Source organism: Sander lucioperca, chromosome 21 (genome assembly GCF_008315115.2).
Source record: "Sander lucioperca isolate FBNREF2018 chromosome 21, SLUC_FBN_1.2, whole genome shotgun sequence".
In the NCBI taxonomy this organism is placed as follows: Eukaryota; Metazoa; Chordata; class Actinopteri; order Perciformes; family Percidae; genus Sander; species Sander lucioperca.
The window spans coordinates 23,891,231-24,179,588 of NC_050193.1; the positions used below are offsets into that span (position 1 = coordinate 23,891,231).

General features: G+C 39.9%; 12 protein-coding genes, 2 long non-coding RNA genes and 3 other non-coding genes across 39 annotated transcripts in view; 8 read left to right on the forward strand and 9 right to left on the reverse strand.

Moving 5' to 3' along the window:
* Positions 1–1,841: 1,841 nt before the first annotated feature.
* Positions 1,842–20,935, reverse strand: med25 (mediator complex subunit 25). Of its 7 annotated transcripts, none has more exons than XM_031318976.2 (21): positions 20,779–20,935; positions 20,381–20,462; positions 19,079–19,228; positions 18,934–18,979; positions 18,671–18,795; positions 18,433–18,531; positions 17,477–17,597; positions 17,150–17,306; positions 14,998–15,122; positions 14,774–14,849; positions 14,207–14,460; positions 12,055–12,156; positions 9,341–9,423; positions 9,188–9,245; positions 8,983–9,090; positions 8,181–8,357; positions 4,694–4,804; positions 4,421–4,492; positions 3,362–3,532; positions 3,128–3,248; positions 1,842–2,292 (listed from the first exon to the last, which is right to left on the reverse strand). In XM_031318976.2, the coding sequence occupies exons 3-21, from the start codon at positions 19,222–19,224 to the stop codon at positions 2,189–2,191; spliced, it is 2,256 nt and encodes a 751-aa protein (XP_031174836.1). In that variant the 5' UTR covers positions 19,225–19,228; positions 20,381–20,462; positions 20,779–20,935; the 3' UTR covers positions 1,842–2,188. The 7 variants fall into 7 exon arrangements, with proteins under 7 accessions (XP_031174836.1, XP_031174835.1, XP_031174830.1 ...); XM_031318975.2 differs by having other exon boundaries at positions 4,694–4,801; positions 9,341–9,426; XM_031318970.2 differs by having other exon boundaries at positions 9,341–9,426; positions 20,779–20,934.
* Positions 20,432–23,985, forward strand: LOC118494153. Its single transcript, XR_004896238.1, has 3 exons — positions 20,432–20,527; positions 22,693–22,768; positions 23,029–23,985. It is a non-coding gene; the product is annotated as an uncharacterized LOC118494153 (long non-coding RNA).
* Positions 23,986–28,506: 4,521 nt separating this feature from the next.
* Positions 28,507–62,970, reverse strand: syt3 (synaptotagmin III). 2 transcript variants are annotated; one of them, XM_031318925.2, is made up of 13 exons: positions 62,641–62,970; positions 55,906–56,258; positions 53,327–53,603; positions 47,855–48,250; positions 46,216–46,324; positions 45,312–45,488; positions 40,858–40,984; positions 37,399–37,617; positions 34,933–35,053; positions 32,086–32,257; positions 31,285–31,414; positions 29,526–29,619; positions 28,507–29,048 (listed from the first exon to the last, which is right to left on the reverse strand). In XM_031318925.2, exons 3-12 carry the CDS (start codon positions 53,475–53,477, stop codon positions 29,530–29,532), a joined length of 1,692 nt encoding a protein of 563 aa, XP_031174785.1. In that variant the 5' UTR covers positions 53,478–53,603; positions 55,906–56,258; positions 62,641–62,970; the 3' UTR covers positions 28,507–29,048; positions 29,526–29,529. The 2 variants fall into 2 exon arrangements, with proteins under 2 accessions (XP_031174785.1, XP_031174784.1); XM_031318924.2 differs by having other exon boundaries at positions 53,327–53,751; positions 62,641–62,969.
* Positions 62,971–78,837: 15,867 nt separating this feature from the next.
* On the reverse strand, positions 78,838–94,935 carry si:ch211-51c14.1 (protein kinase C and casein kinase substrate in neurons protein 3). Of its 4 annotated transcripts, none has more exons than XM_031319033.2 (10): positions 94,413–94,935; positions 92,081–92,148; positions 86,350–86,506; positions 85,920–86,155; positions 84,876–85,031; positions 83,902–84,077; positions 81,744–81,864; positions 81,542–81,612; positions 81,316–81,395; positions 78,838–80,812 (listed from the first exon to the last, which is right to left on the reverse strand). In XM_031319033.2, the coding sequence occupies exons 2-10, from the start codon at positions 92,138–92,140 to the stop codon at positions 80,703–80,705; spliced, it is 1,167 nt and encodes a 388-aa protein (XP_031174893.1). In that variant the 5' UTR covers positions 92,141–92,148; positions 94,413–94,935; the 3' UTR covers positions 78,838–80,702. The 4 variants fall into 4 exon arrangements, with proteins under 4 accessions (XP_031174893.1, XP_031174894.1, XP_035852891.1 ...); XM_031319034.2 differs by lacking the exon at positions 94,413–94,935 and adding an exon at positions 93,939–94,260; XM_035996998.1 differs by lacking the exon at positions 94,413–94,935 and adding an exon at positions 93,938–94,260 and having other exon boundaries at positions 92,081–92,152.
* A 2,148-nt stretch (positions 94,936–97,083) lies between these two features.
* Positions 97,084–99,303, forward strand: LOC116064005. Of its 2 annotated transcripts, none has more exons than XR_004896269.1 (4): positions 97,084–97,523; positions 98,265–98,321; positions 98,942–98,981; positions 99,193–99,303. It is a non-coding gene; the product is annotated as an uncharacterized LOC116064005 (long non-coding RNA). The 2 variants fall into 2 exon arrangements; XR_004108415.2 differs by having other exon boundaries at positions 97,086–97,523; positions 98,265–98,310.
* Positions 98,106–98,197, forward strand: LOC116064037. The gene has a single exon (XR_004108432.1). It is a non-coding gene; the product is annotated as a small nucleolar RNA SNORD88 (small nucleolar RNA).
* On the forward strand, positions 98,769–98,860 carry LOC116064038. Its single transcript, XR_004108433.1, has one exon. It is a non-coding gene; the product is annotated as a small nucleolar RNA SNORD88 (small nucleolar RNA).
* Positions 99,034–99,123, forward strand: LOC116064039. Its single transcript, XR_004108434.1, has one exon. It is a non-coding gene; the product is annotated as a small nucleolar RNA SNORD88 (small nucleolar RNA).
* Positions 99,304–102,723: 3,420 nt separating the features above from the next.
* shank1 (SH3 and multiple ankyrin repeat domains 1) lies at positions 102,724–199,183 on the reverse strand. Of its 5 annotated transcripts, none has more exons than XM_031318774.2 (28): positions 198,836–199,183; positions 175,590–176,144; positions 163,020–163,223; positions 162,260–162,331; positions 161,841–161,949; positions 158,937–159,091; positions 157,974–158,141; positions 156,290–156,406; positions 155,607–155,684; positions 154,864–154,930; positions 154,360–154,529; positions 150,606–150,727; positions 148,270–148,418; positions 144,710–144,823; positions 143,418–143,493; positions 130,401–130,483; positions 130,159–130,283; positions 129,377–129,512; positions 129,177–129,257; positions 125,393–125,401; positions 125,045–125,071; positions 124,872–124,928; positions 124,574–124,665; positions 123,857–123,980; positions 119,744–123,248; positions 119,461–119,472; positions 118,254–119,150; positions 102,724–103,812 (listed from the first exon to the last, which is right to left on the reverse strand). In XM_031318774.2, the coding sequence occupies exons 2-28, from the start codon at positions 176,091–176,093 to the stop codon at positions 103,725–103,727; spliced, it is 7,341 nt and encodes a 2,446-aa protein (XP_031174634.1). In that variant the 5' UTR covers positions 176,094–176,144; positions 198,836–199,183; the 3' UTR covers positions 102,724–103,724. The 5 variants fall into 5 exon arrangements, with proteins under 5 accessions (XP_031174634.1, XP_031174630.1, XP_031174633.1 ...); XM_031318770.2 differs by having other exon boundaries at positions 119,461–119,469; positions 124,574–124,689; XM_031318773.2 differs by having other exon boundaries at positions 123,881–123,980; positions 124,574–124,689; positions 198,836–199,182.
* Positions 199,184–204,715: 5,532 nt separating this feature from the next.
* On the reverse strand, positions 204,716–219,748 carry kmt5c (lysine methyltransferase 5C). Of its 2 annotated transcripts, none has more exons than XM_031318775.2 (9): positions 219,383–219,748; positions 218,799–218,931; positions 217,423–217,588; positions 217,101–217,210; positions 216,810–216,973; positions 215,175–215,194; positions 214,768–214,904; positions 214,464–214,636; positions 204,716–211,659 (listed from the first exon to the last, which is right to left on the reverse strand). In XM_031318775.2, the coding sequence occupies exons 2-9, from the start codon at positions 218,909–218,911 to the stop codon at positions 206,333–206,335; spliced, it is 6,210 nt and encodes a 2,069-aa protein (XP_031174635.1). In that variant the 5' UTR covers positions 218,912–218,931; positions 219,383–219,748; the 3' UTR covers positions 204,716–206,332. The 2 variants fall into 2 exon arrangements, with proteins under 2 accessions (XP_031174635.1, XP_031174636.1); XM_031318776.2 differs by having other exon boundaries at positions 218,799–218,957.
* A 5,621-nt stretch (positions 219,749–225,369) lies between these two features.
* ppp1caa (protein phosphatase 1, catalytic subunit, alpha isozyme a) lies at positions 225,370–236,626 on the reverse strand. Its single transcript, XM_031318906.2, has 8 exons — positions 236,359–236,626; positions 235,927–236,042; positions 228,203–228,334; positions 227,719–227,949; positions 227,520–227,624; positions 227,193–227,416; positions 226,675–226,809; positions 225,370–226,304 (listed from the first exon to the last, which is right to left on the reverse strand). The coding sequence occupies exons 2-8, from the start codon at positions 235,979–235,981 to the stop codon at positions 226,191–226,193; spliced, it is 996 nt and encodes a 331-aa protein (XP_031174766.1). The 5' UTR covers positions 235,982–236,042; positions 236,359–236,626; the 3' UTR covers positions 225,370–226,190.
* Positions 236,627–238,629: 2,003 nt separating this feature from the next.
* On the forward strand, positions 238,630–241,218 carry cldni (claudin i). The gene is made up of 3 exons (XM_031318826.2): positions 238,630–238,805; positions 239,947–240,079; positions 240,582–241,218. Exons 2-3 carry the CDS (start codon positions 239,948–239,950, stop codon positions 241,086–241,088), a joined length of 639 nt encoding a protein of 212 aa, XP_031174686.1. The 5' UTR covers positions 238,630–238,805; position 239,947; the 3' UTR covers positions 241,089–241,218.
* A 695-nt stretch (positions 241,219–241,913) lies between these two features.
* Positions 241,914–251,961, reverse strand: coro1a (coronin, actin binding protein, 1A). 2 transcript variants are annotated; one of them, XM_031318823.2, is made up of 11 exons: positions 251,826–251,961; positions 250,351–250,554; positions 248,236–248,358; positions 247,954–248,083; positions 246,736–246,917; positions 245,549–245,668; positions 244,001–244,105; positions 243,767–243,912; positions 243,534–243,591; positions 243,225–243,440; positions 241,914–242,275 (listed from the first exon to the last, which is right to left on the reverse strand). In XM_031318823.2, the coding sequence occupies exons 2-11, from the start codon at positions 250,546–250,548 to the stop codon at positions 242,183–242,185; spliced, it is 1,371 nt and encodes a 456-aa protein (XP_031174683.1). In that variant the 5' UTR covers positions 250,549–250,554; positions 251,826–251,961; the 3' UTR covers positions 241,914–242,182. The 2 variants fall into 2 exon arrangements, with proteins under 2 accessions (XP_031174683.1, XP_031174684.1); XM_031318824.1 differs by lacking the exon at positions 251,826–251,961 and adding an exon at positions 250,736–250,758.
* A 7,688-nt stretch (positions 251,962–259,649) lies between these two features.
* On the reverse strand, positions 259,650–267,170 carry paqr4a (progestin and adipoQ receptor family member IVa). The gene is made up of 3 exons (XM_031318825.2): positions 266,058–267,170; positions 263,130–263,348; positions 259,650–260,432 (listed from the first exon to the last, which is right to left on the reverse strand). The coding sequence occupies exons 1-3, from the start codon at positions 266,329–266,331 to the stop codon at positions 259,999–260,001; spliced, it is 927 nt and encodes a 308-aa protein (XP_031174685.1). The 5' UTR covers positions 266,332–267,170; the 3' UTR covers positions 259,650–259,998.
* A 2,631-nt stretch (positions 267,171–269,801) lies between these two features.
* On the forward strand, positions 269,802–273,310 carry LOC116063875 (perforin-1-like). The gene is made up of 5 exons (XM_031318874.1): positions 269,802–269,898; positions 270,860–271,435; positions 271,591–271,729; positions 271,828–272,039; positions 272,244–273,310. Exons 2-5 carry the CDS (start codon positions 270,903–270,905, stop codon positions 273,121–273,123), a joined length of 1,764 nt encoding a protein of 587 aa, XP_031174734.1. The 5' UTR covers positions 269,802–269,898; positions 270,860–270,902; the 3' UTR covers positions 273,124–273,310.
* A 1,433-nt stretch (positions 273,311–274,743) lies between these two features.
* Positions 274,744–280,294, forward strand: LOC116063874 (perforin-1-like). Of its 2 annotated transcripts, XM_035996404.1 has the most exons (6): positions 274,744–274,907; positions 276,863–277,438; positions 277,566–277,704; positions 277,792–278,003; positions 278,134–278,997; positions 279,216–280,294. In XM_035996404.1, exons 2-6 carry the CDS (start codon positions 276,906–276,908, stop codon positions 279,247–279,249), a joined length of 1,782 nt encoding a protein of 593 aa, XP_035852297.1. In that variant the 5' UTR covers positions 274,744–274,907; positions 276,863–276,905; the 3' UTR covers positions 279,250–280,294. The 2 variants fall into 2 exon arrangements, with proteins under 2 accessions (XP_035852297.1, XP_031174733.1); XM_031318873.2 differs by having other exon boundaries at positions 278,134–280,294.
* Positions 280,295–280,525: 231 nt separating this feature from the next.
* LOC116063873 (glycine-rich cell wall structural protein 1.0) overlaps positions 280,526–288,358 on the reverse strand; it is a 17,732-nt gene continuing 9,899 nt past the window's right edge. For 2 of the 5 annotated variants that reach the window (XM_035996400.1, XM_035996401.1), the window contains 14 exons: positions 286,754–286,816; positions 286,580–286,627; positions 286,421–286,477; positions 285,187–285,240; positions 284,668–284,703; positions 284,514–284,573; positions 284,156–284,200; positions 283,246–283,288; positions 283,009–283,070; positions 282,270–282,344; positions 281,943–281,975; positions 281,616–281,654; positions 281,042–281,098; positions 280,526–280,820 (listed from right to left, as the gene is read on the reverse strand). In XM_035996400.1, the coding sequence (XP_035852293.1) occupies positions 280,816–280,820; positions 281,042–281,098; positions 281,616–281,654; positions 281,943–281,975; positions 282,270–282,344; positions 283,009–283,070; positions 283,246–283,288; positions 284,156–284,200; positions 284,514–284,573; positions 284,668–284,703; positions 285,187–285,240; positions 286,421–286,477; positions 286,580–286,627; positions 286,754–286,816 (677 nt within the window). In that variant the 3' untranslated portion in view covers positions 280,526–280,815. The remainder of the gene's footprint in view (positions 280,821–281,041; positions 281,099–281,615; positions 281,655–281,942; positions 281,976–282,269; positions 282,345–283,008; positions 283,071–283,245; positions 283,289–284,155; positions 284,201–284,513; positions 284,574–284,667; positions 284,704–285,186; positions 285,241–286,420; positions 286,478–286,579; positions 286,628–286,753; positions 286,817–288,358) is intronic. The other 3 variants (XM_035996399.1, XM_035996402.1, XM_035996403.1) reach the window with 3 other exon arrangements.

Genomic DNA, 288,358 nt, shown 5'->3' on the forward strand with positions numbered 1-288,358 from the left:
CGGAGCTTTTACCAGCACTGTTTGTGCGAGTGTATTTCAGAGACAGAAATGGAAATTAAATGAATTGAATGAAAACAATGGCTTAATGTAGGATTAAGATATTAGCCTAAATTAATAAATATATATTCTTTCGAATAATGTTTTTGCCTCTCAATCACATTTTTTAGGGGCATTCTAAGATTTCTTGAGGCATTTTTGCCCCTTGCCCCCCCTTCATTTCCAACACTGCGTGGCATGCGCAGTAACCATTCGGCTACCAAGGCACTACTGTTTATTTTTTAACTTGTCAAGTTATATTGAACTGTGTATTTCAATACTTTACGTATTTCTACTAGTTGATCATGGCTTTTTCGTAGATCCACAAGTTACTTTATTACGTTTCTAAGGTGTATGGTTCTGCGCATGAATAAAATGTGGACACACCTACAGTACCACCATGTTGACATACTAACACCATGAGCCATGGTGGGGAAATATAATGGAGCCAACTGGAACCGGACTTCTCCTTACAGAGCGTCGTATAAAAAAACATCAAATTGCTGGAACTTACATGAGGCTAGGAAGGTTTAAATGAAGAAACATAACAATAATGATATTCTTATAATGTAATCCGTTTAGTATTGATTTATAAAAAATGATTGGAGGTCTGTTTAGTCCCCATTTCATTTCCCACTACAGCTCATCACGTGGACCTGTGAACATTTTTGGCGTTAATAAAAGAGATACTGAAAAACTTATGAGTTCAGACAGGCGCTAATAGCTCGATGGTGAGATAGATGGAGGGAGGGAGAGAGAGAGAGAGAGAGAGAGAGAGAGAGAGAGAGAGAGAGAGAGAGAGAGAGAGAGAGAGAGAGAGAGAGAGAGAGAGAGAGAGAGAGAGAGAGAGAGAGAGAGAGAGAGAGATATAAAGTGTAGCTAAGCCGGGCTCTGAGGGCCGGTCAGTGATTAAGGGATGGGAGGGATGAACACCAGCCACTGAGGGACTAGTGTCTATCTGTGTGAGTCCATGTGAAAGCGGGGCCGAGAAAAAGCTCAGAAACAAGAACCCACTGTCACGGTATCTTAGCAACCGTCTCTGTCTCCCAGGTGACAGGGACTGACATCACTTCCTGTTGGTGAGTGTGCATGTGTGTGTACAGAGTGTCCAAGTGTGAAGAAAAAAAATGCACAAACTGATAGGTGAATGTGTCATGAACGTACGTGTGAGGTTGAGCAAAGTTCATGCCTGTTTCTCTCCCCGTGCACGGCTGGCTCGGCTCTGCAGCTTCAGCAGCCCCTATCAGGTACACGACAGGATAGTGTGTGTTGGTGTGCAGGTTGGCACACACGATGCACGCGAGAGCACGTTTCGAAAGCAGACCGTGGGCATATATGTGGAGTCTGTGCCATGTGCGCATGCGGTCAGCCTGATTGTACGTTATGCCAAGGGAACCATTGCCAACTGACGCCATCTGGTAGGACTACTTGGCACAAGGGGACTCTCTATGGTTCCACGACATATTGGAGTAGTTAAAATTAACACTGTGACACTATTTGGCACAAAAAAGATACTGAACTATCTATTACTGTGTCTATTTCAGTCTCTCTCACACCTTAAGGGTCCAAGTTGCATTCACATGGGGGGGGGGCAGGACTGTGGAGACTCTGGCTGGCCATCACAAGCACAACATCACCATGTGCATGCAAAGCAAAAAAAACAAAACCAAATTCACAATGACTTCTTACATGATCTATACACCATAATTTTATTTTTTCCTCATAAAACAACTTTATCAATAATAATAAAAAACAAAATCTAACAAAATAAATCTGAACTGAAAGAAGACAAAAAAAAAAACATAATTTCAGATTTCTATGATAAAATTCAAAACAAAACAATTTATAGAAAAGTAGAGTTTCCAGAATCATAACATGATTGACTGTTTCCACTGGTTTGGCTTCCTCCAGTGAGAAGCATGGAGGATTAGCGTGCTCTCGGTTTGACCATTAACTTGAAAAAAAGACTAATGCTCGCATTGTCTGCCCCTAATTAACTTCAGCTGCTCAGTCCCGTAAAACAAAATCTGAAACTACTCATGATTTGTTCCTTAATAATGTTGAACATTTGTAGCAATAAAGCAACATAGCGGATGCATGTGTCCAAACTGGCAAGTGGCTGCTGAGATAGATACTAGATCCTGACGCTCAATCAGATAAGGTCCATGAGAATTTCATCCTCCATGACACTGGAGACTTGGGGCATCCCAGGCTGAGGCACAGCACCTCTCTGGCCTCCAGACATCATCATCTGACCTGCACACAGGTTTGGGATGTTTGGGGGGGGGGGATGGAGAGAGAGGAAGAGAGATGTAAATACTTTTTCAGGATTGATATTTTCCACAGAAAAATACTGTTAGGTCTTAGTCTTAATTAAACATACAGTAAGTACAATGAATCCTGGAGTTTGAATGACAATTGCATTTTAAAGTCCCGTTTTGCCCCTACATCGGATACAATAATGATACAATAATTTATTATTTGTTTATCTGTTTGAGTGTCTTTTTGTTCTTTTTTTGCACTATCCCTAGCTGCTGTAACATTGAGAATTTCCCCATTGTTGGATTAATAAAGGATTTTGAATCTTGAAATTATTTATATTAGTACACATGGTTTTCCAAATCATACCATACTTTTTCAAGCGTGTTTTTTTTTTTCTCCCATGCAGCCCTCTGTTTCAATTAATTTTGCTAGGAAGGTCAACTAAGAGGCATTTGAGATTTGACTGACATAGACAAACATCAAGGTGCTTTACTGTGGTGTACAGTCATGCATAAGTCTACTGCCTCAAAGCTCAGACGGCCGGGACTTCTAAGTCAACAATGACACTAGATGAGTCAGAAAATCAAACCTGAACAACAAATAATGAGCTCTTTAAGGTCTTTCTACATTTTACTTTGGATGCCTGACGCAACAAAAAACCCTCATCTCCCCTAATTTGGACAGTTTCTAGCAACGTGAATTTTTGTAGTTGTTTTAAATCGTTTTGGATATCTTATTCCCCTTCAAAAAACACATTTTCAATGTGATTTGTCTACTTGGGTGACATGTTTCTGAACTCTTTCCACCTCTGTGGGGGGTGCTTGCTGACCTGCCAAGGGCTGCCTCCACTGGCCCTGCATTTGAGCCCCCCCTCCTGGTGTCGGATGGACCAACTGTGGCCCTAGACGTTGGTGAGACATCATGCCTGGCATGTGAGACACCCCACCCTGCTGTAAGGACACAGAGACAGAGGAGCCACGTTAACTTCTACAAAAACGCAGACTTCCAGAAGAGCAGTTACTGTATGAGACATTTACTACAGAGCCATTTGTTGCACTCTTACTGGCTGCTGTTGGCTTAGGAGAAGACTGCGAAGCTGTGGATTGGCTCCTGGGTTTGAGAGGCGGAGTATGGGACCTTGGGGTTGGGCTTGTCCGCTTTGTGCGACCTGGTTGGGTGGAGCACCACTGACCGGCGGCTGTTGGTTGGCTGGTCCGGCTGCTCTCATCGTCATCTGAAGGAAAGTTTAAGATATCTTACATCACATTCAAGTCTTATAAGAAAAGCAATTATGACCTACTTATTAAAAAAAGAAAAATAGAACATACAGATACCGAGATTTAAAATGTCTGTAGATTTTGGTTACTCGTGAACAACACGGTCAAAGATTTGAGCAAGTGTCAGGGACTTTTTATTTTTTTTTTTTTAGAAGTGATTATCACAAGACAACTGGTATATGTTAAAAATACTTCTTTGTTGGTAATTATACAGGAGTGTTTACCACCTTAAGGTTGGTATTAATGAAGCTATTGTCTGCAATGTTTCACATGACATTAATGCAGCTTTGGAGGATAAACATGAAAGATAACGGTCATACACGGTTGATGTTAACAGTCATGTTTGGAACATGTTTGAATCCGTGCATTGTGCATGTCACATCATGCACAATGCAAAGAGTTGCTATTCAAAAATACATGTATATGCAAATGTCAATAATCAAAAATCAATAAAAAATGCTACATGAGGAACATTCAACAGGGAGTGGTGAAGTCAACACATGCTGATAGGAATTTAGCTGTGCACCAGCCTGATGCTGAGAGGTGGGATGGGAGTGACAGTGTGTCTGTGTTTTTGTACATGTATAAAACAGGATTCCTAACAAACAACAGGATAAAAACAGGATGTCCACAAAGCCTGGAATTGAGTTTAACATAGATAAAGGACTTTGTGTTGAAAAATGTGCATTGTACCGATAAAACTGTCGGGTGCAGTTCAATAAAACTTGCCATTTGCCCAGCGGAAGAGGAGAAAACCTAAAACTGAATGATGCTGAAATACAGTAAAGCTGTGGACACCCTGAACACATGTTACTTTTATGTCAAGAGGCTACTGCAGGTCTCACCATGTTGTTCTGTCTCTGCTGCTCTTCCATCATAGAGACCTGACTAACAGAGGGCATGCCCACCACCACAGACTGGACACAGGACAGATCAGAGAGAAAGGAGGAGAGGGGAAGAGTGGTGGAAGAGTGAAAAATAAAGAGGACAGTGGAGAAAAGGGTTACCAGTAAATGCATGCAAAAATCAGTGGGCACCGGGGCAGTAAAGGTGTCAACAACAGGCAGAGTGAAAGAGAAACCCAGGCAGACAAGCCAGCGCAGAGTGGGTTAATTTACCTGCTGCTGGACGTTGCCGTGGGAGACAGGAATGGGGCCAGGGGGCCTGTTGAGGAAGTTCTGGTTGGGGGCGACCTGACCAGGCTGCATCGGACCTGCACCTCCCAACTGCTACATAGAAACAGAGAGAAAGTGAAACAGCAGAAAGTATATTTTTCAACATTTTATCACCTTCACTTATCGACTCAGCATGCAGATGCGTCACTCTCACCTCTGCTTCACCTCTATACTCATTAACACGTTAAAGTTGCCAAGTACAAATACAAGTACAAGCCCTTTTTTCGTACGTCTTTTCCTCTTGTTTAGAACTAAAGGTGCCTGTGACTAACTGCTTTACTCAAGAGCACCGCTGCAGTCAAAGGGAGAACTTCAAGCTCACTGTCTCACACATTACAAGCATGTACTGTATATGTAAGTTGTTGCTAATTCTACACATGTTCGCTTGAGATTTTGTTTGGATAAATAATTAAATACATAAATACTCACAAGCCTATAAGTACAGTAAAAGCATTAGTCAACATATTTTCCACATGTAATGGGTGTTGACTGTGTTGGGCTGAAACCAAATATTCACTTTGTGAGTGTGCAGATGGAAAGCAAAAACAAACATGGATATGATGATACACCAGTGGAGACTTAACTTCAAGCACCACCTGCTGAGGTGTTCAAATTCAAGCTGGATGACTAAAGCCGTTAGCAAAAGTCTGAAGTGGAAAAAGTAATATACAGTATCTATCTGGTGTTTAACGCAGAGAAAGAAGAAAGGAAGCAACCTGTTGCTTAAAATCGCAATCTGAGACTGATAACTGCTTAAAAGGGAACATTTTGAAAGAGGCAGAAGGGCTCCTGAGTTAGCTGTGCTGTACAGGTGCTGTGGTTGCTTGTGTGTTTTTTTTACACTGAAGGAGAGACGAGGAGGAATGAGGGGGTTTCATCCCTCCTCTAAACACAAATTATTAACTACAGACTCAGGGGGAAAAAATGCAATGGAAAAACCCCTTCACCCATCCATCTTGCTGAATCTGAACAAATCACCCTGGGATTGCGCTAATGCATGGTGCGTTTTCTTTTTCTGACCAACAATAACAGAGCAACACACAGCTTTAGGTCTTGTGAGGGAACTAACAAAACAGATGCCTCTTTCTTTCTTCTCCTGTCTATGATTTATCTCCCGTCTTTAACCCAGTAACCTGTGAAATCCCGGATCACAATTTAGGGGCCGCATCAATTTGCAGGGACAAATATTCAATTTGGTCTTGCTGTAAACAGAACAAACTGCAATCTGGTTCCTGAAGAATGCCACTCCAGGATTTTACACAGAGAAACCTTAACTACTGGTCCAAATTGAAATTTTAATTACGTTAAGATTGCTGTAGCGCTTCCCTATTAGCAATGCAGCACTGAATATGTAATGATACACAAGAGCCAGAAAAAAAGAAAATCTTCATTAGAATTTCATGTCTTCTGCCTTCTCTAAATGCCCTGATGCTCAAACAAACACGGCTTCGAGTTACATATAGGGCTGACGCGCTTTTTTCGAAAAGACATAAAATTAGCAGGGTGATTAAACAAGCGCTATCACCACTGATGAGAGCAGGCTGCGAAGAGAATTTAATCTAACTCATGTAAAGCAGACAACGAGCTTCATTTTTAAATGCTGCATTGTTTCAGAGCTATGCAGCATCCCTCCTCACTGGATGCAATAAGCTGGAGTGGAGCCCTGTGATGGAAAAGACAGCTAATCCAGAGGACACATTTTAAATCACCCTGTCTCCAGGGATGAAGATGAGCAGAGAGGGAAAGTGAAATCTCCATGTCATGTGGACAAGACAGCAGCATTTGTAACCTGTAATGAACTCAGAGACAAGAAGTACTCTACCTTTAGCAGAGAGGCTGAAAGGAGGGGTCTTGTCTCTAGATTTCCTTTTCCTCCTGTCCCTAAAGATTGGCACACACCACTGCCACTCTATCGCTCCTCCTACAGCCATCCCATCCCATGTAATGTTAACATCTGGGCAGCTTGGAGTTAAAAATTCATATCTAGCCGAGTTGTGCTTTGTTTAAAGCTGAATCTACAACTTTCCACATTTTTCAAACTAAAGCAAAGACGACGGAGTCGGCATATTCGGGTATTATGAAGTTATTACGCCTTGTTGGTTTACAGTGAAATGTCATGAGGAAAATTAATGCATTTTTGAACTGCTGGGATAACATTACACTGTACAGATCGTAAAACAAGACAGGTGTAATAGGACTGGGAATGCAACTAACAATTATTTTCATTATTGATTTATCGTTTTGATTATGTTTCCGATCGGGGCTGAACAATTAATCCAAATTGTATCGAAATCGCAATATGGCCTACTGCAATTTTCAAATAGCAGGAAGTGCAATATTTGTTAAATATTGAATGATATACTGTGGTGCTGCATACTGTGGTGCTGCAGAGATGTCCTGAACTTAAGAAAGCATCTTTGTTTGGTAAAGATCCCTGCAATAATCACACCATAATCATGTTTTTCAAAGAAAAATGAGAAATAATCATGTGAAAATGATCATTCCCTTAAATATCGCAAATCACATCGCAATATCAGTCAAAATAATTGAATACAGATTTGTTTCAAAACCGTTCAGCCGATTTTTGATTAATGAAAATTGCAAAAAAATGTCCATCAAAGAAACCACCTAGTCTCACATTTAGAAAGCCAGAACCAGCTGATGTGGGGCGTTTCTGCTTAAAAATTACTTGAAACGATTGATCACTTACGAACATTTTTTAAACAAATAAACTAATCATTTCACCTCTAAATATGACAAACCCACCAACAGTATGGTAACAGTCTAATACTACAGTAAATGTGTCACTTCAGGTGTTTCACTACATAATAATCATATTAATTAAAAACAATTACAAATGTAAGCTTAAAGACTGTTTTAGGTGCTGCAAGTATTACGGTTAGCATTCAACTGTCCCTAGAAAAATGGACACTTTATAAACACTATAGGCACTGTGTAATGTATAAAGAAAAGCTTAAAAGCTGTGAAGCTCTAAACGGATGTTAACATACAGTATAATTACCATTAATAGTAACCTAACACAGTACACTGTGTTAAAGAGACAACGTTGTTGAGAATGCAATCGATTCAACATAACGAGTGCATGTATGTATTGCACCTATTATTTCCTTCACTTATGCAGAGATAATGAAGTGGGAGTGCAACAGTCAGCTAATGCTTGCGGTAGGAATTTAGCTAATGCTAGCCCCCTTCGCTTTTGCTAGAGTGAGAGACGTTAGCGGCTGCTGTGAAGATACTGGGCGCTCTAAATGAAATGTCAATAACAATGCACCTTAATGCCGTAAACAATGTTCCTCAATTCCCCCGTGCTCCTCTATAATGCCTCCTCATTATCACCTCATTTTGGTCTCCACACTGAAACCTTCCTCTCTCCCCACCAGCCCCACGTCCTCCTCCTATCACCACTCACCGCTCTGTGCTGCTGGACCTGCTTGTGGTTGGTGATGACTTGCCGGATGCCGTTGACGAAGCCGCTCTGGTCGTTAGGGATGAGGCCCATGAATATTTTTTTCTTGGATGAGTAGAGCAGCATCAGCACCCGCACTTCACATGGCGAGGTAGTGTGGGGGAAGTGTACGCAGCCGGCCTGCAGGGAGGGTCACAGGGCAGATTAAGACCTTGACTTGGGACCCATGGGTCGTAATTATGGGATGGGCTCGGGTGGGCTCGGGGACATAACCTACTACTGAGCTCCTTTGCCCAAACAAACATATCGGTTTTATAAATTGAACGCAAATGGTATTAACTTAATTCATACTGTGCCTTCACTGAGCCGTAAATCAAATTCAGGCAAAGAGGCAGAGCTCAGCTGGACTGAATACTATTAATGCCTCTGCTATTTCTCAATGGTATTACCTCATTAACAATGCACCACACTGGCAAAACCCCTATCATTATGCTCGCCTTCTGGAACTGAATCAAAACGAAACAATTAAAAAGGGTTTTGTCTGTACTGATGGCAAAGCATGTTTAAAATCATACTATCTGGTACGAAAGTGACTAAATGTATGGGCTGGAACCCCCTCTAGAGTCTTTAACACAACACTGCAACACAGCTTCATGTTCAGTCCAACTACTGGGCAGAGGTGGGACTGGCACTCAGTTGCCACTCATGGAAAATGTATTGAGCTAAACTGAATGATGGATAAGTTTGGGGGCATGAAGGGAAAACACATTTTAACCTCACAAAACTAGAGTGCTGGAAAACTTACAAAGCCATTGGCCATAATGCGGTACAGGCCTTTCAGCGACTCCACGTCTTTGTTGGTGAAGAGAAACTGAACCATTCGAGAGTTTCTGAAGAGGTGACCTAAGGTTGTCTACAGAAGGAGAGGGCAAGAGAGGGCTCAAGTTATGCATCAATAATAAGCAAGTGTCACCACACACTAAAACAAAAGCTAAAGAATATGGTCTCACCAGTAGTTGCTGTGGAATCAGCTGCATGATGAGCTTCTGTGGCCACTGGTCCGTGTTTCTGTTTGGAGACACAATGCCAGCGGTAAACTGTTTGCACAAAACAAGCCACCCTTTATAACAGATAAAGCCCATAGTGTTTGATTGGCTACTCACAGATTTTCCCCTTGGTTAACATGTACTTGACATGGCAGAGAGCGTGTCAGTTTGGTAGTTGAATCCATAGAAGAGGCTTTAGGCTTCTGCAGGAAAGGGGGGAGGTGAGGAATGACATGAAAAAAAGAGTAAAGTTAGACAGTGAGCCTATAGAACACCTGGAGTGGAACATCTTAAAATCCCACATGAACCTGTGACCAAACCAACAAAAGAAGGCTGTCAGAACCACCACACCTTCAATTCAACAAGATACGGTAAGCAGAACAAGTACAAGAGAAAATTAAGCATAAGTCCTGATTGGGTTTAGTAAAAATATGTTATGAAGATATGATATAAAATATTTGCACATTGTTTTACTGAGCTTTTTCACAGTACTGGCCCCTTAATGTTTAGAGTGGACATGAGGCTCAGAGAAACCAATTACTGAAAGATTGAAAAACAAACTACTGCTTTTAACACATTGAAATACTTTGAGAATGATTCACCTCTAGATATATTTTGTACTTTAAAAGGAGGACTGGACTGTGTGTTCTAACTGCTTTTGAATCACAACCCTAAAAGTCCCTGAGAAAGCTTACGCCGAAGTGCTGGAAAAGACACTCCAAATGACTGTCCAACCTCAGATTCAAGAGTTATGGCGGCCAACATTTTTACTTTCGCAACTAATTAAATGGACGTGTGAATTTTCTACACATACTTCTTTTAATTTGGCAAAATATAACTGCAGAGGCATTGCCTGATTATGGGGTGCATGGGTTGCTGTTGTGATACATACCCATTACACTGACTCGACTCGTGGCGAGCTAAGGATGCCTCCTAACTAACTGTCTCTTTCTGGGGGTGCTCTGGGAATGAACAACTGCTGGGGACACCAGGGAAAACCCAGGACATGCTGGGGGATTACATCTTCCAGCTGACCTTGGAGCAGTTGGAGCATATTGCTGAGGAACAGGACATGTGGGCTACCCCTGCTCACCCTTTTGCCACGGTTACCCTATTCATGACAAGCAATTAAAAAATGGGCAGATGGATGGACTTTTAAAGACCTGCAGACAACCTGTTCTTTGGTAAAATGTCAAGATTGAAAAAAAAAAAAAAAAAAAAAAAAAAGTACTTTCTAAGCGCATCAATGCTGCAACCCCACTGGGAAAACCGCCAGCAAGCTTCATCTTCAGGGCATCAATACAGGATCAATGATCAATCAATCACATATTAGTCAGGCCAATAGTAGTCCCTGTGCTGTCCATTACACATGTATTGTGATGGGTTTTCTCTGCAGACTAATGGGTTATCTAGGTTCAGGGCTCCCTAAAGCAGGAATAAAATATGGGAAGAGCAACAAAACAATCCTATCAAAAAACACTTTTACCTTAAATTAGGAGCAGACTGAAAAATGAATGTTGGCAAAAACCATTCTGGAAAGTTAGCCCACATTTGAGACAAAAAAAGCTTTCAGGAATTAACAGATTGAAATTCAGCCAAAAGAGAGCAAACCATACTGATAACACTAGACTCCGAGCAAGCTCCAGCCAAGTGTGCTGGCATCCCTTGTGAGAGTTTTTTTTAATTTTTTTTTTTTTTTTTTATCAACAACCATTTCTTCAAACAAGTGTTAGTCTCTGTAGTGTAATTCTCCTCAACATTACAGATTACTCCAGAGGAGAATCACTTACAGAGCTGAAAGCCTAATGAGCGGACTTGAGGAGGAAAGAACAGATTAAGAGCAATGCTGCATGCTCCTAATCTGTCCACTTAGGTTGTTTGCAGCTGTACATGCTCACAGGCAAGATTTAGAGTTTCCTAAGCTTCCCACTCTTATTCCTGTCCATTTAACTGACTTAGATCATTTTGACAAACAGAAGAGGGAGGATGAGACTTTAGTCGATAGAGGCGATTGATCCGAGTCCGTCCACAAACACAAACACTTGAAGGCCTCATGAGTGTGGCATAAAAGCCATTAACATCCATTTCCCTGGCTCAGCACAGCAACTGCAAACTAATTCGATTTGACCTTGAGTTAAAGCAATATTAGTAGGACGGTAAAATAATGTGCAATTAATCATACTGTACAATAATCAATGACAGGTGGTCATTACCACTCACAACAGTGAAAGCTCCTAGACAGTGATGATGGTCACGGAATGTCGGAAGTAACTGAAAAAAATCTGCTGCACATAAGTCCAATAAAACCACGACTTGCTGATTTTACAACTTCACTTAGCATAGAAAAACATTGGTTTTGTACTTTTAGCATGTGAACTTTAGAGGTGCTGGGAAGCAAATGTTGTGTCCTTTGGGCAGAGCAAGGCTATTTGTTTCTCCATGTTTCCAGTCTCCACGCTAAGCTAAGCTAAGCGGCTGCTGGCTGTCGTCTCATATTTACCGTACAGACATGAGAGTGGAATCAATCTTTTCATCTAACTCTCAGCAAGAAAGGCAATATGTCCACTTCCCAAAATGTTGAACTGTTCCTTTAACTGACTTCTGTCGCCTTAAACTAGAGGACTAAAGTATGGGACCACTGAACTAGGATAGCTTTCACCTCAGCCACAACGCTGAGCTTTACTCCTACAAACCATTTAACATTCAGTACTAATACGTGATTCTAATCAAACTGCAGGGATTGATTTAAACACTTTCTCTTAAACGTGTATAATACTGCTTTATTTTCAGGGGACCAACTATTCAAAATCAGACCTTTTACTAGGTATTACCTCTTGCCACTCCAAAACACCGGTCCATGCCACAATCTTATTGGCCACACCTGGCTGCTGTCCAATGGGATTTGGATTGCCTTGAGCTCCAGGCACACCAGACTGTCAAGAAAATAGAAGAGGAGGAGGTTACATGTACAATTTAAGACCTTTTCAAGAAATACAAGTGCACCTGTCGATTCAAAGGAAGAAAACAGACTATTAGAGAATAATATAAAGCACGTAATTCTGTACAACTGATTAAACTGAATAATTAAGTATTAGATTTGCCTTTTTTTGGTTTTTTTTATGAAGTAATCTTTATTAACATACGATTCACAAGTATGTTGTAAAACAAGAGAGAAGAATTAATGAATGAATGAAAAACAGAGGGAAAGGGAATCTCCTCTGGTTTTCATCTGATAGCAGTGCAAACATTTAAAATTCATTTTGATATTAGACTTCAGACAGTGTGTTAGTCTGCAAACTCAGCTCCAGGCTGCTGGCAGTACAGTATCACAGACTAAAGTCTTGGTTCTCTAATATCTAACTCGAGTCAGGCCACTTACCTTTAAAAATATCAACATGATTTAAACATTGACTTAACAAGGGGGTGAGAATACCAAATCGGTTATTTAAACTCCACAGAATGCTGGCTATGATAACAAACCTACTGTCATGACATATAACTCAATACAAGGTGGTTAACAGCAAACATTGCACATTAAAGGATCCTTCTCCCAATCTCCCAATCTTCTAAAACGTAGCCTTATACTGCTTCAACCCATGTTTCCCAACAAGAGAAATGTAGGTGTCATGTTTGACTCTGCGTTCAAATTCGACAAACAAATCATTTCAGTCAGCAGCAGTAGCTTTGTTCACACTAGGTTGATCGCAAAAATAAAAAAAAAACTTTTCTTCCTTTTAGAGATCTGGAGATTTTCTTACATGCTTTTGTACCTTAGAGGATGCTGTCTAAATTAAATAAAGTTCTTTAAAGCAAGTTTTTTTCTTTTCTTTTTTCGATCAACCTGGTGTGTTTCTTAGGTGTTTAAAAGCTATTTAGATTCGACAAAATGTGTGTATTTCAGCCCTCAGTGAAATCTGTACTGCCAATTCCCCACCTCACCTTGTAAAGTTTCATGATTTCGCAGGTGATTTGATAACTAACAAGCAATTATAGTTGAATATTAAATATATAACAAGAACACTGGAAAAAACTGCTTCTAGCCCACCATGTTCCTGAAAACAAGATAAACGTAAATCCGGCCTTGTCCCATCTTATTTTTCATTCTGTTGAGTTTTATGACGGTTAGCAACCATAAGGGCATTACTGCCATCCGCTGGACTGTCACTTGACCCATCTATTCCGGCATTGCTATGGCATGTGTGAAAAGGCGCAAGACGGAAGTGTTCCTGAATGTAGTGCATGTGTGAATAGTGAAAATCACTAGCGGTGCCTAAAAAGGCTATCTCAGTAATTTACCGGGAACTATGTGTGTAAGAGGCTTTAGACCCCTGCAACTCTCTGTATGTTTAAGTCAGTAAGCCTTCCCTTACTTTACTTACTTAAGTACAAGAGATGCAACACAAATATTGGTTGGGATTTCAAACTGCAACTATAGCACCCCCTTAAGACAATTAGTATAATTCTGAAATTGTTTGTATGCAGTAAAGATATGCCACAGTTCAGTAATAGCTCTATTACACTACAGGAACTTAATGGCCTGTATTTGGGGCTGCGCCCCAACCTGAATCTATTGTGTTTTCACTGTGTTTTACAAACCGGAATATTTTGGATGAACGTCACTGAAAAGGTGCCAACAATCTTAAGTTTGCACAGACAAATAAATAACAAGGCAGCAAGACATACATACACATATTCTGAATCAGAATATAACCTTTATATTAAAACACACTCCTTTGCAGTGCTTATCTAAACACATGCCCTGCATTATTAAAGGAATAGTGCTAGATGAGAAGATTGGTTCCGCTGCCAGCAGGGGAAAAATAGCTCGCCTGGTTAGGTAATCTCTCTCTACAATCACCTCCATTGTCATTAGTGAGCTCACTAATGATCACATTATATCTAGTATGCAATGGTTGCATGTTAAGTTACGGGTCGTCAAGCTTCTGTAGTGGAAAACGTCCGTAAAAAATGATCACAACCTACCATGTTGGGCTGTGAAGGCGCTGTAGGCTGATTCACGCTGGGTTGCTGCTGAGGTGGTGCCTGCGGCGGCTGATTGGGTACAGGCTGTCCTGGGGGTGGGACTTGCTGCTGCTGATTGGGAGCAACTTGTGGCATCATGGGCTGTGATGCTGTAGTGACTGTTGCGATGTTGGGCTGAGGGAGCTTCACCCCAGGGACTGATGGGATGGTTGGCTGACTGGGGAACGGAGGACCTTGATTGACCATTCCTGGGACTAGAGGAGGCAGAGAGAACACAAAAGTCAGAACATATACCACGTTTAAAAACATGTAAAAAAAAAAAAAAAAAAAAAAAAAAAGGCACATGACCATTACTGAACACTGCTCTAAAAAAAAGCCATTCTGACCTTTACGCAAATGTTTGGTTACTTTTAGTCTTTACTAATCTAAAAACCATCTCAGAAAAAGAGACAATAAGCTTTACTGTAAAATGCAGACACAGTCACACACACAGTGTGCAGACAGAGACGCCGCGACTAAAACCTTGGCTAGCAAAAATTGTTCACAAAATGTCCACTGGTAACTCACAGCGACTCTTCTGGTTGTTGGCCTGATCCACAGCCATCTGTGCAGCCACCTGAGCAGCAGTCATGGGGGCTGGATTCTGTCAGCAAGCAGATTAAAGGAAGACAATGCTGAGTGAAACGTTTTAGGGAAGGAACATAAACACCACTGTCTGAAACTGAGCCAAAAGCCAGCGGCAGGAATTAGTCTCCAGGAAGCTTTACGCTGTGTGGCTGCTTGCCCATTACCTGATAAGGGTGGGCTGGGTTGATGGGTGGAAGGGGCTGTGAAGGTCCGCCAAGAGACTGACTGACAGGCAGCGGCTGAGGAGGGAGGACAGGTTTGAGTGGCCCAGGTCCTCCACCTGAGGAAACTGGAGACAGACAGTGGGATGAGCTTTGAGTTTGTACACAGTTTTGTAAACTTCATGTAGGAGTAAAACAGTGTAGTGGAAAATGACTGCCTTAATGTTAAACAACATGTATAACTGAATGATATGTTATTCAGTTACGCAGTAAATTTAATCAGTTAGTAGTTGTGCATGTGTCCTCAGATAACACTGTTTTGTACAGAACTGTCCCCGGGACAGGTGAAGTAAACAGAACTATTGAAATGTTGAATTGGGATACCATCCTGATATTGATTAACTGGCAACTAAGGTAAATGTCGCCACTATTGAAAACAGCCTACGTCAGAAGCGAGAAATACAACCATTGACTGGCATCTTGGTATCTTGGATTGGCAGGAGGAGGAGCAATAAGGCTTTACAACCATGTCACTGTGTCCAGAGTTTTAGTCTTGTCGCTGCAGAGTCAAGACTCTGGTGGTGATGGCGCAGTGGATATGACACATGCCTTTGGTGTGGGAGACCTGGGTTCAATTCCCACTGTGATACATCAACCAATGTGTCCCTCAGCAAGACACTTAACCCCTAGTTGCTCCAGAGGCGTGCAACCTCTAATATATATAGCAACTGTAAGTCACTTTGGATAAAAGCGTCAGCTAAATGACATGTAATGTAAAAGACTCAGAACTTTGTAGTATTCTTTTGTAATAAAGTATTTCAATTGAAGACCTCTTCCCCGGGTGATTTTTCCACCAGTAAAAAGTACTTTGTACTATAAAATAAAAGGACTTCACACACCGATCACAGAAAGGTGCAGGAGTAACCATTAGGTCTTCTTTAGGTCTTTATTTACGACTGCTGAAGCTACCACCAATTACAGATTGGCTTCACATCATCAATCACATCGTCTTGCAGTGGAATTGTGTGAAATTTTGAATATCTCCTGCAGCAGTTAACATGTGAAATTAGCAACTAGTATCTTACAACCATATTATTCGGGATGTAATTACAGGAAACTGGGCAAAATGAAATATGATCAAAACCAGACTTGGAGCTTGGAGGAAAGTCTGCTGCTGGTAGAGGAGGTACCTCAGAGAAAACGAATAATAAAAGGGCAATTTAGCACCACAGTGAAAAGCACAGACAAAAAAAGATGCATGGAAGGAGATTACAGACAACATTAATGCCAGCTTTACTCTCCTCATTCGCAGCCCTGAAGAATGCAAAAAAAAAAGAAAGAAGTGGTGTAACATCCTATCAAAAGTGTGTCTGGAGATAAGAAGCTTACAATAATGCAGCTGCTACAACTGGGAAACTATAAAACTGAACAACACTATTCTGCATGTTGCTACAGATAACATATTGGTAATTATGAACAGTGCTATACTGTACAAGCATTCTTAGAAGGTGTGTACGTGGCTCTGTCTGCATCATGTAAGGACGTTAAGATTTATTTATACAGTATAGCACTTTTCAAAACAAAAGTTACAAAATGCTTCACTTTTTTTTTTTATATTTGCATTTTCTGCAGACATCTATGATCATGTCTGGCTGAGACCTCTGCCACTCTCGTAAAGATAAAAATAATTAAAAAAAATAATTCAGTCAAAAGGAATTAAAGTTAAGTAGCTCCCATAAGAGAGTTATTTTAGTGCATAAGTTCTGGGTTGTAAAACAGCTATCTATTGTAGGGTTTCATGATAGTAATTATCCCTCATGTTGTTTATGAAGGAATGAACTGCTTTACCTGTGAACCACAAAAAAACTCTGCTTATTCACAGATACTGATTAAAACTGGAGAGCCAAAAAACATCACATTAAAACATACAATAAATATTGTTAAACATATCCTCACAGTCTAATGCAAATTTACTTATTTCAGAAGACATTTAAATTGATTTGGACAGACTGGTCTCACCGCAGTGGCCCTCAAACAATTCGAATCTGACCCATGGGCCTTTGCTGCGTGTCATTCCCTCTCTATGTGTACTATTTAATAAAACATATTCTTAAAAAAAAAAAAAAAAAGAAACGTGTTAAATGTTGTTTCTCACCAGGAAGTGAGATGCCTCTGACTAGGACCATGTGGAAGGGGTCCTGACTGTAGTCTGGATGGGGTTCAACCGCACCACCTCCTGAAGACGCCCGCTCAAACAAAGACCTTAGAGCGGGCAATTTCCGAGGAGCCACCACAGAGAAGTGAATTCCTCTCTAAGATATGTGAAAATAAAATACATTCAATGCTCAATTTGCTTTTTATCAAATCAAGTAAATCAAATACAAATACCCCTGACCCATCCATAGAATACCTATAACAAAAATAATGACACAATTAAGTTTGTCACAAGTACTTCATGGAGACGATATAAGTGATAACTCACATCTCTGATGATTTTGACCAAGTTGTCTGCTGTGCAGCCAGTGTAGCTGACACTCTCCACAGCAGGAAGCAGGTATGGTGGAGAATTACACAGTAGCACACACACCTTGTGGGTTTGACCTCTTGTAAAGGTAGAAAAAGAGAAAGCAAAAAGCTACGATTTTCAAGTCACTTTTTTTTTTACTTGAATTTAATGTAAGAATTTTATGGAGGGCATCAGAGGAACCACAGGTAAAACACTGGAGTGCTTCATCGCTCAGTTGTTGTGGTTGTTACTTAGAAAATCTAAAGCGCAGTCTGTAGATCTGTTTACAGCCATTTCAATGGAGACACTCTATGTGTGTGTTTTGCATGGTTTTCTTGCCCTTAGTAGATCAAACAGTAGGACAATTCTCTACCACCACACCATAACAACAACTTTGCCGGTATCAAGCAAAAAACATGGTTGTTACATGTTATATCATTTTTTTACAGAAGCAATATAGTTAATATAGTTATAGTATTGTAGTAATATAGTTATAGTATTATAGTACTATAGGGATCATTGTAACAATCACTCCATTGGAGGTGGTGATGGTACTTTGAAAATGTGTAGACAGTTCAAAGTTCTGGCTGTGGCTCCTAACGATCACAAAAACAATGTAATTGAGAAAAACAACTATTTTGCAAATTACATTTTGTAAGTAAACTCTTATTTTGTCTTGTGTTCTGACGGGGAATTCAAACAGATCCACGGAAAAAGGATTAAGAGAAATTTGACAGTTCAAGGTGCTTTCACTATTGATTTGTTTAACTGTTTTTTAAGTTCAATTACTGCAACATCTTTCCAAAAGCCAATGAGTAATCGTGTTAAATAATCGTGATTTCAATACTGACAAAAATAATTGTGATTTAAATTTTTCAGAATCGAGCAGCCCTAGTATAAATGAACAGTGCAAAACAAAAAGACTGCCTTACATTTGCTCCCTCATTTTCTTAAAGTCATCAAAGAGCTGCAAGGCCACAGAGAGTCCCTCTGCAATTAGACTACAGCTTTCTGCTCCGCCACCCATGAACCTGTGTGAAGAAACAGGGTCATATTTAATATTTGCAAAAATCATACTGTCTTATTGATCTGTTATGATAAAATAAAGCGATACGAAACCACAGGAACGCCAACTCTATAATAATTAAGTAGATCATTTTAACAATTTACTGGATGCTGTCGATCCACGAGACAAACTCAAAGGCAGAGCTGGTTGGTGCGTGACATTGGACATATGACTCAGGAGCACAGTCCACTGTGTTAAACACCACAAGACCATACTGTGTCCCTCCATACTAGAAGGACAAAACAAACATGGGAATATGTATATTAGCAACATTGACAAAGTTTTTCTAAGCAATACATTTATGAAACCAATGACAAAGAATGTGAGTTGAAACATTTAAAAAAAAAAAGGAGGGGGAAACACTTACATCTCCACCGAAATCTGTTTCTGCTGGGGGCCCTCCATTGAAATATCTATGGTGGATAAAATTAAAAAATAAAACAGATGCATTTAGAAATGACAACATGAATAATACAGGAATAACTTTGCAAATGGGAAATTAGTGTTCTTACTCAATAGCTGGCAGTATGTAATTTTTCCTTAGAGATTCAAAGTAAGGTCCAAGGTTTGCGGTCCCTTCGATGACAAACACCACATCAGCCACCTGGTTGGTCCCGGGCTTAGTGGACGGCTCCATGAGTGCCGAACCTGCCACCATGGATCTGGACAAGAAGAGGGGACATATTTTACATTTTATGCAAGTGCAATATCCATGATATAGCAGAAAAATCTATTAGAGCGTTTCCAATGCAGGAACTTTACTTGCCTTTCAACCGGAAGAACTAGGGATTACATTTATTTCCTGAATTTTAGATCCTAACTCAAAAGTAACACAACAACAGCACTACTTTACAAGCATTCAAGCTTCCCAATGCTCATTACTCATTGGTGGAAAGTAAATAAGTACATTTACTCAAGTACTGTACTTAAGTAAAAATTCTAGTACCTGTACTTTGCCTAAGTATTTCTATTTTATGCTATGCTTTTATGCATTACATTACATGTCATTTAGCTGACGCTTTTATCCAAAGCAACATACAATTGCTATATATGCTGTATGTCAGAGGTCGCACGCCTCTGGAGCAACTATGGGTTAAGTGTCTTGCTCAGGGACACATTGGTTGATGTATCACAGTGGGAATTGAACCCAGGTCTCACACACCATATGCATATGTCATATCCACTGCGCCATCACCACTATTTACACCTATACTCCACTATTTATACTATCCCATTTTGAAAGCCAATATTGTATATTTTACTCTACATTTATTTGACAGCGTTGGCTACTTTGCCGAGTCAGATTGTTAGTACAAAATATAGCTCAACAAATGAATGATGATGTATTGTTACCCAGTATAAAAAGTCGTTGAAATTAGCTCCACCGTTACCAGCGGCGACATTAAAGTGATGCACACATTAATGCCTCAATTTTCAGAATAATAGAGTATTATAATATTATTCAGAAAAGGGGCACACCACTTACTTAAGAACGATTTTGAATGCAGGACGTTTATTTATAACAGAGTATTTCTACACTATGGTATTGCTAGAGTACTTCTTCCACAACTGTCATTACTACTGATTGCATAGAAATCGGCAACTAAATTAGTCGGGGCCATTCTCTAGAATATAGAGAAATAAACAACTGCAGTTTTTGAGGTAATAATAGTACATTTATTTATGTTAATTCTGTTTGAAGTCTGACATTTTGCTTAATGGTCCAGATCTTTTTACTTTCCTCTATTCGTAAACGCACATATAAACTGTACATATAAAAAACCTCACACATGTAAATAGCTTAATTTTATCACCTCTTATTTCTTCACTCGACACATTACACTGGTGGGAGACAGAGAGAACGAACCACGTATAAAAGCTGTGTCGCTTCAAGTTCTGCTGAACCCAAGAGAGAAAGTGAGAAGTTAGGTAGCTAAAGATACTGTGCACTGACTAACAAGGTAATATTATCCAACCTAACTGACTGCTAAAAAGAAGCGTCCCTGCTAAATGCTATGAGTCCTTTTCTGTGCTCTGGTAAGTGAGAAAACGAAAGCAAAAGGAGTCTGCACGGCCAAAACACACACACAACTGCACAAAATACATTCAGTGTTAGCTTAGCTAGGTAAACGTCAGCGATTTAAGCTATATTTGTTAAAAATATCTTTAACTATCCCACCGTCTAGCTAGCTAGAAAGTGATGTGGACTGACCTGGTGGTTTCCGGCTGCCAGTCGAATCGTGAGATTACTTAGCTAAACACAAATATAACGTATAATATATAATATTCATTTAGAACTAGCTCAATGCTAGCATAATTTCATTTGTTGTATTTTTGACGGAAGTGACAAAAACCGACCCGCCCACAAAATGTGACGTAACCAACATTTTCTTCGTCTCGGGGGTGCTGCCTCCTACAGTTCAAAAATCTTGAACCAAGCTGCCCGTAGCATCCAAACCCACATGTTCATCATGTCGCAAGTAGCCTAAGCAGTATGTGCCAGAATCTGCCTTTGGAGCGGGGGAAAGTATGTTGTTGCATGTCATTGGGCATTTTAAGTGTGTATGTGGAAATCATGGAGCATTCTTAGTGGGTATACTGCGTATACCTGCTTATCACTTGAGCCTAAGGTAGCCTGCATTTATTTGTATAACACCTTTTAATACCAAGGCAATTCGAAGTGCTTTTTACATGAGATATAAAAAAGAAATTACATACACACAAGATAATAATCGCCCCAAATAAAGGCAGTGGCAAACAGAAAAGCTTTAAACTGCAAAGCAATGGTAGTTGGAGCAGGCCTCAAGAGGTCCCCAGATGACCTGATATCTAGACGGTTCATAACAATGCAGCCAGAAATGTATTTTGGCGCTAAATCATACATGCTTTATCAACCAACAGTAGTATTGTAAATGAATTAGCCTATTTGACACTCATGAGGCTAGTGCAGAGATCTGAGAACTAGAGTGATGTATTTCACTTTCTTGAATTGGTTTGTTGTCTGAATATCTTTGAACAATTCTGTTAGGAAACTGACTAAATTTAATTACAAATGAATTACAAATTATGAATGTGCAACTGTCCCTAATTGATGGCTGCCTAATATTCTTCAGCTAAACTATTTTTCTATTTATTCTTGTGCATTCAGTTCAGATCCAAGTTTAATTTATTCAACTTCTGTGGCTGCACTTCTATCGAGCAAGCTGCTGCTTTATTAAACAAAGGCACTTAAAAGATTACCCACATTGAGAGTAAATGGATCTTGGAAGCACGAGGTCATCAGTGTCATCATAACATCAATGTTATCTTGGCTTAAATCTCTTAACCTCACTTTTTGAAGGTGTTCCGCTAGTGGCATTAGTCATGAAAGAGGTCATGTGTTATCGCATCTGCCTCAAATCCATCTAATGGCCATCCTGAAATAGACAGAGCCAGGGATCTTTTTTAAGAGCAAAACTGAGAATCAACACAAAACTTAAAATTCTGACTTGCAAAGACTAGCATCACACAATTAACCACTGCTTTTTACAGATTACAGGGACAGAGACATGATTGTCAGTGTTGTTCTATTGCCCAGCTCAAGATCATGTTCAGATTTGTCTTATAAAAAACAAACATGTTTGATTTAACCGTGGAGCTAAGAGTGGTCTGATGCTCAGTCTGGAGGGGACCCCAGCCCTCACTGAATATTGACCTTCAGCATGCTTCTTACAGAAAGCACGTAGAGTGAGGTGACTCATGCACCATTCAAGGATCAGCCCATACATAGCATGTTACACTTTTGCAGGGGGCATGGGAAAATCATGCAAGAAGTGTCTATTTGATTAAAGCAAAAGTACAAGACTCCTGACAGACATGAAGACATGAAGCTACTCAAACCTGAAGGTACTAAACTTACTTTCTTCAGAGATTGACAGATGCGTTTCTAGATACTGCCTGGAACTTCATCACTGTTTTTTCAGAGTACGTCATAGCAGTAATTCCAGAGCGATCATGTAAGCCTTGAAATATGTAATATATTACTGATGACAGATCAGCTTATAGAAACATCAGGTGTGTTTTAGACTAAACCTTCCCACCGCAAAGAAAATATAGTGTATTCTTTTTCTTCTTGCGTTTAAAACAGAGCTCTCTTCAAGAACACTGGATATTTCTAAGTGCTGTTGAACCAGATCTCCAGAAGATGTCAGCAAATATCTACAGTAAGTACAGTAGATTCCTGGTCTTTCATCAGAGAGACAAGGTTACAGATTGAAACTTAAAGGGCCTTGCTATGGTGTATCTATATATTTAGACTAAGTAAAGTCACATAAAGAAAAAGCTCCAGGTGATAATAAAATGTATCTTCTAACCATTATCTTATTGCTATCTAAATGAACATAAAATGTTGATGATTTGATACTTGATACACTGAACGTGGTTGTCAGGTTTAAGCTGGTTTGCATTCCCTCCAAAACCTCAGAGCCGAAAATAGCAATCAGCATGATAACCTGCCGTCGGATCAGCACAAGGCACCAGCGGCTAACCTGTAGTTGTAACACATCGGCGCATTTCTGTGGATCCAACATAGCATCTAGTCCCCTGTGGCACTGCCAGCCAGTCAGCTCAGCACAGCGTTCAGCAAAGGGCTTCAGAGCTCATCAAACTCAAAACCACTCACAGAAACAATGCTCCGTATCAATTTAACCCAAACTCTCGGGAGGGCAACAAGCTGTGGGCTCAAGCGGCTTTTCCATTTGGGCGTCAGTGAGCAGGGCTGCTTCCATAAAAGTTCATCTGAGGGTAGGTTCATGCCCAAGGCTACCCCATGGATGCAAAAATTAAACCTCACACAGAGCTTTTTTCTTTGACTGAGCTATATGGCCAAATTAAACTGACAGAATTGTTTGTGAATGTTTGTGTGTGTGTGTTTGAATGTGCATACGTAGGCACCCTTTTAGTTTGCAACTCTGATGCTTTCTGCTGCTCTGAGGGATGTGCTGTGTGTCTCGCTGCTTTGAACTTCCACACACAGTGCCAGCAGTTGCCAAGCAATTACAGAAAGCCTGCTCTCCGTGAGTGCCTTTGGGAAAACCAGACAATGTTTTCTTTTTTTGTTTTTGTTTGGTCAAAGAATGACATAATAAAATATGAATGAGAAATATGGTCGGTGCCTCGACGCTCCATGTCTGCGAGGTCCAGGTGGTGTGGTAAAGACAATCCGTCTCCTGATTGTGGTACCCAGCTGGGTCGCTGAGGGCCAGATGGTCTGCTCACAACAGGTAATCACAGCCAGCATGCTGATACACTAACATCCACACAAATGGGTTACCAAAACTACCCAGAGCATTTGGGATGCTGTGACAGTACCCTCCTCTGCCGGTCTCTGGGGCTTTTTCTATTGTGTCTGGCAATGGTGCTGTGCAGTAGAAGTAGGGGGCGTAATGAAAAGGGGCTTGAATACGGACTTGTACTCCCATTTCTTAAATGGCAAGATATTCATTTTGTAAATAAATCCACTTTCATAAATTCCTCTTTCTAGTATTCCTCATTTGAAGCCATGCTAGCAGAGATATAATGTCAAAGGATGTTTCACAGAAGTTTCTGTTTACAATTCACTTCTTCCATGAAAGCAATTTACAGAGAAGGTCAGATCCTGGGGCCCAGCTCCTGTTTTAAAACATAGCTTCCCTGCAGAGGCAAGCTACAGTACTTTAATACCTCTACTGGTTGAGGTTTCCACTTGCATGCATTCATTAAATTCATTGTTTTGAAATGTTTTGTATATTATTTATAGTGTTGGAATAAAATGTTAAAAACTATATACGTGGCATAATAAGTGGTCTTATAAAAAGGTCGGAGTCCTTTTGCGCAGTGCTTTCAAGATAAGAAAACAAAAGTTTTGAGTCCCAGTCACGAAAGGTTTTTCTGGCGTGTAGGTGGTGCAGCTAATGTAATGGTATAAAGTGAAATTGAACATGTTACATAAAGATGGCAAATGTCAAGAATTGTAATACTATTACTAAGTATTACCCAAAGCTATTGCATTCGTCTTTAATGATGCAGTGGAATTTATTATCATCATGGATAATAATCAGATAAATTAGCATTAAGAGCTAATGCCTTGTTGTCAGCTTACTTTAGATAAATCCGTCCAGTGTGTTACGAACAGCTCTATATTGCACACACCTCCCCCAGTCTCTAACTTCCTCCCCTCCCTCTCTCCCCTCTTACAGCTCACTGAACTGAGTGAAATGTCTTTCCGACTAAATGATTTTTTTTTTGCACGGTGGGAACGTTGCCATGGAGACAGCAGTCCCCCCCCCCCCCCCCACCCCTCCTTCCACTTTTCTCTCTCAACAGTCTACAGCATTAAAGCTGTGCTAACTGGTGTGTTGTCACGTGTGTATGTGCACGTGTGTGTGTGTGTTTCGCTCTTGTTGAACTGTTAACACTGTCAGTATGCTGCAGGTGCCCCGTGATGAGTGTGTTTATATACAGCGCTATCCTCCTCCACTTCCAGTCTCCACTTCTACACACATCCCGCATGCAGCTATCCCCTCTCTTCTTCAGGTTTTCCCATTTGTGTCCTCCTCCTCCTCCTCCACTCTGGCATTCTCCCGCTCTTCATCCTCCTTCATTTGCTTAATCCTCTCCTACTCCTCCTTCTCTGTCATTCCCCTGCACATCTGAGCTCGGTCTTCCTCCTCTCTCTCTGCTGCTGAAGCCCTGGTGTTGCAGATTGCTACTGGTGTGCATCTTCGTTTTATCGAGACATAATAACCACATGACAAATAATATGAGTGTTTTAAAAATAAAAGGAGACAACAAAGAAGTAGGGCAGATGGAGCAAAAGCACACAGGGCAGGCAGCCGTGCTCCATTTTGCATTTAGGGAAATGCGGCCACAATAAAGAATTCATGACAAAGTGGCTAAATAATTACACACGACTTACAGAAATGCACAGCAGAAAGTCAGAGAGCTTGGTGATAAAAAAAAAAAAAAAAAGTTGGGTTCAGGCTGCTTCTATCCAGGAAGAGTGTCTTACCTCCCATGCCTGAGTCAAATATAGACTGTGTACATCTGAAATGCCCAGGGCCTTGCATACTATATATAGCACACTGCCTGGTGTGTGACAGTAGCTTCACCACCTTTCCTGCCTCCCCACCCGGTAGATTAAAAGAAGTCAGAAATACGAAGTTGGATGATACATATCCTTTATTTCCGTTATCATTGCTTCAGCCACACTGTTACTTACACATTCATCGATATCCTGCGACCTGGTACAGCTGTCCCGACTCAAACAATCACCCTGACTGAACCCCTCACTCAAATTCTCAGCTTTAACCAATACAAAAATTAAACCTCTTGAATAAATTGTATATATAAAAAACAATTGAAAATCAAAAAGAATACCAATTCGAGATAAATACAGCATAAACAAAATTATTTCATCATTGTTTTTGACCACATAGATAAACAATTGCTAGGTCTCCATTTAGTCGTCATTAGTAGTATTAGTATCAAGTTCATTGTCAGATTTTGCTTAAAGCATCACTTATATAATTTTCCATTGCATCAAGTTGACATCATTCATGTTAATATAAGCATGCAAACATGTTTTCCCATGACCATTCAGAACTGCACTAACACGAGAAGACAGCGAGAGAGAATAGAGAGGACGGAAGGGGGGGTGTCATACACAGAAAGAAAGAGGGCAAGATGGAAGGATGTGAGATAGCAGTCCCTCTGCTATCTCACTGGAAGGTGGGGTGGGGGGAGGATAGTTAAAAAAATAGAGGGAGAAATGGATAGGTGTGAGGGGGAGGTAGAGGAAGGTAAGGATTGCTGGAGGAAAAAATGAGTAATCAGACAGTAATCAGACGGACAAAAACAGAAAGAGAGGGAGGTGGCGGACAGAGGGAGGAAGAGAATAAAGGGATGTGCTGGTTCCACTGTGAGTTTTGTAATCTATCACCAGGCAGTAACGCAAGGGCTAAATAGGGTAGAAACAAGCAAAGAGATAGAGAGGCTGGGAAAGAGAGACTTATTGGGCCTCGAGACCAATGGATCAATACCATATCTCAACCATATATCATACTTAGTCAAGCTGATCAATAATCCCCTAGCTGACAAACCACACAGAATACCTGCAGGTATGATGTGGAATGTGTCACCCCCCCCCCCGTATACCTGATCAAGCACACTGGTAATTCTCACTGCACCTGCACGGAAAAAGGTAAATATAAAGAAACTAGATCCCTACCCTGAAACATGCACACACTCCAACATAGACGTGTGTGTGCGAGAGGATGAGAAAGAAATGGCAATGATAGCAATACAAGTAGCTGTAGTGAGGTGTTGTACTGTTGTTTTTCTGAGGTTACAGTAGTAGTCGTAGTAGCGATGACATACATGGCTTTATAAGCCTGTATCGGTTTACACAGGAAGTGCACAGGCGCTTGTTTTCTCACAACACCTCCTCTCTGTTGTCTTGCTTTAAGGGGGATCTAAATTTGTCATGATCTGTAGGCCGTACAAAATAAGCCTCAAATGTTTGTTTGTTTTTTCCTTCATTTTTTTTCACGTTCCTTTCTCGTAAATTTAATCAAAACACACCCAACAATTCAATTTTCAATCACTGTGCCATCTGTTTTTTTTCCCTTGGACATACAGTACACAAATTACTGAAAGAAGTACACGATCAACACAGTTACTTACATCAGGCAAAAGATTAGAGAGGAGAGGAGGGTTGAATGATTGGCAGCTGATTTCAGAGACGACATAGACAATACAAACTAATGTCTATGAAAGACAGTGTTTCCCCACCTAGTGCAATGAGGCACGTATAGTACACACACACACACTCTCACACACACACACACACACACACACACACACACACACACACACACACACACACACACACACACACACACACACACACAAAATGGCTCCTTGTTAAGACACGGGACAGAAGACACATTTGGCCCAGAGACAAGCATTTCTGTGTCTGTGGATGCCGGGATTTGGGAAGTGAGGGAGGCGAAGAGTGAAAAAGGACGAGGGAGGAAGTAAGCACGGAAACGTGTCACACACAAGGTCACAGTGACGCACAGACATACAAACACACACACACACACACACAGACGCGCACAAATACAAAACAAACGCCCACAAACACGGAAACACACACTAATAAAAGCAACACGGACGTGTGTGTCCTTCTAAAGTCTTGTCAGGGACATGATGTGGACTTGAAGATAATCATTTTCTCAGTTGAAGCTGGACGATGACTTCTTGAGAAAAGAAAAAAAAGTTCTGGAATGATAGAAAAATAAAATAGAGTGGTGATATCCTTTCCTGTGGGATACATCCTCTGGCGAATGCACTCCAAACAGATGCTGGTCCGATCCTAAACGCAGGTTTCATTCAACCTGTGTAGTCCTACATTAGGAAAAGTCTGCTGGTTTAGCCAGAAAACCAGTCTCTCGGAAGCTCACACCATCGCATCCTCAGTGGACTGTTAAAATGGCATGAATAAACTCCTTTCCTGATTCCTGGTTATATGTGTACTGTATCACACAAACAACAGAGCAAAATAATCAAAGAAATATTGATGAGCACCATGAGAATGGTGACAAAAAAGTATGAGGAAGAGGGACACATTTCAAGGTTGTGTAACATGCTTAAACCAATTAGTCTGTCCTCCTTTATTGCTCCTCTGACATCAATAAAGACCACTGGACGCTTTGTCGTCTTTCCTCTGGGGAAAATAAGCGAGTTAAGTCTGAAACAAGAGGAACAAGAGGCGTCCAAAATGGCCAGGAGAATCCTCCTCGAATGTTTTGTTCTGCTATGTACTATGTTAGATTTTTTTTCCCATACAGTACTGCATATACTGTACACCAATATTGCAAAGAAAAATATCGACATAGTGATTTTCTTCTTTTATAGTCTGTACAAGGGCATGAACCTTTGGTCCTGGTTGAAATGACCATTCTAGGATGGCTTTCTTTTTTTTTTCTTTTTTTTTCTTTTGAAGAGAGAAAAGTCACATCACACTCCTCCTAGATGAAATACTACACTAATCTGAAGCACACATGAACTACGCACATACTACAAACTCTGTGTGTATTTGTGTGTGTGTGTGTGTGTGTGTGTGTGTGTGTGTGTGTGTGTGTGTGTGTGTGTGTGTGTGTTGTGTGTGTTCGTTCCCTTGCTAGATCACAAATTTACAGCCGAACTCAGTCCTACAGTACCATTTAGTGTCTGCATGTGTTTGTAAATGTGGAGTCTGATGCTCAAAGTGTAGGATGTGATGGATGTTATTTTTTTTCCCCAGCTTCAGCACAGGACTTGGAGGATTCATTAGCAGGGGCAAGACAGCACTAGCAGTTGGACACTAGCAGTGTCTCCGCGTCTCTCTTTCTTTGATGGAGAGAATTATTCACAGATGAGAGGAAAGAAAGGAAAGTCTGGAGCTGGAGAGATGGTAATGACCTGAGGAAAGAGGGGATAAGGGAGAAGAGGCAGATTAAGTAAGAGAGAGATGGTAGGGGGGAGAGAGAATATATAAACAGTATGCAGTATTGTAAATTTAGAGGGAGGAGGGGGAAATGCATTACATAACCCATAACATCTAGATTATGAAGATGCTTTTGCCTTAGAGCTCCTACATCTGACAGCACCACAGCCTCCACTTTATCACATACTCACAGTTAGGTCATGTTTTTAAAGACTCAACCAGTTTTCCTGTGTAAATCTGACTTAGGAGCATCTGCTGCACAGTAACATGGATGTACTTCCAATACAGTGAGTCCTGTTTACAAGCAGTAATCAAGGAGGTATTTGATTGTATGTGTGGAATAGTAATATACATTCTAATACACTGTTGCCTAGAAAATAATCCTAGCAGTATGGGAGCATGCTGATAAGATAAAAAAACAACATGTCAGATCTAAACCAGGAGAGGCTCACAGTTTTAATCGGAGTGAGGACTGTCCACCACGATGTGCGGCTTAGGGGAGGATGCTGTAGCAGTCTTCGACACAAATGTACCAATTGCTTTTTCCTGCAGGGAAATAACATTTTTGCTTATGTTAATCATTCATGACAAAAATAAATGCTTTTCATACATTCAGTTCATACATGGAATTGTATATTAGCGTTGCTGTTATGCTAGGGTCCCACCACTATTCCTACGGTTATTACAACCGTACTTTGTGGTGGAAAGCAAGTACATTAATTAAGGCCCTGACACACCAACTCGATAATCGGCCGTCGGACAGTCTAGCGAGGTCAGTGACTCGAGTCTGTTTGGTGTGTTCCGTGCCGTCGTCCATCGGAGGGGCCGTCGGCCTCCATTTTGGCCGACCTGACTTTCTGGGTCGGAGGGTGGGCAGTCGGACTCAATGACCAATCTGATTGGTGGAGTGCTAGCCCTTGACTAGCGAATCAGTGCACTTATGTTAGCGTGACGAACAGCCTGGCCTATTTCTCGCTTAAAATGTTTTCAGAAACACGTTTCGGTGAACCATCTTCGTAAAATATGAGATTGTATTCTGAATGAGCCGCCATTACGCTCGGTTGTAAAATCCGGGCATTTTAATTTTTTTGGGCGTACGCTCAAGTCTGCGTCGCTTCAGTGTGTTCCGAGGCACTTTTTTGACCAACTCGGGGAGACTGATCAGTCCGACTGCCTTTCCTCCTGACGGTCGGCTGTCGGGTTGGTGTACCAGGGCCCTCACATTCACTCAAGTCCTGTAGTAATAGTTTAACATTTTGGGAAATGTGCTTATTGACGTTCTTGTCGAAAGCTAGATGAAAAGATTAATACCAGATTGATGTCTGTACAGTAAATATGAAGCTGCAGCCAGTTATCTTAGCTTAGCACAAAGACTGGTAACAGGGGGAAACAGCTAGCCTGGCTCTGCTTAAAGATGACCAAATCCGCCTGCTAGCACCTCTGAAGCTTATATAAGTAACACATATCTCATTTGTTTAATCCCCACAAAATAAATGTATAAAAAGTAATGTTGTGGTTTAACAGCTATTTAGCTAAGTTAAGCTTCATATTTACCATACAGATATGTGAGTGGTATTGATGTTATCATCTAACTCTGCAATAAAAAGCAAATAAGCACTAAGAACTATTCCTTTAGGTACAATTTTGAGTATTTCACATTACGCTACAATTTTTCAGAGGAAAATATTGTATTTATAACTCTACTACAGCTATAGTTAGTAATTACTTTTCTTTTGATTAATGTTTGACATGCAAATCAGATCATTCACTTTTAAAATATTAATTTGTTATACAGTAGATTAATTACCCAACAATATATAAAGTAATTAAACTCTGTAATTAAATTAAAATCATTTAATTTGTTTTTAATATTGGTGCTGCTTCTTTTCTTACGTAAAACAACTGAATATGTATTGTATCACTGCTACTTTTATCTTACTGAACTATTACTTCTATACTACTATCATTACTGCACTTCAGTGTATCGTCAGTATCAGTGCTGCTGCTGCTACAGCACTACTTCTTTCTAATAATGAACTGAACATTACATATGTGGTGTGAGATCATACGACACATGAATGCACACACACACACACACACACACACACACACACACACACACACACACACACACACACACACACACACACACACACACACACACACACACACACACACACACACACACACACACGATCATATGCTCATTACCTCCACAAGCTGATGCCAGTGCTCTATTGGTTTGCGTGGATTGGCCAGCATGGCTGTCCAGTGCTCCCTCCCTGGACCGTCAGCTTCGCTGCCCACGCGACACATCCCTATAACCTCGTTATGGCCAATACTGACATGCAGCAAGGGATGGAAGCAAGATAATGAGAGACAGAGAGACAGAGAGAGAATGAGGCAGAGAGGAAGAGGAGTAGAGAAAGGGAGAAAGCGAGGATATAATAAAGCAGGGAGAGAGAGGGAGACAGAGCTTGTAAGAAACGAACAGGGAGAGTCTCATTTATCAACATTGAGTACTGGAAAAAGAGTGCAGCGGCTGAGGTATAAGCAGAATAGCAGCTTACAAATACACACAACCCTGCATAAAAGCTTGATGTCAGCGGGGGATCAGGCATGAGCACAAACATACAAAAGCACACACCTATGGAAATGCCAAATGGAGGGCAGACTACATAATAGGGAGCCAATGCATCTATACACAAACACATCAAACAGCCAAGTGTTGCTGCAAGCGTCAGACAGGATTGGCAGGGTTCCACTTCTTCCTTCACCATTAGCATAAATCATGTCTATTCATGAGGTGAACGTCCACCAGGAGGCTGACTCATGAGGGGCCCCTCTTCGTGTTCAACACAGCCGCGACACCATCAAAATGTGACAACCCAAAAAGCAACAGCAAACATCACACTGCATGTGCAAACACAAATTCAATAAGCAGCACACTTCACAGTAATGATCAGTTTCATCCGAGTATCCTACAATATAATAATGCCTCAGCTTGCTCACCAGTCATAGTCCATCACGGCAATGATGATGGATACACTTTCTATATTTTCATTGGGAATGTCAAACACCAGCGCCTCGTTGTACGTGGGATTCAGTGTATTCTTCTTAATGGAAGTCTTCCTCTTTTTTAGCCTTCGCCCATCACAGATCAAAGAGGCCTTCACGTACGGGTCTGAAGACAAGAGAAGAGAGAATATGTAATGCATAAGAAACGAGAGAGGTAGAGAAAAGGGAGTAGTGGGAGAGAAAAAAGAAGGAACGAAGAAAAGGAATGGGTGATGAGAAGCAGCGAGGAAGAAAGAAGAAGAAAGAGAGGGAGACAGAGGAAGAGGGGGAGAAGGCAGAGAGAAAAAGATAAGGGGGGACTCCTGCAAACGCTGTTAGGTATTATGCTCACAGGTATCCGCGTCAGTAACACATAAAAGGCATGAAAATCAAGTCACCTTGGCAAAGCTGGATTAAGAACACAAAGGGAGAAAAGCAGCACAGGTTGAATCACATCACTTATCCATTCAACATGTGCAGCTCAGTGACAGCAGCCAGGGAAAACACACACACACACACCCACGACTCCATTTGTATGCTGCATTTTAAAGCATCTTTAAGGCACTGCAATCACCTTGGGACCACTGTAGCAATTATTACGCCGTGTGGTCATTATCATTTGAGATCTCATTTAATCTGAGAGGGCATTGCCATTTTAATTAAGTCTTTAAGTGAAGGATAACTAAAGCATGAAGCCTTTTTTATAATGCTTTTGTTAATTCAATATTAGCATTAGCAATCACGTCTTGACATCAGTCTCACAGGTAAAACTATTGTTGTTTTTGTCTATTTCTGCAGATATAATTGGTGCTACACCTGCAGCTGATTTTGCTCACAATAAAACACATTGCAACTTATTTTTACTGGTTGTTGTGTTTGTATATAATACACTTTATTGCTTCAGGTAATATATTCATAATGTATAAACTCCACCTCTAGTCCTTGAAGGAAACATCTAACTTCAGATTCTCCAACACTCATTTATAAACGCACAAGTATTTAGCAAAGATTTATTGTCATTTACTTCAGTTAGTGATTTTTTTTAGGCTTTGAAAAATCTCTTTTTTGCACAAACCTGTTGGTTTTACCTGCAGGAGGAGTAAACTGTAATGATAATAAAAGTAAAAGCAAAAGTTTTACAGCAAAAGAGGGGTGGCATTCCTCATTGTGATGGGCGAACTGATTCTTTTCACAGAATCTGTTCCTTCGAGTTGATACACATGAATGTATCGAACCTTTCGAGTTTTGATACTTTTTGCAAAATATGGCGTCAGTTTCTCTGTGACACTCGACAGCTAGTGCTGCCTGCCCCACAAAACTACTTTTCAATGCATTACCAGTCCTCATGTATAAGTTTACATTAAAAAGATAAAATATTCATTTTAATGCATTGATTCAGCATCCCACTTGTATGTAGGTAGGCTATGTAAGCTCAAGACGATGTTACAGAAATGTGTTTTTGAGGGTAAAGTTGCAGACAGTTCGAGAGAGCGGTTCATTTGATCTTGTTCAGTAAGTAGTTACCAGTCTGTCTCGACTCAAGTCATTCATTGACACCCTCGTTTGAGACAATGATTCCCGCTTATTCGTTGGTGGTCCCACTTCCTGTGTTTTGAGTGACTGCACCTGTGAGCAGTACCCTATGACAGTGGTTCCCAACCTTGGGTCCAGGGACCCCTCAGGGGGGCGGCAAAGATCACAGGGGGGGGCGCAAGTCTTTATCTGGTTTGAAAAAAAAAATACTTGCACATGTTAAACAAATTATGATAATACACTAGAATATATAATGTATACAAAAGTCTGTATGAAAACTATATTTTTTGTTCTTGCTTAAAATTGTAGGCAGGCTACTAGGCCAAACCTCCAGGACCTCTTAACCTGTGGCCCTTGCTGTCATCAGGTCAGCTGCTAGCTGCTATCATCCTCGTTTGTCCTGCCGCCACGGCATCACTATTTTATGAACGAAACATGGCAGAGAAACGTAAAAGTGCTGATAACTCCTCTGTATCAAAAAAGAAAGTAAGGCTCTATCTTGGGAGTTACCTCAACTTCGGTTTTGGGGTGGGCTCAGCTTTTCTTAGACATGAGTAGGGGGGGCGCCAAGGAAAAAAGGTTGGGAACCACTGCCCTACAATAACAGCGAGTGTGTGTGCAGTATGAGTGGGATTCATAAGCATTAGGTACTTTCGACAGGCTGACCCGGTACATACCGGACACTATAAAGAGTCGTTCAAAAAGATTTGTTTGTTCATTTCGCCCATCACTAATTCCTCAGTCAAAATGCAACAAACTGTATCTTTCAGATGTAGAGCATTCTGGTCCATTAAGACTGCTGATGGTGGGGAAAACTCAGCTTCTTCATTTGGTGCTAAATAACATAAAAGGTACTCTTTTATTGCAAGAAACTGGCACCATGTTTAATTGTGATGTTTACATATAAAAAATATCTCTACTGCATGTTTAACAAGTTATCAATCAGAATAAGACATAAACCTAAATTAACTCACATACATCACCAGTGGCTGTTTTTTAAAGCTGTTCTGTGTCATATTTTTCCTTTTAATGAGTTTCCAGTCAGACTGCTGGCTGGAGGTCTGGCAGCAGGATGATGATGTGTGTGTGTGTGTGTGTGTGTGTGTGTGTGTGTGTGCGTGTGTGTGTGCTTGCGTGTGCTTGTGTGTGTGCTTACGTGTGTGTGTGTGTGTGTGTGTGTGTGTGTGTGTGTGTGTGTGTGTGTGTGTGTGTGTGTGCGTGTGTGTGCGTGTGTGTGTGTGTGTGTGTGTGTGTGTGTTAATCCTTTACCTGAGAAGCCAGTCAGGTCCATGGCTTTGAGGTTGGTGGCCTTGATGACTGTAGCAGTGAGCCTGCCTGCAGTGGGCAGGTAACACAGCGAGAAATTAAGCTCCCCGAGATCAGCCTTTTCCTGTAGGTCACCACACACACACACACACACACACACACAGACAGTGATCAGAAATGAAACAGGGACGCCGTGATCACACACATACATAATGGCATCAGAAACAGAGCCAGATAGGAAAAACACTAACTGACAGATATCCTTCGGTTTGCTATGATTGTCTGTGGCCAGAAAAGAGCTACATCTGTGACTGACTGACGGGTGACAGCAGGCGTCCTAATGCGGATAGGCAGAGTGTTTAGGCAGAGGGGAAGTGCTGTCACTGTAAATGAATCATATGCCAATGTGTCAATGTCCCCAAGTGAGGAAAGTGTTAAGTAGAGGTGATGATTCTTCAGGCTTTTTATATCCATATCCCCCACCCCCATCTACTGATCTTCTCGCTGCCTGTGGTCTCAGTGGCACCGCAGTAATGACACCGGTAGTATTCAGGTCACACTGTGGCATGATGACTCCTTAGTGCCTCACTAATCAATACTTCCCTGGGTGAAACATAAAATAAAATATGCTGAGAGGCTGATGCTTTAAACTTATTTAATAAATGAAACACCCATGCCAAAAAAATCTAAGACTTTGCTCTGTCTAATTTGCTAATAGGCTTTTATGAATATTTCATATAAATCTACTTGGACGCTGCGTGGTAAAAAGTTTGGATGTGGCCAGCGGTGCCTTTCCAGTAATCTATCTGGACTCTCCCGAGCTGTGATTTTACATTACCAGGCTGAATGAATGAATCTACTATACTGCAGACAATTTCCAGTCTGCACTATACAATAACAACAACAATAATACACATGCTTCTTTGAGTCATAAAAGCAAAGAAAGACTGTAATCATTTGAATCCTGTAAGAAACTATAAAATTAACCACCACAAGATACTTAATATTGAGAATGTTAATACCACTGAATTGATGGCATTGGAATATTTTATTTCATAAACTGAATGTGTGTGGTTTGAATTCCTATTTATATAACTTCCAGAAAGTCATTTCAAGGGTTGCAATTTTGTATAAAGCTTTTTTCAACTCCAGATTTTGTGAAAACGTTTTTAACTCCAGATTTCCATTTTTTTGTGACAGGCAGAACATAATCATCATAATCATAATCATCTCACATGACAGAGGTGCAATTGGTTCTATTAAGGCTCAGTTGATTATCCTCAAGTGCCTAAATGTTTTATTTTGAATTTTGGTGTCTGAAATACAGTGGGGCTTTTACTAGGGATTATTTTCACTGTCGATCAATTTCTCTATTAATCGATTAGTTGTTTGGTCTATAAAATGTCAGAAAATGGTGAAACATGTGGATCAGGGTTTCCCAAAGCCCCACTGAAGTTTGTCCACAACACAAATATATTCAGTTTACTGTCATAGAGGATAGAAAATATTGACATTTATGAAGCTAGAATAAGAGAATTTTGACTTTTCTTTCTTTAAAAAATTACTCAAACCAATTAATCGAATATCAAAATAGTTGGTGATGAATTGAATAGTTGACAACTAATTGATTAATGGATTTATCTTTGCAGCTCTAGTCTAAATTGCATCAATCCAATATGAGCAACCTCATATTTTGACTTGAATTGATCCAATAAAAGAAACTAGAACCTTTTTGAATACCTTAATTTTGTGAGATTGTGAACCCTATAAAAATATGAGTTTAATAATAACACATTAAATTTGAACATACAGTATTACGTAGTTGGTCAATTTAAAAGTCACTCATTTAGTTGCTTATGAGATTCAAATTATTGTGGCCTTTCTTTGCATCCAAAGAGTCACCGTTGCAATGATAGTATGAGGTGAACAAACTGTAGGACACTAAACCTGCAAACTGTTTACCTATACTATACTATCTGTAAATTGAATATGATTATCTTTCTATTATTTGCAATATGAATCTGATACGTGTGTATGCATGTATGCCCCATGTCAGCTGTTAATGTGCAAATTATTCTGTCAACAACTGCATATGCACATATTTCTTGTTTAATATTATGAACTCGTGTTCATATTTAGTTTGGCTTCATACTGCAATGCTATTTTTGAACATTTGTATCTTTATTTTTCATTCATATTTTCTTTCCTCCAAGCTGTAATTCAGATTCACGTTCATATCATGAATGCATGCATTTCTACTTGAATTAAAACTGTCACTTGTGTCATGTTTGAGCTCCATTCCTGCTTCTATCCCACTCACCACAGCCCAGGCCCCTAACTTGCAGCCGCTACGGCCCGATATCGCCACAAGGCTCATTCAAATTCCATCTAATCTAATTTACCGCGGGCATCTCTTCCAAATGAATGTGATTGTTTTGTGTTATTTCTGCAGCAGAGCTTTATCCTTACCGCGGTGCCCTCCACAATGTCCCTCCAGACGGGTTTGTCCCCGCTGCCCTCACTGAAGTCCAGCAGGTTGTCCACCACTACCTGGCCGATCAGGTCGTGTCTGGAGAAGCGGTCGAAGTCGTACACAGAGAAATGCAGCTTCCTGGAATGTAGCTCATTCAGCGGCACGCCGAACTGAAACGTCTCATTGAACACTGGGTTTAAGGTCTTTCTGTGGACCTGAGAGAGAGACAGACAGACAGTTAGAATGTATAGTAACACTTTACAATAAATTAATAAATTAAAGTCATTACAGTATGGGGTACCGATGGGTAGGTACAAGGGAATTAGTACAAATAATAATGGGGGAACAAATAACATTATTTTACCCTTCAAACACCACTATAACAGTAAAAGAGGGTTAATAAGGGACTACTTCCTTTATAGCACACATACGCCAGACTCACTGTAATAAGGGGTGCTATTACCCACATTTCCAATGCTTTGTCCTGATTGTAAGATACTAAAGGTAATGGTTATTACTTTGGTTAATACTGAATGCTTTTCAACAGTTGGTAAAACATACAGAAAATAACATTTAAGTTGTTATATATTAATAACTCGCCACAGTACAGCAACAAAAATAATGTACACTAAAATGAATAACAATCATAATAATTCAAAATTCAAAAAGTATTTGTTAATGTCATTATTTTAAAATTAATGAAACTACACATGTAATTGAAATATCAACACTGTTACAAAGTGTTCCTCATTTTTCCTGCCTTGTTACCCAGTAATCCCCAGACATCTTGTCTTCTTCACTTATACTTACATATTTGCCTATTTTATTGCTATATACTCAATAATTACATAGTAATCTGTATGCTGTAATCTAAAGCAGTGGTTCTCAAAGTGGTGTCCGGGGACCCCCAGGGGTCCTTGAAGGGGTTCCAGGAGGTTTATTTTCACTATAAGTTCATCCATAAGTAACACAATGACAGATTGTATGACTATTTTGCTCACGGGTTTCTTTCACTTTCTGTAATAAAACAATTTCTATCAGGTAGGGGACCCTGGGACAAAGTCTTATCAGATGGGAGTTTGTGGTCTAATTTGTGTCAGTTTAGGGGTCCTTGATGTGAAAAAGTTTGAGAACCACTAATCTAAAGCATTTTCTGGGCTAGCCCCTATTTTTTCTGCCTTTCATTTAACCATATTTTTACGTTTGAGACGTTTGCATTGATGATAGTATTCCAGTCACAGACATGAGTTGAGGTTTCCTCAAAGATAAATTCAAGAGAGGTTTTGAAAAACCCAGCTGGTTGTATGACAACACTTAAAATGCTGTTTTGAAGATGCGTCCAGAATCCTCAAAGATTTTTGTATTTTGTTGATATGAAATTCCATCTATATGGAAAATATATGTTCCATCTGCTGCCCAGTAAAGTACATTTTTAATGTTTCACAAGTTGCAACTTGATAGCTTCACTGAGGAGTCACTGAGGATTCTGGAATCTTCAAAAACACAGTAAGTGCTGTCAAACGACCTGCCGGCTTTTGTCTAGTGGCTTTTATCTGTGACTCAAATGTAACCATCACTGCAAAAGTCTCATACTTAAAAACTCGACTTATCTAAGTGGCACACAAAAAATCATTTTCTCCGAAAGCAGTGATTGACAAGATCCTCGTTTTCTTTTTGTCTTTTGGTAACATCTTTGGCATTGAGCTCTCATTGCTGTGGTGTTGTACTAAATCTTTTTCCTTAGCTTTTAGGAATTTAGTCTCGTCAAGTGGTGTTTTTTTTCCTGTTTTCTGCTCCTGCAAACCACACAGTTCTTCTTTCAAAACAAACTGGAAACATAAGAGGCAATTTCTTTTGATTTTTTTAGGATTATTTTTATTTATTTTTCTGTCACTGAAGAGATACCAGAGCCTTGTTGTGGATATAAAAGCTTAGCTTAACTGCCTGGATGACTCACATTGTGCTGAAAGTACCAAAACAGACATTATTGCATGTAAATGTCAAGAAATAAAACAAAGACAAGACATATCAGGACACAGAAGGTCCCAGAAGGGTTTGTTTTGCCATAAATGCGGAAAAGACCTTGGGCAACATAATTAACCTGTACTACACTGACCTTGTTCCTCAGTCAGAGGGAGAAAAGTGAATTTCTTCCTCAAAAGAATCAAATCAAACCTGCTGAAATTAAATAAAGACCTAAAACTAAATTTAAAACTCAAAATTCTGTTTTCACAACATGTACAACGTACAGGATGTATTTCTTTTAAATGTTCTAACACATTTCCTATTGGTAACTGCTTTTCAGTTCACCTCTATTTTAACCGTATGTTGTGTTTCCAGCCTTTTCCATCTGTCACCCCAGTAACAGGTCAAATAAAACGATCCTTTTAAATCAGATGTAAAGCAAGCGGCTGCAATTTCCTGCTCATCAAGACGACATTTAAATTTGTCTTCAATCTCATTCAATCTCCAACACAACAATTTGTTGATTCAGTGGTGGGATTTATTTGCTATGAAAGCATTTGATATGAATGCTGTCATGCAATAAAGCTGGTGATAATTAAAGACACACACTCGATTTTCCAAATCCGACTTTTGTCGCTGCATGAGTGGGTCTGTCACTCCAGCTTATTAGCACTTGATGATTACTTGTTAGCTCTGGATTTAACATGCAGCTGTTGGAGATGGAGATGCTGTGCCTTTAGAAACCAGGAACACAAAAGCTCCAGCATCTACTATAGGTGATGTCTGTTTCTCTTTTGAAATTATCTGAAAGGGATAAAAGCGTGGCAAAATATGAGTGGTGTAAAAATGACATGTTAATGGGGATGTGATTAAAATGAAACAATCATCTAAACTCTAAACAAAAGAGGAGCAGTATTATGCAAATGACTGAAGCATTCACTCATTTCAATGGCTGAAGGGGCTTTTGTGATATACAGGAGACAGTCACACAAAGGGGGAAACCAAAGGGGAGACATTTCAAACTGGTACAGCTGCATTGTCACACTTTTCTGGTGGACAAGTAGTGGTGATATTTAAGATCAAACTTAGAACTACAACTCACATCTGTGGGCTACTGACCTCATACATCTTGAGCTCCTCCACAGAGAATAAATTAGAAGAGAGGAGGATATTTTGAGAGCTAAGGGTACATTTTCTGGTACAGAACGTCCCGAAATGTACTCAAATATTGACTATACTGTCCTCAAATACCAGAATAACACACAGGAGTTGAGTAGCGGTGCGTAATAGTCTGAGGCACATTATGTTGAATAAATGATGCCCCAGATTAGATTAGATTACATTATGAGGAGGCTGGGTCATCAGAGCAGCAGGAAACAGGCAGAGAGAAAATAGCAAGTCAGACCTGATGATGTTTAAATGTTGAGGGTTTTTTTTGTTTGTTTGTTACGACTGAGGATACAGGTGAGTGTGGTGAAAGTGGGAGTTACCTTAGTCTGGTATTTCTTCTTCCTGTCTGGCAGTAGGTAAATCTTCACATACGGGTCAGAGAAGCCATTGGCATCCTTCGCTGGCAGGTCCAAAGCTTTCAGGATCTTCACCACCAACTGCTCCGTACTGAGACACACATTCAGCAAACTCCATTAGACTGCTCATAAAAAAAGGCATAAAGGCCGGGGTTGCACAAATTTACACAAATAAACTGAGACCCAGACAGGATCACCCCACACACACACACACACACACACGTGCAAGCTTTGTACACTTATATATATATATATATATATATATATATATATATATATATATATATATATATATATATATATATATATATCTGAAGCTAGGAATAACCGAAATAGCATGTGTGTGTGTGTGTGTGTGTGTGTGTGTGTGTGTGTGTGTGTTTGTGTGTCATCCCTGCAGCTGTATCATGTTGCACTATCAGCAATGTTAAATGTAAGCACAGTAAGCACAGATGTACAGTACAGCCAGTGAGAGAGGCCAAAGCTGAGCTCATTAATAATCCTTAACACAGCAGCCTTTATTCCACACTCACTTTGGGCCACATGCACAGAGCTGTTAATGCACAAAAGATCCACACTAAAAACCTAAACCTTGACCCTTCACTAAACCTTCCACTATCAGTTTCATCAACGTTTGAACATATTTGTTTGATTGATTCTATATTTCCTGTATATTTTAACCAGTACTGCACTGAATGTTTAAAGCATTGGTTCCCAAACTGGAAGAGAGATGAATCTAAGGGTCACCAGATGATTACTAGGATAGAAAATGATAAAGACAAAATACTGCTACACAGTATTATGTTTATTTTGGGGAATGTTTTCTTTGTTAAATACTACAGGAAATATTCAAATAAAATAATTGGCAACCTGTTATGAGGGCTTGCAGGTAGACATGGCTTTATATCACAGGGTCACAGCCAAAGCAAGTTGGGAACCACTGGTCTAAAGAAAGCCCTTAACATAAAATTATTATAATGGAGCATTTTTATTTGATTTCATTATAGTACAATACAAATAATATGTGTTTTAGTAGCTTCTTATCCTTATTCATTTGAAGGCAAAAGTCTGTAATCCAGCCTTAACAAAAATGTAGCCAAACACCAAAATCTAAAATACAGATTTGGATGTGGCTACCACTCCAAAATTGGTGGATGGGTCTTTTTTATTAGACAACTATAAATCTAAGTAATTAATGTTTATTGATGCTGCTAAATGTTGCTTAATGGATGCTGTATAATTCAGTGTTATTTGTAAACAGCGCAGTAAAATAGACTTATGATTTCAGTTATGTTAGTAATGTATGGCTGCAACTACCAATTACTTTCATTCATCTGCTGATTAAATCTTTAGGTCTTTAAAAGTGAATAATAAAAAATGCCCATCACAGATTTCTTGAGTTCAAGGTGAAAACTTCAACTGTCTTGTGTTAAAATCCAAAACCCAAAGATAATCAGATTACTTGCAAAAACAGAGAAAAGCAGCAAATATTCCAATGTGAGAAGCTGGGAGCAGCAGCTTTTTTTGGCTGTTTGCTTAATAAATGATTCAAACAATTAATCAAAATGGTTGCAGATGTCTGCCAACTGACTGGTAAGTGCTATTTCACTGAATAGAATGCCAAAAAAGAAAAGAATATTACATTGTACACTTGCACTGTGTTTTCTGAGATATTTGGCTTAAAGATAGCAAATAGGCCTGTAGATAAATACATTTGAATGTTCAGCAGTTTTGCTCCAAAAATAGCATTATTGGTCCTCATATTTAAAAACTATCACATACTCAGTCACAATTGCACATGTAAGCAGTGTAGCAGGAGTCTTTCTTTGTCACGCACACACACATGCAAGCATAAACACACACGTGAGCAGACATAATACATACGTCTTTACATTCAAATGCTCCATGCAGAGTCATGGCTGCTTCTCACACACTGTTTATTATGTATTTAATTACCAGATGAAGATGAAGACGGCTCAGAGGCCTTTAATCAGACCTCGTTAGACTGTGTCTCCCCGTGTTAACCAGTGTGTCAGCACTTCATTAGCTGCTTTAGGAGAGCAGCGTGAACTTTGGGGCTGAGGAATGATGAGCAGGGTAAACGCCAACAGTGACCCCGACAATGTCTTAGGTCCATGTGTACCAATCACAAATAAGATACGCTTGTTGACAATATAACCATGGCCAATCCGGACACGTGTTTACCTCTGAATCACATCCAATTAATGCAATCGGATAAACATGCCCACTCTGCAATCACATCAAATCAGGGAGATGATATACAAGGGAAATTGCTGGATGGAAATTCTATCTCAGCCAGATGCATATTTTAACAAGAAAACCCTGACCAATTCAAATATGTATCTAACGATCTATAATCCGTTATGATTTTGAGACATGTTGGTGGTAGAGACTCTGCAGTTGTTGTGATTAGCCAGTGTGGTTCACAGCAAGTAGAGGAAAAAATAGAGATGTAAAATAATTGAAAACGACAGGAAGCTTGTGAACAAAAAAAAAAACACCCCTAATGAATTTTCCTGCTTTTGTTGTTTGTTACAAGGACACATTTGAAGATTGTCCTGCACTCACGTGTCCTATTACAGAACAAGACATGAGCGTGAACCCAAACCAAGGTTTTTACCCAATCCACCCAGCATACTGCAGAGAACATACCTATTACTGCTGGAGCACGGAGGGAAATTCATGGCCTTATTCCTGGCAGACAACGCCCGGAATCTAGCTGTTATTCCCACAGTGGAAATGTGTCAGCTTTTAATGGGATTGTCAATAGAAATGCCTTTCCCAGAGGATATGAAGATCTGAGGATTGACACCGTTGTTCTGACTGTTACACTCCAAACAGCTGGGTCTCACACATTAACATACCAATCTTATCACAGTCCCAGTGCTAACACCTCTACATGTACATATACAGACATGCCCACACTACATCTCTAACCTTTCTTCTTTACTCCTCAGTCCCTCTCTCTCTTCTACTCCTCTCATGAAAACAATTTCCCTCCAGTGTAATGGCAGGCAACTACAGCACGACATAAATTATCTTGTGACTTTATAAATGGGAATAAGGGATACATGAATAGTTTTCATCATTAACCTTCCTGTCCATCTAACTCCCATGCCATTTCTCTGTATCTGTAACTCCAGCTATAACACAGTCTGGTGTTATTATGTGTTGACATGGGCTGCTGTTTAAAGTGGCTCGCCATACATAATTCATGACTGAAACGGCCTTTCGCTCCCTTTCTTTTCTGACCATCAGCACTTTCGCATGTTGTAATGTTTCGACGTGTCGGGGCAGGCAGAAATGGGGGACAGCCAGCTGAGCCACAGACAGGCCCACAACCCCCAGCCATCCTGACTTACAACACACACACACACCCACACATTCATATACACACTCTCCCATCACCCAGTCCTCACAGCATGGCACCTACCAATTACGTACTTAGACCCAAATTATCCAGCAGAGAATATTCAACGGAAAATCGTCAAAGGAGCTAAATGAAAGTAACTACAGAAATCTGTGCCACACAGTACATAAAAGACACTGCTGCTGCTTTTTAAACATTAATGTTTCAGTATGATTACCATAAACAAAAGAGACCACAGTCGAGACAACAACTAGTAGCCCCTCACATCTCATGCTAGTGGTATTGTATGTTAGCTGTAGTTTCCATCCAAAACTAAATTTGTCTACTTGTGTTGGAGGTTTTTTTTTTGAAGAGGATAAACATGCTAAAATATATTTTTCCAAGAAGCACCCTCTCTTTGTTCTGTGGCATGAAGAAATTCAGCAAACTGGCATCTGTTTGCAGCCCTCTGACTTAGTGTTTGAACAAATGCACACCCGATGATCAAAGTGATGCAATAACAGACGCATCAACATTCACCAGAGACAAGCAAAACTGCAGGTGCTGGTAGTTCCACTCATTGTTGGATTCAACAAACAATGTTTAGTCTCATTTTTAAGGATCCAATTCTCCAAACTGTGCACAGCTATCCCAAGCATCCACATAATGCAGAACTGATGTATTTATTTATTTATCTATTGCTTTTAGCTGCGTTAGTGGCAATGTCGGTCAGCCAGCCCACCACTTTGGTCCAGACTGAAATATCTCAACAACTATGACTGGATTGCCATGAAATCCAGTCATAGTTACAGTAAGAACCATAGAAAAGGTTTGTGTTTTGCACTATTTTGATCAGCAAGAGGTGACAGCAAGTCAATGGGTCTCCCCACAGAGGCAGCATCTTCAACCTGGTGGGGATGTTACGGTTTAACTTTAGATCTTAAAATTATCGTGGCAATGATTTATTAATGTTCAGAGGCTACACATTTTACATAAGAGGACACTGACAGAGTGAGCAGGTTGTTTTGATGTAAGCTCTTTGACTTACTTAAAGGCGTAGCGCAGGAGGAAGCTGATCTTGCCGCAGTTGTCGCCCTGTTTGCCTTCGCCCTGGTCACCCTTGGGCCTATAGAGCTCCGGTTTGATCTGCCCAATGCTGGTCACCTGCTCCTTCTCCTCGCCGTGGAAATCAGGGCTGGAGAGCTGGTGAGTCATGGGCTTGGGCCTAAATGGACACATTAGAGCTCAGAGGGTGAATATTAAGTGGAGAGTGCAGCACACACAACAGTGTGATTCAGCAGCTTAATCAGAGATGCAGTGGCGAGTAAACCACCTAAACTGAGTTTATACACTGTTTTTATTTGCGTAAGGGTTTACACACCTTTTTTACACATGCATGCATCATAGAAAGTGTTATCAAATCAAGGTTAGTTGTGTGATGATGGTGCTTCCGGAGTACAAACCACACACACACAAAAAAAAAATGGTATTTGTTAAAAAATAGTAGGTTCTCTGTGGGTTTTTTCTAGTTTTTGTAGAATTAAATGCAACTGTGCTTTGGATATATATAATATCAGCACAAGTTTTAAAACAAATTGATGTTTTTCAAAATTAAACTAATATGAAGAGGTTCACACAAAGTCCAAGATGATTTACAGACTTTAAAAGCCTTCATTAGAGCCGAGCGAGATTAAAGCCAACATCGTACAACCAGTATGGTCTTGCTCACAAAAAGAACATTTTCCTAATTTTCAATCATGTGTTTTTCAATTGATTTCCCTTTAATGATCACTCCCTGGAGGTTAAGGTTGACTCCTGTTTTATTCACCGCTGCATCTCTGAGTTTAAAAACAGAAACACACAACAAGCAACTACGGCACAAAATTCACAAAATGCACACTCTCTTTTAAACCCACAGACACGCCCGGTACACTCATATACTCGGTACTGACCGGGAGGTGACCTGCTGCTGGGAATGAGCATTGGGCAGGTCTTTAACGGGCTGGGCTCCAACCTCTGAGTTGGGGACATCTGGAGACGTCTGACTCAGCTTCAGAGTTCCTAACAGAGTGAGAAAAAACAATCTTTGATGACTCACATGTCTCTTTTGTCAGTGCTATAGTGGCCTTGGTCATTACAGCGGCCCAGAGCAATGTCTGTTTTGTTATAATGCAGGGTCAACATCATTGATTACGTTGATTGTATTACATTGATTTAACAGAGAGTGATTTAATAGCAGAGTGAAGGGAAGGAATGATCAGACATGTTTACAATAGCAGAACATGAGCCAGCATGAAAGGCATAACACATGGATATGAAAGGAGGCACATCCAACTGCAATAAAGCCAGAGAGCAACATTTGACTGTGAATAATGATTAACAACCTGCACCAGTGTTGACAGCCAAAATAAATACAACAGCAGAGTGAAAACTCATAGCTGTTACCTGAGCTGTTTCATCAAACCAAGTCCTAAACATCTCTGTCATATCAGTTTATAACAGTCTATATCTTATCGTGAAAATTGCTTTTTGTTCTAATGGCTTATTATTTATCCTGTTGAGCTTAACTGGCCGAATCCAACCACCCTACTATCACATGCTTTCTGGGAAAGTTCTTTTAAAGCTGAGTCAATCAATAGCTTTATGTGTTTTTGTGTTAAGGCTGCAACTAACGCTTATTTCATTTTACTTGCTTGGTCTATAAAACGTCAGAAAACAAGTTAAAAATGAATTTGATTCTCAAAAAAGTTGCCAATTAATTTTCTGTCAATCATCAAATTGATCAATAAATGTTTCTACCTACTTGTTGCATATTTATTTATTTTGGAGATTAAATCAAAAAACTGTGGTAGTGTAAAAGGGTTGCTTGTAGTAAAAACCCTACACAGAATTATGAGCCAACTCGGCAGCTCTAGCAAACTTTTGAGCTCATTGTTTTTGTGTCATGGCACATTTTCTATTTGGTTCAGTTTTAATGCTTACATGAACTTTGGTTCAGCTGTTTTCTGCAAACAAGCTTTAAAAAAATTGATTAAGAAAGTTAAACATTTAGCAGCTAAAGAGGTTTTTCTCAGGGGTTTGAAGAGGCGTAAAAGATAAGTAAATATAGTAGTTATATTCCCCAGGTGGCCAGAAACAGGACTCCGATGGCATGATAAAAATGTCTGGAACAACTGTGTGTTAACATGTTAGCAATGGGAATCTTAAAAGGTGATTATATGTCTCTGCACAGTATGCTGCTTAGAAATAAACAAATTAATCATTTAATAAAAAAAATGGTTGTAAGTAAAACTTAATCTTAAAGTTACAAACTACCTCTTTCCAAATAAGAGACTAGGCCAGTAACATGAAAAAGTAATATTCCTTGAATGTAGCACTACTGAAAGAAAAGCCATTTATATTGTATATTCAATAATGGTCAGTATTCATCACACTGTTGCAGCACAGATTCATTATTTTTACTGTATGTAAATGTATTAAATTCTGTACCCAGGGAGTGTATTAAAATGAGAAGTTATTGAGCGGGGCATTACATTACTCTTACAGTCAGACTGGGATTAAGAGTGTCTGTGAGCTTACTCCCACTCTCACCAGCATTGTTGGGGTAGGAGTCCATATCCAAGTACGAGGGCTCCTGGGTCTCCTGTGGACCCCCAACCACACCTCCGACCTCCCCCCTCTCCAGCCCCACCAGGTCAGAGAAATGGGGGTGGTGCTGGCCCTGCTGGCCCAGGGAGGGGTAGAGCGAGGACGAGGAGTGGCCCTCCTTCCTCTGCAGCAAGGGGGGTAAGAGTGACGAGCCCCCGGTGCCTCCAAGGCTTCCGACACCGGCGCTTCCGGGCAGCAACCCTGACGTCAGGCTCAGGCCTCCGCCCTCCTTGTCCCTCCATGGCAGCCAGCAGAGCTTCCAGGAGACGAAGAGGGAGACAGAGAGGAGGACGATGCCGCAGAATGTCACAATGACCGACAGCAGACTGACAGAGATCTCTACAGAGGACCAGAGGAAGACATGGAGGGGAGGAAGAAGAAAATAAGGAGATAGATAAACAGAAGATTCAACAAACAGAAGGCATCCATGACTTGGTCATTATAGTGTATGTATTTACAGAGAAAGAAAGAAGTCTCATTTAAAGATGTATGAAGAAAATGTAGTTTTAACAAGTCACGCTAGCAGCTCTATGAAGCTATACTTAGGCACAGCAATGCTTTGAGCTAAATGCTAACATCAGCATGCTAATATGCTCACACCAAAAATGCTAACATGATGATATTTAGCATGTTTACCATCTTCACCAGCGTAGTTTGATAGCATGCTAACACCTGCTAATTAGCACTCAACACAAACTCCAACTGAGTCTGAACGCCAATAGTTTAGGTCATCAACCAGAATATCAAATAAAAAGTTTGACCTGATGATGGTGCTACATGTAAAGTAAGGGGATCACCAACGTTATTAGTGCATCCTGAGGGGGACGTGAATGGCAACCCATCCAATAGTTGTTGAGACATTTCACTCAAAACCACAAATGTGAACCTCATGGTGGTCCTAGAGGAATAAGTCAGGGGATCACCAAAGTCAGTAGGATTCATTGTCAAGGGGAGGAAGGATGCCTGTAAAAACTTTCATTACAATCCATCCAAAAGTTATTGAGATTTCTGAGACAGGCCTACATTGCCATGTATAGAGCCATGCTGCTAGCATACATCTGGTATCTATGCCTAACATATCAGGAGTTAGCCACCGCGTGATCAACAATCCATGCATCCCCTTCACACACACACACACACACACACACCATTAACAGCATCACAACAACGTCTAAAAAATCCCAAATCACGGAGCAGGAGAAGGAACCCGCTGTAGGCCTAAATTAATGCAACCAACCCCTGAAGCTTATAAGATTCCACATTTGAATCCTGAGCTTAAAATGGAAGCAAAGGTTGGCAGAGTGGATATTGTCAATCTCTGTGCAATGTCATCCTGCATTTCCTCATGGTTATGATCTTTTCTTTTTAATCTGTGACAGCTCAGGGATTGGGTTTGAGGGAAGGATGGGATTGGGGGTTTGAATATGGGGCTGTGAAGGATACAGTGTGTGTGTTGGGGATGGTGGAGTATGACTCATTCGAATGAAAAAGTGTACAGAATAAAAGAAAAGCGCCGTTTCAGCACCAGACTGCCGGACAGTTCCAGCAACAGCCTCTGTCAAAGAGAGCAGAAATGAAAGAGAGTCGACATCAGCTCCAGAGCTACAGTAGGGAACTTTAGTAGTTCTGTTTATGGTTTTGAAGTGCACAACTGCACATGTCGGAGCCTATCATACGTACATTCATGAATTCATACATTATTATTAAAATACCTTATAAATATTCCATGAATATTTATAAATAAATAGACTAAATACACAATGAATATTTATAATGATCCTGTGCCGTTTGAAGTCTCTTCATAAATAGCATGTTTTGGGTCTGATTTATGTCTTGACAAAAGGACCAATCAGAGCCCAAAATGAACTACAGGCCAAGAGCCCTGAACATGAATATTCATAGGTTGTAAGTAGACCGAGAAGACTCATTACGATACAGTGTGCAGATTTTGCAAACCGAGTACGCTTCCCCACCTTGCAGCGTCTAACTGGAATTTTTGCCTCTCGCCATCTTGGGCTCCGTCTAGATAAGGGCCACCAATTAACATCTTCCTGTTTGCGTGCAGGCCAATCATCACCTTTGTGTAGAACAGCAATGACTTACCATCAGAGGAAAATGTTTCCTGAACCAGATCCATAAAAAAGGCCTCCTTTTCTTTAACCCCCTTTTCCTTCAATTTACTTCAATTCAGAGTGTCTTAATGAGCATGACAAAGACATAAACACTGTTAAATAACACAAAAGAGAATGAAATTGTATCTGTAACAGGCTGACAACAAGACTGAGTGAAAACAAGACAACAGCAGCCAATCCTCCAGCCCTGGGGTACATCTTCTGGAATTTGGTTTGCCTTCTGTCTCCACCTGCCCTCCCTCTCTTTGTCTTTCAATCTCTCCTCTATATAATCCCGTCAAACACCCCTATATCATTTCTCTTCCCATGCTGTCTGCCTCTGCACGCTATGACTGCGTTCCTCTCTTCAGCGACTGTCTCTTTGCTCGTCGCCCCTACCTATATGTATCTGTCCCTCCTCCCTTTCTCTGCCTCTCCTTCCTTGCTCTCTCTTTGGTGAATTATTCATCAGTCTGTGTATGTCATTAATCAGCACTTGTTCAAAAGATATGATTGGGGGGCCGCGGAGGTGGGGGATGGGCGAGGGCACATCGATCGGTCGCGGTGGTGAATGAGACGGGGTAGGAAGTGACAAACAAGGGATGGAAAGGGGGAGAAAAAGGGAAGAGAGAGCAAGGCAAGAGAGAATGTGACGATGGAGATCAGGAGACCAGAGGAGGGCAAAGTGATGAAGCGGGGGGAAAGGAAACGAGGCCAAGGAAGGTAGGATGAGGTAGAAGACATCAAGAAAGGACAGTAATGATGAAGGGGAATGGAGTGAAAGGGAAAACGATCCAAAGCACAGAATGGCCAACAGGGCTGGAAAGACAGGGAGAGGGTTGAAAACAGATTGCTGCACATGTTGAAACAGACATATAAGCTGACTGGGTTTATTCCCCCTTTCGTTTTCTCAGAGGAGGAGGGGGAGGAAGGGAGGAGGGTTGATAAAGTCGATGCAACAACCATGCCATGTGTGAAAGAGTAGAAACCAAAGAGGCAATGGTAGGGAGAAAGAGAAAGAGCCCGGAGCAGAGCGATGGAGGGAAACAACCTGACAATGATTTAGAGCAAAACATAAAAAGGGGAGGGGTTTAAGGATGAAAAAGGTTAATGTATTGATCTATAGAGGGAAAAACAAAGTGAGGAGGCAGAGGAGTAGGTTGTGTGCGGTTGGCAGATCATGGTGCGCTGATAAGACGGCTGTGATCAAACGTGCACAGGGACTGTCGGGGGCCAAACCACTCTGCTCCATTTGTCTCTCTTTAGGGCAGTCGCTGTACCTTCATGAGCACTGATCCTGCCAAAGATCCATCGCTAATCCACAAAGCATAAAAAGCCAGTCAGCGGGCGGTAGGTGGGTGGGTAGGAGGCCTCTGAAGTGCACCGTGAAGAGAGACTGAGACTCCCTGTCAATCAGCGACTGATGCAAGCCCACTGGGAGTTGTACATTGCTCCACATCAAAAACATCTCCGTTGCTTACACAAGCCATTCGCTGACAGCTTTCGGCGGTCGATGTCCTCAGAGGCTTTGGAGACTTCTGTCAGCAAACACCAAAAAATCACAGCTGGTAAGCGAGGGAGGCCAACGCCTAAAACCATGGTGTGACATTTCTTCACAGAGCCATCCAAATCTCCAGAGGCAACATGCAGCCAATCCAGGCTAATCTACACTGAGCCACAGATATCCGCGCTAATCTGCATAACAGCGCATTGCACTTCCTAATGCTTCAATGAGAACCCACACACAATGCTCTGCTCACAACACAATCCACGATGCAGCATTATGCACCTACTTAGTTTGGTAAAATAAAGAATATATATATATATATATATTCAATCCAGCTCTGAGATAACAATCACAGAATTCTACCGAGACTCTTCTGGGTCTCGTAAAAGAAATGGGATGGACATGATGGACATGTACCGTAGCCATTTCAATCTAGCAGATGAATATTTCATGGTTTGTTGTTCTGAGTGCACACTACCTCAACAATCTCTATCTTAGCATTTGTCATGTTGCTGTATGTGTCCGCAACTTCCGAGGCAATACTGAAATGATTCTACTGACGATTTTAAAATAATATTTGGAGTCAATATACTTTCATCACTTTCATGAAAAACATACCATATTTGAAGTTCTTTTTGTGTTCTTGTCAGGGTGTAAAAGCCTGATTTAGACCATAATGGGATACTAAAAATCTTTGGAGCCCATATTAACAGAATTCCTTTTGAGAGGGTGATCAGTTACTCAAAGCAATTCCCAAAATCTTTTCTTTTCTTTCACCTTTTCTGCCTTGTAGGCTTGAAAGGTGTCTGTTATTTCTATTGTAAAAGGTTGTTATGATTGGAGTCCATTTTAACTAGTATTAATCAAGCTGACCACAGCCTCTATTCTGTGTGAAGGAGGAAACTACCAATTTATACAAACCACCTTTCAAAGCGTTTGATACTACAGGGGTACCTTTTGGTTGAAGTATTGCTTTAAGGCAGGGTGAAGCAAATTTCACTGTGGCATGGCTCTAGGGATGGCAATGTTGGTCTGTCTATTAGATGGTTTGCCATCAAATTTTGTACGGACATTCATGTCTCCCTCTGGTTGAAATGTAATCGCTTTGGTGGTTCCCAGACTTTTCAGCTAGCACCATCGTCAGTATATATAATACTTTGGTTTATGATCAAATACCTGCAAAACTAAAGACAATCCCATTAGTTTTAGCTGTAGTTTGTGCTTACTGCTAATTAGCAAATGTAAGCATGCAAACACACCAAGTATGTACTTCATACAGCATACTGCATAATGCACACTGCGTTTGTCTGTAGTATGCAGAATGAAACCGTTAAATTTATTTATTTTGCAGAATGCCAGGCCAGGCTCAGTTGGTTTCCAGTTCCAGTGCATGGGCGTTCCAGCACTTTGCATTGTTCAAGGTTCAAAGTTCTTTATTTGTCATGAGCACAACAGTAATATAAGTAGTCACCGGAAATAACAATCTTAGGCCCCACATTGTGGGACACAGTAGGCAAGGTAGTTTGGTCCGATGTATATTTTAGATTATTTCCTAATCAGTACGACATCCAGAGATTTTTGTTTGCAGACTGCATACTACATGCTACATTTTGGCCAAATCAATAAGTACTGCTAGGAAGGTAGGCGGTTATTGAATGCAGCCTTAGTCTTGTTATAAACTGTTGAATCCTCTGAGAGCAAACGGGAGAAAAGCTTCCTTTATACTCAAGGAGTCAGTCTTGACAAATGCAGACGTTGTAAAATAGATTCATGAGAAGCTCCTGGTGTGTCAGTTACCTGGATCCAGCTGTCTGTTGCGACCTCTCAGCAGGTAGCTGAACTCCTGGCAGCGTTCACTCTGGCTGTAACCTCTCGGGGAGTTGAAGCACAGCTCCTCCACCAACACCAGCGCCTTCTTACACAGGTCTTCATCCCAGTCCCCCGACATCCTCCAATCCGCATCGCACTCTCACCAGCAGTCAGCCAATGACAGCGCAGCCCTCGCCGCCCTCGCCTATCGGACGGCGCCCGGGTAAGTAGAGGGTTGGCCCGTCCACCTTTTGCAAGGTGTGAACTGAGAAAGAGGAGGCAGCGGAAGTTGAGGGGCCAGTGGCAATAAAGGAAGAACACGAGGGGCTCTGCAGGGTGCCTTGGTCTGGATCACAGAGACCAGACTGACGTGCCCATGTATTACTGAGCGACACCCACCCCTCTCACTTTCCCTGGAAGAGATATAGGGAGAGAAAAATGGCAATGTGAATGTAGGGACATAAAAGTGTACAAATCAAGTTTTTGGCAGATTGGTCACCTTACCCATTAAGTGAGAACACTGATGCCAAAACCATCACTGTGTCCCTGATAGATCATTGGCTCTGGTGCTACATAATATCACTTTAGCATACACTATGAAGAGTGATACTAGAGAATTGGCATCATGTAAGAAGTGAGAAAAAAAACTACAGCAAAATTCTAAAGTCTGGAAGATTTGTGTTGAAATTGGCAAAAGTCACATTAAAAGTTCAGCCATATTATGAAGAAATATATCTTCACTATTTACTTATCATGTATCTATTTATTAGCCTCACTGCCGCTACCACATACCACAGGCCTTACTGTTGGTAATTGTTTTTTTAAATGTTTGGTAGAGAATACTGCCAGAAAAGAAAACTGTTGACAGCGAGGTCTGTAGATTAGCCTCATGTTGGATGCTGTGTATCATGGAGCTTTAAGGTTCATTTCAAATTGCAGACCCCTCACTCATCACTGTATACTTTACTCCACAGTAAATTTGCCCTCTCTGTCAAATCGCCGGCTTACTCACCTTTATATGTTCATATACAAAGGCATTTTAGGCAGGCTCCCATGTTACATATCTGAATTTCTTTCTTTTACACAGAGTACTTATGGTTTACGGTCCCAGAACACTATTTCATTGAATGTACCTCAAGCCCGGACAGAGTTGTTTAAAAAGGCTTTCATGTTTGCTGCACCTTCTACTTGGAATGACCTACAGAAAACACTCAAACTACAGTGTCTAATTTCCTTAAATGATTTTAAAGGTTATGTTAAAACCATAGAACATGAGTCCATCCACACGTGCAAATGTTTTAACTAATGGTACTTGAGATGTCTTTGCCTCTTTTGTGATTGTTTTGTGATTGTAAATTGTTTTTATATGTAACAAACTTGTTCTGCTATCTTGGCCAGGTCTCTCTTGAAAAAGAGATTTTATATCTCAATGAGACTATCCTGGTTAAATAAAGGTTAGATAAAAATAAAAAAATTTACCAGGGCTTACATTCTGCAAGGGCACATTGCTATTGCAATTTGTTAAACATTACATGTTCAATGCTTTGAAGACCAAAAAATAATTTCCATTTATCTCCATTGCAAAAGGGGTGGCAGCAGAAGGCTTCTGGGCAAATAAAATCACCATGTGTGGCCAGAAGAACTATACCAGTTACTTAATGAGCCTTAACCTACCTTTGAGGTATGAATATAGTATTTTGAATCAAATTAAAAAGTAGCTGAAAGCTATGTGGAGCTGCAAAGTTGTTCAGAGGTGTTGAGTCTTAGTGGGTTCGGCACTAGCAACCCTTTCACATTTCATTTCATTTAATTAATGTTAATATCGAAAGTATCACCTAATGCACGTTTAAATATACTATAAATAAATAAACCCAGTTTTGAATTATGTAGGATATATTTACCCCCCCCCCCCTTTTAGGAAGTGAAGGAGGTAATTGATGGGTGACTTTGTGCAGCTAAAATAGTGTATCCAAAAATAAACCTAGTTACAATGACTGTACTGAGTTACTATTGTATTTTCAAAATGTAAAAATGGACACACTATGCGTAAAAGCCTAATTTTCAATTTCTATTCCTTTAATGCCAATCTTCTTACTTTGAATAATGCCAGATGCTTCAGTACTCACTCAACCTGGTGCATACTTAATTACAAGGAACCGTACTGGCAATGATCTCCAGGGGAAACAGTGATGATTTTGGTGTCTAAAACTGACCAATGGGTCAATCATCCTGAAACATGTTATATTTCAAAGCAAAACACTCTTTACTGTAATTACAGAGCAATTTAGATAATTATGAGCTGTGTGATGAATCCCTAAAACACAAATATGATGAAGGAACTACAAACACTGTGAGAGTGAAGAAGTAGTGGTGGAGTAGTGGTTTCTCTTTTATTTTTAAGCTTTTTTTTTTTTTTTTTTAATTATTCAACATATTCAATCTATTGCCTGGAAGAACCACCAGCTACCTCAGATAGAGACAGATTAGCTTCACATAGATCTGTTGTACTGAAGAAGCAAAACAAATTAAAGCAATATGTCATAAAGATATGGTTTATGTGTTTTTACCTTTATTGACTCTTGAGGTTTTGGGCCATGTTGAATTTGCAAGCCAGAGTGAAGACACTCTACATGTAAAATTTACTTTGCAAATAGATTTGGCTGGGGAATGCGGAGTTATGCCTGCAGTACATGCATAACCTTTAGCTTGTTATTTTCCTAATGTTTCCAAGACCACAAACGGGAGCCTGTAGGCAAGTAGCCTTTTTTTTCTTGTCTTCAAGTTGTGAAAAGAGTTGAGCTCTTAGTCATCTAGCTCCAACTGGAATGCAGCATTTTTTCGTAGTCTCGCCAACACATCAGCATGGATTTGAACCCACTGTCGGATTTGTGGAGACTCTTTTGAAGCTCTTCGACATCCCCTGGAAAACAATTAGAATCAGTCAATAAGGTGAAGAGACACCAATAAACTGTAAAACCTCACCAAGGTTTGGAGGACTACAAAATCTCCTAAAACATCAGATTGGGGTATAATTCCATGTATTAAGTCTGACTGCCTGTACTCCTTGTCCTTTCTTCCAAGAGAAACTAGACTTCTTTAATATACTGTCTTTATTTTTGAACTTATTCTGTCTAAATAAAAGCAGGTCAATGCCCCAACTCCAGTTTCTCACACTCTGCGAGTCTCCAGGGACTCTGACTGAAAGAATCTATGCAAAGTTGTGTCTAATAATACAGATCCATTGCAAAAACCCTGGTATTGAATATGTCTTTCCAAACATCTTGTACAAGTTGTGATGTGGTTGGAAAATAAATCACTGGCAAAACAATGTTCATGGAGAGAGGTCAGCTCCCTTTTCCACCGAGCTGATTTGTCCTTGTGATGCAGTGGACCTATTTCTCAAACAAGGTGCCTGGACGGACAGGGGAAGGACTATTGATCATTTGATGTATGTTGTTCTGGGAAATGTCAGCGTCAGTCTTTGTGCATTGAGTGGCACCTCCCTAGCAAAGTACTCCTTACATGTCCATCTGTCTACCATCCATCAATCAATCAATTACTGCATTAGGCAAAGACATATTTCACTCTGAACAAGTTCCGAAACAAGACATGGATCCACTCCCTTTCCAGTTTTCTCCCTCTCCTCTTAAAGACAGATACACACGTTTCCCTTGTTAGCCCTCTGTCACTGTCTCTTTTGAGAAGCTGATTGTCACATTAGGATAGTCTGTCAATCTAAAAAAAAAAAGCTTAGATAATGCAGAGTCTATTTATCTGTCCATCTCAGCTCAGCCTATTGCTGAAAAATGAGTCAGAAATTAGCGAGTCAAAACGCCATCCAGACCTTACATCCTATACCCCCCCCCTCGAAAACACTCTCTCCCATTAAGATAGTAAATCTGTCTGAGTGACTTTAAAACCCAGGATATCGCAATCTGAGGAATGGCTGTCTGGCGCAAAACTTGCTGCCTCAAATGCCAGTGAGAGCATCAGGAGGGAGGGAGAGGCAAAGAAGAAATTGAGGAGACAGACAGAAAGAACGATTGTGTAGCAAGACAGAGGAAGAGGGATATAAGAGATGCTGACATTAAATTGAGGGCCAGACAGACAAAAAAGAGAACAAAGAAGGGCAGAAAAAAAACATAGGAAGCTGGCGGCGAGGGGTGACACAGCAACAATGGTAATAAAGGGTTTGGGGATGCAATTTACAACAAGCTAAATATTTACAGAGGCTAGTTATTCAGGGATAAATATGCCTTCGGAAACATGTTGACGAATCATTCCACTCAGATATCGCTATGCCCAGAGACGCACATTCCTACTGTAGTGTACAGAGCAACACTAAACCTCCCACAGACGCTCCATTGACTGCTGTTCTGCCTGGGATCAATACTCTCAGGGAACAAATACACCACAACACAGACCTGGGGTCTCATTTATAAACGTGGTGTATGCACAAAATGGGGCTGAAAATGTCGTATGCCACTTTCCATGCAAAGGTTGTTATTTATTAAAAACTAAATTGACGGGAGAATGTGCATTCCTCCACGCAAACTCTGCGTACACACATTTCGGGGACGTAGATGGTGAGGTGGTGAACTGAAGTCAGACTGCAGAAAGTAAATGTGGGAATAACGATTAATAACTATAACTCTTAATATTTTCAAGTATTGATGTTTCACGCACATTTCTTCACTCCATATATCATCCACGTTATCATAAAGATTAAATCCAGCAGTGTTATTTGCGCTTGTACTGAGTGATACTTGTTCCATAAACACCTTGTAAAATCCAACTAAAATCTTAAATCAAAATTAGTTCTTAATATTTAATCGGCGCTGTCTCACCGTCACATTGTCCACTACGGAGCGCAGGAAGAGGAGATGGCCGGACTCCATGGAATACAGGATAGCATCAAATACCCTAGCATTAGATAACCTCAGAACACAGTGTAAATAACTAAATATCTGTCTTTAATACTGTGCATATATCATCAAATGTCAAAGCCTGAAAATACAGCCGTTAAGCTTCTGTGCAATCATTACACTTAATGTCCTCGTTATCAGTCCGAACTTTAATACTGTTCGTGACCAAACCTGCATGAAGAAAAGTGTGTTTCCCTGAGACTTTCATCTTCAAATTGTATCTCGGGGTTAGGGATACCACTAGTTGATGCTGTGATTTTGGCAATGTGTTAACAATCACAACTTGTTGTAAACATATAAATACTGTGGTGGCCCCTGTGCGTAATGCTGCATGATGGCACTGCTGGCCCTGCAGGAGGACTACGCCAATGGAAGAAACAGGAGAGAAAGAGGCTTCAGGGACCATGACGATGACTGGCTAATATGCCGATTTAAGTTCCCTAAAGCTGTGCTCTTGGATCTATTTACTGAATTGGGTCCAGTAGAGAGAGCAACGTGCCGGAACCGTGCCATCCCGGTCCAAATACAGGTCCACGCCACTCTGGGGGCAACCGGATGTTTGCAGAGGGAAATGTCAGACAGCTGTGTGTTTTATATAATTATTATATATAATCTTCAACTTTATCGCTAAGGCTTGTTTGGATATAATATATAGTTCTGTTAAATCTTATCATATAGGGCTGGTATTTCGAAGCTGTCCCTGAGTGCCGTAATGCCTGCTGTTTTGGAAGGTATTATTAATACAGGTAGTCTATACATCAGAAATTATAATTCAATTTGCAGCAATTCCCGAGCGTCTGAGAAGTTTTTTGCTTTTTCCCCGCCAGTCGTCATGATTCTGCGTAAAGAACAACAATAACATACTGATCAGCATTCATGAGGTGCTTTGCATTGACTATTTATGGTTAAAAATGGGCGTGTACAGGGGGGGATAAGAGGCTGATTCACGTACGCACACTTGTGGGTAATCTGTGATTTATAAAGGGAACATTGCTTACAGTTGTGCGTACACACGGTTTTATAAATCTGATTTATTTTTGCCGTACGCCATTTTGGGCTTTTGGGCATACATACACTTTTAGTAAGGATCCTACGCACAGTTTTATAAATGAGATCCCAGTCGACTAGTGAGGTCATTGTCCAATTGGGCTGAGAAGACATGACGGCATGCAAGGTCACAGTATAATCACACTACGGAAAAGGGAGAATCAGTATACAGAGATCCTGTCCAATCACATCAGTGAATCACATCTGCATTAGTGCCCAAAAAAGAAAGAGGAGGACGAGTTTAGCCCTACACAGGTGTCCTTGAGTAAGACACTGAGCCCTTGGCCAGCCCTTCCTGTTAATCACTAAGGATAAGAGCATCAGCTAAATGTCTCATTTTTAATGGCTCACTCCAGCCGTAACATCCTCAATCTAGCTTACAGGCGATGAAGCAGATGAGGCGTTTATATTTGTATCCCCTTATAATGAAGGGATCATTCTTGTATTTGCACTGGAAGGACACATTTGGAGCATCCCTCAAGTGCACAGAGAGCTGAGAAAGAAAAATCCAACAAACACAATATAAATTTGAGTGAGGAAGCACATCCAAAATGTGAGGAAGAAATCTCGACACAGTACTCCCATTTCTTATTGCTGGGGTATACAACCAATAAATATTTATCTAGTATTGAATACACCCCCTCACTTTTTCTTTTAGAGTAGTTGTATTGGATTTCTTATTTTGTTGGCTCAGGACTTCTCAAACAAGAATTCCAGTGGTTTTCTCTCTTGCTCAGAAATTTCACCGAACAGCTACAAACAAACTCCTCGAGCAGGGCGAATGTGAATTTGATAAAACCCAGGGGGCAGGTTTTTCAGTAACAAGGATCATGTTAGAGCGTGCGAGTGAAATCTGAAATCTGTATGTGCAATCTGTCTCCGTGGGATAAATCACACACCTCAGCTGGGTTTGGGAATTACAGTGATAAGGCATTTGAAACGCTGCTGTCTGCTGAATAAGAAGTAGAAGACATTCAGATGCTTACCACAAACCTGTGATCTATTGCAACCCCATATCATCATTTGGGATTTCATTTTCTAGTCCAATTATGTTTGTCTTTGTAAAATACGTGAAATGTGAGTCTGCTACAATCGTAGCTTTTCCAGTTCAGATGCAACTGGATCAATATTATTAGCAGTGGGAACAGTAATAAAAGTAGTAGTAGTAGTAGTAGTACCTTGAGGTTCTTCTGAATTTAATTTAAAATCATATCCTTATTCCCTTAATAAAAGTCTTTTTCAGTCTCACCTCCTCTCTCTAATAGGAATTACTGTTTATTGCTAAAATGAATAACAATTTTTATGGGGAGAAACTGAACACCTTTATAACACCTTTATAAATTGAGAACAGTCAGACCCTTTTTTGTGGGAGAACATAATGCTTCTGTAGCCAAAGGAGATTAATCCATTGGATATACCTAATAGGATGTTTCAGTCGGATCTCATTGAACCTGCTTTCAAGTCCTCATATCTACTATCACGCTCTTTCTTTTGTTTTCATCTTTACCTGGAAGTCATCTTTTTATTGAAACTCTCATCCTTGCCCTGATTCTTTTGTTGTTTTTTTGTTTGTCTGCAAATTTGCTTAAGAGTTTAAGTGAATTTCACAATTCCCATGTCTGCGTGTTAACGCCAATTTTTGCATTACAGTAAGAGTATTTCCTTTAATAATGTGTCATTTCTCTACAGACTGGCGAATGGCTCTGTTCCAGACTTTGATGCTGTCTGCTCTGCTGTACCCTGCTGGGCTGTATCATGTTGGGTACCATCTCAAATCGATGTACTCATGTATCCTTAGATCATCCGCCATTTGTCAGAACTATCCCTGATTCATAGAGGTCATGACCTCTCCCCACCGGCGCTGGCATATCCTCCTTTTTGTTTTGCATCACTTCTTTTCGAGGCCACAGCGTTGTCTGCCTGAGACAATGCTATCATCGCTCCTCTCTGCTCATTCGGCTGTGACAGATTGATGCACCGGGGTAAACAGATAGGGCTACTACAACACATCTTTTTGGTTACTCCAGTGGAGCATTACTGTGTTTCGCCAGGACAGAGACAGCGCCGTATAAGGCCAAGATTGAGCGTGGGGATATTAATGTCTATTGACTAGAGGTAATAGCTTTGCCGAGCCTCAGCTTTGAGGTTGTTCCTATAATAGCTCCTGGACACCCTTTCAGCTCCTGAACACCCTTTCAGCAAATAAATAACATAAGGTGGGGGAGAGTGGGCCTTAATATCTGCTTAAGACCATATATCTCTATAAACATGCAATCAAACCCCCCTTTACATCCAAGCAGACACGCAGTCTCCTTTTATCTCTATTTCTCTCCCACATTCACACATATCAAAGGTCGCTGTTCAGGCTATCACACCTTTTCACCACTGTGGGCCTGTTGGAGCAAGTGTCTAAATTGTCTATATGGGGCAGGAAATAGTGAGCAAGTGGCCAGCCAGGAACCCTGGGATATTGGTGCTGCTCTTCCTGTCTCTTGCACAGCCAGTGTAGCTGCAGAGCGGGACCTATTTACAGACAAGGAGTGTAATCACACACACACACACACACACACACACACACACACACACACACACACACACACACACACACACACACACACACACACACACACACACACACAAACACACACACAGCCGCCCTCACTTCATTTTTCACCTACCGCTATTTCGGAGTCGGTGAGTCAGTGTGTCTCAATGGTTGTTTTTTTTACCATTTGCATAAATATGGTTCTCTGTGGCAAGCCAGCGCAACTGTGCCTTTGATGGTAGGGGGGAGTGGGGTGGGGTGCGGGTGTGGGTGGGGTGGAGGGCGAATTACGCACGTCTTACGCACGTCAACCTGTCTTCTGTGTGTTTTCTGCGTGCTCGTGCGCGCACCCTTACTGTCTGTTCATTTTATATCTAATAGCGTTTGCGTGGAGAAAAAAGTTAAATGATCATCATCAGTGAGGATAGCTGCCATTGATACAGTTGTGATACAGATACGAGCCTTTTATCTGTTGTAGAGGCTAGTACAGCCTACATAGCCTGTACAGACTGCCTCCACACAACATGCATCCCACTATATGCTCAAAACATATCTACCTAAGGCAGAATGCAATATAGAAGAGCCTGGTTGATGCACAAATAATATAGGCTACATTAACTATTTATAGAAAACAGACACATGCTGCTAGATTTAGGGCATATTCAGCAGAGCCCAGTGCGGGATGCAGGATCAAAGAGATATGATGCGAAGAACGCACACATCGCAGATATTACAGACCCGAATGCATGCTGGTTACAGGAGTAACGAAGGGGATATCTTCCTACCTTGGCGTTGCAGAAATCTCCCTCTGTCCAATTTCCGATTTACGAGCTTCTCCGCTGTTTTAGTCAGATGCGACGCTTGTAAAGGGGCATTCCGCCCTCTTTCGCGCTGTCCACCGCCTCCTCTCTCTCTCTCTCTCTCTCTCTCTCTCTCTCTCTCTCTCTCTCTCTCTCTCTCTCTCTCTCTCTCTCTCTCTCGAAGACGCACCGAGCAGTCAGCCCCGCAACCGGGATGGCAGACTGAGAGAGAAATGAACAATATGATACTTCCCTCCCCGATTTTCCCTCCCGTTTCCTGTGTTCCTCTTTTATATTTTCCCCCCTCCTTGTGATTTTTCCTCCTCTCTATTTCACTATCCCCTCCCTCTCACTCTTGCTCGCTCACTCCTTCTCCTTTTTTCCTCCCTGTGCTCTGAATACTAATACTCTGTCTCTCCATTCACTGCCTGTACAGCCCGGCCACTGCTAAAGACATGCTGATGTATGTGGGGCATGTAGCGAGAACGCCAGAGAGGGCGAGGCGGTGTGTGCTGGGGTGTTTGTGTTTGGGGGGGGGGGGTAATAGTGTGGAGGATAATGGCCCTTTCAGCCTGGAGGGCACATGGGTTGGTTAGAAGGGCCCGGGATCTTGTTTGATCTTATTAAAACTGTGATTAGATAATAATACTCCTCTAGATACCCCTGGAGAGGTGGTGGTGGTGGGTGGATTGTGGGGCTACATAAAATGTTCCTCCTTCTTATGGTAGCATCCCTGGGATGAGAGGAGGAGGAGGTGGAAGTGGAGGTGGGGATGGGGGAGTGTGAGGAGGAGGTGTTGCTTGGATGTCAGGCAGTGGAGAGCAGAGATGGAATGGAGGGCCAATGTTCGGCTCTGAGCCAAAGAAGGACATGGCTCTAGCGCGTGTGTGTGTGTGTGTGTGTGTGTGTGTGTGTGTGTGTGTGTGTGTGTGTGTGTGTGTGTGTGTGTGTCTGTGTGTGTGTCTGTGTGCGTGTGGGCACCATGGAAACCTCAATGAGAAGAGCAGCTGAGGTATACAGAGGCCACGATCTAGTTAGAAAGATTAGAGTCGTGATTAGATTATGATATTCCGGCAGGCCTCATATAAGCAGAGAGGGGGCACATAAAAATGTTTCTGTGTTTTATGGTAACATCATCGGTAGGATAATGAGGTACGGAAGCATATTTACGGAAGCGTATTGCATTCACCATAGAAAAAAAAAATTAGACACTTTATCTCGTAATTACGCGATCTTTTCTCAAAATTACGAGATCTTTTCTCAATATTACATCAGAATCTCATAATTAGGAGATCTTTTCTCAATATTACGAGATCAGGATCTCGTAATTACGAGATAAGGTGTCTAATTTTTTTTTTTCTATGGTGAATGCAATACGCTTCCGTAATGAGGACCCTCCGCGGATGATCGGGAATATGTTTTAGACATTGTATCCAAGTGGTTGTTTTTAATGTGATGTTCCTCAGGGAGCCCTTTGGGGTCCTTGATTTGTTCCCAGAGGGGACTCGCCCAACAAAACGAAGAAAACTGTAATTCAATTATAATTGAATCTGTACATCAACCAGTGAAAGAATGTAGGAATGTAGTTTTGATATCCAGATGTCCAGTTCTGTATCAAATCTCATCCATCAACAAAAATATCATCAAATCTAACAGACAATATAATAAAAAGATTGTCTAATAAGAAGTGTGTAATCCTTCGGGTTAATGAGTTGAACATGTGTGAACCCCCGCATTAGGGTCTCTCTCTACTCTGCTTGCTGCTGAGACAGTGCCAACTTTAGCAGTTATGTAAGGCAAGTCATACCTCTGCCCCTCAAGATGTTCATTGCATATGGGCCTGCTCATAATAAATGAACACGGTGAACAGTGTGTGCTTTTGACTCTTGTTTTCTGTATGATGTATAGCTGAGTTTTTCAGGATCGACAATCATCGATTCCCTTCCTTTCTTCAAATTACTTGTTTGCATGTCCTGTTGTTCAAATGCACTGAAAAAAATAGTCAGTGGTTGTGTGGTTAAACAGGAAGCTTGTGAATTTATCACTTTAGTCCAAAAGGACGTCCTCCTACTGTGAGTTCTGTTGTCAAGATAGAGGCAGGCACCTTCACTTCATTTGAAGATAGCACACTGATGAATTAATCATTCCCACAGACTGTGCCCAAACAAGACCTAATGGGGCACACAGCACAGAGAGCATTCATGTCTTATTCTAAACTTTGGTATGGAAATTCTACATGCATTTGCCTCAAAAACTATTCTAAGTGCACACTTTGTAAAAAACAGCTCTGATTAAACTTTTATTTATTCATAAAAATGCTAATTAAGGCAATCAGATGGGTTTGGCAAATAAGGCTGGAGGGGGCACTTGAATTACCTCAGCTTAAGTGAATCCAAATTTGATTTTGTGCTTTTTACTATAATAATGGAGGGCGACAATTAAGACTGTCAAGATTTAGAAAAAACGTTTGGAATCCACATCTAAAAAGGGTCACATTAAGAGAGCATTCAAGACTATTGTTCCTGCTAAGCATTTAGTGATCTCCATCAGAGATTTTATCACACTGACATAGTAATAAGATCTTGTCACTCCTTATATCTACCAATTTACCAAATGGACAAAATCCTAATTCTCAAGAGTTTATTACACTGACCACATAATAATGTATTCCCAACCCCATAATAACTTGTCACACTGACAAAAATAATATCTTTTCAGTCATCACATATTTCCCTGAGAAATAATATCAAATAAAAAAAACTTATCCTACGTAGTGTAATGAATCAACACCAGATAAGTATTTGTCATTGTCTTTGTCACTGTTCTGGAAACAGCAATGGTAAAAGAATTATGGAGGATGGAAAAATAGCTGTGTTTGGAACCCTGCAGCTGGTTATGATTGACTGATAAATGAGAGTAAACAGTGACCTCTGTTAACTGTCACAGCGGAGCACAGAGATAGGCTGAGACACATAACAGAAGAGGACAGGGATGCAAATAGAGGAGAGGAGAGGAGAGGAGAGGAGAGGAGAGGAGAGGAGAGGAGAGGAGAGGAGAGAGTTAAACAAATGGGATTGAGAGAAGAGAGAACTCAAACCTCGGCCGGCGGCAGAAGCTACTGTCAGACCAGAGACCTTGTTTTCTCTGAAACAGGCGCTGGCATTACAATACATCTTGTATATGGGGCAAATTATCCGCTCTTACAAGTGCACACAAAACACACTGAGGAACTTGCTTTCACACATGCATACTATAAAGCACTTTGAGTAGCTATGCATCTAAACATAGCACATGTGCAGACATATTAAATAAAGTAGACCGAGAGATGCTGGAGGGGAGAAGAGCCCACAGAGCGAGATTAAGAGTGACTAACCATGGGTGTTAACTTGATAAGGCAAAATGAGTCAACATCTTAATTTAATGTTTTTAAGAATAACATTAGGAAAAATGAATCACATTGACCGCATAATAACATATTTTAATATGTTGTTGATAAAAGCAAGTTTGACAGTTTCTGGTTACAAATTATATTTATATATCTTAATTGCCAGAGCAGGGTGCCAGATAATTGCCAGTGTTATATAGTGTTATGGCCTCTTGTGTCCTGAACTTCCTCTTGCATGTATATATATATATATATATACAGTAAATAGATCTTCGACCCGAAAACAGAGGACCAGGTTTATTGTTAAGGTAACAATGGTCAACAACCAACAAGTCTCTCAACAACACTTGTGAATTGTCTAGTAATTATGATGGCTCTTCTAATGCATTGGATTGTTCAAATCACAGTTTTTCAAAACTAAACAGAAGTAAAGGTTTACTAATTTTGCATTTCCATTGCCTGATGGATGCACTGCCTTAAAGGCTAAAAAACGATTGGTGTCTTTTAGTTGTTTGGTGTTGTTGCACTAGGAGGTTTCTGTAAAGATCCTTGGCAGCTCAAGCTGACACCTGTTGTTATCTTAAAGGAGCTGGTTTTCTGTTTTTCTTTTGAAGTATAAGTAAGGTGCAAAATGCATTGTCAATAAAAAGGTTGAGACATCATGATGAGCTTACTCCCTAAATCCAGGTTTGCTTAAATCACCATTCACATATATCATATGTGTTGGGTGATAAGGTGTCTAATTTTTTTTTTCTATGGTGAATGCAATACGCTTCCGTAATGAGATGATGATCGGGAATATGTTTTAGACATTGTATCCAAGTGGTTGTTTTTAATGTGATGTTCCTCAGGGAGCCCTTTGGGGTCCTTGATTGTATCTCACTGTATTACCTCACCCCATCAGGGTCAGTGCGGACAGGTTTGTCGGCCTGTGTGCACTGGAGCCTGGCTGTTTCTACTCTTCATCTTCTGTTACTCTTCTTTCACTTCCAACTCTTCTGTTGAGCAAGAAAAAGGTTTTAAAAAAATCACTGATAGACATATAATAGAGAGACAGTGGATTATACACAGAGATCCATGACAAATCATTGTAACATAAAGGATGAATGCAACCAAGATGAAGCCATGCATTGAAAATCAAGACATTTTTATAATGTGAGCTCCAGGTGCTATGGGTAAACCTAATAAGTTCTCCAAAGCCCTCACATTTTGAGCAGGTACCACCTACATCAACCCAACATGCAGGTCAGGATTTACCCTTTATATACATTGGTAGGTACTGATAGCCTCTTGTGCATTGAGACCTGCTTTCTGTCCCACAATCACTAGCAATAGTGAGTCCACTCATCCTCTTCTCTGACTTCACTCTTTTGCAGGTTTGTCATCTGTGTCGTCGTTTGGAACTGCTAATATGTACTGCCATTATCGCCAAGAGATTAATAACCCATTGAGGCTGACTACAAACCATTTAATATGTTCAACCAGTTGCCTTTTTTGTTGGGGTACATTTTCATACCTTTCTGCATACTTTTCTCCTATAATTCAGCCATGTGCTCAACACATACTCATACTCAACACTATGTCTCTCACCAGAGGAAGAGGGGGGGTTGTCCCTCTTGGCAAGGCAAGACAGAGGAGACAGACACAGACATCACTAAAGAAGCAGTAGTCTGTCTGTCTGTCTGTCTGTCTGTCTGTCTGTCTGTCTGTCTGTCTGTCTGTCTGCTCTGTCTTGTCTTGCCAAAAGGGACAGACATTCAAAGTTGCCCATAGCTCACTATGTTTTACTTTCTCAGAAGCACCAACAAAACAGAACATAGGTAGTAATAATTTAACTTCTTCCAAACAAAGTCCTGTGGCAAAACAAAGACAAGGTGCTGTCTAACAAAGAGTTAAGGCCAGGCAAAAATGTATTTCTGACCAACAGAGTTTTACTTTAGTAACTCTGGCCATGGTTTGTATAGGTTAGATAGCACTGGACTCTACACTAAGGTCTTATTTATAATGGTGACCTGGCAAAAGGCAACGCCCCTTGAGGGAAGGTGGTAGGGGCTAAAAGAGAAATGTCAGAAGTTTAAAATACAGCAGCACACATCCATTTCCAATACATCCACTACTTACATACACTCATACCAAGCATTATGTGTGACAACAAATATTACCAAGCAGTAAGAAAAACAGGCAAAGCAAAATAGCAGCAGCAAAAGAATACAAATATGCATAAGACAACAGTAAGCAGCAAACAGATAAAGGTTAGGGAATATTAGTCGGTTGGTAAACAGCTGCATGTTTCAGCAAGAGACAGCTAGAGAAAACAAGCTGCCAGATCGGCTACCTTGCTATGTTTGGTTGTGGCAGGCAACAACATCCTTGTCCCATCTTTTTGTCCTCCTTTTGCAAGTATGTGAAGGGTTTGTCTTATCATGAGATAAATAGGTCCAAAGTGACCAAATAGTTGGTGTCCAAATTGGAAGTGCATGGGAAACAAACATACTTGCTTATTTAATATCATTAATGCATTCATTATATTAATGTAATGTCAAGGAGGCAGTGTTGGTGTGAAATTTTTAGGGATTGTGGAATTTTGTGTATGGCATCCATGGCATACAGGAATTTAGCGCGCTGTGAAAATGGCTGCACTGACGAGAGCTCTGAGTCAACTCAGCAAACTTGAGTTGATTTACTTTGTACTTGCTCTTTTTGCTATGCTTTTGTTACTTTATCGTGTTATTGTCACTTTAATGTATGTATTATTTGGATTTCATCCTATTTTATCTTTTATGCTCTTATTACGGCGACTAGTGCTTTTTATTGCTGAGCTGACCCGTTCTCTTGCCAAAAACATTTCATTGTAGGGTTGACCCTGCGTTAATCTAACATATACAAATAAAACTTGAAACTTAATGCATCTCGCCTCGTAGTTTGTAAAAAAAATGTGAAGTGAATTGTGGTGTGATTGCGCCATGCCAAGTGGGACTGTGAGGTATAAGGAGTCACAGGTGGCAAAAATGAAGCAAACACAAACAAAATATGCCACAAAGTTCTACTAAGCAGAACATAACTCAGGCTATGCTAAAATAACATATAATGAACATATAATGAACAAAACTGAACGGACCAAACTAACAAACTGAACACAAAGAGGAACATACTATATACTATTTTTTGGAATCAATGGAGGTCACAAAGACAAACCAGTACTACCTAAACTACAAATAAAAAAAGCAGAACAGTTAGTTCATCGGTATAGCTATTTTAGCACTTAACCCAAAACAAAAGCACAAACAAACTAATATAGTGAAGAAATAAACAAAAACTCTAAACTAGACATCCCAATCCCCCTATGATGTGGCGGGCACTTGGTACATTCTGATTGGCCACTTCCTGTATTTAAAAGCTATACTTTAGGGGCTGCATGTTTTACTCTGGCCTGACAAGATGTCCCTCCAGCAGCGGCACCCGCAGCACTGGTAACTCAAAGAAATAGAAATTAGAACGACTAGAGACAAACTTATCTGAAGACAAACTAACGTGTGACTGTACAGAAGTTACCTAACTGTGTGTTTCTACAAAGAGAAACCAACATACTGCCAACAATACTAAATTAACTATGACTATAATGTATAAAACAAAAGCTATGTGTCATCATGTATCTGTTTGTTTGCTTATGTATGTGCAATGTGCATAAGTTCAAAAGGTCAAACGCAATGAGGAGAATAGGAACTATTAAGTGTAAACTATAGAAAACTAAGGTGTGTGTAGGAGGGTTAGCGACATATAATCGGTGTGGCAGCAGGTGTGGGGAGAGTTTAGAAAGGCATTCTGCTCACACTATGGACACTGCATGCAACCTGTAGGCCTAACTCTATTTAAGACAAAACATGTTTACTAATGTAATAATGTCTGATTTTGCAATAAAGAGTACCACAAAGAGCCCACTTAATGAAACTATTGATTATTTAATGAAACAATATTTCCCAATAGAGGTGATTAGCTGTACTTCAGCTTAATCCACAGTAAATTAAATAGTGGTTGGTTAAATCTAAAGTTTAAAACTTAACTGTAAAACTTAACTTTTGAATTAGTTCCCATCACGTCCTGTATTGGCATTTCATGTCTGATGTAATTATGTATCATCTGTATGTATTTGCACTTTCTTTCCAAAAGTCTTTCCTGATCATTCACAACCTCATCATGATCACTTGTTACCATGACAACTCTCTCATAGGACCAATCGCCCACCTCTCTCTCTCTTTTCCTCTTTCTAGCTGTATCTCTGTCTTTCTTCTGCTGCTCTTCATTGTCTTCGTCACCCATCAGCCACTGGCATCACCCACTTTAATTTCTCATCATTCCATTTGCTTCTTTTACCTAATTTATTATTTATATTTTCTTTCTCCTGACACTCCTGATACCTTCAGTGGAGGAAGACTCGGTAGCCTCTCCTCTCTGTAGCATCACCAGCCAGCACAGTCACCCCTCCAGCAAACTCAGTGAGGTCAGTCCAGTCTCTCGGCCACGCTCTTTGGGGGGTTTTCCAACCTCCCTGCCCTTAGCCTGGAGCAGTTTGGACCGGCCCCGTATGCAGTATGTGTTAAGGTCAGGAACCTCAAAGTCCTCTGGTGAACCCCAGTGGCAGCAGCTAGTGTCTGAGGTTTTAAGAAGACACTTACACAAGCTGCTACTTTCAGGTCAAGGGGGCTGCAGTTGTGGAGCAACCAACTGCTTCCTGGCATAGCTGAGTGTGAGACAGTGTACTCTTTCTTAGAACTGTCAAAACTGGATTTTCTATGTGATGGGTAAAGAGAGAGGCTTGCATTTTTGAAATTTCTGTCCAAGTTGGACATTTGGTGAAGCAGCATTGAGTTCCTAAAAATGTTGGAACAGCCTCAATAAGGGATCTGAAGAGAGCTGAAAAGCTTGAACATAGACTCACAATGTACCTTTTTATCCTGGAATTTCAAGCATTTCTATAATTTGTGTATTCTTTTGTATATTTTGTACCCCTATTTGTTCTATTTATTTCAGCATTTCAGCAAATGGCTAAAATGTATTTTTTTTTTATGTTATCAGTGGAATGCATGAGTGCTTGCATATGAAAGGGGTTTCTCATAGCAATGAGCCCACAGGCATTTATCACCCAACTTTGCATTTCCTCTTAGCTCTACAGAGCTTTATAGCAACATTTAGCTCTTTAGCACTGTTTTGGTTTTTTGGCCTACAACTTTATTGTTTTGGCTCGCTCTCACGACTCTAATAGTGTGTCAGCTGTTCTCAGTGAAAAGAGGTGCACTACACCGTAAACGGACAGAGATAGAGCATTTAGGAGCTAAAAAGACATTAGACCATATATATATCTTAGACAAGATATTTGTCTAAGGAGTTGGTTGAAAGAAAAACAGAGCTAAAAGGAGAGTGAATATTGCATTCACATTTGCCAGAAACCCACTCCCAAATGAATGCTGTTGCTCTGGAACCGCTGGATGTGTAAATAAACCAGTTTGCTAGCAAGTTTGCTTTGCTGCCCCCAAGTGACCAAAAAAACTCAGTTAACCCTCATGTTGTCCTCGGGTCAAATTTGACCCGTTTTCAAAGTTTTTCTATATCAGAAAATATGGGATGTCGATAAAGCGCCGAAAATGTAAAAAAAAACAAAAACAAAAACCACGACAAAACGTTAAAAAAGCAACAACAAAAAAAGGATGAAAAAAAACGGTCAAAACTGAAAAAAACCCGTCAAAAACAGCAAAAATAAGCACCCAAAACATTGAAAAACTGACAAAAACATTGGGAAAAAGCGGAAAACAAACGTCAGAAAAAGTGATTTAAAATGTTGAAAAAAGTGACCAAAGCAATGAAAAAAAACACTAAAATGTAAAATACTAAACTTTGAAAAAAGTGACTGAAACATTGAGATAGGAACAACAAAAGTGTTTTTTTTCATGGTTGACGGGAAGACAACACAAGGGTTAATGCAAGTTGAACATTAACTCTTTTTTTTTTTATATAACAGATTTTCGGGCCATTTGGGGACAGAAGAAACAAGTGAACACTTGCCATTTTAAGTTGATATGGCAAATGTGTTAGGAAACAGTCGATTATTTTCAATTCCAGCATTTACAGAGCAACCTTATCATTCATTTGGAGTCATGTTTGTGTCCACCTGATGAATGTAAGTCCAATATTCACTCTCTTGTAGGTCTGTTTTCAGTCTAATTAACTCCTCAGGGAAATATCTGGCTAGTCTTTCAAGCTTTTCCAATGGAACAGCCACCTGCTGTGGTCGAAAACGACACTATGAGAGCAGTAAAGTTGTGGGCCGGACAGCTAAAGAATGAGCTGAAACTCACTCTAAACTGCCATAAAGCCAAGTGGAGCTGCAGATTTGATAATTCTGGAGTCAGGTATTCACAAACAGGACTCTGTAGGTTCATCAATACAAGCAATCCCTTTCACCGTCATTTGATACCTTATTATAAAAATAACAATTTATAGCTGCTTTAAACTCTGGGTGCATACGCCTATCTTCTGTTTGAGTAGATGTTTATCAAACTTGCATTTACTTGAACTGAATTTAACTACTAATTTAATTGATGATTAGTTTAGTGGACCTCTTGGAGCAAGGAGAGATCTCTGCATGCCTCTTATTCTCTGATTGGACGATTATTTTTGTCTCAGTTATGAATATTTGGGGGCTGCAAATATCAGTTTGTATGGTGGGAAAAAAAGGGTCTGACTAACTGGTGGGGGTTGGTGAAGCAAATTTTAGTGATATTTTGAGATGTACACGTCTTTCTTTTTGTCTTTCTTCCTTTTTTTCTGAACATATTTACTTGCATTGTGTCTCTAACGTTAGTAATGTCTCATTCCATCCTGTCTTTGGCGCTACAGGAGCCAAGGAGCCAGGAGACTAATCTAATCATTTAGGGCCTGCTCCTGAGTAGTAAATAATTTTCTTGGCAAATCACACGGTTTGCTAGTGGGTATGTGTGTGTGTGTCTGTCTGTGTACGTGTGTGAATTTACAAGTGTTGTGTAATTCTCCTCACTCTTTCCAGCGTTTCTTACCACAGTCGTCCACATCCCCCGAGGACAGCAGCAGCTCTAGACCAATTTCTGTTCTTTTTTATTGTTCTACAGTGACACACTATGGTCTATATTTCACGTCTCTCTGACTAAACTGCTCCGCTGTTGAGATGTCCACTTTAAAGCTCGATGCTCTCCTTGTGTATGGATTTGGCTGCCATGCCAGCAAAGCACTTTGCCTTGAGAAAGGAATTAAACCCCCGAGGTTTTTCTGAGATAGATTAAATAGGGAGGGGAGCTGAGAAGGCTGGGCTTATGGGAGGGGCACTACCCAAATATAGAGACTCTGCCAAATGCCAACGGTTGTGGGCGAGGAGGCTGGCCTTTCTGATGTGTGTCTGCACATGTGGGTGGGTGTTTGTGTGCATTATGAGGATTTTTATGATGTGTGACATATGCCTTTTCCTGTGTGTATGCGTATGAGCTTGTGTGCATATTATATGCGGGGAAAGAAAACACAGTGGCAAAAGATTACACTGCAAACAGTTTGACATTAGATAGATGGACATTTTGTTGAATTTCAATTTTGTTTATGCCATGCCATCATAAAATGTGAAGATTTTGTGTTTGTTGGGTTTGGCATTGAACTTACTCATCTCTGCCTTTTAAATGTTTTTGCAGTGCAGGGTGAGTGAAGCGACAAATGAAAAGATGAAACGGCAAACAAAGACAGGTAATGTGCAGAAAGCCACAAGGGAGTGGGAGGGGGGGATGACTTGTAATGGGAATTGCAAAAACACAGTGCAGAGCCAAACGAGAGCCAGAAGAAAGTTTTGTTTGCTACGTCTCACATGTTTGGTTACACAAGCTAATGAGCAGCAATTAGACAGCAGCCAATTAACTCTGGCCATCAGACTGAGACCGAGGGAAATGAAAAGAGGAGGAGCGAGGAAGTGAGAGAACGGGAAAAGAGTTGAGGAAGAGGGAGGGAGGGAAATAGATGGGTAAATGACCTGGGAATCCGTTATCTGCTAGAGAGTCATGTGTGCGTTTGCATGCAAATGAGGTGTGTGTGTGTGTGTGTGTGTGTGTGTGTGTGTGTGTGTGTGTGTGTGTGTGTGTGTGTGTGTGTGTGTGTGAGCGAGCCAGCAGGGGGAGCTGTGTAGGACCTTGTCACTGTAAGTGCTCTACATGACCATCTGGCTCTCACTGTCAGACTGGGTGCCTGAACTTACGCTTAACTGTTTAACTGCCAGCTGCTCCTTCACATCCATACTATAAAAGAAAACATGAACAGATACCACATTTGACAGTTAGAGATAAGCACACCGATAAGTATTAATACATGAACTCAATAACTGAACAATTCAGACCACAGAGATACCTGTATGAATGATTGATGATACAATGATGGAGACGCTGTGTGATTCTGCATCTTCTCTGGCAGCCAGTATGCTGACCAGATTGTGTATCTGCTTCAGGCTGTGAAGGGAAGAAAGCAAATGGTTAATTTCTCATTCTGACTGCTGATGCAGTGTTTCAGCTAAACCCCTTGGAGAGTCTCTCTCTCTCTCTCTCTCTCTCTCTCTCTCTCTCTCTCTCTCTCTCTCTCTCTCTCTCTCTCTCTCTCTCTCTTTGTACACACACATACACCTACAAATACACACTGTAGTGCTTGCCATTCTTCTGAGTAGCCCGCTGCCCTCTCTTTAATTAGGCTAATTGAAATGCGAGAATAACCATTTTCTTGATTGCTCATTATTTTTGGGCAGTTTAGAATGAAAAGCATGCATTTACATTCAGAGGTCGAATGAGGCGGTCTTACCTGTCTCGGGTTGACCCAGTTGCCTGGTGCAGATGAGTCTGGCCCCTGCAGGATGGGGCTCAAGGGCTGCAACCCTGGCCCAAGGCAGTCTGTGGTGTGGCCTTAAGTCTGCTTACTCTCTGTACCCAGCTCTTCTCTTGTGCACCTTTGGCATTCTAACCGCTACCTTGCCTCTGAATTTCCAGGGGGAGCCTTAGTGTTGTTTAAGCAAGAGAGTCAAGTAGGATTTTCCAGACATCCTTGAGACAAATTGTGAGAGACGGTTTGTGCTTAAGTGCTCTTGGCAGGTCTACAGGTGGTTGGGCAGCTTGTCCTGTGTTTTTGACCCCTGGGCAGGTCCACTGTTGGCCCTTAGCTGTGACAGGAGCCTCCCCAGGGCAGCTTATAGAGAGCAAGAGGAAAGAGACGGAGAGAAAGAGAGAGAAGATTTGAGGAAAAGAGAGAGAGACAGAGAGACGTCAAAGTACATCTGGAGCAAGGAGCTGGAGAGTATCCTTTATGATTGTGTATGACAACCTGAGAAAATGTTCATATGTTTTGTGTCTCCCTGACAAGGAGGTGAATCATTCTCTCAACAGACTCAAACACACACACACACACACACACACACACACACACACACACACACACACACACACTCACACATACAGTTCTCGGCTAGACTGCACGGGGGCAGATCACATGCTCATCACTAGCCCTGCAGGACCAGCTGCAGCAGTGTACAGTAATAGTCACCTCATGATGTGACTTCAAACATTCATCACATGTACACATTATACACATACGGAGTCATTTGCCTTCGAGGAGCTATGTGATTTCCTCATTAACTTCTCGAAATGTAATGAGTCATTGAACCAAGTTCTGTGGCTCTGTTAATTATGGCCCCGTTTCAGCAGCTCTCTCCATGGCAACCTTAAGTTCTGCCTGTCACCACATGAGAGATGAGGGAATAAAGACATTTTCCCATTATGCTGCCACCCCAGCGTGCATATTTCTCCTCAAGACAGGCCTGCTGAGGGTTGTGCTGCTGATCGTTTAGCTCCCTCTGCTGGAGAACAAGAGAACACCAAGCTAGTTTTCTTCTGTACCAGAAAGCAAAAAATGTGATGTGTAAGTATTGACCATTAGCAGTAAAGCGCGATGTCAACATGAACAGTAATATGTTTTGGGATCATGAACAATCAGGAAGTCTTATGTGATAAATTAACAAGTTTAAGGGGTCAGCACTCCTGCACTGAAAGTGCGTGTCCACATGTCAACCACGCTGAGATCAATAAAACTGTTGAGCAGTTGGTATTTTGAATATCATGAGGCTATTAGCATGCAAATGAGCCGTTTTCGCTCATTATTGTTCTGACAAACAAGCGTCTGTTTATGGGTGTGTGTTCATTGCACCTACAGTATAAATGAGCTTTAGCTAATGGATGTAAATAAGCGGAGTTCAGAGTAGAGTTTGGTGAGAAGCGAACAATTTGTTCTAAAAACTAAATGGAAGAGGGGAATGTCAAAATGTCAACAGAGCATTTCAAAACTAAAAGAAGTTGGGTACATGATGTAAATGGAAAAAGTCTCCTTTTTGCAGTATTGCTCTCACCCTTTCATTGTTCCCTTGTAAAACTGCTGAAGCATAAAAACAACTTGCTACCCTTCAGCTCTTCCCTTTAATGTGACAGAAAAAGACATTGCGCCCTGGACGCCGATCAAATTTTTTGCACTACCAATTACAAGCTTCTGTGTTGTGTCTAAAGTGGCCCACAGGTGAAGCTGACAAATAAAATGTCTAGAGGCAGCTCATAACTTTCACATCATTTGTTTATGTGTTGTTTACATTAATTTTACACTATATCAAAGTATGAATGAGGGTCAGTTTCATCATGAAAGGCTTAACAACACACAGGCAAAAAAAGACTTATTTGAAGATAATTGTCAGTGTATTTGCTGTGTATTTTTTTCGGTGGACCAAAGCCAAAACAAAATACAGTATACACCGTAATACAGCTGGCACACCACTCCACTGCTCTCAGGTCAATGACTCGGTTTGTCATTCCCCATAAATGAAGTCTTCAGCTTGATGAAAACAAGATGACGGATGACTCATGACAAAGTGACTTTTTTCCGATTTGCCAGTCGACCATTGCCTGTGGCCTTCGTGCCACTCCTCTCACTGAGGTGCATTTTTAGGTGTCATGAGGGGTTTAGTCATTGGTGAACTTTTTTGACGGATTATTCTGGGCGACACTGCCAGTTCTTACCTTACAGTGGCCAACTATCACTCAATGTATTCAGGGCATGCTGAAATGAAACATTGGACCAGGGCTGATCTATAAAGATATATAAAGATCACAGTCTGTTATTTTCATTTCACTTTCAAGTGGCTATGCATTTATAATTGATAAATGATATCTGATATATAATTTATATATCTATTATAACATTTAGAAATGGCAATGGAAATGTGACAATGTAAAAGGGGTTTCTCATAGTGATGATTCTACAGAGAAATCTGCAGCTGTCCTCAGCTTTACGGTGGTTTGTAATGAGTTTCAGCTCATTGTTTAGCTGTCCAGTGGTAACTTCACTGTTTTGGTTCACTCTCACCGCTCTCATAGTGTCGTTTTCGGCAGCATATACCCAAAACTACCCACACTACACTACCTGTTCAGCACCAAACTGCAGACAGACACAGTTATGACTCATTTCCACTGTCTGGTTCGACTCGACTCGACTCAACTCACTTTTGGTTCCAGGTGCTTTTCTCTATTTCATTTTCACTGCTTATAGTACGTCCTCAATATAGGCGAGATTTTCAGCTAATCGCCATAGCAATCAACACGTGAAACTGACATGACATCATCTTTAACCCAACACTTGCGGAGTCCTTTCATCAGTAATGATGTCATCTTTGTCAATTTTACAGCATAGTGTATGTATAGGAGAAGTTGTCTTTCAGGGCCTTCTGCCAGAAATCTATTAGGTTTAGGCAACAAAACTACTTTGTTAAGTTTAGGAAAATATAGTAGTTTGGGTTAAAATAAACCCTTTCTGCAAAACTTCTCCCTTGTGCTAATGTACATAGGTTACGGTGTTTGCGGGGTGCCATTTTTTTTTTAAATATGGGGCAATTGAATAAAAAAAGTGTGTGTGTGTGTGTGTGTGTGTGTGTGTGTGTGTGTGTGTGTGTGTCGCTCTCTGTCAACATACAGAGAGGACAGATAAGCTTGCGCTTATGCGCTCTCAGGTACCGAAATTTGGCCCTGTGTGATTTAACGTGAATTTTACGTAGTATTGTTATTTTTACTACATTAAAACATCTGTTTTCAGTATGATTTATATTCTCCATCTTTTGAAGGTTTTCCAGTACTGTCTGAAATGTTATAGGCAGCAGAGGGACGTGTGTCAGAGCTCAGCTGAGACGGTATTTGTGATTACAGATCAGTCTACAGCTGCTACCAGCAAGAAATCTGTTGTCAGGTGAGGAAATTCCTTCCAGGGTGACATCATTATTTCCATTACTCCTGTAGAAACACACATTCCTGTCATCTCATACATACTCCTTTCTGCTTGTATTTACTACAAAACTGAGTGAGTGTGTGTGTGTGTTTGTGTAGAGTGTAACAATATACAAGGATTTATAGCTGCACTTCTAGCTATCGGCTGACTCAAAAATAAACAATGGTGAGGGACAGTTTGCTTGGCTGATGGCCATGTGTTGATGTCAGGCTGCATCTGACTCTGTGGTGGCATCATCATGATAAAGTGCAGCATTTGACCTGGACTTAGTTTATGTGACACTGACACAAGGCTTAAAAGTGACTGTGTGTGTGTGTGTGTGTGTGTGTGTGTGTGTGAGAGAGACAGCTCTGCACTTGTAAAAATATCCAGGACCTCAGGACTTCCAGAGAATGATGGCATTCATTATTTTTATCCTAAATTCAATAACATTTATTTTGTTTCTTTAACAGTTTCAAATTTTATTTCCAAAAGGCAGGCAGTTTGAAAAAAAGTATTGTTGGGGGGAAAATGCATAGTTTTTACATGACAAATAAAGACACACAGCACATACACAGATAATGTAGAAGGCTAAAGACTAGGGGAAGGCAATCCCAGCAGTTTCTGGAAGCCATTTCCTTACTTTGGTAAAGATGCCCTTCATGATAAGCGTCATACATACAGTATAGCAACAGATGATTACAGACAGACAGGAAAACAATGTTCCCCAGTACATATTTATCTTAAAGGAACAGTCTGACATGCTAAGAAATATGAATGTTTGGAGTCAAACTGAGAATGTGATGAAGAAGCGCAATATCAGTTTCATCTCTGAACACGCTGTGCAGAAATAGCTTTAAGTCTGGGACATGTTAAGACCTGGGCCCTGTTTGGCAAAAACATCTTGATGCTAACATGATCTCAAAATTAAGATAATTTTGGCCATCATCATTTTGGATCGTTTTAAAATGTTTGTAGATAATAAGTCCTGGCTTTGTGCAAAGACCGGAAACAGGGAGAAGCTACTAGCCTCACTCCATCAAAAATGAAAAAAAAAAAAAAAAAAAAACTAGATATGGACTGCATTTACATTGCATTTTTTTACATTATGAACATAGAAAAGTATAAACCACTCCAAAGCTGTCCTATTAACACATATTGTGAGTGATAATGCACAACAAGGTGCCCTACTTCAAGAACATAATGAATTGAGGCAAAGAAGCCCACAACCTAAAGTGGGGTACCGTTTCCTCAGCCAAGTCCATTTTTCTCTATATAGGTACCTCAGAGTCATTATACCATGGTCTCTAACAAGATAAAAACAGGCTTGTTTAAAAGTTATGTTTAAATTTTCATTTATTTTTAATGTTGTGATGTTGTGATGTTGTGATGTAGCATAAAGGATAAGTATTTTTGTCATAATTCCCTGCAGTACCTGTATACCTGTTGACAGTAAGCATTATGGGGGGTTTCCATTTTAAGATTATAACCACCACCAGCCAGCTAATCAGTATCTTCTGTGGCCATTATACATATCTTATTAGCTAGAAAACTAGTCATCAACACAATAGTCACCCGGATTTTGTTTTCACAAGTACATCTGAGATGTTGCATGCAGTCTCCAGGTCAGTTTGGCAGTTCTTCAGAAACCTTTCACATACAGTATGTGTCATAGCATAACTTGTTAATATATCGATTATAGTCGCTGTAATCACAAACAACCATATTCCGAAGTGTTGAACTGTTCCTTTAAACCACAAAAAAAGAAGAGAAAACAGGTTATCTACTTCCATAAAGCTGACTCCACTTGTACAGCTACTTTGGATTAATTATAATCACAGTATTAGCGTCACTTTCTTCATATGTTGAGAGGCTTTGTGAGCATTTTAATAGAAATGTGTTGAGGTGCAAAATAAAAAAAGCCAGCTTAAGGAAAATAGCTGTCCTGTAATGCAATTTCAGCACCAAATGGCTCGTTATATAAGAGCACGTTTTTACATTAAAGCATTGTTTATCATATGGCTTCAATACAAGTGGTCTATGCATACTGTATATATTAAAACATTTCTCAAAATCCTTCAAGAGATTACACAACCTGGATAGTTTTTAAAAAATCTCTGTATGCTAAAATATCCTCTGAAGTGCTCTTAAGTTCATACGCTCATCACAGACCAGATCTTTGGCTAACAGCTACTTGGCGTTTTTCTTTACAGCATTGGTTTTATATTTCTGACATTTAGTCGTTAAACCAGGTTGTGACTTCCACAGTGAAACGAAGCACATGATGTAACAAGATCTTTCATTTTTTGTTTAGATGCACTAACTACACCACCTCAACATAGTTGGCTGGGTAAAGCCCCTCACACCCGCCGTCCTTCATCCCCCGACACCAGCCCTGATCATCCTCATCCTCGATCTTCAAAAACTCCTCACCTGCCGGGAGACGGAATTAAAAATTAGGGTTAAAACTACTTATTTTCCCTCTCGATTAAACTGCAGATTATTATCTCAACTAATGGTTTGGTCTATAAAACAATAATATCAAAGTTTCCCAATGCTCAAGTCGATTCAAGTCTTCAGATTGCTTGTTTTGTCCTAAACCCAAAGATATTAAATATACCATTATAGTAGACAACTATTCACATTTTAGAAGTCATAACCAGTAAATTGTTGGCAAAAAAATACTTAAATTTTTAAATGATTATCAAAATAGTTACTTATTAATTTTCTGCTGATCAACTACTCGATTATTCCACTAATTGCTTCAGCGCCAAAAACACAGACAGTTGAATGGACAAAAAATACACAATTGAAATATAAATAGATAGTATGCCAATTTACAATAATTTTACACAATAATTCTTATTAGTGTTTATAATTTATGTGATACACAGTGCAGTTCAGTAAGTTTTTCAGGATGGTATGTGTGTGTTTACCTGCTTTAAATGACAGTTCATCTGTCTCCTGGCCAACATAATCATACAGAGCTCTTACCCTCACTCCTCCAATCATCACACTAGAGGAAGAGAAAGAGACAGAAAGAAAAAAGAAGAGACAAAGAGACAGATCTGATCAGCCGAACACCAACAGCTACACAGCATCAGATCACAGTAAAAACACAAATTTGCATAAAACAATTTGCTTTGGGATAGAGGTACTCACCTCCTCTCTATTGTTCCTTTCTTTTCTACTTCTTTCTTCCCTTTTTTGGTTTTCTTCTCGGGCATCCATTCCTAAAAAAAAACATTTGAACAAAATAATTACTAAACATTTAACCTCAGACCAAAAAACAGACTGCAAAGAATTGTAGTTTGCATCGATTTAGGTAATAGAAATGGTAGTAGATGGACAAAAACATAGGTACCTGAAAGTGAGGCCAGTCGGTGGGCATGCCGGGCCCGTAGGTGTTTTTCCACCAGCGAAGATCCTCATGCTCATCGATGGCCATCAGTGTGTTGTGGAGCTCATTGTACACGGCCCTCACACTAAATGAGTGGTGGAGAGTAAATAAGAGAACCTAAATTGAGATTGATACATATTTTAGCGGAGGCAAACCAATGCAAAGCTGCACTAGATATACTGATCCAAACATTACAGAGCTGTTACCCATTACCTAGTTCAAAAAACTTCAACTAACATTTCAACTGCTTCCAGCCTCTACACAGCAAGTGACAATTCAACTAATTCTTACTCTTTAACTGACGCTGTCATTGCTTACATATCATCTGACGCTTGAATTATAGACACTGCACACACTTCAACTATCTCTGGCGCTGAAATTTTACTCTTACTCTTTAAATCTAACTAAAACAGAAAGAGTCTCTATCTGTATGTCTGTCCTTTGATTTTCTTGACATTCGTTCATCTGATTGACTTCACGCTTGTCTGGTGTAATGCTGAGGATCCAAGGAAGTGCAATGTTGAGTGCAAACTCTTGAGCTCAACGAGACATATTTATATATATTTTTAGTAGTGCGTTTTGTACACACTATGTAGTGTATTGAGAGGGGACTCATATTAACTGTTACACCGCCAAACGGCATGCTGGGTAGCTACAGTTCGCTCTCTGTTGCTTGCTTCAGAAGGATACATTCAAGAATAGATGAAGAAAGAAATATTGTAGAAACCGGAGAAGTTACATTGTAGCAAACTCAAACATTTCAAGCATCAGCTATGTAACTTTTGGAATGAACGCTTTAGTTCCCGGAAATAGCCTGATCCCAAATAGCTAGCTGTTAGAAAATGACGCGTACCTAGCATTGCTAGGGGACACAACTTGGCAGGTGTATTGCTCAGGACCCAATGAAGCCCAGTGTTGAGTGTGAAGTTGTTGGGATGAGCGGTGCTCGAGAAAGCTGCAAGTAGCAATAGCAGAGGCCAAGCAATCAGCCTGTTCTGAACAGGCACATTCTGAACGGGCACTGCACTAGTTATTATCAAACCGCTTTTACTTCAGTAACACTGCAACTGCTTTTATAGCTTAGACACTGACTGACATTTCAGCTGCTTTTCACCGGTTTTCAGCTCTTGCTATACAACTGTTAGCTCTTTCAGCATTTGCATACAAACTTACAATTTAACTGTGGCCCACAGGGGTTAAACCTGCAAAATTTCCAATGTTACAATTCAACTTATTTTATCAGCTTTCCACTTTTACACTTCTACACACACTTCAAATCCTTTCAGGGCTTCCACTTAAACTTACATTTAAAGAGATTGGCATAAACCAGCAGCATTAGCTTAATCTAGTTTAAAAAAGAATGCTCCCCACTTTACACTGATTACTCTCTAATGGTGAATATGTTGACTTGCCAAACACAGGTGTTAAGTGAGCCAAAAAAAAATAAAAACAGAGTAAAGAAGCTGCAAGCCAATTTAAAATATGCTTCACATTTCTGCTGTCAGTTTGTCAACAATGTTATTTTCTATATTAAAACATCAGCCAATCAGCCTAAGACAGAAAAATTGTGACAATCTACTGTAAGGGATGCTCATAAGGTTTTACAATGCATCATAATCTGAGCATGATATAATCAATACAACATGCAGGAATGTGGTAGGATGAATATTTTATGGGGCAGCTGTATATTTAATAGCAGGGTATTCATTTTAATTTAACCTACTGATGTTCCTCTGATGCTTATATTGTAAACTTAGTGTATTGAAACGTCTAATTGGCACATAATCAACTTGCTCTGCCATTCAGGGCATTTTAAGCAAAGTGTTACCCAAAAATTAAGCAGATTAATAGAGTATATAATTTCTCTCATCTACCCTATACCCCCCCGTGGCCTCTGCATATTTCATAAAGTAATTAAGTTGCTGTCTTTGCTATTATTTCCTTTAATGGAGAACACTCATATGCCCTATGTAGTGGAACAACTTTTAATAAGGGCTCAATTACATACTTAGCATTAAATACACAGCTGTTTTACCACCACACATTGATCGTCATATTAGCACATACAGCAACTTACAACAACCTTACAACCAACATACACATGCAAAGCACTGTGGTTCACCTCTCGTTGTTGGTAATGTCCAGGTGTTTGTGGATGGAGAGGAAGGCCTGCTTGAGGAAGACAATCCTCTTGCGCTCCTCATCCTGCGATTGGTCAAAGATGGACTCCATCTCCTCCATGTAGCGTGGAGCGTAGCGGTTCACCTCCTCAAGGACTTTTTCATAGCGGGCCCGAACCTGTAAACATTTAGAAACACTTTTACACACTGCTCAGGGACTCATTGGCTCTCATTGTAACATAGTTATACCCAAACCCTAACCCGAGACAAAGGTTAAAATAAAACTAGACTAACTAAATTTGAATACAGGAGTTTGAAAAATCAAAACAACAAGCACCATATTATAAATAAAAGAACTAAAATAAAACAAAATTGTGCATGGATTGTCAATAATTTTGTTGTGATGCAGTTCTCTGTGTGGAAAACCTCCTCCCAACTCTTCCTAATCTTGGAAATTCACTTCAAATCTGAATTAAAATGTTCTACACAAACCACCATTTCCTCCCACTACACTGAATAGTTTGCATTCATTTCTGCTTGTTCTTCCCTGCCTTTTCAGAAATCCGAAAATGGTTTATTGCCAAGTAAGTAACACTTACAAGGAACATGCTTGAGCATTAATATGAAATTTTGTTGGCATTGCTTACGTTTCTTGGCGCCACAGACTTGGTCTGTGAAATAGCCTAAAACAGGCAGCGGGAAGGTGTGTTGCATCATTGCGAACTTGTGTGTGTGCAGATACAAACAACTAGGGGACTGTAAGAGAAATTGTGTTTGATCATACACATGTAATCATGTTAACTTTCCTTGTGTTTGATCATGCTAATTACTGATTGCATTGTTGGCCACCTGTATGTCATCAGAAGATCCTGAGCTCTCATGAGAACTTTGTCTTGAGAACAAAGGCATGCAAGATACTGACTAACTGATGGAACAGATCATCAAACCCCAATGAAAATGACAACACGTTGCTTACCTTCTCTGCCTCCTGTTGAGCCAGTTCTCTCTCCTCCTGGATCTTCTTCTGTTTGTCGATGGCGACATCCGGGTTCCCCTGAGCGTGTTCCTCTCTTTCCCTGGCTGCCTGCTCCTTACGGCTCACTTTGTGGTACGCCCTCCTGGCTTTATCCAGCTGTGGACAAACCAAAACACACCTTATTATCTACAGTTGTGGATGGATAAGGAAAATTCAAAGGAAGGTGTGTCTGTCTACATGTTTGAGTTTTTGTGACACCATCAACAATCTCATCCATTCAAAAGCAATTCAACCTGTAAAGATAATTTTGAAAACTGTGATGCAACTGGCTTTGAAAAGCATCTTGCTGATACCCAGAATACAATAATGGTGCATTAGTTCTCTGTGGTCTAAATATAGACTTGAGACTGAATTGAGGCCATTTACTTAATGAGTATCCATTTGTGATGTTGCAGTTGATTTTAGTATGTATGAAGTATTGATTCCCTAAGAAAATATGTAATTCATGCCCTCTTGTCCTTAGCTGCTCTCAAATCACAGAGAAGCACGGATTGTGAAACTACAGATATATTATTTCATCGTTACTTATTTAGACATGATTATTTAATGTAATCAAGATAAAGTTTTCAGGGACTTTAAGTATTTTATCTTCCAGATAGTGCTGTTATGTATAACGTATATATTTTAGTATACATAGTGTATTGTGTGTCAGTCATTTCATTTTTATTTTTGTCTTTTGTTCTAACAGTACTTCCGTCAAATTGATGCAAAACTAGGGGGCAATGTTTTCCCCCCTTTGGTCTCTGACTTCTTCTCAAAGAGAACACAGGACAATCTACAGAGCAGATATATATGCTGTAACAGACATAGGTAGGTAATTTAGATAGGTGCACTGCAGGTTTATTAGGAATTTACATCTTTAAATGTGACTCTGTCATCCAGAAGTGAAGCCTAAATTAATTTTTTTATATCACAATTTCAGACTAGAGCTTTAAATCATCAGTATAACACTGAACCTGGCTTTTGAATCTGAAAAATTCCGACCTTTTTAAGTCGTTTGGCCCACGGCTTCTGAGCACGCGTGAAGCCCGTCTCAATGTCCTGGGACTCCTTAAAGCCTCCAAATAACTTCTTGTGGAAGGTGTCCTTCTGCCAGGTCCTGACCCGGTCGCCATCCTCCGACACCAAGGAGCGACAGATGGAGGCGTGTAAGGAGGCCAGCCGGTCAGCGGAGGACAGAAAACACTGCCAAGCCTTCAGAAGAGATCCATATAAAGGACCTGAGAGAGGAGGATGGAGACCAGGGAATCACAAATTACTAAATGTTCTTTGTACTTTAGAAACAATTCGGCCAATATTTACATTTACAACAAATCAAAACTAGAAGGTATCTATTACCATCTCTCATCATATTATATGATCACATTTTACATGCTGTGTAGACAAAATCTGGGGTTGCAGCTACAGTACTTACTGGAGTCCACTACTGGCTTCCACTTGTTGCTCCATTCACTGAGCTGCTGGGCATACTGCCTCTCCACGCGAGCTCTCTCTTGGAAACATGCCACTATGTCATTACAGGCCTGGAAGGCATCTTCTGTTCGCTTCACAGTGGGCTGATAGTTCCCAGGCTGCCAGGACACAAAGAGAGAGGAAGATCTACTGTTCACACAAAATAAACAGCGAGATTAAATGGACTTAGTGCTTTAAACCCTGATATTAATATCCAACAGCATAATCATTTTGGGGGGGATTGAAAAAGCCAAAAGATGTTTTGCCAATATTCAAAACAGTCTTTAAGTTTTTCTTTGTAGTTTTACCTTTTAAATGTAAATGCCAGTGAATACAAAATTGTACATCTGCTCACAGTTTAATCCTGGCATAGTGGCAACAGCATGTAGACAATAAACCGATTCAGACAAATTAATTTAGAAACACTGAAACTGTTCAAGCCAGTATGACTCCTCTACTCTTACAACTACTACTACTACTGCTACTTATACTACTACTACTGCCACGTATACTGTTAACATTAATGTCAGAACTGTGACTACTATTTTTACTTCTACTAATAATAGTATTATTGAAATAAAGTACTACATGTACTGCTACTACAACCACAACTGCCACCACTACTACAAGTACTATAAAATCCTTTATTGCTATCATTAGTTGCAGTAGTCCTTTTATTATGATTTCTAATTTAATTAAATTTATACATTTATATATTTATAGTGTCAAATCATAACAGACATTATCTCTGGACACTTTACAGATAGAATAGGTCTAGACCACACTCTATAATTTACAGAAACCTAACAATTACCCCAAGAGCATGCATTTGGTGTGACGGCGGCGAGGAGAACTTCCTTTTAACAGGCAGAAACCTCAGACAGAACCTGTATAGAATTGGCCAAGCACAGAGTCTTGAGGAACACCATGGCACATCTCGTTTGTGTGATCCATACAAAAACTGAAGTGCAAAAATTAAATTTTCCGTTTTATGTGCCAGGTGCAGTAACTTTCTGTAGTCCCTTCTAGAAGTCTGGCAACGGTTCTGTTTCCAGTCTTTATGCTAAGCTAAGCTGACAGGCTGTCGGCTCCAGCTACATATTTACTATTCAGATGTGAGAGTGATATTGATCTTCTCATTAAACACTCAGCAAGAAACTGAATAAGCGTATTTCGTGAAAAGTTGAGCTATTCCTTTAATGATTGCTCTGTTCCATTTAGGTGTCCCAGTCAGTCGTGCCAGTTAAACAGCATGTACAAATCCTTGAACTGGAACCGGCACAGCTAAATGGTATTATTATTATTGAACATAAAACAGTCCCTATTGGTCTGTATCACATTCTATGGTCAGTCAGTCTTAACAAGGTCCAGCCTGCATTCTCATCTCCTTTAACAGCTGTGACATTGCTGCAGCCATCTAAGGTCAACCCCACGTGCCACAAGTGACACTTTACAGGCATTAGGTTTCCCGTGGTAAACTGTAAAGCTGGCAGCAGCGTAGGGTGTGGTCAATGGACATGAGGATGAGGCCTGGCCATAAAAAGACAGACAGAGAGGGAGGACAAGATGGCAGCAGAAGGCAAGGCCCTGAGAGTAATAACACATCTGAAGCAAATGTGTTGTTTGTGGATGTGGTATTTGGAAATCTCTCTGCAATTTTCCTGGCAGCTGCCATCAGCTTCTACTCAGCACTCACTCCTCTCTTTTTCACTTTCTGTCAGACCCTATCTGTTTGTCACTGACACATATAGGCAGCTGGTTGAAAGTTTCTGCACACCATATATGTTGTCATATTGTGTTAAGTCATCTGAGGCAATGCATTCATTGTAAATACCATTAGATTAATGTATAATAAGTAAGCAGAACTTTCTCATGGCAGATGATTACCACTTGTCAAACAGGTGTATAAGTGATGCAAACACCCTCTGCATGCTTTTCATATACACTATACACACTCAGTGTACAGCTTTTCTCAGTTCCTTGATGCTTTTTGATATTGTAAGCCACAATGCTCTTACTTCTCTTTTTTCTTTTCTTTGGCAAAATTCTCTGCAAGATGATATTTCCCTCTTCAGAGTTGCTCACTCTCAACTACGTGCAGACCGTTTGTCAGAGTATGCAACCAAAGACCTAAATCTTCATTTTTTTCTACACTAGTTGTGTTTTTCACAACTAATTGACAAGGTCTTCGATCCTAATGGGACTCTTAATTAGTCGTTAATTAAATGGTGCATCGGAAAGGTCAAGCAGTTAAGTCTCTATGTCAAAGCATGTCTGTAATGCTAGCAGACAGTAGTTTTTTGCTACAGGTAGCTTTAGATAGATGAATCAATATGTAGGACATCTGCAATAAAATATATAGTTTAACATTTCTTAATTCAATATGGCATGTTTTCAATTTTTAGCTACTTGTGTTTCTGTTTTGTTGTAAATGCATTGCTAAGGTATGTGATAGTGTATTTCCTATATGAATAATTTTTGTGTCCATTCACTTTAAAAGAAATATTTTTGCTTTCATTTGCTACCTGGTGTGTCACCTGGTCGTCAAGTAATTTAAAATACTTAGTTAGAATACAGCATGTATGAAAACCTGCACCTACGGCTGTAAAAGTGATTAATTTCCATACTAACTAACTCTTTTACTCTAATCAGAATCAATTGGAGTACTTCTCATCAATTACCCCCGTTTCTCTCTCTCTCCTTCTTCCTTACTTTCTTTCTTTCTTTCTGCCTCTGTTGTGGTTTGTACTGACTCTCCTCACTCGTCTGAGAATTAAATAGAAACAGCTGAGGAATCCAGTTTGAGGCCAACGGCAACGCTGCAGAGACCCAGTTGGCCAATCTCTGAGGCAGATGCAAATCCTCTACTAGAGAATCTGTCCAAGCAACAAAACGCAGTATCAAAGAAAATGGCCACGGTCCTCCACTGAAAAATCACATTTCACAAATATAATGGATCCTATCCAGAGTATAAAGTGTGTCAGTGCACAGAAAGAGGGGTGAGAACCACAAGCAGAATAGAGTACAGCATCAGCAACAGTATCAAGCTACTAATGGTTGCACTAAAACTATTGATATTGTCTAGCAGTAGTAGCAGTAATAGCATAAGTGGTTGTAGAAACAATAGCAGCAGTGATTTAGTATGAGTTGTAGCAGCATAGTAGTAGTAGTATTACAATAATGGAAGTAAAAATAGCAGAAATAAAATATTTTTTAGATTTATATCTATGTCATCCCAAAGTGCTTTTAGGCCAAATATAGATCAATACAAAACAAAACGTATCCATTTCATGAGACGCTTCAAAGCGTTCAACAACAGAACATTTAAAGAACAGACAGAAATTTTTGTCTTAAAAAAAATGAAGAGGCTAATTAGTCCAGTCAAACATTTACAGAGTCTAAGTCAAAGATTTAAAAAATCAACAACCCAAACAGCAAAATGACATGTTTATAGACACACAACATGAGAGTCTGACCACGCCGGGGTTCACAGAATGTCTCTATATAATCAGTAGTGAGTAAAGAGGACAGTAGTAGTGTAATATGGGCCCAGGGCTGAGTCAGAGGCGTCACTGCAGCATGTGTATTAGTATGAATAGTACACTTGTATACTCTATAGAATGCACCGTGATTGCAAATATCTTTAAGTGGTGGTGACTTTGCAAATCCAAAACAAAAGAGCTTAAGTTGCAGTATAATGACAGACGGCCCTTGAGCACGGCGGCAGGATGACACAGACAAGAACTGGCCTGGAAACACATCCAACACAACAGGAGGCTGCCAAAATTACAGGAGGGGAGAGATGAAAGTGGTACAGCACATCGAGGCCAGGAGACAAAGGGAGACATAGTCAATTTTAAAGCGGTAGCACACTCAAATTAGATCATCGGGCACTTTGAATGTTAGAAGTGTTTACAGTTTTAAAACATCGTGACAAAACACAACTGTGTCCTGTAAACAGAGCGGAGAGCATGGATGCATTACAATAACTGGATACAGTGTTCGAGGCGGAACCCTGTTCATTCCTATCAGAGTTCAATGGTGCATGAAGCCAAAAAAGTATAACTTCTGCAAATAAAAAGACCTGGATGATCTATAGCGGTCCGCTAACTTGAATGGGGATTAAATGGTTTAATTGCACGGCTCTTCCAGACTTTCCAAATGTTATTGGACCAATGGATCAAATTCTGATAGTGAAGTCATTTCGCGGGGGTTGTGACGTTTAAAAAAGCTATCCACTGATCTACAGATGCCTCCTTTGCTATGTAAGTCTATGGTGAAAACTTGTTTTGGGCCAGAGGACATCACGTGACAGACACGGAAGTTGTAATTCCACTGTTTGGCCGCTATGTCAAATTGGCTTCAAAGCCTTCCTAGGAGCCTGTCCTGAGGAGTTTGTTACAGGTGCTCAATTGGATTAAATAAGATTTAGGCAATTTAGAACTACAAAGATTATTTATCACAACCATTTCTTAAAATGTATGCTAAACTTTACTGTCAGTGTAATTCATCATGTGTTATTATGTAGTAATAACACATGAGTCTGAAAGCATTACTGGTGATAACACTGTGGGAATTATTGTTTATTGATGAAAAGTGATATATGCATGCACTATTTATTTACTGTGTCACCTATTTATTTTATACTGATTCATTTTCACCTCTTTTCTTTTATTGTGTCCCTTTAAACGGGTTTGTTTGAGTTTTTCCTTATCCGAAGGGAGATTTGAAAAGAACAGAGGGTGTCGTATGCGGTACAGATTGTAAAGCACCCAATTTGTGATATTGGGCTATACAAACAAAATTGACTTGACTTGAACTTGGTACTGGTTTTGCACTCAGCAGTCTTTGTTCTGCAAGTAAAGTTCACCATGTGTGTCACTTACTACATTCTTAAAACTGTGGTATCTTGTATTGACTGTTGCTTTATACAACATGGTTGAGATCTTATTTAAGAGAATAGTTCAACATTTTGGGAAATAGGCTTATATGCTTTATTGCGAGAATTAGATGAGTAGATCAGTACCAATCACAGACTAAAAACAGAGGAAACAGCTAGCCTTGCTCTATCTAAAGGTAACAATTCCACCTACCAGCACATTTGAAATCTCACTAATCAACATTTGACTTCAGCAAAGACTTCAGGAAGTCATCAAACGTTTACTTCAAGTCACTTTGGACAAATTAATGTAATACCAGAAAAAAGATGAAAGATCTCTCATCTCTGTATAGGATGTGACCACTTTTCCTTATCCAGCAGAAGACACAACAAATAAAAACATCATGCAGCAGTGTGCTTTACCAGAACAATGATGTTGCAGAGAGCAGTGAAAATGGAAAAAACGTGTCCTGGATCCCCAGAGACATGACCTCTGTACTACACAGTCTACTTTGTCGAGCAAACACAGACAATCAAATACCTAATGAGCTGAGCACTATCACAAAAACCTTCCTGGAGCGCAGTTAACCCAAGCAAGGCAATTCCGACTGTACAATGGTTCCTATTCACATTTAAAAATGAAAGCACAGCCTTGTTCACACTGATACGTAGCCTGAACGACAAAACAGTTTAGTCTGGTTTGACAGGAAGGTCATTGAGACTTGCAGGGGAAAAGCTATTTTGTGGATCTGTCTTTTTCTCTCTCTCGGAAGACAAACAGACAAAGACACACACAAGATACACTCAGTCTTACCATCCAGAAGCTGCGACTGCAGGCATCTTCAATGCTGTTTTCTGATGGTAGCGTTGACATCCTGTTTTCTGAGAGAGTAAAGAGTATATGATTAGTTTAGATTATCTCGCATTTAATCTGACCATTCTTTAATCGGCTTCTACGTCTAGGTAACAAAGGCTTACCTACATTTTTATAACAGTTTTATAATTCAGTTCAAAACCACCAGCAAAAATCCCTCCACATGAAATCAGTGGAGAACCACATATCCATTCGGAAATCATGTCCTCTCAACCTTTTCTCTCCCTGTCAGATGAACACCCAAGTATTAATGAAAAACGTGGATAACAGAGGCTGTTACAATATTTATTCGGTTGCAGAAGTACCTCCTGGGGTACAGATACCTCTGGTTGGGAATCATTGCTCTAATGTACATAATTTCAATTCCAGGGTCTATGATATGAGAGCATTTGATATCCCCCTCAGATAAATGACTGATGACAGCAGGTGTAACGTGTCAGAGACTGAATCGTATAATGGAGGCACTGTAAGCCCATTGAAGAGTTGTAGTTGCCGTTGGAAGTTGACGTGTAAAGTAAGTTTGAAGCCATGAAGTGTACAGTGAATCGGGCAGCATCTCACATGCCGTAACAACATCAGTTAGCATGGATAACCCTCTCCCAGCAATCCCAGCTTTGAAACATGAGCTATCCTAAAATGAACAGGGTATAAAGGTCAACACATCCCATCATTCGCGCTCACTCACAAAAGAAACACGGGCACACTATGCAATACGTAAGAAGTTCTGTCTGATGTTACTTTATGCTTTTCTGGTTCCACTTCCAAAAAAGAAACTTTTCCAGTTAAATATTTAAGCACACATCAGTTTTCCCTTCTGGTGTTTTAAACCGTTGATGCACCCGGAGCAGAACTCCATCCAGATACAGCCTTCATGTCTTCCCTGCTTTTCCTCCCTGCAGCCATCTTTCCCCATGGCTCTGTTAGGCACAAAATTAGATTCAATGATTTTCCTCCACATCCTGCTGTTCACGGGGCATCATCACATGCTCCACTAAGAGCATAATGCCATGCCTCTCCCTGCCTGAATCTTCCTCAGCTTGCTTCTGTTGTGTCTTTGCCGCTGAGGTCTCATAGATTACACAACCCTGAGTTCTGCAGGAGGTTAGAAAACTAATGAATTGCCTCCCTCTTAACCCTTGACCTGGACTTCCTGTCCCCTTGCGGGCTGGATCTCTTCTGGGTATGACTGTCCGTGTTTTCAGAGGACCGTGGGGGTGGGGGAGCTCTGCTGTCTCTGCCTATCAAAAACTAGACACAAGCAAACTACTTGTGTAAATTCAATCCCAACTGTAGCCTATATAAGATTTACCCTGTTAAGTACACAAACAAGTAACAGTCTTGGCTGACTTGCATGCCTTTCAGATATAATTTCATACTCATTACAAGCATTAGGATATGTCTATGTGCAAAAGAAAGCGTGCTGTGCAACTCCACATCTACTGGAATCAATTCAATGTCACCATAGGCCTTTCAAATATTATTTCATAGACGTTATAATCAATTTAAACATACTCTAAAGGGCTGGGATAGGCTCCGGTTTTGTTGTATCCTAAAAATGTAAATAACCTTAGTCTGACAAATAGATATAAAGTGAAACAAATTGAAGTTAGAAAAGCCTGCTTGGAACTTCCAACTGGCTTTCTGATATTTGAGAGATATATGTCACCATATTCCTAACTTGCTGACTTTCACAGCTACAACAGTTAAAAGCAAGTGGTAAAATATGTATTATGTACTTGCATTTGCCTACTACTTCACTGTCCTGTAAGTTCAACTCAGAGTATACTGCATAACTTACCACCTACCAGCACAGATCTAATTCCACCATGGGTCCTCCAGACTTTTTATAGTCTCTTGGCAGGTCGGGCAGGAAATTTGTTCCCCAGTTTTTAGAAGTCCTGAAGTGATCCAGTAACTTCTGTTAACCCAGTCCTCTCAGTATCTAAAACTCTAACTTCACATGTTCAAAACTTACAACTTACTAAAACTAAATGTCATTTGAGTTATAAGAGCCCATCTGGAGCTTCCAACCAACCAACCAACCAACTCTTTCACCCCTGGATACTGCACCCACTATGGCACACACTCACTCCTCCCCCTGTCCCTGTTTCATCTGTCAGCTGTAACTCACCACACACACATTGCATAGAGGAAATATATAGTAACAACTGAACACACGAGGCAGAAATAGGAGCTCAATCACTCCATCAGATCTCTCTGAAATGCAAGTATACAGCCATGGAAGGCTAACAAGCCGCTCACCATTGCTTACCTCTCTAAATGTTGGGGCCCTTTCTGTTTCAACCCCCTTTTCCTTATTTTGTTTGGCAGCTTTTTTTCACCCAGTTCAATCTTTGTGCAGACTCTGAGGCTCTTTCTTTTTCTCCGTCTTGTCTTCTTTATACTTCTACTCGTCTTCTCCAACTTTGATTTTCCACTCGTTCTGAACAGTGCTGCTCCTGCTCTTCCCCTTTCTTTGGCCCACTGTTGTGTCAGATGAGTTGGCTTCTTTCTTTTTTTTCCTCCTCTTCCCTCCTTCTCCTCCCTCACACCCTCCCTTCCTCTCTCCTGGTCTCTCTCTCTAAAACAGCTGCAGGAAACGTATTCTCTTGTTCTTTGTATTTCACCACTTGTTGAAGATCGGCTATCTTTTTCTCTATCATTCACTCGCTTCACCTCCCTCGGAGTAGTCTTAATGAAGTGTCCTATAGTGTGTTTTTTGGGGGGTTGTTTATGTGTGTGTGCGTCTACAGTAAGTGAGTCAGACAATGAGTGAGTCACCCAGCCTGAATCTGTGTATATATGTGTGTGTGTGTGTGTGTGTGTGTGTGTGTGTGTGTGTGTGTGTGTGTGTGTGTGTGTGTGTGTGTGTGTGTGTGAATTGGCCTATTAACTATGTTTTACTATTTTACAAAGAAGTGCAAAGCAGCATGACCAGATTAAGAAAACTCCATCCCCTCATGCTTGTCTTTATACCCCCTCTTCCTCCCCTCAACACTCCCTCGGGATAGTTTGGTAGGCCTGCCTCCACAGCTGGAGGACACATCCGGTGTGTGTGTGTGTGTGTGTGCGTGTGTGTGTGTGTGTGTGTGTGTGTGTGTGTGTGTGTGTGTGTGTGTGTGTGTGTGTGTGTGTGTGTGTGTGTGTGTGTGTGTGTAAATCAGAGATTCTTTGAAGTCAGAGACCCCTGAGGAAGAATTGTTCACACTTAGATATGCCGCTCTTGCTTCATGCTTTGCTGAACTTGTGAAACTTTGCTTTGCCAGAACATGCCATGTAAATAACTAGACAGCTGTTATACGTTGCAAAGTTTACGCCCAGCTGCAACCTGCAAGAAGTAATCCTGTGTTAGTAATCCTATAATCAAATCTGTAAGGATACGAGGCCGATATCATGACAACACTGTGGAATCCTGTGATTAAAATGATAATAGCCATAAGAGGCAGAAAAAGTCAACAAGTGGAATAAGGTCGCTGTAAAGTAATGTTTATGTAGATTCACCATGCAGTGACACAGTGCAAATCCCTATAGGAAAGTTAGAGGAATAGTAGAATGATTCTAACTCCAGCTCGATTCACGATTTACCTTAAAGGTGTCCATTATTCATATCATACTACAAAAGTACAAAACGTACACTTAAAATACTGTTGATTATAAATATGTGGGAAAGCGTACTCAAGTACATTTACCTTGTTTACTTTGATGTGAATGAAATATTAGTTTAAGAAGTGTTTTTGAAAAGGCATATCGTAGGCCACCCACTAGGGTCAAACTGATGCAAAATAAAATTGTCTCACCTCTAACACCTGCACCTTTGTACTACATCTGTAAAGACTGAGTCAATGCAAAACCATATAAATGGTGAGTCAAAAATGGAACTATATAAGTGAACTCACCATTGTCAGCTTTGATATTTTGTTTAGTAAGGTCATGTTATATCAACTGATCACTTTGAAACAGAGTTTCAGTCAGTACAGCTCTGCTTTCAAATACTGTGGCAGATTCTATGCCCCATATTTAAAGCCAGCAGCATACTTTATTGATATTTGGCTGTGTTTAATGAGGCATTGATACATCTTGCATCGAAACATCAGCTTTGAAAGGGCAATACTCAGTAAAGTCGTCTGTTTCAGGTCTAGCATCACTAATCATGTTGTAGGCTAATAGGGTTCATCTAATATCTACACTTCTGCGTAACTGTATGTGAGTTTTATTTTGAAATGTATACCGGAAGTGCCTTGCCCCCTCGTGGTCACAGTGAGTAACTGCAGCTTTTTAAGTAAATATCTGTAGTTACGCCCTGTGGCCACTAGAGGGCTGAAATACATGATAGCAAATTACACTGCTTTTATTTTTCTTTTACAGTTTTAGTCACTTGGTGTTTCTTCCCTCTGGTGGCCACAGTGCGTAACTACATGCCGATTGTAAATGTTTTATTTTGAAAGTATCTTTCGGAAGTACTACTATTTTGTGTGCATTTGGTTTGACTTTACTGGTAGAGTACAGTTGCAGTTCGTCATTGTAACCAAAGGAGGGCAGACATACTCGTGATTCTAAATAATAACAGTATACAACACACAGGTTGTCCGGCTCAAAGACTGACTGTTTGTACTGTAAAGATTGTACCGCTAGAGGGGAATTAGTGTTTAGGTACACAACACAATATTGTCCTTAAAACTTACTTTCTAATGCAGAAAGAAAAATGTTTGTTAATCCAGTTCGGTTTTCTTTACCTCAATTTAGTTCTGACAATGTCAACACCATATGTATTCAAAATCATCACGAGTAGTTCTGCCCTCGAGTGGTTAAAGTGAAGAACTAACACTCTACTAGTAAAGTCAAACGCAACAATATAGTAGTACTTCAAGACTTTTACTAAAACTAAAACTAAGTAATAGTTTGTTAGACTTGTTGCGTTTGTCTTTTGACAATATCTACTGGTTACAATGAAGTAAAGCCAATCGCAATAACATCGTATTATTTCTGGTTGATACTTTCAAAATATAACAATTAAAATTGACGTGTAGTTGCGCAGTGTGGCCACCGGAGGGCAGCACTACTTATTTTATCCATAGATAATGCACGATTTCAAACAACCAGTATTGTAAACTTTGTGAATGCGCGGTGGACCTAACATCTTAGCGTATTATTTGGAATTTACCAGTAAAGTGAATATTAATAGTAGTCACATAAGGTAGTTAGAGGTTAAGAAGAGAGGATTTCGACTTGATTCTTGGTAATTGTTTCCGCTCCACTCCAGTCCACTAGGCGGCGGTAGTGGTTTTATAAGCTGGCTGCCAACCGCCCATATTTATAAGAAGAGGAAGCAGCAGCAGTCACTTGGTTGCTGTCTTCCTCGACAGAAACATCACTTTTGAAACTGGTAAGATTATATTATGAATATCACTGATTGCTTTTTGTGATAACATATTTAGACTAGTAGAGTAGTGTAGTAATATAACTAACGTCAATGCAACCCACGGCCTTTCTGTTCTGTGAATGAATAACGTTAACATTCGTCGCTTATGGTTTCATGCTAGCGTTAAACTTCAATTCGGTATGATTAACGCAAGCAGTATGAAACTGCGGGAGCTGGCAGTAAAACTGAGTTATGAAAAAACGATACGGTTTTGGTGGATAAATTGTATGTCGGATTTAACACCGAAATTAGGCTACAACTCAAATCATGTAGCCACTTCTATGACACGTGTCTGGTGTTGAACGTGGTGTGGTTGGGTTACTGCCGTGTTCCCTTAGCATGTACAGCAGCTGCATTAGCCGGTAACGCTGGGGCCTATTGCTAACTCCACGTGGTAAGCATGCTAGCTAACATGGTACATTAGCGTAGTAGATAAAATTAGTAATCGCAAGATACATACTAGCACAGCATGAATGATTGCATTTTAACCTAAGTGTAATGTTGCTTGTATATGATGAGGTATCCACTTGTATGGCTTTAGCTGTCCCTCTCCCCTGATGACTTGCACTGGGCTCTGAGTCTGTATGAAGAGAAACGTGCATCTTTGGCCCTGACAAGCCGGAGTTTCTGAGGAGAAAATAAGCTAATGTTGGTCTAGGTTATGGTCATGACTATACAATAACACATGCTTTTGTCCTTTTTCAGATCACTTACAACAATTGGAAGCACTCATAGACTGGACTCCAAATAGGTATGTAAAATGTATGTGTTCTCATAGTTATAAATGTTGTGGCATCCAACTGAACACCCATTGTTTACGAAAATCTTTTGGTGTAAATGTTAGAAATTTTTTCATAGTGGACAAAGGTGTAGTTATGAACTGTGACCACCGGAGAGAGCAATGAACACACATTTTACAATTAACTCTCACGAGCTCATTGAGTAAATCAGACTACACACATGCGCATACTAGCACTATCAAGGATATTAAAAATAAAACTTTAAATTGGCACCCTTCATTGAAAGTAATTCTGTCTCAAGTAGTCTGTGTTGAGCACATCACTAAAAATGGTGAAATGGCTTTGTATACTAAATGGACGTTTATTGCTGTTAAGATATTTGTTTGCGAATCTAGCTGTACTTGTGCATGTCAACTACTGCAACCCAATGCTTTTGTTATTCCTGCCAGTTGTTCAAACTCAAACTGTCCCTCTCCCCTGATGACTTGCACTGGGCTCTGAGTCTGTATGAAGACAAACGTGCATCTTTGGCCCTGACAGGCTGGAGTTTCTGAGGAGAAACTACACAAATGAAAAGTGAAGTTAAAAGAAGTCAAAAGTGAGAATTATAACACTTACAATGGTATTTTCTTCTTTCTTCAGGTGTTAAAGTGAAGCCACTTACACACTGGACTTAAATCAGGTTTGTCATAACGCAGCATTTCTTGGCCTTTAACTAGCAGACACTGAATGCTGATCTCTTGTGATGTATAGCACTGGGCTCAGAAAACTAGTGATGACAGAAGTGCAGTTCTGCCCTTGACAAGGCAGACTCTGATGAGATTGATATAAAAGATGTTTTAACCGTGTAGGATTGAGATTATTCTGACTGACGTTTCCTGTTTATTTTTCAGGTACTGGTCCTCCCACAGACATCAGCTTTATAACAATGTTGTAATTTTTTTTTTTTAAGCAAATGTTAACCAGTATTTAATTTTTGATCCAATAAAACTTCTAAAAGTATTGTTTCTTCCCTTTTGTGCAACTACTATTCCAGAGTATAGGGACAGTAGATTATTGAAATGATGTAATGACTTGTTACCCTTGTGTCACTGAAGTTACTCAACTGCGACATTATAAATGTTTTGCAGTTGCTCTAATTCTGTTGACTTGGAGCACTGAGAACCTGATACTGATTTTGATCCAAGTGTAAATCAATTTTTTTTTAACTCAAACAGTTTCAAATTGTAATTATTTGGTATATACAGGGTATTGATAAAATAGTGATACAGGATACATCTAATGTGGAAATGGTAATGTTGAAATGAAATTAGTTGTATTTTAAAATGATACTTTCTAAACTAAAGTTTTACCATATGGAGTATTTTCTGTTGTGTACACTATTGTTGAAGGGTAAACAATCTTAACACTGAAAAGCAAGGTATTCCCCTTTAGGTGTGTGCACAATTCAAATCAATCATTTTCACTACATGATCACATCGCTTCACTGTCTGTACCCTGTAATTTAATTACAGAGGAATTTACTGGAGGGTGTAATTTCTAGGTCCCTAAACATGAAATCGTCACCAATTATATATTATTGGTACATCGTATACAATGTACTGCAGCGCTGGGCTAGCTTTATGCAGTGGTGTATGATGTAGTTTTTATATTATGAATAGATTTGAAGTTACCTGTAATCCATTTCATCTCATGTAGGGTTACATAAACAATAGAATAATACACCATACCCAAATTCATTCAGAGCATTGTCTTGCTCCACAGTAAATATGAGATTCAAGAAATCACAAACATAAATTACAACTTAGTTTCTGTATCTTTATTATAATTCTAACAATTTATGATCTCTTAAAACATTTGAAATTCATATGTTTATATGAATGTGTATATGCGTATTACATATACATATATATTCTGTAAGTTACCTTTTATCAGTTCATATTCTCATTTTTTAAAAGATCTCTTAAAGGAAAAGAAATGCTTTCTATAGAGTCACACCGGTTCCCTCAGATCTTACTTTATCTCCTGACAGCAACCATGAGCCTCTATAAATTATAACTATCAAATGCAAAGAAATGATTGAAAACAATTCTCACCAGCCACTTAATGAGAACATCCTTGTATCAGTAAGATATGTTTTTAGAATGTCTTATCCAAAGAATTAATTGGCCCTATTTACACTAGCAAACGCTTTTGAGACCTGTTAGAAACAAGTAGAAATGAGTTTGGGCAGGAAGCCACATTCTGCTTGTTCACCCTTTCAGAAACATGCCCCTTTTTGGCTGAAAATTACTTCAAGTCCTTTAAAGGGAAATGTTAAAAAAAAAAAAAAAAAAACACAGTTGCTAATGGAAATAGGGTCATTGCATAATATGCTGGTAATAAACAATGAGCTGTGAGCACACTGGCACATGTCAGCAATGGCAGAAGGTGCTTTGTACAAAACAAGGAGATGCAAATGATGAGCGAAAACAGACTGGAGCTCTTAATACTGTCAGGTCAATAACAGTAGAAGGGGGCAGATGTAGAGAACGGGTCAAACTGTAAAGAAAGCAGAACAGTTAAATAAATACATTGTACCTTTTCATGTTAAGCATTATTTGGAAGACAGAGATTCTTTAGAACTTTTGAGACTTTTTTTACATCTTAAACCATAATTAGATGACCATCGTTTTCATCGTCCTTATTGCTATTTCCCTTCCATTCAAATCTAACCTCTCATTGACCACCAGCACAAAACAATTACAGACAAATCCACCTTAATGACCTGTGTTCATTCACATGCCTATATGTATGTGCAGTTTGAGCGAAATGATCTATGAAAACTCATTTATCTTTTTGCATAAAACAGACAAGACAGCAGGGCCCGGGAGAAGAGTAAACTCCCCTAATTACGTCTGATGTATAGCGTACGTTTGATATGTGTTCGAGGACTCAAAAGCGGCAGGAGAGGTGAAGTGTTGTTCAAGGTAGAGAGGTCATGAGAAAGCCCTTATATTTGATCTCAGCAGCAGTGAGAAAAGCAGGACTGTGGTTATAGTGAGATGTAAATGTGCAGTGGAAACTGATAGGAAAGTAAAAAGATTGCAGTGCAATATGGCACGTCAAGACGCAGAAAAAGAATGAAATGTGTGTATGTAATCAATCAAAACGGGCTGTCTATTAGCCAGAATTGAGAAGGAAAAAAAAAGGACAGCTTAAATAAAGTGATACATTATTTTCACTTATGTGTATCGTGGGCATCCCCAGAGCAACAGTTGCTACACTTTTAGTATCTGCATATTAAGTAGCAACTAACTTTTAAAAGAGTGAGGAAATCATATTTTGAGGCCATAAAGGTCAACATGATACTGATTAAAGCTTCACAGTCTGTTGAAAGAAAAACAAAAAGGAGAAAGTGTGTCTAAAAATGTGCTTCACATTAAGTTGCAATGCTTCTTGTCACATAGAAGCAATGTTAAGGGTACCGTGCAAGAAATAATATGCATCTTTCTATTCAAAAATACCTATATATACATACATATATATATTTATATATATCACCAATACCATCTTCATCACAGTCAGAAAATACACTGACTGCACAAGAGCACCATATCAGGAACTCTCTGAAGCTATAATAACAGTAAGGACGATGAAGTAATGATAAATAGTAACAATAAATCTCTTCATATCAATATCAGTATTCCAGTATTCCCATTTGAAGTTTAAAAATTGTAAGAACAATCATAGTATTAAAACTCAATATAAGCGTTGTCTCTCAGATTCCCTCGGCTGGGTGGCTGCTTGTTTCCTCCTGGATTTTGTCGAGAGAGAAAGGCCACTCCTGGAAGGAGCAGGGGCGATTGGGTGGGAAAGAGCAAGAAAATGGCAGTTTTTCCTCTTCCCCTCCCCTCTCCTTTCCAGTCTCCCTCGGACGGAAGGTCTGAATGGTTGAACAACAGTTGCCTCAACGCTGAGGAAGTCTTTCTTGGTAAATCAAATGCTCTGGGGTATTTCTCTTCACATTGTCACATCCAGTCTAACAGTTGAAAGCAGTCTGTCTCCTTTTGTATATCTTGGATCCAAACATATAGTGTGTCTATATATAAGGTGTCCCATAAACTCTTAACACAATCACTTGCAAGTGTGTGTGTCTACATGTTGGTGTATGCATGCAGGCATGTATAGTAGTAACTGGTGTGTGTGTGTGTGTGTGTGTGTGTGTGTGTGTGTGTGTGTGTGTGTGTGTGTGTGTGTGTGTGTGTGTGTGTGTGTGTGTGTGTGTGTGTGTCTGTGTCTGTGTCTGTGTCTGTGTGTGTGTGTGTGTGTGTGTGTGTGTGTGTGTGTGTGTGTGTGTGTGTCTGTGTCTGTGTCTGTGTCTGTGTCTGTGTCTGTGTGTGTGTGTGTGTGTGTGTGTGTGTGTGTATCGGTGTGATTCTTTATTTTTTATTTTTACTTTGTTGGTCTGGGCACTTATTTTTGCTACAAATTTGTGATACAGTGACCAGTCTGTATATATGTCATTATAAGACTTAAGATGATAAAGAGCTATAGAGAAACACATAAGATCCTGATCACAGGACCTGCAGTGGGGACAGAGCCCTATCAGTGATGAGGTAAAAACAAGACGTAACCAATCAAAGCTGAACACGCAGACAGCCTCCTTGGTTTGAACCAAGTTATCCATCTGAGCCCTCTTCACCTCTAAAAGACGTGGAAGCTGTCCTGATATACTGCCCTGCGTCGTCCTACGTTCACCATACAGACAGACAAAGCCTCACATCTGCAAACATTTACCCCCATTCACCCACAAATATTCATCCTCATTGATATTCAGACAATTTAAAACTAACATCCACTCACACGGGGAGGGGTTATCATTGATTGCACTCTTGGTGGGTGCCACTCGTAAACCTGAACAGCCGGCTGAGGGGGTAAAAAGACTACTCAACAAGATGCCTGCACGACGAAGGACACCTTTATCTTTTTCTCTAGCTCGCCAACAACACAACCCGCTCTTCTTTTTTTATCGAACTGGCTTTAGATTTAATCCTCTCTCTTCAGTATTTGCTTCGGTTTTATCATTCATAATATCTGTCTTCGTATGATTTTCATATGATTTCTGGATGAAAGTTTCTGTGTTACTTGTTGATTGGTGTGACCGTGCATGCATGTGGGGAGTGTACTTGTGTAAATCAGCCTGCCACAACTGGGGAGCGCCAGCCGGTGTTTTTATGGATCATCAGCCATTCTTCCATCCCATCTTTCCATCTCCTTTTGGAACTTGACTCCCGCTTTCTGTCCTCTCTGTGTGAAATCTGTTCCCCCCTCATTTGTTGTGTGAATCCTCCATGGATAGCAGCAGTTGTGTTTTCCACCCTCATTGACTCCCACCCCTCCTTTCTCACTCTCTCTCTCTCTTTATGATTATGCGTTTGCAACCTCAGCTCCGACTCCCGTCGTCCCTCCTCCTCTCAGTCTGTCCATCCCGAGGTGAGAGAACAGAGATGGGGAATGGACTGCTGGACATCCTGAGGACAGAAGAACAGACATAGGACACAAGTGATGTTTGGTGTTTTTTGTGAAATGATTATGAATGGTGTTTGTTGTTTTGTAGCATAGTAGTGAGTTGTTTTCCCGTGACTCATCCATGAAAAGGACATCCTGGCCTTTACACAATATTTTATTTGTGGTAGGGGGGTGGAGTCCATCACAACAGGAGTTGATGATGTGCATTAAACATTAACCTCTGAATAGAACATTTTTGGTCAATGTCCTCTGTGGTGGACAATTAATCTGTTTTTGTATAAAATGCAAGGTACTTCAGGAGAAAGGTATAATTGTTTTAGACTTTTTAACCTTTAGCCTTAGACTGAATTGCAGTACACAGTACACATGCAGTTGTCTGGAGAAGTTTGTTGATTTTGTTGATTGGTTAGTTGACCTGAGCCACGCCAGCGGCTGTGGTAGATTTGTACAACTGACCATTAATTATAGGGATGGGAAGTCTCTAAGTTGCTTTGGTGTTTGTAGATTCACTGCTTTAGGTGTGTATGGGTTAAAGTGAGGCATTGTAAAGCACTTTGTCCTGTTTTCAGTTGAAAAGCATATATTTATAAAACTATATTTGTTACTTCAGAGTGTATTTTAGTCTATTCTTATATTATGTATTTTATTAATAAAAAAAAAAATATATATATATTCTGTATACAATTCTGTATTGAGCTATTTTCATTTATTTTATTTGTTATGTTTATTTTATATTCATATATATTTTCCCATGCAATGCCTGGATAACCTGCTCTGTAATATAAGGATTTTCAAATTTGGTATCGATAAAGTATATCAATCTATCTATTTATGTACTGTCTGTCTGTCACAAAAAGTAATAAAAAAAAGTCATAGAATAACGTGATTAAAACAAAATCATAAAAATTCATAGTATAGTATGTCATGAAAAAGTCATAGTATAGTATGCCATGAAAATGTCATAAAGTCATAAATAAATCATAGTATAATAGTATGTCAAAAAAAATTCATATAGTATGATGAAAAATGAAAAATGACAAAACATTTGATAAAAAAGTCATAGTATAGTATGTTGAAAAAGTGATCAAAAAGTCATAGTATAGTATGTTGAAAAAAGTCATAGAATAATACGTCGAAAAACCTAATAACAAAGTCATAGTATAGTATGTCGAAAAAAGTCATAGTATAGTATGTCGAAAAACCTTATAACAAAGTCATAGTATAGTATGTTGAAAAAAGTCATAGTATGTCAAAAAAAGTGACAAAAATGTCCTAGTATAGTATCTCAAAAAATGTGATAAAAAAAGTCATAGTATAAAATGTCGAAAAAAGACATAGTATAGTATGTTGAAAAAAGTGACAAAAACGTCCTATTATAGTATGTCAAACAACAACAATTTTATTATAAAAGTGAGGCATTGTAAAGCACTTCGTCCTGTTTTCAGTTGAAAAGCATGATGCAAGTGCAATCCATTAACTATATTTGTTGCTTCAGAGTGTATTTTAGTCTATTCTTATATTGTATTTTATTAATTAAAAAAAAAAAAAAAAAAAAAAATATATATATATATATATATATATATATATATATATATATCATTTCTTTCTTGAATTCTGTATTGAGTATTTTCATTTATTTTATTTGTTGTGTTTATTTTATATTCATATATATTTCCCATGCAATGCCTGGATAACCTGCTATGTAATGTAATCTGTAGGATTTTCAAATTTGGTATCAATAAAGTATATCAATCTATCTATCTATGTACTGTCTGTCTGTCACAAAAAGTAATGAAATAAGTCATAGAATAGCATGTGATTAAAAAAATCATAAAAATTCATAGTATAGTATGTCATTAAAAAGTCATAGTATAGTATGCCATGAAAATGTCATAAAGTCATAAATAAATCATAGTATAATAGTATGTCATAAAGAATTCATATAGTATGACGAAAAATGTGTTAAAAAAGTCATAGTATATATACTGTAGTATGTCGAAAAAAGTCATAGTATAGTATGTCAAAAAAGTCATAGTGTAGTATGACAAACAATTTGATAAAAAAGTCATGAAAAAAGTCATAGTATAGTATGTGGAAAAAAGTCATAGAATAGGATGGCGAAAAAACTAATAAAAAAGTCATAGTATAGTATGTTGAAAAAAGTTACTAAAACTTCATAGTATAGTATGTCAAAAATTTGATGAAAAAAGTCACAGTATAGTATGTCGAAAAAAGTGATAAAAAAGTCATAGTATAGTATGTCAAAAAAAGTCATAGTATAGTATGTCGAAAAAAGTGATAAAAAAGTCATAGTATAGTATGTCGAAAAAGTGATCAAAAAGTCATAGTATAGTATGTCGAAAAAGTGATCAAAAAGTCATAGTATAGTATGTCGAAAAAAGTCATAGTATAGTATGTCGAAAAAAGTGACTAAAGCGTCACAGTATAGTATGTCGAAAAAAGTGATAAAAACAACATAGTATAGTATGTCAAAAAAAGTCATAGTATAGTGTGTCAAAAAAAGTGACAAAAATGACATTGTAATAGTATGTCAAAAACAATTCATAGTATAGTGTGTCAAAAAAAGTCATAGTATAGTATATGGAAAAAAGTCATAGAATAGGATGGTGAAAAAACTAATAAAAAAGTCATAGTATAGTATGTTGAAAAAAGTGACTAAAAGTTCATAGTATAGTATGTCAAAAATGTGACTAAAAAAAAGTCACAGTATAGTATGTCGAAAAAAGTGATAAAAAAGTCATAGTATAGTATTATATGTCATGAAAAAGTCATGAAAAATGTCATAGTATAGTATGTCAAAAAAAGTCATAGTATAGTATGTCGAAAAAACAAATGAAAAAGTCATACTATAAGTATGTCGAAAAAAGTCATAGTATAGTTTGTCGAAAAAAGCCTTAGTATAGTATGCCGAAAAAAATGATAAAAAAAGACGTAGTATAGTGTGTCGAAAAAATTGACAAAAACAACATAGTATAGTATGTCAAAAAATTCATAGTATAGTATGTCAAAAAAAGTAATAAAGAAGTCATAGTATAGTATGTGGAAAAAAGTCATAGAATAGGATGGCGAAAAAACTAATAAAAAAGTCATAGTATAGTATGTTGAAAAAAGTGACTAAAAGTTCATAGTATATAGTATGTCAAAAATGTGATTAAAAAAAAGTCATAGTATAGTATTATATGTCATGAAAAAGTCATGAAAAAAGTCATAGTATAGTATGTCAAAAAAAGTCATAGTATAGTATGTCGAAAAAACAAATGAAAAAGTCATAGTATAGTATGTCGAAAAAAGTCAAAGTATAGTTTGTCGAAAAAAGCCTTAGTATAGTATGCCGAAAAAAGTGATAAAAAAGACATAGAATAGTATGTCGAAAAAAATCATAGAATAGTATGTCGAAAAGAGTCATAGAATAGAATGTCGAAAAAAGTGATAAAAAAGTCGTAGTGTAGTATGTTGTAAAAGTGACAAAAACGTTATAGTATAGTATGTCAAAATGTGATAAAAAAAATCATAGTATAGAACGTTGAAAAAAGTGATGAAAAAAGTCATAGTATAGTATGTCAAAAAAAGTGACAAAACAACATAGTATAGTATCTAAAAAAAAAGTCATAGTATAGTGTGTCAAAAAAAGTCATAGTATGGTATGTGGAAAAAAAGTCATAGAATAGGATGGCAAAAAAACTAATAAAAAAGTCATAGTATAGTATGTCGAAAAAAGTGACAAAAAAGTCATAGTGTAGTATGTCAAAAATGTGATTAAAAAAGTCAAAGTATAGTACGTCGAAAAAAGTGATAAAAAAGTCATAGTATAGTATGTCGAAAAAAGTCACAAAAACAACATAGTGTAGCATGTCAAAAAAAGTCATAGTATAGTATGTCGAAAAAATGAATAAAAAAGTCATAGTATAGTATGTCGAAAAAAGTCATAGTATAGTATGCCGAAAAAAGTGGTAAAAAAGTCATAGTATAGTATGTCGAAAAGAGTCATAGAATAGAATGTCGAAAAAAGTGATAAAAAAGTCGTGTAGTATGTTGTAAAAGTGACAAAAACGTTATAGTATAGTATGTCAAAATGTGATAAAAAAAATCATAGTATAGTAAGTCAAAAAAAGTAACAAAAACAACATACTATAGTATGTAAAAAAAAAAGTCATAGTATAGTGTGTCAAAAAAAGTCGTAGTGTAGTATGTCAAAAATGTGATTAAAAAAGTCAAAGTATAGTATGTCGAAAAAATGAATAAAAAAGTCATAGTATAGTATGTCGAAAAAATGAATAAAAAAGCCATAGTATAGTATGCCGAAAAAAGTGGTAAAAAAGAAATAGTATAGGATGTCGAAAAAAATCATAGAATAGCATGTCGAAAAAAGTTATAAAAAAGACATAGAATAGTATGTCGAAAAGAGTCATAGAATAGAATGTCGAAAAAAGTGATAAAAAAGTCATAGTATAGTACGTCGAAAAAAGTTATAAAAAAGTCATGGTATAGTATGTCGAAAAAAGTGATCAAAAAGTCATAATATAGTATCTTGAAAAAAGTGACAAAAACAACACAGTATATTATGTCAAAAAAATTTGATAAAAAAGTCATATTATAGAAAATCGAAAAAAAGTCATAGTATAGTGTGTGAAAAAATTCAAACTATAGTATGTCGAAAAAAGACAGGATAGCATGTCGAAAAAAGTAATAAAAAAGTCATTGTATAGTATGTCGAAAAAACTAATAAAAAAGTCATAGTATAGTATCTTGAAAAAAGTGACAAAAACAACACAGCATAGTATGTCAAAAAAATTTGATAAAAAAGTCATATTATAGAAAATCGAAAAAAGTCATAGTATAGTATGTGGAAAAAAGTCATAGAATAGTATGTTGAAAAAAGTGATAAAAAAGTCACAGTATAGTATGTCAAAAAATAAGATAAATAAGTCATAGTATAGTATGTCGAAAAATTTCATAAAAACGTCATAGTATGGTATGTCGAAAAAAGTGATAAAAAAGTCATAGTATAGTATGTCAAAAAAAGTTATAAAAAAGTCATAGTATAGTATGACTAAAAAAGTCATAGTATACAGTAATATGTCAAAAAAAAGTTATAAAAAAGTCATAGTATAGTATGTCGAAAAAAGTGAGAAAAAAGTCATAGTATAGTATGACTAAAAAAGTCATAGTACAGTATGTCGAAAAAAGTCATAGAATAGTATGTCGAAAAAAACTAATAAAAAAGTCATAATATAGTATCTTGAAAAAAGTGACAAAAACAACACAGTATATTATGTCAAAAAAATTTGATAAAAAAGTCATATTATAGAAAATGGAAAAAAAGTCATAGTATAGTGTGTGAAAAAAGTCATAGTATAGTATGTCGAAAAAAGTGATCAAAAATTCAAACTGTAGTATTTCAAAAAAAGACAGAATAGCATGTCGAAAAAAGTAATAAAAAAGTCATTGTATAGTATGTCGAAAAAAGTGATCAAAAAGTCATAGTATAGTATGTGGATAAAAGTCATAGAATAGTATGTCGAAAAAACTAATAAAAAAGTCATAGTATAGTATCTTGAAAAAAGTGACAAAAACAACACAGCATAGTATGTCGAAAAAAGCGATAAAAAAGTCACAGTATAGTATGTCAAAAAATAAGATAAATAAGTCATTGTATAGTATGTCGAAAAAAGTGATCAAAAAGTCATAGTATAGTATGTGGAAAAAAGTCATAGAATAGTATGTTGAAAAAAGTGATAAAAAAGTCACAGTATAGTATGTCAAAAAATGTCATAAAAACGTCATAGTATGGTATGTCGAAAAAAGTCATAGTATAGTATGACTAAAAAAGTCATAGTACAGTATGTCGAAAAAAAGAGATAAAAAAAGTAATATTATAGCATGTTGAAAAAAGTAACAAAAGTCATAGTATAGTATGTAATAAAAAAGTCATGAAAAAGTCATAAAAAGTCACAGTACTGTGGCCATATTACCTCACTTGGTAGAGCAGGCGCAGATATATATAGGTTTACGCCTCAACGCAGAAGGTTCAGGGTTCGAGTCTGACCTGTGACAGTTTCCTGCATGTCTTTCCCTTCTCCCTTTCACGTCTAGCTAGCCTATCCATTAAAGGCAGAAATGCCCAAAAAAATAATCTTAAAAAAAATGTCATAGTTTTAGATGTCAGGAAAAAATCATGAAAAAGGTCATAATGTACTATGTCGAAAAAAGTGATAAAAAAGTCATAGTAAAGTATGTCGAACAAAGTCAAAGTATAGTATGTCGAAAAAAGTCATAGTATAGTATGTCAAAAAAAGTCATAGTATAGTATGTCAAAAAAAGTGATAAAAAAATTCATATTATAGTATGGCGAAAAAAAGTCATAGCATAGTCTGTCAAAGTGAAAAAAGTCAGAGTATAGTATGACGAAAAAAGTCATAATATAGCGTGTGTAAAAAAGTGATAAAAAAGTCATCGTATAGTATGTCATAAAATTGCATGAAAAAGTCATAGTATGTCATGAAAAAGTAAGGAAAAAAGTCATAGAATAGTATGTCGAAAAAAGTGATAAAAAAGTCATAGAATAGTATGTCAAAAATATGATAAAAAAGTCATAGCATAGTATGTCGAAAAAAGTGATCAAAAAGTCAAAGTATAGTCTGTCGAAAAAAGATAGAATAGTATGTCAAAAAAAGTAATAAAAAGACATAGTATAGTATGTCGAAAAAAGTCATAGAATAGTATGTCAAAAATAGTGATAAAAATGTCATAGTATAGTATGTCGAAAAAAGTGACAAAAACGTCACAGTATAGTATGTCGAAATATGTGATAAAAAAGTCATAGTATAGTATTTTCATTAAATGGCGGAAATTCCACAAAAGAAATCGTAGTACAGCATGTCATAAAAAAGTAATGAAAAAAGTCATAGTATTATATGTACTGAAAAAGTCATAGTATTATATGTACTGAAAAAGTCATAGTATAATATGTCATAAAAAACTAATGAGAAAAAGTCACAGTGCTGTGGCCAGGTTTGCTCAGTTGGTAGAGCAGGCACAGATATATGTACAGGTTAATACCTCAACGCAAAAGGTTTAGGGTTCGAGTCTGACCTGTGATGGTTTCCTGCATGTCTTTTCCCTCTCTCTCCCCTTTCACGTCTAGCTGTCCTATCCATTAAATAATAATCTTTAAAAAAAAGTCATATGTCATGAAAAAGTCATGAAAAAAGTCATAGTGTACTATGTCAAAAAAAGTGATAAAAAGTCATAGTAAAGTATGTCGAAAAAAGTCATAGTATAGTATGTCAAAAAAAGTGATAAAAATGTCATAGTATAGTATGTCGAAAAAAGTCAGACTAGTATGTCAAAAAAGTGATAAAAATGTCATAGTATAGTATGTCGAAAAAAGTGACAAAAACGTCACAGTATAGTATGTCGAAATATGTGATAAAAAAGTCATAGTATAGTATTTTCATTAAATGGTGGAAATGCCACAAAAGAAATCGTAGTACAGCATGTCATAAAAAAGTAATGAAAAAAGTCATAGTATTATATGTACTGAAAAAGTCATAGTATAATATGTCATAAAAAACTAATGAGAAAAAGTCACAGTACTGTGGCCAGGTTTGCTCAGTTGGTAGAGCAGGCACAGATATATGTACAGGTTAATACCTCAACGCAAAAGGTTCAGGGTCCGAGTCTGACCTGTGATGGTTTCCTGCATGTCTTTCCCCTCTCTCTCCCCTTTCACGTCTAGCTGTCCTATCCATTAAATAATAATCTTTAAAAAAAAGGTCATATGTCATGAAAAAGTCATGAAAAAAGTCATAGTGTACTATGTCAAAAAAAGTGATAGAAAGTCATAGTAAAGTATGGCGAAAAAAGTCATAGCATAGTCTGTCAAAGTGAAAAAAGTCATAGTATAGTATGATGAAAAATGTAATAAAAAAAAGTCATAGTATAGTATGTCATAAAATGGCATGAAAAAGTAATGAAAAAAGTCATAGTATTACAGTATGTCATCAAAAGTTATAAAACATTCATAGTATAGTATGTCATAAAACATTTCATGAAAAAGTCATAGTAGTATAGTATGTAATAAAAGTCATGAAAAAGTCATAGTATAGCATGTATAAAAAGTCATGAAAGAAATTGAGGAAAATATCATAGTATGCCATAAAAAATGTTATTAAAGTCATATTAGTATAGTATGTAATAAATAAGTCATAGTATAGCATACTGTTAGAAAACTGCATAGAATAATCTTATATTCTCTCTCTCTGTTAAATTAAACTGCTGTGGATATTGTTAAGAAACCATAAGACTACTTGAACTCTAAACAAGATAACATGGAGCCATTGCGTGTCCTTGTCTGAGCACGGTGTGTTCATGCCCTCCAGACCAGATAGGGGAGACGTCATCGACTCTGACAAGGCAACAACTGGCGACATCAAACCCTGTCTCATGATTGTATTTCACACATAAATAAACTACTGTAGATACTGTACAATATGTCCCTTGTCTTGTGGGAAGACTACTGAAATAAAAATATCTCCCTAGAACAGCAGAGAAGAAACCTAGTCGAGATAAATTTTGTTTCCTTGACCAGAAAGACTACTTATTTAGACAAAACAGTGATGATGACTTTGATTTCACTAGGGTATTCTTTTTCTTTAGTGCCACTGTAGGAATTGTACAACTTGCAGGTGAATATCTGGTTGGAGTTTACCTAGTGACAAGACAATCAGAGAAACGAAGCAAAAATGAGTGGTATGTCTGGTAAAGGTAATACAAATATCTAATGGTCTTATGACAACTAGTTCAAAGCCTGTGTGAGGAGGCTGCGGTAAAACAGGAACTCCGTACAGCACGTTAAAGGAGCTCGCTACTCCAGAAGACAGAGTACGACTCTGTAGAGAAAAATTAAAAAAAAATTAAAAAAGGAGGTAAAGTTAAACTGTAATTGCTTGATTGCTATAAGAGTGTCTCCAGTGACGAGATTCACTGCACAAGGTACACAGCTTGGGTGAACTCCATACATGCTACCTGGCTCTTAATGAAATCAAGTAATTCAGGAGGGTAAAAACTTACACGAAAAGTAAGATATAATAGAAGTTAAAGATAAATCTTATAAACAGTAAGAGATAATACTTATACTATAAAGATAATAATAATATATAATATACTAATATACTTTGTATATTAAAGGGGTACACATTGTTGAAAAGTGGAGTGTAGGAAAAGTGATAGCCCAGCGAGGAGTCTGAGAAGACTGTCACTGAGCTGCTGTAGCGCACACACATAGAAGCTACACAGACTAAAGAGCTACTAGAGAGCTAAATGTACTTTTAAATTAGGATAATGGGTTTCCTATAGATGGATTGTATAGGAGTTCAATTTAACAGTTACTTTCACTCAGAAGTCAATTATATTTGACCTACTTATTGCCTTTATCTGAGGGATATTTAAATGATAGTTTTCCTATTAATTAAATAAAATATGTTTTTTCCAAATGCCAAAAGCTGATGAAAATTGTGAAAATACAAAAGTAAAGTGCTAAAAATCAAAAATACAGTTGAGTAGTAAAAGTTGTAAAAATAAAGCTGACACAAATTTTGAGCTGCTGTAACTGGAATTTCCCCAGTGTGGTCTAAAGAAAATCTTTCTTATCTTATATAGGTGATAAACAAACAGTTGATTTTTGATTTCAAAGACAAATTATGTCATTTTTAGGAATGACTAATTTCTTCAAAAGACAAAAGAGTTAGTAGCAGAGTTTTGTCAAATGCTTCCAGATATTATTGTAATCTGACATAATTTGGTTAAGACAAATTGGGATTTTTGTACACAGAACGTATGTTTATGAAATATGTTTTATTGTCATCAAACTGCCCGACAAACAAATAGACCTACAAGTCCAGCTGAAATGATTAGTTGCTTAATCACTTAGTGATTGACAGAAAAGTGATTTGATCATTTTCAGTTTCAAAAATGTGAGGACTTTTCTATATTGTTGCTTTTTAATACCTTAAGTACATATTTTTATGATACTTTTCTTACTTAGGTAATATTTCTAATGGAATATTGCTGGTAACAGAATATTTTTACAGTTTGGAATTAGTACTTTTACCTAGGCAAAGAATTTTAATATTTTGTCCACTATAACTATATGTTAAACCTTATTGAATTGACTAACCCTAATTACATTTCAACATTTTTGAATACGTAGAAAAGCAGTGTGTTTAAATGCAAAAAAGGAGAACTCCTCCTTTCTTTCAGAGGCTCAGAGAACAGCCAAGGTTAGGGACTTCCCAGATAATACACACACACACACACACACACACACACACACACACACACACATACACACACACACACACACACACACACACACACACACACACACACACACACACACACACACGCAGAGATAAGAGAAAAACAGGAGTTGTAGATGTGCAGTTTAGGCTCAGCAATCATCTTAATACACTGAGGTAGTTTTTGACATAAATTATATAATGTGATATGGTCCCATATCAGGTAACAAATTGGATAAATAGACTTCAAATTAGAAGTGCTTAGGGTTGCTCTATAGGCCTAAAAACTTTAATTCATAATGATTTTTAGAGCAGCAATTAGTATTACTTTGTGTTGCAAACCAAACCCAAAAATATAATAAACAACACATTTTTGTGTAATTCATCTGAGTTTATGAATTGAGACAATATTGAAACCGATACAGGTTGAGATGAGATTCCATTTATTTTGACTAGTGAGTTTTTTTCAGTAAAGCTGCAGCTGCATCTGACTTTGTTTGTATTTTGAGTTGCTATATCACAAATTGTTTAAACTAAATTATTAATTGATATTGATGTTGAAAATATTTTATTTTGGTGATTTCTTTTTCTTTTAAAGAAATTATTTATTGAATTTTTTGTTGCTTTTATACAGGTTTTGCTGTGTAACACAGGACACAGTGTTAATGGCTAAACCACTAAAACAGATAATTTATATATGCTGCTTATTGAGTCATGAGTTTTGTCATGCCTCAAACAGGAGGGATATAGTAGCAATAATAAATAAGGTGTTTAATAAATTTTGATTTATCTGATTATCTTGATCTAAAGATTTTTTTTGTTGCAAAAACACAACCCTAAGATAAACTGAGGCCTAAAAGAGAACAGTTTCCAAAAAACAGTGTTTCCTTTTCAGCATATTTGTATGGATTTTATAGAGTTAAACCAGCATGAGGGAAAGAAATGCTGTTTTAGAATTATTGATGTTCACTAAAATAAATTGACGTTTTTCCAAGTGATAAATATTGATAAAAGAACAAATATTGCTTCTCGGAATTCTGTTTTGTGCCACACAGTGTCTCGTTGTGTCAGAGATCAGATCCATCTCACTCCCCCTCCAGCTGCAGGACCGGTGACAAACTGTACTAGAAGAAGAACAACAACAACAACCACCATCACAGCACCTCAGACCACAGCACAGCTAGACACGATAAAGGTTCGTGGGTTGGCTACGGTTCTCGGCCCAGAGCGAAAGGGATGGTGGACTAGTGCTAGCCATCTGGTTGTGACTTCAGCATCTGGAGATGTACTGTGCAAACCAAAGAGCCAGCAGCAAACCACATGCCCTACCCAAAGCCTTGATGAACATTCTGTGATGAACTGATGACGCTGAAATAAGAAGGCTTCGGAGGGGTCAATCATATGACCCCGAGACCTGTTTCACCAAAGAAAAAGACGGACCACCGGCCAGCAGACGTCCTGATCTGACACATCTGACGCATTGTGAAATGGTACACAGACTCACATTCTGAAAATACACATATATTTTGATCAAATGAAAAGTTTTTTACATGGGTTAAATTTGATCCTAAACAACAGAAGCTGTTTGCAGTGTATCTTTTATCTGTTCATGTCTTACAGATTCACAAACAACTGACAATGATTGAGATCAACATCTGATTAAAAATGTTTAGTATTGACGTGAATGCTTTATGATGTACATTATGAGTAATGTACTGAGAAATTGCAGAATTCTTATTCATATTCTCATTTTATATTGAATTATTGAGGATGCAAAAGTTTTTAAAAAAAGTAGGGAGAAGGCCTCCTCGTTGGGTTCTTGGGTAAAATGAACTTTAATATAACTTCAGTGGTCTCTGTCTATTCTTGATAATGTAATTATTCTAACACATACCATAAAAAAGTCATGAAATAATCATAGTATGTCATGAAAATGTCATGAAACAAGTCATAGAATAGCATGTCATTAAAAAAATCATAAAAGGTATAGTATAGTATGTCAATAAAATGTCATAAAAACGTTATTGTTTGTCATAAGAAATTCATAAAAGTCATAGTTTATATGCCATGAAAAGAATGAAAGAAGACATAGAATACCATGTCATTTAGAAAATCATAAAAAGGTATAGTATGTCATAAAAAAAAACTCATGAAAAAAGTGATAGTATAGCATGTCATGGACGTCATTGTATAGTATGTTATTAAAAGTCATAAAAAGTTATAGTATGTCATAAAAAAATCATAAAAGTCATAGAATAGTTTGTCATGAAATACTCATTTAAAAAGTAATAGTATATTATGCCATAAAAAGTCATAGTATACTAGAATGTCATAAAAAATGTCACAAAAAGTCATGGTTTATAGTATGTTATTAAAAGTCATGAAAAAGTCTTTGTATAGTATGCCATAAAAAAGCAAACTAGCATCCAAACACGGATTGACTGTAGCTTTAGCCATACTGATGTTTTATGTTCTTCTGGAAGTAGTAAGGGTGGGCTGCTTACATTTGGTAACCTTTTTCTCTCCTGTTTAGCTGAGTTAGGGAGGTTAGTAGTTGTATTTTGGTTTACTTTATTTCTTCAGGTTAGATTGGATCTTACATTAGCTTTTTTTTGTTGGCCTTGGCTCACCCTGAAGTCTGACCAGGCTCCCAGTATGTTTATCTGAATCTGTAAATAAACTAAATCCTTTACTCCTTTACTGAATCCTATTCAGTGATCATTCTCTTTGGCTGATTGGGACTTGGGGAAGTTGAGGCTGGTTCTTGTTGTGTCTCGGCCACCCCTAGACATAAATGTCACATAAAGTTCACAGTAAAGTATGCCATAAAAATGTCACAATATAGTATCTCATAAAAATGTCATAGTACAGTATGTCATAAAAAGTCATAGTATAGTACGCCATAAAAAGTGGTACAAAAAAGTCATAGTATAGTATGCCATAAAAAAGTGGTTAAAAAAGTCATAGTATAATATGTCATAAAATGTCATAAAAATCATAGTATAGTATGTCATTAAAAAGTTATTTTTTTTAAAAGTCATAGTAGTATGTCAGTAAAATGTTATAAAAATCATAGTATAGTGTCATGTCATAAAAATATCATAAAAAGTCAAAGGCTGCATCTTATGTCTTTTATTTGATAGCTTGTCGCTTCTCGGCTGAACCAGAAGTTGTTCTGTCCCTCCTCCGTGAAGTCTGTCTCAAAGCCCTTATTTCTACCCCGAGGAACGAGCATCGAGGAGGGATAACAGAGGAGCTATAAGCGAGGATACACGATAGCAGCCTTCCCGGAAGCCATGCAGCTGAAAGGGCTGCTAACTCCCCCCATACAGCTGACAAATGATACGCATCAGAGGAAAGGACGTCTCATCCCTCTAAACACATTTGCTCGTTCCCTCTGTCCTCCCATGATTTGCTTGCGTCTCTCCCGTGCTTCCTTGGTGGGACGGACTAAGACACGAAGAATGAAGGCAAGTGGAGGAGCCGGGGATGCAATTTAAGAGAACTGAGATTTACCTATGGTATATAGTATGTCATACAAAAAGTTGTAGTATAGTAATGTATGCCATAAAATGTCATAGTAGCCTATAGTATGTCGTCTTTGAACGTTAGCCTGAATCACAATTAATTGCGTGAATTGTCATCAAATTATTTATATTGGCAGGCTTTAATGAGCAAAAGGCTAGTGTGAGGTTAACAGCAGATTTCTACAATAATATCTAAATCATGCGATCACAATCTTAAAATAAACAAAACAAAAAACGTTCCAACACCACTGATGGATAGCTGACTTTAATAACTTCCTTGCAGTAAAGTGATGACATTCTTTTTATGTAATGGAATCTCATTTTATGCACAATAAAAAAGAGTCAAACAAAAGCTACTTCAAATTCAATAGTAATACATTTTGTAATGCTACTGGTTGTTAGTGTATTATATTTTTGAGATGTGTTTTGGTTACATCAGGGCATTTTAGATGTGCGATTAACTGTTGTGTTGAGTTGCATGTTGGTGAAAAGAACTGTGAAGTTTTTGAAAAAAGTTAACTGTAAAATGCATGTAACTAATTGTAAATATTCCAAATAATTGAGATGGTCAGTGATGATAGAGAATTAAAGCCATACCTGTCCATAACGGCCCTCAGGGCCCGTTCTATGTTCATGCGGTGGCCTACACGTGTCACACCCAAATCCAGATAGTCGTCCTTGGTTAGGGAGGGCAGGTGGGTGCCGTCAATCTCGTTGTCCAGGAAACGCTCTCTGTGCTCACCCAAGTTCAGGTATCCTAGCCAGTCTGCAACGTCATACTTGGTCCAGTAGGGCAGCGGCTTGGAAGCAAAAGGCTTTGTAGGGGAAGGGGGCGGTAGATGGGGATAACTCAGGCATGTAGGCGGAGGGTGAGGGTGCAGGGGCGGAGAAGAGGTCCCGGACAGGAAGTGAGTTGGAGAGAGGGATCGAGAGACAACTAAAGTAGAGTTTGGAGGAGGAGGGGCACCAGAGGGGGCAAACAGGGGAGGAGAGGGCGAGAAGTAAGGATCTCCAAGAGGGTTCCCAGGTGATGGCGGGGTGATTGAACCTCGGAGGTCATACATGGCACTGTATAGAGGTGTGGTGGGGAGGAGCGGAAGGGATGATGGCCGGGGGGGACCCAGCTTTGGCCTCTCTGACGGGGAGATGAGGGGGCTGGGTGCTCGCCTACGCTGTAACATGTGTGATTCTGCTTTACGGGAGTCGCGACTGGGGATGAACTGGAATTCTAGGGCTTTGGTCCGGTAGACAGGTCTGTGTTTGGGGGAAGTGGGGTAAGGGGCATAAGATGTCGGAGACAGTGGGGAATGTGAACGTGGAGGCTGGCAAGCAGCTGGAGGTTGAGGTTGAGGAGATGGGGATCGTCCCCAGTTGGGGTACTGGGAGGCAGGGGTGGGGGACGGGGCTAACGATGGTTGTGATAATGAAATCGGCGACGGTGACAAGGATCGAGCTGAGGGGGGGCTCAAAGCTGAGGCTGAGTCTTCTGAAAATCTGTGAATGGAGAAGGAGAGAAATTGACAAGAGAAAAGCATGATAGAAAACAGAAAACAATACGATGAAAAACATGCACACACATTAAGGAAAATGTTGGTCAACATTGACCAGCAATTTTTAGAACCCATGGATTTAAATGATTTTATACTGTCAACATTGTGATTGTGTACAACATTATAAATGAATCAAGCTTAACAAGGTTTCCTCTCCTTCCTTACTGTCTCAAAACCGGCTGTAAATTTAAGCAGGTGTCAAGGTTTTATGTTCTTCCTGACAGAAAAAAGGAGTGTGGAAGTGGCTCTATTACCTGTTTCTGCTTCTGAGAGAAACACATGGAAAAAGCCAGAGAAATAAAAGGAGAGGTTTACACAGTATAGACATAACACTTACACAAGACATACAAAGAAGGTTTTTCACAGAAGGCCTGAACATCAATTGTGAAAGGTACAGAACTCACAGGTGGCACACTAATACATTCACACAGGTGAGACATTAATAGAATGACAATGCCGTGCATCAACAACAACAAAAACTGTAGTTCATGCTGTGACATCGAAAAACATGAAGCCAAAGTTTTCACTGATGTGTACCTGTGTCTGCCTAGAGGTCTCTGGCTGCTCCAGCTGTCCTTGGTTCTTTGCTGCAGTTTGCTGCTCAGCTCATTTATGATGCTGGGCTTCATACTGGATGCAGGAGGGTAAATCTTTTTCCCCTCTAAAAGTGACCCAGACTGGTCACCGGCCATCTGCCCCTCGCCCCATAGAGGCTTCATCTCAGGAGTGCGAGGGCGATCAAAGTACGGTGAAATAGGACGTCCCAAATTTTGCACGTCCCTCACTCCATACCCATCCCGGCCACTTTCATCCACTCCTTCCTCGACCTCATCCTCTTCCTGCTCGTCTCTTCGTCTGTGTGAGTGGAAGGATGCAGGAGCAGTGCTGGTCTGTCTGTGTAGATCACTGGTGCGACCTCCTTCTCTGAACCTGTTGGTTTTTGGATAGGTGGAGGCTGCTGCTGTGGCATTCTGCATCTCAAAAGTTTGTCCGTCCAGGTAGCTCATGTAAGACTCCAGAAAATCTCCTCCCCTTTCTGGTTCCCCTGTTCCGCCTCCCATCCGTCCTCCTCTCTCCCCTCGGTCCAGCCTGTCTCCACGGACACTGGCCAGGATGCTGTCGAGGTGGTGGTCACTGCTGCTGCGGCTGTCCAGTTCCTCAATCCCAGAGTCCACCACCGTCTCTTGGGACTCTCCTTTCTTAGTAGCGGGGGGAGGACGATGGTGCTCCCCTGTCCTGCGACTGCCGGTGATGGCGGTGGAGGATGTTGTATGTGTGGTATGTGTGCGCTCGTGGTAGAGCTGAGTGGAGGTGTTTGTTGTGGTGGCAGCAGCAGTGGTTGTAGCGGCACAGCTAGCGGTCGTGGCATGTGAGGCAGTGCCCCTAAGTGGAGCAGAGGTGGCAGCAATGGAGGAGGGCGCTGGGTGACCACGGTAGGCCGGGGGAGGTGCGACTGTGTGCGGGGGAGGCGTGGGGGAAGAGCGCCCAGGAGTGTGAGAGCTGTTGTAGAGGTGGTGGGGGTGGGACATAGAAAAGGGTCTGTGATAAGATCCGGGAGGAGGCGGTGGTGAGACTGACGGGGGAGGCGGAGGTCCAGCTGTCGAGGTGGGCTGCAAAGTAGAGGGAGAGTGAGGGGGAGGGGGGTTGGGCGACGTTTGGGAGGGGGAGGTAACGGACTGAGTCAGGTTAGCCACCTCACTGTCGTAAGATGTAAGGCTGGAGGCAGTGGAGTCCCCTGCCTGAGGTGAGGGCAGGGGTGTATGAGCAGGAAACCCACTTACAAATGATTCTTTTTGAGGGGGTGGGGGGGGTGGTGGTGGAGGAGGAGGTGGAGGTGGAGGGGGTGGGACCTGCTGTTGGCGGGATGTCAGGCTGTTGGGGCGCATCCCGTGTTGTGAGTACCCTGATATTCCCCTGTCGAAGCTGTTAGCAAACTGTAATGGAGGTGGGAGAGGGTCTGCGTAGACAAACTCATCGTCCGCATCAACTGAGGGGGCAGGGGGAGGAAGAACCATTATACCAGTCCCAGTGCTCCCAGTAGTGTTCGCTGTCTGCTGAGTACTGGTAGGTGGAGGAGAGGGAGGGGTGAGGGACAAGATATAGGCATCAGCTTGACTTTCCATCCTGAGAAAAGTGGGCCTCCGAGGCTGCTGAGACTGGGACGCCTGCTGAGCAGAGCTATCAGCGGCTGCCGCATTGGCAGCAGCCTGCTCTGCCCTCCTCATGTAACCCTCTCTCTCTTTGTCCCTCTCTCTTTCTCTTGACAGCTCCCTCTCCCGTTCCCTCGACCTGTCCCGCTCCCTCTCCTTGTAGGTTGGCTGATACGGCTGAGACTGGTAGTGGTGTGTGTGGACCGTTTTGTCCTCAGAGAAGCGAACTCTTAGCCCCTCACGAGCCCCTCCTCCTTCCCGCTCCCTCTCTCCTCCACCGCCTTCCTCACTCCACACACTCCCAACTCCTCTGAGGATTCTGGGTGAGGGTGGGCGTCCAACAGTGGCTGTGGTAGCAGCCAGAGAAGACGAGGTGACCAGGTAAGAAGAGCTGGAGGACTGGGCGGTTGACGACACAGGCTGAGAAGTGACAGTAGACGAAGGAAACATCCCACTTGACATCTGTCGGGTAAAGTGGTGCTCTGTTCCCCTCCTTAACCTGCTGTCATCCCTCAGAGCACGCTCTCTGGCAGCCAGGGCGAGGCCTAGTGGCGACGTGGGGTCAAGAGCCTTTCCTGTTAGAGGGTGAATGAATGTGGTGGTACTGGAGGGTCCTGGCTGCCTGCCTGCTGCTGTGTACAAGTCAGTAGGCACAGACTTAGGCTGATAGTCCAGGGCAGGTGAGGAGTACTCAGGTAGGCCAAAGGCTGGAGGCATACTGCGGGTGTGATGGATAAAAGTATCCCCAGAGAACATGCCCTCGTCAATAGACTTGGACGGGCGCAGCCGTGTTGATGAACTTTCACCCTGTGTGTTAAGCTGTTGCTGTGACACTTGAGTCCTTGTTATTCCATCACTCACTCCCCCAAGACTTACATCCTCCTCAACAGACATGAACAATGAGGCACTCTTTCTGCGGGCTTCATGAAACCGTTCCCTGTCTCTGCGAGCTGCGCCAACAATGGCAGCCCCAAACTGGCTGGTAAAGTCCAGATTATCCTGGGCTCGCATAGAAGGCAAGGACGGAGGTGGCGGCGCTGGGATGGAAGGGGGAGAAGGGGGCTGTGGAGCAGGAGTGGAGGGAGGACCATGAGGCGTTTTGGCTTCATCTGTCTCCCCTGATGTAGGAGCGTCGGCCTCTACACTGCTGCCCTGGCTGCTGCGTCCACTGCTGCTGGTTGAAGGGGCCTTGACGATAATGGTTGGTATGGGAATGGAGCTTTTCTCCACCGAGCCTTTACCCCCCATTGTACCCTGGGCCATGCGCAGGTCCTCTACCTTGGATTGCTTCACCAGGGGGCCTTTGCCTCTCCGGGCCCCTCCTTTAGGACCGCCTGCTCCAGCCCCAGCTGCACTGCGGTCTGCTCGCTGGGGTTGACTCTGGGTAGTCTGTTGTTGCTGGGGCATTACAGTGGCAATGCTGGATGGGGGGACAGCGGTGCTGTAGCCTCTCCTTAGACCTGCAGCCTTGGTCCCTCCACTAGCCCCTATGCCAGCTCCAACAGACTCCCCAGTATACGCAACCTTCCGTGAAGCAGTCCTGCTTTGAGCAGTATGGGCAGCTGCGTGTGCATACGAGGTTGTGTTGTCCACCGCTCCATCACTGGGGCCAGTGCTGGGACCACCGGCCCTTTCCCTGCCCCCATGTGTGAAGTGCACTGACTGGGAGTAGGGCTGGTAGTGTGCAGAGGTGGATGTGGACTGTGACACGGAGACAGAGGGCTGCTGGGATGACTTTGCTCTCCAACCTAGTGGCGGAGCAGAGGAGAATGGAGGGTCTGGTGGAGCTGTGGTGGGAGGAGGAGGGATTTCGTCTGGGCCAGGCACCGACAGACTGCGAGCAAACTTCATGGCTGGAGGATGCAGGTACTGCCTCTCCTCCTCAGGCACCCCTGCAGTACAGCATTCACAAATGGAGAAAAAACAGTGTGGGATGAAATAGGGATTTACAGGTGGTACGATAGAGAGTGCGATTAAGAGAGGCTGATGAAGAAGAAAAGGAGAAAAGTTTTGGGGTGAATAAAAGTGGAGAGGAAATGGAGCCAGAAAAAAGGAAAGCTGAGGGTAATCTATGAGAGTGTCTGTCTAAATCTGACTGCCCATCTACCTGCCAGCGAGTCTGTCCTCAATTCGTATGTCTGTTAGTAGGTAAGTCAGTTAGTGCTATACATCATTCCACAAACAAGTAGCAACTGGGCAGCATTTGTTTACAAACCAGAAAATAATCCATCAGAATAAAACTAGGAGATTATTGGCACTACTGTATATCACAAATAGTAGTTGGGTGAGTAAAAGACAAACAGTACAGTACAGGTATAGTAAGTTAAACAGGTAAGTGTATAACATACAATCAGCTACAGATACAAAGTGTGCACTTTGGCCACAGACAACACGTGGTTGGCCACAGACAAACAGGTCAGCACAGTGTAGACCTCTACTGGTCCAGAGGACAGACAGACAGGCGAAAGGAGGGGCAGACAGAAAAAACAGACAGCCTCACCGATGGATTTCTGCCGCAGCATACCGTGCGGTGGACCGTGACCTGAGGTGTACTGGCCACGGTCGTAGCCGAGGCCCAACCCAGACGACATCATCCCCATCCCGGAATGATCCCCGTAGTTTGGCTGAAATGCCAAAAAGGAGCATATGAAAGAAAGTGGAGAGTGACACAAGACTTAATCGTACAGTACATGTGTAAAATAATAAGCTAAAAGAAACTAAAAATTGTGTATGAGGGACTCCTTTGCATGATTGGTTCAGAGTTAGTGTCACATGCCAGTTAATACAGGTTTAAATGAGTCAACAGTAAAAGACTGAAAATAATAAAATATGTTGCTGCATCATGTAACAAATCTTCGGACTACACATTCTGCTCCACACAAATGTGAAAATTCCTTTTGTGCTGTCCTTACGTTGGTTCATGTGTTGTTCATAACAGGCCAGGTGATAATACCTGTCTCCAGTGTATGTTTATGCAAATATATGGGTCTCAGTCAATGGGGATCTTTAACTTTTCAAACCTTTTGATGTAGGAATGAGGAGAAACTTTTGCTTCCATATTTATATATATCCTTTACATCTATATTCCATATTCTTTGCTGTCTCTTACTAAAACTCAATGTCATGTTAGACAGGCACTCTTCTCAACCTGATGACAGTCCCAGTCAACACAGGAACACACACATAAATATAATGTAGTATGTTTCACAATACACACCTCATTGCCATAGAAACTTCGCCCCCTGTCTCTTTTTGGCCCCTGTCCCCGTGTCCCCGGCGCCTCGTTGGTGCTGATTGTCTGCTGAGCTGCTGCAAGAATTTCATCTAGTTTATCTGAGAGAAAAAAGACAGCGAAAGAAAGAGAGAGAAAAGGGACATACAGCAATGAAACAGAAAGATGGACAGCAACAAAATGAAGGAAACAATGTGTGGAAAGGGACACACTTGATGAAGGAGGATGAGAAAGAGTGGAAGAGATTCAGGAAACATCCACTGACAAACATGAGCTCCCTTACTCAAAGCCATCTGATAGACTGTCCTCTTCTTCTCTGTAACTTGTGAGGATTCAAATTCTAAAAAAAAAAAAGATACTCGGAATAAGCCCAATAAGTCACTTGAGCGGTGAGTGCCAAGTCTTTTTGGACAGACATAAATACAATGCCTTAAGTGAGAGTGTACCAGAGCATACCTGATTTTTTTTTCCAAGGGGTAGCAGCTGGAAGGAGGACAAAAGGAGACTTAAGTTTTGGCAGGAGTGAAAGTGCGATAGCATTGTTACAGTGAATACTAATCATATTCACCGGAGCCTGACAAACTGAGTCACCATGGCAGGCTTTTCGATCTTCAATGTTAAAGAATGTACATCACACCCACACTTAAAGACAACTAAAGCATGCACACTTATGTCACAGTAAACATGCTGCATACACATACAGTATGCTGTTACTCTCTCTAACACACTTGAAAACACACACACACACACACACACACACACACACACACTTAAATGTGGAATTAGTCTAAAGCTGACTCCCACCTCTCTCCACTGTTAAATGGCCGACATTCCGCCAGCAGTTAAGTGGGGTCAAAGGAGACAAAGAAAAGACAGAGTTAGTGGTTAGACAAGTGAACAGTAAAGGCACAAGTCTACATTCACTCGTGTAAGTGAGCTTGTGCGTGTGGACTGAATAGGAATAGGGTTATTCGCCATACTTGTACTCAAGCTGGTATATTTCATAATTTGTAGTTTATTGAGCTTAATTAAACAGAAATTAAATGTTAATGTCCGATGGTTAAACCAAGCATGAACGGTTCTGAACTTGTCTTCATTTCAATGCAACTCCAATGCACAAATCCTTCCGAAAATAAGCCATAGTTTTTGTCAAAGCACATGTCCAAAAATATTTGAACAACACTTTGCTTGAAATGAGTGTCGGGGAAACAACAATTTGTGGACTTAAGTGCACTGCAGGATCATTTCTATTTTAATGTCCTTGTTATCTTGCAGCATGACTTCTAGGTGAACTGGGACGCTGCACCAATCACAGAGGTGAGATAGTTTAATAGGCTTCACGGCTAAATGAATTCTAATGCATTTTAATAGGCATATGGTAGGGGCTGACATGGCTTCATCACACACTGTGCTTCTATCACCTTGATCCAGAAGGAGGCAAAAGCAAAGAGGATCAAAGTTATTATAAAGGTGTGTGACTACAGATTAAGCACCCACATCTCAAGGAACTTGAGATATTAATTGATAAATGCAGTTCATCTTGAGTGAACTGACTCTTTCATTTAAAAGTATAACCCTAACGATACTGAGAGTTTTGAGGCAGATGCTGATATCAATATTTGGGACTTTTATAAAATCTGATAAAGATATTTCTGCCAATAGTAATTTTCTATCTAAACACATAATATAACCAAACAGGTTTTTTTTGTTTGTTTTTTAAGAATCGTTACCAAGATACACATTTAGTGGGATATTTTAATCCACTTGTAAATGCTCTCTGGTATAATGCTCTCTATGTAATGGTGACACTGTTTCTGAATTACCTCAAACCTAGTTTGGCATTTCTGTACAACAATTTTTTGTTACTTATCGTATGAAATATACACAATATGATAAATCTGCAATAAGTTACTATCAGCCTAGCTGATTTAGTTCTAGTACTGTGGTGCTTTTACATATATATATCACTTCACTTAATTTTAATACCTTGGTATGATGATGATGTGGGTAGTTTACACAGTTTCAAAACAACATGGTTACTGCTATTTTGTCTGCAAAATAATGACCACATTCTCTTGAAAAACCATGACTTCCTTTTGCAGAGGATTAAGTGTTTTGCTTCATTTGTGGTAGAAGAAGAGGACCTTCGTGTTTTTTCCTAATCCAGCAGATGTTCCTACAAAATTTCAACACTCATTCAACACACATTTGTAACATCTTTAGGCTTGTTGGAGTGATACTCTATGTAGTGAGACAATGAAGACTTTATCACTGCAAACATACAGTGCTAGTAGTAAGATAATAGTGTATATAGTGAGCATTAATGGTGGAAGAGAGGTGGGTTGAGGGTTCAGGAAACAGGCACCTGTGTTTCAGACAGGGCGCTCATGCTTTGTGCTGGTGAGGTCACACCACAGAGAGGAGGCAGGTAAGGGGAGGAGATGGGGGAGGAATAAAGCAAAGGGCTGTTTTCTACACTCAGTATGAACTTTATTCACATCCTGACTAAAAGCAGAGCTGGCCGCATGGTAGTTGCTGTTGTTTAACAGTTTTGGCAAGTTATTTGCAGATGACACTGTCATAGTGAGCCTTTTGGACAATGATGAGGAGGGTCATGGTCCTGTAATTGATGATTTCATTGATTGGTGTGAAAACTTCTATCTGTCTATCAATGTTTCCAAGACAAAGGATATGATTATTGATTTGCGTAGATCACAGCACAATGTTTCACAAACTGTTATTCAGAACATGAATGTTGAGACAGTAGATGAATATAAATATTTAGGAACCATCATTGACAGCAAATTATCTTTTGAGATCAACACAGATGCTGCCTGTAAAAAGGCCCAACAGAGTGGTCTTTCAATGACCAACAAGCATAAACTAACAAAGCTGGTTAACGTAGCGTCTAAAGTGGTTGGGGTACAGCTACCACAGCTGCAACATATATATGATAAACGGGTCAGGGGTAAGGCTAATCAAATTTTAAACTGCCCTGATCACCCACTCTTTAGGGAGTTTAATCTGCTCCCCTCGGGTCGCCGTTTTAGGCTACCTATGTTAAGAACTAGACGTGCCAGGGATTCTTTTATTCCTGTGGCTATTAGGAACCTGAATTCACTTGATGGACATCTCTTGAAAATTGTATACAGTATGTGATTATTTATTTATTCCTGTCCATGTTCATTATGACAGATTTACCTGTGTACTATCCAACTGGATTCTGTCATTGGTTTTTGGGGGAAGGAGTGTCTCCATTGATGTGTTGATGTGTGTCAATGTTGTGTTTACAATGTTGTTGGCATCTGGTCGTGCTTTTTCTGTGTATGTGTTTTTAGACATCCTGCTGCACACTAAATTTCCTTTTCTAAGGATAAATAAAGTGGAACTTGAACTTGAACTTGAAGTTTAGGATATTGTTTGTAAGAGAAAGTACTGGAACCAGATCTGAGACCAGATCTGAGTAAGTCCCGCAGATTCCCCTTTCTTTCCAGCAGCTCCATATGTCATCAGCCTTCATACATCATCAGTTACTCACTGGGCATGCTCAGAACCAGACAGCAGTGACAGCTACAGCGATGGCAAACGCCGTAAATGTTTAGAAAATTAATCACCAATAAAACACTGGCCAACATTCTGATTTGAAATGGGGGTGTTGACCCTCACCATGCACTCTCCTCCCACTATTTTGCCTCAAATAGAGATGGCATAAGCATAGCCACACATAATGCTGTTACCATAGCAACAGACCTGGAACAAAGTTGCTTTTACTCAAATATTACTCATCTCAATAATTTTCTCCTGGTTGGGATTTCTTTCAAATGAATCAAACACATTCTAAACAAAAAAATATCAACAAAAAAGGACTAGACACTTTGCCATGATGTTTGTGGCCCCCAGAAAACTCTTCTCAGGTGATGCTCATTCCCCTGCAGTGTTACCTTGGTGTGTGTGTGTGTGTGTGTGTGTGTGTGTGTGTGTGTGTGTGTGTGTGTGTGTGTGTGTGTGTGTGTGTGTGTGTTGTGTATGTGTGCGCGTGCGTGTGTGTGTGTGTGTTTGTTGAGCAGAGAGGCTGGTAGACTGCTCTGTGGGTGCTGGGGTTAAAGCTGTGGACGGGTCAGGGAGCAGGGGGGTAAGAGGTAAGAGAAGCGGGCAGTGAGAGAGGGATCACAGGGTGGATGGCGACACTTTTTCTGCGTGGGGTTACCTGTAGTGGGGGTGCTGGAAGTGACAGTGTGGAACCTCTGAAAGAACAGTGAAATGCATTGAGACCGTCATCCACGGCGGTAGCCAATCTTTTTTTTCTTTTTCTTCCTTAACTATCTCCCTTTCTATGTTGTTGCTGTCTAAATTTAACCCCAGCTCAACTCCCCTTCACACTTTCAGCATCTTTAGCAACGCCCAACACTCACAGTGTTTCTATCATCCTTCACCACCTGAATCTATTTCTCCCAGAAACATTTTCTTCTCCCCCTCTTTAGCTTTAAAGCACTCCCCTTATTTGTTTTCATCTCACTGTCTGTGTGTTTCTTTATTCTTTGTAATACTCTTTTCGCCCCCCACAAGTTTATCTAAGCCCATTTCTTACCCATCTCCTCCAGTTCTGAAGTCATGGATTTGGATCGTAGGGCAATAGCCGGAGTGCTCAGCCTCTTACTCTGCTGGGGGACTGTAAGGGAGGGAACACACAAAGGCAGCAGTGGTCTGCAAGCTGTTCAATAACAAGGTACAGCTATCACCAGCATTCACCTACAATACCACCCCAGGGTGCAGTAGATAGACTCTTACTTTTCTTCCTCGAACCCTCCTCCATGTCAGGGTTGCGGGTTACCATGACAACCTTGACCATGAGGCTGTTGCCACCTTGGCGGATCATGTTGACGACCTGTCGGTGACCAACCTTCACCACATTCTGACCATTGACCTGGGACAGACACAGAGACAGAGAGGGACAGAGAATTTATTGAGTTTAATACCATGGCTTATTACTGACATTTTCACTTTTTTCTCTCTATTGCATTTATGTTCTCAGGCATCATTTATGTTAATAAATGATTGAAGTGAAAACTGACAGTAAAATATAGAGCGATTAAAGTGATTACTTGTAGTTCAGGATTCTTGGACATTCATATCAACTAAACTTTATTCATTAATATGTATGTTGTGTAATAACAATTGATCTATACATTAATGAATCTTGAAGTCATATGTGCTTGACTGAAATATATATCCCTTTGTATAGTTTTTACAGGCTGGTAGAACAATCTACAAACAGCTTTCAATGAACTTTGGTGGAAAGTGAGGCCTTGGGTCATGGAGTAAAATATTAGTTTTTGTTGAAGATCTGGAGCCATGTGTGAATACAGAAGTTTTATACTTTTATACTTTTGAATAGACCATTTTGAACATTTAGATCCAGATGCAGCTGAACCATTTCCTAAAACAAATCCCACATTTCGAGGACTGTACACCTTTGCTTTCTGGTTCTGTATAGGTCCAGGAACCTCTACATAGAATCTGGCAGTGCATTCAATTTCAACCCATAATGCAGTGGTAAATCATGGCAGCACCTCTATCAGGAAATCCCCCATCCTGAGACCGGCTCTCCAGGCGACGCCTCCCTCGTCCACTGACTCCAGGTACTGCAGGGCAGGGAAAGCCGGGGTGGGGGTAAACTCCTCGATAGGAGTCTGAGCTGGAGACATCATGAAATGGGAGAATGTATTATGGATGTGATACAGTATAATTAGAACTCCACAATCAATGAGTGTGATTGGAAGGCAGAATGTTTGTGTTTTTTCACATTTCTTACCTTTGGCTCCTCTCAGCACAAAGCCAAAACCCTCACTGTCTTTTTTCTGCAGAAGCACTGTCTTCTCCTTGATTATATAGTCACTAGCATAGAGGAGACAGACAAGAGACACACAGAGACAGAGAGAGAGAGAGAGAGAGAGAGTTAGAAATAACACAAAACAGAAGACAAGGAGGACATACTGTGCATCATGGAAAGTTAAGTTATAAATCCATAAATCACAACATTTACATTGCTGGTCTTACTTTTCCCTTCCCTAACTCACTGATGTATAACCTCAACTACATCTCTCCTCTCCTCTACTGTCTGCTTCCCATTTCCTGTGTCCCCCTCTGATGACATCATCACCAGTACCAGGCAAAAACTCATTTCAGCAGTGTATTGGATTAAGCTGGATCCCCTGCGTATGTGCATGTGTATACTTGCTAATATACATGTTTATTTGATTATAATATTCCTCCTCAGGTTTTTTTTTTTGCTTTGTTTGTCAGTTACTTATCTTGAAATCATAATACATTGTAGCCTCCTGTTCTTATTTCTGATTTTTATTAAAAATATTTCCCTTTCCTTTCTATTGTGTATACATTGTTAAAATCTCAAAAAAAAAAGTTAAAAATAGTGTATTGGATTGATATTTGTCTATTAAGAATCTGATCGAGGACAGGAAACCCAAATAGGTGATTGTCATCCAACTCTAATCCAATGGAGATGATGCAGTTTGTTTAATTTATATTTTTAGAACTGATCTTTACATCTGTGGATCTATGGGTAGCCTGATATAACCTACCTTACCCCAAATATGTTATTGTTTTATAATAATTTAAGTATATAAGACTAAGTATTAGTCATAATATTAGTAGTAGCAATGTAATGTTCTGAACACTTAAAATATTTTCTGAAATGAAATGGAAACTACAAATACTCCAGAGTGGTCAAATCTAAAAACTGAATATTGATTTTAAGAAATATTGCAGCTTCAATTTCAAACTACTGAGATCAGTCTTAAAAATTCTAATTGTAATTTATGCCACATTGCTTCACTTTGCTGTATGTTTTTGACAGTGAGCCCAGAGCCGGTTTCTACCAAAACTTCAGTGAAGAAGAGATGCTATATACAGTATTATGGTGCTACAGCTACAGCTACAGCTACAGCAACAGCTAGATCTGGACGCAGGGAAACTTGCTTGGGTAGGTCCATACCAGAGCCAAGCTGTGATAGTACGCTATAGTCAGTGTCAGCAGAGAACAGGCACTGCATGCTCACAGGTGGAGCCTGTATAGTGTAGTGTACTTTCTGTTGTGTCCCGTGGCACAAACAGATGGGAAATATGCAACCAGAGGATAAATGTAACTAAATATATTTACTCAAGTACTGTAAGCACAATTTTGTACTTCAGTATTTCCATTTAATACTTCATATTACTACTCTACACTACTATCTCTACTCAACTGAATACCAAATGGAAATATTATATTTTTACATAATTACATTTATTTGACAACTATAGTTCCAGGTTACTTTTCAGATTAACATAAAAACATATAAGCTTAAAAAATACTATTAAACCAGTGGTTCCCAACATGTTTGGTTTGTGAAACCTTACAAATAGCAGTGTCTCATTGAGGACTCTTCAAGTAAGGCAGACCAGATTGAATGACGGTGGTTAAATTTACACATTTTACTTATGTTACTTTTAAAAACAAAACAGCTACCATTAAATTGCTTGAAAAAGTGTCTAAAAATAGGTGTGTTGTATGTGCCCAAGACAGAGGCTTTTCTCGTCCTACTAGCATAAGAGGTGAGGCACAACACACATAGACACTCAGCCACTTCAGTTTAAACCACTCGGTTTGACAGCACCGCCTCTCAGGGCTGCTGACCTCTAACAGACTCTTGCATGAATGAAAGACCCTCCAAACAGCCATTCAGTCAGTCAGAGGGGTATATATACAGTGTCAGCTGTAACATACTGTAACCACATGCTGATAATCCCATCGAGCACCAAAATAGTCCCAGCCTGCTCCATCTGTTCATCCCTATCTGTTTTTCTTTTCACTGGCTTTTCTTTTTTTTTTTTTTTTTTTTTTTTTACATTTTTCCATCCTAATACCCTGCCTTCTCCATACTTTTCTTTATACTCCATACCTTCCCTTGTTCTTCAAACTTCTACAAATTTTTTTCCTAATCATATTTCCCCCCATAGTCTATTGAGTGTATGATGCTTTCCACGGGCTGTAAGAGCCTCTCTGTCTCTGCCAAGGCTCTGTCTCTTTGATATTTTTGTCCTCTTCTGTCCATCTCTGTTGCCCAGCCCAGACCTCAAGCGTTCTGAGGGACCAAGGGAATACATGATCACATACTGCAACAAGTCGCTCCATGAAAAATCAGCATGTGTGCATTCAACAAACATATCGGTTCAGGAAACTTTACCACCAACAGCAGATCATATTTTTGCCTACTGATGTTGCTTAGCTTCATGGACTGTAGTTCTACCCAGTGTAAAAATAATGGATTACTACTACAATATGAAGTTTCCTAGTTTTACACAACCTTTATTTGAGGGACAGCATGATTAAATGCCTCAAACACAACACTTGAAGAGCTATTACATCTGTGGGGCTGATGATGGAACTGTGAAGTCTTGGTCTTGACTTTTTAATTCCAAACAAACAGTGCCTTATAGGTGCCTGATTGGTACCCAACAATATTAACCCATTAGAATGACAAACCACTATGAGAGGGTATAAAGCAGCAGCAGAAAATGCAATATATGCTTAATGATAACTTTACGGGCCACTGCAAAGATGCACTTAAAGCCTTTTGCACAGCCAACAATCAGTGAGATTAGAGTGACATTCTCGTATCCTATATTCACTCACGGTGTCTGTGTGGGTATGCATGTCCACTTGAGGGTTGCATACATACTATACAATATTCCCGCGAATCCAAGCCAACCAGCACCTACAATTCAGGCTTTGCTGTCTTCAAGGATGTCATCAATCTTAAGTGACATTAGCTGTGTCCCAGTTCAGTTCTGAAGTCTGAATAATTTCTGGACTGAATGCTCATCCAAATGCAGCCTACATTTGCTCATGACCAGTGTATCCTTTAAAGCCCCCATTGTCCCCAAATCCTCTGTGCACTGGTCAATTGTTTAAAAGAGTGTTTGGGCGATCTTCTTCAACTTGTAAAGTCAGGTAATATTACATGACCAGGTCATATTTAGCAATTGTTTGTGGTCAGATAGTCATCAGTGAATAGCACATATATTACATGAACAAGATTTAAAAAAGAACACTGTAGAGTATAAATCATGAAAGCCAGGCATAAACTTCACTGTTTTGTTCTTGTTAGCAGTTTGGTCATGTTGTAAACAGGGTATTACAGAACAACAGAACTTAAATGTTAACACTATTTGACAGGCAACTTGTAATGCAACTTTGGGAATCATTCAACTTATCCCAGTTTATCATTCGTATTTACACTTTGTTGGGTGTTTGAGAGAAATTTCCTCATGACTTTGAAGATTGTTGTGAGGCTCTACCTCTCTCATTTAGAGAGAAGAGCAGGTTCAGCCTCTCAGGTCCACCTTTGTGAACTGCATCCTTCAGAGGATTAAGCCACTTAACTGGGACACAGTGGTAGAGCCACTTCCTCAGTACTGCTTCCTCAGTATTAGCGACCCAATGTTGTCATCAATATGTTAGATGCAAGCGACTGAGCTAGACAATCCAACACAGCGTACAGTGAGTATGTCTCTTACTGCGTATGTAAGAAGCCAAGATAGTAAACAGGTTTGTCCATGCAGGCTTCCGTAGAGGTGTCAGAAAGAAGCTGGAACTTGTCATGCATCCTGCATCGTTAAAACTCCCTCACCTTGCGCTGTTTCCAATTTGTCAGCAGTCTCCCTCTCTCTCTCTCTCTCTCTCTCTCTCCCTTTATGCTTTTGATGGACAACAGCAAACACACCATCAATGCACACAAACGCACACAAACATACTGTAGGCATGCATGCACACAAACACGCAATCAATCTACACATCAGTAAAGGCAGCAAGCATCACTCGTGCCGGTGCAGCATTGCTAGAGGACATTTGTTCAGAGAGCGATTTAAAGCAGAGAGAAAGAAAACGACACACACACATGTTCATACAGCGAAACACAGAACGGCTGCACTGCTCATACAGTACACTGGGCTGTGCAGCAGCAGCTCTCGTCCATCTTCACACACATACATCACACAAACACACACACACTCAGATTCACAATGAGACACACTGAATCAAACACATTGGTCTGCAAACATGCAGTGCAACATCTGTCAATCTATCAAATCGATTCTGCCCTGCCATCCATGATGTCCACATGCATGCATCCCTCCCTCCGCCCCCCATCTCCCCAGGCAACTGGAGGAAGAGAGGTAGAGAGAGGGGGAGTGGAGGGTAGGGGGGTTTAAAAAGCCATGGCAGTTACCTGTAAATGAACCAGATGCTCCTATTCACAGGGCCAAGCGACGGCCAGGAAGAAGAGAGGGAGAGGGAGAGGGAGAGATCCTCCTCGCCGCATGCCCCCATCGCCATTTCCTCCCCTCCCTCTCCTCCTCCTCCTTCTCCTGCTCCTTCTCCTTCTCGTCTTCCAGCGAGACAGCAGCGAGCGCGAGCCGCGAGAGAGGAGAAGGAGAGGAAGAAGAGGAGGAGAGAGAGATGGAAGAAGGGAAAGGGAGAGGGCCGAGCTCTCCCAACCCCTTCATACTTAAGACAGAGAGAGGAGGAATGGGAGAGAGAGAGAGATGGTGATGGTTCATTGTGACTGCGACAGAGAGAGCGAGAGAGAGAGAGAGAGAGAGAGAGAGAGAGAGAGAGAGAGAGAAGAGGAGCAGGGGGAGAGGGAGAGGGAGAGGGAAAGAGAAATGAGGTAATTTAGAGAGAGAGTGAGAGGTGATTGGGTTTGTTCGCAAGGGGTTTCATGCACACACACACACACACACACACACACACACACACACACACACACACACACACACACACACACACACACACACACACACACACACATATATAGGTACAGTCACAACATGCATGCATTCATGCAATCAACTCATACACAACCACCAACACCACATACCCTTCCTCTTTCTCCATCCTCCTCCTCCCTTTTATCCATTCTCTTCACTCCTCCACTAGCTATGGTTTAAATGTATAGTATTCACTCTGCCCATCCATCAGTCTCGTGATTTCCCATTCATAAAAATGGATGTGACTGAGATAAGTCTTTGCTATACAGTCCTATCTGAGATAATAAATTCAAAGGGAATAATAGGAGGGTCTTGAAGTTTAAATGACTGAACAGGTATCAGGTAACATCATCATCATTATGTAAAATATTGATAGAAGACAAGTCAAATTATTGTGTTGTAATATTACAAATCTGACTTTGTGCAGATCTTTCTGAAGCCTTGGCTGCTGTCCTTCCCCTGCTGTTATGGACCCCACATGCCTTTAAATCACACTTAACTAACCTCACCCACCCCATTTTTTTTTTCTTGCTTTCTTTCTAACCTCTAACATGCACACATGCACAAACACACACACACACACACACACACACACACACACTATAACCTCACAATTGCTGTAAACAAAGCATGAATGAGAGGGAAGAGCAAGGGAAAGAGGGGGGAAGGAGGAGACGCATCGACGCAGACAGGAAGAGGAGAGAGGACAGAGAAACAGCTGGCGGGTGAGTGGCGGAAGGAGGAAGAGGAGGAGAAGGAGCGAGAGAGAGAGAGAGAGAGCGAGAGAGAGAGAGAGAGAGAGAGAGAGGTACAGAATCTCTCAAATAGGCACTCACATCATCTCTTAGTCAGAGCCTTCTTCCACGTATGTCGAAGCTGTCCTCCGTCGACTTACTCCACTCCCTCCTTCCTTCGCTCTCTATGTCTCTCTCTCTCTCTCTATTGCCTCCCTCCTGCATCCGAGGACGATCACAGCTCTTGTCCCCTCTCTTTTCACATCTCTGCCTTTTTGTTTCTCTCCCTGCATGTCAGGCTACCGCTGTGATTCTGTGTACAGTGTATGTGTGTGTGTGTGTGTGTGTGTGTGTGTATATGTTTGTGTGTGTGTGTGTGCGTGTGTGTGTGTGTGTATGTGTGTGTGCGCATGCATGCATGCATGATAAGAGAGAGAGAGATAAAGAGAGGGTATGAAAGAAAGAAAGCGAGAGAGAGAGAGAGAGAGAGAGAGAGAGAGAGAGAGAGAGAGAGAGAGAGAGAGGGAGAGAATGAGAGATATAAAGGGAGAGGGAGAGAGGGGGGAGGGAGCAGGAGAGCAAACAATCGTTGACAGAAGGTCCACATGATTGTGAATGATTATATGTATCTGCATGTCTGCCTAAACCAGTATGTGTGTGTGCGTGCATGCGTGCATGTGTGTGTCTGTGTGTGTGTGTGTGTGTGTGTGTGTGTGTGTGTGTGTGTGTGTGTGTGTGTGTGTGTGTGTGTGTGTGTGTGTGGTGTGTGCATCTGTGTATCTATCATACCAAACCTGAACACACACTCTTTGATGCTGTTGTCTATCTATTGTTGTAAATTCCATCCAAAAATTCAAGTGAGGTGAAGTTATACATGTTGGAAAAATATGAAAAATCATATCAGACGACTTTATGTTGCCTCTGTACAAGCAAGAAACAATGCATGTGTCTTACGAGACATAACTACCCACCACAGCAGTGTTCAGGGTATTCTGCCTCTCTCCTCCAATCTGCGTGTGCTCACTCGTCCTTATGTGACCCGCTGTTGGCCCAGAAATGGTCTCATGTGGGCTGGGAGAGAAGCAGCACCATGTACAGATTGTGTAGAGTTAATCAGTGCATCTGTGGCAATGACACAGAGAGCTGATGAACTATCTGTTTATAGCTTTCATCTCATTGTATTGAGAACAGCAGTGTTACAAGTATTTTGGAAGCTAGCAAAGGCTGCTATAACAGCAAAGGTAGAAACCAAATGCTTACAAAACAGACCAGATTTGTTAAAAATATTTTCACCGAACTGTGATGAGGTGTGATATATAGTAGCACCCAAATATCCAAGCATGTCTCCTGACTGACTGACTGACTGACTGAATTAATGACCAGAATATGGCTGTTAAAGACCTTTAGACCATAATAAAAAAAAATTTAATACCAATACAATCCAAGGAGGAAAAATGTCTGCTGGGGTTAGAGGAGGAGGAGTCAAAGGGAGGAACGAGGATGAGTAGGATGAGGACAACAACTGAAGTGGAGGGGAATGGAAGAGAAAAAGTTCTCTGTTTGTTTGTCTTTGTCACTACGTGTTCCCAAGTCATAATATCCCTCACTTCTTGTGTTCTTATTAATGACACATTATCAAGTTGAAGCAGTTCATCTCATTAAAAGCCTGGTTTTGTTTACCACGCCTTGTTAAATTGTCATGGCTTGTCCCGTACTGCAGGTTACCAAATATAACAGGTCATGGGTGGGACAGAAGGTGAGGATCAGAGAATGGCAGATAAGATGACTCAGTTTATTAGGGATGGACCATACGGAACATTATGTTGGACTTATCAAAATACTGGATATCAGCCAATCAGGCATGTCCATTTCAAAACTCTTTTATTGTAACTATAACCATCTACAGGTCTAAAGTAAGACAATGTAACTGTTAAAGGGGTGATAGAATGCAAAACCAAGTTTACCTTGTCATAGTTGAATAACGACAGTTTGGTGGGTAAAATAGGCATACATAGAACCTCAAAGTCCCATTGGGGGGTGTGCTTCGCTCGTTGTAAACCAACCAATCAGCGCGCAGCTTATCTAAATATTCACGAGCATACCATATAAGGTAGAAAACCTCTTGTTTCAGTCTGGGGCTGTTTGACACAAGTGCATCTCGCTGCAGCCTGCAGGAAGGCGGGGCTTGATGTCAAGCCCCGCCCACATCAAAGTCAGCCATTTTTCTTTGCTTACGTCACTTGAACGGACCAAGACAGCCTGGTAGCATTTTTTACTATGAAGGAAATGATTTGGATAAATGCCATGTTTTCATTTTGAATCTTTTAATTTTATTTGGAAAATAATATATATATATATATATATATATATATATATATATATATATATATATATATCTATAAAAAATTTAAATGGTCTGAAAGAAAACCAAACATTCACCAATTTAAAAATGACATGAAATTATATTTTCAGGACTGACAAATAAGAAAGCCATCCGGACTCTGAACATTTACAATGCCTTACAACCTCTTTAATGTAAATTTCATGCGCCCCTTTTTCATGTATGTATGTATGCATTTAATGTTTTCAATGTGTTTATGTATCTGTACTTGAATAATAAAGTTTTTTGAATACGAAAAAAAAAAAAAGATGGCCTGGTCTAGCCCAAGGGGGTAAGCTTCTCCTCAGACCGCGAACCTCCTATGACGCCATTTTAATGCTACAAAGCGATCACCTCCCGTTAGCATCCCATTGACTGCCATTCATTTTGACGTCACTTTGACAGAGAATAACTTTACATCTGAAGAGTTTAAAGACTCTATTTGTCCATTGTTTATTTCTAAAGAAACACGACAATGTATAAAAGGCTCCATTACCTTGTACCTCACGTTATGGCTCCGTAGCAGACGTTTTTGTAAAAATAGGCTAACGATTGTGTCATAACCACGCGACTTACTGTCGCATAGTAGAGGAATTACCGTATAGTACAGGAGAAGCGCGCAGGCAGTTTTGTCTCACATTAGCTGTTTAAGTGTAATTACTAATGTTAACTATCATTTTAGTGATCAATAATTAGCCTGTGCCTATGTTATCTCCTTACATATACCTACGCTCTCCGTCTCTGCAAGATTGGGAATGATTGAGATTTCTCTTGGCACAGCTACCAGAAGACTTACAACTTTCAGACACGTTGCTCACGGCACATTTACGTCGTTTCTCTCAGTTGGAGGCTGCGCAGTAACGCTCAGCGCTCACCGGAAAAGTGCTTCTAACGGCCTTCACTGGTCTCCGTCCAGAGCAACGGGATCTGTTGGTCCATGCTTATATACAGTCTATGGTCTAGCCTCGTTTCACATTAGATGATAGAAACTGATGACGTAGGCTAAACACAAACGACATTTCATGCAACAACAGTGAAGTTTTCATGTAGTTAATGTAATTGGACCAGTGTACTTTTTCGTTCATTTGATTTCCGATTTTGAAACGATATCCAAATTTGAAAAAAGGGTCATTTTAAAGCGTGTTAATATTGATGACAATGTGTTCAAACGGAAAACAAGCAATATTTCATTTAATTTAGCCCTCAAAAGTAGAATGGTGTGTTGTTTTGTTATGGACTTTCATATTAACAGCAAGAATTCAGTCTCATTACAACCAAATGTACAAAGGGGTGATTTTGCTTTATTAACAGGTGAACCAGAAGCACAGTGAAACTCTAAAAATTTGAATATCGTGCAAAAGTTCATTTATTTCAGTAATTCAACTTAAAAGGTAAAACTAATATATAGACTTATTACATGCAAAACGAGATATTTCAAGCCTGTATTTGTTATAATTTTGATGATTATGGCTTACAGTTTATGAAAACCCTCAGAAAATTAGAATATTGTGAAAGGGTTCAATATTGTAGGCTCAAACTCTAATCAGCTAATTAATCCAAAACACCTGCAAAGGGTTCCTGAGCCTTTAAATGGTCTCTCTATCTGGTTCAGTAGAATTCACAATCATGCGAGATGCTCCTCAGATATTCGGCTTCACTCAATGACCTGCACAGTAACACACCTAATCTAAGTATTTCAAAAGGTTGAACACACATACAGATGTCTATACAGTAAAATCGCTACGTGATTACCGTTATATCCGAGGGTTGAAGTTGCATTTTAACGGGGCAGTGCAAGTTGCGGCTGTGGTTTAGCTGAAGCTAACGGCGCTTGAGCTTTCACGTTACAATATAAAAGGTGTTGACCGTTGACTTAGCTAGCACGCAAACAGTTAATTTACATGTCTACGAGCATGTTAGCAAACTACACCAAGAGACAAATACCGAGGTATATTGATAGACAGCAGGGGAAACTAGTACTTTCATACTTTTTAGCATTGGCTAATTAGTAACCTGCCTGCTATTAGATGATAGCTTCCGAGCTAGTTAGCAGCTAGCCCCAGAAGCTCATGAAAATAAGGCTTTCACCGCAGCAGTCTTACGTCATTTCCGAACCACTCTTTTCGTTTCAAAAACGGAAATCAAATGAATGAAAAAGTAGACGGGCCCAATTACAGTTCACTGTTGTTGCATGAAATGTTGTTTGTGTTTAGCCACATCAGTTTTCAGTTTGATGTCAAGCCTTCCTGCAGGCTGCAGCGAGAGGCTCCTCGTTTGACAGGGTTGCATTAGTGCTCATAGAACAGCACCCGGGCCATTTTCAGCACAACCAATGTTACATACCCTATTTGGAGACCTTAAGGAACAGTGTGAAATACCTAATATGATCATTCTATCACCCCTTTAAAAAAAGAAACATTTTTGGCATTAGATTAAAAGTCAGGGGATCACAGACATCATAGGATTCATCGTCTGGGAACCATAAATGTCTGTACAAAATTTGGCAATGGAAATCCATCCAATACCAACTGACATTACTATTCCTAATAAAAAAAGAAATCAGCATCAGAGTCTTGAAAATTCATATTGGTCTTACTTTGGTCCTACACTCAGATTATAAAAAGTAAAAACATGGCAGAGGGCATCCCTCTTCATGCCCCCCCCCATCGCTTGCACAAATAAACCATGCATATGTCTTATTTCACCCATTTATAAACACAGAATGCCCTTAGTGCTTCATCCAACCTCTTCATTCCCCTCTCCAACCATCCTCTCCCTTTAGAGTGCCCTTCACTATCTGACCTCCAGATGGAGACACCACAGGGGAGAGAGGGTGATAGAAAGAAAATTAAAAAGTACAGGGGGGTTAGCAATATAGTGATGAATAGAAAGTGAAGGAAGGATGCATCGATGGTCAGGAGATGTGGCCAAATATAGAGGGATGAAAGGAGGAATACGTGAGATATTACATGTAGACTTAAAGGCTGTGAAAGTAGGCCTATGTGAGGGCGGTACTGAGTCCACCATGCCTGCCTGCCTGGCCAAACAAATAGTCTTGGGCTCCATCTGTGCTGCAGTACAAAGCTTCAATTATCCATGATGTGTGTGTTAGAGAGTGTGCACAAACATGTGTGACTGAGTGCGTCGCTTGCATTAAATGTCACTGTTGATGAAAAGCATGTTAATAATAAATGATACTGTGTGCATGTGCGAGATACAGAGGGAGTTAAAGAGAAAACAAAACATGAAAACAAAAATAAAAGCAGGCCTGAAAGAGAAAGTTGAGGAATGATAAAGAATGATGAGTGAAACAAGAGGGAAAGAGAGGCAGAAGGCAGGATTTTGTTTAAATAATACATGATTGATAATGGCTTTATTTCTATGTAAATAATTCTCTCTTTGCTCAGTCCAAGTCATGGACACTGAAATGAGTTTGCGTCAAGGCAGCGCCGTGCTCGCCATGATGCAGATGCAAGGCATTAAAGGGAATGGCATTATATTAGGCTGAATTAATGAGGAGAAGTCACACTCCCAAAGTCAATACAGGAGAGTTTTTCCCACTCATGTGTCAACAGTTCATCCACACAGAAGATCCAGCGAAGTTTCAGTTCCGATTCTATGCTTGAAAAGCATCAACGTTTTCCGGCAAAGTTCTCATGCTGATGAGGTCGCAGTAAGTGGATGACTGTATCAGCGCAAGAAGCAAAATGAGCTTCTATCAAAAGTTAATAATCTCTACTGCTGTTTTCAGATTATTTATGGTTCATCCCATGGAATAGTATTATATATGCATCAATTCAGATAGTTTGGTCATTAAGGGCTGTAATGATGATCGGGTGATTATATGACATCGGTCAACACAACAACAAAAGTTTTAGTCATCAGAGTGGTCCGAAAAGCAGTATTACCATCACAGACATGTATAGCCCACTTAAAAACTACAGCCTGGCAACACAGCTTTGCACCTCAGAGCCAAAAGGCAGACATACTATGGAAGGCACTTACTCTGAAATCCTGATGTGACAAAAATCTGCCTGTCTGCCGAGGTTAAACCCAGCAACACAAGCTAGTCAAAACACAGCTGCTAAACCTGTGCCACGAGGATGGCTCCAGTATGAAAGCAGGCGGATCAGTTTCTAGACCTGAGGCAGTGAGTCCTCACACATCGTCATCCAAGGTATGAATCACTCACAACACATCACATCACACAAATCAAAGTACCACTGGAACGTATGAGTCATCTCATCTCGATAGATGTATACAGTATGTTACCATACAAACAAATCCTGTCTCAACATGTGCTGTGTGTCTAAACATTGAAGCAGCAAGGTCATAATGAAAAGGTTGTCAGTTTGATTTAGATTACCTACTGGGTGGATGGACAAGTTACATCATGCTCTTTAGCAAGGCACTGAACTGAACCTCTTCTTGCCTCAGTAGAGCTGTTCTGTGGCAGATGGTAAAAAACAGCTGTAGTTTCTACCGTCTCTTCGGTGGAACAATATTCTGAATGTAAAGCTGCCCTTCTCTTAACCTTTATTTAACCAGGATGTCTCTGTATCATAATGGGATACTTTCATGCTTTATTCCGGACCTAATTTCACACCAAACAGGCACTGAAGCATTCAAATGTCTTTTTTTGTCAGCCCAAGTGCCCGAATGTGCCCTTGTGTTCAGCTCAAATAGGTAATCTGGTAGGTGAAGTACCACTCTGGTGTGACCTTACCCTTATAAATGAACAATAACCATAACCCTGTGAGCTAAAGCAGAGCCCCTTAGTCATCCACCCCATCTTAGAATCTGTGCAGGTTGTTGCTTCTTTGGATAAAACTGGCAGTCGTTTAGTTTGCTGTACATCAGTGATGGCTCACGGCAAGGTAACTCTTACCTAGGAGCGTCAAAGCTGTCATAGGATCCCACAGTGTAATGGCGGAACAGCCTTTTGGCTCGTTCTCCCCGACTCTCTGAAACACAAAATCACAGGGACATCAGCATGGTCGCACCTGCATTAAATCCATTTGCAACGCTTATTATACAGCAGGCACTGTTTGTCTGTATAATATAATATATCACAGGAGAATCTTTCTTTTACTGGTGGCTTTTCTCCACTGACCTGTAACCGAAACCGAAGACTAATATGTGTATTGGTGCTAAAACAATTACTCACTTGACTGACTGACAAACATTTTTTATAATCTATTAATGGTTTAAAAAAAAATGTCCAAAAGTGTCAAAATATTAGCTGGTTATAGTTTCTCAAATTTGAGGATTTTGCTGATTTCCTTTCCTTTTCTGTATGTCATTATAAATTGAACAGCTTTGTGTTATTGACTGTTGCTTAGACAAGCAGCAATTTGAAGATTTGGACTTATTTTTTTGCCATTTTATTGCCAGCAAAATCAGTCAAAGTAATACTCAATAGATTAATCAATAATTCAAATAATACTTTGTTTATACAGACCTAATGCTTATAATGTTAAATTTACAAGAGAACAAATGTATATATTAAATCAATAGTTCCACATTTTGGAAAATACACTTATTCACTTTCTTGCAGAGTTAGATGAGAAAATTGATACCACTCTCATGTCTGTACAGTGAATATGAACCTACGGCCAGCAGACGGTTAGCTTAGCTTAGCATAAAGACTAGAAAATAGGGGAAACAGGTAGCTTGTTCTGTCCAAAGGTGACAAAATCTGTCTACCAGCACCTCTTAAAGCTCACTAATTAACAAGTTATATACCTTGTTTAGGGTAAATATGAAACTCCTGATGGTGATGCTGGTTATTTTTCAGGATGAGCGCACTGTGTGTGTGTGTGTGTGTGTGTGTGTGTGTTCTTGTTTAACTATATTCATGGGATCCAAAGACCGGGAGTCCAGTATACTTGTGGGGTCCGGACAGCTTTGTGGGGCCAAAATGCTGGACCCCACAAGTTTAAAGGCTGTTTGAGGGTTAAGACTTGGTTTTAGGATTAGGGTTAGAATTAGGTTATGGTTAGGGTGAGGGTAAGGGTTACGGTTAGGCATTTAGTTGTGATGGTTAAGGTTAGGGTGAGGGGCTAGGGAATGCATTATGTCAATGACGTGTCCCCACAAAGATAGTGCCACACACTATGTGTGTGTGTGTGTGTGTGTGTGTGTGTGTGTGTGTGTGTGTGTGTGACTGGTGGTGATCACCTGATCGGTTGTCTTGGCTTCGAAGCATTACTTCCTCCACACAGTCAGAGGGGAACCAGCCTGTGCGACCTCTGACCGTCCCCTCCCAGTACCCGCCCTCGCCAACACTCAACACTAGAGGAGGGGGGAGGGCAGGAAAGGGCAGCATATCAGGAAAAGGCAACACAACATGCACCAACACACAGACACCAATTAGAAATGAACACACGCAAAAAGACATCAACATTATACAGACAGAAAAGAAATAATGTAGAGACACACGGACATGCAAACCTCCTACATACTCACCAAGACATACATACCTGGCGACACCTTAGACTTACTCACAAACACACACATATTCATACCTGCAGACATTGAATACAAACATATATAGAGAACTTACACTCATGTTAGGACATGGCCATTTTACAAACTTATCTGATGATGACACTTGGATGTGGCCTGTGTGCTGATTGTCCTCTGAGACTGAGACAAGAATTTCCTGTCACGCTTTAGTAAAATAAATTTTTAAGTTTTTGGTGTTGTTTATCAATTCTAGTCAACTCACAGTTTTCTCAAGAGATGCTTAAAGTGATTGACATTTTGGGAAATTTGTTTATTGCTTTTCTGCTGGGAGTGAGATGAGAAGATTGATACCACTTGACCACTCTATATATACAGCGTTGGGGAGTAGCGGAATACATGTACCGGCGTTACGTATTCAGAATACAAATTATGAGTAGCTGTATTCCGTTACAGTTACAATTTAAATAGTTGGTATTTAGAATACAGTTACAATGTTGAAATCAATGGATTACATGACGATACTTCTCTGTTTCACGAGTTTATTCACTCTCGCAACTCCATGCATTTCCCAGAAGCCCTAATATGAAAATGAAAAAATTAGCTATTTGCGTGATCACTGATAGAGGTAGAGATGGAGCCGGAACCGGCACAACAGAGCCAGGGCAGGAATGCGTTTCTATCTTGGAAATTCAAACAGCATTTCACATTAAAGAAAGAGAAGGGAGAACGAAATATAACTGTGCAACCTCTGCTTGCCAGCAACCAACTTCCTTTCAGCATCCAAATTACTCCATCTCCAACCTGAAGAAGCATCTTAAAGTAAGTCTTTTTTTTTATTAGTCAAGGGTAGTCGTCTGCTGTAGTTTTACTGGTCACCTTGCTATTTTGTAGTTGACTGTTGTTGCGACTTTACATTCTCCTACGTGCTGATTTACTATCCCCAGAGCTGTTGAAAGACTGACTAGCCCCGTTTGACATGTTAGCTAACGTTAGCTAAAATTAATTTGTGGTAGCTTCAAGACTGCGGTTAGATTTTTGTAGTATGCAGTTCGGGACTACGAATCCAAAAATCTATCTGCTTGTTTAGGTACACATTCAGCCAGTTGGAACAGAAGAACACACGGGAATAGGCCTGTTTAGTAAGCTGTATGTGATGGATGCATTCCTACTTATAAAATGCAATTCAATGTGGAAGTAATCCAAGTATTCCAAATACGTTACTCAGATTGAGTACATAACATAACGGAATACGTTACAAATTACATTTTTGGGCATGTATTCTGTATTCTGTATTCTGATCTCTTCAACTGCATCATCGACCATCTGATGTCTAGGGTTTGTGAGCGGGTTCCTGGACTGTCCCTTGGCAGTTACCACCTGACTGACCTGGAGTACGCTTACGACACCATCCTGCTCAGCACGTCCTACAGCCAGCTGAGAGACGCTCTGGCCATATACAGTGAAGAGGCGGAGAAGCTCGGCCTCCAGGTGAGCTGGACGAAAACCAAGCTCATGCATATCGGTGACAGACCACATCCACCTTCCCTGCGGCTTGGCAATGACATTGTAGAGCCTGTCAAGAACTTTGTGTATCTGGGATCCATAGTGACAGATAACGGGGGCCTAAAACCAGAGATCACCCGTAGAAGAGCCCTGGCTGCGTCAGCCCTGCAGTCTCTCTGGAAACCACTCTGGCGACACCAGACCATCTCACGCAAGACGAAGCTCCGGATTTACAACTCAGCAGTACTCTCCATCCTGCTTTATGGTTCGGAGACATGGCCCCTAAATAAGACACTGGCTGCAAGATTAGATGGCTTTGATAGCAGGGCTCTCAGAACTCTTGAGAACATCAGGTGGCCCCAGCAGGTTTCCAATCAAGTGCTTAGAGCCCGCACGTGCCAGCCCAGAGCATCCTGCCTGGCTGCACAACGTCGTACCCGCTGGTTCGGCCATGTTCTCCGCCTTCCTTACGACCATCCGACGAGAGCCATTCTCCAATTTGATCCGAGGGCCGCAGGCTGGAGATGACCACGAGGTAAACCCCGCACCCGATGGCTAGACGTTCTTGCGGGCGACCTCCAACAACTTGGAGTTGCAGTGGAAGATGCGGAGCAGCTGGCACAAGACCGTCAGCTCTGGAAACAACTGGTTCATCTGGTCGGCTCAACGCACAGGGATAGGATACCCCCCTACCCATCGCAGGAGCCAAATAGATAGATAGATAGATTCTGTATACGTTTTGAAAGTATCCTTCCCAACACTGTATATATATATATATATATATATATATATATATATATATGAGAAACTCTGCAGCTCAACACAGCTTTCAGCCACTTTTAGCTCATTTATTTATTATTTTGGTTGTCCTGAATGGTTGAATCTCACCATTGTCTTCAGCTGTGTCACCATATACTGTAACTTGTAGGCAGAAGCAAAACACAGATAAGCTGTACCAGAGCTTATATTGGACCTACATTAGTCAGGTAGCTATAAATAAAACATCAATGGAATGCTCACTATGCCCTGTGTCTGCTGGATGTGTAAGTAGGCATTTGTTTGGTAAGACGTGAGCCGTAACACCTTAATAAGCCAATGTAAGTTTTGGATGTGAGTATTAGCTATGGTGTTGTTATCAGTGGATATTTTCCCATGCAGTGTTAGCTAATGGTAGATAAAGTAAATGTTCTTGTGATGCAGCATCTTACTTTGTGTCCAAAATACTTATCAGTTAGATAAATGGTGTTAGCTTAAAAACTGTAATTATATCTCAATTCTGGAATTGTTAAACCCCTGCAGTCAGCAGCTTATATATATATATATATATATATATATATATATATATATATATATATATAGTAACTATTTGGGGCTACGCCAAAGCCTTAAACAGAGAGGGATTCTGCACATGTAACCTTTTGTTACATTTACATTTTTTAAAAGGTGTCTGTAATGTTGCTTTGCATGTTTCTGAATGTGCCTTCAATTCACTTTTACAAGTGTGTGGATGTCAAAGTTAATTCATGTGGAGATTAGTACCAGCCTAAACAGCCTCACAAACACTGACTCCCAACCAGACAGTTTGAATTCACATGGAAGACAAAATGCAGTATGACACACAAACACACACACACACACACACCCACACACACACACACGCACACGCACACACACACACACACACACACACACACACACACACACACACACACACACACACACACACACACACACACTGTGTATCATGACATGAAAATGCATATACGCACCTTTGACCCTGTCTCCTTTACTGAAGCTGATTTCTCGCTCTCCTTGGGCAGAGTTTGATCGAGTAGCTACAAAGACTCGTCCCGGGACAGCGCTGTAGAGGCGTCTCCGCTGGCCTGCGTTTTGTCCAGCTGCACTGGCAGGGACGGGCCTGGATGGAAGGGAGCAGAAGGTGAGGCGGATGATTTGAGACTGAAGCTCTCTATACATATGGGTGACCAAATTACTGAATGCAATACCAGCCAGTTTTCCAAAAATGTGCCTAAACAGTCAGAACAGGGTTCTCTGTTAGGTCACATGTTAATGGTTTGATTTATGATCTTTGTAGGTCTTTACACTCACTTAAATCTGTTGTTATATACCTTATATCTAGAATCACTTCCACCTTTCAATACTTTTAAAAACCTATTAAAGTCAACTCTGACTGAAGTGTAATTGCTTTTAACTAGGTGCCCTTTAAGTTGTACAGTATGTCTGTATTAGCTTAAGTTAAAGGGATACTTCACCGATTTAGCATTAAAATTTGTATCAGCAGAAACACTGTAGTATTTTTGAATGACCGTGCTTCACTCCCTCATGTCACCCTGAGACGAGAGATCTCTGTATTGTGGGTCTGGATGTCGTAAAACGACAATTTTTGCGTCATCAGAAGATGGCTTTGCCCAGAGGCAATGGACTACAGCCAGTAGTAGGAGCTACTTCCGCATGTTTTCAACCAGCCCATAGGAGGTTGGACTGTCGTCTTTCTCCGAAGATTGCCAAGGCAAAACGAGCGTCAGCCATCTTGAATCCTCGCTTACTGGCTTCTCAGCAGAAAACTTTTAGATAGTAATAACAATTATGTGCACTCAAACTACCGCACACGTGTACCACCGGGATACATTGGTACAGATCGGAGAATATGCAGGACACTTTATTACAGACGGAATACTCGACACACTACGCGAGTTTCGCCCGCCGACTATGGAGACCAGCGGTGTTGCTCGATGCATCTGGCCGGTAAAGGGACATCATCAGCGGGGAACGTTGAACGAGTGTGCCGGTGGAAAGCTAACGCTAGCCGGCTACCTGTTCCATCTATCCTGTTTGCAAGTGTCCGCTCATTAGACAACAAACTGGACTACATCCAACTTCAACGAAACTCCCAACGCAAGTTCAGAGACTGTTTTGTTTTTGTTGTTGTGGAAACATTGCTGTATCGGACTATCCAGCTTCCAGGCCGGCTGCTCTAGCTAGCTAGTCGAGGTGGGCTGTGTTAACACGGACTGCCTGGTGCAGAAATGGGGTGCTTTTATCCAACTGCTGGTGGAGTTTGTGACTGTAAAATGCCGACCATTCTACATTCCACGCAAATTTACAGCTGTGTTTAAACTCGGTGTTTACAGAGTTTACAGCCGACAAGCGCTAATGCTAGTATACGTGTTAGCTGAACTTTACGGAGCATATAATGTGGGTGCAGTGCACTAAATGTAGCCTGTTTCGTATGTCGTTTTTATATAATGTCGTTTTTATATATTTTAATTGTGTAACCACTTGAGCCATGGTGAAACGTTGTTTCGTGTATATGGTTGAAATGACAATAAAACACACTAAAGTTGAGTTGACTATCTCACTGTCTGTCTGTCAACGGTAGGCGTGGCTTGGGACGCTAAAGCAGCGAAGCAAGTGCATTCTGGGATTTGGTGTCTTTCATCCACATGAGCCAAAAACACATTTTCTGGCTTTTCTCGGCCTAGAAGCCACCAATTTCTAAAAAGAATTCACATTTCTACCACATAAGTGACCCAATTTAAAGATATATTCATCTTTTCAATGGTGAAATATCCCTTTAAGTGTAATGTCTTGTTTGTGTTCTAGTATGTATAGTGTAGATTTGTGGTGTAGTATGTAACTTTTGTCCTGTCTTTTATGTATTTTGAAACTTTTTGCCGCCAGTCTCGGCCAGGACTCCCTGGGAGAAGAGTTACTGTAACTCAATGGGACTTTTCCTGGATAAATAAAGGTTGAATGAATTATTGTGGTTTAATACAGATCTTAACTAACCTTAACTAACACTAATATAACATCTATATTTTGCACCACAAAAACAGACATTTGAAGACCTAAGAAACCATATTTAAGACTAAAACCTAAACATTTAAGCACCTTTACAACCTTTTAAGACCTTAACTCCTTAACATTTAAGGGACTCTTTTGGGATGTGCAGACATCCAGTAGAAGTTCTCAAACGTACTTCAACCAGCCTAGATGAACTAGCAGTATTCTACACTTGGAAAAGTAGAAGAGAGGTTCTTGTTCAGCAGCATCTTGTTTTCAGATGTCAGCCTTTGCCACTCACCCCTGTCTCCGACTCTGCCGGCTCCTGTCCTCCTTGTCTCCGATCCTTCCACGGGACGGGGAACGCGTCCTTGCCCCTCTGGGACTGCTGGAGCTGCGCAGGGTTCCTGTATGTTTGTATCCCTGAGAGAGACAGATAGGGAGAAAGACAAGAAAAATATATTTCATGAAAGATGTTTACAGCATGTCAGAAAAAAAAATTGATTGATGTGCATAGGTCCTGAGTATGTGTGTGTATTTCGCTGTGTACATATTTGTAGCTACATATAATATTATGCATATGATATTGTATCACCATTATAAATTGGAATAATAATAAATAAAGTGTATATTTATGCAAAGCTGTGATCACAGGTATTTTTTTTGGATGTTGTTTCTGTTTTTGTTTTAAGTGTCTGTATAATTCAAAATACATTTACCCAAATTAAACTCACTTCAGAGCATTTTCTATTTTGCTATTCATTATATTGTTAACTACTTTATCTTCTTCTCGTCGCTGTGTAACATTTTTTTATGACTTCCATATCTATAATTAGTGGGAATGCTGATTCAGCAGCATTCCAACTATTGTTATTCGGTTCTTTATTTATTATTCCATATACGTTTTTTGGTCGTCTGTAACTTCTGCATACGTTCAGCTATTAAAACCATTCAACTATCAAAATCTTCAGCTCTTTCAGCAGATGATGGGACTTCAACCTTTTTTCTACTATTTCTACTTTCTTTAAAATTAAGCTTTTAAACATTTCATTTTAACATTAAAGTCAATGAGAGCGGGCTTCAAATTCTTCAAATCCTCTTCTGCTTTAAAATGTATCTCCTCCTACATTCTTTCACCTACAGACGTGATTCAAATTTTAAACTATTCACGAAAAATTCTGCTATTCAGGGTCTACTATGCATTTTGATTAGCCTGACAAGCCAGACCCACATCAAGATGTTGGGTCTGGAAACTCACCATTGGCAGGGCTCAATCGGAGGGGCGGGATAAACGGTTGTCTTTTAAACTCCCTCTGCACTCATAGCCAACTAGAGCAACGCTAGTTGATAGATTCAACTTTTGCCGTATCCGGTCAGCAAAACTCCGAACACATCTTCCTTTTTTAAGAATGACTTCAGTGCTTAAAGGTCTCATGACATGGTGCTCTTTGGATGCTTTTATATAGGCCTTAGTGGTCCCCTAATACTGTATCTGAAGTCTCTTTCCCGAAATTCAGCCTTGGTGCAGAATTACAGCCACTAGAGCCAGTCCCACAATGAGCTTTCCTTAGGATGTGCCATTTCTGTATCTGTAGCTATTGAGAAGGAGAGAGAGGGGGGGGCAAGGTGGAGAGTGGGGGTTGTTTTCAAGTAGGAGGGAACCGTTGCAACTCTGCCGTCCTTATGTTAAGCCCGCCCACCGACTCTATACACGATGTGATTGGCCTGACCAGAATTTGTTTTTTCCAGCTCGCAAGCCAACGGAGATTGACTGAGCCTAGACTGCTAGACAGCTAGACTGACCCTGGCTGCAAATTACATTTGCTGCCGCTAGGGTGCGTCGAGATTTCTAGGCTACGTTTTGATATCTTTTACAGTTTTTGTGAAAAAGCTGTTTAAGTTTAGTTTTCTACATTTATAATGGGTGTGTATTGCAAGACTTAGAGTGGATGATGTCATCGGCCAGAGCACAGAGCCTTAAAAAAATTATCTTTGTCCCTTCTATATAAATTGCTCTCACACCCACAATTTTTACTTGTCATGCACAATTTATACATCAAAACATAGGTATTCTTGTCTAGTTTCAGCCAATGTGCTCATTTATGCGATACGAGTTATACATTTGGCTCGTGAGCTTCCAAATGACAACAGTTCCAAATCTTCCTCAATTCGCTGCCCTGTTAAACATTGTCCACATTTCCCAACAAAACACAGAGCGAACCACTTTTTTAAATCACTGATATGCCCACACGCACACGCACACACACATACACACACGCACATAGACACACACACACACACACACACATATACACTCACACGCGCGCACACATACACACACATACACACACACACGCACAAACATACACACACACACGCAGACACACAGACACACAGACACACGCACACAGTCACACACACAGACACACACACACACACACAGACCCAAGGACACAGACAGACACACACACACACAGACACACTTACACAAAACACACACACACAAACAGACACAGAGAAACACACACACAGACACACACAAACACATACACAGACACAGAAACACACACACACACACAGACACATGAACGCATGCACGCACACACACACACACACACACACACACACACACACACACACACACACACACACACAAATATACAAACAAACACATACACACACTCACACATACAAGGACACACAGAAACACACAGAAACACACACACACAGACACACACACAGACACACATACACACACAGACACACAGACACACAGACACACATACACGCACACACACACACATATACACACACACACACACACACACACAAACACACAGACACACATACACGCACACACACACACATTCACACAGACACACAAACACACAGACACACTCGCACACACACACACACACACACACACACACTGTTTTCCAGATTTTTGTGCAGTGCAATGCATTTGAGCTTTAAGATTTTTCATATAATTTGCTTCATATTTCTGCATTTGTGAGTCTTCTCTACTTATTCATTATCAGTTAGAAAATATACTCAGACCTCACAATGTTCTACATATTTTGTCACTGTTCAACTTTTAAAGCCAACAATTCAGTTTAGCATAAGCTTTTAACTTTTTAATGAAATTCATACTTATTAAACAATTTCTCACTACTTCTTCTTACGGATTTAAGCTATTAAGCCAGTTTAGCTTTAGCAATTTAGCTATTCAGCATTCCCACGCATTTTCTGCAGGAAATGCATTTTCTAGTTAATTATAAAAACTCTCCTAATGCTATTGATTTATTCCATGATGTTGTATGTTCATGGGCTATCACTCAACATGATTACTTGTCTGCAACATTGCACATAACTGAAATATATGCACATAGATAGCTTATGTGAGAAAGCATGATATAAGTTGCTGCAATGAGTACTGTTCACCACTAGAGGCAATAAAGGTCATCCATTATATAGTATAATGTCCCTTCAAATTTTATAATTTGTGTATGAATAATTGAGATGCAGCTGCTCAAGCTTCCATTTGTGCAAGGAAACTATAGTATACATATCTGGGTATTTACCATTTCTCCAAGCTGTCAGGTCAATCATACTCACGTGCAAATTAGTCAAATACATTCAATACCTTCTTAGCTGACTTCTGAAGGAGTCAATAAATAAATATCCAGGAGCAGTTTGTACTTGAGAGTAAGTATCTACAACGTTATGTAAGTATTTTTTGTAATAACAACATTATTCAGTCATTCAATGTGTGTAGGTGTTCATTGAGGAGTAACTCTAAATTCTTTTGAGAGGTCAAAAGCACCAGAACACTTATTAACTGGACTTCGAGGTGAGGTTGTTTTTTCAACTGCTGTTTTCAATGTCAATAATCAATTTGGAAACTCAACTTGTAAGTCAACATGGATGAGAAGTCCTTGAGGTTCTCAGGATCTTGGAAGTTTTTAATTCTATTACAACTGAGCAAACTCAATCTGCTGATGACGACTATTTGTGTGATCCAGTTGAAAGCTATAGACACACACACACACACACACCTGCACAGAGACAATATTGGTCCCTGGGGCGTTGGGCACCGCCATCCAGTCTGGCAGGTTCATGCTGCTGTCACTGTTGGCCCGGAGGAAGGGATGAGGGTTGGGTATCGTCAGTGTCCGGGTGCTCTCCCGCCTCTGGGGGGCATACTTTGGAGACTCCACAAAGGGAACTGGAAGGTGAGGGGAGAAAAAAGTGACCATAATATCAGATTTTCTTTGTCACAGTTTGTTTTCTTTGCCACTGCTCCCATTTTGCACATCCACATACTCTGTATACTCTAATCTATTTATCTTAATACTTTCAATTTCAACATGTTGTCTAGAGTATTCCTTATATTCTATTTTTCATTGCTGCTCCAATTAGGACTTGTTGATTCAAGGCCTAATTTCCCCCGTGAAGAGCCAATCATGTATCATTTTAGATCAACAAAATATCTAAGATTACAGGACATTACACATCTCCGAACTGGCACCCAAAATTCAGACCAGACATCAGCTACTTACCCACATCTGTATCCCGGTGGTTTTTGATAATTTCTCCCAGCTCAAAATGGCCAGACATAACAGCCACCTGATGAAAACACACATGGACACACACATACAATCTTTTTTAATACAGTCATATGGCAAATAAATGCACAAAATGTAAGGGTGGAACAAACTGTTTACTATTTCTCTTGTAATTACAGTAGGTAGCTGGGTGTTTTTACTGAAGTATTATTCTTCTGTATTTTATAAATATATATAAATATTTTATTTGTCTGCGCTCTAAACTTGCACCTCTAATGGGCAAATTTACAAGTGATGAAAACCAGATTTGTGCTGTTTTCTTGAAAAATAATAATGCAACAAAAACATATGAGTACTCTGGCATGAGACCATATTTTATGTATTCTTTTCACTATTGCACAAAAGCTTTTGACCGTTTCTTTTTTACAAACTACACAGGTCAGCACACAATCTGGCAAATTTCAATGCTTTCTCCCTGTTATCTCATCTCTCCACACACACAAACACAAAACACAACAGATTGTCTCAGCTGGCTTTTTCTGCACTGACAAAGTTAATATATCTAGATTAAGGGGTCACACACAATCCTGCCACCTGGGACCTCTGTGTTCATCGCAGCACAATAACGGTTTAAAGTGAAATTAGGCCCTGGCACTTTCTGCTACGTTAACTTAATAAGACACAACCATACAACCAACCAACACGCATAATTACCCAGCTAGGCACTCAGCCATTACCTGAAAGGGGGTTTGCCCACTGCTGTTCTTTGTGTCTTTATTTGCTCCCCGGTAGAGCAGAATTCGTGAACAGCTTTCCTGCAACAAAAAGGACTGATTATTGTACATTAGTCATAGAAAATTGTATAACTTAATGTAGCAAAGCATGTTATCTGTTCACATGTATGCTTGGCTTTAGAAAGCACAGTATTCTTTTTTTTTGACTTAGTGTGCATTCCCTTCTGCTATAAAGATACTGCAAATATGTTGAATATTAAATATTCTACTGCATGAAACATGCTTTTAAAACAAAGTGGGGTGAAATTTCAACAGTGTTATATAGAAATGGAATCAAAATCTAGTTTGTCTTAAATTAAATCTTAAACATGTTTGTTGACAAAAGGTTTATAATGCATAACAGCATTCACACCTAATCAAATAAAATGAAAATATACAAATAAACAGATTTAGGTTAATATCTATTTTAAATTGCTCTGATTTCATCTATTTTAGCTGAGAAGATACATATTTTATTTAGAATTGAGGAATTACGGAGTTTTTAGGTTCAGGGTGCTGAACTTTAAAAGGTGTATCAATTATATTGCAAAGATAAAGAGCATTTATGTGTCTTTCACCTTGTTACACTGTATGTTCAAAGATTTAAGGTGATTTATCGTAACTTTTTATCGAAAAAGAGTGTCTACCTTGTTGTATAAAGCACAGATGTGCAAGGCAGTGTTTCCAGAGGCATTCTGGGAGGAAGAATCAGCCCCGTAGAAAAGGAGGTGCTCCAGATGCTGCGAGTTACCATGCTGACAGGCCTGAGAGAGGATGAACAGATTGTTGAGGAGCGATGGAAGGAGAAGATGTGCAAAAGGCAAAGAGTTTGTTAAGGAGGAAAACAAGATATACAGAAGAGTGAAAATGGACAGATTTATGTGGTTGTTTAATAAAGACAACAGAGAAGCCGAGAAGCAAACAAGGATTAAGAACAGACAGCGACACAGGGAGAGGAACAAGGTGATAGCTAAATGACACCACATTTAATTAACACCACCTCCAAACTCAGAGGGCAAACACAAGTGAGATCCAATGATAACAATAATCGTACAATCATCATCATAAGGACACACACATAAAGCAACACCATACAGTGGAAATCAAGTTATTATTATTAGTCATTGGTTATTTATGTTATCAATTATGCCATGGACACATTAAATGTTTATTTCACATTGGCTGGCAGCTCTCCATTGCAATCACACATAAGGACACTTACTTTAGGTCAATAACTTAATGGATCAATTTGTGGGGAATGGATATTAAACTACGGGTAATCATAGCAACAGTACTTTTGTCTCATGCTGTATTATATGCCAGTTAACTCTCTGGTGCACTACAAATATTTAGTTTAAAAAAATGACTATTTCAACTTTTTATCCTTTGGTAAGGGACAATAGTATAAATTTGTGAATCTGAGAAAAACATGTATTCACTGGAGTAAATCTTCACCTATACCTCATTCATTATTTTCTTTCAGAGGGCCTCGAGGCTGATTCAATCCTGCAAAAAAACTGCATTCACACAGAGAATACTTCTAATTTTGGAAGGGGTTGGGGGGGCATGGGAATATCCAAATTTGAAGATATCAGTCTCAGTAAAAAATATAGACTTATGGTAGATCCAATCCAAGTATCAATGCTAAACATGTAAATCAAATCCAACTCAACACACAGACACATAGAGAATAAGATGGAAGTTAAAGAGACGATGCTGATGAAGTATGGGTGAGACTGAGAGGAAGAAGCTGATACCTTTTCGGTCCACTTCACTGCTGGAATATGAGGCCACAGAAGCAGGGTGGGTGGGATGAAGGGTGAAAATTGTCCAAGATAAAAGATGAGAGGTGTATTGTTCATGGCATGAATGGTTTTTGACGTAGACACAGATGCTGTAAATACGCAGACACTGGAACACAGATAACACTGACTCATTTATATACATTTACTGGTACATTTATACAAATAAGATGCATGCACACACACGCAATACAAATAACAGAAACTAAACCCCAAAACCCAAAGGCTGGACTATTCGGGTGCTTTCAGATGACAATCTCCAAATAGACACTAATTAAGCCACTGACCCATTAGATTGAAATATTTTTGCCCCAAGCATCCTCTAACAAAAGATTTGCTTTTGATTTAGTGGAGAATTAACTCTATACACAGCACATTGGAGATAATACAAGAAAGAATGAAACCTGTGATAAAATACTTTCTGTATTTGCATTCATATTCTCTTATTTTTTTTAATCCAAAATCTCTGGAAAACCCCTTTGAAGACCCTTGAAGTCTTAAGGAACTCAAATAATGCACACACACATACCTGATGTGTCTCGTCCCAGCCATTCTCGTCCCTGATGCCCAGTTTGGCGCGATGGAAAAGCAGTGTTTCACAGCAGGAGGTGTCCCCCCCTGTCAGCACAGTGTGATAGAGCGGCGTCAGCCCTCGCCGGTCCTTGTAGTCCGGAGATGCACCCAGAGACAGCAGGACCTGCAGAAACACACAGTAGAGAAGGTACACCTCATGTACAGGCCATTCTCAAATACTGGCAGTAATGAAAACAATAAGGGAGTATAATAAAATATGCAATCATTACTGTGCAGTAAAATAATGATGAGCTAACAACATAATAATAAAAAAGGCAGCAAGGAAAAATATCTTAAGGTGGTTTTCAACTTCAAGTCGAAGAATATTCATGGAATTTTAAATCAGGATGGGAACACATAGCCGGGGGTTCAGAGAGGTCATGCAACACCTCAGGCTAGAGAGCATTAAGTATTCAATCAGAGTCTGCAGTAAATCTTTTTGCCGTTTAGCAGCTGTTTCTTTCCTTTGTGGAAAACATGGACTCTGACAATGTAACACATGCATTATCTCCCCCTGAATACGTTTTCAACTCTACAGGTACCTGTCTTCTTGGCGATATGGGAGCTCTGGACAAATGCCTAAAATGTAAATGTACCACACACCTTTAAAGCAGGCAATCTAAAATGTAATGTATTTTTCTTCTCTTTAGTTGAATACAATAATAGATTGTTTTGTGCATTTTGTGTGTGTGTGGGTGTGGATCGCTGCGTGGGAGGGTCTGTTTATTCTTTCTCCTGCTTTTTTTGCTTATACAGTAACACAAATGAATCAGATGCAGGGCAAGTATCCATCTTGCAGATACATATCCTGGTGTATGTTTAATTTATCGCCTTGCATGGCATGACAATGAAAACTCATAACTTGTGATTAGACACAGCATTTCTATCAAAGGACAATAGCATGTGTGTGAATGTTTACCAGCAGGGCTGTATGGCGGTGGCCTCGCACAGCTTTGTGTAACGGTGTGAGTCCATCTTTGGCGCGGAAGTCAATGTGAGCCCCTCCCTCCACCAGGACCCGGATGGCCTCACCTCCACCCGGCTCACACTGCACCGCCAGCGACAGAGCAGTCTCTGGCGGACACACACAGAGAGATTCAAATAGAGTTTTTAATGTTCAGAAGGATTGGTTTGAAAGTTTAATTATTTGGAGGGCACTGGCCAGATTGTTTGCTGCCAGGGGGGCTGCTTAAGTGGGAAAACTGTTTCAACAATGAATTTCAACTATTTCCAACTCTTCTTTCCTTGCTTTGAGGTTATGTTCTTAGACACCTGCAGCTTTCTCCTTGCAGGTTAGACAGAAAACAGACATATTAGGCTCCACAAAAAATAATCATAAAAGTATTAATAAAAAAATAGTTTACCTCAAAACTGCTTTGTTAAAGATACTCCGTGTGGAGCTTTCTTGTAAACAAAAGTTTAACTTGTTTCTAACAAAAATGCATTATGTGTCCTTGAGTTTTAACAAACATGTTAAATGCATTTCCTAACATGTGCAAAAAAGAAAAATAAAGTCGCTAAAGTTTTTTTTTTTTAAATCCTCAGATTTTGCAGCCTTAATTGAAAATTGTGATTCAGTCAAACAATTATTTGCAGCAACTTTTAATATTAAATTCTCAGCATGTGGGTGGCCTTGCGAAATTGTCTTGTGAGCCGGCCCCCAGGCTGGTAGTTTGAAATTCTGTTCTAGAGTTTTACACAGAAAAGATGTAAATGGAATTCTCATTTACAGTTTCTGACAGTCACAGTTCTGACAGAAGAGTTTAAAGAAGACTCACTCAATGCAAACGTTGTTTTTAAATCCACCCATCATAGGAGGGATTTAAGAATGAAATAGGTTACATTTCCTGGTTACTCAACTGCACACTCTGAGACAATTCAGCCAACTGTAAAGTTTCCCATAAATGTTCAAATTCACCTAAGCAAAAATGCAATGCAAAATAAAATCTTCTCTAGAGATTTACCTCTCCAGGTTGGTTTTCATTAGGTAGCAACGTTAGCTTCCAAGTAAATACTAAAGTTTTTTTTCCTACTGATGCTAGCTACATGGTACTTGCCAATTATGCTGGCATCAAATAAAGCAACGAAGAAACTCAATAATTTCAAATAAAAGCAATGCTGTGTCAAAACATGTTCAACCTCACATAACATACTTGAATTTATTCAGCAAGAAGGTTCAATGGCACCTAGAAGAATGAAAGCATTCCCGGTGAAAACAGGGTGCACAGCGCTGGCTGCCATGGCGACAAGAGAGTTTTTGGCAAAGAGGAAAATGACTAAGGGCTTTTATCCTTCTGTAGAGCTCAGGTACAAATAATCTGGGGGAATGTTTTGACTGCCTTCCTCTGAAGTTACCATGTCGGGACGACTTAGGAAATGCCCATTAAACGGTTTCCTTGGCAGAGATGGAAGTGAGCCCCCACTGGCAGGAGCCATGCTGAATATTGTAGAACCATTTTATAGCCTATTAAAGGCACCCAGAGTGAGCCTACTGCTGGGTGGGAAAGCATGAAGAAAGCGTTTCAGAGAGACAGGCAGGTCAAATGTTTTTGCAGGGTTTTGATCGTCTCTTTGCCATGCACAGACCTAATACCTAGTAGGTTAAGACCTAATAGTTCATAGGCGAACTGTCAGAACACCTTGACACAACCTCAAAGTTAAGAAAGAAGAGGAAACCATTTGAAACCATGAAGAAGCAATAGTTGATATTTTCTGTAAATTTTGATTGAGCTTTTTTTAACACATGGATTGAGTGAGTTTTAGCGCAAACCTAAGCTTTTTTAATTCAAGGTTATTGTAGCAAAATAATTAATTTAATGAAATTAATAAATTTAGCTATCCAAATTTAAAATGATCAAGTCACCTTTGGCTTCACCGATTTTTGTTTGTATCATTAGTACAGAAGCACAGAAACCAGGTCCAACATCAAACCCTGATGTCCACAGTAGCAATAACCACCTCAAGTCTAATTTTCAGGTGTGTATGTGTATGGAGGGATATGTGGTTTGTCTTTTCCATGAGATGTGAGTAGAGCATGTTAGTGAAGAGGCTTCATCAGGGCTCTCTGTTGCCCCCCGGTGTTCTGAAGTGGAAGTGTGTTTCCCACCCGCCTGTGTTTTGTTTTGTGACACTTTGCTCCCACAGCGCCTGGAGTGACACAGAGCAGCACACCCAACTGTAAATGGGCCGTCTGCTGCACCCCCTAAGCACTAACAGGATCTGAGAAAAGACACCAAATTGTGAACAGCATTGGCCCAGATCCTCGACAAAGTGTTAGGCCAACATACTGCAGAGCTGAGAGCAGGAAACGGAGGGGGAGAGAGGGGCAGAGCCACAGGTCACAAAGCTGTTGGCCACCAGCGTGCTAATTTAGCTGAGATGAGATGGTTAACCAATTGGGGATGTTGAATCTCAAATACATGTTTATATGTTTGATGGACACACAGAATAATTCAATAAATATAGAGAGACAGGTTAAGGAAGAGATTTGACGATATATGAGTGTGTAGCTGGATGTGTGTACAGTATATATAGATGGATGGAGGAAATGAGCTGTAGCAAGGGAAATCAGTATCACTGTCAACTTCAACCTTATTTAGTCCTTCTTGTTTTAAGCCATTTTATTCATCTCGGGAATGTGATGAATTTGATGTGTAAAGATATTTGTAAACTATGCTTTTAAATAACTGCAAGTGTAGTCTGTAGTTGTTATGGATCGATGATAGACAGAAGATGACTCTGTGGATGAAGTGGATGGAGCTCAGGGAAATGCTAAATGACAGAGGGGTGGTGACAAATCCTGAGGCCCTAAGGCACTCCTCACCACCGGTGTCAGCGTCCTGAAAGTTGGGATCGAGGCCTTTGTCTAAGAACTTGACCATCTTGTCCACAGCGCTGGTTTGGATATAATCCATGAATTTCTTCAGGCTAGCCTGTGTGTGGAGAGAAATGTGCTGCTGTATTATAGGGAAAAGATAGAACTCCTTCTGCCTTTGAAATACTGTATGTGCAAGCGAAGGACAGTACAGTGCAGTGCAGCACATTACAGCATAGTAGTACAGTATGGTACATTAACAAGGAGAAAATATACACAGATTCACATGCACACATATATGTATGTATACACTTACACTGACATGAATACTGTACAGTAGTGATTTTAAATTCACTCACTCTGTGCCAGTACATTTATATGACTGAATCCCTTCAGAGATCCAACTTCAGGACAAATGGATTTCATACCTTAGTGTGCAGTTTGGCCAGTTGCTTCTCATCCAGATTGGTCTGTTTGTATACCCTGGTCTTGTATCGAAACTAAACCCGAGAGAGAAGGAGAATGAAAAGTTAATCCTAACACAGGGCATCTGTCCTTAATTCTTATAGCTTTTGGCCTAGATACACAAAATGGTCTTGCTTTACAGCAGTTTAAAGATGGTTTAGAGCCTCCACTGGGTCATAATATAGCATGAAAACAAGGTGACTGTACAGAGTGGATAAGAGATTAGCAGATAAACAGAGCAGGGAAGCTGAACAGTTCAGTGACATTCCTCTAAGAAGAATGTATGAAACTTCATTCATAAACCAGGGTTTTTATAACCTTAGATATCACAAGGAACATTCACAGTACAGTTAAAGTGCTGCTCTTTTTTACTTCAGTCATCTGGGATCTGGACGCAAAAATACCAAAAGTTGTAGAGTAAATCTTGGGCACACAAACCAAAAACGACAATCCGATCTTAATGCTGTAATATACAAGACTCTTTGTTAGGATTCAATTGATTGGTCCAACGGCACCTACAGAGTATGACTTTAAACAAACTTTTCTGAGAGTTTCTCGAAATGTATTGTAAACTTTCAAAGAGGAAGCCATCGCATCTAATTCAGATTTTGACCATTGCATTATTGAATAACAGTAACATCTTGAGGATATGCAGGCTACATCACTTCTCTATTGTGCAGTACTATGTCTTACAACTGTGTCAAAGGAAGACTGGAATCTTACCTCTAAATACGGTACCCCTTTCTCAAAGGACTGTGGGTACTCTTTGAGCAGCCTCTCCTCCTCCAGGAACTTGGCATCATGGCCGTCCGTGGCGGGCTGGAACAGACCGTAGTTCAGGACGTCCCGAAGAGATTCGGTCAGGGAGCAGAGCACCTGCTGCTTGGCCTTCCACACAGTGGCATCTGGGTTAAACCGCAAACATTTCTGCAGGAGAGACAGAAGGCGACATAGCTCAGCTTTAAGTTTATAGAGCAGTGATCATTGGTTAACTGGTATACTCTAAATGTCAAGGAATAAATATGACCATTTAAAGAATCTGAAAAAACATGTGTGGTTTACAAGAGATTACAGCAGGTAAAACAAGTTAAGAAATACAGTATAAAAGGCAGCAAAAGTGAAGTCAACGAGTAATAATAATAATAGTCGCATTAAAAGGAAGTTAGTGAAACTAAGTTTTAAGAGCTGATTTTAAAGATGATAAAGCAGCCAGATTCACTTCATATGTATCAATCAAAACATCAGAGGCCATGTTAGACCTGATCACTTTTAGTTAATCTAAACTAAGAAATAGTCGTTAGGAACTGCATCATTTTAAAACCGAAACAGCCAAAAGGAAATTTAAGGAAACTAAAGGAAAGTACACTAAATTGTGGAAAAGCCACAATTATTGTTAAACTAGATTTACACGACACTATACATTTCATTTATCAGAGCAATATTTTTCTTATCTCCTTTTCCACAAATCCTCTATTGACCCCTTAGGTTTATCTTTTGACCCCTTGTAGAGGTAACCACTGTCCCAGAGACAATCCTGTGCCAGATGCTCTAACTGACTGCAGCATGAAGAGCAGTTCCCCCTGTAAACCAGCAGGGGGAGACAGCCTCAGAGTAAAGTAGGTGATTCCCAGTGGCCTCAGCAGAGAGGATATGAATGGCAGTTTGGTGCAGCTTTAAGGGTCTCCGGTGCGGTCGTGAATGGCCAAATGCATAACGGCTTAGAGGCTCAGTCAGCAAAGTGGGACGTACCTCACTACACAGATGGCTGACAGAATTTTTGGCACCGCTTTCTCTCTCTCTCTCTCTCTCTCTCTCTCTCTCTCTCTCTCTCTCTCTCTCTCTCTCTATCTCTCTCTCTCTCTCTCTCTCTCTCTCTCTCTCTCTCTCTCCATCTCCTTGGCCAGAGTAGAGTCGGGTTGTTCTCTGACCTTGAGGCATCAGCAGTAGGATGATTGGCCCATGCAGAGTACAGCCAGCTGCAGGATCCCTGCCTCTTAATGCATTACTGCATGGGCTCTTGTCTCCAGCCAATACGGCTTCTAACCCAGAACATTCGCTCAGTCATTGTAACTCATCTTAATCTCTTACATACATACAGGTAGACACACATTTCTGTGTGTGTGTGTGTGTGTGTGTGTGTGTGTGTGTGTGTGTGTGTGTGTGTGTGAGAGAGAGAGAGAGATAAAACCCTGCATGGGGGTTTTTGCAGAGGAGTAACATCACATTTTCTCCCTCTATTTTATTCTGCGAACCGTTCATGCACAGCCAACCCGGTCGCCGCGGCAACCGATATTCATTAGTGGAGCAAGCTGCTTGTTGCCATAGAGACATCCCTGTGTTCCCTAGGAGATGGGGTACTGGGAGGCTGTGCATGTGTGTGTGTGTGTGTGTGTGTGTGTGTGTGTGTGTGTGTGTGTGTGTGTGTGTGGGTTACAGCAGCGAGGCGAGTGGAGTAAAAAGGAAGACTTGAGTACACTTTGAGTATGAGAGAGAAAGAGTATAAAAGGGTGTGTCTGGGTGTATTAGATTAGGTTTCACACACACACACACACACACACACACACACACATTCACAGATGCACACACAAGCATACTGTATACACGGCACTTACAGTTCCAATGAACAATAAAGGATGAAGGCAAACACTGTAAAATGAATCACAATCACAGCAGGGGAAAATGAAGGTTAAGAATTCAGTTATCATGCTGGAGGAAATTTCCCACAGTCAACCTGAACAATTATAAAAGACTGATAATCATCATAAAATAGTAAAGATGAATATGTGTGTAATAACTTTGCTTTTGGCCTAAGAAGCTTCAGATGGAGATTTTACTGAGGTACCCATGCTGCTTATTGATCTGTATACCTCCAGGAATAAGATTGATCCTACAGCTTCTAACCGGCCAGGGTTAGGGCTTACCACAGATTCCTCATCCTCATCATAAGGCCTTCAAAATGCAACTTTGTAATTTAAACAGTTTTCCCACTTATTCACCCTATATTACAGATATGTTTGTACTGTTTGTAATGCAACAGTATAGTCTGTTAACTGTGCTTTATAAAAAAAACATGGCTATATAGTCACAGACAGCCTTGCAACTTAAACCTCCAATTGCGTACTTGCAGTTGAGTGTGGCGCCCTCTCGTGGTCAGACATCTTTGTATGACTAAAGGGCTACTGAGCACCACTGAGATGTTGGTTTGTAGAATGTCTCTGTACAATGACAAAATTGTTTCAGTGTCAAAATATAAAAAATATAAATGCCAAGATGTTTGTTTCCCTTCAAATTCATGCTTGTCCATGCTGGTATTCTGGCTAATCAGTGCTCATAAAGCACTTTATAGCTGGGACTTCCACGCTGCCTCACCAGCGCAGCACTGTATGGGACCAGTAACATACTGCAGCTACCATTCAGTGGCCTCACTGAGGACTTTATGGTAACTCGCACAAGAGAAGTCCTACAGTACAGGGATTTAAGGGACTGAAAGGTGTGAACTGGAAGGAAATGGAGGGCAGCAAACGCAGTGGAGGTGGCAGAGTCACGCCAAAGGCAAAAGGCACTGGTGGGCATCATGGCATCCGGCAGAGCAGGGTTGGGCTACTTCCCGAAGACCCAGGTGGGCAAGGTCCAGGGCAAGGAGATACACCGTCTACTCCAGGAAGAGGTCTGAGCAGGTGTGGAGGAAAAGGGAGTGAGTAGGGCGCTGGGTCTCCTGCAGCAGGGAGCTTGGACAAAGTGGAAGAGTATACTTAAGCGCAGGATCACCTGGGCAAACATCATGCAGGCAGACTTGCAATGCATCCGGTTCCTTGTGCAAGCAGTCTACGATGCCCTCCCAAGCCCAGCTAACCTCCACACCTGGGGAAAAAGTGAAACACCTTCCGACCTACTTTGCTCTGGAAGAGGAGCTCTAGAACATCTCCTCAGTAGCTGCCAAAGGCCCTTGCAGATGGCCGCTATCGTTGGCGCCCCGATCAGATGCTAAAAGCAGTTGCTGAGAGTGTAGCCGCAGCCATCAGCACCAGCAAACACCACCACACTCCAAAGAAGGCAATCTCCTTTGTCAAAGCCGGAGAGAAAACCTGGCCAAGACCAAGCACTCCATCAGCAGGTCTCCTCTACACAGCCTCTGACTGGCAGCTGACCTGGGAAAGCAGCTGAAGTTTCCACAACACATCACAACAACATCACTCCGTCCAGATATGATCATCACCTCCGAGGCTTCAAAACAACTGATCATACTGGAACTCACAGTGCCCTGGGAAGAGTGTATAGACAAAGCCAACGAGAGGAAACGTGCGAAGTACCAAGAGCTGGTGGAGAAGTGTAAAGACAGTGGCTGGAAGACTTTCTATGAGCCTATAGAAGTCGGCTGTAGAGGCTTTGTAGGATGCTCACTGTGCAAAGTCCTGAGCCAGTTGGGCTTTACAGGAGTGGCCAAGAAAAGGGCCATTAAGTCTGCAAGTGATGCCACAGAGAAAGCTACAAGGTGGCTTTGGTTGAAAAGGGCTGATCCGTGGGTTGCTGCTGAAACGCAAGTCAGGGCCTGATCAACCCTGGCTGGGTCGCATGGGAGAGGGTGTCTGATGTTGTGAGACACCTGATGACCCCATGTCACATCACTGATGCGTCCCAGTGCATCCAGGGGATGTTTCTTGCATATTAAGTATCAAAAGAAGTGATTGTTCTGCCGAGAGATGAGTGATATTTTATTATTTATGACATTTTTTGATTTTTTCACATTTATCTAATCTTTACTTTTTATGTAAAATATTGTATTATATGATCTCAAACAGCCTCAAACAGTTATATATTTATATAAAACTAAGAGGTTTAGAGGAAAGTTGGAAGTAGTGGAAAGGTGCCCAGGCCATTTAAGGCAGTAATGACTGAGGGCACAAAACTCCTCCCAAAGCAAGTTTTTTTTTTTTTTTTTTTTTTTTTTGCACAGTAGTTGTCTGTATCTGCAGCCAGAGGGGAGGAGGGTGAAACATGGGTTGAGGGAGTGGTAGGGGTTGTGTGCTATGGTCAGTGGTCTGCGAGTGGAAGCAGTGTCAATGAGGTTGTGGGGAGGCCAATTATTTGATATGATCTATAATAATACGACAATCACAGCCAGGGGACATTTTTCAACATAACAAGTACTTTTATTTTTAATAGCCTACATTAAGTACATTTAGCTTACTTAAGTATTGTAGTATTAAGTATTTTTACTGCGTTGTATTGCTACTTTTTACTAAAGTATAGGATCTAAATATTCCTTTCACCACTGGACATGGGTGAAACATAACCAGGATATTGCATCCCATAACTGGGTCACATATAAATGCACTAAATGTCACAGCTTTTATATAACTTATAACCTTTATATGATTTTCAGTTTTACAATAAAATCTTAACGCAGCTATAAGCCCTTCTGTTTCTCTTGTGGTTTTATCTTTATGCAGACCAAAAATTCTGTCTTGTCTCTCAAAGCTGTGATCACACTTTCCCACTCACATTCACCCACTCACTCTGTCCATGCTGCTCTTTATCTTCCCCTGCCTATCTCTAGCTTATTCTACCTGCTCCTTCCCTCTCTCTTCATCTTTCTGTAACAGCTCTGTGATTTATCTATGCAGAAATAAGAGTCACTCCTCTCTCTCTCTCTCTCTCTCTCTCTCTCTCTCTCTCTCTCTCTCTCTCTTTCTCTCTCTCTCACCTATCTCTGTGTCTAGCTCTCTTTATCTCTGTCCCTCTGGCCTTTTCCTGCAGGCCAGGTGCAGGGGGACTAGAAGCCTTTAATGAGATCTATGGGGAAATAACCCCCTACTAAATCCACATGCACACACATACACACACGCCAGCCAGCCATGTCACCATTTAAGTCAACTTCCTCTCCATATCTCACTCTCTTTTTCTCTCTCAACCACTCCATCCACCCCCTTCCTCTCTACAGCAGTTCAAGAGAGTGAATTCATTTCTTTAAAGCATTCCTGTCATCCCTGCTTTGCCTTGTTCTCTCTCCATTGTCTTTGTCTCACTCACCCATGCTGAACTCGCTCCTCTCCTCCTCCCATACTTCCCTCTCTTCCCTCTCTATTATCTCAGTCCCTCTGTTCACCTTTGGGGCTCATCCTATCATTAACATACAACATCTCCAGAACTGTACAGCGGCATGGTGGACACTGATTGTCCCTTGTAGTTTGAGAAGTTCACACATCTTAAGTAGGCACTGAAATATGTGTGTGTGTGTGTGTGTGTGTGTGTGTGTGTGTGTGTGTGTGTGTGTGTGTGTGTGTGTGTGTGCGTGCGTGCGTGCGCATGTGTGCGTGTATGTGTGTTTCAATTTAGAAGGGTTTGTGAGGCCAATCCTGCCTGAGGGGCGGCAGCTTATACTTCAGAGTTTGCACGACTTAAGTCAAACTGTGGAGAAAAACTCATTTGTTTCATGCTGTTTAATGTGCTCGGTAGGCAAACGCCAACTAGACTGCATGTGCGTGAGTTTGACAATCTAATAAACCTTCAAACAAAACTGCCTCGACCTCCTGCTGCGGCAGGATCATATCAACAACTTGTGAAACACATATCTGACTATTGCTGTGCACACAAATGAGTTAATGGACCAGTGCCTTTTTCATCAGCCACCAGTGGAAGAGGAAGGATCAGTGCAGAGTGCACATGTCCACAAGCAAAGCTAAATCCCCTCATCAATGTCATTAGTTGTCAATGAGTTGGTTGTACATGTAACTAGGCTACATTTGGTTGAAAAGTCTTTTAGAAGCATTTTAATGAAAATATGATGCGATAATAAAATGTGAAGCAGGAAACAACACGTTGAAATAAAGTCATGAAAATGTTGTGACTTAGATAGTGTTGTTTTCGTCAACGAAAATTATGACTAAATCATTGTCAACGAACCTTTATCACGTGACGAAAACGAGATGAGACGCAACGTAAATGCTGGTCATGTGACGATGACTATAATTAAATGTATAATGCAATATTGTTGACGAATAAAAACGAGACTAAATGTGGTTTACAAAATAAAAACTATACTATAATGTCTCTTTTTCGTTGACAAAAACGAGACGAGACGAAATGTTATAATGTTATTTTGTCTCGTTTAGTCGCGTTATTATTGTTATTTTGCAGTATTTCCGTCCCCTGTGTCTTCAGGGGCTGCATCAGGTCGCACTTGGGTCGCACTGCGCAGACGCAGGCGACGTTACTTCCTCAAGCCCTGTCGCGGCATTATTTAATTTAGAAGATGCAGCGGTGAGTTAGAGAGTGAGACGAGTGTAAACGACAACAAACAAAATTAAACGGCATTTGGAAAAACTTTCATTACATAGAAGTGGAAAAGAAAACGGAATGTGTTGTAGAAAAAGATGGGGAGAAATGCGGCCACAAAATCACAGAAAAAAAACACCACGGACCTTAAGAGACATCTCAAACCATTCCATAATGAAATTGAGGTAAGAGATCAAGACAGCTAATGCCAACTCATGAGGCTGTGGTTAATGTGTCTCATTCTAACATTAGCTTTAGACGTTAGCCACTGGAGCTGAAAATGACTGAGACATGTGTGTGTGTGTGTGTGTGTGTGTGTGTGTGTGTGTGTGTGTGTGTGTGTGTGTTTGTTTGTTTGTTTGTTTGTTTGTTTGTTTGTTTGTTTGTTTGTTTGTTTGTTTGTTTGTTTGTTTGTTTGAGAGAGTGTGGGTTCTTGGCCAACATTTTGTTTTTTTCTATACTACTAGGTACTTATACTATATTGACTGGATTACATAGAATTGCATTACTAAAAAGAGACTAAAATACAATTTTTGTCAACTAAAACTAGACTAAAATAGTCATGGATAATTCTGACTAAAATAAGACAAAAATGTTCAGACTTTTAGTCGACTGATCTTGACTAGACTAAAAAGAGTATGAACGTGACTAAAACTAATAAAAACTAAAATGACAGCTTGACACAAAGACTAGACTAAAACTAAAATTAAAATAGGCCGCCAAAAACAACACTAGACTTAGAGTTTAAAGCTGCTGACACACAGCAAAAGAACTAGTGGTGAATCAAGGCCGACAGTAGCGCCGCCTCACGTCTCCTCATGTCGCCTCTCTTTGCCAAAAAGTTGCACTTGAACACACCGCAATGACTACAGTCAATGACCAACTAGCACGTACGTCCTGCGCCTGCATGAGAGGAAATAACTCTTTATACCAACAGGTGCCGATAATCTATTCGTCATACAAATAGGGAAACCGATATACAAACCGTTGCTATGATACAACAAAACAGCATTTGCCCACCTGAATCATGAATGTATTAAAGTGCTCATATTATGCTCATTTTCAGGTTCATAATTGTATGTAGAGGTTATATCAGAATAGGTTTACATGGTTTAATTTTCAAAAAACATATTTTTGTTGTACTGCACATTGCTGCAGCTCCTCCTTTCACCCTGTGTGTTGAGCGCCCTGTTTTAGCTACAGAGTGAGGCATCACACTTCTATTCCATCTTTGTTGGGAGTCGCACATGCGCAGGAGCTAGGTAAGGACTACTAGCCAGTCAGAAGCAGAGTATGAGGGCGTGCCACGCTAGCAGCTAGGCGAGCATTATAACGTGTGTTACAAAGTGACGCATGTTCGTCAGTAAAAGCTGGACTACAATAGAGCGGTTTGGAGCAGTTTGTGAACAGTGTTTTCTGTTGGAGATGGTGCCTTTGGGGTGGACTTTGGGCTTTTTCACTTTAACCTATAACGTGCACAAAAAAAAAGATAATATAAAAAAAAGATATATATATAACACAATAAAGGAAAGGGAAAAAGCCAAAAAGCATAACATGAGCACTTTAAGAGTCCATAACGTCCAATAACGTTATCCATCTGCTTCACTTCTCGGCGGGACGACAGCAGATGTCGGGTGATGGCTAGCTAGCTTGTCCATCTCCCTGGCTGTCACCCGTTCTCTCGGCAAAGAAGTCTTCCTGCGGTGGGGAAGCGGAGGGACCGAGCAGCTCGCTGCGGATGGCTGGCAAGTTAGCTAGCTTGCTAATTCCACCCAGCTTTCATGCTAACGTAACACTACTTACAGAAAATGAGCTGAACAAATTTGTCACTCATCTGGCAATAGCAATGTGCTCTCCTACGCTTTGACAAGAGTGTGTGAATGAAACATTAAGTTGTTAAATTTTACTAATCTAGTGGTTGGCTGGCTGGCTTATCGGCTTCCCTGCCACCGACACAACATGTTGAATCTGCCGAAAAAAGGTCGAGGGGGTTCAATGAGTGGCGACGGGCTGGAAGCACAGCAAAAACTAGGGCGACATGCTCTATTGTTGGCCAATGATCTCTCTGGGGTGTCAGGGCCTTTACGAGTGAGAATGGGTTGTTCTGGGCTACTGTAAACATAGCGGGCTCCGTGGAAGAGGACTCGCTCCCTATTTAGATATGAAGGGCTCATTCTATAAACTAATGAAAACATGGTTATGAATATTATATACCATTTCTGCCAATAGCTCCCACTTAATCCTACACACTGCGCCTTTAAGTATAAATGCAGCCTGATGTGCAGCAGTCACTGGAACCATAACATAAATTGCCATATCAAAGTCAATTGGCGAAGGTAAATCTATAATTTAACTGCATCAAATTGGATCATTTCAAGGCAACACTGATTGGTGAACCTCTGACATAGACTATATAGATTTATATTTTGCAAAAAAAAAGGTAAATATGACACTAATTGACAGTGTTTGTGTGTGTGTTTATGTGTAGTCTGCATTACTGCATGTGAGTGCTCTTACGTCACTCCTCCTTCAATTCATAACATTTGCATTTGTGTGCTACAGTCACTCCCTTGTCTCATTACAACAAAGCTAACGAGCAATTAGAGTTTATTGAGGGTGAATTAGCTGACATGTATAACAGACCTGATGTACTGGGAGTGCAAAGTGATATTACTCAACACCAGTGAGAGAAGGAGAAGGAGGACAGGAGATGAACCAGTTGGGAAAAGAGGCCTTATATTCCTAATGTGCAGGATGTGAAAAAAGTGAAAAAAAATGGCCTGAAGAGGTTGAGTCAGGACAGGAAGAGAGTGAGTGAGTGAGTGAGTGAGTAAGACAGTAAATGTCAGAGTGATGGTGGGTTATATCTCTCATGGTCTCATGAACTGAGTGAGTACATCTTGGCAGGAAGTCTATAGGGTCATGTTTTAGTGCTTTCATATGTTAATGTTTATATGTTTGAGTGAGTGAGTTCATTTTCACCCCCTTGCTACTCACAAAGATCAAAAATATTTGCATAAACATCTTTCCTGTTAAAAGACTCAAGAGAGAAAGGTGAATTTGTCCTCCCACGATGACTTCAATAATGTGGTATTTGTATTTTATTTCATAATGATCTGAAACAGCAGACCAAGGGGGCCTTGATCTTGTTTGTGTTACTCTTCCTGACGAAGTAAATAAGCAAATTTGACAAATCTTACACATTTATTTTAAGGGATGAATACTATACTACTGTAAATGTCTACGAGATACACATATTCCAATTAATATTTGGCACAGCACTTATTATAAGACACTTATTTTAAACAGGAAATATTTACAATTTCGAAGGGGTGTTAAATCTAAAGATACATAAAATACTGTTTAGTAAAGTAAATATCAGTCAGCAAACCCTTACTCGCTATTTCTCTGTACTATACTACAATCTCATTCCACCTTTATTTATTTCTGTCTGCTTAACTTTATCCATCTGGATCCAGTTCTATCTAACGTTTTCTTCATCGATCTACTCTTATGTCTTTTACCTGCCTTTCTCAGCTACCTTCTTTCTACATTAATCTGTCCCCCTCCACTTACCTTTATCTCTATGCTCTTATTTGTAGTTTGATCTACTCTGTCTCCACCTCCTTCCCCCTCTACGTCCAAACACCCACGTCTTTGTTGCACATTCTACCTCTATCTATCTCTATGTGTCTTCATGTGACTGTCATGCAATTTCTGAGGTTTTGACCCTGAGCTTGAGTGAGCATTCTCTTCCCAAGCAATCCCATTTATTCATTTTTTTTTTTTACAATCAAACTTTGATGGCTATTTGTTAGAATAAATAGGGAGTGGTGAACTATTTATGGTTGGCTTTAAAAAAACTGAATCAAACACACTTGTGTATCCACACACACACACACACACACACACACACACACACACACACACACACACACACACACACTGCTGAAAACACTCATGCACAGATCAATAATAAATCACACAGCAGCAAGAGGGAGGAAGAAGCGTTGAGCGATGCATTTATAGTGCACTGGGATGGTAAATATAAAATATGGACACGCAAACAAACTGGCACTCAAAAATACATTTATTTAATTTGCAGTTTCTTGCTGATGATTTATAAAGCAGACACATCACAGAAGCCTCGGACGCTTATAGGAGAAAGAGAAAAGAGGACAGACTGCTAATGTCTGAGGAAAACCAACGGCCTTATGTTTGTCAAACACAAAGGCAGTCTGGTTCAGCTTTAATCTGGCAATGAGCAAAGATGCACACTCTCTTCTCTATTTTTTCCTTTTCCTCTTCTTAGTCTGTTTTGTTTCTTCTGCACAAAAAAACACACTTGGATGCAGCCTCAGTCCCTTGCATCCCCTGCGCTTCATAATTCAATTATCAGTATAATTGAGTTACTATTGATGATTCACTCATCAGAAAAACACATGGGGAAAGACGACTGGGTGTCTGGTGTCTAGCAGCTGCCTAATTTTTCAAGAGTGGGAGAATGGCGCACTGTACATGGTGGCAGCTGCATCTCCAGCCAGTGTAGCCAATTTAGACACACTTCTGATGGAAGCTTTCGCACTGATTTAATGTAAGTCTGCATCTGGGAAATTGAGAGCGTTGGCGGATCATGATTCTGGATAGCTCTCTTAAAACCAGTCACACCAAAAAGGGCTTTTCACAGCATGCTTCATAGCACCTTTTAGAAGCTTTTTGGCGACATTAAACCAGAGGCCCCCTCTTATAGCCTCATCTATTCACATCAACTACCCTCTCTTTGACTCTCTCTGAATCTTTTCTGGCTTGTAGGGTTTTTAAAATCAAATTTTTGCCCATGTATTCTCATCGGGATTGTGCTTGTATGTGCGTTGGCTCTGTCTCTCTCTCTTTCTCTCTAAAGCTGGGTCACCTTGAAAGCCTCTTTCACCCTCTCAGATCAGTCACTTTGCTGACGCTTCGCTCAGTTTTCTGCCGGTGATGCAGTATGTGAGAGAGAGAGAGAGAGAGAGAGAGAGGGAAAGAAAGTGAATCTAATCAATGTAATACACCCAATCTTTGGAGACGTGCAGTGTTTCTGGAGCACTGCACATTGCAGGTTTTGATTGACCTGACCACACATACTGTCATACACTCATGGTCAGATTATGAAATGATGTGCCACAGGGTACAGACAGAGAACATAGCTCCATCCTACCAAACAACACTCCTCCAAGTCCCAGAGTCCATACTGCACGATGTCAGTATGGAGGCATAAACACCCACTCCTTTTCAAAGTGTCAGAAAGGCTTCATTGTTGTGACATCTCTAAAGTGAAAGTGAAAGCTATTCCTTCAATTTTTCAGGCAGACTTTTGAGCAAGGTTCAAAAGAATCTATCCATTCATCCATTTCTCATACCCACCCATCCTGTGCAGAGTCACAAAAATGACAGAGGCCCCTGAGCACTTCAGGCATGTTTTAACATAATATATGTGAAAGGAAATTTAGGATGTTTTACACTTTGGTTTTTGTACAGTATAAATACAAAAGATAAACTACAACGTGTGAATTTAGAGGTTCTTGTAGGCGGATTTTGTTACCTTTGGACAGAGCCTGTTTCCCCCTGTTTGCACTCTTTGTGCTAAACTAAGCTAAGCTAACCGGGTGCTGGCTCTGGCCTTATTATCTTCTCATTTTACTCTCAGCCAGAAAGTGAAAAAGCGTATTCACCAAAATGTCAAACTATTTCTTTAAAGACAATGCTAACTGATGCAAACTATACTGCGTATGGTGTGTTTTAGAATAAACAGCAAAAACTTGACAGATCTTGACAAGTATACAGGCATGTATGCACTTATATGAGATACAAATGGCTTTCATTAGTAGTGGAATTGATAGTAAAAACAGATTTAACTGATCATGAATGTGTTTAAAAAAAACTGAGGTGGGATTGAGGCCCTTTATGTTTGTGAATTTATCAGGGATTGTTGCCATGATGTTGGCAGATTTTGTGGGTGTGTGCAGCGACAGCACTGACCGTTTGCTTTATGTCTGGGATACCGATGCGAAACACCATCATGGCAATGTGGGTGTCCTCAGATTGCACAGTGCCTGTGCTGCGCTCCTTCAGCCTCCGCTGCTGCTGCTGCTGCTGTATGTGATTGGCTGGCTGTTGGTTCGTGGGTCCAGGATTGGACGAATAGGGGTTTGTGGTATGTCCAGGGTTCCCTGGACGGACCTGTCTGTCCCCAGTGGGTCTTCCGGCCAGTTTACCTGACTGCCTGTGTCCCTCACCCCTGCCCCCCCGCGACAGGCCTCCTCGCCTGACCTCCTCCACCATCTCCTCCTCATCGTCTTCCTCTTCCCCCTCCAGCTCGCCATTCTCTTCCTCCTCCTCCTGGTCCTCATCACGCTCCTCTTCTTCCATTTCTTCCTCTTCCTCTTCTTCCTCGTCCTCTGCCCCTGGATAGAGATGTCGATTGTTTCCCAGCATCCTTTGTTGCTCCTCGTCGCTGGACAGGGGGCTGAATGGCATCGTCATGGCGACAGAGAGGGCGGCACAAGTGGCAACACCATCATTCCCAGAGAGACACTGCGATGTGGGGAGGAAAGAGAAGACTTGATCAAAATCGAGACAAAGAAAAACTACAGAAGAAGTTTGTAAGGAGTAAGTTTATTCTCTGACCAGACCTCCATACCACATCACTCTAACACACTGGTCTCTATAGAAACAGACTGCTGCACTTAGAGACAGCAGTACTTCTAACACTCACTGCATGATGACATACTATTCACACCTCATGTATAAAAGAACCCATGTGTGCTGTTTATTTTCAGCTTCCAGACTCTCACCAGACATTCAGACATCCTGCATGTGCTGTTAAACTCAAGATTTGCAGAATAGTGTGTAAGTTAGCACTGTGTACAACTGTGAAGAGTATTATTATTGAGGGCCCACATCATAACCTTGAAAATAAAACCTTTGAAGAAGTAATTCCTCTGTAGATATAAAATACACTAGACTAACAGTTGTTGATATTTTTGTCATTGTAGCAGAGAGACCCAATGATAATGATATCAACTGGTCTCTCTGTCCATCTTTCTATTTGTATGTCCACAATTTATGGCAATTACTGTCATGGGTTGTCATGAAATTTGGTAAGTACCCAAACGATAAATTGTTGTGTTTTGGTAACATCCTGACCTATAGCTTAGCACAACCATCAGGCAAAAATTACCATACCATTTACACAAGAAATATCAAAATATTTTTTGAAAAGGATTTCCATGACTTTCATTGAGCACATCTGGAAATTGACTCTTTACATTTTGGATACTTCGAAAGCTCTCTTCAGCCAAATACTTCAACTTTGCAACATAATGTCATTATAAAATAAGCAGGTTTCTCCTTGAAGGATAAACCTTTTGATTTGAATGATGCCATAACCTTTCTTCTAGCACTTCCATCAGGACAAACCTACCCTCACCACTGGTAAAGCTCTAAAAATAGAAAATCCAACAGTGGTTTGTCCAGCATATTGTATTGTATATTATGTATTGTTGGTTGTAATCAACAAGGCTCTCAGACTTTAAATATTGTTACAATAAAGCTGCTGAGTACAATCAACATCCTTAAACAATTTAAATGAGTTCAGTTACTGTGTGGAAAAAGCCAACATGGCCCTCAGTAGCTGATATACTGGTCTAACTCTACACAGCAGACTATTCATCATTGCACATCTTCTATGCAGACACTCTTAATGGACAACAGCTCTTCATGTGATAAACTATACACTCTTATGCTCTTGCCATCACCCCTGAGAGAGCCAAGAGGCCACTTCAGAGCATCAGTGATGCAGTGCTGCATTCAAGTACAAGCTGAGCAAGATAACAGATCTGTCCCTGGTGGCTCCTGGTTGGCTCTGCTCGCTGTTTCAGGATTTTCAGCACCACTACATTCTGGACAGCTCCACACAGAACCAAAGAGCAGAATAACAAATGGCGAGAGAGACAGGGCTTAAATTCACACCAGAGGACTGTAACAGTAACAGAGTTAAGCTGAAGTACAATGTTTAGGTATTTCTACTTCACGTGCTAGTTTATAGTTCTACTCCATTACATTTATTAAATAGTCTACTTTTTTTTTTTAACACTGATTGAACCCATGATCTGAACACTAGGCAAACACAAAACCGTATAAAACAAATTTTCAATTGAAAGTTTCTCATCTAAACATTTATCCGGAAAAAAATCCATATGGAGTTGCTGTTTGTTTTCATTTTACTTGAATGAATATCTAGTACAGAATAATGAGCCAACTTTAAATTGTAAATGGTGTGTGTGTGTGTGTGTGTGTGTGTGTGTGTGTGTGTGCTTTTGATGAGGCAGCTAGAAGACATGGCGGAATCAGAGCCATGTTGTGAAAGGGGAGTGTTAGACACAGAATGTCAAGACTTTCCTCATGGGACAAATTACCAGCGGTCCCATTTGACAAGAAACATGAAGGGAGAATAACGAATGAAGAAATGCCACAAGAAAATGAAAAAGTAAAAGTGGACAACAGGACCTAGCCGATGGCAAAGAATATCCCTTTCAAGAATATCCCTTTCATGTCTCACGTCTTATTCCACATGAAAAATAAAAGCATTTCCATAAGGAGAGATCATTACAACTTTCTATCATGCAACTTGATCCAAGAATGTTCTTGAATCAAGTATCATTTATTTGATTCCAGGGGAGCAATACAGTATGTACCTATAGTAGTTTGTGCCATTTGGAGGCAATACCTAAAATAAATTATAAATAATTATAAAAATGATGTATGTCTTCTCTCTCTCTTCAATTTCTCCTCACTTCTCACACAGACACACACACTCTGAGTGCAGGAGTGGTTGTGACAAATACTGACACTCTAGCAGCATTTCAGCCTCCAACTTTTGAAAGCCTAGCAGGCAAACTCCTGTTCAGAGTCATGAAGAAAGACGGAGATGGCAGACGAAAGTGCAGCAAACTGTAGAAGTTTAACAGACACAACATTCAGATTGCATCACCCACTAATATAGACAAGCACCTCAGAGGACACAGACTTGTAACACTTGACAACCAAGCACAAATGATGAATCATTATTATTACTTTGTAATACTTAGTATTACTTATCATTATTGACGCATTAACCTGTAAGCGGCATAAACTGTACTCTAACTACTGCACGTGCACTGTCTCTTGGGTTGTTATATCCACATCAATATTATTTTATAATCTCAATCTATGTTTTGCTTGTAAAGTTTTTATGTTTAAATAGTGAATAGTAACTTCAGCCATAAGATAAATGTAGCGGAGCAAAAAGTGCAGTATATGTTAAGTATAAAGTTGCATAAAATGGAAGTAACTAAAATGATACCAGTACTTGAGTAAATGTTAACATAAATTAGTATGAACTGGGCTCTTGTTATAAAGTTGCTACAGCTAGATAAATTGCATTTTTAAAGCTTAGGAAAAGGTTAAAACCCTCCCTTAAATGTAAATGAAAATTAATGAGGCCCTTTATATAAAGCTGTTTCTGACAATTTAGAGGAGTGCTGGAGGAATGGAAGAATAACAACAAAATTAAAGCAAGCTTGTGAGACTAAAGAGAGAGAATAGACGACAGGGGAGGAGAAGGGATGGAAAACAAATTGTTGGAGGGAATTGATTAATAAAAGAGACAAGGGCACAAAGACAAAGAGGGGGGAGAGGGAGAAAGTAGCAACGTCCGTACAGTTTTGTCAGAAAGCTGACTAACCAGGGAGGGGTACCTAAAGAAGATATGATAATAAATGGAAGTGAACAATCCATATTTTTGCATAGTGCTGAGTTATCAAAGATAGGGGAAGCTAGAGAGGAAGGAGAGGGAAGAGGACAAAGGGGGAAGGGGGAAGCATTCAGGTAAGGGGGTGTTATAATAGAGAAAAAAGACGAACAGTAACAGACATGAAGAAAAGGGTAAAAAGAAAGGAAGGGAATGAAAATACGAGTGCTTTAACAAAGGGGAGAAGAAGCACATTGCAAATGTCATTAGTTTAGCAGGTATTTGGTCAAGATATGTCCCTCTGAGCCACAACTATCAACCTCACAATGACGGAAAAATAAGAGAATGACCAATAGGATGTGTCCTCTGGGGACCACGAATGTATCTACAAAATGTCATGTCAATCCATCCAATAGTTATCGAGATGTTTCAGTCGGGACCAAAGTGGTAAACGGCCGACCAACAGACCGACATTGCGCCACGCCGCTAGCATGGCTAAAAATGTGAGGGGGGGAGTTAAGGGGAGAGAGGAGCACATCATAAGGGAAAAGGTGCCAGAGAGACAAGAAAATGACATGCATGGATGGATTAGAGAGAGTGATAGTACAGTAAGAGACAGGAGAGGGAGGATAGAAAAGAACAAAAAACAGCAAAGATATTGTGATGGAACAGGGAAACAAAAACATTGAAGGAGAACAACGAGGAAAGGAGTTGAATGTGAGAGGTGGCTGTGAAATCATAGTTGGAGATGGTGGAGAGCAGAGAGTAGGCAGAGATGATGAAGCTGGGCTTGAACCATGATACCACCAGCAATTTATTTTTAGTTGAAGCTGCCAAAAGCTAGAGCTAGTATTGATAGTCATTGTATTTAGATTTGGCCCTTTTCCATATTTCCATGCCAAAAGGTTTAAAGGAGTCCCTCTTTCTTGTAGAATTTGTAGAAAAGACTCCGAAAGAGCATTTAGAACCTCACAGGCTGCTATAACGCTCCACTGAAGCCATAATGAAATTTATTTTATGGGGAGAAGCTCCTTAAAGCAGGTAGAAGTAGCTTTCATTGCAGCTTTTACTGACTGACACTTTGAAGCTATTGAGTAAATTCCACCCACACCACACAATGATCACCAACCCTCTGAATATGGCTGGTGTGACAGATTGGTTTGTCACACATTCTAAGTTATCTATTCATATTTTTTCCAAGGCTATATTAGCCAAATATTTGTTAATCCTTGTGGATGCAGACAGCAGAGAAAATGAAAACAGAGTTAAAAGGCTGAATCCAAACTTTTGAGAGAATCACTTATCATCAATTAAGATGGAACAGGTCAGGACAGAGGGAAAATTATGAGAGAAAGTGATTATCAGTTCCCAAGAGAAAAGTCATGACTCACACATAAAAGACTGTCATAATGAATGCTGAGTGTGTGTGAGCTCATGTGTGTCTATCTGAGTGAAGATGACGAGAGCGATGGAGCGATTAGATATTGCCCAATGCCAACAAGTGATAATCATCTTCTCTGCTTCATATGTCCCTGTCATGAATCTTTATCTCTCGCTCATTCTCTGTCATTCTCCTTGGAGAACTGTTTCAGTTTCAGGTCACACTTTCAGTCAGCTTGGCAACTTAAAACTATATTAACCCTTCTTACCCTCACCTCGTCAAGCAATCAGAGATGCAAGGGCGCGGGAAGGGGGGTGCTGAGGGTGCTGCAGCACCCCCTGCTGGCAGGAGCTGGATTTTATATTTTTTAAATAATTACTAATTCGCTGTCTGACATTATTTATATTTTTGTATAACAAATAATGAGGCAAATAGCAAAAAAGGGTTATGGATAGGTTTGAATATAGCCTACTAAAAATGAACTGTTATAGCTGCTATAGAGGTCAAAGTGAAAGTGAGTCAAGTGACGTGACTCGCTGAGAAGCGAGCAGGCTGAGGCTAGTTGATTGGAACGTTAGTTGTAGAGAAGAATGTGTCGCAGAAAAGGATACAAGATTTTTTCTTCTGGCATAGTAATGCGGATAAAATTAGCAAGCTTTAATCTGTAGATGTTACAGTTGATGTTTCCTTGTCCACCGCCGAGGCAAACTCTGTTGGGGCAGCTGAAGAACCTGAGTCTGAAATAACATTAGCAAACAACTCGGCTAACGTTAGCAGCACCATCATAGCATCTAACGATAATTTTACAGAAGGATTCGAAAAGCCCTGTTAGCCAAGCAACTTCAGTTATCCTGGAAGGAGGTTCGGGACAGAAACTTTTCAACGCTCTTTTCAGCTGAGATGAGAATGAATGATAAGCAGTTTCTCGTGTCATTTGTTGTGTTAGAGTGCCATCTACAGGGCACAATTGGTAATTATCCTGAAATACGGGAATATGTTCAGCTTACTTCCTGTTCATGTGTGGAAAAGAACTACGGTTTACACGCTGGTTCAGTGTCTCCTGAAACTTTGGTTATTCTGCAAAAAGAATAAGTTGCTTTAAAGGTAATTCCATTCCCTGTGAGGGCAATGCCTGTAAGTACAATTGTTTTCATTGCATATGTTTTATGTAACAGAAACCGCTGTGACATGGTTAAGACACATTTGCTGTGGAGATTGCAGGAAGTTAGGAAATTGTTGGCGAGGTCATTGCAGCCTAATTATTAGCATATATTTTCAAGCCAAACATCTCTGGTGTGGTTTTGATGATCAGAAAAGTAATTTACCATAGCTATATACTGAAACAGGCTAATAATGTCAAGTGTGCTTCTGTGATGTTAGGGTGCGCGCAGTGGAGTCGGAGTGGCGAGTGCTGTCGCATAATTGTGGAACAGTGGAATTTGTGGCTGCCCAGGACTTTTCTAAAACTCCTCACTGTCACCCATACACTGCGCTAAAATGATGTATTTAGCTGTCAAAATCCGAAACATTTCGTGGGGGGAGAAATCGTCAGACATCCATTATTTTGTTATTCAGCACCCCTGGTCAAAAATAGGTTCCCGTGCGCCTGAAGAGATGTTAGCTACATAAGGGAAGTAAGAACACCCTACTGTATGAACTGCAGGCTTACTCAATTAGTTTTTCAACCAGGTTTTGGTTTTAGTTACATGGTATTATTTCTTTTGCATTTCTTTTGCATTATTTCGCCGTTTTGTCATTGTCGTGAAGTTGCCAGACATACAAGTTTTAGTGCATCAGTGAGCTTTAGAGTTTAGTGTTTTATTCTAATAGTCTATCAGTTGTACTGTATGTAGTTAATCTGCTGTTTTCATTGATTTTCATATGGTAATGCACTTTAAATAAACCTTCATCTGACTTGACTGAGCTGCTGATAGGTGAAACTCAGTTTTGGTACCAGGTGCTTTTCTCTATTTTGTTTTCCACTGCAGGAAATATCCCCTTAATGTAGGCAATATTCTCAGCTGATCACCATAGTGAAGCTGCGTGAAACTGCCGTGACATTATCTTCAACGTGACACCTTTCATCAGCAATGATGTCTGAAAATGTCAAACTATTCCTTGAAAGAAGGGCAGGGTAAATCTCCTAAACCTAATATGCATGCTAAGATATACAGATTAGTAAATTAATGGACATTAGAAAATGGAAAACTTTATTCATTTTACTAGCAGTGTTTGATTGTGTGCCCATGTCTTGGCACAATTTCTGTAAATTTGCTTGTACACTCACAAACATCTGACAGCTTTAAAATGTATCTATTCTGTCAGCTGTTTCAATAGTGTTTGTTTTTGAGTCTCAGATTTAAGACACAGTAGTGTGTTATGCACCCACAGGATATGTCCTTGCTTTTTATGATGTGTTGATATGCTGTTATGTTGTGTATACAGTAAAGCTATATCTGAATCTTAATCATCTGTAGCCTTTTACAGCATGTGACACAGCATTTTGGTCATTCATTGTTGCTCTGTTGACTGTAAAAATCTATATAGGCTACACATGGTTCTCATGTATTTGTTTAATTGTCTATTGTGTCCCTATAAACACCTGGAGCTCATCCATCAGATTCATCCTGGGATTAACCCTGACCTAGAAAGGAAAGACACATCACCACTTATTTTTGGCCGTACTAAAATGTTGTACTTTCTATTAACATGCATTGTGCAATATTGTATTGTAATCATTTGTAATAAATTGTGAACTCCAGTTGTAAATGTACCCAACGTGCACTCAAATCAGCAAATGAAACAGGTGGCTGGCGGCTCGGGTGGTAACACACTTGAAATGTTAAGATATTCATGAATAGGGAATAAATGAGATGAGCCATTTAACATCTGTTTTAAAAGATGCAAAACTCAGGAGGAAGTGGCATGTTTAGCAAATCTGTGTTTTGGCAAGGGAAAGATGGATTAAATCTCTGTTTGTTAACACACAGTTTCCAGGTGTAAATATAATCCAAATAAATCCTGTTTAAAAATCCTGCAGAGGGAAATGGGGTTAAGAAACAGCATTTCTACTTCTACTTAAAGGGGTTTTAATATCACAGAAGTTAGAAGGAAAATTAGGTAACTTTGCTGGGTGACTTGCTGGATTCTTGACCTGGTTCTACTAAGCTTCAATCCATCTATCTGTGTGATGCCAGCAAATGACTGATATCCCACCAGCACAGTGACATTTAACCTCCCTCCCTCTCTCTTTTTATCTCTCCCAAACTATCTTCATGTGCTCTCTCACTGCCTCTCTCCTCTCTGGTTCACCCTCTCTTTTACAGTATGTAGGACATTGCGTGGATATAGATAGATATTTTCAGTGTCTTGGTCCCCAGGAAATTTCACTGGGAAACTTCCAAAGAACAGATCGCCCCACTTTCCTGACACTAAACTGGAACGGCCAATTTCCTTCCCTCCTTGTTTGACATCTACACACAAAATGGCACTCTGATGCACACAAATGGACACAAATGGACACAAACCTCCTGTACAACCTGTTTGTGTGTGTGTGTGTGTGTGTGTGTGTGTGTGTGTGTGTGTGTGTGTGTGTGTGTGTGTGTGTGTGTGTGTATGTGTGTGTGTGTGTGTGTGTGAGTGTGTGCGCGCAAGGATTCTCATCACAACCGCAATCCTCCTTCAACCTGTGCATACAGATGGATAAAGGCTAATAATGTGTGTAAACTTTGATCCTCCAGCACTAAGGCGTCCACACGGGGGCTGTACGGCACAGAAAATGTCAATCTAAGCTGCAAGGACCCAGGGGATCTTGAGCAAAGGAGAACGAAGCCACATGTTCTACGCACGTTCTGATGTAACCATCCCTTGTGCCAATAAACTAGGGTGAGCACCAGTTAAGAAACCTGGTTTGAGTTTAAGAGGAAAGGACGGGGTGAATAACAGCGTCACTTGTGTTCTCATCATGGAAATTTCGCAGAATTAGGCCCAGGACAACTGTAAAAGACGACCAGCACATTTTGTGTCCCAGAATCCTCCTTCTGTGCAGCCTACACTCACCCATCTTATCATATCTAAACACAGCATGCCAACAGGATCACAAACAGCCATGCTAGCAGCTCTGTGAGACTATTTTTACAGCAGTGATTTGAGCTAAATGCTAACGTCAGCATGTTAACAATGATAATGCTAACACACTGATGCTAAGCAGGTATAATGTTTAACATGTTCCCGATCTTAGTTTAATGGTTTAGCCTGATAACATTTGTTAAAGCAACACTAAAGAACTTTTCCCGTGTCGGTCCCCCTACAGGTTGGAAGCGGAATTGTCCATTACATTACAAGTTTGCCAGATCGGGTAGCGGTTCTGTAGTTCGAATGAGACATAATGAGACATTACGACAGCGGTAATGGACAATTCCGCTTCCAACCTGTAGGGGGACCGAAGCGGGAAAAATTCTTTAGTGTTGCTTTAACTGAAAGGGCACTCAGAGAGCGCAGACCTCCGCCAAGGCATGCACTGTCATCTCGCAATGTTAACCTTTCAACTTGAGGGGGTGTTCACATGAATTTATCCAGTCGAAAACAAATTTTTCCGATTATCACAACCCCACATGAATACAGCACAAATGCCATCTCACAGTGTGAACTAAAGTGAAGAATTTGGATCCACTGAAAAATGTAATGGGGTCTTCCCTGGCCAATGCTACAAACATCCACCCAAGTTTCATGAAAAGTTGGGCCAGTAGTTTTCCGTAATTCTGCTGACAAACAGACAAACAAACAAACAAAACACACGGAAAAAATAACCTCCTTGGTGGAGGTATTTAGCACTAAAATGAAAGTATAGCTGATTATAATGTCATTAATTTAAAAGGTTAAAAGGTATTTGATCATAAACCAAATCATAGGACCAAAATTCAGACCTGAAGATGGTGCTACAGATGATGTTAAGGTATCACCAAATTTGTTACATTTAGAATTCATCATCTGGCAACGATGAATGTCAAATTTTGTGCCAATCCATCGAGTGGAGTGACAAATTTAAACGGTTGGTGGTGCTGCTAAAAGAAACAGAAGTTACTAGGATTCATCTTCTGGGCACCATGTACAAAATCTTGTAGTTTTGGAGATATCTCGAGCTGGACTAAAGTGATGGACAGAGCGACTTTAGCCTTCATAAAAACCATAATGTAAAACCTCCTACTTTCAAACATCCTACTCTGGGACTATAAAGTTACTTTGCCCATATTGTAATGGGGAATGTAAGAAAACATTCCAAAACTCTCCAACTGCAAACCACCCACCAACACATTCACGCTTACAAGAAATCAAAAAGCCTTCACACCGACAATAAGCCCAAAGACATCTACCCAATTCTACCTCTCTGATTTTTGAGCATCAAAAGAGATGGTACTATAGTACAGGAAGAGGATTTAAAGACATGTTGCAGAATAGCAATGAAACTAATTCCCGGCGGGCTTCCCATATATAGACAACAGTGGATTATAGTGAAGATTTGAGTGGGTGTATGAAGCTACATAAAGACCCAAGAAAGAAAGATCTCTTGAATGAGCTCTTCCTGAGGGGTAAGAGTGACCTCGTAGTTAATTTCCCTGTGGTTCAAAATGGTGTTTATCTCAGGCTACCAAACCTTGCCTCACAACACTGTGACTAATAGGGTATATTATCTGGTAAAATCATGTTTTCCAGAGTATTAGGCTCAGTTTTAATAAATGTTAGCTGTAAGCAGCACCAGTCAAATCTGAAAAATGATCATCAGCACTAGTAATTTCAAAAGATTTATCTTTCTTACCTGACTCAAGGCTTTCTATTCTCTCCCCCTTTTGTGGACTGCATAGGTCACCTACAATAATAATTTGTATACAAATGTTACTACAAGGTTGCTGATGTCCCTTGAGCTAGAGGATAGCTCATTTGCTTAGCTATTGATCAAACAAAGGTCGAGTTCTTTACAAGGAACTGTCAAATCTTGACAAATAGCAACAAGCTACAAATCTTCTTTTGGAGAGCTTTGGCAGTAATAGTGTAGCATACTGTAAAGAATATTCTAGTTTTGTTTTAAACCTTAAGAGCTAAAATGGTTTATCGGTGTTTTAAGCCCCCAAAGTCTCCTTCCAGGCAGCGCTGCACTAGGATTAGGCAATGGTTAGGGTTAGGGTTAAGGTTAGGGTTAGGTGTCTTGAAGTCAACGGTCACAGCGCTGCCTGGAAGGAGACGTTGGGGGCTTAAAACACCATCAAGTGCTAAAATGTCACTGAATGCACTGAACCTAGAAATCTTCAGTTATTCCAAAAGTGGTGCATCTACACTGCATTTCCCAGTGACAGAGGGAAATGTAAAGAAGCCACAGTGTTTGTTAAAGCTTCTCTATTCTCCACAGAAGAGACAAAGACAGTCAATCAAATAGCCTGCTAATTAATCAACTTTATTAGTCATCGCCACTAGATCTCAGCGGGATGCATATAATCTGTACTTGTTTTCTGTTAGCAGCTACATATGCTGCTTGTTTCAGAGAGCTGAGTATAATAATATAATTCACACAGACTCATCTATCTTGTCTGGGTGAAGCGCTGAAGTGGTTCAGCTCAGAGTGGCCAGACCCACTTGCTTCTATCTAGGGCCGTACTGAGGGCCAAGTTGGGGCTATTAGTTGGCAGTGCATGGGGCGCTAATGAATAAATAAGCCACAATGGGAGTAGCTGTAGGGGAGGAGACTGCCTGAACATACGAGGGGCTGTGAAATATTAAAGGTGGATGCTGTTTCACGGCTGCAGGCACCAAATAGGAGCCTCCCTTTTTGTTTTCTACAGGCCAACAGGAAGCAAATCACCCATCCAACTACACGTGTCTCACTGGTTCACATTCACAAGAGCCTGATGGATTTCTATTTTGCTTCTCTCTTTAGAACAACATAGTTTGAAGTCCTGTCAGCGTAGCAATGCAAGTTTTGATCTCGATCCACTGGGAGTTGACCAAAGCTGGGATCGTAATGAGCATGCAACTCTGACAATATATATATATATATACATATATGGTGGTTGGTATTAAGCACCTTGAACCAGGAGACATGATGAGAGCAGTGATTTATACTCACTCATACACTGTAATGAGGTAAAAAGAGCAGAGGGCCAAACACTGGACAAAGCTGTCGTGGTTTGAGAAAGCATTGTTTGACGAAGGGAAGAGGAGTTTTTTTTTTTTTAGCTCCCTGCGGTTCAGCAGCGGCTGAATCAGCACTTCTTCCAGGAGGGTCTGTGGTTTCACATTTCAAGGCTTTTGAATGGAAAATCCATTTCCTCAGACAGATACAGCATCCCAAATAGACACATCACTTAAACACTTATTTCCCCCACTCTATACTTAGCCGTTTCTCAGGATGGGATTCTTCAATACAGACTAAACAAATGCCAGTTCATCATCAACAGTGAGTTAACAATAAAAAATCAATATCAACTCAGATTTGGCACAACTTAGCTACACATTTCTACTCTTTTCTCATAAATTACATTCACATGGAATTGTGGAAAGTAACTAAGTACATTTACTCAAATACTGAATTTAATTAAAACTTTAAGTTAATTGTGTTTTACTTGAGTATTTCTATTTTATGCTACTTTATACTTACACGTACACTAAATGCCTTAAAGAGGCAAATATTGTACTTTTTACTCCACTACATTTATGTGGCAGCTGTAGTTAATGGTTACGATTTTGGAATGGTATACGATTTTTCATAAATTCGTTAAATTCAGTATTCTTACTGCAGTGACTGATTTTTAGGACATAATTATATACAGAAATGTTTTGTGCCCAACAGCATATCAATGTACGTATATAGAGTAGGTAAAAATAAAATCCACCTCAATCACAACAAAAGTAAAAGGCTACTTACACAAATATATATATATATATATATATATATATATATATATATATATATATATATATATATATATATATTACAACACCATCAAAGAGGCCATTTTCTGCAAAACAAGTACTTTTACCTTTGATACTTTAAGTACATTTGGCTGATAATTGCAACAACTGTTTATCTACTTGGAATTGCTACTTTTACTTAAGGAAAATATCTTAGTTCTTCCTCCTTGACTGATCACAGAAAAGGCACGTGTTATGGGACAGCACAATCTTCATTTCCTCCCATCCCTGCTCTCTTGTGCAAAAACAGGTTCACCACCTTGTCCTTCATTTTAATAATCCACTGGGACTCTGCCACTTTTGATGTGCGACTGTCATCTGTGTTTCTTATTATCTGCCCTAAAAGTGACAGATAAGTAACAAAAGAAGCAGAGGAGCCAAACGACTGTGAGCCACAGATCAGACTTCACAAACTCCAACCACAGAGGGGAAAGCCATCACATGTTCACTGTTTTAATCTAAACTATGTAGGCCAATCAATGTCTCCTTTTGCTACTATCCATGCATTCCTTCCTCCATTTCCAGCTTTTGTCTACTTGTTCTTCTCTCTCTCTCTTCTGCTCATTCTCCTCCTATAGTTAGGGCCGACAATCTTAACAACCTTCGAATCATCAGCATCACTTCTTTCTGTTCTCCTCCTCTGATAAAACACTTGATCTTTGCCGAGATCAGAGTAGGACATGTGTTGTATAGTGTGCAAATGTATGCATGCTGTAAGTCTGAGCATGCTATCGTGAATGTGTATGGGTGTGTGTCTGTGCCCATGTCACCATCAGATCCTCCCCCCTCTGTCGGCTAATTTCACATCCAGCACTGCCTATGAGGGAACTCACACTGTCAGATGTCCAGGCGAGCTGGCAGGATGCTGTATCTCATATATCACCACCATTCACGCAGCCACGGCCCCTTCCACTGTTACTATAAATTCTGCCAGCTGTGCTTCCATTATTAATGCAGCAAGACTCCCAAACCTTCCCTGGCCCGAACATCGCCGATTCATCATCTCCCATAAACTTTAACACACCCACTGCTGCCTACTGCTGGTGCAAGGTGACACAGATAAGCAGGCAGATAACCACACCAACACACACGTCTGTCCGTGACAAGTTCATTGTTGGAGGAGGAGGCAGGCAGAGAGGGAGAATCATCATGAAAAACCAAAAATAACACATTGCATCTTGATGAAAGATCAGTTACTGTTTAAAAAAGACTTTAGTTCAATATGGAGTACTGTAGCTCAGTGGAGGTAAATTGACCTATGTTCTTGCTTTTGCTCTATCTTCTTTTTAGTAACAAATTGAGATAATATACTGGTATTTAATGAGGTTGCAGGGAGAGAAATAGAGAGGGAGAGGAACACATAAACAGTCTGTAATGTCAAAGCAAATCATTACATTAGAAATGTAGAGTCAAAAGCTAAACCACGCAGAATGCATTTTCCATCAGCTGAAGTTTTTTTCTTACTCAGTTACGAAGACAAAGAGATGTACCTGACACTTTACAATCATGAAGTAGCAAACTGACACCAATTTGAGTTTGCACAAAGCACCAAGTCACAAGCAGTGACAGTAACGTCAGCAGAAATATCAAGAACACCACAAAGATCCTGGAATGAACTGACAAGCTTTTCGACATTCATTTTAACATATGGATGAATTAAACTACTGAATGATAACTGAAACATCATGGAACTTAAATATCTAAAATTATAATATGTATTAACTGATATGAAGCAGGACAGCTTGATTTACTAGAATCTTCATAAATATATATTTGAAAGTGCATTATGCATTGTCAAACAAGATCACATACAAACCAAAAAATTATTTGACTTCAATATATGGCACAATGCCTTCTACAGTTTACACAGATCTTACACGTTTCACTGTTTGGTTGAATCAAATGTGCCCCTCACAGATGAAAGAAGATGAAACACTCGCTTTGGTTGGATTCTCTTTGATGGCTGCTCACGATATCAGGCTGTAATGCTGCTCTCAACGCTTATGGGAATAACTGTGAGAACAAATCCTGGATTTCCAGCAAAAAACATGGAAGTGTTTATGTGTTTCAACTCATTTGACGTCAAAAAAAAGAATTAAAATGTAGGTTTTTTGGCGACTTTGTTGGTGAAACATTGGAATCAACTTTATACAGCAAATTAATCATTGCATCACAAATCCACCTGCCATAACATTTATAAATCATAAAATCAAAGTAAAAAGTAAAGATCAAAGACTAATGCTCTTAAAAGCTAACAGTATGAATTGCCAATCCTTAAATATCCAAGTTGTATTTACCACCTGAAAGCTGAACAGTGCTTTCAAGTATGAAGCTCATATCTACTGTCTTTCCCACAGGACCTGAAAGCAGCATTATATCCTGTGACTGATGCTTATGCTGCTGCCTTCAATTGTGCACAAACACACAAACGCACACTTACACAAACACATTGATCATCATCCCGGGCCAGCACTGCTCTGCTGCCACCATGCATCTGCTGCTGCTAAAAATAGCAACCCCTCTTTGATGATGCAGCGGTGGCTGTAGGGAACTTAAAAACCCCACTCTACCCCAATTGCACACTTAGCACTAATAAACTGAGAGTGTATTCCCTCTAAACCCCTCCCAATCCCCCAACATCCTCGCCTCTAATTACCATGACTAGAGTCTTTGCAACAGGACAGATGTGATTTGATGATTTGTTTGTGAAGAAACGATGTAGGAGAACGTGAGAGAGCAATAGCATTAGAGATAAATTATAGAGTGTATCTCTATACACTGTATGTGTGCGTGCGTGCGTGCGTGCGTGCGTGCATTCGTGCTGGTAATGGGAGGGGGTATCCCTCTGGGAACCAAAGCCTGGCTGGGCATGGTTTACACAAGGACAGATACAAACAAAAATGATCTCCATCCACACAAGCATTTTAGTGCCGTAGCAGAACTAATCTCCACCCATATTAACACGTCTGACAACGCATATCACATGACCATTCGCTAAGGTGACCAGATTTCTGAGACACAATCCGGGGACATTTTCAGCTCAGAAGCGTAAATACCTCCAAAGCAGGTAATGTTTTTATCTTTGTAAACTTAAAACGGGGACACTGCCCCAGGGGTGTCACTAGACCTAGAGCTGCACTGGGGCACAAGCCCCCCTAGGGGGGTCCATGGGCATGCTCCCCTGTAAGAAAATTTAGTCTATTTTAACGTTTAAATGCCTCAATCTGGTGCACTTTGAAAAGAAATTCAGACAACAAGCAGGAGGTGTTCTATGTGTGGAGTAGTTTTGGAGACATGCCTCTTTGTAATTATGACATATATAAAAAAAAAATTAGGGCAAAAAATACTCCCCCAAATTATGCATATGCCTATTTTTGAAAAGTAAGTGATGTAGTATAACCAGCAGAAGACTAATTATATGTGAGGGAAGTTTAGAGACACAACTCTATTTAATTATTCAAATATTAAATGTTTTTGGCAAAAAAATATTGCCCAAAATTATGAAGATGCTTATTTTTTGAAAGGTAAGTGTTGTAGTACAACCAGCAGGGGGGCTTCTATGTGTGGAGTAGTTTTGGAGACATGACTCTGTAATTTTGACATATTACATTTTTTTGGCAAAAAATATTCCCCAAAATTAGGCATATGCCTATTTTTGAAAAGTAAGTGCTGTAGTACAACTAGCAGGAGACAAGTTATAATTTAGGTAAGTTTGGAGACACTACCTTATTTAATCATTAAATTAATAAATATTTGTGTTGTATCTTTTTTCGGTGTTGTAGTTTGTAGACCGTTCCTAAGCATTCGTCTTACTACTGTCTCACTGCCGGCTACTCTTAGAGACCAATGTTATTTCTCCAGGTTGGAGGACGGCTCGTTTTGATGAAAATGAGTTTGTAGCTCGTTGTTTACCTTACTACGGTAGGAAAGATGCTGCAGAGTAATTGATCCCGGAAGTTCAAATCTGTGAATATCTTTCTAACTTTACCGAAATTGAGCCCTGAGCAGCGCTTGCTCTGGCTGTCTTGAGCCTGCGTGTGTAGGTGCGCGACTATACATTTGGTCAATGTTTTCTTTCTTTTATTCCAATTTCGGGTCTGTCAGTCACAGTGAAAACCGGGGACATTTCCGGGGACAGCTCCAGCCGGAAACCGGGGACTGTCCCCGGAAACCGGGGACGTCTGGTCACCCTACCATTCGCATACACTGGGCATGCGCGTGCCAGTGTAAACAGGAAGCAGTTTGTTTAATGTTACTCTGTGGTTGAAAATCATGGATGTATAAGTTGAAAATAAAGAAAATACTATATATATATAAAATATACTGGAGAAAGAACAACAATGGGGAAAAGTTAGACCAGGGATTTATTTGCTTGAAAGGTAGGCAAGCTTACCTAACCAATAAGACTGACTGACGGGTGTCATCGTTTCTAAAGGTCTCGTTTCTGTCCGTCCAGACTGCAAAGCAACCCCGGAGTTTTTAAAGGAGGTCAGCAGTGTTTCCAAATGTCTCTGTTTTAGGGGCTCGGAAACGCAAGAGTAGTGTGGACGCAAGGCATAAAGATAGCAAAAGATATTTGTTTTTAAACATAGTAGTGTGGATATAGCCTTACAGACATACACAACCAAAACTCCTGAGGTGAACTTTCATATCTGTGTTCTTACGTATACACTGAAAAAACACTGCATCCACCATGATAACTTTTTATAAGTAAGTAATTTGCAGTGTTTCCCTTTATCATTACCATTTAGAGTAATTTTGAAATTGCTTTATGAGTAAAATGTCTGTTCTGCTACTCCATAATTATCTATTATCATGATACAACATAGCACTAAAACGTTGTTTATTTGCAGCTCAGGGAGGACCGTAGCATTAAAAAGTGTTCCGGTGCACACAAAGTGATCGGTTTGTTCTGTTAGTTAGCACCAAAGTTGTATCAATATGTAAAACATTTGGGGCTGATACTGACATAAATACTGAGAGTAATAATATCTGAATATTCTAAGAATTTATTTTTTTGGGGGCTTTTCGGCCTTTAATGGACAGGACAGCTAGGTGAGAAAGCGGGGGAAGACATGCAGGAAATCGTCACAGGTCGGACTTGAACCCTGGACCTCTGCGTCGAGGTATAAAACTCTATGTAAATGTGCGCCAGCTCTACCAACTGAGCCAACCCTGCCACATCAGCTAATATTCTAATTACCCATGCTAGCGACGTAGGTCTATAGAAAGCAATTTCTATAGACCTTTGAACAATTTGTTGTTCAAAGTGAGATAACACCACCAAAAGTCTTGCAACTAACGGCATTCCCATCCGCCTTAGCCGTACATTGTATATAGTGCTAGAGTTTAGATTCTCGGCCCGAGCCCGACCGGACCTCGGGTCGGGCTCGGGCCGTTATTTTCCGCCACATCTTCGGGACGGGCTGGGCCCGGGCCGGACCCTTGATCAAGCAATTTTTTTTTTTTTTTAATCCATTACCTTATTATCCTATTTGGGTGGGGAGAAAGCTATGCCATAATCAGAAATATTATAAATATATATATAGGCTATATAAAAGTAACAAATGTGTACAAAAGTTAGGCTGCAGTTAGAAAATGCAGCACGTGTCATGCGCGGAGTCTCCTCTTGCACGCATCACACCGGGAGCTTGAAGATGTAAAGAAAAAAAGAAAAACAGGAGAATTAACTTTGAGCAAGTGTGGAGGAAAGTCGGAGGTATGGAAGCAGTTTAAAGAAGTCGTGGGCAGTGACAACAATATGTTGTTCATCATTGTTTCTTTTTTTTTACGTTTCTTCATTCGGATCCACTTGCGATCCGTTCCATTCTAAACAAACAGCGCAGTTTACAGGCTTCGTCCTTGTTGCATTATTCTAAACAGATTTCTGTAGTTCAAACAACTCTGAATTGTAGTTGAGAACGTCAGTTATAACGGCCCACGTATTAAAAAATGGTCGGGTTTAAATCGGGCTCGGGCTCATAATTACAGTTAATGTGTCGGGCCGGGCCGGTCTCGGACGCAACGTGCTCGGGCTCGGGCAAGTTCGGGCTTGATTTTTTGGGCCGATCTAAGCTCTATTTAGTGCTGATTACCAATTGTTAGCATGCTAACATGTGAAACTATGATAGTGAACATAGTAAACATTATACCTGCTTAGCATCAGCATGTTAGCATTGTCACTATAAATGTTAGCATGCTGACATTTAGCCCGAAGCACAGCTGTGTAGAGCCTCACAGAGTCGCTAGTATGGCTCGTTTTAACACAAATTACCTTATTGGCCTATATAGGGTAGCACAATGCAGTATATTTTAAAGTAGAACAATAAACTTTACTATCAAAGATGACAGTAACAGTAAATATTTCAGTAAACTTCACTGAATAAAAACATTATGAACTAGAAGGGCACTCGGAGAGCACAGACATCCGCCAAGGCCATGCTCTATCTCGCAATGTTAACAAAGGTAAAAAAAGAAAAAAAAAGAAAAGAGTGTGTATCCGCTCCGTGATTTGGATCAGCTCAAAATATGTAATGGTTTCTTCCTTGGCCCATGCTACATCCTTCCACAAGATTTCATTAACATCAAAAAGATCTGCATCTACCGACACTCCAAGACAATCAAAACAAAACAAATTAATTTAAAAAATAATTTAAAAAGTATTTAAACCTCAGATTACAATGTCTGATGCGTGATTTTGTACACAGCAATTTTAACACTCATACAAACACTCTGAAGCTTACTCCTAAACGTCACCTCCCTTTAAATCAAAGGAGATGTGTTCCATGGCATACAGGCATCAATTTATTACGCATTACGCCAGGTAGAGAAAAAGGTACTGTAATGACGGCGCCCCTGTCTCCCAAACACCCTGACAGCCTATTACGTAACATCAGACAGAACCATCACTTTGGAATGATGAAAGTCACAGACGGTGTAATGATTAATAGAGATGGAGACAGAGCGACTCGCTTAGAGATAGGTTGATAGAGATAAACGACAGAGGAAAAGGAACAAGGAGAAACAAAAGAGAGGACAATGCTGAAGTAGGACAGAGCGCAGGGGAGGCCTGTCTGTCCCAGATCAGTCGTCTACCGCTGGCAAGAGAGAGAGAAGAAATGAGTGAGAAAAAAAGAGAGAAAGGTGTGAGAGAGTAAACGAGATGGCTAAATCTGGAGTTATGAACTACATCCCTACTCTGAGCAATGTAGCAAATACTGAAAAAAAAGTTAAGCCCTTGCATGTGGGCAAATATACCTGGAGAGAGACTGAAAACTATACAGGTGCAAAAACCTCATAGAAAATAAGGCTCTGACAGTAGGACTTTGACAAGTTGTCAGCACTACATAACTGAACAGGGATAATCAGTCCAAAAGACATAACATTTACCTCCTTTCCATCCCTCCCCTGTGAAAGAGAAAAACATGACTTGAATTATTTCCGGTTAATCAACATGTATCTTCGTCAAGGCCTGTTTTTTCACTGCCATACAGCTAGGCTCTGCCTTAGTGCTGATACATTTTCCCAAGCTTTGTTGAAGTGAATGTCAACTGGTGGAAATGTCAACTCTGTGCAGTGTCCTCAAGTGTGGCGTTTCAAATTAATGGTATTTCCCTGCTGACGGTAAGCTGATTGTTAATTCATCTGCTCGGGTGGCAAATCATGGCTGTTTGCTGAAACAACATCTGAAGTACAAACGACATGACAGTTAATGAACACTAAACAGCAGCTGCATCGGCCTGTTGAACCAGATCAACTCGACCTCCACAGGCCAAATTAATTGAGCTCCCAGGGATTCAATCAGAACAGAACTGGATTAAACTGGACCGAACCTCTGAACTCCCTCACACTGACAGACTACAGTCTGATGCTGAGTTTTGTCTGTTTCTCCCATCATTCAAAGGCAGCTAACATATAGTATAAATCTGACAAGCCTGAGGACTAGCTACACTGAACATCTCAGTGTCATACTTGTTTGACAGTGAAGGAATAGCTTTTATCAAACTAAGTAATTCATGGACAGGTTGCCTATTGATGAGGCAAGCAGCCTTATAAGATATAATGTTGTAGCTGTAGATTATTGCTGGACTGCAAAAATGGTGCAGGAAAGGGACTTCTAACAGGAGTTAGCCTGTAGCTAAGAACAAGGTGACAACAACTAGGCCCATATATAAAGAAACACAACAATAACTGTTTTAACTCTTTAAAAGTAAGTGCAACATTTAGAGGCAAACAATGTTGGTATTGACCTCCATCACAAAGTAGTCCCATTTCTGTGGTCAGTAGCATATTTTAGCGAAAATTAAATTAAAAATAAATTAATACAAAAGCCAGACAAGTAAATCATGAAAACACCTGTTATAGTGATTAGGTGGACATGCATTCCAGCCTCCATCACCCACGTCTGCCTTAGAAACTGCAGAATGGTCAAACAAATGTGAAACTGATTGCACGGCTTTTATCCAACATGTGCAATGTAATGTGTTTAGCAGATTTTTTATGTATGAGTGAGTGAAGTGCCACTGAAACTGATCTATGGAGAGCTGGTGGCAATAAGTTAGCATGTAGCAACTGCTCCAACATTTTGATGAGTGTGTTTGAACTTAGAGCACCACTCAAAGCAAAGTCATGTATCTGTTGCACATCAATGCTTAACAGAATAATCACTACACATCATCAAAAGCACTTCACTGTTACAGTATACAGCAATACAGACTATATGCTTCTCCAAATCCACCATTAATGAACTGATGGTGGTGTTAGAAGTTTTTACTATTACAAATTGCCCTCAGATCACATACTGTACAGAGCATTAATTGCATGTGCGTTTGTGTAAGTTACTATGACTGTGTGTGTGGGAGATCTGCCCACCGTATGCCATTGTCCAAGCCTCTGTGAAACCAAAACTGAACGCACAGCCACGTCTCTTGCGCTCAAACGCCTCCGACAACAACTGATTTGCAGTATAACTTTCAATTCTGCTACATTATGCTGAAATTCTCCTCGCCGCTCTTGGCAACAGTCTGCAACACTTAAGTAGTTTGTGTGTAATTATGTGTGCCCTGTAAAGTGACCTGCCATCACCTTCATGGGGGCTGTGTTCAGTAGAGACAAAGGCATCTATAGATAGACCAAACTCAGGTGGAGAGATAATGAAAGGGGCAAACTAAACACATGTTCCCTACTGGCAGGGTGACCCTTTTCTTGTAGAAGAAGCCGCTCGAGTGAGAAGACAGCAGTTTGAACATCCACTATCAAATTAATCTGCTGTTTAATGCATGGCAAAACACTTACTATAGCATTATTCCACACAATTTTAATGCTAAGGGGCCTCTGTGTCCATGTTCATCCATGCATACCCTGCCTTACACGCTACAGTTAATGTCAGGGTAGCCAAAGTGTGATTAACTGGGTGATTTTATGCACTGGTTAGCCTTTTCATGTGAGCACTGAGCTGTACACAAGATCTTCAGCAACTTTTGGCATGCATGAAAATGTATGTGGGAGGGATTATCAGTTTGACACAACAATAAATCCAAGAGCTGACAAGTAGCATCTCTTATACATCTACCTATATCTGTTTTTATTGATGGTGCCACATACATTGTCTGATTCCCTGTCTTGTCTTTGCCTCATCTACAAATCTGTGTCCCTTCACTGCTGCCTCCTCCTCTTTTTATTCTCCCACTTGCTTTCTTGTACCCTCTTCTTCTGTCTCTCTGTAAAGCTGGGAAAGAGTATTCATCTGCTGGCATCAAGGAGGAATCCACTGCCAAATACTGTTTGGTTTGCCTTCCTTGTGTCTGTGCATACCTCATCCAATCCATTCGGTTTTCTCATTTCATTTTATTTGCATTTCAAGTGTTTATTTTGTGCAACTGCTGTACAGTATATCCTCATTTAAAACTAGGATAGTACAGCCATGTAAGATAGAAGTTATTGTGTTACATCAATATGCTAAACTTGAACATGCAAACCTCCTCCCACCCCCTGCAGCACACACACATACATCCTGTGGACTCCAACACTATCCCTCCACAAACATGAAATCGTATTCTCCTTTGCTTTGCCATGCACCCCCCTCCATCTCCATGCATGTCTCCTTGAGAGAAGAGAAAACGGAAAGGCAGAAAAGAAAAGAAACATTCTTACTGTCTTCTACAATCCCTGATGAAATACAGAATTCCCCTCTGGAAAAAAAAGGGACAGAAGTACGAAAAAGAGGAGGGGGAGCCCAGTGGTTGCCAGTTGCAGAGGAATAAGGAGTGAGGAGGGGCGAGCAGGAAGATGATGAAGAAGACTGTGGTTAAAGGGGGGAAAAATAGAAAGGAAAGACAATCACTGCTGCAACAATGAAGACCCTCCTCCTCCACAGCCGCCGCCGCCACGAGATATTACAAGATGTCCAGCGTGCCGCTGTACGCTGAGGGATGGAGCATTATCCTCGGCTCCCAGCCCGTCCTCCACCAGCAACAGCTCTGTAGTAACGCTTCTATCCGCTCGGTCCGGCAATCTCCCCATCCCTCGCTCGCTATCCTCCCCTCCTCCCTTCCTTCAGCATGTTCAGAGTCTCTCTCTCTCTCCTTGTACCAGTTAGTTGGTTTCTCTGCCTCACCCCCCTCCCATACCTGTCTCTCTCTCTCATGTCCCCCCTCCTCCCTCCATCGCTCTCTCCTCCATCATTACCCGGATACAGAGCACACCCCTCCCTTCATCTCTTTCTTTCTCTCTCTGTCTTTGATGTTTTGGAGTTAGACTCTAAGCTGTAAAAAAAAAAAATCTCTTTTTTTTCTTCTCAGTCTCACAGAACTGAAAGCACTATAGAACACAGTGGGATCTACCCGACGGTGCAGAGATACACACACCAAACATGCACACACACATAAAAGATGATCCAATAATTACCACGCAATATCAACAACAAAACCATACACATCAATTAAAGCATATTTCTAATTTTTAATGGATTCCTTCCATAATCCAACAATTATATCCAAATCAAAGATACAGAACAGCACAATCTGCAGCAGTGTAGCCAACGTGTATTCTCTCTCTCACACACAGAAATATGAATTAGGAATGAAAGAGATGTGTATAAGAGGATGAGGGAAGCCACTGCTGCAATGCCTATTACCATACGTAAAGGGGGGTGAGGGAGGAGAGGACTGTGGGTGGAGAGGGAGCCTTGTACTGACGAGCTGAACTGAATAGCAAGTAAAAATCAACTCCATTATACCAACCAGGGATGAGTAAAGCATGTCAAACTCGCCGCATGGCTTTGATGAGCTAACACCACCTTAATAGTTTGGGAGAAGGAGAAGGCATGGGGTCACCATGCTTGTGTATATAGTAACAATGATCACAGAGAAAACAGATGGGTTTTTTTTTTAAAGATTATTTTTAGGGCATTTTTAGGCCTTTATTTCCACAGGACAGATAAAGACATGAAAGGAGAGAGAGAGGGAGAATGACAAGCAGCAAAGGGCCACAGGTCAGAGACGAACCTGCGGCCGCTGCGTCGAGGAGTAAACCTCTACATATATATGTGCGTGTGTGCCTGCTTTACCAACTGAGCTAACCCAGCCTTGCTGAGGGTGATAACTATAACGTCTGTGCTTGCTTGCTTGACACTCTGTTAGTCAGAAGCTCTTGTGGATATTAAAGTGAAATCCCAGAGCCCCAGACCTACCCAAAAACCATCTGCTGGGTAAATTCCCCAGGCGGAAAACTGTCTGGTTACAGTTGATGTTGACGAGTGCTATGCTGCATGTCAAATGTTGATGAAATGTAACTGGTTCAAAATCCAGTGATAAATCTAAGAGGGCAAGCTCTCTGGCATGAGGCTGTTTCCCACTGTTACAGTATGGAAAATTATTATTACACTATGAAAAATGTCTTCTTTATTATAAAACCTTTTTGGATTCATTTTCCATCTCAGTGTGCATTCTGATAAGCATTTCTTATACATATTGCCTCATTTAAAGTACATCCTAAATAATTTATGTGGTTTTTATTCTGCTTAAATATTATCCAGAATTGTGCTGCAATTTAATCTTGCAGTTCATCATATAACTGTGAGATAGTAGTTACTTTTCTTCCTGTTTATGGATTCTTCTCTCTTCTCAAGAAACAATATTTCTAGTAAATCTAGTAAATCTCATACGCTGTTTTATTTGTTTTTGCACCATTGTGTCATGTTTTCCATTTTCCTGACAAAGACCCTGTTGGGTTGAAATGCTGCCTTTTAGTCCAATAAACTTGCACAAGCTATAATTCAGTGGGCTGATATCATTAGTACTGGAGCTAACAATTATCGTTAATAATTAATCTGACAATTATTTTCCCTATTTTTGTTATTGGTGCAATAGAACATTCCAAAAAGACATAGGACAATTGGACAGTGTTAAAACATAGAGACATGAAGACAAGCACAGTACAGTTTAATGATGATTCATGACAAAGAGGATAAGAGACAAGGTAGGGAGGATAATAGCTTAGTAATACTAATAATAATACAAATGATGATGAAAACGGAGGATGTGGGTGATTTTAGTCTTGTGGGGTTGTAAATTGACCATGTAAGTCCACTGGCCAGCATCGATTTATCGATCAATTGTTTGGTCGATGAAACATTAAAAACCTGTCTATCAGTGTCCGAGAGCCCAAAGTGTTGTGTGTCATGAAGTGCATAACTTTATCCGTAAACATATTCAATTTATAGAAAAAAAACAGCAGCAATATCACAATCAAAATGCATTTTTGCTTGAAAAATCATTGGAATGGTTAATTGATTATGAAAAAAGTCGCAGAATCATTTTCTCTCTGAATCTGCCATCCTGCACCTGGATTACATTTAACATTAGATGTGCTCACAAATACTATACTACATATTTCACATGATTAACAATGAAGCAAATGCCATGCCATGGCATCATATCTCAGGCATGGCAAGGCGGTCTGTGCTTCAACTCAAAGGTCACAGTGACAGGCAAACCCTGACATCTCGGCTCTTGAAAGTGGCATTAATAACTATAAATATCACCATCCTTCACTCTATTTTCTCTCATTGACATTACATCCATTAGGTCCAAGCTGGGCGTTTAGAAACTGATGTGAATGAACCTCGTACAGTGGGGGCTGTCCACCTCTTCACTCAGCCGGTGACTCATGTAGAGGTAATTTTCTCACACTGTATTAAATGTATTAAACCATCTGATGTATTGGTTTCTATAAATTAGGTTTGCATTGATTAGTCAGCCTGCATCTGCCAGCACTGCTTCTTTGACTGATTGAGTATGTATCGGAGGGTGTGTTTAACTGCTTTTGTTCATCAGGCTCAAGCAGGACCAACAGTAGTAATTGGATGAGAGTAAACAAGCAGTAAGCTGAAAAGGATTGCTGTGCTTCATCAAAAACCACACAAGAAACTGTGGTGTGTATAAGGAAACGGGGGAGTCGCCTTAATAGCAGACAGTCAGACTTAATAAAGAAAGATAGCCATAATAATGACAAGAGCAATATCCCTGCTTGTGTAGCTGACATATTTATTCAGGCCCCTATGTCAGACAGACAGGGTTTTGTTACAGTCATAATTTACACTAATGCACCTCAGCCAGTAGCCAGTCATTTGAAGCCTCTGTCACCTGGGAAATAATGTGCAATGCCTGTACACCTTTCTAAAGCTCTCCCCCCAGCCTATAAGCTTGTTTCTCAGGGTTACAGACTGTTTGTGTCCCTTCACCACAAGTGCAACTGCTCTACTGCTGATGATGGTGGTTCAAACACTACAGAACAAAAAGCAACAGCAACTCAACACAGTCAGCTATTTCACAGGGCTACTGCTTCCGTGCAACACTCATATGACAGATCATAATCCCCAGAGTCCTGAACATGGGGATCATGGAGTCATGTGGCTACATACATGCTTGTAGTTGGGGTAAAATAGATTTGTGATGTACACAAGACGAGGAGTGAGTGAGGGGACGTCTTAATGAATATCAAAAATGTGGAAAACTAACTAAAGAGTTAAAATGGTTGGAAAATAAATCATGCGGCATAAAATGGAATTCTACTGTATTTTGTATATAGCAATGCTGCATGGAGTATACAAGGTTAAAAGCAGTGGTGGACAGTGGCTAAACATTTACTCTAGAAGTGTACTGAAGTACAATTCTTAAGGTACTTGTACTTTACTTGATTATTTCCATTTCATGCTACTGCATATTTCTACACCACTACATTTCAGAGAAAAATATTCTTTTTATTCCAATACATTTATCTGACAGCTGTTACCAAGCTTTTACTTCGAGGAAACATATAAGATTACAAAATAGCATATAAAAACAGTATTTCTGGAGCTTGTACTGTTTTTTTCTTTTTCTTCTTTTCCTTCTTATTAATCATCTCATGACCCCTCAGATGTATCTTGTAACCCCTACGTTGGGAACCACTGGACTAAACTGTATGTAAGTAATTAAGCTCCACATTGGCCAGCTACAACAGTGAAATGCTGCACACACAATGTAGCGTCACTTTTCATAACTTATTAATGTAAAATATAATACTTGATCACAACTGTTCACAGGGGACCTTTACTGTAGAACCAGTACTTGGTTCTAAGTGGTTCTTCCACCACCACTCAAAAGGAGATACAACTGAAGGAGTCTTGTGCTGTTGTCTTGTGATTTGGTGAGTGCTGCAAGCAAAGTAAATTCAATGTTAATAGTCGCATAAATCTAAGCAAATAAACCTGTGTACTCTGTTTTGACAGCTGAAAACACTAGGTTTTAACAATGTCACATTGTTATCTCCTGTTTTTTTCTGTCCCTTTAACTGTACCATCTCCAAGACTCCCTCTCCCTCGCTATTATAAGGAATAATCTCTCCCTCCCTTCCCATCCTCATTATGAGAAAACTGTTATACTTGGCAACAGAATTAACTGCTCGGCTGCTACTGAGAGCTAGAAAGAAAAGCAGAAGTGGGTCAAGTGCTGCAGGAGAGGAGGGGAAAATTGCTGAAAAACACTGGTTGTGTAGGATGAAAGCACAGGTAGAGAGGGAGGAGGTAAAGGCTCAGCACTACACCAGGAGGACGGATGCTCGCGCCAAGCTTTGAAATCAACCAGAAGAATACATTAGAGCAGGAGGAGAATGAAGATGAACCAAAACAGAAAATCTTAACTGACAGTAAACAACTTTCTGACTGTAGCGTATAACAATGATGTAAAGATTATAACATATTCTTCTGCTGTGGTGGACTCAACACATAAAAAATTGTAAATGTTTCATCTAAATGTCTTTAACAGTGGCAAACGTACTCTGTCACAAGCAAAAGCCTGAAAGTACTAAAAGTAAAAGTACTCATTATGCAGAATGCAGAATGGCCCATTTCAGAATCATATATTATTGGATAATACCGATGGATGAACCAGAAACTTATGTAGTGGAGTAGTATAAAGTAGCTTTAAATGTAATTACTCAACTACTTACTTACTCAAGTAAAGTACAAGTTCCTCAAAATTGTACTTAAGTACAGCAGTCGAGTAAATGTACTTTGTTACTTTCCACCACTGCTATTTAATATTTCTTTTTTTTTTTGTTTAACACAAGCAATTTGAAGATGTTACCTTGGGCTTCAGTGAAATAAATGGCATGTTTCACTATTGTGCAACATTTTACACCAAATGATTAATAGATTAATCAAAAATGAAAATCAGAATATTATTCGATAATGAAATAATAATTATTGAAGCCCTAATTTGAAAACAATGATGATAGAGTAAATTGTTTGATTATGAGGGACACAATTAAAGAAAGGTATGTCAATCGATTTATGCAGATATAGGAATGGCATAATATGGTCCAGCCTTGAGAAGTAGTAAAATGGACTGGATGTCTTAACCAATCAAATATAAGTGATTACATAGATGATCAATCAAATTAACAAGAGTATTGTAAAATTGCAGACATAATGTAACCACAATTTGTGGTCTTTTGAAACGTAGTATTAAAAAGAGAGCCAAAGACAGAAAATACAAAAAGAATTAAGTTTCTTTAATGATATAGGCTACATTTGTACATTTCTACAGCAGAGTTTCAGTAAGACTAACTGCCAATTAGAAAAAAAGACAGAGACAGTTTTACCTGTAACAACTGAACAATTGGATAACATGTCAAAGGCTGTGAAATTAAATACTCAATGTAAATATTCAGTTCAGTATTTTGTCCCATTAAATAATGATAAAAAAAAAACATTTTAATAGTTTGAACAATCAATGTGAAATATAAATTACATTAAAGCACCATTTCAAGGATGAGGATATTAAAATAAATAATTGGCCTTTCCATATCAAGACAGTACATTTTCATGGTAATAATGTAAGGTTGTGCAGTCACACTGAAAACTCCTGCCCACTGATGTCCAATGGGTTCAACATACAGTACATCATAACATGAGGGGAATGCTCGCGTGACTTCCACAATCGACAGCAAATACATTTGCTCACTATATAAACACCTATAACTGTGTTGCTCCATCAGCCACAACAAAATAACAGTAGCTATTGCAGGTGATGCATAACTTATCCTTCTGTACTTTCTGTATAACAATTAACTTTTTTTGAAAAACAATAACACTAAATAAATGACAAAAGTGAGTAACTGTGAAAAGATTGTCACTTTTCTGGTGGTGATATCTACATAAAATGTTTCAAACTGGAAGAACTCCCATTAAGCACAACTGGCCTGAAAAAAAAAAAAAAAACATACTGCAGTTTCTCCCACTCACTCATCCACACTAAAACTCTAAAGAGCAGCTGTATAAAAAAAACCAAAAAAAAAAAAAAAAAAAAAAAACCACCTCATGTCACGCATGTCTTTACCCAGTAGAGTTGTCCTTGAATATATATTGTTTCAGGTCAGGAAATCATCTTACTGTACACTGTTCATGCACAAGCCTTTCATTTATGCACTAATGGCTAATGATAATGGTAACAACAACACACCTTACTTTAATCCCTCAAGGTTTGCCTGCCAAATGCATGCACACTCACGCACACAAACACACACACACATAGTTACACACAAAGTGAGAAAAGAGCTCACTGTGAGTATAAAAACAAGGGTGAACTGTTTCAACAGGTGCTTTAAAAAGTCACTAGAACATATCAAAGACTGAGGCACAAAGCTGCCTTTTTAAAACCAACCAATACAAGTACCAGCAGCCAACCAATGATGGTGCTCCTTTCACTACTGCCATACAGGTATAGAAAAAGTCATACAGCTATGTTAAAGTAGAGTAAGAGGGCCTTCAATGTTTACGGGGCGTGTAAGTTCAATTTGTGACTGCTAGTCTTAATGCATTTTTTTATTTGGTATTTTCAGCAAATTGTAATGGTTATTTATTTTTGTAAATCATACAGTAGTTAAAACACGCTGATACGTCCGCTTTACATAAAATTCTGTACAAGCCATTCATACATTAACAGTCTGTCAAACTAATGATTTAGAAATGTCAGCGGGCTTTAATAACTGGTAGACTATGAAATACAGTGTTTACAAAAACATCTTGTGGCAGATACTGTATGATCCCCCGTGAGCAAAACAACATCCAAATGTATTCTGGGATCCATTGACTCCGGCTGGTATAAATCAATCCGAGTACTGGAGATCTAAGTCTACTGTGCCGTCTGTCACCACTAACCTCACTCTCTTGGGTTTTGTGGAACCCATGGAGTGAGACGATGCAACAGGTCCATAGTGTGGTGCGCCTGCGTGTTCCCCAGGCTGGCACTGTTGCTGCATGTCCTTCCTGCAATGTTCATCCTGACCTTTGAGCCCTGAAAATCCACCCAAGGAAAAAGATGCTGGGTTAGACGGCTGGGGTCCACAGGGCTCGAGAACCAGTCGGCCTTGGGTGCCTGAAGGTTCCATCAGACAATGGTATGTGTAGTTTGTCGAGCCTAATCCTGGGTAACCCTCAGCCCCATCCCTGAGACCTAGGGTCAATGAATGATCACCACTGAAGTTTAGTACGTAAGGAGGACCTTGATAGCCATAAGGGAAAGAGGCTGAGGAAGTGGAGGACTGACTCTTGTTTGCTGGTGCTGGCGTACCAGGAGCTGTACTGTGTGTTACTTGGGGGTTGCTGTGCTGAGGCATGGGCGAAAGAGACGAGCCAAAGCTAAAATCAAAAGGGTCTTGCTGAGTGTAACATGGCTGGTGCTTGTCTGAGGTCGACTGAGTGGATTTCTTGTCTTGTGGTGATGAATAACCATCACACACTTTGCTAGGAAAGAAGAAGGGTCTTGGCAGCGCTGAAAAGTTTTTGTATGTCATGTTGGTTTCAACATTTTCATGTTTGTCAGATGACATCTTACTTTTAATAAAAGACTGAGGGAAAGAGTGAGGTTTGTTGAAATGTGGGCTGGACTTGCTGGAGGAACCAAGATGGCCAACACCTTTTCCAAACCCTTGAACAGAAATGTTGCCTTTATGATGACTGTCTGTGCCAACACCTAGTTTCTGCTGGGTCTTTTCAATAGCACCTGATTTTGCACCAAGTGTTCTGGCTGTGACGATCGGGCTGCCAGAAGCCATGGCGTCTTTACAAGGTGCACTATACAAGTTCTGACTCTGGTTCCCCTCCTGAAACTTAAGCACCTTGTGAATAACTGTTGAGGTTTTCTCCTGGGATTTGAATGGATTGTCAGGAGGATTGGGATTTTTCACAGTGAAGAGTTGAGGAGAGAGAAATTTGTTTGACATTTGAGATGGCGGGACAGATTTAGTCAAGCAACTCTGGGGTACCCCTCTTATTGTGTTTGGCTGACCACTTAAAAAAGTCCGGGATTTACTAGGAATGGTCATACAATGGAAGGGGCCCTGGGTTTTAATGTTTGCCTGGGCTTTTGATTGACTGGTGTTCGACTTGACATTGATGGAGGGCTGGGTTAAAGTAACAGGAGTGTGAGATGTAACAGAAGATGGTGTTGCAGCGAACAACCGAGGCTTACTGACTACAGGAAAGGACTGAGTTCTGAGGTCTTCTCTGGACAGCCTCATTCCTGGATTTTTACTTAGAATTCGATCTTTAGCAGTGAAGTCAGAGTTGCAGAGAGCTGAAAAACTGAAACTGGGGTTGGGTAGGTTTCTGTCTTTGGAGGTATCCTTCGCTTCACATTCCAGAGGAACCGAGTCACCTTTGGAAGAAATTAGACCTGGAAAAAAGTTCAGATCCTCACTGGTAAAGTTACTTCCTGGACTGGGAGGGCCAAGGTATGGGGTCTCAGTAGCCCATGTATCAGACGGACTGTGAGAGAGGGGACTGCTGAAAGGATCTGTAGGTGGATCCAGTGAACACAGATCTGATGGGGAAGATGGAAGTATGTTCTGTGGCTGATAATATCCCTCAAAGTTGAGACATTGAAAATCCAGAATATCATCACAGCAGTTTGTGAAGCTGGGCTCACCGGTAAGCATGTTATCAGCAGTTGTGAATGGAGGAGACTGGGACGGGGGCTGAATGACAGAATTAGAAGCACTGGAACACGCTGTTGGCTTTTCCAAAGTCTGAGATGAACACAAGCCCTCGGAGAGCCTAGAGAGACTGTTGTCAATTTGTTGGAGAGTATGACTAAGACAAGCAGTGGGTGTTTCTACAGGGCCACACTTTCGTGGTCTCTCCATTTTGTGCCTCAATTTCCTTCCTCCGCTGTTCATCTCTGGCCTTTCAGTGATTGGATCTGCAGCTGGGGATATAACCTCAGTTTTATTGTCATTGAGAGGGGAAGACAGAGACAGTGGTGACAGAGACAGGGAAAATGGTGGCGGTTCTGTTTTCAGAAGGGCTGAGGTGCTGTTCAGTCTCTGTGAAGGGGACTCTTCTTTGAGCTTGCTAAGATCAGTACATCCTTTCTTTTGTTTCCCTAAAATGTGACCCTTCATCTCTTTCTTAACTTTGGGCTCTACCTTAAATTCAGTTTGTATGAGCTTCTCTTTGCTGTCCACCTCCCAAATATCATCTGTCTTTCTGCGTAGTTTAATTACTGGTAACGGAAGACCATTTGAATCAAATTCAGGATGCAGTTTCTGTTGTGACCCAGTTTCAAACAAGCAGCAGTTTTTTACAAAACGATCCTCAATTTTTGTTTCTTGCCCTTCAGCTGACATATCACTGTCATTTTTGAAAATCTCGTTTTTTTCTGGCAGCAGCTTGACTCCATCTAGAAGTTCTTTATCAAGCTTGTCTTTAATTTCTACTTTGTCAATGGGCATTTCACTGGATCCACACACATTTTCAAGGTCTTTGTCTGATTTTGCATCTGAGGATGCATTTGTGATTTTCCTTTCACTCAGCCTCTCACCTCTTTTTTTCAAACGATGCAATCTGCTCTTTGACTTCTTACTAGCCTGCACATGTGCCTGAGCTGCCTCCATCTCCATGTTTAAAATTGATACAGAATCCATGATGGCTTTAAAAGGGTCGCATGTCAACAAATCATCTCCCTTTTCTGTTTTCAATGACATATTTTCCAATCCTGCTCTTTGCATCTCCCATATTCTCCCTCTCCTCCTCTTAAAACGAATCTTAAAATCGACGCCTGGCTTTGTCTCCTCCAAATCACTTTGCTGGATTAACGTTTCCACCTCATCTTCCTTTCGGAATTTATTTGGAGTTGGATTTTTGCCACGCTGCTCTTGGATTTTAGCAGGATCCTCAGCTGTTTTGTCCTCTGCAAGCTTGTCAATGTCATCCTCATCTTGCCTCTCTAATTTACACTTTTGAGCTTTCCTCAATAAAAGGCTTTGCTGATCTTCATTGGCTCGGGACCGAAGCACTCTCTTAAAGGGGGTTTGTTTTGTGATCCTTTGGGGGTTTAACCTCTGGACTTCTGTACTCCTAAATCGGCCTTTAAAATCTCGTTTCGCCTTGCTACTCTCCCCTGAACACGTAGTAAGGCCCTGCCTCAGCTCTGCAGATGAATTTAACTCTGTGGCTTCTTTGGAAGCTTGACCTGCAGCAGAATCCAAACCTTGTTCAGAGTCTACTTCCACAGAACTGTGAAATGTACGTTTCTTCAGAGGTATGTTGGACTGTATGTGTGCCTGTGGATTGGTATCTGGATGCAGATTAGTAGTAGGTTTTGCTGAAATTATTGACTTATGAGGTAGTGGGTTGAGGCAGGAGGCTGGTGGGTCATTATGCCTCTGTGGTGACTGAAGCTGCAAACTGTCTTTACTCAACAAAGTCTTCTTCACTGTAGCTGGGACTTCTTTGCTCAAGTGTCCCTTGGTGCTTTGCTTAGCTTTTGCTTTTGTTTTCGCTGCTCTAGGCCTCATTTTACGTCGTATCATAATCCTCCTCTGCACTGAACAATGGTACCTGCCTCCATTTATTTCAGTCGGTTCTTCTTTCTCCTCAGCACTTTGCATTTCTTTAGAGGCCGAAGTAGAAAACCCTCTTCTTACAATATCTCTGTGTAATCTCTTATCTATTAAGGGTTTATTTTTTCTTAAAATATCAGATAGCAGAACCTTCGCCGGCTTTATGATAATTTCTTCTTCGTTACTACTTACTGGCTGTTTAGTCACACTCCTAGTCATTTGTTCTGATAACTTAACTCCTTCCTCGACTTTATTTTTAACACACTGTAGGTTATTTTGTCCTCTAATTTTTTTACTGGGCACTATTTTACATTCTGACTCTTTCACTTCTTCCAGGGCCATGATACTTTTACGTTCCACAATTACAGATGGAGCATTACTCTTTTCATTCTGCCCTTCAACGTTGCTTTTTATAATGTCCTGCTGCTCCTTTAGTAAATCATCTTTTTCTTCTGACACTGCTTGTATTTCGATAACCTTGTCACCCCCCCCTTTCTTGCTGTGGGATAAATCACTTCCTTGTCTCTTCCTTAAATTTACTTTATCGGTGGCCTTGAAAAACATTTCCCTCACCCCTCTGTTTCCTTCAGCTGTGCAGATCTCTGAACTTTCCCCCTGCCTCTGTTGAGATCCAGACACTTTTTTTTCTGACTGTACCGTCAGGGGCGCTGGTCTGCGACACCGGCTTTGCCTGGTCCTACCTCTTAACTTCACTGCTCCTTTCCTGTCTTCAGCGGTCTTTCCTGCTTCTACACTTTGTGACATTGATAACCTTGTTAGGTTGACTGTAAGGTATTGCTTCAGTGATATTAGTGGATTGTCAACAGCTTTCTTCGTTACATCTGTGACACTCTGACAAACTTCTAGCATGGATGATGTGGTTGTGTGCTCCATTTGCTCAGCGGCTGGGTTTTGAGCCAAGTCGATGATGCAGGATTCAATGCTGCTGCACTTGTTGCTTTGACTCTCTGTGATTGCATTTTCAATCTTCTCTTGTTGTATTGCACTGCAGGTTTTGTCATTTTCGACAGGGTGACAAACCGTTGTAGTGTTAGCTGTGTTATTGGACCCTGTTTGACGTGTGAGCGTGGTTTGAACCATGCTTCTTGTTCTCGAAGAGTACCTCTTGGGAACTGGCCGCCTATCCACCACTTTGACAGATTTCCCATTAAGGCCTGCACTGTTTGCTGCAGGTTTACTATTCTGATTAACTGACATGGATGAATTTAGGGTGAAAGGCTTCAAGTTTACCTCACTGCTGTTACTTTCTTCACCAATCAAATTTAGTTCACTCAGCCTGTTAGCTTTTGGCTTCACTTTCTCCAGTTGTTGCAGCAAAGCCCTTTCTTTGCTTTTTGGATTCTTACAATTGAGTAAGAAATCCACTGAGTGGCGCCGTACTGTGATTCTAAGGTCCTTCAGAGTAAATTGGTACAAAAGAGGATCTGTCCACCACTGTTTGGAGGACTTTATTGGGTGCTTGCCTGATCGTCTGTGCTTCTCTCGTCTCCACTTCTTTGTTTGACAAAATTTTCTGTTCTTCAAGGCATTTCTCCTCATCTGCTGGGTAAAGGAATTCCTTGAGGGGATGGCTATAAATGAAAGACAAGAAAGAAGCAGTTGAACTTGAAGCATCTATTTTGCTAACGTGTATGTTTACATAAGCAGTGCATGAAAATCATGCTTATATAAAACGATGAAAACACAGACAGACATTCTATTGTATTAGGGTTGGGTACCAAACCTGGTACTTTTACCGGTACCGACCGAATCACGTCGGTACTACCGAGTATTGGTTCACGTAAAATCAAACGGTGCCAAATTTCGGTACCTGAGAGTAAGCGCAAGCTTATCTGTCCTCTCTGCATATTGACAGAGAGCAGAGGTCCGACACACACACACGCGCAGAAGTGCGGACAGAGGAAACTACGTCGGCTCTGCAGTTTTGTTGAAGTCACAGTGAGTCACGGCGATGCCGATAAAGTGGTTTCAAGTGTGGTTACAGTTTTTCAAAACTTCCCGCAGACACCTTTCACTGTGATATGATATTAATGGCGATGGCGAGTCGCGGTGCTGTTGACGTTACACTTCCTCTGAGCAGGCACAACAGTGGTTTCTGTGCCCTGGGGACTGACTGACAGGCTGAGGTTGTAAGGCAAGGCAACTTTATTTCTACAGCACCTTTCAGCAACAAGGCAATTCAAATTGCTTTACATGAAACATTAAAGAGCAGTTAAAAACGGTCATGATGAAAATAAAACAGGCTAAAATAGAATAATATACAAATACAAGAATAAAAGTTTAATAATTATTCAATTTAATAGGTTGTAGGGACGGGTTTGGGAGGGGTTTAATTTTTATTTCTTATTTTATTTCTGTCAGTGTAAAATATTCTAAATAAATAGCATAATGTTCTAAGTAAATAGGTTTGGAATTATTTTTAAAACTGAAATATTTTTTTTGTAATTACAGAGGTAAAGTACCAAAAAAGGTACCGTTGGGTACCGGAACCGAATTCCAGGTACCAGTATCGGTAGTGGTATTGGTTCAGATGCGAAAGGTACCCAACCCTACATTGTATTTAATAAATTTTTTTTAAATCAAATAACATTTTTTTAAATATAAATGCCTAGCCATAGATATGATTTGAGTGAGAGAAGCCAGAACCCCTGCAAACTGCTATGATTAATTGTCTATGTAGTGAGCCATTTACTGCACAGCAGAGGCCAAGATAGTCTGTGGTACTCACAAAAGAGGATGCTCGGAAAGTCTTCAGGGTGTACACAGACGGCACTAACTGTGAATTATATTGAGCTGGTTTTAGCATATTTTCCTTTACCAAGAAGCAACCAATCACGTCTATTGACCCAAACACATCAGAGCAACAGTGGGACATGTGGGAAATGGTATGATTCTACCTTTTTTTCCCCCCACAGTGAATTATGAGAATACGGACACTTAATGCGAGTTAACAAAGAGATAACAGAAACCGTAATTATCAATCAATATGCAATTTAAAGTGGAATAACAACTCCTTGCAAACTTAGTTTGTGGAGTTTGTCACAAAGGGAATGCTGCTTCTTGCAAATAAAATGCCCAACATCCACAAGAACAGCTCTCATACTTGAAAAGATCCATGTAATTGCGCCTCAAAAGATGCGTGTTTTGCAATGGTTAAATAAGCATGTACACATGCTAGTGCTGTCTTGACCAAACTAATAAAAACAAAAGAAAGCAGAAGTGCTTCAGAATTATTTAACAATTAAGTAAGCTATGTCAGTAAACATGATTGCAGATTCCATGCTACATCAAAACCTTAAGACATGAAGAAGCAACACAATCTGCTTCCTAAAACAGGCCCAATGTACCTGTAGAATGTATTATAAACATGGATTTTAACAGGCCCTGGATGACAGCATTCAGAGTAATTACAGAGCCATTCAACCCTCCCATCTGTTTCCAAAGAGTGAAACAAAATTCAGTAACATCTCACTGACTGTATTTAGCCTGATCTTGTTTGAGACCTAACACATCACAGAGATGTCAGGTGGTATGGTAATGCAAGTTTTGAAATCAGTTAAAAAGGTCACACTGATTATCAACCTGAATTCTATTTGTTTGACGCATAAAAAACCCTGTGATTTTCTGCAATGATACTATTATCATTCATTGCAATTGTAGTATGTGAAAAGTTTGAGTGACCACATGATTAAAGCTGCCCCATAATTTGTTTGCACACCGCCTAGAGGTGACATTTTTGGAAACAAACAAAACAAAGTCAAAATAGAAAAACATTTGTACTGACATATTCTTAGATCTGCAGGTCCCTTAGCAATAATGTTGAGATGTGAGTTGTGGGTCTCATAATGTCAAAGTGATCTGTGTGAGGTAATACAGCAGGAAAGTGCTGAAATCTGCCTTTTGCAAAGACGTATTCAACATATGTTTTATTGTCTTAATTGTGATGTATGGTAGTAAAACTCAATTCCAGCCAGGTTCGTACACATTTTGAGCTGAGAGGACCTTAATGAATGAGCAGCGTTGGTTGTCCTTAAGGTTTTCAGTTTGAAAGTGCATTTAACAACCACTAAAGTGATGAGCACACTGTCAAGCTTAGGTTATTACAAGCTGTTATTCTTGACATTGCTGCTGTATAACTGCATTGTACAGCTTATACTTCCGTTAGTTGGTTTTGAGACCCTTCTGTGGTGCTGACAGGGCTTTTAGGAAGCCAGCAATGCCAAACTTCTGTTTGAATTAGCCGACTGTCCATATTTATTTAGTTACTTTTTTATTTTACCAGTATTTAAAATCTTAATTTGTCATAGCTGTGCTAGTAATACATTTTTTACAGATTTGAAAAAGATCATTTTAGAGAAAATCCAAAAGCGGTTACCTTTAAAGATACCTGAGTGTATTCCTGGTATTATCGGCCTTGTAGCAAAGTGACCCTTCTCTCTGTGATGACGAAGATATCTCTCCCTCAGACGGTACTTTTGCCCCACCGGGTCCTTTGTTTCTTCACATTCAGGCTGCTTCCCTCTGTGTTTAAAGTGACCCTCTCCTTTCCTAAAGAACAGATAAAATTACAAAATTAAATTTCAATGAAGTTTTTTTCATATCTGATAAACATAATCTTCAGTGTAGAGAAAAAAACCAAGCAACGATAAAGACAATGTCTGATCAAATGATGGACACACCTCTCACAGGTGCAGCATTCACACATTTCATTGCCTTCCCCAAAAAAGCTGGCACCATAGTAACACGTGATCTCCTCCCCAGGTGAGATGGGTCGAATCGCTTCAACACACGCAATATTCTTCTCCCCAGGGACAAACTGGGCGGGTGAAAAAGGGAACAAAGACAAAGGTTGGTTGGCCCATGGGAAACATTAACACAGAGCAGTTAGGAAACAGAAAGATAGTGTAATTCTGTACCAAAAATACTAAATATACCAAAATAATAAAAATGTTCAATATACAAAATGTCACAATAATTCTTACTAGATTATGCAAATAAAATGTAAGCATTTGTCAAAATAATACACCTATCATTTCAATTTATCAAATCTCTTTAGTGTGCACAATAAAGAGATATTGCTGATTACCTTGCAGTTTGGTTTGCAGTCTTCAACCCAGAAGGACAAACAACAACAGAAAACACAGAGACAAAGATTTCAAGTTATTAATTCAATCACAGCGATAAATAAAGGGCTTAATATGTTGTTGATGAGCAGCTGGCTTGTACTGAATAATTTAGTAAAAGGCTCAATGGCTAAGCTGATTAACTTTCAAACATTATTAAAAGATCTTGTCACAGACTGCCCTCTGAGTGGCCAAAGCATTAACTCAAATTTCGCATCACCTTTTGTACACATTACAATTCAGTTCAGACCCTGGCTGAGGTCTGTGAAAAGCAAGCAGCTTGTGCTTATCTGTTGTAATGACTTCTATGATTGACAAAATGTTCATGTAATTACATTATGATGCCGTTTTTGAACAATATTTATGATTCATACAGTCGTGGCTACAAAAAGCGTTCACCACTACCCTTAAAATAATGCACATTTTCTATGTGGTGCAAAAGTGTCTACGATAATCTGATAATCTGGTGTAACCTACACAACATAATTGTTGATACTACTACTACTACTACTACTACTACTACTACTACTACTACAACAGGGAACAGTGTAAGAATTGTCATAAAATGAAAGTTCAAAGCAAACTAGGGAACTACACAAGTCTTAAATACATAAATGTAAGTGTTGTCACCTAAAGATAATGAAGAAATTAACAAATGTTATTTTTTGACACACATATTTTTATATATATACACACACATAGAATCATTTTAGAAACACATTTTCCTTACTGGAATTTAAAACTAATTTTATAATTCAATAAGTTACCACTTGGTCTCAGTTTGAGAGACAAAAGTTAGTTGGTGGCTGAGATTTTTAAACAAAGTGCTACATTTAACAAAATAATGTACAAAATGAGTTGCTTGTGTTAAGAAGAGTGATTCTCATGAAACAGGCATACATTAAGCATCACAATCATGAAGGACAGTTTGTCAACAATGGAAAATAACTAGACAAGATTAAGTATTTAATGTTCAGTCTAGATTCTGATCAATGCAAAAACACAAGAACAGATAATATGTTTGTTCCAGGTGATCCAGAAGTATGTGGTAGTAGTATGTAGTAGGAACAGCATGCAGAAACTGCTGCTAATCCAACTCCCAAGCACTTAACCTTTCACAATGTGCATGTGTATGCAGTACTTAATAACACAGTCATTTTTTACCATATTTGTATTGTATTTCGGATATACAACTGAAAGTTTTGATTTTACATGAAAAATCAGCCTTTTGTGAGTCTCTGAAGTATCATAACTTAAACTATGGGCCTTTCAGTATGTATGTCCGTGATCAAACATTATTAGAAAACAAATGACTAAGACTTAATTGTTATGTAGTGTGACTGCATGTAATTAAAGACCTGTCAATCAGTTTGAGAGTGATACTAGCTTCCAATCTTGTGTTTTGAATGTTGGTATTTGGTTTTCAACCTTTGTTTGCATTTTGGATCACAGACTGTGCCTTTAATAATGTTAAAAAAAAATGTTCCGCTGATGAAACTCACAGGCAAGCAGTCCAATCAGCTATGAAAATTTTGAATTGGTAAATCTGTGTGCATGTGTGCCGAGAAAGAATGAGTCATGAATGCAAACAAACTCACCATGGTTAATGAAAGCTGCAGGCCCCAGCCAGAGCTGAGCGCAGCGTTTGCGTGTGGAATACATCACACTGAAGTCATTGACTCCTGCTCTCAGCACAGCGCTGTCAGTGGGGCTCAGTTCTGCTATGCAGCCCAGCAGGACCTCCACCCGCTCCCCTGCAAACCTGCAGTGCAACAGTTCAAGTGTCACATATCCACAATTGAAAAAGAAGCACAGTCCAAGAAATGCAGCAGCTAGAGGTCAGCTACATGCTGCCTTGACAAATACAATGTGTGAGTGTGAGTGATTACCACTGCCTCGTTGAGGTTATCTTCGCTCCGTTGGTCTCTGAGGAGTATCTGTCACAGGACTCTATCTTGACACCGCTATCCAACAGGAAGGCACCAAGGTAGCGATACACCTGCAGACATCATAGTTGGTTTAGACTGTTCTCACATTCAAGTGACAAATGTAGGAATAATGGTAGCTTTCTATGAACCTAATACAGAAACTAAAAGAGGGAGACTTCCAAGCACAAATATCATAATACAACTTTTTTTAATGCATTTTGTCTAATTTAATTAGTGATTATCTTATATCTATACTGATTCGTAAGCTTAAACATCAGCTTACATGTTGTCTCAGCAGCTCCTGCCGATGGCTTCCCAAAGCATTGAAGTAGTCGCCAGCCGGTTCTCCCACTGTCAGCGCCTCGAACGTAGCATTGAAGTCATGCGTACGCTGAAAGCGCAACAGGGTCTCTTTGAGGTTACCCCAACGCCTGATCTCTGGTGGGGGACTAAAGAAGACAGAAAAGCAGAGAACGGCATATAAGAGCAGAAACAGTCAGAGGACAAAGTCTTGTCACAGTCTGTGTTAGTCTAAGGTGTGTCTGTGTAAAATGCTATTTTTAAAATTAAATTTTAGATATAGATTTAAGGACATCACAAGAGACAATAAAATATGAACCAGTGGCGAGGTGTTTGACCTAATCTTCACTACATCACCATGTATGCTTTAAATCATCAGAACATTTTTGTGCTCACACCCTTGTCAGTTAGCACATTTATGATCAAAAGGCAACCCAAGATTAAAAAATAAATTCATAATCCAATTTTATTTATGTACTAACTTGGTGTACTTGGAGAGCATACAATCACAAAAACACCAAAATCAGTCACAGGTTAAACTTGCAACTGACTACGACTAAATGACAATCACAAATATGTTGTTGAGATATTGATTATTAATTATTTGTGCATCTTTCCCAGTACAATAGTTTAATTGTATTTGAATATTCTAATTTGACAGAAAACTTGCATTGACTTTCACATTGTATTTCATAAACTTATAAATAAAAATTGCTTCAAATAAAAATGACTCATAATCTACTATCATCATTATTATCATCATATAGTAGATGTTTCTCTCTTGAGAAAATCCAGTTACATCACACTTGCAAGTGGCTGAAGCATTGGAAGCAGAAATCAACAATCACAGCATGATCAAAACAAACTTATATGACAGGTTACATGTGAATAGGGAGGTCTTGCATGTGCGTCTTGTCTATTTACACTGATTTCAGGTTTCAAAAACTCTAACAGGATGTGTTCTCCAATTGTTGTATTGAGCTAGGCAATAGTTTCCAATACACCTATGTTAATTGTAAATGGAGTTGACAGTGTGTAGGAACTTTGTTGAACTGCAGATCTTTATTTTAAACAGATACAGGACAGTAAACCACTGCTTTTTGATTCCACACACTTCCATTTCAGGATTACATTTTTTGTACATTTATGTGTCTGTACATAGATATCTTAAGGACAGGTCTGGGTGTCATGACATGCTTATACATGTCCTAGTAATTAAGGAAGAATACCACTGTACTGATGTGGAAACCCAAAAGAAATGATTAATAATAATTGTTTAAATATTGATGTGATCAAGTGGTAATTAGACTCTAGGATGGTAGTGTTGTATGAATTGACATGTCTTGAGTGACAGATTACCTGATGTTCATTTTGTGGGTGCTGAAGCCCAGCAGAGGGTCCAGCACCAAACCGGTGGCCAGGTCATCGGTCTCACACAGCTCCTTCACACTCATTCTAGTGCATCCGTCCATTGCCTCCCACCATCAGCATGCTGCGATCACACAGGTCAAAGTAACGCTATGACAACAACAACAAACCACAATATTCTATGAGTTGTGCGTCCTAGCAGCAGATCCAGTCTGCAAATGGCATTAGAACTAGCTCACTTGCTTTAATTTGGCTCACAACCCTGTCATGCAATCCCGTTTTCATTTGTATTGTATAACGTTACCCTACGTTTACAATAACCAGTATATAGTAACGTTACGTGCATGTTAGGAACGTGACTGAGCGCACATTAGCTTCCACAGCACATTAGCTTAGCGTGTCAGCTTTCTGAGAAAATATGCGGGGTTATCAGCTGAGGAGTGAGGAAGCTAACATTATCGTAGCACTAACGGTCTGTAGCCAACGTAACATGACTGCATCAGATCGTTGCCGAACTGTAAAGCAATATGCTCCCACCGTGATTCATACTGGCAGAGTGGTTTTTGAAAACATACCCGGGAGTCTTCTGTAGTCAACGATGTTATCGACAGATAGACAATTTATCGCAAGCTTCCCGCTTGCTCTGGCTCTCGTTCGCCTGGAAGGGAAAGTTAGCCTAGCAACACAACCAGCTAGCTTTCCGCCGTCTTTCTGGCTAGCCCGGTCAGCCGCGTACGAAAATGGAGTCTCCTCGTCACTTCTGAAATATGTTGGTTTGTTGACGACTGCAAATCCCAAGCTGAATTACAAAAGTCAGAAATGCATCCCACACACGACGACAAACTATCTTAAAAGTGGATATGTTACGTAGTTAGCTGACTAGCTTTGCACAACGCTCATCGAGTAGCAAAAGTTGATGGGCAACGTCCAGTGCAACCGAACTATTATTGACCACGCCCACACGCTGCTCTATTCGCTAATGTCAAGGTCAATTTTACAAATCAAGTGTTTTGAGCTTTGTGGTTGGGCAGGCGTTTTGTGGGCGAGGCCTTGTGGTTAGGTTTACTCTGGGTTTACTCTCTTGATACAGAGCAGAGGTACAGTGGCCTCTATTTGGCTGCCAACATAATTACTCACACGAACAGCTTACAGGGGATGCTGTCACCCGGAGCAATACCACAACCTGCCTGCTACGAGAAACGTTTTTAGTGTCTGTACTGTAAATCAGATGTATGGTTATCAGATGAACAGTTATTATTTGCATTAAATTGTAATTAGTGAGTAATTCAGCATCTTGGATTAGAGTTCTAGAGAGGTAGCCTACAATTTAATTTCGGATGGACAATTTACATAGCCTACTGTAATTAGGGCTTAAGCAATGAGCTTTTACAATAATTTAGTTGTAATGAGGAATATGCAACGCTGAGATTGAATTAGATTTGAATAGATAGCTGAAATAGATAGAATAGAAAGCCTTTATAAAAACAAAAGTAGGGGCGCTACTCCTGCAAAAACAAGACACCACAACAACTTCAGCAAACAAATATCTACAGCCGACAGCCCATGGTTCTAAAATGATTTAACACAATGCAGTTTTTTTTTAACTAGAATAAGAGTATTTATTGCACTAGAATACATGTAATTATTGCTGGTAAGAATTGTTATTATTGCACTAGAATAGTTATTGCACAAGATCCAGAAGGTTTGCCCTCGAAAGATTCAGGGTAATTCAAAGCTTGTTGGAATTAAGTGTGCTTATGGCCCAGAGAAAGAAACTGTTCTAATGTATTGTGTAAATAATGTAGTTCAAATTAAAGGGCCAGCAGTATTTTGTTTTTGGTCATACACATTTTAAAAACACTAATAATGAACGGGATTAGAAAGACATGCATTTCTCAACTTCATCATAGTTCAAAATATACGCCTGTTTACTGCTGTGTTTGCAGACTCATAAAAAACGTTTACAACATCAAAAACATTAATGAGGGATCGACTTGTGGTCTAGGGTTAGTTTATCAATTAAATGGCCATCAGTCTATTTGAAAGTGATCAAATGTTCCAATCTTGTGGTCTGAGTTGTGTTTACATTATGATCACTGATTGTGCCTTTAAAGGTTCAAAGTTAACTTTTAAAGAGCACGTTATCTTCCAAGCAGTTTGAAATGTGCACATTGTTGATGCACTTTTCTATCCTTGACTAACAAAATAACCTTTGGAATCCAGGGTGTCAAAGTCCTGGTTGATAGATCCTGACTTCCTTTTAAAAACAGACATAAAATTGTTTCCTAATAGAATGTGAAGAATTAGCAATATGTAGCTACAGTAGCTATGTAGCCTAGCTACATTGTTTTGCATTTAGCCTGTCAACAATTTCAGGATCTGCTCTTTTAGTCACATACTACATTTTTGCTAATCTAATTTAAGATGTATACACTAATACATCAACACTCATACATTTAACAATGAAACTATTCAATTCGCTCCACACCCAGAGCTGCCAAGTAAGGAGACGTTAAAAATGGGATTTTGCCAACAAATCTTGCGTGTTGAAATGTCTTGGAAATCAAGAAGCCCAACTGGAAAACAATCCAGAGTAGTACTATTGCATAATTTAATAGGCGTTAAGGCATTGAAGCTCCCACAGATAACTGTCTCCAAGGACTTGAAGTGAAAAGCAAACATCACTGTCTCACTGCTCAGCTGAGGTATTTTATATGTGGCTGAATTAATTCATCATAAATCACAGATTATGGTTCAGTTTTACAGTTATCAATGAGTCTATTGTCCACCTCCTTAGTGCAAAAGGTAATTTTTCAATGGCGCCTTCACCGTCATTTTCTAGTTACTGTATTTTTACTCAGTAACTTACTTTCATTCATTTATATAGTCAGTTCACACCACCCAAGCTCATTCACAGCTCTTCTTTTCTTTTTTTTTCTTGTAATAACAGTGCACACACAATATTTGATGCTTCTGTCTGGTGAAGACTCATACACAAGTCTGATTCATAAATCAACAGGAAGAATTACGAGCTGGCAGGTGGTGACTTTACTGTAGAAAACATCAGGCTGCATATCATTTATCTGCAGGACCATCACAGGCAACAGTCAAAAGCCACCTTATGTTAATGTTGCATGTATGGCAAGTTTCCCTCCATCGGGTGTTTCATATGCATCTGTTGCCATTAAAGACTTCTAGCTTTCTTTCAATATACATACTAACTCATCTCCTGTTTTCTATTTATACACTTACAGTACTGTATTGTATTACATGCTAACTAGTATCACATTGCCAGGCCTTACAACGAACAAGATCCTATTTCCATCTGTCATTTCCAACTGTATTTTGTCATACATTTATCAAATTCAGATTTTACCTTTTAAAGCCATGAAATTAAATAGATTTTCCAGAGAATTTCTGGGTTGTCTATATTTCAGTTAAAGGCAGTATAGAATGTGATTAGATTCAAAGCATCTATTTTACATGTGTTAATGCAGTTTGCCTCTGAAACTTTCTTACAGTACTCACAGGATGCTTCACACTTATTATCCCAGCAAGTGACAGAAAATCATAAAAGATAAACAAAGGGGAAAATATAAAGATGGCAAAGACAGACACAGAAGCAATCATGCTGTCCAAACCCCAGCCCCATTTTTAAAACAGAAGAGGAAGAAAGAGCCTGGCCACATGGGTGGAGAAAGGCTGTGTTGTCTGTTTATTTCTTGATAAAACTGGAAAGTGTCCGTGTGCTGTCACTGTGTGAGCCAGGTGCTACTGACTCATGCAGAACTGTTTGACAGACGGTAGAGGCAGCCTCCGCAAAAGAAAATAAGAGAGAAAAATCTGCCTTGAGGCAGGAAAGTCGTGAAGCTTTAATGTCTCACATTGTAGTCAGAAACATGTGAAAAGAAAACCAGACACAAAAATACAAATTCCATGTTTTATTTCTACCTTGTAACAGAGACAACTTGTGATTGATTTGAAAACAAATGAAATACAACAAAAAAATACCTTTATTTTCTGTTGTTTCTTTTCCTTAATTATAATAATCTAATCATTTCATATCTACCCAGCAACAGTGCATGGTGCAAAACATCCCTGATTGATTAAAAAAATCCTACACTAATAAGCCAGCAGTATCTAGCGTTAAAATTTGTCAGTGAAAACAATATGAACAAAAAAGTCATTAAAGACCAGATTCTTAGAGGTAATGACGACAGTAAATATAGAGTAACAAAAAATACATAAGCAGAGGTTTGTACAGCTATGAAAATGGAAATGAAAGTGGTCTTTATTGGACCATTTATTATAGAAGACAGATATCTACAAGTTCCGTGATGTTTCAGCACTGTATTATCTCTTACAGGAGACACTTAATTGTTTTGCATTGTTGGAGACATAATCTATTGGACATGGTCTCCACATCATGGTGCTCACGCCTTGAATTAACTTTTTATTATCCTAAGACTTGAATACATTTCTGTACATTTTCAAATCTCTTTCTGCATCATATTATCCACAAAAGGTGGGCTTGAAAATGACCTTCAGAACAACAGAACACTCTGAACATTGTTCCCCAGTAGACTCATCAGCCACATTAGCCACCTTAAACCGTGAACGGAAACTACAAGTCATCTGACTTGTGAATATCCTGTAATAATGGTGTCTATTGATGTATTTTACTTACAATATGAATATAAATACAATATCCTCATTCCATTTATTTTTATTTTTATTTCACTTCCTGAGTTGATCTAACTGGATGCGAAGTGAACATGAGCACAGATGAGGTCCGACTGCTATTTTTGTTATTTCACCTGCCCTGTCTTACACAATATTTGCGCTGGACGTGAATTGTTAAAAAGCCACACAGGATTCTAAATAAAGCTTAATTACATTGATTTGATTTTTAAAAAACATTTATTTTCTGAGGTACTGAGTTGAAAACCTCTTGCTAGAGGGAGAACGGTGTGGCGGGATGACAGCTGAATGCAACTTCCCCACCCTCTGTTTAAGTATGTGCTTATGCACTGCACTCAACTCCACTCCAATATTTACCGCCTTTGCAATCTGGAGAGCTGTGGTCGCATGTGTTCATACTTGGGCAGAGGGCTGAAGAATGAGGACAGACAGCAGACAAATGGGGGGAAAGTGTGTTTGGGTTTTAGAAATGGGCAGTGAGATACCCTGAAACACTGTAGAAAGAAAGATTTTTACCAGTTGCAACAGCCTGTGCTGTATGGACTGCTTTCACTGGGGACACCCTGTTTGCCAACTTAATGTACAGTAGAGGGAATGCAAAATGGTCCATATGTGACATTACTGTAGTGATAGATCCTATTTAAAAAAAAAAAATAAAAAGTCAGTCAGTGTGACTGTGATGTCTTGGGGTTCACAGTTGGCAGAGGATCCACGTATATATATATATATATATATATATATATATATATATATATATATATATATATATATATATTTTAAATGAGTCAGAATGAGGATTGCTGTCACAAGCAATTGCAATTCTCTTACTCATATCATTTACACAGCACTATCAGAAGCATACAAAATTATTTACTAATTGCTATACAGTGGTAACTGTTCACCTGGGAATTACCTGTCGCAACCAAAACTTTAAGCTAGATTGACTGGGAATTCACTGTACATGATTACCTTAAGTATATTTTCATGTTTATAGTAAAACAATGATTTTGTGCTCTGATTCCCCATCAAGTTTAAAGGACTGTCTATTACTTAGTTTCATCCAAACACCGCTGTTTAGTGCTCCAGTTGTAGCTTCAATGCAACCCTCATTCAGTGTGGGTTTAGATTAAAATAAGCCCACTCTTTGTTTTTATGACGGACTCAACTGAAGTGGTCTTAAACAGAGCACTTCAAACTGGAAAGGTCAGAGCAATGATTCACCATCTAATCCCCCTTTGATAGTTTTGCCTTTGATCACAGAATATGGAAAACCTTTAAGCCACTTCCTCCTCAGTACAGCAGGCGTCTAGAGTATACTCTGTTCAAGTTCACTACAGATTAAATGCCAGATAAATAGTGGGGTCTACCTGTGGAACATGAACAGCACATGGTGATATTGTATTATGTGTGAGAAATTCTGGAGTGTTGTGAGGCATTGAGCAACACAAGCTCAGTGACAGAGCCATTCACTTGTTGCCCCTGTAAATCTTCCTGCTAAGTTCATTAACTACTTGTACTTCATATTCAACCAACAATCATTTGAAAAAAAATACATTTTGCATTGAAGAGTTAGTCTGAGACCAGCTTTGGGCGGTCCTCTCCTAAAGTCACTGATCATCATCTTTTGCTAAATCACACTGAAGCAACGTGTGAAATGCCACTTAGTTTTAACGAAGTATAAACTGGCCCAAAATTACACTTTCCAGCATTTACATTTTGGTGAGTCTAATTCATAAGACATCTCTTTAAGCTGCTGTATGGTCAATTCCACACTCAAAAGACAAGCGTAGCCACTATGCATGGCAAAGGTTGCTGACGAACATGACAAAGCAATGGCAAACACAAAGTGATCAGCATGATGGAATGATTCAAATAAATGGTTATTTTTATTCATCTTCAACTTTTAGTGAGCTAAAAACAAGAAAAAAAAGGAAATGAACTCATGTCAGTTTCATGTATCTAAAAAAAGAAAGAAATTGAAGCGAAACTATTTCACATCCATGACTGTGTTCTCAAATCATTGGTTTTCGAAAGGGAAGAGAAAAAAAAATGATCTCATTGTGAATCCATTTCATTCAAAGATTCACCTGCACATATATCCACCTGTGCGCCCAGTGTGTGTGGTATGTGCCGTTAGCATTTGACCGTGGAACTTGATCCCATCCGCCCATCCCCCCACCCCCTACCCATCCATCACACAGACCTCTAAAACACGATGTACAAAAGCTTGTGTTTAGCATTAAACAGTGCAGGGCCTTAACATAAACAGCTAAGGCTTCTCTTTCTCTCTCCCCCTTCCCTTCCTCCCCTGCATCCAGGTTTGACATTACATCACAGATGAGCAAGAACCCATATTTACAACAGGAAAACAGAACAGAGGGTACAGGAGGAAGAAAAATAAACATACATACAGAATACAGCAATTTCCTCTGTATCATTCTCACTTTCTTTACACACTCTCACACATAAAAAAGAGCACGCCAACAGCCAAACAAACAGTTAAAAATTGTTTTAGAGAGGAAAAAAAACATGATTGATCCCCAGACACTTGTCTGCTTTGTCGCCGTATGGTGACAAGAGAAAAACAAGTCTGGGGAGGTAGAGGGGGAAAAAAAGTTTAAAAAAAAAAAGTGTTGGGCAGAGAGGAAGGTGGCAGGTTGTGGGAGTGGGATCCAGCGGCTGTTATTTCTTGGCCTTGGGGGCCTTGGCTGAATTTCGCGGCGGGGTGACCGGTCTCCCAGATCCCATTCCTCCTGTGCCATAAGGATACAATTTCTTATCTGCTGGCTTCAGAATCTGCGAGAGAGACAAAGAAATTCTCATTTAGTTTGATAGGCGTACAAACTAACCTCTGTAATGATTGACAGTAGAAAGCAATCTGACTTTTAGTATTTATCTTTAATTATAGGTACACTTGAAGTAGAAAAAAAAACACAAAGGAAAAATACATTCCATTCACTAGAATTCATTAATGATCCATACTGTATAATTTTGGTTCGATACTGGTATACAAAATACATAGAAATAGAATAGAAAGTCTTTAGTGTCATTGTACAGCAAAATCAGGAGTGCTACTCCTGAACAGCGCAATAAAAAGACATAGCAGATATACAATTTTTTTTCATTACAAAAGTAGAAGTACAAACAAAGGCTCCGTTTTACACACCTGAAAGGAGCACATGAGTGTCTCATCCACACTCATCATGGCACCGGCGTTGTCAAACTCTCCACAGTAGTTGGGAGCAGAGAATAAGGTGACAAGTTGCCTCTTTGCAAAGAACTCATAACCGTCTTCTACCACCTGGGGACAGAAATGAGATGGTCAACACCACAGGCAATAAAACTGAAGCCGGTGACTCGCTTGTTGGTACCGTTTAGTCCAGTTGGTTGAGTGAAGTAACACAGGGTCAGATTTTCAACTAAACAGGAGTACAGGAGCACTAAATGTTACTATACTTCTTGTCTACATGGATGGTTGATGGATGAAGAATATTACGTATTGGTATATTTAAACTAATCACCTACTTTTCTTGTTAATTTATAGTGAAATGAAGCTAAAAAAATAGTTACTAAAAAAAATAATTACAAAAAAAGTACACCACTTTCAGAAAAACTTACAGAAGACAAATGCACATCCCACAGCTTTAGTTGGCAGGGGCACAAGGCCTCCTGGCTACACATTACCTGATGCGCCCTGCATATTAGGTCCATGTCGTGTTTATGCAAAAATTTGGCAACCACATCTGCCCCGAATGTGAAGGAGACACCACGGTCGTTTTCACCCCAGCCCAGCACATCTTTGTCTGGATCAGCCCACAGCAGGTCACACAACAAACCCTGGTCAGGTACGTCTGTGGGTCGCATTACTCTGCGGATCTGCTCCATAGACTGAAGATCAGGAGAGAGGCCTGGAGAAAAATCAAACGCCCATCTTAGTCTGGTTTTTATTATCCAATGTGTATCAATGTGTATCACCTTATCCTCATAACATCTTTTATTAACAACACCTACCTCCATGACAGCAGAAGATTTTCTCATCTACAATGGCAGCCACAGGTAAACAGTTGAAGCAGTCTGTGAAGGTCTTCCACAGCTTAATGTTATACCGTCGCTTACCTACCAACAAAAAAAGGTCAGATGAGACCTTAGTGCAACATTCAAGAGAGCAGATTTGACATTTTTCCTATTTGCAAAAGTACTCTGCACATACACTCGTCATAAAATCCGTAGATTCGATTAATAGAGGCGCATTCATGGTTTCCACGCAGCAGGAAAAAGTTCTCTGGATATTTGATCTTGTAGGCTAGAAGCAGGCAGATCGTCTCCAGTGACTGCTTCCCTCTGTCTACATAGTCACCCAGGAACAGGTAGTTGCTTTCTGGGGGGAAGCCTCCATATTCAAACAGTCGGAGCAGATCATAGTACTGACCATGGACATCACCTGCAGAGGGCAGCAGAGGAGCGCAATAAAAACACCATACTTTCACTGCTGGGTGTAGCTGCTTATCAAACGATACAACTGGCAATTACAGATGAGCAAAATGTCTAGTTACTCATAAACAAAATCTCAGGTGATTATCTTCTCTTGCATCAGAGTCCGTCTGCAGTGTAACCTCTTTATGACTTCATGGTATTTCACACTTTGTCTTCTTGATGCATTGTTGGAACTCATTGACCACTACATTAAAACTCACCACAGATTTTGAGGGGAGCTTCTAGTTCAAGCAGGATTGGCTGGCTCAGGAAGATTTCACGGGACTTTAGGCAAAGGCCACGGATCTCACCCTCTGTCAGTTGGACATTCTTCCCCGGTCGAGAGCCCTTGACTGAAAAAGTAAAAGATAAGGGACAGGCGTTTCATAGAAGATAAGAACCTTTTGCTGAGAGCTGTAAAAAAAAAAGTCTGAACGCAGGACATAGGTTGCTGCAATGAAACGTGATCTTCAGATTTTAAGCCAGACCACCAAACTGGGAGGTAAACACCTCCCACCAGCCAAATGCTGGCAAATTCTGTTGGCAGTCTAGTCTAACAGCCACTTCAGTCAGCCATTACTTAGAGGTTTATTATACATTGTATACTAAATTTTGTAAAAAAAAAAAGAAGTTACTAACACAGAATCTACAATACAACAAGAGGAGTCTGTGCAGATTGCACAGAGATGCAGCATCTGAGAAAACCTGATCAATGGAAACTAGTCTGACGTCATCAGCCTCAAAGGCACAGCTTTCTGCTTAGGTGACAGTTCAAAACCAAGCTAGTAGAAAAACATGAAAGCCACTTCCCCCTTCTAGCTGATGTAGCTGCTGCACAGACATTGCAAACGCATAATTTGGACTCTCTTCATATGCACAGTTAAGAAACACAGAATGACATGCAATGATTCCCACAAATTGATTTATTTTTGGCAGCCCGCCACATATTGATTTTCTACTTTTTAAAGCTATAGTGCGTAGTTTTGTCACCCCCATGAGGAATTCTAAGTAATGACAAAACCACATGCTACAAGCCTTCCGTGATCACGCACAGTCCCCACCCCTCCTCCACGCAGTTGCTAGTAGCCAAGGAGGAAACGGAGGATTAAAAAAAAAAATATGGACTTTTCAGAAGAGGGAATTATCTTAACGCGAGTTTCTGCGCGCGAAAGTCACCGGATGCCACAATCTTCTGAACATAGCCATACTGAGACATACAGAGAGAGTTGTGTGGAGCTGATAGTCTTAATTAGCTTTGTAGCACCTCATATGGCAATGGCTTGAATGTAACGGACGTTCATTATCAAAAAGTTACGCACTAAAGCTTTAATATTTGAAATAGGTAAATTCTTATTTCATTGCTTGCTTGATTATTATGGAAATCACACTATCCTTGCCCCCTCCCCTCAAACCCCTCAGCAATGACCGATCTTTAAACAAAAAATAAAGTTTGAAAGAAAATTGACAGTGAAAAAGAGTGACATGAAGAAAAGAAAATCACAAGATGGGTCATTGAAAAACAAATCAGAATGTTATTAACATCATAAAATACAACTTCATAACTCTCTAATTCTGTGAGAAACACTGACACGCCATGGGCTGTAATAACACTTTATAATCAAAAATAAGGCAAAGGAAACCAGTCGTTAAAAAAAACAAAAAAAACACTGTATTATGTATATGTAATAATGAAGATTACTTTATGTTGCTGGCATCCAGCTTCTTTCACTGATGATATCTGGAGAATGCAGCATGTTTGTCAAGTCTCTCACTGTCATGGTTTTTCACACTTAACCACACACTCAATGGAGCCAAACACAAATCATGATAAAGACTTAAAAAGGAACCCGTTTATTTTCCTGACAAATTATTTATCTTAAAAAAAAAAATACACACTGTGTCATGGCTCAAGTGCTAGAAAAGGTAGGAGTGCAATGTGAATGACAGCGACAGAAAAATACCTCGAAAAAAAAAAAAGAGTAGGTAGTCTCACAGGCATCCTCAAATTCTAAAAAGTTGCACACTTGCACATTGACATGCCAACCGTAGGGCATACGTGATGCCATGCGACTATATCTCAGCAACTGTGTGTTGACAGCAGCTTTACGCAAGACTGCCCCTGATGGAGTTTGGATCTGGTTTGTTTGTATCACTGACAGATTCACCCGTTCCTAGATGGGTTGCTTGGTGCAAAAGCAGACAAACTGTACAATCCTACCAATGAGGAGTCTCCCTTCCACCCAACAAATTCTGTCACGGCCTACAGAACAGGTAATGTACGTATTCATTTTAATGCTGGGTGTGAACAGAGCTTGTGTGCGTGTAGTTGTTGTTGTTGTTGGGTGTTCACCAGTTAACAGACTACTAAATATCTCAGACAAAAGCTTTCACCTTTAACTGCCAAACAATCAAAGGGTGATAACAGAACTATCAAACTAGATTTGTACCTCCTACTATTGGCAAAACAACAAGCTCATTCAGAGGCAAAGCTACACACGTACGTCTTAAATGATAGCTGCTTGGTCAATACTGAGATCACAATTACTCATGGCAGTTCCCCATTCCATAAACAAGATATTCCAGTTGAACATTGAAAACTAAAACCAATTTCAAATTGTTAACTATTAAGCACTTAACTAGAACTTGTTTCAAATATACCCTACTTTATTACAAGAAACCAGTTTGACCCCATAAACCAAAGTTTAATACTAATGCCAAGAGAGCAGCATTCAAACAAATCAGATTCAATCTTCATGTACCACATGCCATTTCATTTCACTTGCAGGTTTCCTTTGTGTTGAAAACGCTTTCGTCTCTGATGAAAACTGTGTAGCAGAGAGCCAACAATCGCTGTGTGCACGAAAGAAACATTTGTGACTCAGACAGTTTTCCAGTGATTGGTCAAACAGTTTCCATGTGAATACTCTACTGATTTCATGTACCAGGGAAAATGCAACACAAAACACCAATAACTTGTGGTATCTAAAATTCGTGAGTTAAGTGATTACAGTTATTATACAATTATTGGCATCACATCACTTACACAAAGCAGGATTAAATTACATGTGAACAACTTGGGAATTAAAATCTCACAAATCACAGAAAAATAATTGCTGATAATTGTCAAACATTTACTTGTATACATAAGGAAACAGTGGTACAGTGTTCAAGTTTAGTGTCCAACCATCACTTGAGGAAATCACAGATGTCCTTCACTCCTTGTGTATGGTTGTTACAAGCAGAGAACCTGGCACTTAATCAAACCATCTCTTTCAGTAAAACAGATTGTTTAAATAGTGCTTGCAAAGCACTTGGAGAGGGAGGCGAGTAGACCTCAACAAATAGATCTAAAATAATGGCAGTTGAAGCAGAAAATAAAAGCAAGGCCTTAAACAGTAAATACTGCAGTGCTGCTCTTCACTTTAAACCTGGATTACAGAGGGCTAAGCCCCGACAGAGCTTACTCCAAAGTTAGCCACATAGCCAGTGGGCAACAGTGAGCTTATCGTGAGGGATACAGACAAAAGGCTTTCCACTACGCTGATCAGGGGGCAGAAAACAAAGAGCTGGACCAGCACAACAGAAAAGCCATTGGGGTGCCGAGAGTGCTGGAATCAACAGTTGGTTTGGTCCAGCACTCCTGACTCAGTGCTGGGTGTTCTGGCTGAGCTTATGTGATGTCACGCTCTCCAGACATGCATTAGCAACACACACTCCCAGAGCTAAGTGAAGCTCTAGATCTACGCAAGTAATCCAATTGAAACTGCTCATTATCCAAACACATTTAATTGGTTTGGTCTCAAAACACAGTTAGCAAGCTTGAGGGTTACCTTGTTGTGGCCATAAGAGACTGAGCTGGGGGCTATTTCACAAAACCTAGATAGCGGATTTAGCCGGGATTTTCCAGTTATCCTGGCTGAATTTAGCCATGACTCGGTTTCATGAAAGTAGTGGCACGTAAATTACAATGGAGATTTATTCAGTGCAACTAGCGTGCTCCAGACCAGACTAAAAGCAGGCTTGATTAACCTTGGTGCCTTTTCTGTTAAGTCAGCAGTCACTCCAATGCATTTGTGCCTTGTTTTTAATTAGCCTGCATTAAAATACCACAGGTTCATATTTTTATTCAGTTAACTACAGTTATTATTTGAACATTGTGGCCATTGTTGTTTTAATTATTTATGTGATAGTCGTTACATTGAGGTTCTGGTTGTTGCTCCAGAAAAGGTCGTCCCCACAATCAGGCAATGTATTGGGCCTCTTTCCTCTGCCGTCCACTTTTTTTCCCCACTTAAGAAATATTAGAAATCTGAGATCTGTAGTTTCAAATGCTGAACTTCAGATGCTTTTACATGCATTTATCTCATCTCGCATTGACTATTGTAATGCACTGTATGTCTGCTCTTGTTCGCCTTCAGTTAATCCAGAATGCTGCCGCAACATCACCTGATCTCAAGTCTCTTCACTGGCTCCCTGTTTAATATAGGATTCAGTTCAAAATTCTCACTCTCAGATACAGATTATTGCATGGTTAGGCACCTGCATATGTAGCGGAGCTACTGCAACCATATTTGTCAGCTTACTCTCTAAGGTCTACTATGTTAAATCTACTGACTGTTCCACACACCCGGCTTAAGACCCGTGGTGATCGATCTTCTGAGTCAGTAGCACTGAGACTGGAATGCTTCGCCTCCACCCTTACAGTCTGCTTTTCTGTGGGCTCAGTTAAATCAGTTAAAGACTTACCCATTTAAACAGGCTTTTGGTTGACCTGTCTGCACTTTATTTTAATTGTGTATTGTGTTTTTAATGTTATCATCTGGTATGATTTATGTAAAGCACTGTGATTTTTATCTGTGATAAGTGCTCTATAAATACATTTTACTTATTATTATGTTATTATAAAGACTGCTTTTCATATTGTTGTTCAAAGTTTGATGAATATATTATTGCAGTTGTTGATATGATTAGAAATGGTTGATAACTTTATCAATGCAAAGGTCTTTTCAATGAAGTCAGTGATAAGGACAATATATAGAGTCCTAAACATGCGTTTCTATGACAATACAACAATAGCAGATTGGTCAGAGACCAACACGTTGTTAGGTTATTTATTGTTTTTTTATGTATTCCTTAACAATAAAGATTAATGTATGTTAATCTTCCATGTGCATGTGTTTTTTATTTGGCATTTTTGGGGCATTAGGTTTCACAATTATACAATGCTCTCAAATTCAGTAACTTAAGTTATGCCATTTAAGTAACTCAACGAATGGTATAACTATGACTGTGTCACTTAAGTGGTTAGTCTATTCTAATACATTAAGTCAGTCAGCTAATTGTCTAACACACTTTTTCTCACTGTTTTATTCCAGCTGCCGTGTTCCCTTTTTTTACAAATGATATGCTTTACTTACTCGTAAGCTTCCATTAAAAGCTGTTGCTCACTGGTTGTTAAATAAGCGGAACCAGTGTTTCCTCTATGTTGATTTGACCGTGGCGGCCACCCACGTTAACATTTCTGCCCCCCACGGTATCAGAAATAGGGCTGCATTATTAGAGTGCAAGTCGGAGAATTTCGCGGACATGCGCTTCACACCGCGAGCTGGCACGCGAGTCGCATTCGGACCTGCCCCCACTGCTAAAAAAAAAAATCCTAAAGGAAACACTGAGCGGAACACCTCTTCTTCATTTCAGCATCAGTAAATCTGTGATTGACTTTGTAGTCTGTTGAAGAAAGATGTGAACGCTCAATAATTTTAATTACTTACACCTGGCTTGACCTAGTAGCACCTCCTCAACTTGGCTTGGCCAACGTGAAACACATGAAGCCAGGATGCACTGATTAGACTAGGTCAAGCCTTCTTTATCCGTTTCCTGGATTTCTGAATTCTGCTTTTGTGAAATAGCCCTCTGGTGTGGAATATAATTTATCAATCTTTTGATGCAGCACCTGCAGTGAGACAAGTATTCTTCACTAGCCTTGAACAGAGTAGACCAACACAACAGTAATATTAACTGGTGAGTGGTTATTCTCAGTAATGAAACCACAATGCCGATAAAAAGTCAAGTGAGTTACATAAGAGGATATAAATACTGCCACTATCATGCTTGTTTGTCTTCCCCTGCGTTTGGCAGACAACCTTGTCACGGCCCAAGTATAACAATCCATGTACAAAACACAGCCCTGCAGATAGACAGGGTCCACAGTCAAAGTCAAACTCCCTGGAGGCACAATGACTGCACATGTATATTTGTGAATAATCCCAATCACCTCCAACAGCTCAGTTTAGGCCGATCACGAAGGGCCTATATTTAAGAATGTACATAAACTGAGGGATAAGGACAAAAATATTAACAGTGTTAGGTCTTGGACAATTTTCTGCACCCAACTTCCAAACCCAAAATAGCTTCTGATACCATGACTTAAGGCACATTTTTTATGAATCACATTTGGTAGAGGCCACACGACCACTAAGCAACATACGTGATGTTGCTTTTGTGAAACAGTCAAACAAAGATGTCTGTATACCAAGAGTTCCATGGGGGAAACACATAAGTGTACGTGTGAAGGAGGCATAATTTCCACACAGCGCATTTGCCTCACAAGGACATCTAAAGAGGCCACAACCTTATATTTTGTGCTTTAGATGAACTGTACAGTCGGGTCTGAACAAAATGATGCTTGTATTTGATATCCTCAGGTCTCCTGTTACCCAATCGTCATGTGGATGTGAAGACAAAACAGCCCTGCTTTCCCTCACACACAAGCAACTCCAACCATAACAAATCTGTCTCTACACATTGTATACAGTTGGCATTGGAGCAAAGATTTCTGTCAGATTTGTAGAGCCAATACAGATTACCAATCACTCCATCTCTGCCTAAAAATGTCTCAAGTTTCTTTTTTGAAAAAACATTCTAACACATTTTCCACAACTTGAATCATATGCCAAAATGTTTACAGTTACAACTAAAAAAATACTTTTAAAACTATCCTAACATATGCAATAACAAATAAGTTATATTTATCAGGGAGAACTAAGATGTAAAATAAATAATGTAGGCAGTCTATATATTGCTTCAAAAACAGCAGTGGAGCAGCCAAGGAGGCCAAACAGCAGTTTCACACAGTATTAGGGTGAGCATGTGCTAATCAAAGCATCTTTGTTTCAACACCTTATTAACAAGTCACTCTGGGAAGGTTGTGGCTGCAAATTGTAATCAGATCCTCAACTGTAAAACAGAAAGGACAACAACACTGCATCCATGCAACTGAGAAGCTCTGGTGGGAAGGGGCTACAAATGGGGTAGGAAAAAACTATTACAAGACTGTTCTTACAGTAATGTTAAGCCAGTGTCCAAGAACGTAAACATCTACAAGTCAGAGTAATCCCTCACTGCCATATTGCAAATAGCCACTCTCAAATCCTCCAACTAATAACAGCAGTTATTCAGAGCAGGGCATTTCTCTTATTCTGAGCTGAAATACAAGTACCTCCTCGATGAAAAGCAAATACATTAATTAAAAACCATAATCCTAAACCAGTAACGTTAATGTTTGAGAAGGTGTAATTTAAGTAAAATGTGTGTGATGTTCCTCCTTGTTCGTGCTACTTTACTCTGTAACGTCACCTATGTCCCCTTCATTTGCAGACTACACGGTAGTACGTATGTATCGCTGATGAAAACAGAAAAGGATGGCTATGATAAAAAAGACCGATTAAATAGCGTTACTAACGTTAGCTAAACAACATGTAAAGAGCAGGGTTGGCATCCAACCATCGAGTCTGAGAGCATAGCAATCTCAAGTATGCTACTAGACCGTGCTTACCTTTAACTTCAGCCGACTTACCCGATATATACAATACACATTTCTCTACCACATACCAAGATATCGATTAAATTAAGTACATTGCTACACAGTGGGTTTGGTCCTCCTCACCTTCCAAGAGACGCTGAATTATAGAGTCGATGTTTAATTTGTCTGGCTCCGCCATTTTCTTTATTTTCTGACGTTCTCGGGTAGTCAAGACCTTGGTTTTCCGTGTTGCACCTTAGCTAGATTTCAAGAACAGAAAGAAAAAGACAGACACTGACAGTTACTCGCAATATAGCTACGTTTGAACTCACATTGGTTAGCAAACGAGGGCCTCGCACTAGCTAATCGAGCAATGTTTGCAGACTAAAACAATGAATGAGCTTATGCGAGCTTGAGCTAACCAAGCTCGCTAGGTAGCTAGCTACTAGCAAAGTAACGTAAGCGACATATGAACTAGCTAGCTAGCTAGCAGCATCAAAACTGAACGGCTAGCTAGTTAGCTATCGTTAGCTATGTGGCTAATATAACTTGTAAACACATAGAATGTCCCCGAACCTTGTCGGTTGTTCGGTTATACGCGAGTCCTCCTGGGGGTGAGTAATGTGTAAATATGTATCCCCTTGCTCAAGCTTGGCCCCTTTCCTTCGGCTTGTCCGGGTCCCTCCACTCTTCCCCCAGGAACTTTAAAAGAGGGCCGTGTCTACCGAAGTGTCTACGGTAACGTAAGAGGCTGAATCAAACCGAGCTCTTCACACGTTTCTCAGAATATGATTGGTCCATTTTTCAATTTAGAACCCGAATTGTCGCATTTGATTGGACGCATACTGGCACGTCACTTAACCGCCTCCCCCAGTTGTTTACGACAGCATGAGATGGAAGTGAGGGGTCAAAGTGTGCCACGGAGTGTTTGCAAATGGAACTGCAGTGTAAAACCATCTCATTCTATTTCTATGTCTAAACCATAAACTGTATAAAATAGGTCAAAACCTAAAAATACCATTCACCGCTTACGTCGGACCTGCCCACACCTGTACAGTAAAAGAAAATCTAACACAAAAGATCTGTAATAAACACCTTTTGGAGGCTCATAGTTTTAGGTTTTATTCAGACTCAAAATGGGTTTGCCGAATAAATTTTGAGGCCATAGATTGGATGGAACAAAGAAAGAAAAAAAAACTTATTGGTGCATCATTTTAAACACATTCCCTGTAGTTAATTAGCATCACTGAAAACTAAAATTTTGACTAAAATAACGTTCTGTGGGTTTAAAAAAAAAAGTGTAATTTAACTGAATTTGTGTTGATGGACCCCACCCAAGCGTCTGTGGGATTGATAGCTACATTTCGACAAAACAAGTACATTTCATTCTTCCTGGTCATGTTACCACATCTGTCATTAAATAAAGATTACAGAAAACAAGAACCTAATGACCAATCTTACAATTTGTTTTAATAGCATGTATGTGTAACTAGTTAAATATACTTAAGTTCAAATTTGAGGTACTTGTACTTTACTTCAGTATTTCAATGTCATGCTACTTTATACTGGAGGAAAAATATTATATTTCTACTCCACTACATTTATCTGACATCTTTAATTCTATATATATTTTTACAGATTAAGATTTTACATTCAAAACATATGAGTTTAAAAAATGTGAAGAATTTTTATAGATTAAACTACCCAACAGTATATGAAATAGTGAAAATTACCTCAACCTCCACCTTGACCAATTGGCAGTAAAACCTATTATTGTATTAAATAATAATAATAACAACAATAATACAATAATGTAATATACAGTATGATATATTTCTGCATTATAAGTATGTTTACTTTTAATACTTTTTAAATTTTATTTTGCACTTCTGTACTATTACTTAAGTAATATTTTCAATGTAGAAGTTTTACTTGTAATAGAACTTATTGAGTATTACTTTGACTTAACTAAGTAGAAGGGGTAGAAGAACTCCACTGGACACTGAACAAATTCAAAATAGATGATGTACTACAAAAGTGTAGTAAAACCACAAAATAGTAGCACAAATAGCTCCTCATTGTTAGGATTAGTCTTATGAAATTACAATTAAATTCCTCCTTGCAGAACACATTACAATTCATGTACAGCATCTACATTCTCTGTGTGCCGCTCCATCACTTAACCATCTTCCAAAATAAAATCTAAATTGGTATATTGGTATATTATGCAAACCAAAACATTGTGTGTCACTATGTCTGCATATTTCTGAATGTGTTAATAGAGGCTACACTTTTTGGTTTCACAACATTCCTTTTCATTTCCTCATATTCTTTCCTTCCCATGATCCATGAAACCCCACTTATTATCTTGCACAAAATTCCTAAAACAACTCTGTCTCGATTTCCTAAATTAGTCTCCTTACATTCGTCATCACAGTTTCGACAGAGGTAGGTGCAGGGGGGGTGATCTGGGATGTGCAGGTGGTAGCCTGGGCGGTATCTAGTTGTATGGACTGGGAGCATAGAGAGAAAAATCTGCGGTCATCTATGACTCCATTTCTTGCAACCTGTGATACAACCAAAATGAGTCACTCAGAATCATCACGGTAATCACAACAACAAAACTCTCTGTATGATTTTAGATCAACTTTGAACATGCTAAGACATGATAAAATATTTTCCCTGGAAACCCTGAGGTTTATCTACAGCGGTGAGTTAAGTGAGAACTCCTCTGAGCTCCACAGCAGGTCTAAGGTGGAAAAAGAGAGGGAAACATACATATAGGACAAGTCCAGTCTGGTTTTGAGATCCTTCCCTCCTATGTACTCCCATTCAAGCACAACCCCACCCCACACCTTACATTCCTCTACAAATACCCCACTATTTTAGAAGGTCTCTGCACAACACTTGTACATCCGAAAACAGCATCTTCAAAACAACGTGCAGGCAGGAATAAAGGAAGAATCTAAAGAAATACTAACTTTTCAATTTTCCCTTCAAGTTCAGAGGACACATATTAAAGGGTATGCATCTTTTTTTATCCACTTTTTATTCATGTGTACTGTGAGCTTTGAAAAGAGATATGATTCTGCAAAAGCTTGAAATGACAGAGGATCAAAGGATTAGGGATTAGTTGAAAACCTTTTTATAGGCGAAAAAAATAAACATATATCTAGATGGAATATAAGAATGCGTTTCATTTATTTAGATATTTCATTTAGTTTTAGCACCTGAATTTATTTTCTTTGAAGTTTAAATTTTGTTATTTTTGTTTTCATTTTTCCCCTATCAAAACATACTATCTATTTGAATAAAGCAATCAAAACTATTAAAACATTCAATCTAATATTTATAATTAATTAAAAGATGCAGTTTAAGAGGATCAAAAGTACTTTTTTAAACTGCATCACTTTTCGTGCAAAGAATTTGCATCGTTCTTCATAGTTAACCTGCCAGGTGTGAGCCCGTTTTCCTCCCACCTTCTTTACTCAAACTTTAATTTTCATCTGTATAAAATTGAATCATAAAGTGACCCCTAAACTAAATAAGATTTTCCAAGTAAAAAGATTTGAGGGAGTGGTTCAGCCAGTGCTGGGTGGAGGTCCAGGAAGCCAGGGCTTGTCGGGACACGACTGTGTTTTAAAATGTAGCCTTAGGCAACACAATCCTGTAAAGGCCTGTCAGAGAGAGTCTGAGTATGTGTTCAGCTATGTGATCACAAAAACCCCACAGATCAACATAAATGGTTCTTACATGTTGGATCAGCGAAGGAGATTTAACAACTCCTCCTCTCTACCCAAAGGAGGAAAACAGGAAGAGTTTTAACAGCACAGAACTTACGTGTCAGTACTAGAAATTTGATTTATCTTAAAGTTAATCATATGAACAATGAAACAAAAGTAAACACATTTTTTAGCATGTAAGTAGAAGAAAAGGTAGAAATCTAAGATCTTGGGAGAGCCAAATAAAAAAAAGGCCTCGTCCCTCATCAGATGGTTTGGGATGTAAAGTTGTTGAGAGAAAAACCGAATTACAAAAACAAAAACATTAAGATTAAGATTAAGTTGGAGGTAGAATAAAAAACGCAAGTAGTGAAATCATGTGAAGAGCTGTAATTATCACCCTCATGCCTCTGATTTGTCCCTTCTTCTTGTCCTTTTACAGAATGGGATCTGTTGGAGTTCAGATTGTATGTGTGGCCCTCTGCGTCTTTGGCCTGATCGGGGTCATTGTATGCTGCGCTGTCCCACTCTGGAAAGTGTCCTCCTTCACGGGATCCAACATCGTGACTGCACAGGTAATGAAAAGCTTCTGTTATGAAAGGTAATGAATGGGAAGAGATTAGGTATGACAGGTATGTAAAACCAACATTAAAAGCCCAACATACAGTGTATTCTTCTGACTTTCCTGGAAGTATATTTTTAACCCCATCACTAAAATGTACAATAAAAACACAACGCTAAAACACTGAATTGAAACCTGTTATCACTGCAATATTGATTGACAGGTCTTTTAATACAGGACAAACACAACGGAACAACTACTGTAAATCTAAGATGATGATTTCTGATACTGTTAGCTTACAAGAAAACTTTAACTTTAACTTTGATTATTGGAGTGATGAAGTGCTACATTTTCAGGTTTATTTTAAACTATAACAGTGCATCGTATTTAATGAGCTCATCATATGTTTTGTGTAAAAAAAAAAACAGAATCTGTAAAGATAAATGAGTGTGTGTGTGTGTGTGTGTGTGTGTGTGTGTGTGTGTGTGTGTGTGTGTGTGTGTGTGCGTGAGTAGAGCACACAGGAGGGCCTGTGGACAAGCTGTGTGGTGCAGAGTACCGGCCAGCAGCAATGCAAGAACTACGACTCCCTGCTGGTGTTGCCCTCTGACCTGCAGGCCGCCCGTGCCATGACCATCATCAGCTGCATGTTATCCAGCCTCAGCCTCCTCATCCTATTCTGTGGGGCCGACTTCACCACCTGCATAGAGAACGAAGATGCTAAGCCCAAGATCAGCTTGGTGGCCGGGGTGGGCATGCTGCTGGCCGGCCTCCTGGTAATCATTGCCGTCAGCTGGTCCGCTAACAGTGTTGTGACAGACTTCAACAACCCCCTGGTGCAGGCTTCCAACAAGAAGGAGCTGGGAGCGTGTATCTTTGTGGGCTGGGGGGCCGGCGTACTGCTCCTTCTGGCTGGAGGTCTGATCTGTTGCTTCAGCAGGCCCAAATCTGGCAGCTCCGGTGGAGCCGCCAAGTACTATAGCAATAGCTCTGCCCCCTCCGCCAATAAAAACTATGTGTAGTGGCTTTATGAAGGGGACTGGTGTTTGACAGAAATGAGGGGATAGGGGTTAAGTTGGTAAAAGACTGGGAAGCAACAAAGTAGATGACAACAGGGGATGTTTTAGGAAAAATGTAATAATAAAAAAAAAAGTCTCTGTAAATACTCAATTCTGTCAACTGCCTCCCAGTTTTTTCCTTTCATATTCATAGTTACGCTGGTGATGTTTTACTCTTTGGTGCTGGGTTATGCATACACTATTTTAAAATAAATGGAAAACAAATGGTATACTTGTTGATTACACACATTTTGTGATCTTAGAATTAAAACTATTTTTATTTGGGTTGCTGCTTTGACATATACAGTACAATATCAACTATGATGCATTTTCCTTATATTTCTGTTAGACATTAAAAGGGTCTTTCAAAGAACCACACAAATGTAAAGTAACATTTAAGATTATGAAAATGTGGAAAGCGCATTTGTGAGAAGAATTATCTGATCATGTAAGCTCCAAGCTCAACATTAACATTATTATTAAGTTTAAGGAGACGTCCGGCCTTTTGTAGACACCGTTATTGCCTCACATTTACAGTTAGTTTAGATCCACTATGGTCTATATTGCATGTTTTTATCTCTTGTCACCTCAGGGAGCATCTGTGTGAACTTGTTCCTTTTTGATAATACGTTCTTAAACGTCCACATGACATTTCATTTTATATAACATTTTCTCATTTTGTTTTGTTTCTCATGTTGTATGATGATGAGTATAAATAATTAAAATTGTAATGTAATTCAAATGTGTGTTTCATGTGTATTTCATTTCACACAAAAAAGCCGCAAACAGTATTTTGAAAATACAGAGGATTTTATTTCAAACTAAAAGCATATATTAAAATAGGAATTTTTAAAATTGATCAGACAAACCAAGTAAACAAATTCAAGCTTCAAAGAAAAATGAAGTTTCATAACAGCTGTAGGTTTCAATCTCTCCCTTTGTCTCACTACAATCAGATTTACAACAGCCCACTCTTCTCTCACTGTTTTTTTTCCCCACTGTTTCGCTCTTGACTTTTGACTTTGATTTATTGTTCTTGTTTATCAAACTTCTCTAGTTTAATGCTTGCTCTCCAGCTCCTTCACACGGTTGGTCAGCTCCTCTATCGCTGCTTTCAGGTCTTTCACCTCCTTTCTCAAGGACTGAACCTCCTGAGAGACAGACAGACAGACACAGATAGAGTGATGATGTGATGGAGAATGTTTGATTACACATATATTATAGAATTGGTCAATACTTTTTGTTGTCTAGGTTGCAGTCGTTGGACAAAATTTCAAGCCAATAATAAAATTGTAGGAGGATTTTCTGGAGCAATAAAAATGGTTACATGTAGTATCCAGTAAGTGTAAAAAATACTTGGGCACGAGTAAAATGTACTTAAAGCACCATAAAATACCATTATGCACGAGTTTTATATTATTATATATTTTGTTATTTAATCATTATTACTGATCATTTCATTACTTTATTAGTGACATCTTAATGTGTAAGTAGCACATTGTGTAGCTAGTACATGCAGTACTTTAATGTATCCAAATGCACTATATTTCATATTTCAAGGCCCTGAACACCCACATAGTTCATAGATAATGTGGCTGATTGGACCTTTTCCAGGACTGTGTGGGTGTGGTTAGACTGAGTGATTGACATCTTCCTGAGTCCACTGTTAGTGTTGTTGCACCTGTTGGGGTGGGACAAATGACACCTTTGTCATCCTTATTGGTAGAAAGAATTTGTGACCTAATAAGTTCCCATCAAAGCTCCGGCCCACCTTCAACCTGAAAAGAGTCTAATCAGCCAGAATAACTGAAAACACCTATGTGGGTGTTCAGAGGCTTTATGTTGAAATTAAGTTGATCTTTGAATTTAAAACATTATTATACAAAGTAACTGGTGACTAAAGCTGTTAAATAAATGTTTGTCTCAGAGATGTAGTGGAGCAGAAGTATAAAGGAGCATACAATGGAAACACTTCAGTGAAGTACAAGTGAAATTTGTTAATTACAGTACTTGAGCAAATGTACTTTGTAAGTAAATGTACAACCACTGCAACTTTTGAACCCTAAATGTAACAAAAATATTTAGCTTTGTGTGTCTCACCCCACTGTTGTCCTGTTGATTCCCAGCAGAAGCAGCCGTGGTCTTCAGAAGAGTCTTGTGAACTTTGAACTCCTTGGCTTTGGTGGTTGCTACAAACCCGTCCTTTAGAGAGATCATAATAGGCTGGCCTTCTTTTCCTTGAAACCACTCATCAGCTTCGACTGAAGGCTCAGGGCCGACGGTGTCTGGGTACAGATCCTCCTGGAACAGATCAGACTGCACAGGCAGAGAAGTTTCGAGTGAGTTAAAGACAAAAATGCACAAATGAACTTATTTTGACTGATAAAAGTATATAGTGTAGATTTGTACCTTGCGTGGCACCGTCATGACTATGGGCTCACATTTCCTCTCATGGAGTTTGTAGAATCTGAAGGTAGAAATATTGGTTCATATTTTAGGTTGTTGTGTCAGCCTAGATTAAGATAATAAGTTTCTTTTGGAGAAAGTAGACAAATTTGAACACAAAAAAGACAGAGTACAGAGCTCGCGTAGCTAAAAACACTGAGCTACTTTTGGATTACTAAAGACATGAATGTCTTTACCTGGCAATTTCACATTTGTTGACCTCCAGGCCTCTCTTAGGCATGTATCCCATCCCCTTCTGGCTCTCCTTGCTGCCGTACATGGACAGGTAGTGGACATAAGGAGCTTCATCTGTCACCTCGAAGTAACGGATACTGCTGTCCCCCTGTGAAGAAGATGTGAGTGTCAGCTGTATGTGTCTGTGTGGGTGAGACAGACACAGAAAGACAGTTGTTTCAACATCTAAATCTAACCTTGCCACAGAGGTAGACGACGCCAGTGTCTGGGTCAAAAAATGGCAGAAGGACACCACTACTGGTGTCCAGTTCCTGCAGGGTCAGCGGCTCTCCAAAGTTCTTCTGTTAAAAGAAATTCAGATACAAAGAATTATATGTTTGATCATTTCCAATGTAACATCTTGTATGAAAAAGGCTGCTCGAGCAGAACGGACTGCAGGTAAGCCAAGGACTTAATCAAGTTTGATGTGGGATTTTGCAGAGCAATACTACCCATAATGCTGTAAGCTGTAAGTTGTGAAACAGCAGTGGTGTAAATACAGTAAATAACTCCCTAATAACAGATTACTAACATTTTAAAAGTACCACAAAACTGTCTAACAAGTCCAACTGTCAAGATTTTTTCAAATTATGTCTAAAATTTAAAATCCCCTTAAATGTGTTTTTCTTATTGCTATTTCACTTGGATGTTTGAGCTTCACTGTGCAGAAGGATGTATTACACAGAGTTTGACACTAGAAGGCTGAACTCACATTTATCTGCTAAAATTATGCAATTCTTAACAAGGTGACTAAATACGTTTTGTATAAAATCCATATCAGACACTAATTGTTATCCAAACAACAGCTGTTTAATTAGTTATCCAAAGAACAGTTGTTTAAACACATCTGGAGGAGATCTTTAAAGGCCCTAAAAAACAGTTTTCTTACTACGCGTAATAACCTCTCTGCCAAAGTTTTAACTGTTTTAGATTAAGAACAAAACATTTTTATCAAAATATGAAACCCTTTCTTAGAATATCCTGCTATCATGAATAACGTCACTACTGCTGCTTTTTTGTTCTTTTTTTTTTCTTTATGTGAATGGGCATTTCACATGGCTTTTGTTTACCTTTGTGATTATTTTTGTATGTGTGTAGAAAAAAAAGTTAAAGATGTCATAAGAGATTTTTTTCTTTATTTTGGTTCTGTCTGTGCTCTTCTCAATGGTTTAAAGTGGGCAAGACCCAGTTGGAAAAATGTGATGACATTCCTAATAATAATAATAATAATAATAATAATAATTAATTTATACTTTATTAATCCCACAAGGGAAATTACAATGTTTTCACTCTGTTGTTATTATTATACACATTACACACAGGCCTGAATTACATACACATGCCTATACATGCACTAATGGAGAGATGTCAGAGTGAGGGGGCTGCCCATGGAAAGGCGCCCCAAGCAGTTGGGTGTTCGGTGCCTTGCTCAAGAGCACCTTGGCAGTGCCCAGGAGGTGAACTGGCACCTCTCCAGCTACCAGTCCACCACCATACATTGGTCCGTATGGGGACTTGAGCCAGCAACCCTCCGGTTCCCAAACCAACTCCCTACTGACTGAGCTACTGCCACCCTACCAATCAATCAGATGAAATGTTATTGCTCATGTTTCCAGGCCACTGTCAGTCAAATTTAGTCAAAAATAACATGAATCTTAGTAAAGTGAAAACGATTTTGAGCCTGAGAGACAGCAGAGACTGAGACACAAGTCTTGAACTTGAACATGCAGGTTGTTGACACTTACTGGGTCCCACAGTGCCACCTGTCTCTCACTCATGCGACTGAAGCCGGTAGTGAGGATCTTCCCGTCGGCAACAAACACGGCCCTGACAGGCCTGGAGCCCTCATGAGGCTTCTCCTTCTCCTGTAGGGGTGTGAGGCAGAGCAGAGGTGGAGGTGTTACTGAATCCAATTCACCACTACTGTGCTTCCCACTTTTGTGCTCTGACCAGAGCTACGTTCTTGATGAAAATAGAATTACTCAATATGAGTAGTAAAAATAAAATATTATTACATTTTAAATGATTTAATACTATGAAAATATCCAAAATAATTGTCTTATTATATTTCTTATGTTCTAGAGCAAAAAAATAATAGTACAAATAAATTAAGAGATTATTAATAATGAATTAGATAATGCTGCTGATTAAAAAGGTTACATTTCAGACTCAAAAGTTGAATAGTGAATGAGTGCTGTATGACTGCTAGCTGTCTCTATGTTAGTCCTATGTGACCTGCCTAGGGACTGCAGATGAAAAGTAGTTATTTTTACTAATTCTGGCATATTTACATGGTGTTTTTTGTTCAACAATGTTCATAAATATGCATGGTCCCTATCAAATAAACCAATAAAATAAAAATAAAAAGTAAAATTCCTAAAGTTTAGCACTGAAATTCAACAAATTGTTGCATATAGAAGCAGAATAGCAATGAAAACAATCTTCATTCATTATTATATCCTAGCTGTGTTACTGAAAGAAAACACTCACAAATTATAGAAAATACAACTGTCATCATCATCATTCAACAATTAGTCAATTAATCAATTAGTCGATGGAAAGAAAATGAATCTGCAATCACTTGAATGATCAATTAATCGTTTAAGCCATTCTTCAAGCAATGCCAAACATTTGCAGCATCTCAAGTGTGAGAATGTGTAGCCTTTTTTGTCTTACATTTTAGTAAAGTGAATATCTGTGGGTGTTGGTAAGGGAAAAAAAGAGAAATTGTGTGATTTTTCATAATTTCCTGAATTTTAGATTGGATTAATCAAGAAAATACCTGGCAGATTAATCAATAATGAAAACAACCATTAGTTGCAGTCTGAATCATTATGGCCTGTGAGTTAAATGTCCCTCCAGATGTTTGCAGAGAAATGTAATTGAAGACTTGTTTGGTAAAGCTGCAGTACGGAGTTACAGGGAAACCTACAATGATGACGGTGCCCTTGCGTGGGTCCAGCACCCGCATGGTCTTGTCCTTGCAGGAGGTGAGAATCTGGGAGCCGTCCTGGTTCCAGCAGGCGCTGTAGATGAGGTCAGGGTGAACACTGTCGATCCTCACCACTGCCTCCCCACGAGCCACATTCCACAGGATCACCACGTTATCACAGCCTGCATGGACAAAACAGTGACCAAAATGGGAAATGAAAAGAGGCTTCACCGTGGGCCATTATAAGGTAACTAATCTACAGTATGAATCAAATTATTCCAGGTAAGTAACACAGTAGTAGTCAGCCTTATTTTCTCATTAAAAACATGACACGTTTTGGCATGCGTGATTCAAGCTCTATACCCAAGTAATAAAAGTATTCACATTGACTTTCATAAACAGTCAGAGCTTCTCTGTTCCTTCCTAGAAAATATCCTCTGATACACATGTTCAACATTTTTACTGTGCTTGGAATACACAACAGCAGTGATAGCTGCTATGGCTACACAGAAAAGAAAAGAGCACCACATAAAGAACCCTGCACTTTTTTATTATCTTGTAATGGTCTGAAAATCTGGAACATCCATAAATCAAAGCTTTGTACTGTATATTAGCAGTAGTTAGAGCTGGTTGATAATTCAATTATTGTTTATTTATTATTATCATATTATCAAATGTTTTTAAAGATTATTTTTGGGCATTTTAAGCCTTTATTTTTAAAGGACAGCTGAAGGGGGGAGAGAGGGAGAATGACATGCACCAAAGGGCTGCAGGTCGGAGTCAAACCCGCGGTGGCTGCGTCGAGGAGTAAACCTCTATATATGGGCGCACGCTCTACCAGGTGAGCTACCCTGATATTATCAATTTCAACCACATTGCCCAGTCCTCTCTCTCTCTACTCTCAGCCGTTGGTAGTATAATTTAGCAAGGGTTTGCTGTCTTAACACTGTTACACAGACAGACTGAGGGGTTTAAGGAGTCCTGGTAATGCTGTGAACTTAAGTGTCAATAAGAGCGTTCAGAGTGAACGAAGTGGGTGGAGGCTGAAAGAACTTCCTGTTCATCGAAGGTCTTAGTCTCATTCAACAAAACATCTGTGACATTATACCACCCCAGTTCCTAAAATATACAAGCTAAGAGCTCTCTGTCAGATCATGTAACTGCAGCTGCGGTGGCAGGTGCTCCTGTGGTTTCAGCAGGTTTATGAGGGTGTAGTACCTGCACTCATCAGCACATTGTGGGCGGTGGGGTGCCAGCTCAGGATGCCAACACGTTTGGAGTGGCCGTCCAGCTTGACAACAGGATTTGTGAGTGGCGTGGTCAGCCCGCCGTCCGGGATCTCCCAAATCTATTTACCAAGGAAACAATTTAGACTCTGCATTTACACACATTAAAAGATAGCATTACAGTAGGCCTACGACGTCACGTCATGCTTTAGTGCAAACTGAAATGCTTGAAAGATCGAACTGAAAGATGCCGTTACAATACAGCAATGCCTACCATGACACTGCAGTCCTCAGAGCCACTGGCAATGATGTTGTCATTGTGAGGACAAAAGTCGATGTCCAGGACCGGTCCTGTGTGGCCGCACACAGTGGGGTAGGACATGTCAATACGTCCTGTCTGCAGAGACAGAAACATAAAGACGGGTGGTGAATACAACTCCCAAAAATCTCATCCCCAGTGGGGAAAGTGTCAGATAAAGCCAAGGGACTGAAAGGTTACACACAACTATAATGGAGTAAAAAACAAAATGATTTAGTCAATGTAGGAGGACGAAGTTGATAATCAGCTGATACAGCTATGCCTCCAATTACTCCTAATGTCTAGTAACTGGGTTAGAGAGGGGATCAGGGCCAAGGAGATGAAATCCCATGGTTCCTCAATTTCTCCTTCCATGACCCAATCTGGGCTGCCCTCCCTCGAAAACATCATGCCTCACCCAGGGCATCATCTTATTTATTATTTATTTAACCTTTATTTAACCAGGAAAATACTCATTGAGATTAAGAATCTCTTTTACAAGAGTGTCCTGGCCAAGACAGGCTGCAGCACAGAGTTTCAGACATAAAACATATAACAATTCATAATGAAAATACATAATAAATTACAAGATCATAAAATATCAAGATATTCAACAATGTTCGCCAGAAGTTATCTACATCAGGGATCAAACAGATCAATCAGTCTAAGACATTTACAGCCAGATGTGCCTGCCTCCATGTCAGTCAAAATGACTTTAAAAGCATCTAGTGAGACCAACTCACGAAGGTTCAGGCAATTTTGCAAATCGTTCCAGGGAGCAGCATATTTAAACGCCCTTTTACCCAGTTGCAGTGCAGACTTTAGGAACAGATAACAGGAATAAGCCCTGGGAACATGAAAACGTCATGACGATTAATTTAATGTCTTATCTGAAATATTCTGAAAAGACATTTTTTGAGCACTTTTTCTATCATACTGTATCGCCTGGCTTCACTAGGTTTCTGTGGTTGTTTATTAACTAACTGATTTGTTAGTAAAAAAGAAAATTCAATGAGATAAACATAATAGCACCAATATTCATCTCAAAACAGGATTTCCATGTCTCTGCAGTACATTTCTCTGCAATTTCACGCCCACTGGTCCCTTAACAAATCTTTTCCCTTTGAGAATTGTATACTCGAGAGGTTAGACCATGAATAATGTGGATTCTGCAGTAATCACCGAGTTGAATTTAAAACTTTATGCATAGAATGCAAATTAAAAACTTTTTTCACAGTCATCTGGCCAAAGTATGAAAGTATGGTGGAAAACCAGTAGGAATAATATGGCCTAGAATGATTTATGATTATCACATTTTTGTCAGTATTTTCCAGCAGTATTTCACAATATTTCCTAGTGATATAATTGATTAAATGAACATGACCTGATCTGGATGAGTGGAATTAAATGTATGAATGGATTTATCAATGGTATTATATACCTGACATTAGTGCCTACAGCAGGCAAGAGAGAATATTTACAGCCTTCCTTTTGAAGAAACTGATATCAATGCGTTTTAAGACTTTTCAAGACGTGCAGATACCCTATGTATATAGTAAAAATGCCCAAGCCTAGGTGTAGATGTAGGTGATCCAACGCAAAGCTTCATTAAGCTCACATACTTTGACAAATTTAGATGTTCTGATGGCCATAAACAAGGCTACAAGGTTTGCAATTTTCCACTTTTTCAGGCACATGAAATTCAATAAAGAGGTTTCAAGCCACCTAACGTACTGCATAAGTGACTGCAGAATAACTGGGTTGAAGCCACATCCTGCCCTGACTGAACTGACAACGAACTCCTAATATGGTGAAAACTTCTCAAAAGCAACGTGAGTGACGTGTAGAAAGACTCAAAGTCTGCATCAAACTTCCTTATTCAGCTGAATGTGTGATGGTGACTGGCAGAGTTCAAACGTAAGCATGGTGTTGAAACAAAAAAACATCACACCAACTTGCATTTGAAATGATCAACACATCCAAAAATGGTATTATGAGGACACAAAGAGCAAAGCAGCAGATATAATAAGATATAATAAGAATAAGAATAATCTTTGTGCCAATACAACCAGGGTGTTTCCTGTGACCCACCTTGCTCAGGGGCAACACCATGAAGGCTCCTCCGCCACTGGCGTCCACAATCATGGCCACAAACTTGGGGTTAACAGAGCAGAAGTTGCTATCCCACGTCATCTGGGAGATTCGGATGTCATCGTAGCATTGGTCAGCTTTGACAGCCTGGCCAAAGACGTGACGGAACTTACTGGACCTCACAACCTTCCTGGACATGGTGAACTGGAAAGAAAGAACGGTTAACATGAGGTAATGCTCGGAATAAAAAAAATGTTATGTGCAGGAAGCCTGTAGTAAAATAATCTCTAACAGTGGAAAGAGATCTATAACTGTGCATTTTAAAAGCACACCAAATGTCATCATTTGAATGCATATATGATTAACCATGTCAAAAAAAAGTTACCCGTTGTAATTTCCTTTCTGTTTATGCGTCTAGATTTCAAGTGGAAACAATAAACTGACTGACTCAAAGCTGACGAAACAGATGAAGGACACGACAGAGGAAAGCTACAAAAAAAGAGGAAGCAAAAGCTTTCACAACTGCTTCCTCTAGTCTGTCTGTGACTGCTACTCTGTCCCCTTATCTCTCTTTAATTTGGGATTCTGTGTGTTACTTGAATAATTGTGCATGCTGAAGACAATTGTACAAGACAACAGTATGAAGAAAACAACACTATTTACCATTAGTTGAGGTGCACATGCTGTATGCCTGAGAAGGTTGATGAGCTACCCAAAGTGGCAGTTACACCACATCCTTCAGAGTGAGCAGCAAAACAACCAACCATTCTTTTTTGCCAAATTTGTCGTTCACACACTCATGCTCTCAATGATTTCCCCACAGGTATACATACTTGCAAATACATATTTTAGCAAGTCACAAGTAAAATAACATACAATTAATGCATCCTTTACCAAAACAGATATGTGTTAAGCCTCAAATCATGCAGAAGTTCAATCAAAACCAGCTACAAAATAAACAAACCCTGCACTATTTAGCAACACTTCCACCAATGAAATACACTAAATATGTTTTGCTTTACCTCCATTAGTAGATTTTACTTCCTGAAATCTGCAGCCGCGCCTAAACTCAGACTCAGAAGAGTACAACAGCTTTGCTGCATGTGTATCACAAGACCTCTTTGGCTGCTCTGCACCTAATTTAATAATCCTTTATAGAGTGAGCCGTAATTTTATTAGGAACCTGAATGCATGTCAATAATCTTTCTCTGCCGCTGCCTGTATCTGTTGTAATGGAAAACATTGCCTGGTACAAAGGAAACAATTCACTAACTCGAAACAGGAGAACTCTAGCCATGAGGAACATGAGGATCAGAGATGCTAGATTCAAATTAATTACGTTCTGTTATCCCTACCTGTTATTTACCTATCATATAATAAATGTACCTATTATAGATAATAAAATGATATCGTCCCAGATGTTTTAAGGTGTAACAAACTGTGTGAAAAACTGCAGACAGATGTTTCAGGCCTACCTGGTAGTCGTATGGGGGCGATTCAGCTCAAGGAGTTTCGGCAGAGCACCAAACACCCTGCCACCAGAATGAGGACTTAGAGGAGACTGTAGGTTAAAGTACATTACAAAACGACATGGAGGAAGTGAAAGTTTCAAATGAACGTGGAAGTGGGAGGTCTCTCGTGTGACATTTCAAGGGCTGAAAAACTGAAGAAAGCAAGATGAAGGGGAAGACAGTGAGAGTTGTATGTGATCTTTTTTAAGATTAAATCAAGATAAAAATGTCAGGACAATGCACACTGTGATCGTGTGTAGATCAATCGGTCAAAAGCAGATTCAGGCCCTCGTTGCCTCCTACATTTCTGAAAATTGCAGTGATCATTAAAAGGGTTGAAAAGCATGCCCAGGTCACAGAAGTGCAGTTTACCCTGAAATCTGAGAGGAAAAGTTTTGATGAGACAGCTGACAAACTGTCAGGGGTAATAAAATGCTTCAATATAATTAATTCTTGACTATTTGTACTCTGATTTCACCCAAAAAGTTTGCTTTTTCAAGCTAAATTATATATTGGAGGTCTACTGAGGAAAAAGCAGATAATATATATATATATATATATATATATATATATATATATATGACCATTCTTCATTTCTCTCATTCTTTACAGATTTTGTAAAAACCTTGGATTTATCTCCTAACCCCTAATTTAAGCAATATCACACTTGTTTTAATACTAAACCCAGTATTAATTTAAAGAAGCACTACATCTATTTCACTCATGAATATCAGATTACTAGCCATGGTTAGTCCTTAGTGAAATCTGAAGTCAGTCAGGGAAGGCCCATCAAAATACCGTAGACTGTATATAAGAATGGACCAACAGATCCCGTTGCTCTGGACGGAGACCAGTGAAGGCCTTTAGAAGCACTTTTCCGGTGAGCGCTGAGCGTTACTGCGCAGCCTCCAACTGAGAGAGACGACGTAAATGTGACATGAGCAACGTGTCTGAAAGTTCTAAGTCTTCTGGTAGCTGTGCCAAGAGAAATCTCAATCATTCCCAATCTTGCAGAGACGGAGAGCGTAGGTATATGTAAGGAGATAACATAGGCACAGGCTAATTATTGATCACTAAAATGATAGTTAACATTAGTAATTCAACTTAAACAGCTAATGTAAGTCGAAACTGCCTGCAAGCTTCTCCTGTACTATACGGTAATTCCTCTACTATGCGACAGTAAGTCGCGTGGTTATGACACAATCGTTAGCCTATTTTTACAAAAACGTCTGCTACGGAGCCATAACGTGAGGTACAAGGTAATGGAGCCTTTTATACATTGTCGTGTTTCTTTAGAAATAAACAATGGACAAATAAAGTCTTTAAACGCTTCAGATGTGAAGTTATTCGCTGTCAAAGTGACGTCAAAATGAATGGCAGTCAATGGAATGCTAACGTCGGGTGATCGCTTTGTAGCATCAAAATGGCGCCATAGGAGGTTCGAGCTCTAAAGCGAAGCTTACCCCCTTGCAAAATACACTATTGAGTTGCATATGTAGAATCCAGTGTATTGGAAGTTTGACCCATAGAAGGGACTTAAAGTCTCTGCTGCATCAACTTTTTTAATCCGTCTCTTGCAAGTCCCCTAACTTTTAGGACGTGCAATATTGCTGAAACACCCCTTTAAATTTTTAATTAACCTGTGTAATTACATAACAAGCTCTAATCTACTCCGTGAAGAGGTGAAGTCAAGTAATTTCTCATCTTTCTATCATTGTGAGGTCACTTAATCTTTATTACACATAAGCACACACTTCTATACTTGTGAGGGCCATCCTTTGACATAATGCATTCCCTATCCCCCACCCCTAATCTCAGCCATCAAAACTACAAGACTACCCCCAGCCTTTGCCCTAACATTAATCTAAAAACAAAAAAAACTAAGCATTGACCTTTTCTATTACACTAACAAGGTCTGCCCCTGATTTACTACTTAAAGAGCTCAAGCCATTTCCAGTAGCTCACAAAAGTGAATACACCCCTCATATTTTTGTAAATATTTCATTATATCTTTTCATGGGACAACACTGAAGAAATAACACATTGCTACAATGTAAAGTAATGAGTGTACAGCTTGTATAACAGTGTAAATGTGCTGTCCCCACAAAAAAAAACTCAACACACAGCCATTAAGGTCCAAACCGCTGGCAACAAAAGTGAGTACACCCCTAAGTGAAAATGTCCATATTGGGCCCAGAGGGTCAATATTGGCCACCATTATTTTCCAGCACTGCCTTAACCCTCTTGGGCATAGAGTTCACCAGAGCTTCATATTGCCACTGGAATCCTCTTCCACTCCTCCATGATGACATCACGGAGCTGGTGGATGTTAGAGACCTTGCGCTCCTCCACCTTCCATCTGAGGTTGCCCCACAGATGCTCAATAGGGTTTAGGTCTGGAGACATGCTTGGCCAGTTCATCACCTTTACCCTCAGCTTCTTTAGCAAGGCAGGGGTCGTCTTGGAAGTGTGTTTGGGGTCGTTGTCATGTTGGAATACTGCCCTGCGGCCCAGTTGCCGAAGGGAGGGGGTCGTGCTCTGCTTCAGTATGTCACAGTACATGTTGGCATTCATGGTTCCCTCAATGAACTGTAGCTCCCCAGTGCCGGCAGCTCCGACACTCCCACCACGTTTGACTGTAGGCAAGATACGCTTGTCTTTGTACTCCTCACCTGGATGCCGCCACACACGTTTGACACCATCTGAACCAAATAAATGCATCTTGGTCTCATCAGACAACAGGACATGGTTCCAGTAATCCATGTCCTTAGTCTGCTTGTCTTCAGCAAACTGTTTGCGGGCTTTCTTGTGCATCATCTTTAGAAGAGGCTTCCTTCTGGGAAGGCAGCCATGTAGACCAATTTGATGCAGTGTGCGGTGTTTGGTCTGAGCACTGGCAGGTTGACCCCCCACCCCTTCAACCTCTGCAGCAATGCTGGCAGCACTCGTACGTCTATTTCCCAAAGATGACCTCTGGATATGACGCTGAGCACGTGCACTCAACTTCTTTGGTTGACCATGATGAGGCCTGTTCTGAGTGGAACCTGTCCTGTTAAACCGCTGTATGGTGTTGGCCACTGTGCTGCAGCTCAGTTTCAGGGTGTTGGCAATCTTCTTATAGCCTAGGCCATCTTTATGTAGAGCAACAATTCTTTTTTTCAGATCCTCAGAGAGTTTTTTGCCATGAGGTGCCGTGTTGAACTTCCAGTGACCAGAATGAGAGAGTGTGAGAGCAATAACACCACATTTAACACACCTGCTCCCCATTCACACATGAGACCTTGTAACACTAACGACTCACATGACACCGGGGAGGGAAAATGGCTAATTGGGCCCAATTTGGACATTTTCACTTAGGGGTGTACTCACTTTTGTTGCCAGCGGTTTAGACATTAATGGCTGTGTGTTGAGTTATTTTGAGGGGACAGCACATTTACACTGTTATACAAGCTGTACACTCACTACTTTAAATTATAGCAAAGTGTCATTTCTTCAGTGTTGTCCCATGAAAAGATATAAATAAATATTTACAAAAATGTGAGGGGTGTACTCACTTTTGTGAGATACTGTATATGTAGAGTGAGTCCAATGCAATCAAAGTTTCTCACAAACAGTGAGTACAAAAGTACAAAAACACACACACACACACACACACACACACACACACACACACACACACACACACACACACACACACACAAACAAGGATGAAGGAGATGGCCTATCAGCAGTTTTAAAAATATAGACTTCAGTTTATTGCACAATCGTTGCTGGAGACTGAGGAGTGTGAGAGCCTGTCTGTTACACAGGAAACTAATCACTAATGTTGGACAGATGTGTGAACTACAGAACGTCTGTTTTCCTGCACATTATTTGCACACAGACTGGATAATGAGGCACTCTGGGGATACACTCAGCAGCATCCCATCAGTGCTAAGGGAGAAAGTAAATTTGACAACATACAGATTTCATGCCTGTATGGGTTTTGCAGTAAAGCCCATATACACATGTGAACATATATGGTCTGGAAATATAGACAACCCTGGAGAATAATTGCAAACCAGCAAGGACAGTATTACAAGCTGTCAATTATTTTCATATGCCTGCCATAAAGCCAAAGTAATGGCCTGCACCAGTGCACATGAACTTCCACTAGATGGAGCCACACTCATTCATTTTCAGTTTAAAAATGCCGTGACATTGCTGATATGAAGAGACGGGTAACAGACAGACCCTCCAGTAAGCTCCCTTCATCCTAAAGGAAAGGGCTTGCCTCATTATCTGTACACATAGACCAGTGTCATTATTAGGATCCACAGAATAACAGTAAACATAATAATCAGTATATAACAGGTAGTCCATTATAAACAGGTCATCAACAGGCTATCCGGCACCTGTGTTATATTAAAAAATGAACTTTGTTAGTGATGTGTTAATACGTCATGTAATTTTTTTTCATTTAACATACAGACAAAAGGCCAGGTTCCACTCCTGTAACATGGTTTTCAGAGAAGTATTACCTTTCCACCTTCCTTCTGCCTTCTGTCCAATCTGTTACCCAGTTCATAGCATGAACAGACTGGACAAATAGGGCAGGTGGAGGTAGATGACAGTCTCGCAGCCATGTTTCAGAAAGCAGAGGTCAGGCCTTGGATGTTACAGCTACTGTTATGGCACCCTGAGAAGTGGGAGGCCCAGGATGTTGGAGCGAAGCCCTCTGTTACAGTGGATCAGAGGGTTGTTTCAACGAACACATACCGACTTCACTGTTACGTATCCTTCGGCTGATAATGCATAGATAGACCAGTGGATGTCACGAGGTATTCACATGCCCGCCAAGATTTCCCAACGATGGTCACAAATCTTTCTTTCCCACGTGTCTTAAAAAAAGTGGTTACATTTAAATGATCAAAAGCATTCTTAATTAGGGTCACACAAGATCAAAAATTCTACATTTGCACAGAAACCAATTTCAGTCTTTTTTTCTGTGTTGTTTACATACATATGGACATAGCTAAGCAAACACACATTCTTGATATTAATCTGAAGCACCGCACCGAGCCGCATCTGCTTCCCTCTCTCATAACTCGCTTTGGCTGTGAGAGAGAGCAGCAGCTTATATGTGGCAAACCATTAATTCCATTTCTTCTTATCCTATATTGTGTATGTATCAAAAATGAATCAGGGTATATCGTTTGCACTGTATGTATATATAATCCACATACATGTATTTACATTATTTATATGGACTTGAAATATGTTTCGGAATTGTAATTTACTTTAATCCAAAGCCCTTTTGAGAACAATGAAGAGTGCAGTTTATTTGATAGTGATGTATTGCCTCTGATCTGATCTGTTTAGTCATCTTCCTGTAGTGGTGACACCGCGTGAGACATGGTCTTTGAGTGACTACAATGAACAAACAATTAGCTACCACTATGTGACGTTAGGTTCTGTTTTACAGCTACTTTCATGCATTTTTTTCAGTTTCATTCAATGGCCAATAATACATTAGTTTCAGCTTTAACATTATACGACGGGCATAGTATGTAATAATCACTGTGTCAGAGTGAGACTAGCAGACGTAAGTATCTGACTCTTTATCTAGGAGAAGGGTGCGGGGACGCAGTCTGAGGCTAGTGTACGTGTTTAAGACTGTGGGAAATCCTTCTTCACCTATGAGTCAGTGTTAGCACAGGAAACAGAGGATGTGCTACACCTCAGACGCTGCTTATTTGGCAAGATGAAGTGGGTCTGAAGGGATTGGCAACTAGTCAGTAGGTGGCTGTGACTGTTGTCATGGGAAGCAAGTGCAATGTCATTAAGAAAGTAAGTCTGCCTGTGGAAAAGAAATCAACCACTAGTCTTAAGCATGAAGTACAGTGCAACAGTTACTTTTACTTTAGAGCAGTAACTGAAATACCACAGAGGAATATAGTGGCAAAAGAATCATCGTCCATCAATCATGGACATTCACACAGAATTGATGTAACTTATACATTACCAGAGGGCACAGGGGTTCATTCCTGTTTGGTTAGGCCAGCTTAATAAAATACTAATATCTAACTTAAAAAGACACAGTGTGTAACCTCTATTTGAGTTAAAAAGGTGCTACTCAAACAACACAAATCCAGCTGCAGGGCAAAAGCGGTGCATTTAAATAACAAAGCATAAATAATGGCAACGTGCACCATTGTGTGGCAAAAATGACTGACCCTTATCAACCATAAATTTCAAGTAAACATCCAAATACAGTAAAACCCATTTTCATTCAAGTCCAAGAAATAATATAAATAACATCTTCAGAAGAGGGCTGCACAAGTTTTTAAGGTCACATAACTGTTTTTTTCTTGCTGATTATTGCAAATGTTTTTGTGAATTGCAATGCATAGAGACCAATCTTTTTCTACAATATTACAGAGTGACTGAGAAGTCGAACATCGCTGGGAAAAAATTGTGTGGGGAGAATATGAGGAGCTAATCCTCGGGATTTGCACGGTTTGTATAAAACTAAAGATTTTCTCTGACCTCTAACTTGATCTGTCAGCCAGTGATCCTGCACAACAACAACGTAAACTGTTTAAGCAACTGACAAAGACACAAGGTTAACTGTATCAGCAAATAAATACAAAAAATAATAAATATATAATTTCATTACAGTATTTTGTGCATGTTGTGCCAATATGCAGCTTGGTTTTAGCGGTTGTTTTTCTAAACAGGGTTACAGTGTAAAGATAATCAATTGTTTAGAAACCTACAATTACAATCAAGTTTCCTTAAAAGTTGGCAATTGTTAAGTAGCGACCCCTTAACTTTCAGTGCATCCTGCTGCTACCTACATTTACATCACAAGCTAATATACATATGGTGGCATTAGAGTGCCTGTTCATGTCTGTCCAGTCACTTTAAAGTGCACATTAGAGGGCTTTTCTACAGAACAAATGTGCATAAACTTAAAAGTTATAAAACGTCATCTTCCACAATCTTCCTTACAATGGGATGCTATCATAAATGCACAATAATAAATAACTACGACTTTGCTTATTCCCATAAGCAAAAGTTTAGCGAACAATAATGCCATTGAACAACACAGTTTGTAAACTATTGCACTTTTTCTCTTTTTTCTGATTTCTTAAAAATGCCTAAATATCATTGGCAAGGAGCTCAGGTGCAATGGAAACTGTTAACACTGCACAATTGATTGTAATGTGTGGTGCAAGCCACCTAAAGCAAGTAAACTCATTGCCAACATGCTGGCACACTCAGGAATGAACCCCCTCACCCATCTTCATTTCCTCGTCATCTTGTGACATTAAGGACAAATCAGACTGACACACACATAAAGAAAAAAACAGTAGCAGAAAACAAGGACACACGGACAAAACAACCAGTCTTGTAAAACTCAGTCAGTTGGACGTAGTGAAAACTATGAGCGCTTTGTGCAGCACTTGCAGTATGTACATGTAGTATAAAAATATAGGTGTGAGGGTGTCTGACTGTGTGTAGTGTGTGTGATGTGCATGTGTTGAGATATGGATGTGCTGCATAGGTAGCAACAGTGACATCTGAGAGGACTTGAGCATGCAATATCTTCTAGCCACAGACTGTGGTAACCAACCACATCAGATAATGCTCAAGTAAAACTTCTATTATTAAGTAAAGGCTTTATACTCAGCAGTAAACTTTTACTAGATCCTTTACGTAAGACTTTCCAGTGTTCAATACTCAGTTAAATTTAATGTTTAAAATATTTCAATTTTGCTGTGTGTGTGTGTGTGTGTGTGTGTGTGTGTGTGTGTGTGTGTGTGTGTGTGTGTGTGTGCGTGTGTGCGTGTGTGTGTGTGTCCGTATACACCTGTGAGTGACAGAGTCAAAATGCTTGTGCGTGTTACTTGACATACTTGCCTACATTCGCACAAAGTAACAAGATGGATGTAGATATGAACATTCTGAGTTTAAGTGCATGAGGTGAACACATGCACAGAGAACATATTGTCTCACCTCACTGCATCAGTTCCCCCTGAATACCCTCCTTCTCTTTCCCTCTGCAGACACCCCCATCCCCTCAGAGGTCCTATAACCTTACATCCCAGTGCTCCTTGTAAGGGGTGGGGGCTACGGGGGGGGGGGGGGGGGGTCAGTCTGAGGGACAGTTGTAGCTGTTGATCCACAGCAGGTCATCCAGCACACCCCAGTGTAGGTAAAGGATGGAGCCTACCACCAGTACATGCATGATCTGGTGGCTGTTGCACCAGTAGTCAAAGAGGCCTGGGCGGAAGCGCTCCGGGATGCGCATGATGTTGATGACCCCGCCCAGCACCGCCAGCGCATCCATCATGAGGAAGTGGCGTAGCGAGGTGGGGCTGCCGCCACCCAAGCCCACCCCGCGAAGCAAGAAGAAGGAGAAGCGGAATACCGCCTGCCAGGCGAAGGAGCGCAATCGGCGAACGCTGCTCCGAGCCGTGACGGCGCAGTAGATGGCGTGGCTGGACAGCAGGATGTAGACTAACAGGGCCACAGTGCGGATGAACGGGTAGCACAGCAGCGTGCTGTAGACAATGGGCAGCGCCCCTGAGACAAGAAAACACACAAAGGAGAGTCAGCATAGAGAGGGAGCATTGATGCCAGACTCAGCAGCAATGTAACGCCTGGTGCAAGCCACAGCGCACACAGGTCAAATTGTTTGAACCCAGTGTGACAGAGCTCTTTCAGAGTGGTGAGCAGCACTCAGATCCTCTGCCTGACTGTGTTAAATGCAGCACTCAACTCATATAAAGGTCATGTGGAAGCTTCATATGAAACTACGCTTTCCAGATGTGGAGACTTGGGTGAAATAAAAAAAATAAAAAACTGAGGATGAATATTTGCTGAAATGGAGAACAAAATTAAGTCCATATGGAGAGCACTTTAGGTACAGCAGAGGAGGGTTGACTTTGTAGGCTGAAAACGGTTCCGTTTTATTAGACTCATCTAGAGGCTTAAGGTCATTCCTTTAGCCGATGAACAGACAATTAATCAGTAACTACTTTGATATTAGTTTGTCATTTTTTTAAAGCAGAACTTTTTTTCCAATTCCAGATTCTCAAATATGAGGATTTGCTGATTTTCTCTGATTTATATCATAGTAACTTGAATATCTTTGGGTTTTGGACGGCTGCTGCAGTGGTTAGCACTGTGACAGCAAGAGAGTTCCAGGTTAGAAACTGGCTTGGTGACTTTCTGTGTGGAGTTTGCATGTTCTCCCCATGTCAGCGTGGGTTTTCTCCGACAGTCCAATGACACGCAGGTTGTTGACTCTAAATTGCCCGTAGGTGTGAATGTGAGTGTGAATGGTTGTCTGTCTCTATTGGCGTTTTTCCATTACATGGTACCTTCTCGACTCGCCTCGACTCTACTCACCTCGACACACTGTGCGTCCGTTTTCCATTGCAGATTTTAGTACCGCCTCAGCGTGGCTGGTCGTCTTATGCCGGGTCGACGCACCGAGGCTCCACGCAGAGCTTTCGCCGTAGCCTATGATGTTCATACTTGTGCGCTGGTGTGTGTGTCGAGCCAGCATGTGTGTGTGTACGTAGGCTACGGCGAAAGCTCTGCCTGGAGCCTCCGCAGAACTGTAAAACAAGCGGCGCCGCAGTAAACTGCGACACACACACAGAACGTCGAAGGTGTGTGTTGTTGCCACAGCCAGAAGACACATTTTGTTTAAAATGAAGCTGGAGGCATAAAAAAAAAAACACAGCTGGCTAAACTATTTAAAAATGGCGGGTTTGTTCAGGACACCCCCGTCTGTCGCTTTCACGTCACCTTTTCGACTCACCTCAGCTCGCTTGGAACCTCGACTGAGGTGGTACTAAAAAAGGTACCTGTTAGCAGGTACCAGGTACTTTTTTTCGTAATGGAAAACCAAAAAAGGCGAGTAGAGTCGAGGCGAGTCGAGCAGGTACCGTGTAATGGAAAAGCGCCATAAGTGTCAACCCTGTGATTGTCTGGCGACCTGTCCAGGTTACCCGCCTCTTGCCTAATGTCAGCTTGGATAGGTTCCAGCCCCCCCGCGACACTAAATAAAATAAGCATTTACAGATGACGGATGGACAGATAGGTTTCGGACTGTTTTTGGACAAAGTGAATAAATCAAAATGACTAATAAATTAATCAAGAAATAACGATAAAAAAAATTAGCTGCAATATTTGCAGCCCTAGAATCATCCTGCCAGAATATTCTTGATGATTACCTATTCTGTGTCAATAAATAAGTTGTCACTATCAGTTTAAAAGAAATGAAAAGCTAAATTTTTGGTATTAAATCTAAATTAGCAGTGGTTAATATTGTCTCTAACGTAAATAAATATTGGTAAAGTAAATATGATGGCCAAGCAGGTGGAGCCATTTATTGTTAATTGGACTTAGCAGGAACAGCTGCATCAAATGAATGCAGCATTTAATTTGTATGATGATATTATAAAACAGATATCCACTCCCATGTCACGATATTAATTATTACTGTATTATTATCAGAATGATATTATGGCCGAGTTAAATTGTTTGTACAAATACATGAAAAACATTTCACTTGTCATTTTAATTTTAAAGGTCCCATGACATGCTGCTTTTTTGATGCTTTTATATAGGCCTTAGTGGTCCCCTAATACTGTATCTGAAGTCTCTTCATTCAGCCTTGGTGCAGAATTACAGCCACTAGAGCCAGTCCCACAATGAGCTTTCCTTAGGACGTGCCATTTCTGTGTCTGTAGCTTTAAATGCTATTGAGGAGGAGAGAGGGGGGGGCAAGGTGGAGGGTGGGGGTGTGGCCTTGACCAACTGCCATGCTTTGCTTGTTTACAAGCCATGATGTCTCTCTCTTTCTCATGGGCGGGCCAAATTCTCTGGGCAAGCAAAGCAGAGAAAGGGGCGGTAACCTTTCCCCTTATGACATCATAAAGGGACGATTCCAGATCAGCCCATCTGAGCTTTCATTTTCTCAAAGGCAGAGCAGGATACCCAGGGCTCGGTTTACACCTATCGCCATTTCTAGCCACTGGGGGACCATAGGCAGGCTGGGGGAACTAATATTAATGTTAAAAAACCTCATAAAGTGAAATGTTCATGCCATGGGACCTTTAATGTGATAATACAGGCACCATGGACAGATCAATAACCATTTTAGAACTTGGATCATTGCTTACATTGGCCAGTTGACTTAGTAGTCAAATATGTTCTGACAAATTGATAAACGGTGAAGAAATCTGCTGAGCTTCCAAGAACGCTTACCCAATGTGTTGATCATGCAGATTCCACACACGTCGAGTTTAAGGAGGGTGTGGTAGACGGGCTCCCCTCCCTCGTGGTTCATGAAGAGGTGGTAGAGCACAGAGCCCAGCTGGGGCGAGAGGCAAGCAAGGAAATGCACCACGCCCAACCACGTGACGCTGATCTGAGACCAGGGGATGTGGAGAGGAAGCAGCACCAGGAAGCAAACCAAAGGGATGCCTGGAAATAGGAAGGGCAGAGAAACAGAGACAGCACAGTTGTTAGAGTAGACTTTACCTCAGCTGTAATTAAAGTTGAAGCTCATGTGTAGCTCCTGTCAAGGCTCAACACAAACAAATGGGAATGCCTTTGTTGCACTCAGTGTCATGTACAAATCGAGTTTACTTTTTGTGCAAAATTTGTAAAGCAACACATATATATATATATATATATATATATATATATATGTATAACATACACATATATAAAGACAAAAAGCTCCCACTAAATTCTTATTTTTATGCCATATTCCAAATGGCTCCAATGTAAGTTTCTCTATTCGGCAAGGGAGAGGCGTTCAGTGCTATGTGAGCAAAAAATCCAGACCTTGAAATTTGATCCACATACAGTTGTGACGATCATTTATCACTCTACGCCACACATATTGCACTCCCTTCCCCTTTTTATGCTCACTCGGCCTTTCCCAATGTCAAGGCATTTGTCCCAGCCAGGTGATACTGGCAATGCCTTCTACTGTAACACATCTATTTTAAGTGTGTTAGCTCTGCTCCTCCCCCCACTCGTCCTGAGCTGACCGGCCGTTCTCAGTCCCACTCAGAGTTGAATACAGTAGGGAGGACCTCCTCTGAAGGCATGGACGCGGTGAAGCGTCTGAGAGCTGAGCCGCGGGCACGATGTTTTCAGTTTATATGCAAAACAAACCAGCTCATGAAACTTACCTGAAATATTACAACACAATAAAAAAAAAAAACAATGTTCCGCCTGAGTTATGAGCACAGCTCTGCATCTACTCTTCTAAATTTGGAGAATTGGACAAAAGCTCATTAGATTAAACATCACTGCCTTATATAGGCAATGATCTTACTGGTGTATGTGAGGTAACATGCTCAGCTGACATCACTGGTGTAATAAAGACTTCCAAGGCCACTTCCCTTATGATCACTACTGCAATTTATTCAGTGACTGCTCGCAGGTGGAAGTGAATTGATGACCTTTAGAATGAGGAAGTTGTCAGATTCTCAGAAGTCTGTAAACACACAGATGATGTATTTTGATGGTAGTAACAGGTCACACTAATGTGTAGTAACAGGTCATGCTAATGTGTAGTAATAGGTCATGCTAATGTGTGCCATGCTATATTGGCTGTCTAATCATATCAGATTGAAAGCAGAATAACACCATGACGCTAACAAGCCGATACATCAGTCTCACCTCTGGCTGCATAGATTAACACATTAATACAATTAATTTTGGCTTGCGCCAACCTATTTAAGGAATGGCATACTATTGTGTAACCATGACATTTTGGACCAGATGAAAAGTCTACTCCCGGCAATTTCCATTATGTGCAGTTCAACTAAACAGACAAACATTTATGTCTAGCTTCTGCTTGTTAAAATAGCCTACATAAAATAAGGCTTCTTTAAAATTGAATTAATCATACTAAACTCTTCAATTTGACACACATATAAGTTACAAAGCATGGAGCATTAATTAAAATGAAAAGTGGTTCTCTATGCTCGCCATTGCGTGGATAACTTGGGTGAAAAATTGTGGCAACTTTTAAAGTGACTAACACTACTGTTAGAAGTATTCAGGTCTTTTACTTAAGTAAAAATAGCATTACAACAGTGTAAAAATACTCCATTACTAGTAAAAGTCCTGCATTCAAAATCATATTAGTAGAGTAAAAGTACTTGTTATGCAGACAAACAGCCCCTGTGATTGTTGTAGGCCTATATCATAATGCATGGATAAATGTTATTGATGCATTAATGTGGAAGTAGCATTTACACTAACTGTTTTACTTTTAGTGCAGCTGGTTGAGCTGGAGCAAATTCTAACCACAATATAGAGCTCTATTAATCAATAAGTCGAAACACAAACATAATCGGCAGCTATTTTGATAATCAATTAATCGTTTCATTTTTCAAGCAAAACCAGTGGGAAAAAATGTCAAACACACTCTGTTCCAGCTTCTCAAATGAAAGGATTTGCTGTTTTTGTTTGTCACATACCACTGAAATCTGAATACCTTTGGATTTTGGCCTGTTTGTCAGACAAAACAAGACAATTTGAAGAGATCACCTTGGGCTCTGGGAAGTTGTAATTTTTGAGGGGATTATACACATTATACGCTGTTGGGTAGTTTTATCTTGAAATATGGGTCATATTTTCTAACTTGATCATGTGTTGTGTATGCAAAATCATAATCTAAACTAGTAACTACAGCTGTCTAATACATTTAGTGAAAAGTAGATTAAAAGTACATTGTTTCCTTCTAAAATGTAGTGGACTGGAAGTATGAAGTAACAAATACTCAAGTGAAGTGCCTCAAAATTGTACAGTACATTCCCTGAGTAGATGTTATTAGTCACAAAAACCAGTCTGCCATCACTCTCAAATTGATTGGCATGTATTTTAATACATGGACAAACACTATAAAAGAAATAAATATAATGTTTACTCATTAAGACCAATACTTCAAATATGAATTTGGCTCAAATATGTGGTCACTACTAAAGGTTTAAGTCATGTTTGCCATCCTGACCGATTTTCGGGCTCTAGTGCAATGTCTGGCTTAGCATCCTTCCGCAGGTACAGTATCTGTACTGTATCTGTACTGCTGTGGGTTAATGCTTAAAGTCACACCGGTTACCAAAATCTCACCTGCTGACAAAGCAGTTAATGCAGAATTCCTGTACTTACCGTGAGTGTATATGTTTCCAAGTTCATTGTGCAGGTAAAACAAGCTTCTTATGCAGTCTTGCACAGAGGAGCTTGGCCGGTATCCCGTTAGGACGTATTTGTTAAACTGTAGATGTGGAGGTGAACTCGCCCAGTCCAGAAGCCTTGGTCCATTTAAAATTGCCATAGCAAACAAGCCCGTTAAAAGGACGCCGCCAAAAAAGTAAAAAACAGACTGTACACCTATGTACACATTTAATAGGATTATTGCGACTAAAACCTTGTGGGATACCATTGGTGCTGTTTAGGGGTTCTATATTGTGCTAATAGCCTCCTAGCTTGCACTGGCAAGCTCACTTCAAGTCTCTCAGCAAGCAGCCGCTTGCAACCGCTGTTTGCTTTGAACCGCCGGTACCTGTGAGAGTGTCACCCGCAAGGCTGGAGACAGACTCGGCCAGCCACATACATGGTGCGAGCTCGGGACGGTCATTACATTTGGCATCTAAATAATGTCTGGGTAGCACCTAACAGCTTTGAGCGGTTAAGGGGCAAAATGACCCTCGTCATGTTAAAGCCACTTCCTCATTAGTTAGCATTCCAGTGCAGCAGCACGGGCATGAACGCGTCCCAGGCAGGGATGCTGTGGGTGTTTGAGTGTGAGCCGCGCGTCCATCCAACTCCAGATGATGCTAGCTTGATCCTAGCGGTCAGATTTGCAACAGAGGACTAGCGGGTCATACCTTTACTTTAATGACAGAAAACGGGCTCCATATGGCCGGATCAGTTCCGTTGATGCGGGCTAGCTTTCGTAACGCTTAAAAAAAACACAAAAAACAGATCAGATCTGTGATACTGGAGCGGAGATTTTAGGAAAGACTGCGGGCTAGCAAGCCGCCGGGCACTCGGCTACCGATGTCCTGTGACTGGAGATGAAAAAGCTGATATTTGAGCCGGGTGACTCCAAACACACGAGATCCGGTCCGTAACGCTTATGTTCACTTTCTTCAACATCTGTTTTATCCAATTGTTTCCCACCATTATTTCTGGCTGGCCGTATTCCTTGAAATGCGGTGCCTTCCCTGGCGGCCTTTAATTCCCCTGCATCGCCTTTAATGTCAAGCTACAAAGAACAACAACGACGACACTTCCGCTCATTGATTTCAAAATAAAATATACATATACAAAGCACAGACATTTAAATAAAGACTGCATTACATTTAAATAAAGACTGCATTTCGTGCCACCGATATCTTATCATAGATGCGTTTCAGGCAATTTTGCAAGGCCCTTATAATTAGTCATATTAAATATTATTTTCAAACAGTTGTTAAAGCAAGGCAATGTGCTCAGCAAGAACATGCCTGTTCTTTGCTCAGTTGAGTTTACCTAAACATCATGGTTAACATAAATACAAAAGATGCTGCTAATAATGATACCTTTAGGGAGGCCTAAATCAAATCTTTGCTTTTGGGCCACTACTAACCCTCCATTTCTCCACTCCCGCCCTGTGTACATTATGTACTCTTAATCGGTAGGCCTACTCCTGCTCTGGAATAATACAATCTAGCTCCAGATTTTCTTTTTGGTAATTACAGAAAATACAACTTTATTAACGAATATGCACTGTGTGAGAACAATATGAAATACAAATCTTAAATGCAGGGATCCTCTTATAGGACTAGGCACACAAGAGTACAGGATCCATCTTAGTTGTTGGTGTGTATTCTCTAGCAAATTTGGCAATTAACCAAACCAACAGATACGCAGTGAATCTAGGACTTTTTCTGGGGCTATAAAATTAAAATACAATTAGGCCTATATAAAAAAGCGTTCTTTTCACTGTTAGTCTTGTTTGCTGTTACAGGTCATTTATCATCATCAGATTCACAATTACAGTTTAAAAAACATTTAAAAGTTACATATAGTTACTTTAAAAAGGAAAATATATGTTTTCAATACACTTTTATATAAAGATACAATTTTATTTTGAAGGCAAACTCTTTTAACTTCTGGTCTAATTCTGTTTTACTGGGACTAGTTTCATGCTGCTTGGCGGCACTGGCAGTTAAATGCCAACACTGACTGAGCTACAGCTGCCTTCAATTCAGCCGGAAATATTGCAGCTGCCACCTGAGCTCACATGATAAACACAAAGAACACGATTATTATTTGTAAGTTAATAATATACAGAATAATAATAATTACAGAATATGCATAGAAATTCTGATAGTCTCAGATCTGAATCATGAGAGAATCTATTGCTGCTGCAAGTCTATAAATGAGTCACTGTCCAGACATGAGTTTGCGTGCAATGCTCAAATCCCATATATGCTACGTGTTGCTTGACTTCTAATTACAAACAACGACAACATTACTGTCATTATGGGGTCAATTTGCTATTATTACTGCAAAAAAGCAATAGATGCACTTCTTATTAGACGTTTCCAAAGAGCACTTGTAATCCTGTAATGGCAGAGAACTGCTGAGGATCTGGATGAATCACACCACCTCCACCTCTCACCCCTCTCTGCTGCTTTGACCTTATGACATGTAGCCGCCTACGACACCTCTGTGACACTGTGCTGAACAAGACCCCCTATTACTCTGAAAACCCACATGTCACACGTTAAGCAGATGTGGTTAACATTTCTACAGAAAGCAAGAGAGAAGTGAAGGATATAACAATATATATTTTGTATGCCTTCATATCATGTTTCATACATTTTATAGTTCCTCTCCTACATGCAGTGGTGCTTTATACATCTGTTTTATGCTGATAAAAAAAATATTTTTTCATATGAATCGCTGCATTTATCATTTTTCAGTTTTTTGTGTTGCCTTATCTGTAATATATTACACTACCTGTACTATAAATGCTCTTACAACCCATACATATTTATACAACTGTTCCCACTGTATATATCTCACCTCTAGTGTATTCATATTTATGCTGCTGCACTATACAGTATATTTTGCCTACTTGCTACCCATGTTCATACTGTTTTCTTACTGTATATATCTAGGCATATTCATATCCATCCCTTACTGTTTATTATTATTTATATATACTTCTATACATATGTATAATACTCTGTACTGTTTTTTGCAAATCTGGTTGGATGATTAACTGCATTTCGATGTCTCAGTACTGCAATGACAATAAAGTTGAATATAATATAACAATATATTGTAATGGTTTCTTATATAATCCATTCATTTCTCCATATTAGATTTACTTTTGTTTAGCATGTATACATTAATAATATTTTGTATGTTAAAATGGTCAGACATGGCTCTATTTTGTTTTTATATTTTAATGTAGATTAATTTTCTTTTCCATGTCAGTATTTGCTGCTGAAATACACCAATTTTCCTAAAGTGGCTCACTAAAATGTTATCTCATTGTATCCTTTACAACAACTAAATTGATCATAAGTGTCACAGGCCCTGTTTGGACCTGCTTTTAAAATCTGTTCTAAATGATCTTATCACTTAAGACCACTTTTGGAGGTGGTCTGGGCTGCATATGTCCACATTCTTTTAGCAGTGTGTACGCGAATGTGTCCGGGCCACATTAAGGACCGACACACACACACACACACACACACACACACAACAATAAAAAAAAAACTATTTTTACAAAATATGTAGGCTATCTATTTATCAGAAATGACTAGGTGTTTATTTGCATGTAGAGCGGGGGAGTGAGAGCTGATCACAAGTGGTCACCTCACCCTCCCCTCTCACTGTCACCTCACAACCCCATCACGTCCTGCCCTGTTTACTTGTCTATAAAAACATAAAGTAAAAATGTTGATGCACAGTCGGAGTCACACATTCAGTGTGAACGTGAGAGACAAAGGTGAGTCTATGCTGATTTGCTTATTTAAAAAAAAAAAAAAAAAAATATATATATATATATATATATATATATATATATATATATATATATCCGTCAAGAGTCTCCCTATTCACTCTGTCGTAAACTTTATGCTCCTTCCTGACTTTCAAAGACTAAACATTGGTGCAAGTCGATGCGATCTTTATGAGTGGGTTTGTCCAGTCTTTGTGGTTTCAGCTAGTCTTCAGGTTTGTTTCAAGCTTTAGAGGTGGCTCTAACATAGCTTAAAACAGAGGGATCCAGAGAGGGTTTTCTTTAACAGTGGCATGTTGAAAATTGGAGGGGAAAATATCGGTAGACCAACACTCGAAAATACTGCTTTTAGGCAGATGCATGATTTTGAAAGTGCTTTGACAGCGCTTTAACAGATGATTTAACCCTTGTGTTGTCTTCCCGTCGACCATGCCACTTTTTGTTTTTCTGGGCCAAAATTTAAAATTAAAACTTTTTTTTCAATGTTTTGGTCATCTTTTTCAACACTTTTGTCGCTTTTCCCAGTATTTTTGTCACTTTTTTTGTAAATATGTTCTTTTATCAATTTCTTGTTCTTTTTATCAATGCTATAAAATTGAATAAAACATCCAAATTAAATAAAAAAAGGAGTGAACTGATCATTTATTTTATTATGAAGAGCGTTGTATGGAACCATCCAGGTTATTTTTATTTATTTTTTTGAAAATTTGGCTGAAAGAAACCCAAATTTCTGATATAGAAACTTTTTGAAAATGGGTCAGATAACAACAGGAGGACAACAGGAGGGTTAACTGAAGTGACTGAGTATGGTGTTAATCTTAAGTTATTTAAACCTGTTCATTACTACTTCAGTGTGGTATTCTATAGTAGTTTAGTCCTGTTGAACCAGAAACTTGCAGTGGTGTAGTAATAGATGGCTTCACTTGCTCATGAAACATTTCTTTTTCAGGATAAACCATCAGTTTGCATCCACTACCCAACTTAACAGCAACATGTTTCTGTTGAATATTTGCCTCTATTCCAGCCTCGTGCTGTCCCTCCCTCAGTGTACGTATCAATCATGCGTAGAGGGGACACCCAGACAGTGCCTGGATGCAGAATTTGCTCCAGGTACCAATTTGGCTGGTGAAGGCTTTGATATCACCAAAATGGAACGTAAAGGAGCCTTTGTTCTCGACATGAATCAGTGGAAACACAAGGACAAAACGTGCACCCTTTGTAGCAACCCCTATCTGGAAAACAAAAAGCAAAAGCTCCCCTTGTCAGTGGTGGACTGGAGACCAAAGCAGTCCTGCAGCATGAAAGTGGCCAGTACACTCCACCGATCCAGTGAGTCTCTGGTCAGTTCCAGCACCTCTTCTGTTGCAAATAACTGGCAGGTCAATCTAGATCTTAAAGTAGGAAGTAAAGGCGCCTCATTGATGCTAGCTGGTACCCATTCTAAACTAGCTGATTACTCCATGGAAAAAACAAAGAATGACAAGTTCAGCTTCACAAGCCACAGCATGTCCTGTGAGTTCTACAGGTAAGAAGAGGATGACATTTCTCTGCACACTATCCTACAATCAAAGATAAATGCAATGCACAAACTGAATGAACTTTAATGCTCCAATGCAATACTGTTGTATCCATGTTTCATATTGGTCTGTCTCTTCTTGTCTGGTGTTTAACTGTTAACAGCTATAGAGTGTCCGGCACTTCCAAGTTGCACAGAGAATTTCAAAAGGCAGTGAAACAGCTCCCCGAAATCTACAGCCCTGAATACAAGCAACAATTTTACAAACTGATTGACAACTTTGGCACCCATTATGTTACCAAGGTAAACCAAAATTGTTAAAAACAAAAACCAATAAAATAAAATGAACAACAAAGTAATACATTTGCTTATACAGTATGTGTTTAAATATATAATTCCAGGTGAAATTGGGAGGAAGTGTTCTATCTGTGACCAGCATCAGGCAGTGCCAGGCCAGCCTGCAGGGCCTCAGCCTGGAGGAGGTAGAAATGTGCCTGCGAGTTGAGGCGTCCGCCAGCATTAAAGCTACAATAAAAACTCAAACAGAACACTGTAAGAAGGACATTGAGAAGACGGACAAGAAGTCAGCCTTCTCCAGCCTCTTCAACGACAGGTAGAGAACATTTTTGTCTTATATTTTGTTAATTCATTTGTATTTCTAAATTACTATTTCTAACATGTAAAGGCCAGACTTTAATTGCAAGAATTGAAATATGTCAGATTTAAATAAATCTCGCTCCAAATCCAAGACCTAGACTCTAGTGTTGGTCTAATGTTTGCTCTGGCTCAATTCTTTAACTAACTCTCTCCTCTACAGGTTCACAGAAATAAAAGGGGGTTATACTACGGAGCCGGACCTTCTTTTCTCTGCCGACAAAGATCCATCAGCCTACAAAGAATGGCTGAACTCACTATCACAGAACCCAGACATAGTCTCATATTCCCTGGACTCGCTTCACGAATTACTGCCTATTAACACCACTGTCCGTAAGAACCTGCGCTCAGCCATTAGCCATTATATCCTGGAGAAAGGCTTGTTGAAGAACTGCACTGACCGCTGTCAGGCTGGCATCAAGAGCGACCCAAGGGATACCTGTGTCTGCCAATGCCACAATGACCCTGCTGTAAACCAAGACTGCTGCCCGACCCGGAAGGGCATGGCACGGGTCATCATAACTGTACAACGGGCTTCTGGCCTTTGGGGAGACTACTTCACATCCACAGATGGCTACGTGAAGGTATCCCTCAACGGGCAGATGGTCCAACGTTCTCCTGTCATTCACAACAACAACTACCCACGCTGGGCCATGGTCGTCGACCTAGGCCCCCAGGATTTGTCAGCGGGAAGTAAAGTGAGATTTGAAGTGTGGGATCAGGACAACAACTGGGACGACGACCTGCTGGGAAAATGTGAGCAGGCCCTCTCTGCTGGAGTCAAGGAGGATCTCTGTAACCTGCACCATGGCCAACTATTCTACAAATGGGAGGTGAAATGTGCTCCGAGTCTGAGCGGAGATTTATGCAAGGACTATAAACCTTCGCCTATGAGTCAAAGTCTGAAGAGGATGTATGTGTCCCGTCATGCACATCCTGTTCCAAAGGCCATCCTCTTAGAGATGGGTGTGTTTGTGGATGAAACCAGCTCACAGAAAAACCTGAGTCTTATTGCCCAGACTCAAAAGTTTGATATGATATAACAGCCAAGCTTGGCTTTACTGAGGCTTATATTCAAGGTGTTAGCAATTGTTTTTAGTGTATTTAGACATTTTTAATCTAAGCAAAAGGCATCATCCATAACTGTCAATGTCACTGCCATGAAAACTTCACTTTATGAGGTTTTTTTAACATTAATATTAGTTCCCCCAGCCTGCCTATGGTCCCCCAGTGGCTAGAAATGGCGATAGATGTAAACCGAGCCCTGGGTATCCTGCTCTGCCTTTGAGAAAATGAAAGCTCAGATGGGCCGATCTCGGATCTTGCTCCTTATGAGGTCATAAGGGGAAAGGCTACCTCCCCTTTCTCTGCTTTGCCCGCCAAGAGAATTTGGCCCACCCATGGCTTGCAAATAAGCGAAGTGGTAGTTGGTCAAGGCCACACCCCGCCTATATAAAAGCATCCAAAAAGCAGCATGTCATAGGACCTTTAAATCTCTACTGATCAATAAAGATGAGAGGTACGTCAGTTAGGGAAGAATTGACGAAATGTTGAGAAAGTGGCTGCAACTTAACATCAGGAAAATGTCCTCTATATTTTGTTCAGTTTAATTTCCTTTAAGGTCTTCTTGTAGCAAAAATTGAAATTAAATTTGTGTTTGACAGAAGACTTTTGTTTTTATATGCTAGATAGAAAAGATAGTTTCAATATTTTCATATTTGCTCTATCATACAGTGCTCAATATACTGTAGACACTGGCCTGGCCTTTAACAGGTCAGCAAAGCATATGCGGTTGATCATCTAAATGTTTCTGCAATTGTTGAAATGTGAGTTTGATTCAATGCCACTTTTACTGACCTTATTTTGCCTATTTTTTTTTTATCTGTGCATTTTTTTTTTTTTTTTTACATTTTATTGTTTCTATACAGGTATTTATAACCTTGTTCTACTGTGTTTAATACATGTTAATCACATTGTTGCCTTGGTGATTTTTGACGTGAAGTTTGACTCCCATTTCTAAAGAGAGAAGTGAAGAATTGAACAATGAAGCTGTTTAGATCACACATGCAGAGTCTATTACACATGTAACGCCATCATATAAAAAAGCATTATATATTTGATAGTTAGTTTCTCTCCTAGTTGCACTGTTTTTTTCTACATCTCCTCATGCATTTATCAGTTTGCAATGTTTGTTCTCTAGTTATGTTATCTGTAATTACATTTCCTTTTCTCTGTTAATTTCAAATACGTTGATTTCTCCATCTGGGATTTACCTTTCAGTATTCTTAAATAAATGCCTTTTTAACATATGCTAAAATAGTACTAATTCATACTCGTATAGGCTGTTTGTGTATTTTAATTTTGATTATTTGTCTTTGCTGTATCAGTGTTTGCTGCTGAAACACCCCAATTCTATCACAGGGATCATTAAAAATGTCATCCCACCTGATAATTTACAACTATAACATTACTCTGTCTTTGTGATAGTCTCCTGCTCTCACAGAGTATGGCCAAAGCCCACTACCACTTCAGAGAAATGATAGGTTTGTGGTCTATGGTTCATTATTGACTGGAAGGCCAACCTCACTTTCATGTTGTCACTACCCGTTTGCGATGTCTATAGACCACCAGCTCCTCCCCTCAGTACTGGGTCTGCTCAACATTGATGAAACTGTCAAACCACTTTTTCCCTCTGCTCTTTTAAAGACCACTGTCACCTCACCCCCTCACTATCTCTGTGCCTGCTTTTTTGACTTTTAAACGCAAAGCACTGATATTCATGCTCACAGTCAGTTTCACAACTGCAGCGTGAACAGGCAAGACAAAGGTGAGTCTAAGCTGATGTACTCGTATGGAAATATTCTTTCCTGTTATTTAAATATACATAACCGCCTGTGGGTATTTTAATATTGTGTTTTAGCATCGGGTAAACTATTTATTGCTGTATCAGTAAGTAAAGCAATAGTATAGTTTAGTTCTGTCACATTTGTGAGAGCAGTAGTCTTAAACATTCAGTAAGTTATTATACTGTAAGACAAGTCCATTATTTAAAGAGCAAATGTTAACCAAAGCAATTGTGTAGTTGTGATAGTTGTGGAGACTCAAATGCAGTTGTAAAAAGATTGGTCTTAGGACCGGATTTTAAATTTGGCGATGGACCGGAAAAATCTGACAGTATGGGTTAAAATGTTTCACAAACGAATATTTGACTAAGAATGTGGAATGGATTAGAGTAATTGATCAGAAAACCTAAGAAGTCTAAAGATGGAATAGCGGATAAAGAGATCTGAGATATAAACGTGTCAATCCATACAGTGTTTAACAGGCAACAAAAACATCTCTCTATTCTTGTTGCCAGTGAAAAGATTCTTGACAAACCGCAGGAAAGACAAGGATGACTGACTGACTTGCATAAAGAAAGTTACAGCAGTCAAAATGCGAGGATACAAAATATATAAAGTCTCCTGATCCTTAAGTCACATAAGGTTTTATTTTCGCAATAGACCTAATGCTGAAAAAGCTACTACTAATGGTCCCAGGATGAAAAAATTCAAAAACGGCTCCCTTTTGGCTTCGTTTGGACGGCGAAGCCTCATACGTGCGTATCGATGATGTCATCGCCACACCCCTCGACCTCTAACATTATTTAGCTAACGTTAAACATCGCTAAAGTAACTCACGCTCCAGCCGGGACGTAACGTTAACGTTAGCTGCTATGGTTAGCTGTTTATAAAGTGGAAGTAGACAACTTATCAACTAGCTAGCTAATCTGTCTGCTTATCTATTTTATTTTATTGGTTTATTTGATAGGGACCATGCATATTTATGAACATTGTTGTATAAAAACACCATGTAAATATGCCAGAATTAGTACAAATAACTACTTTTCATCTGCAGTCCCTAGGCAGGTAACATAGGACTAACATAGAGACAGCCAGCAGTCATACAGCACTCATTCACTATATATTAAAAAGGTACACATAATGGTGACATATACATTGACAAAACAAACCAAAAAACAAACAAATACATGACGACAAAGAAAGTATTCATCCACCTCTATACTGCATATCAACTCCTTGAACTGATTATAGTAACTAGTCTTTTACAAATGGATCCGTTTGGACGCACATTTTTTTTAACACGGTTCCAGGGAAGACGGGGGAAAAAAAGATTGTTTTGGTACGTGTGGATGTGGCCTTAAAAGGTGCCCTGATGAGTTTTCTTGCAAACAAACAAAAGTTATGTTCGCATTCCGTGTTTCTCACCAAAACACATTGTGTGTATCCTTGAGGTCTAAACAACAGCGTTAAATACATTTCCTTACTCATAAAACATTCATATAAAAACCTTTCTAAAAGCAAACCCAAGTAAAAGCATAATAGGGCCTTGAGGTACACCACAACAGGAAGAATTCAAAGATGGTAGTTATCACTTGTAAGTGAAACTTATCTATTGTGCAGATGAGACTAAACCACAAGGCCTTATCTTAAACTACATGATATAGATGGCCCAAAAGAACAGAATGGTAAACGTTATCAAAAGTAGCAGAGGGGTCTAACACAATTAAAATAACATGATTCCCAATGTCACCAAAGACATTACAAAGTAATTTGTTAGGAGAACAAACTCGTAAAAAAAAAACTGAGCCCAAAAATGTCAAACACGGTCCAAGGAGTGACAGAATTACTATATGTCCAACGATCAAGTAGTAGGGGTGTACTAATACTAATGTACTGCTTCAACGGCTCATGTTTGTTCACTAAAATGTTTCTTTTTCAGGATAAACCATCAGTTTGCATCCACTACCCAACTTAACAGCAACATGTTTCTGTTGAATATTTGCCTCTATTCCAGCCTCGTGCTGTCCCTCCCTCAGTGTACGTATCAATCATGCGTAGAGGGGACACCCAGACAGTGCCTGGATGCAGAATTTGCTCCAGGTACCAATTTGGCTGGTGAAGGCTTTGATATCACCAAAATGGAACGTAAAGGAGCCTTTGTTCTCGACATGAATCAGTGGAAACACAAGGACAAAACGTGCACCCTTTGTAGCAACCCCTATCTGGAAAACAAAAAGCAAAAGCTCCCCTTGTCAGTGGTGGACTGGAGACCAAAGCAGTCCTGCAGCATGAAAGTGGCCAGTACACTCCACCGATCCAGTGAGTCTGTGGTCAGTTCCAGCACCTCTTCTGTGGAAAACAACTGGCAGGTCAATCTAGATGTTAATGTGGGTGAAAAAGGCGGCTCAGTGATGCTAGCTGGTACCCATTCTAAATTGGCTGATTACTCCATGGAAAGAACAAAGAATGACAAGTTCAGCTTCACAAGCCACAGCATGTCCTGTGAGTTCTACAGGTAAGAAGAGGATGACATTTCTTCACACACAAAAATGTTCTTTCCTAGCTCTGAAAATAAATGCAATACTTTTATACACTTGTTTAATATTGGTTTGGTCTTTTATCTGGTGTTTAACTGTTAACAGCTACAGAGTGACCGGCACTCCCAAGTTGCACAGAGAATTTCAAAAAGCAGTGAAACAGCTCCCCAAAATCTACAGCCCTGAATACAAGAAACGATTTTACAAACTGATTGACAACTTTGGCACCCATTATGTTACCAAGGTAAACAAAAAATAAACCAATAAAATAAAATGAACAACAAAGTAAAGCATTTGCTTATGCAGTATGTGTTTAAATATATCATTCCAGGTGAAATTGGGAGGAAGTGTTCTATCTGTGACCAGCATCAGGCAGTGCCAGGCCAGCCTGCAGGGCCTCAGCCTGGAGGAGGTAGAAATGTGCCTGGAAGTTGAGGCGTCCGCCAGCATTAAAGCTACAATAAAAACTCAAGCAAAACACTGCCAGAAGGACATTAACAAGATGGAAAGTAAGACATCCTTCTCCAGCCTCTTCAATGATAGGTATTTTCTCATTTATTTTCTCACAATTTCTGTTTATTTACATACTTTGACTGAATACACTCTTAGAAATAACTATTTTCAAGACCATAAAAGCCAAATTGGCTCAATTCTTTAACTCTCTCCTCTACAGGTTCACAGAAATAAAAGGGGGTTATACCACTGAGCCAGACCTTCTTTTCTCTGCCGACAAAGATCCATCAGCCTACAAAGAATGGCTTAACTCACTACCACAGAACCCAGACATAGTCTCATATTCCCTGGATTCGCTTCACGAATTACTGCCTACTAACACCCCTGTCCGTAAGAACCTGCGCTCAGCCATTAGCCATTATATCCTGGAGAAAGGCTTGTGGAAGAACTGCACTGACCGCTGTCAGGCTGGCATCAAGAGCGACCCAAGGGATACCTGTGTCTGCCAATGCCACAATGACCCTGCTGTAAACCAAGACTGCTGCCCGACCCGGAAGGGCATGGCACGGGTCATCATAACTGTACAACGGGCTTCTGGTCTTTGGGGAGACCACACCACAGCCACGGATGGCTACGTGAAGGTGTCCTTCAACGGGCAGATGGTCCAACGTTCTCCTGTCATTCACAACAACAACTACCCACGCTGGGCCATGGTCGTCGACCTAGGCCCCCAGGATTTGTCAGCGGGAAGTAAAGTGAGATTTGAAGTGTGGGATCAGGACAACAACTGGGACGACGACCTGTTGGGAGAATGTGAGCAGGTCCTCTCTGCTGGAGTCAAGGAGGATCTCTGTAACCTGCAACATGGCCAACTATTCTACAAATGGGAGGTGAAATGTGCTCCGAGTCTGAGCGGAGATTTATGCAAGGACTATAAACCTTCGCCTATGAGTCAAAGTCTGAAGAGGATGTATGTGTCCCGTCATGCACATCCTGTTCCAAAGGCCATCCTCTTAGAGATGGGTGTGTTTGTGGATGAAACCAGCTCACAGAAAAACCTGAGTCTTATTGCCCAGACTCAAAAGTTTGATATGATATAACAGCCATGCTTGGCTTTACTGAGGCTTATATTCAAGGTGTAAGCAACTGTATTTAGTGTATTGACGCGTGTAATCTAAGCAAAAGGCATCATCCATAACTGTCATCCCTTATTAAATCTCTACTGATCAATAAAGATGAGAGGTACATCAGTTAGGGAAGAATTGACAAAATGTTGAGAAAGTGGCTGCAACTCAACATCAGGAAAATGTCCTTTTTATGTCCTTTGTTGATGTGATAGAACACCCATGTTTGGCTTTACGCATGCTTACATAGCAACATTACTCTTTTTATTAAGGTTAATTGAAGCAAAACACTTTATCCATCCTTTATTAAATATCTACTGATCACAATGAATGAGAAGTATGTTGGTTGGGGAGAAGGTATAATGTGTTGACGGCTGCAACTCAATTATGGAAAAAATGTCCTAATACTTGGTATGTTCACTTTGTTTGTTTTGTTTAATTTACATTTAAGTCTGCAGTTTACAATTTCTGTACATGTGTTTGACAGAGTATTGTATAGGCTTTCAGAAATTAACATCAGCAAAAGATTCAGATGACTGAAATCTATTGCTGTTTAAATATTCAAAAGATGTATATTCAAAATGTGAGGTGGGTTGGATCAGGGTAGGACAAGGATCGATTTCAAAGGATTTGCCCACGACCTGGGTTACTCCCAGCCAGGCCGGGACTAACTATGTGATTGGTTGAAAATGACAGTGCAGCAGTCGTCACAGGTTGCCACACACTTTGAAAAAACAACATCAATTTTGTCACACTGTGCTTTATGCTGGGATTTCACCATAGACTGTATAAAACTAGGATTTTCACAGGCAGCTTCAACAGCAGCAGAGCAGAGTGATTCAATTCTTTTTCAAACAGTCCACTGTCAGTGAGTGCCTGGATCTTCACTAGTCTGCCTTTTGCAGAGCGGTAGCAGAGTTTTACAGGCAAAACTGCCAAAAGACGGGTTGAACATTGTCAAACAACCCTGGCCCAACCCCGGTCAGTGGTGTGAAAGAGGTATAAATGTTCTTGCTTGATTTAATGCAGCTTTTACTTATAAACTTATTCATGCCTTATTTGCTGTATATCTTTTTATTTACAGATACAAAAATAACATGCTTCAAGATTGTATGTTTTGTGATTGTGCAATCACATTGTAGCATTTTATTATCTACTGTATACAAACATTTATAATATCTACTAGTGTTTTATGTATTTAAATTAAATTTTGTGTTATTGTTTATTTGTATCCATAATAAAAGCATAATATCTGAACTGTTTGAAGTATTTGATATTTTATTGCATTGTTTTGATCAGAGTGTTCATGATGTTATATTAGGCAGTGTTGCTAGACATCAGAAAGGAAGTGGTAAAACTTCCTGTGTACGGATGAGGCTTCGCTGACACCATTACATAGAACAATGCATGCAAATAAACATTATGTACAATGTTTTCACTCAAAAGTTTCTATTCCGCATCATTTGATATATAATGGATTAGATTAAAACAGTTAAATCATCATTTTAATATTTATTTTAAAACATTGAGGCAAATCAATCACCACCACTTTTTTCCAGTGTTGACAGAATAAGACTGGTGGGGCACTGCAGGTTTTGGACAAACAAGACAAATGTCCACTTACAGAGAAAGACACAGAGGTTACAAAAAATAAAGCACAAGACGAAACAGACAACACAACAGGACCCATTAAGATGAAACGCACAAAAAGCTTTAAAACACATTACACTGAACACATTATGGAAATGATCCACTTAAAGAAGCCCAGGTCATTTGAATTAACCTGGTTAAAGACAGAGACAAAGAGGACAGGGGGGAGGAACACAAAGATACTGAATCAGGAAACGATGAATTTGATTGGTTGATAACAAGCACAAGACCACAATACAATTTATACAGTGGTAATGAAATCACATGATGCCCTCCTTGGTGGAAGTTTTAATAGTTTTATAATGTTTTAACTAGACCTTCATGCACCAATTGTAAACCTTCCTTCATTCTAACCTTTGTATCCATTTCCAAGGGCACCGTTTACTCCGCCATATTTGCCAGCTTGCTCTCCTGTGAAAGGATCAACCCAGTTCAATGTTATAAATGTGCTCAGAAGGAAACTGCAGCAGCAAGAAAAAGAGGTATGACAGCTACTGTAGGTTAAACCTTGCAAAAAACTGGTTAGGACTCAGCCAACATTAGGCCCCATACCCTTGAGTGGAAAATAATCCATAATGCATGCAGTTGCACTTTTGGCGTGACAGCAATTTAGGTAAAAGTACATGTTCAGAGCATGTAAAAAGAACAATTATGAGTACAGAAATCATTTTCCAAGAATAGCTTTACCACGTGTTTTACTCAGGAAGAAAATGTGCACGTTTGAAAGCACAGTAATATTTAGACACATACAAAACTGCACAATACTGTAATTAGATATGAAAGCTATTGTGTAGCACAGCAAAATGTGCAGTACACTCTGTGCTGCCACTGTAATATTATGCAAGAAGACATGACTAATAAGGTCACCAGAAACAGCAAAGTGAGTGGAAGTTGGTCATAAATGAGGAAGTCTGGGTTTCTTGCTTACCCAAGGCATCTTGAGTTGCTCCCAGCTGTGCACCATAACCTTTTCAAACACAAGCAAATATGTTACATTTATAAAACAGACCAAATACACAAAATACATTTATGTTATGAATGTTTGGACTTCAGGAGTAGCTAGAAAATTGTGCACAGCTAACGGTTATACTAAAAAATTCAAATCTCAATTATGCAAGACATACTAAAAATACTACATGCTCATGCAGCCACCTCTGTGAATTGCAATGTGATGAACTGCTGTGACAGTAGGGGCCTTGTGCATTATGTGAAAGGATGTTTGTGTTTTATTTGGTGAGAGTGCATGAAAAATCACCTGTTTGCTGAGCTCCATATCCTGTTCCAGCTCCTGAAACAACACAACATGTAGATAATTGGACTTCAATTAAGGTAACACTGATGAGTCATAACAGACATAAGTATTGTAGACATAGAGACACAAACACACACAGCACAGCCTCAAAGCTCTGATCACAAGCATTGTTATCCATTTTTTCTATTATCTGCTCAACTAACGGTTCCAACCTCAGTGGGACTTATCACACCCCGCTGTTTCAAAGAAACAGACAAACCGTTATCTTTCCATCACACAGTTTCTCACACCTCATAGCTCATACACACACACTCGCTCTCTCATTCTCACCATATTTGTTGGCGGTTTTGGCACCTTCAGCACCAAGGTTGAACTGCTGAGCAGGATACGGGTAGCTTCCATCCCCTGGGAGGGGGGGTGACAAATCTGTTAAGTATTTGTTCTAGTAGCTGTGATGTTTTGTAAACTTTGTTATGGTAAACAGGAGGGGTGACTGTGGTGTGACAAAACGAGAATGATGGTTGTATTTTGTTGTTGGAGTTTATGAGAGCCTAAGGCTGGGGGTGTCGATTTTATTTTCGTTATTGTATCGTACAGCATTTTGAGGCCCTTAACACTGTGACTGACGACTAAATAAATAATCTGACGTGACAAAATTAATTTCAAGTCCATTATTTTTGTGTATCTGGACACCTTGGAGTGTATCATTATGCTTACAACATGGCTCCTTAACTTACCACAGGCAAAATGAGACACTGTGTTTAAATCATCATCTGTTTAGTCAATTTTGTTTAACTCACAGTAAGATCCAATAGTATTATGCTTTAGTAAAAAGTATTGTTGCAATGGTTACCTTAAAGGAATAGTTCAACATTTTGGGAAATACGCTTATTGTTGTTGTTGTTGTTATCTTTAGCTGTTCTTTGACTTTGACAGACACCTGCCAGCTAATCAGGAAATGAGTATTTTCAATGGCCACGGTAGAACTTATTATGTGCATTTGTTTGATACAACTTACTATGATGTGTACTGTAATACAGATGTACTTGCAAACGCATGCAACTCTTACCCTCCAGTCCAGTAGGAATCACTGGAGCATTACCGTAAGGTACCTGAGCAGCTCCTCCTCCTGCAAGGAAAAAAATCTGATGGGGAAACTTACTCATATCTCTTCTCGTTTCAGCCTTTCACCCACACATACTATGGACCAGCTCTGTGCTATCCACTAGTTCAAGTCTGACTCATGCATGGAAAGCCACATTGATAGAAGCATGACAGAAGGATGAGGTCATGTCAGCACTGCTCACCATATTTGCCACCAGTTGAGTCCAGTCCTGCACCATGTGCTCCTGAAAGAAGACAAGGGGGGCTTCAGTGACATCACAGACAATATATTAATACAGAGCTCTTATTGGTGAATTGGAGGAGGTTATTTCACTCCAGCTTGATATGATTTGTAGTAAAAGATTTGACTGAAATGTGATCAACAGATGTTAGCTTTAGCCTATTTGCTGCATTTCTGTTCTGGAAACTATGCTGCTATGTATTATGTAATCAACTCATAAGTTACTATGATCAATCTTAAAGGAAGGAGTGTGTGTCGGTGAGTATGAAGTTAGCAGGAACGCTTTAGCCTTGAGCCTTGAATGTAGCATTGTGTTCAGTTTATCTGTCGGTGTATAAATGCTACTACTCCTCAAAACCCAAGCCAAGTTCCTGTGTCTTGCATGCTAGCTGCTGGTTAAAGAAAGTGAAGGGGATTGGCCAGCACAGGGAGGTGAACGTCTATGTCTATATTTGTAAAATGATACATTTATGGTAGAATTAAATGTTGTTCGTCTTGTTTAATGTCTGTATCTACGACAAATGAGAATAACATAATACTAGGTAGTAGTAAAAAGTAGCACAGAAGAGACTTGGTGTTCTCTTCAGTGAAATAAAAAAAATAATTGTATATATCGGTACCAGCATCAGACAAAATGAGTTTGAAAATAACAGAATATATAGAATATCGGCCAAAATCCAATATCGTACATCCCTTCAGAGAAGTGTTTGATCATATCATCTTTTCCACTAGTTTAATTTAAATTTGATTGATTGATTGTGCAAGATTGGTGGAGTCATTCCCACTTCTAGTGTTTCAATTTGTTTAAGTGTTTGGTAGCCAAAGGAACACAGAGTCATCTCTAATGCGGCTCCATCCTTAAATCTCTTACCATATGCCCCCTGGACCTGTCCAGCGTAGCCTCCTGTACTGAGGGCTGGAAAAATTAGAATATAAACATGCAGGTGAGACACTGTTAATCCATTAACGGATTCACACCTTTAAATTAAACTGTGTGAAAAGCAACTACATGAGCAGGAGGTCAGAAACCCCCAGAATAAACTGGTCAGCTTCTATAAATAAGAGACAATAGCTACACCCAGTGGATAAAATACCAGACTGGACATGTGTGCTTCCTTGAAGGCCTCTTATTTTGTCAGTTGTATATTTGTCCCATGTTAAAGCATCTACGGGTTAGTGCCATCACCTGTTATGGGTTTTAGCAGGTTATAACTCCCCAAAACTGTTACCTTGATGCTTCCCTGCTTTGTTCTCAGCACCATCAGCTAACTCTGAAGGGTAACCAAGCCCTGAAACATAGTTCTAATTAGCATTATAATTATGTCTGTGAGTTAGACTGAGTTCTCCTTAACCCCTCGCCTTTTTTCTTCAAATGACACTCACCAGCCCCGTGACCATCGCTGTAACCATTCCCATAACCTGCGGAGAGAAGGAGCTATATGTTAAAACATTTAAAAAGGAGTATTTCATTTTAAAAACATATATAATTCAAAGCTGAACCTTTCAAGTCAGTGCCGTTTTTGACATTTCTGATTGTACCCGGAACCAAAAGTAAAGGAAATCTTCAAGAGAGCCCTCTGCATGCATGTGAAATACCTGTAGGCAAAGCATTTGCACCAACATCTTAGAGAAAGAACAAACAAAGTCCCTAAACACAAAGGATCAGCCTGTCTTAACTGAATATCATCACTCCTGTCAGTGACGGCTTTGATGCAGATTCCCTCTGACACCAATGAAGAGGGATCCTCGGTCATTGCAGGCAGACAATTCAAGTTTCAAGGATAAGGTTTTGTTTTTTTATATTTAAATTGTCTTCTATGTTGCCTTCTGTAACTTGCAGTACACAATTTGACTGGTAGAATTGGAATTTCTCTGTGCATGTACTGATGAGTTGCCACTTACCAAATCCATTGCCTGCCATGGCACCCAGGTGTCCTGTTGCTCCCTCACCATAGCCTGTGATAACACACATTCAAAACATATTGCATGGGACACAGACTCTTGCTTCTTCTGCATTTGTTTACCAAAAGACATCAACATTTAACTTCGGACAAATATGAAACACAGAAAGATATAAATATATATATATAGATGCTTTGACTTCTATGCATACAAAAGAAGAGGAAAAGGCATCCACACAATTTGGATATGACTGAAATGGTTTGCGAGTAACCAAAGATTTGTTTTTAAAAATACTATCAATTATTCACCAGAAAGGAAAGGAAGACTCTGAAGCAGCTTCTTCTGTGACCTTTAAAGAAAGGTGAAGATGAACTCAGACACAGCTGATTTTTTTTTTCTAGAAAGACTCACAAGCAAATAATTGGTTTACAAGGCAAAGTAGGAGGAGTAACATCTGATTTTCTGCTGCGTGACCATAGACTGTATATTAATGGACAGAGCATGTGTGACGTCATCCATTGGTTTGTGGAGATCTGCTATCCGTCTTCGAGTTTGCCGTTACGGGCGCAGCCATCCTGGTTGCGGATGTGACGATTTTAGACGAGAGGGAGGAGTGAGGGAGGAGCCCTTACACTCTATGTTACGTTACACACTTTCATTGGCAATCACATCATAGCCACGCCCTAAAACACCCCCTGCTTTATCGCCGATTTTAAAATCAACGAGACCATAATTCAAAAAATTAACATCATTCTGTGTTGCAGAAGACTAACGAAAAACTAGCGACTGAGACTATAAACTCATTATGAAAATGTTTACTGAGGTAATAAATCAAGTGAGAAGTGGGTCACTTTCTCATAGACTTCTACAGAAACCGAACTCCTTTTGCAACCGCACGTGTCGCCCCCTGCTGGAATTCATTTAGAATGCAGGTTTAAGGTACTTCCGCATTTGCAGCACTTCGCCGAACCAGATGCGTTGTCCATTAATATTAACAGTCTATGTGCGTGACACAGGAGCTACTGTTGGTCCTTGGCTCCATTCAGATTCTGAACATTAAAATTCAGGTGGAGAGAATTTCTGATTCTCTTAAGATTGTGTTGTCGGAAAAGCTTCCACTTTTGCATAATGTCATTAGGTTTGTGGAGGAGGCCCTCTAGATCAAGAGAGTACAAAGTGAGATTGAAAAGACTTCAGAAAGGAGACACATAGTTAAATTATTCCACAGCCTCACCAGGTAACTTCCCTGCAACGCCTAGGGGATACCCACCCTGTCCATGAGCAGCAGCAGCTGAGATTTAGTTTAGAGAAAGAGTTAGGAGTTAGGGCATGGTGCAAAGGGAAAAAATGCCAAATGAAAACAAAAAAAAGAAAAATATAAATGAACATGTACCTCCAAGTTTGCCAGCTGCACCACCCAAGTATCCTCCCTGTCCCAAACCTGTAGGCAGTGCATGGGAATCATTTACCACAGGTAGTGTAAATCTACATCAAGATCTCCATCTGCTGGCAAAACAAAATGCAAATCTGCTGGTTTCCTGTGTTGTGTGTCTGTGCCCAACATTACCTGCTCCGTGGGCCCCGGCACCCAGGCTTGCTCCCAGATAGTTTCCTGCTCCACCCATATATCCTGTGGAGGAAGCCAACACAAGCTTAGCAAATCACCTGTGATTTTCTGTTGGCTGGAAGGACATGACCCCTTTTTTTTATTTATTAATAAAACACTAGTGCCAACATTTATAAAGAAAAACATGAGTATCGAACGCTCAGTACTGCTTATGGTTTAAATCAAAATCACATTTTTAAACACATAATAAAACCGTTCCCATATACAGTAGATACAGGGGCTGCACAGTAGATAGAGGGGCTGCTGTTGGACATGTGCAGCTGACAGCGGAACAAAAAACAAAACACACACACAATAGATTTCAACATGTTTTCCAGGGTTGGATGGTTTTTTTGCACCTTCTCCACTGAACACTTTCTTGGAATGAATCCCAAAAACCACACCACCAGATGCTGTATCTTCCTTCAGCATCTCTTTATAGCATCTTCTTTGTGGGTCATACACATATTTTTCCTTGTTTTACATATAGTCTTTTCTGTCTCTAATATCTCTTTATTTCCCTTTTCAATGGTCTTTAAAGCACTTTGTAACCTCTGTTCTAAAAAGTGCTAAATAACTAAAGTTTGCTTGCCTGCTTCAAATAACAGTATGTGACAACCTGAAACTCACTGTATGTATAACCAGAAAGACACACAATGAGACACATAGATGATGTTGGTGATATTAGGTTTTTACCATTGCTTAGAGCAAAAATAAGAGCTACAGCATCGGGACCATTTTCTAGAAAACTGTACCAGATGTACCTATTACTATACTTGTAGATACCGTTTACCATGCATCAAACATAATTAAATACATATTGTAATGTGAAGGTAAAGAGATTAACCAACACAGACTTTTAGAACTCTGTTCTAAACCTCATTGTCCTGACATCCATCAATGATTAAGAGATCAAGTAATTATGAGCCTTAAATGCACAGCCCAAGGTATTAGTGAATACTACAACACCATCCACAAACAAATGTCCCAAGGACAATAGAAAAGTGTGTTTTTGGCTGTGGGACTTTGAGCTCATGAAGGAGGATCCAACCTTTATAATGACAGAAGACTTTCCTAATTTTGGAAAAACCTTTCAAATAGGTTAAGTGTACGACTTGCAGATATGAAAGAATATTAAAGTATGTTTTGTGGTTCGATACACAGAGATCACATTACTACTTCTTAGCTCTCAAATGCCCTCTGAAAGTTGGTTTAGTATAAACAGAAGCCACACTAATCCTGTTACCAAGAAGCATTCCATTTTTACAACTGCCTGAAAATGCCCCTCTTCCTGCTTTTGCTTTTTGGGAGACTCAACTACACAATCTATGGTCAGAAGGGAGCTTCAGAGCTCTGTATTTATTCTTAATTGGTTTGTTACTCGTTTGTTTCCTGAGAAACTAGCAGGTGCCTACCACTACAAACACCAACATTATTCAATAATAATAATCTATTTTATGTCTAAATTCAGGAAGATTTGTTTAATTTTTTCAGCATGAGGACATGCAGGAGACAGATTACTACTGGCTCACTCTCCTGTACATCAGAAAACGGATCATCACTCTG

Bases quoted from the DNA above. Each gene is read 5' to 3' on its own strand.
- med25 (XM_031318970.2), bottom strand. From the start codon at position 19,224: ATGGTGGCAGGTTCGGCACTCATGGAGCCGTCCACTAAGCCCGGGACC. The intron at 17,598-18,432 runs GTAAGGCAGTCT...TACCTTTACAAG, and splicing joins AAGAAAATGAGGGAGCAAAT to AGGTCAAACCCACAAGGTGT. The intron at 14,850-14,997 runs GTAATGGGCAAG...GCTTGCTGACAG, and splicing joins ACCCAGCCCACCCTTATCAG to AATCCAGCCCCCATGACTGC.
- syt3 (XM_031318925.2), bottom strand. From the start codon at position 53,477: ATGTCGGGGGACTGGGATGAAGACCTGTGTAAGAAGGCGCTGGTGTTG. The intron at 46,325-47,854 runs GTGAGAGTGGGA...TCACTCTGTTAG, and splicing joins CTCCTACCCCAACAATGCTG to GAACTCTGAAGCTGAGTCAG. The intron at 35,054-37,398 runs GTAAGGATAAAG...GGTGACCTACAG, and splicing joins ACATTGTGGAGGGCACCGCG to GAAAAGGCTGATCTCGGGGA.
- si:ch211-51c14.1 (XM_031319033.2), bottom strand. From the start codon at position 92,140: ATGTCAACGCTACCATCAGAAAACAGCATTGAAGATGCCTGCAGTCGC. The intron at 86,156-86,349 runs GTAAGTACTGTA...CTCCTCTCTCAG, and splicing joins GAAGCCAGTAGTGGACTCCA to GTCCTTTATATGGATCTCTT. The intron at 81,396-81,541 runs GTGAGTACCTCT...CTCTTCCTCTAG, and splicing joins AAAGGAACAATAGAGAGGAG to TGTGATGATTGGAGGAGTGA.
- shank1 (XM_031318769.2), bottom strand. From the start codon at position 176,093: ATGACGATGCCATTCAGCCCCCTGTCCAGCGACGAGGAGCAACAAAGG. The intron at 130,484-143,417 runs GTAAGAGTTACC...CCTCTATGCTAG, and splicing joins GACAGCTTTGACGCTCCTAG to TGACTATATAATCAAGGAGA. The intron at 123,981-124,573 runs GTGTGTATTGTG...TTGGCATTTCAG, and splicing joins GAAGTTTCTATGGCAATGAG to CCAAACTACGGGGATCATTC.
- kmt5c (XM_031318775.2), bottom strand. From the start codon at position 218,911: ATGGACGGATGCACTAGAATGAGTGTGAAGGAGCTGTGTGAGACCGAT. The intron at 216,974-217,100 runs GTAATCACTCAC...GTTGCACTGCAG, and splicing joins ATAACCTCAACGAGGCAGTG to GTTTGCAGGGGAGCGGGTGG. The intron at 211,660-214,463 runs GTAACCGCTTTT...TTTCATTTATAG, and splicing joins ACACTCAGGTATCTTTAAAG to CCATCCCCTCAAGGAATTCC.
- ppp1caa (XM_031318906.2), bottom strand. From the start codon at position 235,981: ATGGCGGAGCCAGACAAATTAAACATCGACTCTATAATTCAGCGTCTC. The intron at 227,417-227,519 runs GTAGGTGTTGTT...ATTTTTCTCCAG, and splicing joins AATCTTCTGCTGTCATGGAG to GCCTCTCTCCTGATCTTCAG. The intron at 226,305-226,674 runs GTGTGTAAAACG...TCTCTCTCGCAG, and splicing joins CACTCATGTGCTCCTTTCAG to ATTCTGAAGCCAGCAGATAA.
- cldni (XM_031318826.2), top strand. From the start codon at position 239,948: ATGGGATCTGTTGGAGTTCAGATTGTATGTGTGGCCCTCTGCGTCTTT. The intron at 240,080-240,581 runs GTAATGAAAAGC...GTGCGTGAGTAG, and splicing joins CCAACATCGTGACTGCACAG to AGCACACAGGAGGGCCTGTG.
- coro1a (XM_031318823.2), bottom strand. From the start codon at position 250,548: ATGTCCAGGAAGGTTGTGAGGTCCAGTAAGTTCCGTCACGTCTTTGGC. The intron at 248,084-248,235 runs GTAGGCATTGCT...CTTGGTAAATAG, and splicing joins CTGAGGACTGCAGTGTCATG to ATTTGGGAGATCCCGGACGG. The intron at 246,918-247,953 runs GTACTACACCCT...TTGTCCATGCAG, and splicing joins CAATGTGCTGATGAGTGCAG to GCTGTGATAACGTGGTGATC.
- paqr4a (XM_031318825.2), bottom strand. From the start codon at position 266,331: ATGGTATCCCACAAGGTTTTAGTCGCAATAATCCTATTAAATGTGTAC. The intron at 263,349-266,057 runs GTAAGTACAGGA...TCCTATTTCCAG, and splicing joins TGGAAACATATACACTCACG to GCATCCCTTTGGTTTGCTTC. The intron at 260,433-263,129 runs GTAAGCGTTCTT...TTCTTGTCTCAG, and splicing joins CTGCATGATCAACACATTGG to GGGCGCTGCCCATTGTCTAC.
- LOC116063875 (XM_031318874.1), top strand. From the start codon at position 270,903: ATGTTTCTGTTGAATATTTGCCTCTATTCCAGCCTCGTGCTGTCCCTC. The intron at 271,436-271,590 runs GTAAGAAGAGGA...AACTGTTAACAG, and splicing joins ATGTCCTGTGAGTTCTACAG to CTATAGAGTGTCCGGCACTT. The intron at 271,730-271,827 runs GTAAACCAAAAT...ATATAATTCCAG, and splicing joins GCACCCATTATGTTACCAAG to GTGAAATTGGGAGGAAGTGT.
- LOC116063874 (XM_035996404.1), top strand. From the start codon at position 276,906: ATGTTTCTGTTGAATATTTGCCTCTATTCCAGCCTCGTGCTGTCCCTC. The intron at 277,439-277,565 runs GTAAGAAGAGGA...AACTGTTAACAG, and splicing joins ATGTCCTGTGAGTTCTACAG to CTACAGAGTGACCGGCACTC. The intron at 277,705-277,791 runs GTAAACAAAAAA...ATATCATTCCAG, and splicing joins GCACCCATTATGTTACCAAG to GTGAAATTGGGAGGAAGTGT.